The sequence below is a fragment of the Anolis sagrei genome, chromosome 10 (genome assembly GCF_037176765.1).
Source record: "Anolis sagrei isolate rAnoSag1 chromosome 10, rAnoSag1.mat, whole genome shotgun sequence".
In the NCBI taxonomy this organism is placed as follows: Eukaryota; Metazoa; Chordata; class Lepidosauria; order Squamata; family Dactyloidae; genus Anolis; species Anolis sagrei.
This window is the reverse complement of record NC_090030.1, coordinates 22,802,539-23,090,896: the sequence shown is the minus strand read 5'-3', so window position 1 is coordinate 23,090,896 and position 288,358 is coordinate 22,802,539. Positions and strand designations below refer to the sequence as shown.

The 288,358-nt window shown below is 43.8% G+C and overlaps 3 protein-coding genes across 10 annotated transcripts in view; 1 reads left to right on the top strand and 2 right to left on the bottom strand.

Annotated features, from left to right (window-relative positions):
• The window catches only part of DOCK11 (dedicator of cytokinesis 11), a 155,433-nt gene extending 132,796 nt beyond the window's left edge, over nt 1-22,637 (bottom strand). Inside the window, exon 1 of one of the 3 annotated variants that reach the window (XM_067471638.1) lies at nt 22,299-22,637. In XM_067471638.1, the coding sequence (XP_067327739.1) occupies nt 22,299-22,403 (105 nt within the window). In that variant the 5' untranslated portion in view covers nt 22,404-22,637. Of the gene's footprint in view, nt 1-21,898; nt 21,944-22,298 lie in introns of those variants that run through there. The other 2 variants (XM_060756079.2, XM_067471637.1) reach the window with 2 other exon arrangements.
• A 6,192-nt stretch (nt 22,638-28,829) lies between these two features.
• WDR44 (WD repeat domain 44) lies at nt 28,830-92,211 on the bottom strand. Its single transcript, XM_060756069.2, has 20 exons — nt 92,019-92,211; nt 77,144-77,180; nt 72,581-72,655; nt 69,063-69,681; nt 67,623-67,750; nt 65,280-65,375; nt 63,901-64,037; nt 61,788-61,871; nt 58,756-58,862; nt 55,440-55,591; nt 53,654-53,792; nt 53,498-53,562; nt 49,288-49,401; nt 46,441-46,563; nt 43,895-44,086; nt 41,870-41,971; nt 39,216-39,331; nt 34,527-34,654; nt 31,748-31,879; nt 28,830-29,870 (listed from the first exon to the last, which is right to left on the bottom strand). The coding sequence occupies exons 1-20, from the start codon at nt 92,084-92,086 to the stop codon at nt 29,776-29,778; spliced, it is 2,709 nt and encodes a 902-aa protein (XP_060612052.2). The 5' UTR covers nt 92,087-92,211; the 3' UTR covers nt 28,830-29,775.
• A 20,125-nt stretch (nt 92,212-112,336) lies between these two features.
• Nucleotides 112,337-228,129, top strand: KLHL13 (kelch like family member 13). 6 transcript variants are annotated; one of them, XM_060756073.2, is made up of 9 exons: nt 112,337-112,492; nt 133,545-133,603; nt 143,913-143,984; nt 200,795-200,936; nt 206,117-206,249; nt 206,340-206,536; nt 218,557-219,352; nt 224,401-224,514; nt 226,613-228,129. In XM_060756073.2, exons 2-9 carry the CDS (start codon nt 133,584-133,586, stop codon nt 227,098-227,100), a joined length of 1,962 nt encoding a protein of 653 aa, XP_060612056.1. In that variant the 5' UTR covers nt 112,337-112,492; nt 133,545-133,583; the 3' UTR covers nt 227,101-228,129. The 6 variants fall into 6 exon arrangements, with proteins under 6 accessions (XP_060612056.1, XP_060612059.1, XP_060612058.1 ...); XM_060756076.2 differs by lacking the exon at nt 143,913-143,984 and having other exon boundaries at nt 112,463-112,492; XM_060756075.2 differs by lacking the exon at nt 133,545-133,603 and having other exon boundaries at nt 112,470-112,492.
• Nucleotides 228,130-288,358: the final 60,229 nt, after the last annotated feature.

Sequence of the window (288,358 nt, the reverse complement as noted above, 5' to 3'; positions counted from 1 at the left end):
CAAAATTGTTCTTCATTTTAATTATTGTATTGTTTTTAAGTGGTTTTTGAACTAAAATGAGATATGTGCAGTGTGCATAGGAATTCATTCATGTTTTATTCAAATTATAATCCGGTCCTCCAACAGTTTGAGGGATTGTGACCTGGCCCTCTGTTTAAAAAGTTTGAGGACCCCTGATTTAGACCCCACTTTATCTCCCCAAAGGGGACTCAAAATGGGTATTTGCATTTATTGTGTGTATTTTCTGCATCTTTTCTTCCTCTACAGAAAACTGACTTTCTGCATAGGAAATAATATTGCTTCACAGCAAGACAGTTTTTGCATTTTTCTATTTTTGGCATGGACACACAGTTTTCTGTGCCAACAATGCAAATCATCATCATCATCATCATCATCATCATCATCATCATCATCGCCGATACATCTCACAGTCCTAGACACTTGAGTAGTGTCCGACATGTCATACAAAAGCCAGCATAGTGATCTTGTTTGCTATGTACTAATCTTGCTGTATATCTAATAATAATAATAATAATAATAATAATAATAATAATAATGAGCTCTGGCATAGGTTGGTTCATGGGGTCACGATGAGTCGGAAGCGACTGAATGAATAAAAAACAGCAGAAACAAAAATTCAAATTTTGCATGGAATAAGCCTCAAACTGTGAATAGCCTTTCAGTACAGTTTTTGGAACACTTTCTCTAAGCAATTGCTAAAATGTGCAGCCGCTTTTGATATTTAAAAAAAGGATCCATGTAAATTCAGGGCTGACTGCTTTTCCATCTGTGATGGAATGGAATATTATGGGTTAGAGCTGAGGCAGAAAAGGTCAGAGGCAGCACCAGAGAGGCTGTTTACAGAAAATAAAAGCCAAAGCATGCTCCCGATGGTATTTTTTGTTACTCTCTGAAAAAGGAAATGACGCTGAACGGATATCATTCAATGGAGAAGAGAAAAACCTGTATTTTGCCGTTTTTCTGGGTTGAATCTGCAGGAAATAGTCCTCTGTTCCCAACATCCAAATTAAGAAAGAAAGAAAGAAACACAGAAGGAAAGAAGGAAAGAAAGAAAAAAAGGGAGTGTGAGTGAGTGTGTGAGTGAGAGAAAGGGAGGGAGAGAGGGAGAGAAAGAGGGGAAGGAAAGAAGGAAGGAAAGGAGAGAGAGATACAAAAAGAAAGAAGGAAACAAAGGATGGATGAGAAAGAAAGGGAAAGGGAGGGAGGGAAAAAGGAAAGGAAAGAAGGGAGGGAGATAAAGAGGCAAGCAAAGGAAAGGAGGGAAAAGAAGGAAGGAAAGGAGGGAGAGAAAAACGAAAGAAGGAAACAAGGGAAGGAAGGGAGAGAAACGTATCAAAGGGAGAAAGGGAGAGAAGGAGGGAGATAGAGAGGAAGGAAGGAAGGGAGGGAGGAAAAACAAAAGAGGAAAACAAGGGAAGGGAGAGACAGAGGGAAAGAGAGGAAGGGAAAGAAAGAAGGAAACAAAGGGAGGGAGGGAGGGAGGGAAAGAGGGAAAGGAAGAGAAAAAAACCCAGATAGAGAGAGTGAGAGAGAGAAAGAGGGAAGGAAGGGAAGGAAGGCAGAGAAAGAGGGAAAGAAAGGAAGGTAAAGAGGATGGAAGAAAAAGAAAGAAACATAGGAAGGAGGGAAGGGAGGGAGGGAGGGAGAGATACAAAAAGAAAGAAGGAAACAAAGGATGGATGGGAAAGAAAGGGAAAGGGAGGGAGGGAAAAAAGAAAGGAAAGAAGGGAGGGTGATAAAGAGGCAAGCAAAGGAAGGAAGGGAAAAGAAGGAAGGAAAGGAGGGAGAGAAAAACGAAAGAGGGAAACAAGGGAAGGAAGGGAGAGGAAGGGAGGAAGGAAGGGAAAGAAAGGTGTCAAAGGAAGAAAGGGAGAGAAGGAGGGAGATAGAGGAGAAGGAAGGAAAGGAGGGAGGAAAAAACAAAAGAGGAAAACAAGGGAAGGGAGAGACAGGGAAAAAGAGGAAGGGAGAGAAAGAAAGAAATGAAGGAAGGGAGGGAGAGAAAGAAGGAAAGAGAGGAAGGGAGAGAAAGAAAGAAACGAAGGAAGGGAGGGAGAGAAAGAGGGAAAGAAAGAAAAAAACCCAGATAGAGAGAGGGAGAGAGAGAAAGAGGGAAGGAAGGGAAGGAAGGCAGAGAAAGAGGAACAGGAAGGGAGGGAGAGAGGGTGGAAGAGAAAGAAATAAAGAAACATAGGAAGGAAGGAAGGAAGGAAGGAAGGAAGGAAGGAAGGAAGGAAGGAATTGTGTTCATGAGAAAGCAGCTAAAGACCAGAAGGTTCAGAAGAGCGAGAGAAATGTCCTTTATTGAGGAAGTAGAAAATGACAAGAGAAATGGGGCAATTTATAGAATCATAGAATCACAGAGTTGGAAGAGACCTCATGGGCCATCCAGTCCAACCCCCAGCAAAGCAGGAATATTGCATTCAAAGCACCCCTGACAGATGGCCATCCAGCCTCTGTTTAAAAGCCTCCAAAGAAGGAGCCTCCACCACACTTCGAGGCAGAGAGTTCCACTGCTGAATGACTCTCACAGTCAGTAAGTTCTTCCTAATGTTCAGATGGAATCTCCTCTCTTGTAGTTTGAAGCCATTGTTCCATTGCGTCCTAGTCTCTAGGTGGAATTAATGGCACTTGCCTCCCTTTAGAGCTGAATGCAGTTGAACCCAGCGTGCATCTACACCAGGGGTCCTCAAACTAAGGGCCAGGGGCCAGATACAGCCCTCTACTCACTCAGGGTCAACCTGTCTGAAACAACTTGAAAGTACACAACAACAACAACAACAACAACAACAATAACAACCCTATCTCATCAGCCAACAGCAGGCCCACACTTCCCATTGAAATACTAATAAATTTATATTTGTTAAAATTGTTTTTTTTTATTTTAATTATTGTATTGTTTTAAAATGCACTACAAATAAGATATGTGCAGTGTGCATAGGAATTCATTCATGTTTTTTTCAAATTATAATCCGGCCCTCCAACAGTTTGAGGGACTGTGACCTGGCCCTCTGTTTAAAAAGTTTGAGGACCCCTGATCTACACTGTCGATTTGGTACAGTGTGGCATCACTTCCTGGCTCAACACTATGCGTAAAATTTGTTTCTAAACTCGATTCGTTTTTAGGGCGTTTTTGTGTTTCGTTATTTAAAAGAATTCCGAAATTTTTCTTTAAAAAAATTCGATATTTACGAAATTTCAGAAATTATGAAACAATTTCGAAACAATAACGAATCGATTCGTTAATGGCGGATGCGATTGAGCAATACGCAAAAAAAACCTCCAAATGGGACAGGGGGAACTTCTGAAGCTTCCTTCTCCCTCTGTTGTTGACTGTTGGTGTGATAATTTATTTTTTTATCACTGATAAAACAAACAGCAACCATAAAACTTGCACCAGACATACGGAAATAATAACGAAATAATAACGAAACAATTACGAAACAATTTCGAAACAATTACGAAACAAATTTTAAAAATTCGTTTCGATTTTTAGTTGCTCCTGAATGGTTCAATATCGCTTCGTTATCAAAAAAAACAAACGAATTAATAACGAATTATGAAATTAACAAACGAAACCGCCCAGCCCTAGTAATTTGGTGATCTTCTAAAACTACACCTCCCATGACACCACCGCATTGAGCTTTGGCAGTTCAAATGGGGCCAAGATGCATTGATTGCAAAATGGACCCATTCCAAAGAAGAAAGCAGTAAGAGCCAAAATGGGAAAGCAATGGCACAGGAACAAGGTATTGCATATTAGATACGTGCTTCTCTTTTAAAGGAGGAGTGCATCAATTCCTCCCCACACCCCCTGATTTAATGTCAATCTATCACTCTTGCTTCTGACCGAAAGGTATTTCAGAAACAGCCGTTAGGCCTCTGTGGTTTGCTCTCTGTTTCAAGGCAGAAGAGGAAGCCAGCATTTGGGTTTTGCTCACTGTAGAGCCACAAGAGGCTTCCCCAAGATGAAAACAGACATGTTTTCACAGAACCATGGATTCAAATGATGAGAAAAGAGATTCCAGCTGAACTGTTTGTTTGCCTCCTTCCTGGGAGGCTTTTCAACAGAATCCAGATGGTCATCTGTTGGGAGGGATTGGATGGTGTCTTCCTTTACAGCAGAATGGGGTTGGACTAGATGGCCCTTGGGGAACCCTTCCATTTCTAGGAGTGTGGTGGAGGCTCCTTCTTTGGAAGCTTTTAAACAGAGGCTGGATGGCCATCTGTCGGGGGTGCTTTGAATGCAACATTCCTGCTTCTTGGCAGGGGGTTGGACTGGATGGCCCATGAGGTCTCTTCCAACTCTTTGATTCTATGATTCTATGAGATATTGACAAGCTGGAATGTGTCCTGAGGAGTGCGACTAAAATGATCAAGGGTCTGGAGAACAAGCCCTATGAGGAACGGCTGAAAGAGCTGGGCATGTTTAGCCTGAAGAAGAGAAGGCTGAGAGTAGACATGATAGCCATGTATAAATACGTGAGATGAAGTCATAGGGAGGAGAGAGCAAGCTTGTTTTCTGCTTCCCTGGAAACTAGAACGCAGAACAATGACTTCAAACTACAAGAAAGGAGATTCCATCTGAACATTAGGAAAAAACTATCCGACTGTGAGAGCCGTTCAGCAGTGGAACTCTCTGCCCCGGAATGTGGTGGAGGCTCCTTCTTTGGAAGCTTTTAAACAGAGGCCGAAGAGCCGGCATTGTCTGTAGACACTTCCAAGGTCATGTGGCCAGCACGTCTGCATGGAGCACCGTTACCTTCTCACCGGAGTAGTACCAGTTGATCAACTCACCTTTGCATGGTTTTGAACTGCTACTTTGGCAGAAGCTGGGGCTAACAGTGGGAGCTCATGCCGCTCCCCAGATTCAAACCTGCGACCTTTCGATCAGCAAGTTCAGCAGCTCAGCAGTTTAACACACTGTGCCACCAGGGCCTCCATATGGCACTATAGGTCTTCCAAAATCTGGAATGCAGAACCTCACCAGTCCCTAGTACAGGGGTCCCCAAACTACAGCCCGCGGGCCACTTCGGGCCCACCAAGGGCACTTATCCAGACCGCGGAACGAGGAGTACTCCCCCCACACACACACAGTGCCCCTCCCTTGGCAGGCTCACGCTATCCGTCAGGCCCGATGGGCAGCATGAGCCAGCCAAGGGCAGCTGCTCCACGTGGCCTACTCACGCATAAAGCACCTCGCAAGGTGCTTTATGCGCGAGTAGGCCGAGTGGGGCTGCTCCTCCCTTGGCAGGCTCACGCTGCCCATCAGGCCCGATGGGCAGCGTGAGCCAGCCAAGGGAGGCTGCCCCGGCGCTCCATGCAGTCATGCTGGCCACATGACCTTGGAGGTGTCTACGGACAACGCCGGCTCTTTGACTTAGAAATGCAGATGAGCACCACACCCCAGAGTCAGACACCACTGGACTTCATGTCAGAGGAAAACCTTTAACTAGGAAAATTGTGGAAGGTCCAGGGTGGGAGAAAGAACTCTTGTCTGTTGGAGGTAGGTAGGAATGTTTCAATTGGCCACCTTATTAATTAATTAATTAATTAATTATTTACCTTACTTATATACCGCTGTTCTCAGCCCGAAGGCGACTCACAGCGGTTCACAACAAATACGAACAGCAAAAATTCAGTGCTACAGTATAAAAACAGTTAACAACCTAACACATTACACAATTAATAAACAGTTACTACAATACCCATTCACTGTCGTCTCATCATCAAAAACATGTTCCAGATTCGTCATCCATTGTTCCATTCCAGTGTTCATTAACCAATCATTGCACTAATTATTCGAACGCCTGCTCAAACAGCCAGGTCTTCACTTTTTTGCGGAATACCATTAGAGATGGTGCTAGTCTAATGTCCGTAGGAAGGGTGTTCCACAACCGAGGAGCCACCACCGAGAAGGCCCTATCTCTCGTCCCCGCCAGCCGTGCTTGAGAAGCAGGCGGGATCAAGAGCAGGGTCTCCCCGGAAGATCTCAAAGTCCTGGTGGGTTCATAGGCAAAGATGCGGTCGGATAGGTAGCTTGGGCCGGAACCGTTTAGGGCTTTAAAGGCCAACGCCAGCACTTTGAATTCAGCCCGGTAGCAGATCGGTAGCCAGTGGAGTTGGCGCAACAGGGGGGTTGTATGCTCCATGCGCTCCGCTCCTGTTAAAATCATGGCTGCCGAGCGTTGGACTAGTTGGATCTTCCAAGCTGTCTTCAAAGGCAACCCCACGTAGAGAACGTTGCAGTAGTCTAAACGGGATGTAACCAGAGCGTGGACTACCGTGGCCAAGTCAGACTTCCCAAGGTACGGGCGCAGCTGGCGCACAAGCTTTAGCTGTGCAAATGCTCCCCTGGTCACCGCCGAAACCTGGGTTTCCAGGCTCAGCGATGAGTCCAGGATCACACTTTGATTACCATTTCATAGCCTGACAGTTTTTAGGGAGAATCCTTTGTTGAGAGGTGATTAGCTGGCCCTAATTGTTTCTTGTCTGGAGTTCCCCTGTGTTTGAGTGTTGTTCTTTATTTCCAGTTATAATTTTAGAGTTTTTTTAATACTGGTAGCCAGATTTTGTTCAGACTAGAAATAGGAAGATTTCCCATTCCTGGAATTACTGCCTAAAGAGAGCTAGAAAGAACCCTTCCACACAGCAAAATAAGATATGTGCAATGTGCATAGGAATTTTTTAATTGATTTTTTTAAAACTATAGTCCGGCCCTCCAACGGTCTGAGGGACAGTGAACTGGCCCCCGGTTTAAAAGGTTTGAGGACCCCTGCCCTAGTATTTTGGACACAATCTGTGTATATTTTATGCTATGGTAGTCTTGGATTTCTCTGCGCTTGCAGCCCACAGCAGTCTCATTTCTATAGGACTCTGTAATTATAACACAAAGCTGGTCTTGGAAAATCTCCATGTTCTCCGTCCCTTTTCCATTTGCAAGCCAGCGGCCCCCTTTCCTCTATTTCCAATGCCCTTCCTTCGTTTATTAGAGGTCACTTCCTTTGCAAAGGGAGGGACTTGTTTACGGATCGTGGGCAGAAAAACCAGGACGAAACAAATCAAGGCAGCTGCTCTGACCCATCGAGGCCACGAAAGACTGGAAACCAGTGCAGGCCCCATTTGCCTGACATATAATCCAGCTTCACATCAACTTAATTGCACTGGATCACACTATGGATGTAACATGATGTTTGTTACTAGGTTATCAATGCCACTTCCTAATGCAGTGTTTCTCAACCTGGGGGTCGGGACCCCTGAGGGGGTCGCAAAGGGGTGTCAGAGGGGTCGCCAAAGACCACCAGAAAACACAGTATTCTCTGATGGTCATGGGGATTCCATGTGGGAAGTTTGAGCCAATTCTATCGTTGGTGGAGTTCAGAATGTTCTTTGATTGTAGTGAACTATAAATCCCAGCAACTACAATTCCCGAAAGTCAAGGTCTATTTGCCCCAGACTCCACCAGTGTTTGCGCATATTGAGTATTTGTGCCAAGTTTGGTCCAAATCCACCATTGCGTGAGTCCACAGTGCTCGCTGAATATAGGTGAACTACAACTCCCAAACTCAAGGTCAATCCCCACCAAACCCTTCCAGTGTTTTCCGTTGGTCATGGCAGTTCTGTGCGGCAAATTAGGTTCAAAATCATTGCTGGTGGAGTTCAGAATGCTCTTTGATTATAGGTGAACTATAAATCCCAGCAACTACAACTCCCAAATTACAAAATCAATCCTCCCCCAACCCCACTAGCATTTACATGTGGGTGCATTGGGTATTTGTGCCCAGTTTGATCCAGTGAATGAAAATACATCTTGCATATCTGATATTTATATTATGATTTATAACAGTAGGAAAATGACTGTTATGAAGTAGCAACAAAAACAATGTTATGGCTGGGGGTCACCACAACATGAGGGACTGCATTAAGGGGTCACGGCATTAGGAAGGTTGAGAAACACTGTCCTAATGGGTTCCATCATAAAAACACAGAACAAGTGTATCAAACTCCCAAAACTTGGGAAGGACATCCTGCAGCACATTTTGCTGTAGTTTTTCAATGAATATCTCATCATAGAGTCTCAGCACAGTTTGTGGCAGACATAAAAAAACAAAGTTTATGGAGTCTAACAACTACTTTCAAAGTAAGGACTGCACAATTAAACAGGAAATAACACTTTCAAACCAGGAACAGAACTGAGTTGTCGTAGGTTTTCCAGGCTATATGGTCATGTTCTAGAGGCATTCTCTCCTGACGTTTCGCCTGCATTTATGGCAAGCATCCTCAGAGGTAGTGAGGTCTGTTGGAAATAGGAAAATGGGTTTATATATCTATGGAATGACCAGGGTGGGACAAAAGACTCTAGTCTGTTAGAGCTAGATTTGAATGTTTGAACTGACCACCTTGATTAGTATTTGATGGCCTGGCAGTGCCTGGGGCAATCTTTTGTTGAGAAGTGATTAGATGGCCCAGATTGTTTCCTCTCTGTTGTTTTGCTGTTTTAATTTTAGAGTTTTTTTAATACTGGTAGCAAGATTTTGTTCATTTCCATGGTTTCCTCCTTTCTGTTGAAATTGCTGCATGGTATAGCTGTGGACAAGTCTACATAGGGACCACCAAATGCAGCATTGCCCAGACACGAATCAAGGAACATGAAAGGCACTGCAGACTACTTCAACCAGAGAAATCAGCCATAGCAGAGCACCTGATGAACCAACCTGGACACAGCATGTTATTTGAGAACACAGAAATGCTGGACCACTCTCACAACCACCATGTCAGACTACACAGAGAAGCCACTGAAATCCACAAGCATGTGAACCACTTTGCTAATCGGATCGCAAAGGGGACCTATTCTATCCACCTTCCATTTTTACTGCGTCGAATCCAGGGATTTCTAGTTTGGGGAGGCTTCTGGTGTTCTAGAGAGTACCAATCCTTGAACTACAAATCCCAGGATTCCCAGATCAAAAGCCATGGAAGGCAACATGACAGAGCGGATATTTTTGGTATTCTAGAGCGTGCCAATCAATTTAGCTGAGCTACAAATCCCAGGATGCCAAGGCAAAAAGTTAATGCTGGCAGTAACATTATAGAAGGAGTATTTGGTGTTCTAGAGGGCACCAATCCATTTCACTGAACTACGAATCCCAGGATTCCAAGACAAAAAGTAATGGCAAATGGCAACCTTATAGTGTGGTTAAGTTGGTATTCAAGACAGCAGCAATCTGTTTAGCTGAACTATAAATCCCAGGATTCCAAGGCAAAAAGTAATGGCAAGTGACAACCTCACAGAGCAGATAATTTGGTATTCAAGACAGGAGCAATCTGTTTATCTGAACTACAAATCCCAGGATTCCAAGACAAAAAGTAATGGCAAACGGCAACCTTATAGAGTGGTTAAGTTGGTACTCAAAACAGCAGCAATCTGTTTAGCTGAACTACAAATCCCAGGACTCCAAGGCAAAAAGTAATGGCAAGTGACAACCTCACAGAGCAGATAATTTGGTATTCAAGACAGCAGCAATCTGTTTAGCTGAACTACAAATCCCAGGATTCCAAAGGCAAAACAACCCATGGTGGGCAACATCACTAGAGAGGATATTATGATATTTGAGAAAGATCCATTCCCTTTTTTTTTAGTGAACTACAAATCCCAAAATTCTATTGCTATGGGGATTATCTATCTATCTATCTATCTATCTATCTATCTATCTATCTATAATCTATACATATGGCTATACTGGAATCCATGAACATTTGTGCCAACTAAAAGCCATGCACACTTTGTTTTCCTTGCAACGAACCCTCTGAAATCCTATTTATTTTTCGTTCGAAGTATCTTCCTTTATTATGACTCTGCTACAACTTCCCAAACCGTTGCTTTCGCTGCACACTTGACCTCTCAAGCTGGCTTTTGCATTATTTGGGTTTTATCTAAACCACCTTGTATATAAATATAAATACACCAGGGCAAAGGATACGTAAACAGAGCGAACAATAACAGGAAGCTTTCCAGGGTTTGATACTTTTGTAGTTTGTGATCTCTGGATTTCCAGCATTTGGAGTTCAGCCACAAAACAACAACAGCTTGAAGCCCAAGAGAGGATGAGGCTATAAATCTCAAAATACTCCAGCCAAAAGTTTTGAAAAACTTCCGAAATAATATTCCTCCTCAACAGGATTCTTAAGGACGCAATTTGATGCGATAGTAAAGGGAGTTGAAGGCTTTCATGGCTGGAATCATTGGGTTGTTGTGAGTTTTCCAGGCTGCATGGCCATATTCCTGAAGCATTCTCTCCTGATGTTTCACCCACATCTATAGCAGGCATCCTCAGATGTTGTGAGGTCTGTTAGAAACTAGGCAAGTGTGGAATAATGTTCCAGGTGGGAGAAAGAACTCTTGTCTATTGGAGACGGGTATAAATTTACCTGTGGAATAATGTCCCAGGTGGGAGAAAGAACTCTTGTCCATTGGAGACAGGTGTAAATATACCTGTGGAATAATGTCCCGTGTGGGAGAAAGAACTCTTGTCTGTTGGAGACAGGTGTAAATGTTGCAATTGGCCATCTTGACTAGCATTGAATGGCCTTGCAGCATCAAAGCCTGGCTGTTTCCTGCCTGGATGAATCCTTTGGTTGGGAGGTGTTAGCTGTCCCTGATTCATTCTTTCTGGAATTTCCCTGATTTTTAAGTGTTCTTTATTTACTGTCCTGATTTTGGAGTTTTTTTAGTATTGGTAGCCAGATTTTGTTCATTTTCATGGATTCCTCCTTTCTGTTGACATTGTCCACATGCTTGTGGATTCCAGTGGCTTCTCTGTGTAGTCTGACATGGTGGTTATGAGAGTGGTCCAGCATTTCTGTGTTCTCAAATAATATGCCGTGTCCAGGTTGGTTCATCAAGTGCTCTGCTATGGCTGACTTCTCTGGTTGGATTAGTCTGCTGTGCCTTTCATGTTCCCTGGTTCATGTCTGTGCAATGCTGTGTTTGGTGGTCCTCAGATGTTGTGAGATGTGTTTGGTGGTCCCTATGGGGACTCTGCAGGAGTCTACTGTATACCATGCAACTGTGGACAAATCTACATAGGGACCACCAAATGCAGTGAGGTTGGGGGGGGATTGATTTTGTCATTTGGGAATTGTAGTTGATGCTATTTATAGTTCACCAACAATCAAAGAGCATTCTGAACTCCACCAACAATGGAATTGAACCAAACTTGGCACAAAGAACTCCCATGACTAACAAAAAAAAAAAAAAAACTGGAAGGGTCGGGGGACATTGACCTTGAGTTTTGGAGTTGTAGTTCACCTACATCCAGAAAGCATTATGGACTCAAACAATGATGTATCTGGACCAAACTGGGCACGAATACTAAATATGACCAAATGTGAACACTGGTGGAGCTTAGAGGAAAATAGACATTGACATTTGGAGAGTCTTGGTGGAGTTTGGGGAAAATAGACCTTGACATTTGGGAGTTGCAGTTGCTGGGATTTATTTATTTATTTATTATTTATTTATTTTATGCATTTATTGACCGCCCCTCTCAGCCCGAGGGCGACTCGGGGCGGTGAACAGCAACAAAAAGGACAGTGTACAATAAATCACGACAATACAGACCAGACAATACAAACATAACATATACTTATACTAAAAATCCGCTTCGTCAAGTCCTGGGGTCATAGCCAAAATTCATAGTCCTAGTTCATTCCAGTGTCGTTTCAAGATACACTCAGTTAAAGGCCTGCTCGAAGAGCCATGTTTTCAGGCCCCTACGAAAGGCCATCAAGGAGGGCGCCTGTCTAACTTCAGCAGGGAGGGTGTTCCACAGCCGGGGGGCCACCACCGAGAAGGCCCGCTCTCTCGTCCCCGCCAGACGTGCCTGTGAGGCAGGCGGGACCGAGAGAAGGGCCTCCCCGGATGATCTCAAGGCCCTCGTGGGCTCATAGGCCAAGATGCGGTCTGCAAGGTATTTTGGGCCGGAACCGTTTAGGGCTTTGTAGGATAACACCAGCACCTTAAATTGGGCCCGGTAGCGAATCGGCAGCCAGTGGAGCTGGGACAGCAGGGGCGTTGTATGCTCTCTGCGTCCTGCTCCCGTTAACAACATGGCTGCCGCGCGTTGGACTAACTGAAGCTTCCGGGCCGTTTTCAAGGGCAGCCCCACGTAGAGAGCGTTGCAGTAGTCGAGGCGGGATGTGACCAAAGCGTGTACCACCGTGGCCAAGTCAGACTTCCCAAGATACGGGCGCAGCTGGCGCACGAGCCTAAGCTGTGCAAATGCTCCCCTGGTCACCGCTGAAACCTGAGGCTCCAGGCTCAGCGATGAGTCCAGGGTCACACCCAAGCTGCGAACCTGTGCCTTCAAGGGGAGTGCGACCCCGTCCAGCACAGGCTGTAACCCTATACCCTGTTCGGCCTTGCGACTGACCAGGAGTACCTCTGTCTTGTCTGGATTTAGTTTCAGTTTGTTCACCCTCATCCAGACCATTACAGCGGCCAGGCACCGGTTCAGGACTTCGACGGCCTCCTTAGTAGCAGGTGGGAAGGAGTGACAGAGTTGGACATCATCTGCGTACAGGTGACACCGCACCCCGAAACTCCGGATGATCTCACCCAGCGGCTTCATGTAGATGTTAAACAGCAAGGGGGACAAGATGGAACCCTGAGGAACGCCACAGATCAACGGCTGTGGCGCTGAACAGGAGTCCCCCAGCAACACCTTCTGGGTACGACCCTCCAGAAATGACCGGAGCCACTGCAGAGCAGTGCCCCCAAGACCCATCTCTGCAAGGCGCCCCAGAAGAATACCGTGGTCGACGGTATCGAAGGCCGCTGAGAGGTCCAGGAGCACCAACAGGGACACACTCCCCCTGTCTAGCTCCCGGCGCAGATCATCCACTAAGGCGACCAAGACCGTCTCGGTACCATGTCCCGGTCTGAAACCAGACTGTGCCGGATCCAGAATATCCGTGTCTCTCAAGAATACCTGGAGTTGTGAGGCCACCACGCTTTCCATGACTTTGCCCAAGAAGGGAAGATTGGAAACAGGCCGAAAGTTGTCCAATTTAGTGGGGTCAAGTGATGGTTTCTTCAACAGCGGCTTTACAACAGCCTGTTTTAGGCTCGCTGGAATCTTGCCTTCCCGAAGGGAGGCATTAACCACCACCGTTACCCACTCGGCCAATCCCCCTCTGGCCTCCTTCAGAAGCCAGGATGGGCAGGGGTCTAGGATGGACGTGGTGGGTCTCATTCCTCCAAGTATCTTGTCCACATCCTCGGGTTTCACAAACTGAAAAGAATCCAACAAAATCGGACAAGCAGGTGCTTGTGTCACATCCACAGAGACTGCATCTAATGTGGCGTCCAGCCCAGAGCGGATCAAAGCGACTTTGTCTGCAAAGAACCGAGCAAATGCTTCACAGCGCGCTGCCAAGTTGTCAGGGCTCCCACCTGAAGTAGGGGGAGTTAAAAGACCTCTGACAACCCGAAACAACTCCGCCGGACGGTTTTTTGCAGACGCAATAGTGGCCGCAAAGAAAGTTTTCTTTGCGGCTTTTATTGCCGCGGCATATGCCCTTAAAAAGGACACAAACCGTGTTCGGTTTGACTCGCTTGGATCTGAGCGCCACACGCTCTCTAGAACCCTCTTCTTTCGCTTCATCGCTGCCAGCTCCTCAGTGAACCAAGGGGCTGGTTTAGCTCGGTTACTCGAGAGGGGACGTTCCGGAGCGATCTTGTTAATAGCCCTGGTCATCTCCCCATTCCAGAGAGTGACCAAGGCCTCAACATGATCACCTACCGTGGCGGCGGGAAACTCCCCAAGAGCCGTCAGGAATCCACTCGGATCCATTAGCCTCCTGGGGCGGACCATCCTAATGGGTCCTCCACCCTTGCGGAGGTTAGGGGGCGCAGTGAGCCTAAATCTAATCAGGAAGTGGTCGGACCATGGCAACGGAGAGATAGACAACTCCTCCACACCGCCACCCTGCTCCCATCCCTGGCAGAAAACCAAGTCCAATGTGTGTCCAGCACAGTGGGTGGGGCCAGTTATTCGTTGGGACAGCCCCATGGTTGCCATGGCGGACATGAAGTCCTGAGCCGCACCTGTGAGGGTTGCCTCGGCGTGGATGTTGAAGTCCCCCAGCACAAGAAGCCGTTGGGACTCCACCGCCAGGCTCGAGACCACCCCCGCTAGCTCAGGTAGGGAGACTGTAGTGCAGCGAGGTGGACGGTACACTAGCAGAATCCCTATTCTGTCCCGGTCACCCACCCTCAGGTATAGCCCACTTACAATCAAAGTGCATTCTGAACACTACCAGCGACAGAATTTGGCCAAACTTTACACCAGGGGTCCTCAAACTTTTTAAACAAAGGGCCAGGTCACAGTTCCTCAAACTATTGGAGGGCTGGATTATAATTTGAAAAAAACACGAATGAATTCCTATGAGCACTGCACATATCTTATTTGTAGTGCAAAAACCACTTAAAAACAATACAATAATTAAAATGAAGAACAATTTCAACAAATATAAAATTATTAGTATTTCAATGGGAAGTGTGGGCCTACTTTTGGCTGATGAGATAGGGTTGTTGTTGTTGTGTGCTTTCAAGTCGTTTCAGATTTGGGTTGACCCTGAGCGAAGGCCGGGTAGATGACCTTTGAGGGCCGCATCTGGCCCCCGGGTCATAGTTGGAAGACCCCTGCTTTACACAGAGGACACCACTGCCTTAAAGGGACTTGCTTGCGTGAGCCTTCCTCCAGCCTCGTACGCTCTCCCTCACCCACCCATGCGCACCATGCTGCCATGCGCTGAGCATGCCTGCTCTCCCTTCCCCACTTGGGAGTCTCAGAAACAGCCCTCCCCTTGGCTGAGAGGCCAGCCTATCACATCAGAGGAGGGCTTTTTGGTGGGAGGATTCGCCATCTGTTTCCAAAAAGGAAGAGAAGGACAGGTGGAGAGATCTTCCACCTTCTCTGCCAAATGGGTTCCTAAAACCATCAGAAATCTATGTTTTCTGATGGTCTTTGGTGATCCCTCTGACACTCTCTCGCCACCCCCCCCCCAAGAGGTCCCGATCCCCAGGTTGAGAAATGCTGATCTACAGTGTAGGTGTGTCCTTAGGCCTTGACCTACCTCATGGGGTTGTTGTAAAAAACCCATGAAAAACAAGCTTTCAGAGACAAGGTTGTTTATGAAAGTAAAAACCAAAGATGTAAGTAAAGCCTTAGTTTAAAGAATTCCCAATCCATGCACAGCATCAATTTGAATGAGATGGGAAAGGGTTCTACAAAATCTGAGCCTCCAAAGCAATTTGGGCTCCTGTTCAGCAGACAGATTAAGCCAGCCCTGAGCCTCAAATCGAAAACTGCGGTCATGCCCCGCCTTTTGGCATCTCCAGGGGGAATTACATCCCATCTTTCACTCCTCCTTTTCCCAGTCTGATCCAGGAAAACTGGAGGATGGAAAAGAACGCGAGCGAGAAGGAAGCAGAGAAATGCAACCCAATGGGATGCAGCACAGACTTTGGAAAGAAGCTCATAGAATCATAGAATCATAGAGTTGGAAGAGACCTCATGGGCCATCCAGTCCAACCCTATTCTGCCAAGAAGCAGGAAAATTGCATTCAAAGCACCCCTGACAGATGGCCGTCCAGCCTCTGTTTCAAAGCTTCCAAAGAAGGAGCCTCCACCACACTCCGGGGCAGAGAGTTCCACTGCTGAACGGCTCTCACAGTCATAGAATCATAGAATCAAAGAGTTGGAAGAGACCTCAACGGCCATCCAGTCCAACCCCATTCTGCCAAGAAGCAGGAAAATTGCATTCAAAGCATCCCTGACAGATGGCTGTCCAGCCTCTGTTTCAAAGCTTCCAAAGAAGGAGCCTCCACCACACTCCGGGGCAGAGAGTTCCACTGCTGAACGGCTCTCACAGTCATAGAATCATAGAATCAAAGAGTTGGAAGAGACCTCAAGGGCCATCCAGTCCAACCCCATTCTGCCAAGAAGCAGGAAAATTGCATTCAAAGCATCCCTGACAGATGGCCATCCAGCCTCTGTTTAAAAGCCTCCAAAGAAGGAGCCTCTACCACACTCCGAGGCACAGAGTTCCACTGCTGAATGGCTCTCACAGTCAGGAAGTTCTTCCTCATGTTCAGATGGAATCTCCTTTCTTGGAGTTTGAAGCCATTGTTCCGTGTCCTAGTCTCCAGGGCAGCAGAAAACAAGCTTGCTCCCTCCTCCTTATGACTTACTCTCACATATTTATACGTCTCCTCTCAGCCTTCTCATCTTCAGGCTAAACAGGCCCAGCTCTTTAAGCCACTCTTCATAGGGCTTGTTCTCCAGACCCTTGATCATTTTAGTCACCCTCCTCTGGACACATTCCAGTTTGTCAATATCTCCCTTGGCTCCTTCCAAACCCAGGTTCAAAGATCCTCAAGTTTAAGGAGATAATATTGAATACCAAAGTCAGTATGCCATCGTATTACACTATGTAAAATGATTTTGTCCCTTTGTTAAGTGTCACTTCCTGATTGGTTCTATCATATAAACATGGAATAGATGTATTCAACTTCAGGAGGGACACCCTGCTGCACATCTTGATATAGTTTTTCTATTAATATCTTGCTTGCTGGAATGTATCCAGAGGAAGGTGAATAAAATGATCAAGGGTCTGGAGAACAAGCCCTATGAGGAGCAGCTTAAGGAGCTGGGCATGTTTAGCCTGAAGAAGAGAAGGCTGAGAGGAGATATGATAGCCATGTATAAATATGTGAGAGGAAGTCACAGGGAGGAGGGAGCAAGCTTGTTTTCTGCATCCCTGGAGACTAGGACACAGAACAATGGCTTCAAACTACAAGAAAGGAGATTCTGTTGAACACGAGGAAGAATTTCCTGACTGTGAGAGCTGTTCAGCAGTGGAACTCTCTGCCCTGGAGTGTGGTGGAGGCGCCTTCTTTGGAGGTTTTTAAACTGATGGCTATCAGTCAGGGGTGCTTTGAATGCCATATTCCTGCTTCTTGGCAGAATGGGGTTGGACTAGATGGCCCATGAGGTCTCCCCCAACTCTAGGATTCTATGATTGAGTTTCAACCAATACAACCTAGTTTATGGTAGTCACAAAAACAAAGTTTCCGGAGTAGAGCAACTACTTTCAAAGTAAGGACTGCACAATTAAACAGGAAATCACACTTTCAAAACAGGAACTGAACATTTTCAAATTTAGTTACGTAGTGTTATGATTTCTATGTACGGCTGCCAATAGTCGGAGAGTAACATGGACGTGGAGAGGAAGAAAATCAATTCATTCAAAACGTACGTTAGAGGAGAGTTCTGCGGATACCACGGAGTACCAAAAAGACAAACAGATGAGTCCAAGCTTGCAGTCTCTCTAGAAGCCAAAATGACTAAACTGAGGCTGCCATACTTTGGACACATCAAGAGAAGACGAGACTCACGACAATGTAGGATGATGTTTAGAAAGATAGAAGGTAGCAGAGAAAAAGAAGAGTGCATTACAGATGAAAAGACTCAGGTAAAGGTAAAGTTTCCCCTTGATGTTAAGTCTAGTCATGTCCGACTCTGGCGAGTGGTGCTCATCTCCATTTTAAGCCGAAGAGCCGGCATTGTCCGTAGACACCTCCAAAGTCATGTGGCTGGCATGACTACATGAAGCACCATTACCTTCCCGCTGGAGTAGTACCTATTGTTTTTGAACTGCTAAGTTTTTGAACTGCTAAGTTGGCAGAAGCTGGGGCTAACAGCGGGAGCTCAGCCCACTCCCCAAAATCGAACCATTGACCTTTTGGTCAGCAAGTCCAGCAGCTCAGCGGTTTAACCCACTGTGCCACCGAGGGCTCCAGAAAGAGTCAATCATAACAAAATGCATTACTTCCCTGAGTTTGCAAGACCTGAGGAAAGAGACTGCTCAGGCTGGAGCCACACTGCAATATAATCCAGTTTCTGAATTCAGATAAGGACCCCCCGGTGGCGCAGTGGGTTAAACCCTTGTGCTGGCAGGACTGAAGACCGACAGGTTGCAGGTTCGAATCCGGGGAGAGCGCGGATGAGCTCCCTCTGTCAGCTCCAGCTCCTCATGTGTAGAAGCAGGAATTTTGCATTCAAAGCACCTCTGACAGATGACCATCCAGCCCCTGTTTAAAAGCTTCCAAAGAAGGAGCCTCCACCACACACCGGGGCAGAGAGTTCCACTGCTGAACAGCTCTCACAGGAAGTTCTTCCTCATGTTCAGATGGAATCTCCTCTCTTGTAGTTTGAAGCCATTGTTCCGCGTCCTAGTCTCCAAAGAAGCAGAAAACAAGCTTGCTCCCTTCTCCTTGTGACTTCCTCTCACATATTTATACATGGCTATCATATCTCCTCTCAGCCTTCTCTTCTTCAGGCCAAACTTGCCCAGCTAGGTAGCTGATTGCAGCATTCACGCAGACAAGAGTTCTTTCTCCCACCCTGGACATTATTCCACAGATATATAAACCCCCCTTGCTTAGTTTCCAACAGGCCTCACAACTTCTGAGGATGCCTGCCATAGATGTGGGTGAAACGTCAGGAGAGAATGCTTCCGGAACATGGCCAGGCAGCCCGGGAAACTCACAGCAACCTAGTCATTCTGGCCATGAAAGACTTCAAACAAGATGTTCCTAACTTGCCAGTTTTGGCATGGAGACATATTAGGACCTAGCTTTTAATGGCTCTGTGCTTTTAAAAAGCTCTATTTGGCCAAAGCAGTGGGTGGAAATTTATGAAGCTCTGACATCGCTCTGTTGCCTTGGCCAAAAAAAAACGGGGGGAGAGATATAGTATATATGAGCGGAAATAAGGCAGGCTGAGAATTCAGCCAAGAGGGCCGGGCCCTTTCCGGAAGGAGGCGTGAGTGAGTGAGCAGTTCAGCATCCTTCATCCTTTTCAGCCTGATCTGTTTCCAAACCAATTAGAGGAGAAAACAGGCACGATCAAAGGGAACTAGTGAAACTGGGAAGGTTTAGACCAGGTATGGGCCAACTTGGTCCCTCCAGGAGTTTTGGACTCCGACTCCCACCATTCCTAACAGCCTCAGGCCCCTTCCCTTTACTCCTCAGCCACTTAAGCTGAGGGGGTAATAATTACAGTTATAATAGAGTAAAATAATAAATGTAATAAATGTAATAATAATAATAATAATAATAATAATAATAATAATAAATAGGGTAAAATAATAAATGTAATAATACTAAAGTAAAATAACAATAAAATAAATAATAAATGTAATGGGAAATAATAATAGACTAAAATAATGGAAATGTAATAACTGTAATAAGAGAGTAAAATAATAAATGTAATAATAATAATAGTAAACTAAAATAATAAATGTAATAGAAATAATAATAGAGTAAAATAATGGAAATGTAATAATAACAGTAATAATAGAGTAAAATAACAAATGTAATAATAAAAATAAATAAATGCATTGTCGAAGGTTTCCATGGCTAAAACCACTGGGTTGTAGGTTTTTCGGGCTATATGGCCATGTTCTAGAAGCATTCTCTCCTGATGTTTTGCCTCCATCTATGGCAGGCATCCTCAGGCAACCTCTGAGGATGCCTGCCATAGATGCAGGGGTAACATCAGGAGAGAATGCATTCTGAGCCCCACCAACGATGGAATTGAACCAAACTTGGCACATGACCAACAGAAAATACTGGAAGGCTTTGGTGGGCAGTGTCCTTTGGTTTTGGAGTTGTAGTCCAAAGATGACTGTGGACTCAAACAATGATACATCTGGACCAAACTCTACACGAACTCAATATGCCCAAATGTGAACACTGGTGGAGTTTGGGGAAAATAGAATCTTGACATTTGGGAGTTGTAGTTGCTGGGATTTATAGTTCGCCTACAATCACAGAGCATTCTGAACCCCACCAATGAGAGAATTGGGCCAAACCTCCCACACAGAACCCACCATGTGGGTCACAGCAATGCATGGCAGGGGACAGCTGGTAATAAATAACTTTGACTCAAGTATAACCCAAGTGGTGCTTTTTCAGCTTAAAACAAGGATTGAAAAACTCAGTTTATGCTTGAGTATATAAGTCCTTCCCAAAGTAAGGTGGTTTGGATGGAAAAGAAGGAGAGCTCAAGGGAGCCATTGGGCACCTGTCTTGGATCTTTTGACAGGGCATGCTTCTCATAAAGGCCCAGCTGGGAGAATAGAGCAGTGTTTCTCAACCTTCCTAATGCCGCGACCCCTTAATACACTTCCTCATGTTGTGGTGACCCCCAACCATAAAATTATATATGTTGCTACTTCATAACTGTCATTTTGCTACTATTATGAATTGTAATGTAAATATCAGATATGCAGGATGTATTTTCATTCACTGGACCAAATTTGGCACAAATACCCAATATGCCCAAATTTAAATACTGGTGGGGTTGGGGGTTGATTTTGTCATTTGTAAGTTGCAGTTGATGGGATTTATAGTTCACCTCCAATCAATGAGCATTCTGAACTCCATCATAGAATCATAGAATCAAAGAGTTGGAAGAGACCTCATGGGCCATCCAGTCCAACCCCCTGCCAAGAAGCAGGAATATTGCATTCAAATCACCCCTGACAGATGGCCATCCAGCCTCTGCTTAAAAGCTTCCAAAGAAGGAGCCTCCACCACACTCCGGGGCAGAGAGTTCCACTGCTGAACGGCTCTCACAGTCAGGAAGTTCTTCTTAATGTTCAGATGGAATCTCCTCTCTTGTAGTTTGAAGCCATTGTTCCATTGCGTCCTAGTCTCCAGAGCAGCACAAAACAAGCTTTCTCCCTCCTCCCTGTGGCTTCCTCTCACATATTTATACATGGCTATCATATCTCCTCTCAGCCTTCTCTTCTTCAGGCTAAACATGCCCAGTTCCCTAAGCCGCTCCTCATAGGGCTTGTTCTCCAGACCCTTGATCCTTTTAGTCGCCCTCCTCTGGACACATTCCAGCTTATCAATATCTCTCTTGAATTGTGGTGCCCAGAATTGGACACAATATTCCAGATATAATATATCAGCAATGGAATTGAACCAAACTTGGCACACAGGACTCCCACGACCAACAAAAAATACTGGAAGGGTTTGGCGGGCATTGACCTTGAATTTTGGAGTTGTAGTTCACCTACATCTGGAGAGCACAGTAGACTCAAACAATGATGGATCTGAACCAAACTTGGCATGAATATTCAATATGTCCAAATGTGAACATTGGTGGAGTTTGAGGAAAAGAGACCTTGACACAGGGGCGGCTCAACCCATTACGCAAAGTAAGCATTTGCAGTATAGTTGATTTTGCCCAGGGGCGCTCTTGAGGCGCTCTTATTGGGGGAAAATAGACCTTGACATATGCGAGTTGTAGTTACTGGGATGTATAGTTCACCTACAATCAAAGAGCATTCTGAACTCCACCAATGATGGAATTGAACCAAATATGGCACACAGAACTCCCATGACGAACAGAAAATATATATCAATGATTGGTTGAGGGGGGGCAAAATACTTTTTGCTTACCGTTGAAAATTACCTAGGGCCGCCTCTGCCTTGACATTTGGGAGTTGTAGTTGCTGGGATTTATAGTTCACCTACAATCAAAGAATATTCTGAACCCCACCAACGATAGAATTGGGCCAAACTTCCCACACAGATCCTCCATAATCAACAGAAAGTACTGTGTTTCCTGGTGGTCTTTGGCGACCCCTCTGACACTCCCCAGGGGTCCCGGCCCCCAGGTTGAGAAACACTGGAATAGAGGATGGGATGGACCTCATTTGGAAGGGCTTTCCTTGAAGAAGAGAGTCTAGGAAGGAGATGGGAAGGATTCCTACTGATTCTGCCCAGCTGGGTTACCTGAGAGGGTCTTGGCTCCTTGACTGGCATCACTCACAAATGTCAACCAAAAGGCAGAGGAGAAAAGAAGATGGGGGAACCTTTTGGGGAGGGGTCTTCTCCAACAGAGGAAGGAGATTGGAAGGAGGTCTCACCGAGGCTGTTCCCAGTCCCCTTTCTGATGCTTCTGGTCATTTCTCTTGTCACGCCCCCTCTTCAGACCCCCCCCCCCCCCCAATCTCTTTTCCATCCAAACACCTTACTTTGGGAAGGATCCCTACTTTTCCCCCGCTTTGACACTCAATCCCTGGCTCCCTTCAAGCAGAGGCACAACAAAGGCGAAGATTCCTCTGGGCATGTGCAGAGCGCCGTCCTCGAAGAAGGGGCCATTCTCTTGTTCTCCCCCCAAAGAACCCCTTACCCTCCCGGGGGATCCGCCTCGCACCGCCTCGGAGACGCTTTGTCGGAGCTCAGCCGCCGTGCCCGGTTTGCTCAGCCGCTTGGTGAATTTGCGCACTTCGGCCATGGCTCCTTCTCCTCTCCTCCTGCCTTTCCCTCCCTCCTTCCCTTCCTCCTCCTTCGGAGGGGCGCCTGGGTCTTGGCCTTCCCTCCTCCCTCTCTTCCTCGCAGGGGCGGCAGGCAAAAGGGAGGAGCCGGGGGGCGGCGGCAGAGACAAAGGAAGGGGCGGCCGGCAGAGCAAACGCCAAGGCGCACCGTTTGGGGACCCCTCTTTTCCTCTCGTTTGGAGAACCCTCTTTTCTTCTACCACCCCATCTTCCCAGGGTGTGAAAGGGGACCCCTTCCCCTTGCTTGGACCTCAATTAGGGGGAGGAGAAACCCCCCTTTCCGCCCCTTTGGCCCCCTTTTCTTCCTCCTCCTCCGGCGCCTTTCTTTCTCTCCAAAGCGCACAGTTTGGAGAGGCTCCAATGAACCCCAATTTCTTTGAACCCCTTTCGACTTTCACCCCTTGTATTTCTGGGTCTGAAAGGGGACCCCTTCTCCTTGCTTTGACCTCAATTAGAGGGAGGAGAACCCCCCTTTCTGCCCCTTTAGCCCCCTTCTTTTCTTCCTCCTCCTCCGGCGCCTTTTTCTCCCCAAAGCGCACCGTTTGGAGAGGCTCCAATGAACCCCGGTTTCTTTGAACCCCTTTCGACTGCCACCCCTTGTATTTCTGCGTCTGAAAGGGGACCCCTTCTCCTTGCTTTGACTTCAATTAGGGGGAGGAGAAGCCCCCCTTTCCGCCCCTTTTGCCCCCTTCTTTTTTCCTCCTCTTCCGGCGCTTTTCTCTTTCTCTCCAAAGCGCACTCTTTGGAGAGACTCCAATGAACCCCGATTTCTTTGAACCCCTTTTGACTTCCACCTCTTGTATTTCTGGGCCTAAAAGGGGACCCCTTCTCCTTGCTTTGACCTCAATTGGGGGGTGGAGACGTCTCTCTTTCCGCCCCTTTTGCCCCCCTCCTCTTTTCCTCCTCCTCCGGCGCCTTTCTCTCCAAAGCGCACGGTTTAGAGAAGCGCCAATGAACCCCGATTTCTTTAAAACCCCTTAAGCTGCCACCCCGTTTATTTCTGTGTCTGAAACGGGACCTTTCTACCTTCGCTGGACCCCGGTTTATGGGGAGAAACACTCCCTCTCCCGCCCCTTTTGCCCCCCCCCCCTTTCTTTCCTCCTCTGGCGCCTTTCTCTCTCCAAAGCGCACCATTTGGAGAGGCTCCAATGTAGGGGAGTGTTTTTTTGCGTCCCTTTCACCTGCCACCCCACTCTTTTCTGGGTCTGAAAGGGGACCCCCTCTCCTTGTTTGATCCTCAGTTAGGGAGAGGAGAAGCCCCCCTTTCCGCCTCTTTTGCCCCCTTCTTTTCCTCCTTCTCCTCCAGCGCCTTTCTTTTCTCTCCAAGTTTAGAGAGACTCCAATGAACCCCGGCTTATTTGAACCCCCTTCAGCTGCCACTCCTTTTCTTTCTGGGTCTGAAAGGGGACCCCCTTCTCCTTGCTCGGACGTCAATTAGGGGGAGGAGAAGACCCCCTTTCCGCTCCGTTTGCCCCCCTCTTTTCCTCCCCCTCCGGCGCCTTTCTCTCCAAAGTGCACAGTTTGGAGAGGCTCCAATGAACCCCGGTTTCTTTGAACCCCTTTCGATCGCCACCCCTTTTATTTCTGGGCCTGAAAGGGGAGCCCTTCTCCTTGCTCGGACCTCAATTAGAGGGAGGAGAAGACCCCCTTTTTGCTCCTTTTGCCCCCCTCTTTTCCTCCCCCTCCGGCGCCTTTCTCTCCAAAGCGCAGTTTGGAGAGGCTGCAATGAACCCCATTTTTGGGAGGTGTGTTTTTTTTTGCGTCCCTTTCAGCTGTCACCCCCTTTCTTTCTGGGCCTGAAGGGGGACCCCTTCTCTTTGCATTGACCTCAGTTGGGGGGTGGAGACACCCCCCTTTCCGCTCCTTTTACCCCCTCTTTTCCTTCTCTTCCAGCGCCTGTTTTCTCTCCAAGGCAGTCAAGAGAGCGCATGGTTTGGAGAAGCTCCACATGCACCCCGTTTGCTTTGAACCCCTTTCTTTCCTGGGCTTGAAAGGGCACCCCTTGCCTTTGTTGGGACCCTAATTAGGGGGAATGAGATGCCCCCCTCTCTTTCCCTTTGGTGTTTTCATCTCTCTGCAAAACTGATCCAGCCCTCCTTGGCTTCAAAACCAAGCTTGAGAGGCTCCAGATGTTAGGAAGGAATTCAATGAGCAATCATTTTCTCTCTGGAGTAACTTTTCTATACACTTTCTATGGAAAAGTTCCTTTTTTGGGGAGGGGGAAGTGATCGCTTCTAGCATCCCCCTGCCATTTTTTTCCCTGCAAGGCTTGTGGCTTGACTTCCCCATTTGACTTCTCTTTCCAGCGGAAGTATGAGAAAGCAGATCTCAGAGCCACACCCTTTTAGCTCTGTTTTAATTTGGAACATTGCTTTTCAACATTTTTTCCTCTCTTTTGGAAGAATCACTAACTTTGTTGATTTCAGCAGAATATTCTTTGTATCAGCCCACTGGAGGATACTTTGGACTTCAACTCCCATCAATCCTGGCAAGCATTTTGGGTGGGGATGATGGGAATTGCAGCCCACACATGAAAAGGAGCAGATCTATTAGGGGAGTAGTCTAGACAGTGTTTGGGACCACCACTCCCCCAATTGATCCTTATATTTCTAAATCTTCCTTTTTAGGAGGAAACCATAGTTTGCAGAAATAAGTGTTTTCACAAAAATCTGAAAATTCCACAATGTTGGGAAACAGCGCCACCTAGTGGCAGCACCACTGCATTGCCTTTTCCTGCTTTTAAATTCTTTTGCTTCTTTAATTATCTTGGATTGTTTTGTTTTGTTTTACTGACCTCACCTTCTATATCCTTTCATAGCTGAGAGATGTTTAACATTTACATAAATGGCCAGCCACTGCCAGAAGGGACAGAGAGTTTCATCTATGCTGATGATCGTGCCATCACCACCCAAGCAGGGAGCTTTGAAATGGTTGAACAGAAGCTCTCCAAAGCTCTACATTCTCTTACTGCGTATTACAGGGGAAACCAGCTAATCCCTCTAAAACACAGACATACACTTTTTCACTTTAAGAACGGACACGCCTCTTGAGCTATGAGGATTATTTATTTATTTACATTTATATGCCGCCTGTCTCATCCCAAAGGGGATTCAGAGCGGCTTACAAGATATATATACATACAATATATTATATTATTAGCATAGTACAGGAGCCCCTGGTGGCACAGTGGGTTAAACCCCTGTGCTGGCAGGACTGAAGACCGACAGGACACAGGTTCGAATCCGGGGAGAGGTGGATGAGCTCCCTCTATCAGCTCCAGCTCCTCATGCGGGGACATGAGAGAAACCTCCCACAAGGATGATAAAAACATCAGATTGTCTGGGAGTCCCCTGGGCAACGTCCTTGTAGACGGCCAATTCTCTCACACCAGAAGCAACTTGCAGTTTCTCAAGTCGCTCCTGACATGACAAAAAAAAACAACCTAGTACAATATCAGTATTAAATATTACTATATTGTACTATACCACGATATTGTAATATTATTAGTAATATTACATGTAATATAAATATATATATATATTATTAGCATTATATTGCATTACCTTATAATAACGGCGCTCCATGCAGTCATGCCGGCCAAATGACCTTGGAGGTGTCTGTGGACAACACCGGCTCTTCGGCTTAGAAATGGAGATGAGCACCACACTCCAGAGCCAGACATGTTTTCTATCCCACCTTGAGTCTTGAGGAGAGGTAATAATAATAATAATAATAATAATAATAATAATAATAATAGCCCCCCCCCCCCGTGGCACAACAGGTTAAACTGCTGAGCTGCTGAACTTGCTGACCGAAAGGTCGGTGGTTCGAATCCAAGGAGAGGGGTGATTCAATAGTCAGCATAGTGACCTTTTTTGCTGTGTAGTAATCTTGTGTTTCTAATAATAATAATAATAATAATTTATTATCTAATCTGTTTTCTATTCCACCTTGAGTCTAATCTAATCAGGTTAAACTGCTGAGCTGCTGACCTTACTGACCAAAAGGTCGGTGGTTCAAATCCAGGGAGTGGGGTGATTATATACAACAGCCAGCATAGTGACCTTTTTTGCTGTGTACTAATCTTGTGTTAATAATAATAATAATAATAATAATAATAATAATATATGGCAGTATGGATCTAATCTGTTTTCTATCCCACCTTGAGTCTTGAGGAGAGGTAATAATAATAATAATAATAATAATAATAATAATAATAGATGCCCCCCCCCCCAGTGGCACAACAGGTTAAACTGCTGAGCTGCTGAACTTGCTGACCAAAAGGTTGGTGGTTGGAATCCAGGGAGTGGGGTGATTCAATACAACAGCCATCATAGTGACCTTTTTTGCTGTGTACTAATCTTGTGTTGATATTAATAATAATAATAATACTAATAATAATAATAATATATGGAAGTATGGATCTAATCTGTTTTCTATCCCACCTTGAGACTTGACGAGAGGTAATAATAATAATAATAATAATAATAATAATAATAATAAATGGCCCCCCGGTGGCACAACAGGTTAAACTGCTGAGCTGCTGAACTTGCTGACCGAAAGGTCGGTGGTTCGAATCCAGGGAGTGGGGTGATTCAATAGTCAGCATAGTGACCTTTTTTGCTGTGTACTAGTCTTGTGTTTCTAATAATAATAATAATAATAATAACAACAATTTATTATTATCTAATCTGTGTTCTATCCCATCTTGAGTCTAATCTAATCAGGTTAAACTGCTGAGCTGCTGAACTTGCTGACCAAAAGGTCGGTGGTTCGAATCCAGGGAGTGGGGTGATTCAATACAACAGCCAGCATAGTGACCTTTTTGCTGTGTACTAATCTTGTGTTTATAATAATAATAATAATAATAATAATAATAATAATAATAATAATATATGGCAGTATGGATCTAATCTGTTTTCTATCCCACCTTGAGTCTTGAGGAGAGGTAATAATAATAATAATAATAATAATAATAATAATAGTAATAATAATAATAAATGGCCCCCTGGTGGCACAACAGGTTAAACTGCTGAGCTGCTGAACTTGCTGACCAAAAGGTTGGTGGTTCGAATCCAGGGAGTGGGGTGATTCAATACAACAGCCATCATAGTGACCTTTTTTGCTGTGTACTAATCTTGTGTTGATATTAATAATAATAATAATACTAATAATAATAATATATGGAAGTATGGATCTAATCTGTTTTCTATCCCACCTTGAGACTTGACGAGAGGTAATAATAATAATAATAATAATAAAAAATGGCCCCCCGGTGGCACAACAGGTTAAACTGCTGAGCTGCTGAACTTGCTGACCGAAAGGTCGGTGGTTCGAATCCAGGGAGTGGGGTGATTCAATAGTCAGCATAGTGACCTTTTTTGCTGTGTACTAATCTTGTGTTTCTTATAATAATAATAATAATAATAATAATAATAATAATAATGATGATGATGATGATAATATATGGCAGTATAGAGCTAATCTGTTTTCTATCCCACCTTGAGTCTTGAGGAAAGGTAATAATAATAATAATAATAATAATAATAATAATATGCCCCCCCGGTGGCACAACAGGTTAAACTGCTGAGCTGCTGAACTTGCTGACCGAAAGGTTGGCAGCTGAAATCTGGGGAGCGGGGTGAGTTCCTGCTGTTAGGCCCAGCTTCTGCCAACCTAGCAGTTCAAAAACATGCAAATTTTAGTAGATCAATAGGTACCACTTTTGTGGGAAGGTAATAGTGCTCCATGCAGTAATGCTGGCCAGATGACCTTGAAAGCGTCTACGGACAACGCCGGCTCTTTGGCTTAGAAATGGAGATGAGCACCACACCCCAGAGTCAGACATGACTGGACTTAATGTCAGGGGACTACCTTTACCTTATGGCAGTATGGATCTAATCTGTTTTCTATCCCACCTTGAGTCTTGAGGAGAGGTAATAATAATAATAATAATAATATCCCCCCCCCCCCCCCCGGTGGCACAATAGGTTAAACTGCTGAGCTGCTGAACTTGCTGACCGAAAGGTTGGCAGCTGAAATCTGGGGAGCGGGGTGAGTTCCTGCTGTTAGCCCCAGCTTCTGCCAACCTAGCAGAAAACATGCAATGTGAGTAGATCAATAGGTACCGCTCCGGTGGGAAGGTAATGGTGCTCCATGCAGTAATGCTGGCCAGATGACCTTGAGGGCGTCTATGGACAACGCCGGCTCTTTGGCTTAGAAATGGAGATGAGCACCACACTTCAGAGTCGGGACACATCTAAACTTAATGTCAAGGGGAAAACCTTTACCTTTACCTATGTAATTTTGAGTTCAGAAATTAGCCAACTTGAGTCCCTAGTGTCAGGATAAAAATGGAACAAACCAGGAAGACACATATTGCAATATTTCTTCCAACGACCCATTTTTAATCATACATCTTTTTATAGTCAACCATCAACAACATTTTGGAGGGCTTTGGGTTCCCTTCCAAATGTCGTATCATCGGTAAAACTTTGTGAATATTTACAAAGACCTTTGAAATTCAAATTAGCTCTAAACAAAAACAGAGAGAGAGAGAGAACAGAACAAAACCTACATTTCAAACTACAATGCTTTTTTAAAAAATATGTAAACAGTTTTTATTTTACATCGTAAGAATTCGTTCCTAATATCTCCTTTAAGGTGAGCATAAACTCGGTGCTCTGGAATGAGAAGGATCTCTTTCGTAGAAACATTGTGCTCCAGTGTGCAAAGGAAAGAAAAGGGGCGGGAGAAACAAACCCAGGTCGTTATATATATTAAGAAAGGGATTTATAGCGTCCACAATAATTAGAAGACGACGAGAAAGAAGAATCATCATCCCATGTCAGGAAACGTTTGGCGACGTGATTGCAGCGAAACCCATTCGAGGGGAGGAATCGCACCAAAACGGGAAAGGGATCCGGTTGCAAAACGAGCACAAACTCGACCCATATTGATAAGTTTGGGCAACTGGCTCGCTTCAAATGGCGCAGAAATTATAAAAAATAATACATGATGTCTCCTCGCCAAACTCTTCTTCCCTTCGGCACCATGATTAATGAATTTGGCTCCTAATTTTGGTGCAAGTTGGTGCCTTTCCCCAAGGCACAGAGTATTTCGTTGCCGCTTCAATACAGAATCTGGCGCGTGGCATCCTTTAGATTCAGCAAAAGGATGGCGTTCGTGGAAACCACGAAAGCGAATGGCGCCGGTGCTGCTTCCAGGAAATCCTCTTAACACGGAAGGGTTCGGAATAAGCTTCTCAAATGCCGTATCTATCGGTCGGAGGCATGATGCGCAGCCGGGTGCCGCTGGCATCAAGACATGGCTTTACGAGACTGCCTTCTTCTTGTTGATGAAGACTTTGATGGCGCCGGTGAAGTCTGCCGAGAGCAGCACTTCGGTGTGGTCTGTCTTCAGCGCCCCTGAAAAGAGCAGACCTTAGACATTAAGGGAAAGAGGGTCCTTGTGTTTTCCTCTGCGGTCTCTCCCAAAATGGCAACGGGGAAGCATTGCCATTGAAATTCCCGCAGCCATTTTGAGAAGGACCGTTGAGAGAGACTCCTGACTTTGCCACGGTAGTCCACGCTCTAGTTACATCCTGTATAGACTACTGCAATGCTCTCTACATGGGGCTGCCTTTGAAGACGGTCCGAAAGCTTCAACTAGTCCAACAAACGGCAGCCAGGTTGTTAAAAGGAGTGGCGCTCAGGGAGAATACAACCCCCTTGTTACGCCAGCTCCACTGGCTGCCGGTTTGCTACCAGGCCCAATTCAAAGTGCTGGCTTTGGCCTATAAAGCCCTAAATCGTTCTGGCCCAACTTACCTGTTCGAACGTATCTCCCCTTACGAACCTCTGAGGACTTTAAGATCATCTGGGGAGGCCCTGCTCTCGGTCCCGCCTTCGTCACAAGCACGTTTGGCGGGGATGAGAGACAGGGCCTTCTCAGTGGTGGCCCCTCGGCTATGGAACGCCCTCCCTAGATCTGCTCCCTCCCTCTTGACGTTTCGGAGGCAAGTTAAAACGTGGCTATTCGAGCAAGCGTTTACAAATACAGAATAGCTAATATAGGAAATCGAATTACTTGACAATGGAATTGGACAATGCTTGAGAATAAGGAGACGCTGATGATGTTGCTTTTGCGATGTCTTATACTGTTTAATGTTTTTTATTTATATTGTTTTATGTATACTGATTTGTTGGAAACCACCTTGAGTCGCCAATTGGCTGAGAAAGGCGGTATACAAATACAGCAAATAAATAAATAAATAAAGGGAGGCAGGCTGCCTTTGGATGGTATGGAAATCACTATAGTGGCGCAGTGGGCTAAACTGCTGAACTTGCTGACCAAAAGATTGGCGGTTCGGATCCGGGGAGCAGGATGAGCTCCCACTGTTAGCCCCAGCTTCTACCATCCAAGCAGTTTTTGTTTTTGTTTTTTGTTAAAACTGTTTATTTTGATTATGGTACATAACAGAAAAGCAAAGCAAATCATGGCAGATATAATCAGGTACCAATATTTTTGACATGTACATGCCTATCTACCTATTCAGTCAATCAGTTAATTTTGTCATTAAGTACAAAAATTATTTCCCAAAAATAATAACTCTTCCGGTAATGGATTTCCTTCCTTCCAAGATTCCTGTTACTTCCAGTTGACCCAGTCCTGTTCTTAACTAGGAGTCAATTGTTAGTCGGATGTTTGTAACTTGGGGACTGCCTGTGTGTTTGTGTGTGTACCTATCTCTATCTATCTATCTATCTATCTATCTATCGGTGGGCAGGAAAAGAGATTTAAAGATGGGCTCAAAGCCAATCTTAAAAACTCTGGCATAGACACTGAGAACTGGGAAGCCCTGGCCCTTGAGCACTCCAGCTGGAGGTCAGCTGTGACCAGCAGTGCTGTAGAATTTGAAGAGGTATGAATAGAGGGTGAGAAACGTGTCAAGAGGAAGGCACATCAAGTCAACCGAGACCACCTTCCATCTGGAAACCAATGCCCTCACTGCAGGAGAAGACGCAGATCAAGAATAGGGCTCCACAGTCACCTATGGACCCACCAGTATACTGATCTTGGAAGACTATCCTACTCAAACAACTAGGGATCACCTAAGTAAGTAAAGTCATGTGCTACTGAGATTATAGTGCGTCCTACTGTCAGTGGTGTCTTACAATGGAATAAATATGGCTAGCTCACATCGCTTGTGCCAATCTCTAGGGCTGCTGGGAATTGTAGGGCAAAGTCAGATCCCTATCCGGTGCCTCGAAAGGAAGGAAGCCTTGATTGTGGAAGCACTTACCAGAAGGGATGGGGTCTCCAGACTCTGAATCTTCGCTTTTGGCCTCAGGCTCCGGCTTCTCCAACGTTTCCGAGGACACCATCAAACTGGGATTCGGGGCAAAAATGGCTGACGTGACCACGGCATTGTGGGCTGGGAAAAAGGGTAAAACCCATCAGGGGAAAAGGCTCATTTGGACACAAAGAACAAGACAGAAGAGCCAGGTGAAGGCAACTGGGGAATACCACTCTGATGGGAGGCATTCAACAGAGGACTCTGGCCACCAGGAATCCCGTCAGCCTCTTCATAGCATGGGAATTGTAGTCCAGTGCTACCATCTCAAAAGCCAATGTTTTTAGGTTTCCCTTTTTGTTTTGTAGGACATTGTTTTTGTGTTTGGTTAGTTTTCCCAAAATGTCCTTTTATAGATCAATGATTCTGGTGTTAATAGTAAGTGTGTGAGTGGATAAATCACAATATATCAATATGATAGATATAATATTACAATATTATATCGAATACTGTAATGTATAGTGTCCCAAAAGTCACCATGCATGGGGAAACTGTAATAATAATAATAATAATAATAATAATAGGTACACCTTGTTCCACTTTGTCTCCTGTGCTATTCTAATAATGTAATATAATATATTGTAATGTATAGTGTGCCAAAAGTCACCATGCATGGGGAAACTGCAATATTAATAATAATAATAATAGGTACACCTTGTTCCACCTTGTCTCCTGCGCTATTCTAATAATGTAATATAATATATTGTAATGTATAGTGTTCCAAAAGTCACCATGCATGGGGAAACTATAATAATAATAATAGGTACACCTTGATCCACCTTGTCTCCTGGGCTATTCTAATAATGTAATATAATATATTGTAATGTATAGTGTCCCAAAAGTCACCATGCATGGGGAAACTATAATAATAATAATAATAATAGGTACACTTTGTTCCACCTTGTCTCCTGTGCTATTCCAATAATGTAATATAATATATTGTATATACATATAATATTTATAATATTATAATATAATGCAATATAATAATAATATGATATTATAATTATATATTTATATTACATGTAATATTACTAGTAATATTACGATATAGTGGTATGGTGCAATATAGCAATGTTTAATGCTGATATTGTACTATGCTAATAATAAAATATATTGTATGTAATATATATCTTGTTAGCCGCTGTGTCCCCTTCGGGGTGAGAAGGGCGGCATATAAATGTCGTAAATAAATAAATACACTGGGTGCAGTGCCCAAAGACCATGGCCTGCACTTAAAGACAATCGGCGCTGACAAGATTACCATCTGCCAGCTGCAAAAGGCCACCTTACTGGGATCTGTGCACATTATTCCCCGATACATCACACAGTCCTATACACTTTTGAAGTATCCGATGTGTGATCCAATACAAAAGCCAGCTGTGGACTCATCTTGTTGTATTTCAAATAGTAGTAGTAGTAGTAATAATAATAATAATATATTACAGTATTATATGTAACACTATATCATCTTGTTGTGTTTCAAATAGTAATAATAATAATAATAATAATAATAATATATTACAGTATTATATGTAATACTATATCATCTTGTTGTATTTCAAATAGTAATAATAATAATATATTACAGTATTATATGTAATACTATATCATCTTGTTGTGTTTCAAATAGTAATAATAATATATTACAGTATTATATGTAATACTATATCATCTTGTTGTGTTTCAAATAGTAATAATAATATATTACAGTATTATATGTAATACTATATCATCTTGTGTTTCAAATAGTAATAATAATATATTACAGTATTATATGTAATACTATATCATCTTGTGTTTCAAACAGTAATAATAATAATAATATATTACAGTATTATATGTAATACTATATCATCTTGTGTTTCAAATAATAATAATAATATATTACAGTATTATATGTTATACTATATCATCTTGTTGTGTTTCAAATAATAATAATAATAATACAGTATTATATGTAATACTATATAATCTTGTGTTTCAAATAATAATAATAATAATAATAATAATAATAATAATATATTACAGTATTATATGTAATACTATATTGTAATATTATATCTATCATATTTTACATACTGCGATTGTGAGCACAGAGACATTTATATATGTATAACATACAGGGACTCCCAAAAGTTGATATACACAGAAAATTATAGCTAAATATATCGTTATTTACATAATAGCAATTTCAAATATATACAAAATATTCTCTATGTTATTGTGAGTTTTTTCGGGCTATATGGCCATGTTCTAGAGGCATTTTCTCCTGACGTTTCGCCTGCATCTATGGCAAGCATCCTCAGAGGTAGTGAGGATGCTTGCCATAGATGCAGGCGAAACATCAGGAGAAAATGCCTCTAGAACATGGCCATATAGCCCGAAAAAACTCACAAGAACCTATTGATTCCAGCCATGAAAGCCTTCGACAATATTCTCTATGTGTTGGTCAACTCTTTTAAAAAATAATAAAAAATAATATGTAATATGAGTTTGTTAATTTATCCTGTTATGGAGGCTTTTTGGGATACCCTGTGTAATATATTATTATTTATCTTCATTATTATTACTATCCTATTATTGCTTGAAGAGAGAGAAAAGGCTCCCTATCCCATAAACGAAAAAAATCAACTGGGTTTTGCACATTTGGAGATGTTTGCAAATATTTTTGCAACAATGGAAGTCTAGTTCAGTATTTTTGTACAGAAAACTATATATTTTGCACCTTTGACTCCTTCCCAGAAGTCATTGCGGTCCCTCCGGACGGAGGTGAACTTGCTCAGGTCGTGGTAAGTGCTCCAGATGTAAACGTATTTGTCCTCAGAGCCGCTGACGATGTAAGTGAAGTCATGGCTGGAGAAAGAGAGAAGATAAGAACCCGTCATCTACACGTCTTTGGTTGTTGTCCTCGTCTCTTCTTATGACTTGGAACAGAGCTTTCCAAACTTTTCATGTCAGTGACATGCTTTTGAGACATTTATTTATTTATTTTTATTTATTTAGTACACTTGTATACCGCTAATATCTCAGCCTGTGCGGCGACTCATTGCGGTTTACAACATATTTAAAAATACAATATTCACTTTAAAAATATAAAATAAAATATAAAAATACATACATATACATACATAGTATTGGGCCACCAATACAGACCGGAACATCTCATAGTTAAAGTCGTAATCCAATTCGTTATCCTTGATTGCTAGTCCATGATCAAAACATCATCACATCGGAATTAGTTGAAAACTTGCTCGAACATCCAAGTTTTCAGTTTTTTCCGAAATGCCATTAGCGAGGTGGCTGATCTTATTTCAGTAGGGAGGGCATTCCAAAGCCGGGGGGCCACCACAGAAAAGGCCCTATCTCTCGTTCCCGCAAGCCGCACTTGTGAAGCAGGCGGGATGGAGAGAAGGGCTTCTCCTGAAGATCTTAGGGTTCTGGTGGGCTGATAGGCCGAGATACGTTCGGATAGGTATGTAGGGCCAGAACCGTTTAGGGCTTTAAAGGTCAAAGCCAGCACTTTGAATTGGGCTCGGTAGCTAATCGGTAGCCAGTGGAGCTGGTACAGCAGAGGAGTTGTATGCTCCCTGCGCCCTGCTCCTGTTAATACCATGGCTGCCGCCCGTTGGACTAATTGGAGCTTCCGGGCCGTCTTCAAAGGCAACCCCACGTAGAGAGCGTTGCAGTAGTCAAGGCGGGATGTAACCAGAGCGTGGACTACCGTGGCCAAGTCAGACTTCCCAAGGTACGGTCGCAGTTGGCGCACGAGTCTTAACTGTGCGAATGCTCCCCTGGTCACCGCCGAAACCTGGGGATCCAGGCTCAGCGATGAGTCCAGGATCACACCCAAACTGCGAACCTGTGTCTTCAGGGGGAGTGCGACCCCGTCTAACACAGGCTGTAACCCTATACCCTGTTCGGCCCTGCGACTGACCAGGAGTACCTCTGTCTTGTCTGGATTCAATTTCAATTTGTTCGCCCCCATCCAGACCGTCACAGCGGCCAAGCACCGGTTCAGGACCTCGACAGCCTCCTTAGTAGCGGGTGGGAAGGAGTGACAGAGCTGGACATCATCTGCGTACAGATGACACCGCACCCCGAAACTCCGGATGACCTCGCCCAGCGGCTTCATGTAGATGTTAAACAACATGGGGGACAGTATTGAACCCTGAGGAACCCCACAAAACAAAGGTTGTGGGGTAGAACAGGAGTCCCCCAGTGACACCTTCTGAGACCGACCCTCGAGGAATGACCGGAGCCACTGCAGAGCAGTACCTCCGAGACCCATTCCCGCGAGGCGTCCCAGAAGGATACCGTGGTCGACGGTATCGAAGGCCGCTGAGAGGTCGAGTAGCACCAACAGGGACACACTCCCCCTGTCGAGCTCCTGACGGAGATCATCCACTAAGGCGACCAAGGCTGTCTCGGTACCGTGTCCCGGCCTAAAGCCAGACTGTGCCGGGTCTAGATAATCCGTGTCTACCAAGAATGCCTGGAGTTGTGAGGCCACCACACGTTCCATGACTTTGCCCAAAAAGGGAAGATTGGAAACAGGCCGATAGTTTACCAATTGAGTGGGGTCCAGTGATGGTTTCTTCAACAGCGGTTTTATCACAGCTTGCTTTAAGCTGGCTGGAAAAATGCCTTCCCGAAGGGAGGCATTAACCACCACCTTAACCCACTCGGCCAATCCCCCTCTGGCCTCCTTTAGAAGCCAGGATGGGCAGGGGTCTAGGATGCATGTGGTAGCTCTCATTCCTCCAAGTACCTTGTCCACATCCTCGGTTTGAACCAATTGAAATGAATCCATCAAAATCGGACAAGCAGATGCTCGTGTTACATCCTCAGAGACTGCCGTTAATATGGTGTCCAGTCCAGAGCGGATCAAAGCGACTTTGTCTGTAAAGAACCGAGCAAAAGCTTCACAGCGAGCTGCCGCGTCATCAGGGCACCCATCCTGAATGGTGGGTTTTAAAAGGCCTCTGACAACTCGGAACAGTTCAGCCGGACGGTTCTTTGCAGACGCAATAGTGGCCGCAAAGAAAGTTTTCTTTGCGGCTCTTATTGCCGCGGCATATGACCTTAAAAAGGACACAAACCGTGTTCGGTTTGGCTCGCTCGGATCCGAACGCCACACGCTCTCTAGTTCCCTCTTCTTTCGCTTCAACACCGCCAGCTCCTCAGTAAACCAAGGAGCTGGTTTAGTTCGGCTACTTGAGAGGGGACGTTCTGGAGCGATCGTGTCTATTGCCCTGGTCATCTCCCCATTCCAGAGAGCGACCAGGGCATCAACAGGATCACCAACCGAGGTGGCGGGGAAATCCCCAAGAGCCATCAGGAATCCTTCCGGATCCATAAGCCTCCTGGGGCGGACCAATTTAATAGGTCCTCCACCTCTGCGGAGGTTAGGGGGTGCGGTAAGTCTAAAGCTGACCAGGTGGTGGTCGGTCCATGGCAACGGAGAGATGGATAACTCCTCAACACCGCCACCTTCCTCCCATCCCTGGCAGAAAACCAAGTCCAATGTATGTCCAGCACTGTGGGTGGGGCCAGATACTTGTTGGGATAGACCCATGGTCGCCATGGTAGACATGAAGTCCTGAGCCGCTCCCGTTAGGGCAGCCTCGGCGTGGACGTTGAAGTCCCCCAGCACAAGCAGCTGTTGGGACTCCAATGCCAGGTCCGAGACTACCCCCGCTAGCTCAGGTAGGGAGACTGTAGTGCAGCGAGGTGGACGGTACACTAGCAGAATCCCTAATCTGTCCCGGTCACCCACCCTCAGGTGGACGCATTCAAAATTTGTTGACTGCGGGATGGGGCTCCTGGTCAGAGAAATGGAATCTCTATAGACTACTGCAACCCCGCCTCCCCGCCCTCCGGATCTCGGTTGATGCTGCACAGAGAACCCGGGTGGACAAAGCTGGGTCAAGTTTACACCTCCAGCTTCGTCCAGCCAGGTCTCTGTGATGCACGCCAGATCTGCCCGTTCATCCAGGATTAAATCCTGGATGAAAGTTGTTTTACCATTGACAGATCTGGCGTTCAACAGCACCACTTTCAATCCTGAGGGACCGCCATCCTGGTTACACCTACTTACCGTATCAGGAGACCGATTTGGGATTACTAATGTTGTTCCACGTTCCCTAGGCCGAATTAAAGGTCTCCTTTTCCCGTATCTCCCCTTTCGGTTTTACTGGCAAACCCCTTAAAAGGGTGTCATACAATACATATATAATACAATTATATACCGTATATACTCGAGTATAAGCCTACCCGAATATAAGCCAAGGCACCTAATTTTATCACAAAAAACTGAGAAAACGTATTGACTTGGGTATAAGCCGAGGATGGGAAATGCAGCATCTACTGGTAAATTTCAAAATAAAAATAGATACCAATAAAATTACCTTAATTTTGCCATCAGTAGATTAAATATTTACATAAAACTGTAATTTAAGATAAGACTGCCCAACTCTGATTAAACCATTATTCTAACCGTCTTCAATGTAATGTGCTTACATAGCCTTCCAATAATAATAGAGTAAAATAATAAATGTAATATAATAATAATCGAGTAAAATAATGGAGCAATCACCGAGAAGGCCCTGTCTCTCGTCCCCACCAATCACGCCTGTGACAAGGCGGGACAGAAAGCAGGGCCTCCCCGGAGGATCTTAATCTCCGAGATGGTTCATAGGGGGAGATGCGTTCAGACAGGTAATTTGGGCCGGGGCTGTTTAGGGTTTTATAGGCCAAAGCCAGCATTTTGAATTGTCCTGAGTAGCAAACTGGCAGCCATTGGAGCTGGCGTAACATGGGAGTTGTATGCTCCCTGTATGCCGCCCCAGTTATCAACTTGGCTGCCTCTCGTTGGACTATTTGAAGCTTCCGAGCAGTCTTCAAAGGCAACCCCACGTAGAGTGTGTTGCAGTAGTCTATCCTAGATATAACGAGAGCGTGGATCACTGTGGCCAAGTCTGACTTCCCAAGGTACGGGTGAAGCTGGTGCACAAGTTTTCATTGTGCAAACACTCCCCTGGCCACCACTGGGATTCCAGGATCAGTGATGAATCCAGAACTCCCAAGCTGCGAATGTGTGCCTTCAAGGGGAGTGTGACCCCATCCAGCACAGGTTGTGACCCTACACCCTGTTCGGCCTTGCGACTGACCAGGAGGACCTCTGTCTTGTCTGGATTCAACTTCAATTTGCTTGCCCTCATCCAGACCGTCGCAGCAGCCAGGACTTGGACAGCCTCCTTCGCATCTGGTGGAAATGAGTGATAGAGTTGGACGTCATCTGCATACAGATGGAATCGAACTCCGAAACTCTGGATGATCTCACCCAGCGGCTTCATGTAGACGTTAAACAACATGGGGGTCATTTTCCGGCGGAGGTCCCACTTTCGTCCCTTACCTGAAGCTGGCTTTGATCTGGCTGCTGCTGTTGACGTAGCCCTTGTACTTCATGGACAGAGACAGGTCCCGCAAGTCGTAGAGCCGGATCCGGGAGTCGTTTGAGGTCACCAGGATCTGGCAAAGAGGAGTCAAACCCATTCCCGTCAGCCAAGAATGCAAGATGAAAGACACAACACACCTGCCTTTCCATCTCTGAGAGCAGACAGTTTCCAGAGCTGCAGGTGAGTCATCCTGTCTGCTGCCTGCGTTTGAAGTGGGGAGGAATATGGAAAATATCTCTTTTTTGGGAGGAGGGGGTTTAGAATTCTACCTTTGTGTTTGCATTATGTCCCACTTATTATAAACTTCCTGCGGATATCTTCCACCAAAGAATAAACATAAAAGTCCCACTTCCTGGATCAAAGTATTTTTCCAATGCATTTTCAGGTGTGAATGCTGCAATTAGCACTAAATATCCTTGCAGCTTCAAAGCCTGGCTGCTTCCTGCCTGGAGGCATCTTTTGTTGGGAGATGTTAGCTGGCCCTGATTGTTTCCTGACTGGAATTCCCTTGTTTCCAGAGTGTTACTCTTTATTTACTGTCCTGATTTGCAATTGCCCACTTTGATTAGCATTTAATGGCCTTGCAGCTTCAAACCCTGGCTGCTTCCTGCCTGGAGGCATCCTTTCTTGGGAGGTGTTAGCTGGCCCTGATTGTTTCCTGACTGGAATTCCCTTGTTTCCAGAGTGTTACTCTTTATTTACTGCCCTGATTTGCAATTGCCCACCTTGATTAGCATTTAATGGCCTTGCAGCTTCAAACCCTGGCTGCTTCCTGCCTGGAGGCATCCTTTGTTGGGAGATGTTAGCTGGCCCTGATTGTTTCCTGACTGGAATTCCCTTGTTTTCAGAGTGTTATTCTTTATTTACTGTCCTGATTTGCAATTGCCCACCTTGATTAGCATTTAATGGCCTTGGAGCTTCAAACCCTGGCTGCTTCCTGCCTGGAGGCATCCTTTCTTGGGAGGTGTTAGATGGCCCTGATTGTTTCCTGTCTGAAATTCCCTTGTTTCCAGAGTGTTACTCTTTATTTACTGTCCTGATTTGCAATTGCCCACCTTGATTAGCATGTAATGGCCTTGCAGCTTCAAACCCTGTCTGCTTCCTGCCTGGAGGCATCCTTTCTTGGGAGGTGTTAGTCGGCCCTGATTGTTTCCTGTCTGAAATTCCCTTGTTTCCAGAGTGTTACTCTTTATTTACTGTCCTGATTTGCAATTGCCCACCTTGATTAGCATTTAATGGCCTTGCAGCTTCAAACCCTGTCTGCTTCCTCCCTGTCTGCATCCTTTCTTGGGAAGTGTTAGCTGGCCCTGATTGTTTCCTGACTGGAATTCCCTTGTTTTCAGAGTGTTATTCTTTATTTACTGTCCTGATTTGCAATTGCCCACCTTGATTAGTATTTAATGGCCTTGCAGCTTCAAACCCTGTCTGCTTCCTGCCTGGAGGCATCCTTTCTTGGGAGGTGTTAGCTGGCCCTGATTGTTTCCTGACTGAAATTCCCTTGTTTCCAGAGTGTTACTCTTTATTTACTGTCCTGATTTGCAATTGCCCACCTTGATTAGCATTTAATGGCTTTGCAGCTTCAAACCCTGGCTGCTTCCTGCCTGGAGGCATCCTTTGTTGGGAGGTGTTAGCCGGCCCTGATTGTTTCCTGACTGGAATTCCCTTGTTTCCAGAGTGTTACTCTTTATTTACTGTCCTGATTTGCAATTGCCCACCTTGATTAGCATTTAATGGCCTTGCAGCTTCAAACCCTGATTGCTTCCTGCCTGGAGAACCCTTTGTTGGGAGTTGTTAGCTGGCCCTGATTGTTTCCTGACTGGAATTCCCTTGTTTCCAGACTGTTACTCTTTATTTACTGTCTTGATTTGCAATTGTACACCTTGATTAGCATTTAATGGCCTTGCAGCTTCAAAGCCTGGCTGTTGCTTCCTGGGGAATTATTATTTATTTATTATTAACTATATATTGGAGCTCCCGGTGGCGCAGTGGGTTAAACCCCTGTGCCGGCAGGACTGAAGACCCGACAGGTCACATCTTTGAATCTGGGGAGAGGCAGATGAGCTCCCTCTATCAGCTCCAGCTCCTCATGCGGGGACATGAGAGAAGCCTCCCACAAGGATGACAAAAACATCAAATGATCCGGGCGTCCTCTGGGCAACATCCTTGCAGACGGCCAATTGTCTCACACCAGAAGCGACTTGCAGTTTCTCAAGTCTCTCCTGACACGACAAAAAAAAAAAAAAACCCAAAAAATTAAACTATATTTATACCCCGCCCTTCTCACCCCGAAGGGGACTCAGGGCGGCTTACAAACTACAGCAAAAATCCAATGCTGCATCGTGCTCATAACAATGAAGATACCATATAAAATTATCAAACAATTAAAACAGCAATACAGATTAAAAGCCTCCCAACAAAGGGGAATCCTTTGTTGGGAGGTGTTCGCTGGCCCTGATTAATCCTTTCTGGAATTCCCCTGCTTTTTGAGTGTTGCTCTTTATTTACTGTCCTGATTTTAGAGTTTTTTTAAAAAAACTAATACTCCAATCTATACTCACATGAACACTTCTACCAAAGCTACACATTTGATCGGACCAACAAGGAGGGATACCTTGTTCTCCCCCGGCAAGGGCTCGATGCCTGTGATCTTCCTCCCAACTCGGTTCCGTCCTCTGGTCGATCGGACATGGATCTGCGTGTGGTACTTCAGGTGCTAAAAAGGGCAGGGAAATGGAAGACAACATTGTATTTAGAATCATAGAATCACAGAGTTGGAAAAGACCTCATGGGCCATCCAGTCCTACCCCATTCAGCCAAGGAACAGCAATATTGCATTCAAAGCACCCTTGACAGATGGCCATCCAGCCTCTGTTTAAAAACTTCCAAAGTAGGAGACTCCACCACACTCCAGGGCAGAGAGTTCCACAGCTGAAGATAGAATCATAGAGGTATAATAATAATAATAATAATAATAATAATAATAATAATAATAACAGACTAAAATAATAAATAGCATTTTCAGCCTTTAAAAATGGCTGAAAAACTCAGTTTAAACTTGAGTATATACGGTATCTGGAATTGGTTGAGACACAATTAGACATTCATTAAAAAAAAACTAGAGCAAAATGTGCTGCAGGATGTCCCTCCCACAAAAACAAAGTTCTTGCAGTTTAATCAATTTTTCCCATGTTTTTATGATACAACCAATTAGGAAATGACATTTATAACCCAGGAACTCGCATCGTATTACATCAGTGTTTCTCAACCTGGGGGTCGGGACACCTGGAGGGGTCACAAGAGGGTGTCAGAAGGGTCGCCAAAGACCACCAGAAAACACAGTACTTTCTGTTGATTATGGAGGATCTGTGTGGGAAGTTTGGCCCAATTCTATTGTTGGTAGGGTTCAGAATATTCTTTGATCGTAGGTGAACTATAAATCCCAGAAACTACAACTCCCAAATGTCAAGGTCTATTTTCCCCAAACTCCATCAATGTTCACATTTGGGCTTATTGAATATTCATGCCAAGTTTGGTTCAGATCCATCATTGTTTGAGTCTACAGTGCTCTCTGGATGTAGACTACAACTCCAAAATTCAAGGTCAATGCCTACCAAACCCTTCCAGTATTATCTGTTGTTCGTGGGAGTTCTGTGTGCCAAGTTTGGTTCAATTCCATTGCTGGTGGAGTTCAGAATGCTCTTTGATTGGAGGTGAACTATAAATCCCATCAACTGCAACTCCCAAATGACAAAACCAACACCTTTCAACCCCACCAGTATTCAAATTTGGGCGTATCGTGTATTTGTGCCAAATTTGGTCCAGTAAATGAAAATACATCCTGCATATTGGATATTTACATTACAATTCATAATAGAAGTAAAATGACAGTTATGAAGTAGCAACAAAAATAATTTCATGGTTGGGGGTCACCACATGTGGGCCTGTATTAAGGGGTCGCGGCATTAGGAAGGTTGAGAACCACTGTATTACATAGTGTTACTCCATCCGAAAATCACTCCAACCAATTGGAGAAAGGGACTTGAAAACAGCAGAGACTAGGCTTGGGCGGTTTCGTTCGTTAATTTCGTAATTCGTTATTAATTCGTATTTAAATTAGCTTACGATCCAATATTGAGCCATGCAGGAATAGTGTGAAGAGTAAATTAGATTCGAAACAATTTTTTCAATTTATTTCGTAATTATTTCGTAATTATTTTCGCATGTCTGGTGCAAGTTTTATAGTTGTTGTTTGTTTTATCACACCAACAGTCAACAACAGAGGGAGAGGGAAGCTTCAGAAGTTCCCTCTGTCCCATTTGGAGTTTTTTTTAGCATATTGCGCAATCGCGTCCGCCATTAATGAATCGATTCGTAATTTTACAAAATTTTGAAAATTTCGAAATTTTCGAAATGTTTAAAAGCAAAATTTCGGAATTCTTAAAAAAAACGAAACGCGATGGACCCCTAAAAACGAAGTGAGTTTAGAAACAAATTTTTCCGTTGTTACCCAGGCCTAGCAGAGACGTCAGGAGACAAGAAAATGTGGATTGGGGAAGGGTTGTGGCATGAGGTGTATTCTTATAGTTTCTGCCTTGAAACAAATGACCGAAGTCAATCCACCAAAGGGGAGACTCACCTCTGTGTCATAGAAGATGCACCGACCATCGTAGGTCCCGATCACAGCATATTTTCCATTCTGGCAAAAGTTGGCTGCTGTGATGAGCTTGGTCTGGCCGTCCACCTCATTCCAGAGCGCCACCTTTTTGTCAGGAATGTTCCAGAGCCGGAGCTTCCCGTCCAGCGAGCCGCTTAGAAAATACCTGTCATCCTAAAAAAAATAAATCAAAAAATCACCAGAAAATAAACACACACACACACAAATCAAAGGGAATGCCACAAGGAAGGGAGCATTGACAGTAACCCTTTGAAGTCTTCTACAGTTTTGTGTGATTTCAAATTACACTATGTAACATGATTTTTTTGCTCCTGGGATGTAAATGTCATTTCCTAATTGGTTCTAGGAAATGACATTGATAGCCCAGGAACAAAAATTGTGTTACACAGTGTAATCCGTACAATGGACAAATTAGAATTAAACATAAAGGTAAACATTTCTCCTTGATGTTAAGTCTAGTCATGCCCGACTCTGGGGATTGGTGCTCATCTCCATTTCTAAGCTGAAGAGTCAACGTTGTCCGTAGACTCCTCCAAGATCATGTGGCCGGTATGACTGCATGAGGAGCCGTTACCTTCCTGAAAAGAGATATTGACAAGCTGGAATGTGTCCAGAGGAGGGTGACTAAAATGATCAAGGGTCTGGAGAACAAGCCCTATGAGGAGCGGCTTAAAGAGCTGGGCATGTTTAGCCTGAAGAAGAGAAGGCTGAGAGGAGATATGATAGCCATGTATAAGTATGTGAGAGAAAGTCATAGGGAGGAGGGAGCAAGCTGTGAGAGCTGTTCAGCAGTGGAACCCTCTGCCCCGGAGTGTGGTGGAGGCTCCCTCTTTGGAAGCTTTTAAACAGTGGCTGGACGGCCATCTGTTAGGGGTGCTTTGAATGCAATTTTCCAGCTTCTACGCAGGGGGTTGGACTGGATGGCCCATGAGGTCTCTTCCAACTATAGGATCCTCGGCTAAAGCAGTACCTATTGATCTACTCACATTTGCAAGTTTTCAAACTGCTAGGTTGGCAGAAGCTGGGGCTGTGGTGAAGTGTAAATTTTAATCTACTGTTATGTATAGTTATAGATAGGCGTTTGAAAGGGTAAGTATTTAAAGTTGCATAACTGAGGGGGGATGGTAGCCGGCTCGGCTCACTTTGAGCTGGGTTGCTATGGAAAAGGGGCGGAGCCAACTGCCACTTGGCAGGGCAGCCATTTTAAAAGGGTCAGTCTGTAGTCTGTGAACTGCAGGAGTGGCTGGTTCTGTAGTAGTGAGAACCAGAAAGGTAATCTGTAGTTTAAAACTACAGGGAAAGGCTGATTCTACTGTAGAGAGGATCAGGAAGGTTTTGGCTTTTAGCCTAGGTAGTTTAGATAAGTCGAGTTGACTTATTTATATCAGTAGTTATTATATGAGTAGAAGGGGTGAGAGAAACCCAGTGAGAATCTTTACTGCAACAGAAATATCACAAAGAAAAAATAAGCTTGTATCTGAAGTAATCTATTTAGGAAAGAAACACAGTTTGAGGAAAAATAAGTTTGAAACCTATTTAGTAGAAGGAAGAGTCCTTTCCAGAGTTGTTTTAAGGAATGTTATAAATGTATTGTCGAAGGCTTTCATGGCTGGAATCACTAGGTTCTTGTGGGTTTTTTCGGGCTATATGGCCATGTTCTAGAGGCATTTTTCCTGACATTTCGGCTGCATCTATGGCAAGCATCCTCAGAGGTAGTGAAAATGCTTGCCATAGATGCAGGCGAAACGTCAGGAAAAATGCCTCTAGGACATGGCCATATAGCCCGAAAAAACCCCACAAGAACCTAATGTTATAAATGTAACCTCTGACAATATGTGCTTCTAAGAGTCAAGAAACATTGAAACCACCAAGCTTCTGCTACATTTCAATAAACTTGTTACAGTTTCTTATAAAGCCCGGTCTCTGTTACAAATCCTTTCCAAGTGAAGTCACACTACACCCTGAAGAAAGACCAAATCAATATTACTAGCTATTAGCTAAGCTATCAATTTAATAAGCCCTTACAAAGTGGTGGCATGTTTACAAAACTGTTACAAACTGGTGGCTTCTTTACAAATTGGTGGCCATCGTTACAGGGCGAACAGCAGGAGCTCACCCCACTCCCCAGATTAAAACCGCCAACCTTTCGGTCAGCAAGTGCAGCAGCTTGGTGGTTTAACCACTGATCCACTGGGGGCTCCATTAAATACAGGAGTATGAAATTAAAAATACATACTGTAATTAAAGCCAATAAAATATCGTGAAAACCAGTATTCCTGTACTTTGATTAGCTTTCAGGTCTGCAAAAAGCCCAGATCCATGGGTTTGTCTGTTCATTCACCCAAAGTGCATATTCAGTCATTAGTACCATTTGCACCATCCTCACAATTCCCCTTTCCTTCAACATGTCTCCCATTCTATCCATATTTAATACTGAAAAGTAGGTTAAAAACCAGGTCAGTCCCACATAGAGAGAGAAGGAGGGAGCGCCTTCCTTGCTTCCTTACCCTGGGATGGAAGGCGATGGCGGTGACAAAGTCAATGTGCTGGAAACAGCAGAGGCACTCCCTCCGGGAGATGTGCCAGAGCCTGACCGTCTTGTCCATGGAGGAGGAGAGCAGGAAGTAGTTCTGGAGGGGAGAGAAACAGCATGGATTACACTCTGTAACACGATTTTTGTTCCTGGGTTATAAATGTCATTTCCTAATTGGTTCTATCATAACAATATGGTAAAAGTTTATAAGACTACAGAAACTTCGCTATCGTTTTTCAATGAGTCTCAACCAATTCAACAGGGGTTGCGGCAGTCACAAAACTAAGTTTCTGCAGCAGAACAATTACTTTCAAAGTTAGGACCACACAATTAAACAAGAAATAATACCTTCAAACTAGGAACAGAACATTTTTCAAGTTTTGTTATATAGTGTATTTTCTCAGAAGTCTCAAAACACATAGAAAGAAAGCAGCAACTATAGAGGTCAACAATTGCTGAACTTCGATAGCTCGTTTTCTCCATGTTTGCAGCTCAAGGAAAGGAACGAGGAAGGCGGATAAAATCACACAACCCCCCCCCCCCCCCAACCTCACCAGTAATCAAATCTGAGCGTATCGTGTATTTGTGCCAAATTTGGTCCAGTGAATGAAAATACATCCTGTATATCAAGTATTAACATTATGTCTCATAACAGTAGCAAAATTAGAGTTATGAAGTAGCAACGAGAATAATTTTATGGTTGGGGGGTCACTACAACATGAGGAACTGTATTAAAGGGTCGCGCCATTAGGAAGGTTGAGAAACACCGGGACTGTGGCGCAGCTGGCTGGGAGTTAGCTGCATTAAGATCACTACTGACCAAAAGGTCATGAGTTCAAAGCCAGCCCGGGTCGGAGTGAGCTTCTGACCAATTTGTGTAGCTTGCTGTCAACTTTTGCAGCCTGAAAGACAACTGCATCTGTCAATTAGGAAATTTAGGTACTGTTGGGGTTCAGCCTGTGTGTGTGAACCTGAACCTGATTCTCTGATTGTATTCTCTGATGCCAATGTAGATGTCAATGTGAATTCTGAGGCCAATTTAGATGATGAGGGTTTGAGTAGTGAAATTCCTACAGCCTTGGAAAGTGAAAGTCAAAATTCCCACGAGAACATGCATTCTGAGCCGAGCGGAGAAGTTTCACTCCCTTTTCCTTCCAGCCTTAGTTCTCCAGAGAATCTGACACCTGATCTGCCTAATGAGGATAGGCGGGGGCAGATTTGGCAGAGCCGGGGAGAAGCACAAAGTTTACGTAGGTCAGCCAGATTGAGAAAAATGCAAACAAAAACTTCAGGCGTGTCTCGCAATAGATTTCTCGGCCTTAAGTATGCCTGGCCTGAATGCAGCTTCAGACCAGGCATCGTTCCAGATTCATGTGCAAGCTTTTGCAGGTCTCCTGATTCAAGTGGCCTTGTTCCTCGAAGGTTTTCTAATTGTTCCAAATACGGTTAGTGGATTGCTAACAGGTTCCAGTATTCAGCAGTTTTGCTGTGGGATTTATGATCTTGTTTATGGACATTTCTTGTTGCTGATTTTTACTGTGACTTTTTACCTTTGCATTTTCCCTCTATTTTGTATTCATCTTTCATCAATAAAAAAGGATTGTTTTCCTGAAGTCAAGTGTGGTGGATGGTTGTCTGAGGGTCCAGTTTCCTGCTCTGGGTTGCAACAGATACCACTTATGCAGGGAGGCTATTTTAACTAATTTATAATGCCATAAAAATCTCCAGCAAGCATGCAAAGAATGAGGAAGTACTTCATCAGTGTCACAAATGGAAGGTGAAGTAACAGCTCCCCTGGTGGCCAGAATGCCCACATCAAAAAGCCTCTGTGAGTCTGTCAGTATATGATGTGTGTCTATGGCATTGAATGTTTGCCATGTACATTCTAATCTGCCCTGAGTCCCCTGCGGGGTGAGAAGGGCAGAATATAAATACTGTAAATCTATATAAATAAAAATGTAATGTTCATTTGTGGGATTAACAGAACTCCAAAACCACTGAATGAATTCACACCAAATTTGGACACAAGACACCTAACAACCCAACGTATGTCCTTCACTAAAAAAAAATTGATTTTGTCATTTGGGAGTTGTAGTTGCTGGGATATATAGTTCACCTACAATCAAAGGCCATTCTGAACTCCACCAATGATGGAATTGAACCAAACTTGGCACACAGCTCTCCCATGACCAACAGAAAATACTGGAAGGGTTTGGTGGGCAGTGTCCTTTGGTTTGGAAGTTGTAGGCCACCTACATCCAGAGATCACTGTGGACTCAAACAATGATGGATCTGGACCAAACATGGCACAAATACTCAATATGCCCAAATGTGAATACTGGTGGAGATTGGAGAAAATAGAATCTTGACATTTGGGAGTTGTAGTTTCTGGGATTTATAGTTCACCTACAATCACAGAGCATTCTGAACCCCACCAACGATAGAATTGGGCCAAACCTCCCACACAGAACCCACATGTGGGCCACAGCAACATGTGGCAGGGAACAGTTAGTAAATAATAAATGAAATAAACACTGAGATAGATAGATCTTTGGCTGCCTCTTAAATTCCAACATTGGGCTTAGATGAGGATGCATTTGTGATATTCAGCACTGGAACCTCAATGAGGTTTCCTTTTTGTTCTAGCGCCTCCGGGAGACGTCTTTTTAAAAATATAGAAATAGAAGTAGCTTCCTGTTCATTTCCTGTTGTTAAAAAAAGGAGGAGCCTGAAACAGCTGAGGCCACAAAGATTACATGATAGGTCCAACCTCTGGGTTGCTGTAAACCAGACATGATATGAAAGCACAACAACAACTCACTTTCGACCAGGACAAATCCAGGAGGTCTGCCGTGTGCCCTTTGTATTTGCAAAAGGGCCGCTGGCGAAACGGTGTGTTTTTGTCGTCGGGGTCCTCATCCGTCCCGCTGCAAACCTGCCAAGAAATATATACGGAAACAATGAGATGAAGTACACAAAGAGCAAAACTGGGTGCTGATAAACTAACTCATATGGCTTGTAATCTCATGATCTCCTATGGCAGTAGATCTCAACCTTTACAATGTGACGACCCCTTGATATAATTCCTCATGTTCTGGTGACCCCCAACCATAACATTATTTTCGTTGCTACTTCAGAACTGTCATTCTGCTGCTGTTATGAAGCATAATGTAAATATCGGATATGAAGCATGTATTTTCGTTCACTGGATGAAATTTGGCATAAATACCCAATACGTCCATATTTGAATACTGGGGGGTTTGGGGGGAAGAATTGATTTTGTCATTTGGGAGATATAGTTGCTGGGACTAATAGTTCACCTACAATTAAAGAGCATTCTGAACTCCACCAACGATGTAATTGAACCACATTTGGCGCACAGAACTCTCATGACCAACAGAAAATACTGGAAGAGTTTGGTCGACGTTGGTCTTGAGTTTTGGGGTTGTATCTGGCCTACATCTAGAGGGCACTGTGGAGTCAAACAATGATGGATCTGGACCAAACTTGGCACAAATACTGTATATACTCGAGTATAAGCCTAGTTTTTCAGTCCTTTTTTAAGGCTTATACTCGAGTCAATATTATTTATTATTTTACTTTGTTGTTGTTGTTGTTATTATTATTACATTTATTATTTTATTATTGTTATTATTACATTCATTATTTTACTCTATTATTGTTCTTATTGTCAGGATTAATTTAGTTATGTATGTGTTTTTCAATGTGCTTCTATGTATTGCCAAGATGGATGCCACTGTGAATTGAAAATGCCATGCAGAAATGTATATACTTTGAGGCTGTGATTAAGTGAACTTGAAAAAGTAAGATAAGGTTTGTTCTTGCTGAAAACAGAAGGGAGTTGCCAGTCTCAGCAAGAAAAGATGTGAAGAGGCTTTTGGTTTTGACTAGTTCTTTGTTCTTGCTGAATTGTAGCTCGCTGTAGTAAGACGTGTCTGTTGAATGTACTTAGTAAACTTAGTTTCTTTTGTAACTCAAAGCCTGCAGAGTCCTTTTTTTGCAACTCAGTGTCTGCTTGATCTAGCATCCCTTCCGTTGGGGATCGCCAATCTCGGACACTTAAGACATTTATTATTTTACTCTATTATTATTATTTTCCCTATTATTATTGTAATAGCATATTTACATTGAAGGTTAGAATAATGGTTTAATCAGCATATTTAAGCATATTTATATTGAAGGTTAGAATAATGGTTTAATCAGAGTTCGACAGTCTTATCTTGAATTGCAGTTTTATGTAAATATTCAAAAACATTTAACCTACTGATGCCTAAATTAATATAATTTATTTGTATCTATTTTTATTTTGAAATTTACCAGTAGCTGCTGCATTTCCCACCCTCGGCTTATACTCGAGTCAATCCATTTTCCCATTTTTTATGGTAAAATTAGGTGCCTCGGCTTATATTCGGATCGGCTTATATTCGAGTATATACGGTACTCAATATGCCCAAATGTGAACACTGGTGGGGTTTGGAGGAAATAGACCTTGACATTTGGGAATTGTACTTCTGGGATTTATAGTTCACCTACAATCAAAGCGCATTCTGAATCCCACCAACGATAGAATTGGGCCAGATTTCCCATACAGAACCCCAATGGCCAACAAAAAATATTGTATTTTCTAATGGTCTTTGGTGGTCCCTCTGACACCTCCTCGCGACCGCCCAAGGAGACCTGACCCCCAGGTTGAGAAAGGCTGTCCTATGGCAAAGAATATTTTGCTCCCAAATCCAGCCAGGAGAAGCAAAATGTCGTCCAAATAAGTTAACCCTTTTGATCTTTTGACTGCGTTCCCTCATTTCTCTTTGAAAACCCTATACCAGTTATATCCTACCTTGTTCATACCCAGCACTTATTTTTTAATTTTAAACCTTTACATTTGGCCCAGACATAGGTTTTTAAATGTTTGTGTATTACTGTTTATTGGTTATTGTTTATATGTGATTTATTTTAATTGTATTGTATTTATTGTTTTTGTTTATTGCTTTTGTTTATTGATGGGCTTGGCCTCATGTAAGCCGCTCCGAGTCCCTTGGGGAGATGGTGGCGGGATATAAATAAAGATTATTATTATTATTATTATTATTATTATTATTATTATTATTATCTAATTCACAGAAATATTGTACTAGTATCCCTGGACAGTTCTGAGCATAACTGAGAGCCAATTGGAAGGTTTCCCATCTGAATCTAGGTTTATAGTCCTGAATCTTGACCAAGAAACAAACAGCTTTAACGGAAAGAATCCAGAGTCGCACCAATAACAAGAATTACTTAATTAAAAAAAGATGACTTTCAGTATAAAATCATGTCCTCTCCACATCCTTGCTGGCCCAGTTATTAAATATTTAAATAAGATAGTGAAAAAGTAATTGTTCCCCTTCTTGGGTAAGTACATACAGCATTTAATTACTTCTTGCATTTAAATGCTAAGGGAGCTGCGTTCGTGACCCATGGGCCAAGAGGAAGATTAATTTATTTCTGTCTCCAGATTGTGGCTTCCAAGCCCATTTCTCAATCACTAATTTAATTTAAATCCCAGCTTTATTCCAAGATGCGACCCAAGAGGGCTGAGTATATGAATACATGCAGTCTCTGAGTTATGAAAAAGACAGGTTCTGTAGATTTCTGCAGGTTGAGAACCCCCAGGTTGAGAACCCTTGTTCTAGACGCTTGGGAAGTGTTCGACTTGTGATTTTGTGATACGAAATCCAGCATATAGATCTTGTTTGTTGTGACATATTGTGCTTTTGTGTCACTAAAATAATAATAATAATCTTTATTTATATTCCACCACCATCTCCTAAAAGGGATTCGGGGTGGCTTACAAGGCACTACAAGTGTAGTATATAACATAAACAGCATATATAGCATATAACATAAACAAGTGTAGTATATAACATAAACTGCCGGTGGCACAGTGGGTTAAACCCCTGTGCCGGCAGGTCTGAAGACCGACAGGTCGCTGGTTCAAATCCGGGGAGAGGCGGATGAGCTCCCTCTATCAGCTCCAGCTCCTCATGCAGGGACATGAGAGAAGCCTCCCACAAGGATGATAAAAACATCAAATCATCTGGGCGTCCCCTGGGCAACGTCCTTGCAGACGGTTAATTCTCTCACACCAGAAGCGACTTGCAATTTCTCAAGTCACTCCTGACACGACAAAAAAAAAAAGCATAGTACAATATCAGTATTCAATATTACTATATTGTACTATACCATTATATTGTAATATTATTAGTAATATTACATGTAATATAAATATATAATTATATCATATTATTATTAGTATTATATTGCATTACCTTTTAATAACGGCGCTCCATGCAGTCATGCTGGCCACATGACCTTGGAGGTGTCTATGGACAACGCCGGCTCTATGGCTTAGAAATGGAGATGATCACCACACCCCAGAGTATAAAAACAATATCACATAAAAGTTATAAATCAACCACTAATTATTATTATTATTATTATTAATAATAATAATAATAATAATAATTTATTTGTATTCCGCCCTATCTCCCCAAGGGGACTCAGGGCAGATTCCAGCATATATAGAGACACAAGGAAAACATTCATTGCCTCGAAACAATAAAACCCAGACACACAGATGAAGGTAAAGGCTTCTTCTTCATCTCTGGCTCTGAGGGTGATGATCATCTGTTGTCTGTAGACACCTCCTGGTCATGTGGCCGGCATGACTGATGGAGTGCTGTTTACCTTCCCGTCAAGGTGGTATCTATTGATCTACTCACATTTGCATGTTTTCGAACTGTTAGGCTGGCAGAAGCTGGAGCTAACAGTGGGAGCTCACCCTGTCCCACGGATTCGAACCACCAACCTTCCAGTCAGCAAGTTCAGCAGCTCAACAGTTTAAGTCGTTGCGCCACTACAGCCCCCATTGCTTTGTAACTTGAGGACTGCCTTTAAAAACTAAATACTGGAAGCTGACTATAGAATTGTGCTGGTTGCAGATGTCTGATGGCAAAAGGGGCCCGACTCACCCCCATATCGTTGTCCGACTTGGAGGAATTCAGGCTCTCTTGGGATGGGGATGGGGACACCCGGCCTGAAAGATAGCAAATGGGAAAAGCAATATAAAAAGTAGTTCCTTAGGGAGAAAGGATGCTTTGGGGGAAAAGGAGGGCCACCGGAGATACCTTCCGTGTTGTACTTCATCCGCATGTTGTTGAAGTAGTCGAAGGCGTTCTTCAGCACCCAGATCCGCACCACGTTGTCCTGCCCCGCTGAGGCCAGCAGCCGGCCGCAATGGGAGAACTTCATGGTCCACACAGCGCCCTGCAGGACACAAGAGAGCCCCACAATGCAATGGTTGAGCACAATCCATAAATAGTCACAATCATCAGGACAGACTCAGTTAGGATGGATGGCACCGGTGTCCACCTTACACCTGAGAAAGGTCCCCCAGTATTCTGATTAAATGAAAAATTTGGGAGGCACATTGAGACAAAATAGGCAAGGTTGAAATTATTATCTACTAGCTGTCCCCTGTCACGTGTTGCTGTGGCTCAGTCTGTGTATATGTGTTTTGTGTGTGTGTATATATTTGTGTATATATGTGTGTGTGTATATATATGCGTATATATTTGTGTTTTTATATGTGTATATGCATATTGTGTATGTGTGTGCTTGTCTATACACATATTTGTGTGTATATGTATGTATATGTGTGCATATGTATATGAATATAAGTATGTGTGCATTTGTATATGTATATATGTGGATATGTATGTATATGTGTATATTTGTGTGTGTGTGCATATATATAAGTGTGTGTATGAATGTGTGCGCGTGTATATGTATAAGTGTATGTGTATATGGTGTATTTTTTGGGTTTTTAAGTCTATTCTGCTGGGGTTTTGTGTGTATGTGTGTTTATGGGTGATGGACACTTGTTGGACTGTTAGGTATATTGTGTCCAAATTTTGTGTCAATTCGTCCAGTATGTTGGACGAATTTACACAATCTGCATGTACACATATAAATAAACAAATATACACATGAACACACACATATACACACAAACACATATACACAAATATATACACACACAAAATACATATACACAATATATACACACATATATACACACACAAAACACAGGGGACGGCTAGTGAAATCATAAATGTATTATAATGATTGTAAATAAAATTATAAAATATATTACTGTAAATAACATAATTAAATATATGACATCATTAGTATATAATAATAATAATAATAATAATAAATATTTTATATCATAAATAATAATAATAATAAATTATATTATGTTATTATAAACAAACCTGGAACTTCCCAGGAAGAAAGAAAGAATATTAAAAAATGCCACTTCCTGTATCAAGAGTAGAGTTTGACACCCAAAATAATCACACCACAATTATTTATTATTTTTTAATTATTTACTGTATTTGTATACCGCCTTTCTCAGCCAATTGGCAACTCAAAGCGATTTCCATCAAATCAGTATACATAAAACATAATAGATAAAAAACATTAAACAGTATAAGACATCACAAAAGCAATAAAAGCAACATCATCAGCGTCTCATTATTCTCAAGCATTGTCCAATTCCATTGTCAGGTCATTCAATTTCCTATATTAGCTACTCTGTATTTGTGAATGCTTGCTCGAATAGCCACGTTTTAAGGTCAAGAGGGAGGGAGCAGACCTGATCTCCCTAGTGAGGGCGTTCCATAGCCGAGGGGCCACCACTGAGAAGGCCCTGTCTCTCGTCCCCGCCAAACGTGCTTGTGAAGAAGGTGGGACCGAGAGCAAGGCCTCCCCAGATGATCTTAAAGTCCTCAGTGGTTCGTAAGGGGAGATACATTCGGACAGGTAAGTTGGGCCAGAACCATTTAGGGCAATGGTTCCAGAAAACATTCCCAGTAAGACGTTAACGCTATATCCGAAAGCGGCACTAACCATGTGCTCCCCGCTGAGGTCCTGGACGACTTTGATTTGCTCAAAATCGTAGGGCCCCTTGAAGCCGTGCGCTGCCTTGAATTTCACCGGCCGCGTGTAGGGCATGCCTTCGTCGTCACTCGAGGAGGGGTCGTCCTGGTCGGTGTGGAAAACTGAACAAATGAAAAAGTGGCAACAGATCCAACGTCAGAGTCGACCCCTCCACATACCTGCAGCAAAACTCTCTGGAGCCTTGGAAGACACCCCCAACATGGACTCTAGAGACCATGATACCCATATTGAAGAAAGAAATGGCGTGTTTCTGTAGAGTGCCATGGGTAGGTTCTGGGCACGACTGCTCTGACAATAGTCTAAACCAGAGCTTTCCAAACTTTTCATGTTGGTGACACACTTTTCAGAAATGCCTCCTTTCTTTGGAGGTGTTAGCTGGCCCTGATTGTTTCCTGTCTAGAATTCCCCCGCTTTTTGAGTGTTGCTCTTTATTTACTGTCCTGATTTTAGAGTTTTTTTTAAAATACTGGTAGCAAGATTTTGTTCATTTTCATAGTTTCTTCCTTTCCGTTGAAATTGTCCACATGCTTGTGGATCTCAGTGGCTTCTCCGTGAAGTCTGACATGGTGATTGTCAGAGCGGTTCAGCATTTCTGTGTTCTCAAAAAATATGCAGCGTCCAGATTGGTTCATCAAGCATGCGGACCATTTCAACAGAAAAGAGGAAACCATGAAAATAAACATAATCTGTTTACCAGGATTAAAAAACTCTAAACTCAACGCAGTAAATAAAGAGCAAAACAAAAAAAGCAGGAAAAAAGTGTTGGAGATGTCATGAGGTTGAGGGTAGTTTTTTTCATATGTGGTGGACATGTAAGAAAGCCCAAGTTTATTGGAAAAAAATATATGAAGAGACACAAAAAATACTGGAAATTTCATTCCAAAAAACCCCAGAATATTATTTATTAAATATTACGGACTCAGAACTCACTTCAGATCCAAATAAGGACATTTTATTTACCTATATCTTGACGGCAGCAAGGATATCATATGCAAAAATTTGGAAAATTGATAAAATTCCAGAAACAGAGGACTGGATAAATAAGTTGCAAGAGATCAAAGATATGGACAAACTAACTTTTTTTTTTGAAGAAAAGCTCGGGAAAACCAATAAAAGGGACAAATTGGTCATCATTTGAAAATTATTTAAATGAGAAGAGTCAATAGGACAAACAAGTAATAAGACTTTCCTCTGGGATGTTTATTGGGAATATTTTTATTGCCTTTTTTTTAGACATATGAGTGGAAAGGAGTCCTCAGAGGGAAATAAGAAGAGATAAATTTAAACTAAATAATCTGACAAATATTATAGGCGAAGACACAGAATGGAAGTCAAACAGTATATTTTTTTATTTTTTACTTTTTTTGTTTTTGTCTCCTTTTATTACTTTTTTCTCTTTTTCCTACTATCCTTTAATCTAATGTTCTCCTACTTTCCTTGTAAACTTAAACCAAAATTGATATATATGTCCTTTGTTGTTCTTTTCTTTTATGTATATGTATAATTTAATAAAATTTATTGGAAAAAAGCAGGAAAATTCCAAACAAGAATCAATCAGGGCCAGCTAACACCTCCCAACAAAGGATTACCCTAGGAAGGAGACAGCCAGGCTCTGGAGCTGCAAGGCCATTAAATGCTAATCAAGGTGGCCAATTTCAACATTTACACTGAATATGTCCATTTGCATTGTTAAGCCGTATAAGTATTAAAATTAATATGGCATCCCTACTTCGCAGATTTTCACTTATCGGGAGTGATCCTGGAACGGAACCCCTGCAATAAGTGAGTGAACGCTGTATTCAAAATACAAGTATATTAACACAAAATCTTCCTTACATGGGAAAGGCAAATGATTCCTGAAGCAGCATCCAAAGGAATATGATCAATGTATTACAAACAAACATACTCATAGAAGGCATTTCTCTTATATTATTTCTACATTATAATATTATAATGTAAAGCAATATAATATTAATAACATGATATTATAATTATATATTTATATTACATGTAACATTACTAATATTACAATATAATGGTATAGTACAATATAGTAATATTTAATACTGATATTGCACTATGCTAATAATATAATATATATTGTGTGTGTGTGTGTGTGGGTTAAAGGTAAAGATTGTCCCCTGACATTAAGTCCAGTCATGTCTGACTCTGAGGTGTGGTGCTCATCTCCATTTCTAAGCCGAAGAGCCGGCGTTGTCCGTAGACACCTCCAAGGTCATGTGGCTGGCATGACTGCATAGAGTGCCATTACCTTCCCGCCGGAGCAGTACCTATTGATCTACTCACATTTGCATGTTTTCGAACTGCTAGGTTGGCAGAAGCTAGGGGCTGACAGCGGAAGTTCACGCCGCTCCCCGGAATCGAACCTGCGACCTTTCGATCAACAAGCTCAGCAGCTCAGCGCTTTAACCCACTGCGCCACTGGGTGTGTGTGTGTATATATGTGTATATATATGTATATATGGGTAAATTGTTTCAATTCGTAATTCCTCCTCACACTATTCCAGCATGGCTTGAAATTGTTTCTAAAATCATTTAAATACGAATTCATTCCAATTTTAGAAACTTCCGAACCAGATCAACCATGTCTAGTATTTAGCCTTCTGGCTGACAAATAGGAGATGTCAGTTCAACGTGGCTCTTTCCATGCAAAGTTCTATGGATTAACCTTGGCTTTAAGCAGCTTGCTTTTGGCTTCCTGAATCTGGATTTCTGGGTCTTGTGTTTCAGTTTTACCATGGACTCTTGTTTGATCATTGCCTAAAGGATTATGCTTCACGTTTTGCTTTTGGATCTTGGGAACTGTGTTTTGTATTTAAGCCTCTGTCCTGCTTGGGGAACTTTTGCATTTCTTATTCTATGTTTTGACTTTGCTTTTTTCTCAATAAACTACAAAATCTACAGCTCTGGTGTGGTGGTGTTTGGGAGCAAGGTGAAACTACCCTGAGTTGCAATATTTAGCAACACTGTAGAAGCAAAGCACCAGTGCCCCCTAGTTTTCACCACCAGATAGTCAGCCCTCCTCATTTGCTGCAGTAAGAGGCAAAGGACCGCCATGAAAGTGAGATAAAAAATGAGCAAAAATGTAGGAATTTCCAGGTCTAAGCTGGTCACAGCATTGCACCAAAGGACCCAGAGATTCCTAGACAGAATGATCCAATCAGGCAAAGGCAAGCGCTGCAAATGTGGAGGGCTATGGCCGCACAGGACGTTCCTCCCCAAATAAAGGTCCATGTTTCCGAACCTTCGTCCCGGACGCTCTTCACTTTGTTGACGGCTCGTTCACCGTACTCTTCGGCCAGGTGCCTCGCCCTCTTGACCGATTTGCCGAGGAACTTTTTCAGCTGGGTCCTTTGGAAAGGAGAAAAAAAGCGGAAAAATGATTCCTTTGAAAGAGAACAGAGAGCAAGAGACAACCTGACAGCTCCCATTCTGCCTGCCAGAGAGAGACAGCGCACATGGCTTGTGAGGAAACAGCTGCAAGTCAGAGCTAGCCTTTATCCGCCACCCACCTTCCTGCTTTTATGTTTTGCTGAAATATTTATATCCTGCTGTCCTGGAAAAACAGAAAGCAAGAGGAGAGAGGAAAAGAGGGAACGAAAACAGATAGAGAAGGGAGAAATAGTGCTATGACATTTTGTACCCCTCAACATTTTTCTGCTACTGGAGTTCGCGCCCCCCAAATGGAAAGTTTAGCCTCACAACTCCACCAACACCACCAGTATTGAAATTTGTGTCAAATTTGGACCAGTGAATGTAAATACATCCTGCATATCAGATATTTACATTACGATTCATAACAGCAGCAAAATTACAGTTATGAAGTAGCAACAAAAATAATTTTATGGTTGGGGGTCACCGCATCATGAGGGGTTTATTAAGGGGTCATGCCATTTGGAAGGTTGAGAAACACTGCTGTAATATGTTGTCCAGGCTTGGCCCCATGTAAGCCGCTCTGAGTCCCCACTGGGAAGATGGTGGTGGGGTATAAATAAATAAATATGATAATAATAATAATAATAATAATAATAATAATAATTATTATTATTATATTGGCCCTTCTGGAGATTCCTGCTAATTATTATTTGATACACAATAATATTAGTACACAGAAAGCAAGATCAATATGCTGGATGTTGTGTTGGATCACACGTCGGAGACTTCCCAAATGTCTAGGGCTGAGTGATATATTGGCGAATAATGTGTGCAGATGTTGTATGTCAGCCTGTTCAGCCTGTGAGTGTGCCTGATGTTCATGATGGAAATGGGAATGATGTTCCAGATGGTGGGCCTGGATCTGTTGGCAATGGGGATGAGGGTTTTCCTGGGCCTGAGCTAAGCTCAGACGAGAGGCCCAAGCTGTCTCAGGAAGATTCACAAGGCCACATTCCTGGGAGAGGTTTTCGCAGTCTTTCCCAGAGGAACTGTCTAAGGATGATTTGTCAGGTGCAGACATTAATAAGAATGGGTTGTTGTAGGTTTTTTTCTGGCTACATGGTCATGTTCTAGAGGTATTCTCTCCTGACGTTTCACCTTGATTAGCATTCTCTCCTGACATTTCGCCTTGATTAGCATTTGATTGCCTGGCAGTGCCTGGGGCAATCAAGGTGGTCAGTTGAAACATTCACACCTAGCTCCAACAGACAAGAGTTCTTTGTCCCACCCTGGTCATTCCACAGACATATAAACCCATTTTCCTAGTTTCAATAGACCTCACTACCTCTGAGGATGCTTGCCATAGATGCAGGTGAAACGTCAGGAGAGAATGCCTCTAGAACATGGCCATATAGCCCGAAAAAAACCTACAACGATCCAGTGATTCCGGCCATGAAAGCCTTCGACAATTCGTTAATAAGAATGTAGATAGGAAGCAAGGCTTCTGTAAACAGAGACAGAGTGCTCAAGCACAAAGGAGATCAGTTCATTTACAAGAAAAGAGAGATAACCTTAGTCTAAGGTGAAAAGAAATGCCTTCGTTTCAGTTTTGGGATCTGGATTGATTCATGGGAAAGAGTATTAAGACAGACTTGCTTCCAAGTGGAATTTTTAGACAGTCTTACTTCCAAGTGTTCTTAGTTTCATGTACCAAGTTTTTTGCCAAGCTCCTGTTTTGTGTATCGGATGCTGCCTTGATTTTGTTTTGCCTTTAAGTTCATGGATTATTCTCTGTTCTGGAACTTTACTATTTTTGCTAATTTTCCTGCTTTGCCAACATATATCTTCAATAAGCTGCTTGCTGATTTTTATCAAGCTAGTGTGGTGTTTAAGGTAAGAGCGGGGTCCCTGCTCTGGTGTATGACAGCAGATCTGAATAGCGTGGTCTTTTGCAGCTGACAGATGGTAATTTTGTCATCACTGATTGTTTTTAAGTGTTGGCCAAGGTCTTGAGGCACTGCACCCAGTGTGCCAATCACCACTAGGATCACGTTTTCAAATCTTTAAATCCTTGCATCATGTCAGCTTTTCCAGTATTATTATTATTATTATTATTATTATTATTATTTCTATCATCATCATCATCACCATTGCCCATTGTCATTGTGATTGTGCTTATTGTAATCTTATATTGCTATGTTTTCATTTGTTCTATGTAATTATGTTATTATTGTTCATTATTTGCGTTTTCGGTTTTATTTTATGTAATTGTTTGGGCTTGGCCTCATGTAAGTCGCACCAAGTCCCCATTGGGGAGATGGTGGCGGGGTACAAATAAAAATTATTATTATTATTATTATTATTATTATTATTATTATTATTATTATTATTATTGAGGTGTGTGGCCACCAGTCTCTCTGAAGTTACCCATCATTTCACTCTAAACAAACTCCAAAGCCATAAATAAAACAACCCAAAGCTCAGTACAGTAAAAGAGGAAAATGCAATGAGAGAAAGAGAAAAGCAAACAAAACAAAACAAACAAAGCAGTAATGAGATGATTGAATATATAAAACAGACCGGCTGGGCAAGGCTAAGAACGTCACCAAATGGAATTAAAAGCTTTACTACACAGAAAACAACAATAATATAGGAATTCTACTGAGCCATCTAGTCCAACCCCGTTCTGTCATGCAGGAAAAGTACAATCAAAGCCTCCCTGACAGATGGCCACCCAGTGAGACCCTTTCAGGTCAACGCTCTGAATGTTATCAAGGAGCAACCTTTTCTTTCAATCCTGCTTGGAAGTCATAGGGATTGAAATAAGGATGCTCTGTCACTCAACCTATGGATGCTTCCCCCTTCTAGAAACACACAAAACAAAGCAGCCGACTTCCTTACGTCTTCTGTTTCAAGCGCCCTCCGTCTGTGTCACTCTGCTGTGACTGCAACTTGTCTTCGTCGTCGGACTGAGCCCCTTCATTGCTGCGGGAAAGCAAAACAGCATTAAGTTATTCTTAAGGCATCAAATCCTACAACCAATGCGATCCCTTCACAAACTTGCGGGAAAAAAGTACCAGAGGCAGTTGCTCCCTACTTGTGGGACTCCTTTAATAATAATAATAATCTTTATTTATACCCCACCACCATCTCCCCAGTGGGGACTCGGAGTGGCTTACATGGGGCCGAGCAATAAAATCAAAACATAAATAACAAACAACAACATCATCAAAATTACATAAGAAAAAAAAGCAGTCATAAAATAACATTCCAATAAACACAATCACAGTAACGATAACAATGGGTGGGCCACATGTAAAGGATAGGACAATTAAAAGACTGTAATGAGATAAAATAGGAGCAGGATATTTACGGGGATCTCATGAAACACACAGAGTTGTGAGGCTCAACTTCCCATTTGGAGGGTGCAAGCTCCAGTAACAAAAAACAAAACAAAACAAAACAAAAACATAAATATAAAGCCATATATATATATATATATATATATATATATATACACACACACACACACACACACACACACACATATATATAATGTTCTAATCCATGGATCCCAATGGGCTTCCCATGGAAAGGGAACTCTGGAGAGATTAGGAAAGCCCCTTCAATAGAAACGTTCAGAAAAAACCTCAAAACCTGGCTCTTCCGCTGCGCCTTTGAATAGGTGCACACCACGACATTTTGCACCCCTCAACGTGTTTTGTTACTGGAGCTCGCGCCCTCCATATGGGAAGTTTAGCCTCACAACTCTGTGTGTTTATGAGTTCCCCGTAAATATCCTGCTCCTTTTTTTTATCTCATTACACTTTTTAATTGTTTTATCCTTTACATGCGGCTCGCCCATTGTTATCATTATTGTGACTGTGCTTATTAGAATGTTATTTTATGACTATTTTTTTTTTTTTGTAATTCTGATGATGTTGTTGTTGTTTGCTGTTTAAGTTTTGATTTTATTACTGTAATATGTTGTCCGGGCTTGGCCCCATGTAAGCCGCTCCGAGCCCCCATTGGGGAGATGGCGGCGGGGTATAAATAAAGATTATTATTATTACTATTATTATTAATTGTGCAAAAGCTCCCCTGACCACCACTGAAGCTTGGGCTTCCAGGCTCAGCAATGAGTGCTTCAGTAGTTATATTTATATTTTTAATGTACCAAATATACCAAATTTGTATGAAAATGTGAGTTCTATTTCCTGTGCTGGTCAATGACCGAAATAAATGATTTGACTGATTGACTGATTGAGTCCAAGATCACTCCCAAGCTGTGAACCTGTGTCTTTAGAGGGAATGTAACCTTATACCCTGTTTGGCCTTGTGACTGACCAGGAGAACCTCTGTCTTGTCTGGATTCAATTTTCATTTGTTTGCCCTCATCCAGACCATCACAGCTGCCAAGCACTGGTCCAGGACCTGAACAGCCTCCTTAGTAACAGGTGGAAAGGAGTGATAAGAGCTGTACGGAATCTGCATACAAATGACAAAGAACTCCAAAACGTCGGATGATCTCTCCCAACGACTTCATGTAGATCAGAGGTCCTCAAACTAAGACCTGGGGGCTGGATGCGGCCCTCCAAGGTCATTTACCCGGCCCTCGCTCCGGGTCGTCTGTAAAGACTCGAAAGCACACAACAACAATCCTATCTCATCAGCCAAAAGCAGGCCCACACTTCCCATTGAAATACTAATAAGTTTATATTTGTTAAAATTGTTCTTCATTTTAATTATTGTATTGTTTTTAAGGTTTTTTTTGCACTACAAATAAGATATGTGCAGTGTGCATAGGAATTCATTCATGTTTTTTTTTCAAATTATAATCCGGCCCTCCAACAGTTTGAGGGACTGTGACCTGGCCTTCTGTTTAAAACGTCTGAGGATTCCTGATGTAGATGGTACATCAGGAATCCAACATGGGAGACAATACTGAGCCCTGCGGGACCCCACAAGACAACATATCCTCTCAACTTTCCCTTCTGCGGGTTCTCTTCCCTACCTGACGTATTCCTTCGTCCGCCTCATGATGTGCAGCGTCAGGGGGTTGATGCCGGTGGGCAGCTTCTCCTCGGCCAAACTCAGCGGGATCTCCTCTCCTGTGTCAAGGTTCTTGATCATGACGCTGGCCAGGATTTCCTTTGGACCCAAGGAAGACAACCAACACTGATAAGACACTCAAGGAAATACAAGGGGTCCGTGGCCAAACTTTGTAGTTTGGAATCTGAAGGAAGAAGGATCCTCCAGAAGAGATGTCAAATGGGACACAAGAAAAAAGTAACTGCAAAATTGCTCTTATGATGGTATTTCATTTCAATCTATCACATTATAACATTATAAAACACAATTTTTGTTCCTGGGTTATCAATGTCATTTCCTAATTGGTTCTATCATAAAAACATGGAAAAGGTTTATAAAATTGCAAAAAAATCATTTCTGCAGGAGGGACATTCTGCAGTACATTTTACTCTAGTTTTCCAATGAATACCTCATTGATCCTCAACCAATTCAACCTAATCTGCCACAAAAATGATGTTTCCAGTAGAACTCCTTTCAAAGTACCATATATACTTGCATATAAGTTGAGTTTTTCAACCCTTTTTTAAGGCTGAAAAAGCCCCCCTTAGCTTATACTTGAGTCAAAGTTATTCATTATTTTACTGTTGTTGTTATTATTATTATTATTATTGCTACTATATTTATTATTTTTCTCTATTTATTATTACTTTTATTATTTTATTATTATTACATTTATTATTTTACTCTGTTATTCTTATTACATTTATTATTATACTATATTATTGTTATTATTACATTTATTATTTTACTCTATTATTATTGCATTTACTTTATTTTTATTGCATTTATTATTTAACTCGATTATTACATTATTTTACTCTTGAGTTTTGGAGTTGTAGTTCAGCTACATCCAAAGAGCACTGTGGACTCAAACAATAATGGATCTGGACCAAATTTGGCATGACAATCAATATGCCCAAATGTGAACTCTGCTGGAGTTTGGGGAAAATAGACCTTGATATTGGGAGTTGTAGTTACTGGGATTTATAGTTCACCTAGAATCAAAGGGCATTCTGAACCCCACCAAGGTTAGAATTGGGACAAACTTCCCACACAGAACCCCCATGACCAACAGAAAATACTGCGTCTTTGGCGACCCCTCTGACACCCCCTTGCGACCCCTCCGGGGGTCCTGATCCCCAGGTTGAGAAATGCTGCTTTAGAGGAACGTCAATGTTCTGACTTGTTTTCACTGCTTTTGATGCATAGCATGCACTCCCCCCAAACCTGGCCCATCAAGATGGACATTATACAAACAAGGATGAAACGAGAGCCACAACTCCCCATTCCTCGCAAGGCTACCTCATCAGTCAGCTCTCGGCCAGAGTTCGACCTGGGCCTCTGGGGCCCAACCACTTCGCTGGTGACCGTCTGTCCATCCGCTGGTTTCCCGTTCTCCTGCAATAACAGCAGAGAAAAAGGAAAGGGGATGCATTACTATTTCATTAACAACCCGGTGCTGGAAACTGGGTCACGGCCCACGGCACGTGCGATGAGGAGCCTTGCAAAAAACGACTGCCAGGCGAGAACAAAGACGAAGGCAACTCTAGAGCCATTTGCAAGATATGAGTGGCTGTGGGGTTGGACTGCTTATACAGGGGAACACTGGGACCCTCAGACAATAATAATAATAATAATAATAATAATAATAATAATAATAATAACTTTATTTGTACCCTGCTACCATCTCCCCAAGGGACTCAGTGCGGTTTACATGAGGCCGGGCCCACAGCACATCAATAAACAAAGGCGATAACAAATAGTCAATACAAAACAGTTAAAATAAACTTAAAAACAGAAAATACACAATAATCAATAAACAATAACAATAACATACAGCATTTAAAAACCTATGGCTGTGCCAAATGTAATAATTTAAAATGTAAAAATGCTGGGCATGAACAAGGTAGGGTAAACTAGGATAGGGTTTTCAGAGAAAGATGAGGGCGCGCAGACAATCCTAAATCAATATTAAAGTGCATTTGAGGACATATTGCTAAGAGTTTTCCTTATTCTGGGAAGGCACACTGGAACAACCACGTTTTCAGGCTCTTCCTAAAGACTGCCAGCGTTGGGGCATGTCTGATGCCCTTAGCGAGTGCATTCCAGAGTCGAGGGGCCACCACCGAGAAGGCCCTCTCCATCGTCCTTACCAATCGCGCCTGCAATGAAGGTGGGAGCGCGAGCAGGGCCTCTCCATATAATCGAAGAGATTGTGTGGGTTCATACACAGAAATATGGTCGTGCAGGTAGGCAGGTCCCAAACCGTTCAGGGCTTTGTAGGTAAGAACCTGCACCTTGAATTGGGACCAGAAAATGAACGGCAGCCAATGGAGCTCCTTAAACAGGAGGGTTGACCGCTCCGTGTAAGAAGCACCAGTTAGTAACCTGACTGCCGCCCGTTGTACCAATTGATTATGGTTCAAGGGCCACATCTGGCCCATTAAGGTCATTTACCAGTCCTCCACTCTAAACTTTAGATTCTTGCTCCTTAACTTTCCTTTCCTTTCCTCTCTCTATCTTCCTCTGAAACAGAAGGATCCTCTTCACCAATGGTTCCTAACCTTCCTAATGCTGCGACCTCTTAATACAGTTCCTCATGTTGTGGTGACCCCCAAACATAACATTATTTTCGTTGCTATGCAGGATGCATTTTCATTCACTGGACCAAATTTGGAACAAATACCCAATACGCCCAAATTTGAATATTGGTGCGGTTGTGGGAGTGGGGGGATGGTTGATTTTGCCATTTGGGAGTTGTAGTTGCTGGGACTTATAGCTCACCTACAATCAAAGAACATTCTAAACTCCATCAACAATGGAACTGAACCAAACTTGGCACACAGAACTCCCATGACCAACAGAAAATACCGGAAGGGTTTGGTGGAGTTGTAGTTCACCTACATCCAGAGAGCACTGTGGACTCAATCTATGATGGATCTGGACCAGTGGTTCTCAACCTTCCTAATGACACGACCCCTTAATACAGTTCCTCATGTTGTGGTGGCCCCCAACCATAAAATTCATAACTCTAATTTTGCTGCTGTTATGAATTGTAATGTAAATATGTGATATGTAGAATGTACGAGCCCGTATTTTCATTCCCTGGACCAAATTTGGCACAAATAACCAATATACCCAAATTTGAATTCTGGTGGGGTTGGGGGGAGGGATTGATTTTGTCACCTGGGAGTTGTAGTTGCTGGGATTTATAGTCACCTACAACCAGAGACCATTCTGAACAATGGAATTGAACCAAACTTGGGACACAGAACTCCCGTGACCAACAGAAAACACTAGAAGGGTTTGGTGGGCATTGACCTTGAGTTTTGGAGTTGTAGTTCACCTACATCCACGGAGCACTGTGGACTCAAACAATGATGGAACTGGACAAAACTTGGCATGAATACTCAATATGTCAAAATGTGAACACTTGTGGAGTTTGTGGAAAATAGAGCTTGGTATTTGGGAGTTGTAGTTGCTGGGATTTATAGTTCATCTACAATCAAAGAGTATTCTGAACCCCATTAACAATAGAATTGGGCCAGACTTCCCACACAGAACCCCTATGACCTGGGTTTATGTTGGGACTTACAAGACAGAAGGCATTGGGGGCCTCCATGGGGAGCCCTGGCATTTCCTCACCTGGGCAGTGACGATTTTGTCCCCACTCGTGGCGCTGGCCAGGTCCAAGGAAGGCTGTGAGTCTTTGGCCATGGAGTCCACAGACACATGAGGGCTCAGGAGGCCACCGGGAAAGGCCTCCCTTGAAACTGGGGAGGAAACAGAAGGATGTCATACAGTATTTCTTCGATTGAACTATGTAACATGATTTTTGTTCCCTGGTTATGAATGTCATTTTCTAATTATAAATAATAATAATAATAATAATAATAATAATAATAATAATAATAATAGGTACTATTATAAAATCTTAGGAAAAGTTTGTTGTTGAAGGCTTTCATGGCCAGAATCACTGGGCTGCTGTGAGTTTTCCAGGCTGTATGGCCATGTTCCAGAAGCACAAGCAGTAATAGTATTAGGGTGGAAAGAGTTTTAATTAGTTTTAATTCTGTTTGTCTTTTAATCATTACATGTAGCCCGCCCATTGTTATTGTGCGTGTGCTTATTGTAATGTTTATATTGTTATGTATGCATATGTTTTATGCTAATATGATGTTATTGTTACTGTTCGCGTTTTCGGTTTGTGTTTTGGTTTTTTCTTTATTGTAATTGTTATTTGGGCTTGGCCTCATGTAAGCTGCTCCGAGTCCTCATCGGGTAGATGGTGGTATTATTATTATTATTATTATTATTATTATTATTATTATGAAAATGAACAAAATCTGGCTACCAGTATTAAAAAACTCTAAAATTACAACAGAAAAACAACAGAGGGGAAACAATCAGGCACATCTAATCACCTCTCAACAAAAGATTGCCCCAGGCACTGCCAGGCCATTACATGCTAATCAAGGTGGTCAATTGAAACATTCACACCTAGCTCCAACAGACAAGAGTCCTTTGTCCCACCCTGGTCATTCCACAGATATATAAACCCATTTTCTTAGTTCCAACAGACCTCACTACCTCAGAGGATGCTTGCCATAGATGCAGGAGTAACGTCAGGAGGGAATGCCTCTAGAACATGGCCATATAGCGTGACAAAACCTACAACAACCCATTATTATTATTATTATTATTATTATTATTACAGTGTGAAACTCCTGTGTAAGTTTGGTGTGAGAGGAGGCTCTGCGAGAGCAAAGTTGTTTATCTGCATGAGAAAGAAGCCCAGTGTGGAAGCAAAGAAGGAAGTTTAAAGAACTTTATTTGTGCTATGGAACTCTAGTTCTTGTAAATAGTGCAACCATATTATTTCCCTACAAAGAAAAGCCTCTTAAGGAAGAAATAACATCAAACTGTGTGTTTTTCTTCTATTTATCACTTTGGGCTACTGGTCCTGGGTCACACTACTGTTAATAAGTTACTCTGCTATACATTCATGGGGAGGGTCTTTTGTTAACAAGCCCACTCACCCAACAATGACAATGTAATAGGACACGATGAGGAAAAGCTACTTGCCTTCCAGCCCGGGGCTCCTCTGGGTCTCAATCTCCAGCTCACTCTTTTTTTTCCTGGGGGGTGGGGCCGGTCGGGAGGGGGGTGGGGGCCTGGGGGGTGGTCCACCAGCTGGAGGCGGGGGCCTGGCCGGGAGGGCCTTCTTCGTGCTGGCCACAATGTCGGGCTCCATGCTCAGCTGTCGCGGGGGTTTGCTGGGTGGCACCTCTTCCTCCTCATCGCCAGCAGAGAGGTCCTTGACAGGACAGAGTTCTGCTGTAGCCAAAATGTCCACTGGATGTCCCTCCGCCTCATCATCTCCATCTACCTTTGGTCTGTGGGCCTCGCCTGGGATTTCTGTTGGAACCTCTGAGCCATTTTCAAACTCTACAAGAGGCGGTAAGGCTGTCCCCAGCTCCGTCTCATCGTCCTCGACAGCGATTTCGCTCAAAGGCGCTTCCTGGTCCCCTGACAACGTGGCTTCGGCGACCAACAGTTCGGGAATATTCTGGAGAAGGTCAGCTCCGGAAATCCACAGATTCGCCTGCGAAGAGGGCTCCGTCAGCTCCTGTCCAGGTACGGCCAAAGGGTCGTCCTCAAGCAGGTTCACTTTCTGGCTTTCTTCTATGATGTTGTCAATTATCTGAGTAGGAAAAAACTTATGTTAACAAAGTTCAAGTCAACTCAGAAGGCAACGGTGGAGGAGATCAAAACCACTTCTCAACTTCCCCAATTTTGGGGGAAAGGTAAAATTTTAATTAAGGCCCATTTGACATGACACAATAATAATAGTAGTAATAATAATAATAACAACAACAAATGGAACTCTGAAACTCTGAGGGCCTGATTCTGGCAGCCCAAAAACAAGCCATTAGAACCAATGCCATCAAAGTCAGAAATGAAAAGTCAGTGACAGATCCCAAGTGTAGACTCTGCAAGGAAGCAGATGAAACAATAGATCACATCCTCAGCTGCTGCAAGAAGACTGCACAGACAGACTACAAGCAGAGGCACAACACCATTGCTCAGATGATTCATTGGAACTTGTGCTACAAATACCATCTGCCTGCGACAAAGAACTGGTGGGATCACAAGCTGGAAAGAGTTACAGAGAATGAACATGCCAAACTTCTCTGGGACTTCCGGATTCAGACAGACCTCACAATCATGTTAAAAAACACGATCGTGTTAAGAAACAAAGTATGGATCGTCGTTGTCGCAATCCCAGGTGACAGCAGGATTGAAGAGAAACAACTGGAAAAGCTGACACAATATGAGGATTTAAAGATTGAACTGCAAAGACTCTGGCACAAACAAGTAAAGGTGGTCCCAGTGGTGATCGGCACACGGGGTGCAGTGCCTAAGGACCTTGGCCTGCACTTAAACACAATTGGTGCTGACAAAATTATCATCTGCCAGCTGCAGAAGGCCACCTTACTGGGATCTGCATGCATTATTCACCGATACATCACACAGTCCTAGACACTTGGGAAGTGTCCGACGTGTGATCCAATTCAACAGCAAGCAGAGTGATCTTGTCTGCTGCGGACTCATCTTGTGTTTCAAATAATAACAATGATTTTAGTAAGGAGACACTGAAGATTTGGTCTTCACAAGCTGTATTGTTTTTATATCACATTTTAAATGTCTGAATTGTTTTTATAATTGTTTTAACTGTATCTTTATAATTGTTATGGCATCAAATTGCTGCCGATTGTGAACCGCCTTGAGTCACCTCTGGCTGAGAAAGGCGGTATGAAAACGCGGTAAATAAATAAACTACATTTATATCCTGCCACCATCTCCCATAGTGCCTCAGGGTGGCTTACAAAATAGCAAACAAAGATGCCATATGTAAAACACACAATACATAAAATAAAATACATCAACATGAATACAATAATATATTACATAAACTAGGCATATAAATTGGATCAAACAATCTCTATTAAAATAGAATCAGTTAAAAGATCCATGTAATCTATATAGCAGCCCAGCTGAATGCACAGAATATAAACATAAAAGTGCTAAGTGATTGGCAATCAGTTACTGGTAACTGATACTCTGTTTGTGTATCAACCTGCATGTCAACAACTTAAATCAAAAAATAGTTTTCTAAGATCTACAGAGGCACTTGCTGGAACACCCCAGCAAGCGAGAATCCAAAAGTGGCAGGCTCAAACCCAGAACCTCAATCAATGGCTGATACCAAATGAGAGACTCCCCTGGGCACACAGAAGACTGGGCCACTTGGAAGGCGCTGAACAGACTGCGCTCTGGCACCACGAGATGCAGAGCCAACCTTCAGAAATGGGGCTACAAAGTGGAATCCTCGACATGCGAGTGTGGAGAAGAGCAAACCACTGACCACCTGCTGCAATGCAACCTGAGCCCTGCCACATGCACAATGGAGGACCTTCTTGCGGCAACACCAGAGGCACTCCAAGTGGCCAGATACTGGTCAATGGACATTTAACCAACTACCAGACTCACAAATGTTGTATTTTGTCTGTTTGTTTGCTTTGTTCTGTTAGAAATGTAATATAATTGACTGGTTGCCCTGACATGACAAATAAATAACCCTGAGCGAGGGCCAGGTAGATGACCTTGGAGGGCCGCATCTGGCCCCCGGGCCATAGTTTGAGTACCCCTGCTTTACACAGAGAACACCATTGCCTTAAAGGGACTTGCTTGCGTGAGCCTTCCTCCAGCCTCGTATGTTCTCCCTCACCCACCCATGCGCACCATGCTGCCATGCGCTGAGCATGCCTGCTCTCCCTTCCCCACTTGGGAGTCTCAGAAACAGCCCTCCCCTTGGCTGAGAGGCCAGCCTATCACATCAGAGGAGGGCAACACCAGAGGCACTCCAAGTGGCCAGATACTGGTCAAAGGACATCTAATCAACTACCAAGCTTGCAAACTTTGTGTTTTGTTTGTTTGTTTGTTAAAAAATGCAATACAACTGTTTGCTTTGCTCCTGACACGATAAATAAATACTGGTTACTGTCTAAAAATATTATCAAATGCCTGCTGGAAGGTGTCTAATGACAGGCAAACAAAAGGACTGGAAACTATGAATCCCTCTCATGAGTCTGGAAAAGAGAAGGTTTAGAGATGACAGGAAAGCCATGTTTAAATATTTCAAAGGAAGATGAAGCTGACTTGTTTTCCACTGCTCCAGAGCCCAAGGGTTCAACTACATTGTAGAGTTAATACAGTTTGAGACCACTTTTAACTCCCACGGCTCAGTGCCATGGACCCCTGGGAGTCATGGTTTCACAAGGTCTTTAGCCTTCTCTGTATAAGAAAGTTGGGGTCTTGCCAAACTACAGTGACCAGAACTGGAAGTTAATTTATGCTTTCAGATATACTGCCATAGTTTTGGGGGAAAGATATCCCTCAGATTTCTTTGTGTATCCGTAGTGGGAAGCTGCACCATAAAATAGCTTATGCATGATGATGAAGAATCCCCCCAAAATGTAGGAGGGCTTTTTGCGTGTAAAACCCATGCTCATGGACCCTCAGCAACCTGCACAACACACCTCTTTAGGGTCATCTTGTTTCACCTCTGGTGTTGACGCCTCACTCTCTGCTGTTTGCGGACCACTGGGCAGCTCCTAGAAATAAGCAGAAATAATAAGCAAATAATAAGGTGCTTTTTTTGTAAATATATGTAAATAAATACTATAATTAGCAAGCTTCTGACAATCAGTGTCTTAAAATTGATAAAACACAGTATTTGATTCTGATGTGAGCCATTTTAGGATTTTTTTCATGTCAGGAGCAACTTAGAATCATAGAATCAAAGAGTTGGAAGAGACCTCATGGGCCATCCAGTCCAACCCCATTCTGCCAAGAAGCAGGAATGTTGCATTCAAATCACCCCTGACAGATGGCCATCCAGCCTCTGTTTAAAAGCTTCCAAAGAAGGAGCCTCCACCACACTTCAGAGCAGAGAGTTCCACTGCTGAACGGCTCTCACAGCCAGGAAGTTCTTCCTAATGTTCAGATGGAATCTCCTTTCTTGTAGTTTGAAGCCATTGCTCCATTGTGTCCTAGTCTCCAGGGAAGCAGAAAACAAGCTTGCTCCCTCCTCCATGTGACTTCCTCTCATGTATTTATATATGGCTATCATATCTCCTCTCAGCCTTCTCTTCTTCAGGCTAAACATGCCCAGCTCTTTAAGCCACTCCTCCTAGGGCTTGTTCTCCAGACCCTTGATTATTTTAGTTGCCCTCCTCTGGACACTTTCCAGCTCGTCAATATCTCTCTTATCTCTCAATATCTCTCTAAATCCCATCAGGTTTAACCAGGTTTAATGGGAGCTGCAATCAGGTATTATTTGCCCACTTCCAACCCCATTATTTTGTCGCCCTCCCTCTGGACACATTCCAGCTTGAGAAACTGCAAGTTGCTTCTGGCATGAGAGAATTGGCTCTTTACAAGGACGTTGCCCAGGGGACACCCAGAGGTTTTGATGTTTTACCATCCTTATGGGAGGCTTCTCTCATGTCCTCGCATGGGGAGCTGGAGCTGACAGAGGGAGCTCATCCATGCTCTCCCCAGATTTGAACCTCTGACCTGTCTGCCCTCAGTCCTGCTGGCACAAGGGTTTAACCCATTGCACCACCGGGGACTCCTCTCCTCCGGATTAATGGCACTCAATGTATTGTCGAAGGCTTTCATGGCTGGAATCACTGGGTTTTAGGATATCCAATAAGGTTTTGTATTTGCTTTCTAAGGTGCCTCTGACATGCCCTTTAAGAGTGAAGTCCCTTGAATACATGAGTGGCTAGAGTGTCCATTCCATGCTCCAAGGTACATCTTCTGTTGCTGGAGCAGCATTGAGGCAAAAGCAAAGCCACCTTTCTGGCCTGAGAGGAGTACAGAGTATCTTGGCCGGCCTTTGTATGGAAGCAGACCTGGGCCTTTCTCCTCCCCGCCCTTCCCTTCCAACGCCGACCACCTCCTGCCCTACTTAATGGGAGAGATTCAGCTGCGCTCATTCAATCTCGGAGACAGCATGATAATTATGCCTCGCGTGGGAAGCACCGATGGTGCTGCCTCCGCAGGCTAACTTTAGCCCTCCGCTTCCATATCATCTCAGGCTTTTGGAAGCAAATGCTCTACCTTTGGGGAGTAGGAAGACGAGGAAGAAAAAAAAGATGCAATTGAAGACAGTTGAAGAGAAGCCGGAATCTGCTCAAGTTATGACAGGCATTGAATCCAGAGTCACGCTGGAGGCAATGCGGCTCCCAAAAGGGGGGTAAAAGGGATTTTGTAAACTATAGGCACTGAATAGGACCCAGAGGAGGAAAAACAAGTCTCCAGAAATACAATCTTATATCCTAAAAAGTCTGGTCTACTTTGAACTGCTTAACAAGGAAGTAGCAGCCAATAATGAAAGGACTAAGGCAGTGACATCTCCGGCCCATCCTCTGTTTGGATATCAGCAAGCAAGACAATGCCTTAAGTCAAGAAATAGCTTCCTAAGATCTACAGAGATACTCACAGGAACACCTCAGCAAGCAAGAGTCCAAAAGTGGCAGGCAAAAATCCAGAACCTCAATCAATGGCTGAGACCGGATGAGAGACTCTGCCCTGGACACACTGAAGACTCGGCTTGGAAAGCGCTGAACAGGCTGTGCTCTGGCACCACGAGATGCAGAGCCAACCTTAAGAAATAGGGCTACAAAGTGGAATCCTCGACATGTGAGTGTGGAGAAGAGCAAACTACAGACCACCTGCTGCAATGCAACCTGAGCCCTGCCACATGCACAATGGAGGACCTTCTTGCAGCAACACCAGAGGCACTCCAAGTGGCCAGATACTGGTCAAAGGACATTTAATCAACTACCAAGCTTGCAAACTTTGTGTTTTGTCTGTTTGTTTGTTTTGTTAAAAATGTAATACAAATGTCTGGTTGCTCCTGACACGATAAATAAATAAATAGCAAGTAAGACGATGCCTTAAATCAAAAAATAGCTTCCTAAGATCTACAGAGATACTCACAAGAACACATCAGCAAGCAAGAGTCCAAAAGTGGCAGGCAAAAACCCAGAACCTCAATCAGTGGCTAAGACTGGATGAGAGACTCTGCCCTGGACACACTGAAGACTGGGCTTGGAAAGCGCTGAACAGGCTGTGCTCTGGCACCACGAGATGCAGAGCCAACCTTAAGAAATGGGGCTACAAAGTGAGGTCTACAACCTGTGAGTGTGGAGAAGAGCAAACCACAGACCACCTACTTCAATGCGGTCTGAGCCCTGCCACATGCACAATGGAGGACCTCTTTACAGTGACGCCAGAGGCACTCCAAGTCAGGTCAGCTGTGACCAGCAGTGCTGTAGAATTTGAAGAGGCACGAGTGGAGGGCGAAAGAGAGAAACGTGCCAAGAGGAAGGCACGTCGAGCCAACCCCAATCGGGACCACTTTCCACCTGGAAACCAATGCCCTCACTGTGGGAGAAGATGCAGACCAAGCATAAGGCTCCAGAGTCACCTACTGATTCACCCCGCATACTGTACACTGACCCTGGAAGGCCATCATCTTCTGACAACGAGGGATCGCCTAAGTACTCCAAGTGGCCAGTTTCTGGTGAAAGGACATTTAGTATACACTAGCTGTCCCCTGCCATGCGTTGCTGTGGCCCAGTCTGTGAATATGTGTTTTGTGTGTCTATATATTTGTGTATATGTGTATATATGTGGTTTTGTGCATGCGTTGTAATGTTTTTTTTTGGCTTTTTAAATATATTCTGCTGTGTTTTTCAGTGTTTTTATGGGTGATGGTCACTCGTTAGCCTAATAGGTGTATTGTGTCCAAATTTGGTGTCAATTCACACATATATACACATATACACAAATATGCACACACACAGATATAAACACACACACAAAACACATATTCACAGTGGTTTTGAGCTATCTTAATCCCACAAACAAACATCACATTTTTATTTATATAGACTAGTTGTCCCCTGCCACATGTTGCTGTGGCCCAGTCCGTGTATATGTGTTTTGTGTGTGTGTTTATATATGTGTGTGTATATATATTTGTGTATATGTGTATATATGTGTGTTTGTGCATATATACTGTATATACTCAAGTTTTTCAGTCATTTTTTTAGGCTGAAAAAGTCTCCCCCGGCTTATACTCGAGTCAAGATTATATATTATTTTACTTTGTTGTTGTTATTATTACATTTATTATTTTATTATTGCTGTTATTATTACATTTATTATTTTACTCTATTATTGTTATTGTTACATGTATTATTTTACTGGATTGTTATTACTTTATTCATTATTATTATTATTATTATTATTTTACGCTATTATTATTGGAAGGATATGTAAGCATATTTACATTGAAGAAGGTTAGAATAATGATTTAATCAGAGTTGAACAGTCTTATCTTGAATTATAGTTTTATGTAAATATTCAAAAACATTTAACCTACTGATGCCTAAATTAATATAATTTTATTGGTATCTATTTTTATTTTGACATTTACTAGTAGCTGCTGCATTTCCCACCCTCAGCTTATTCTCGAGTCAATACTTTTTCCCAGTTTTTTGTGGTAAAATTGAGTGCCTTGGCTTATATTCGAGTCGGCTTATATTCGAGTATATACGGTGTGTATGCGTGTGTGTGTACACACACACACACACACGCACACACATATATATATGGTTTTTTGCATGCGTTGTAATGTATTTTTTTTGGCTTTTTAAGTATCTTCTGCTGTGTTTTTCAGTGTTTTTATGAGTGATAGTCACTCGTTGGCCTGATACGTGTATTGTGTCCAAATTTGGTGTTAATTCCTCCAGTTGTTTTTGAGTTATGCTAATCCCACAAACGAACATTACATTTTTATTTATATAGATTTAGTACTTTGTGTTTGAAATGCATTATAACTGTGCCTTCAACTCGCTTCTGACACAATAAATAAATAAAATTACTGCTTAACAACTGATGTTTATCTAGTTTGCATTAAGCATCAATTGAGTATCCTTTATCTTAGCTTTTCAATGACAGGAAAAACCCCATTGGGATCAGGCCAGCTGCTTGCCTGGGACAAACATTGACACGAAGAGACGTACCTTTGGTACAGAGGGCACTCTGACTTTGGTTGGCGACCTGTTGGAAAGGAAAAAAGAAAACACAAGGCGTTGCAAGGTCAGATAAAAACACAAAGCCACTCAAAACAATGTAAAACCTCTTAACAGTCCAGAAAGCAACCAGCAGCCATCCTTCCCTGTTGTCCTCCAGGGCAGGAGAGTTCAAAAAACACAACAACCAGCAGCCTTGGCAGAAAGTATGACAGCAGGAAAGAGCAGAAAGCAGACAAAATGGGTAGATCAATATGGAGCAGTGGTTCCCAACCTGTGGTCTGTGGACCACCAGTGGTCTGCAAGAACTAAAATATGGTCCGCAGCCTCACCGTTACTACACTGTTGTAAGAAGAGCGACTGGTCTTGCAAAACCCTCTTATAGTGCCAAGGCTTTTAAAATATGGTTTTCTGTGGGTGTGCAGATGGCAATTACTGGGTGGCATATGTTCTGTATCAAAAACTAGAGCTGATGTGGTCTATCCAATGCAATTTTCTGAATCAGCACCCCAAATAACCAAACTGAATTTAAAGTTGACCAAAAACCGATTTGTAACCCTTTGGTACTATTGTTGGAGAGTGTGGTTCATGGTCAAAAAAAGGTTGGGAACCACTGATATAGAGATCCACTTTGGATATTCTGGACATCTTTCCCACTCAGAACTTGGCTTCCAAGGAAATTGGCTATTAAAGACATGGCAGCACTGTATTATATTTGCACAGGTGAATTCCTTAAGATAGTGGCAGATTAGCACACAACTCCTCTGCTGCACCAGCTCCACTGGCTGCCGATTTGCTACCGGGCTCAATTCAAAGTGCTGGCGTTGGCCTTTAAAGCCCTAAACGGTTCTGGCCTAACCTACCTATCCGAACGTATCTCGGCCTATCAGCCCACCAGGACCCTAAGATCTTCTGGGGAGGCCTTGCTCTCTATCCCGCCTGCTTCACAGGTGCGGCTGGCGGGGACAAGAGACAGGGCCTTTTCTGTGGTGGCCCCTCGGCTCTGGAACGCCCTTCCCATGGAGGTAAGATCAGCCTCCTCGCTGATGGTATTCCGAAGAAGACTAAAAACTTGGATGTTCAAGCAGGCATTTGGTTAATTCGGTGCAATGAATGTGTTGATTACGGATTGGTAATATGGATGATGAAATTGGACCAGGATTTTAGTTAGGAGATGTATTGGGTTGTGATTTACATGTAATATTGTGTATTATGTTTTTATGGTTTTAATTGTATACTGTGCACTGTATATTTTGTTGTAAACCGCGTTGAGTCGCCAGTTAGGCTGAGAAACGGCGGTATACAAGGACAGTAAATAAATAAATAAATAAATAAATAAGTCTCTAATGTGCAATACAGTAGTCTTGTTTATCCAACATAAATGGCCCAGCAGAATGTTGGATAAGCGAAAATGTTGGATAATAAGGAGTGATTAAGGAAAAGCCTATTAAATGTCAAATTACATTATGATTTTACAAATTAAACACCAAAACATCATGTTTTACAATAATTTGACAGAAAAAGCAGTTCAATACACGGTAACGTTATGTAGTAATTACTGTATTTGCAAATTTAGAACCAAAACATCGCAATGTATTGATCTGGGCAGGAGGGAGACTGTGTTAGATAATACAGAACATTGGATGAATGAAGGACGGATAAGCGAGACTCTACTGTACTTTCTAACAGACGGTAACATTCCCTGAACCTTTTGAGAGGTAACTTCCAGCAACTACTGTACAGGGCTCTGCATTTATTCACACACACTCAAGAAATGTACTTTGCAAGCACAGATGCCGAGCTGTCAACATTTGATCAGAAGACGACAGTTTTAACATCTAACTGCAATGTGGAACTGATAAATTAAACCTGTGTTTGATGTTTTTGGCTTGGAAATTAATATTAATGGAGTGGTGCTTGTGCCTTTGATTGCTGCAAAAGTGGAGGGACACCTGTCCATCTATCTGTCTATCCATTCTATCTTTCTATCAGTCAGTCTGTCTGTCTGTCCGTCCATCAATCAATCCTATCAATTTATCCATTCCATCCTATCTATATCTATTCCATTTATCGTTCTATTCATCCATGCTATCTACCTATCCATCCATCCATCCTATTTATCTATCCATCCTGTCTGTCTGTCTATCTATCTTCCATCCATCTAGCCTATCAATCTATACAATCTATCCATTTATCCATTCCATTCATCCTCTCTATCCACTCCATCTACCCATCCATCCATTCTATCTATTACTCTATCAATCCTATCTATCTATCAATCCATCCATATCTACAGCAGTCTTGCTTATCCAACGTTCGCTCATCCAACGTTCTGTATTATCCAACACAATCTGCCTCCTGCCCGGATCCAGAGCAATTTCAATACATTGTGATGTTTTGGTGCTAAATTCGTACATACAGTAATTACTACATAACGTTACCGCGTATTGAACTTTTTCTGTTGATTTGTTGTGAAACATGATGTTTTGGTGCTTAATTTGTAAAATCATAACGTAATTTGACGTTTAACAGGCTTTTCCTTAATCCCTCCTTATTATCCAACATTTTTGCTTATTCAGCGTTTCGCAAGCCTGTTATGTTGGATAAGCGAGACTCTATTTATTATCTATCTACTACAGTGGTTCTCAACCTTCCTAATACCTTCCTAATACAGTTCCTCATGTTGTGGTGACCCCCAAACATAAAATTATTTTTGTTGCTACTTTTACTACTGTTATGAATGTTAATATCTGATATGCAGGATTTACTTTTATTGTTACAAATTGAACATACTTAAAGCATAGAGATTCATCACAAAAACAATATGCTTGGGGGAGTATGGACAATGGATGATGGGATTTGCAATACCTTCAACTGATTCAGCTCTGACTTCCACATACCACTGAGAGCCCCACGTATTATAGATCTGGGCCAAACTTGGAACAGAGAACCCCCATGACCAACAGAAAACGCAGGAGGGGTTTGGGAGGAATTGACAGTGATTTAGGGGAGACATCTTGAGCTCATCACTTGTTTGGGTATCAGCCAGCACGTCAACGACTTAAATCAAGAAATAGTTTTCTTAGATCTATAGAGACACTCGCCGGAACACCTCAGCAAGCGAGAGTCCAAAAGTGGCAGGCTCAATCCCAGAACCTCAATCCGTGGCTGATGCCAAATGAGAGACTCCTCCCTGGGCACACAGAAGACTGGGCGACTTGGAAGGCGCTGAAGAGACTGCGCTCTGGCACCACGAGATGCAGAGCCAATCTTAAGAAATGGGGCTACAAAGTTGAATCCACGACATGCGAGTGTGGAGAAGAGCAAACCACTGACCACCTGCTGCAATGCAACCTGAGCCCAGCCACATGCACAATGGAGGACCTTCTTGCAGCAACACCAGAGGCACTCCAAGTGGCCAGATACTGGTCAAAGGACATTTAATCAGCTACCAAGTTTGCAAAATTTGTGGGGTTTTTTTTATCTGTTTGTTTGTTTTGTTCTGTTAGAAATGTAATACAATGTTCTGGTTGCGGATGACATGATAAATAAATAAAATAGGGGAGATGTAGTTCACTTACATCCGGAGAGCATTGTGAACCGAAACAACTATGGATCAGGACCAAACTTGGCAGGAATACCAAGGAAGGAGGAGAGCAAGACTCGCTGCTGTCGCCGCTGTCCCGCGCTCCTCTCGCTGCTCTTCCCGGCTTCCACCAGAAGTGGAGGCCTTGAAGGGTAGCGAGAGGAGCGTGGGGCAGGGCAGCCACACCAAGGCATGCCTTCCTTCTTCCCCTCCAGGGTCTTCTTCCTCCTCCTCTCTGTTTGGAGTGCCCAAATGGCCAATCGACCCCTCTGGGGGTTGTGACCCCCAGGTTGAGAACCGCTGATCTACTATCTTATCCAATCTTATCCCTTTATCCTATCCTATCCTAGTCTATCTATCTATCTATCTATCTATCTATCTATCTATCTATCTATCTATCTATCTATCAGTCATCTATCCATCCATCTATCCACACATCCATCCATCGCTGGGTGATACTACCAGGGATAATGGGCTTCTCAGTGACCCCTTCATTGTCCATAGGAAGGCAGATGCCAAAGAGGAGGCTCTCTCTCTCTCTCAAAGGCTTCATTTCCTTCAAAACCTTGCTTTTTATAGCTTTTGACGCAGCCACAGAGTCTTGTTGCTCGTATTTGGACGGGATGCAAGCCTTATTGATCCCTTCCGAAAGTCAGGTCAAAATACCTCCCGGATTGATTGCCCTTGCAGCCAATCTTTTTATAGACTCACCGCTGCTTTATTTATAAACCTATTTTGCATATTGGATTGAATTTAAAAAAACAACACACACACAATAAACTAAGAATGTTTGAAACTGGGGAGGACTCAGGCAAGTCATGTGTTCCTGGACTGAAGCTCCCAGCATTCCCTGCAGAAGGATGCTAGGAACTGAAGTGCAATATCTGAAGGGCAGCATTTGTTGAGTCTCACCTGTTTGAAACACAAGATCAAAAAAAGCAAGCTGAAACAGATTCAAGCTAAGAAGCTCACAAGTTATGGGATGGGCAAGTCTTCCAGCACCCAGCTCTGTAACATCTATTCCCATTAATCTAAGAGGACAAGGATTGTGGGGTCTTGCGTTTCCACCCTTTCATCTTTCCCTCGTTCTCCTTCCTTCCTTCCCTTTTGTCTGTCCTTCCAACTCTTTTTCCATCCTCTTTCCCTCCTTCTTTCACCTTCCACCCTTTTGTCCTTCCTTCCCTCTTTCCTCCCTCCTTTTTTCTCCTTCCTTCTTTTTTGTCTTTCCAACCTTCTCTCTTTCCTCCCCCTTTCTCCTTCCACCCTTTCGTCCTTCCTTCCATCTTCCTCCCTCCCTCTTTCTCCTTCCATCCTTTCTTCCGTCTCTCTTTCCTTCCTCCTTCCCTTACACACTTTTGTCTGTCCTTTCCCTTTGCCTTTTCTTTCTTCTCTCTTTCCTTCCTCCTTACCTCCCTCCTTTCCCCCTCTTTCGCCTTCCATCCTTTCTTCTGTCTCTCTTTCCTCCCTCCTTCCCTCTTTCTCCTTCCTTCTTTTTCGTCTTTCCTACCTTCTCTCTTTCCTCCCTTTTTCTTCTTCTATCCTTTCGTCCTTCCATTTTTTCTCCCTCCCTCTTTCTCCTTCCATCCTTTCTTCCGTCTCTCTTTCCTTCCTCCTTCCCTTACACACTTTTGTCCGTCCTTTTCTTCCTTCTCTCTTTACCTCCCTCTTTTCCCCCCCTTTCACCTTCCATCCTTTCTTCCGTCTCTTTCCTCCCTCCTTCCCTCTTTCTCCTTCCTTCTTTTTGTCATTCCTCCCTTCCTCTTTCTTCTTACACCCTTTCTTATTTCCATCTTTCCTCCCTCCCTCTTTCTCCTTCCATCCTTTATCCGTCTCTTTCCTTCCTCCTTCCCTTACACACTTTTGTCTGTTCTTTCCCTTTCCCTTTTCTTTCTTCTCTCTTTCCTTCCTCCTTACCTCCCTCCTTTCCCCCTCTTTCGCCTTCCATCCTTTCTTCTGTCTCTCTTTCCTCCCTCCTTCCCTCTTTCTCCTTCCTTCTTTTTCGTCTTTCCTACCTTCTCTCTTTCCTCCCTCCCTTTTTCTTCTTCTATCCTTTCGTCCTTCCATTTTTTCTCCCTCCCTTTTTCTCCTTCCATCCTTTCCTCCGTCTCTCTTTCCTTCCTCCTTCCCTTACACACTTTTGTCCATCCTTTCCCTTTCCCTTTTCTTCCTTCTCTCTTTCCTTCCTCTTTACCTCCCTCCTTTCCCCCTCTTTCACCTTCCATCCTTTCTTCCGTCTCTTTCCTCCCTCCTTCCCTCTTTCTCCTTCCTTCTTTTTGTCTTTCCTCCCTCCCTCTTTCTTCTTACACCCTTTCTTATTTCCATCTTTCCTCCCTCCCTCTTTCTCCTTCCATCCTTTCTTCCGTCTCTCTTTCCTTCCTCCTTCCCTTACACACTTTTGTCTGTTCTTTGCCTTTCCCTTTTCTTTCTTCTCTCTTTCCTTCCTCCTTACCTCCCTCCTTTCCCCCTCTTTCACCTTCCATCCTTTCTTCCGTCTCTTTCCTCCCTCCTTCCCTCTTTCTCCTTCCTTCTTTTTGTCTTTCCTCCCTCCCTCTTTCTTCTTACACCCTTTCTTATTTCCATCTTTCCTCCCTCCCTCTTTCTCCTTCCATCCTTTCTTCCGTCTCTCTTTCCTTCCTCCTTCCCTTACACACTTTTGTCTGTTCTTTGCCTTTCCCTTTTCTTTCTTCTCTCTTTCCTTCCTCCTTACCTCCCTCCTTTCCCCCTCTTTCGCCTTCCATCCTTTTTTCTGTCTCTCTTTCCTCCCTCCTTCCCTCTTTCTCCTTCCTTCTTTTTCGTCTTTCCTACCGTCTCTCTTTCCTCCCTCCCTTTTTCTTCTTCTATCCTTTCGTCCTTCCATTTTTCTCCCTCCCTCTTTCTCCTTCCATCCTTTCTTCCGTCTCTTTCCTTCCTCCTTCCCTTACACACTTTTGTCCATCATTTCCCTTTGCCTTTTCTTCCTTCTCTCTTTCCTTCCTCTTTACCTCCCTCCTTTCCCCCTCTTTCACCTTCCATCCTTTCTTCCATCTCTTTCCTCCCTCCTTCCCTCTTTCTCCTTCCTTCTTTTTGTCTTTCCTCTCTCCCTTTTTCTTCTTACACCCTTTCTTATTTCCATCTTTCCTCCCTCTTTTTCCCTCCATCCTTTCTTCCGTCTCTTTCCTTCCCTTACACACCTTTGTCCGTCCTTTCCCTTTGCCTTTTCTTCCTTCTCTCTTTCCTTCCTCCTTACCCCCTCCTTCTCCTTCGATTCCTCCCTTTCCTTCCTTCCTTCTCTCCTTTCTTCCACTGCCGGGCAGCCAGTCCTCTTAGCAGGATGTGCTAGCATGCGGCCTCCAAGTTAGAAAGTTTACCCATGCTTGTTCCAGATCAATTGCATTTAAACCCAATAGCCAATCACCTCTATCTATCTAACTTTCACCATGCATCACGTTCCAAAGGCAAACAAAAGCAGACCAAAGAGAGTGCCTTTTATCTCCTTTCCAAACAATCCTATTACACCAAAATGCAAATATAAGGGCCATGACAAATTTCCAGTCTTGTGGCCACTCTTTTGTCATCTCCCTTTCCATGCCAGGCCATCAAGAAGAGTCAACAGAGGACTTCCTTTATCCTCCAAGGACTAAAAGCAGAAGGAGACTCAGAACAAAATCGTATTGATTCGAGCCTCATGCACCATCAAATCAAATCTTCTCTATGAGGAATAAGCAGGGCGAGATTCTCCATGACTCTATGGTAGCGTTTCTCAACCTGGGGGTCAGGACCCCTGGTGGGGGGGGGGTCACAAGGTGGTGTCAGAGAGGTCCACCAGAAAACACAGTATTTTCTGATGGTCATGGGGGTTCTGTGTGGGAAGTTTGGCCCAATTCTATCGTTGGTGGGGTTCAGAACGCTCTTTGATTATAGGCGAACTATAAATCCCAGTAACTACAACTCCCAAATGTCAAGATAGAATCATAGAATCAAAGAGTTGGAAGAGACCTCATGGGCCATCCAGTCCAACCCCCTGCCAAGGAGGAAAATAAACTGTACCATTTGGGAGTTGTAGTTGCTGGATCTATCTCCAAACTCCACCAATGTTCACACTTGGGCATATGGAGTATTCGTGCCATGTTTGGTCCAGATCGATCATTGTTTGAGTTCACAGTGCCCTCTTGATGTAGGTGAACTACAACTCCAAAACTCAAGGCCAACGCCCACCAAACCCTTCCAGTGTTTTCTGTTGGTCATAAGAGCTGTGTGTGCCAAGTTTGGTCATTTCCATCGTTGGTGGAGTTCAGAATGCTCTTTGATTGTAGGTGAACTACAAATCCCAGCAACTACAACTCCCAAATGGTAAGGTCTATTTTCCCCAAACTCCACCAGTTTTCACATTTGGGCATATGGAGTATTGGTGCCAAGCTTGGTCCTGATCCATCAGTTTGTCTCCACAGTGCTCTCTGGATGTAGGTGAAATACAACTCCAAATCTTAAGACCAACGCATAGCAAACCCTTCCAGTATTTTCTGTTGATTATGAGAGTTCTGTGTAGCAGGTTGGGTTCATTTCCATTGTTGGTGGAGTTCAGAATGCTCTTTGATTGTAGGTGAACTACAAATCCCAGCAACTACAACTTCCAAATGACAAAATCAATCCCCACCCCGACGGTATTCAAATTTGGGTGCATCGGATATTTGTGCCAAATGTGTTCCAGTGAATGAAAATACATCCTGCATATCGGATATTTACATTACGATTCATAACAGTAGCAAAATGACAGTTATGAAGTAGCAACAAAAAAAAGTTATAGTTGGGGGTCAGCACAACATGAGGAACTGTACTAAGGGGCTGTGGCATTAGGAAAGCTGAGAAACACTGGCCTAGAGAGAAGGCATATTTTGATGCAGGTAACTGAAACTGAAGATACTGATCCCACAAATGTGATGTGGTCGATGTAGGTAAGGTAAAGCTTTTCCTGACATTAAGTCCAGTCGTGTCCGACTCTGGAGGGTGGTGCTCATCTCCATTTCTAAGCCGAAGAGCCGGCGTTGTCCATAGACACCTCCAAGGTCATGTGGCTGGCATGACTGCATGGAGCGCCGTTACCTTCCTGTAGACCTATTGATCTACTCACATTTGCATGTTTTCGAACTGCTAGGCTGGCAGAAGCTGGGGCTGACAGCGGGCTCCAACTGATGTATGTATGCATATATATTATATCTATATAAATAAAAATGTAATGCTCGTTTGTGGTATTCACAGAACTCAAAAACCACTGGACAAATTGACACCAAATTTGGACACAAGACACCTAACAACCCAATGTATGTCCTTCACTCCAAAAAGTTGATTTTGTCATTTGGGAGTTGTAGTTGCTGGGATTTATAGCTAACCTATAATCAAAGAGCATTCTGAACCCCACCAATGATGGAATTGAACCAAACGTGGCACACAGAACTCCCATGACCAACAGAAAATACTGGAAGGGTTTGGTGGGCATTGAGCTTGAGTTTTGGAGTTGTAGTTCACCTACATCTAGAGAGCACTTTGGACTCAAACAATGATGGATCTGGACCAAACTCTACATGAATACTCATATGCCCAAATGTGAACACTGGTGGAGTTTGGGGAAAATATAATCTTGACATTTGGGAATTGTAGTTGCTGAGATTTATAGTTCACCTACAATCACAGAGCATTCTGAACCCCACCAACGATAGAATTGGGCCAAACCTCCCACACAGAACCCCCATGTGGGCCACAGCAATGCCTGGCAGGGGATGGCTAGTAAACATTAAAACACTTTATTAAAATCACGCAGTCCAAGGACATAGTCAAAAGCTATTCCGGTTGTTATTGCACATGATTCCACTTCCTGTCTTGCTGAAGGAAGATGGACTAGATGCCCTTTGAGGGTCTCTCTTCCAGTGGAATCTCCTTTTTTTGGAGGTTTTTGAACTAAGGCCGGATGATCGTCCATTGGGAGGAGTTTGACTGTGCCATCATGCATGGCTGAATGGGGATGGACTGGATCTCTTTGGGGGTCTCTTCTAATTCTGTGCTTCCCACCATGGGCCTCTCGCCACCCACCTTCTCTAGGATTCCACAGCATCGAGCAATTGCAATTAAAAGTGGTGTCAAACTGCATTAATTTTGCAATGCAGTTTGGCCCAAAACAGTTGTTTTTGCAAGTCCAGAGCAGCTGTTTCCTCCATCTGGAGTGGATTCAAAGTAGTTTCTCTTTCTGTGTGGATATCAAAGTGTTGAGTGTCTCTAGCCAAGCAGAAACTCCCCTTTTGGCTTTTTCTCCTTCCATGAAGTACATCAGCAGAGATCCGCACTCTCTTTTAATTTTTTTCCGTGTTCTGTGCTTAAAACAAAAAGCAACCAGATTGTAACTCAAGAAACTCCATTGCAACTTTACAGGCGTAACCACCTCTCTTCCTGCAAAGCTGTTCGGCCTTGTTTGCTTTCTTTATCACATTTTTCTCCTTCCCAGTTGCCACAAAACAGCTAATGAAAACATTTATTGAAGTAAACTAGCCATTCGCTGCCATGCGTTGCTGTGGCCCAGTCTGTGTATATGGGTTTTGTGTGTGTATATATGTATATGTGTGTCTGTATATATATTTGTGTATATATGTGTGTTGGTTTATATATGATTTTGTGCATGATTTTGTGCATGCGTTGTAATGTATTGTTTGTTTTTTGGCTTTTTAAGTCTCTTCCGCTGTGTTTTTCAGTGTTTTTATGAGTGGTCACTCGTTGGCCCTTTCAAATCTATGATACTATATATCTCTGTGTGTGAATCATCTATATATCATCTATATATATAAAAAATTGCAACAGCAAAAACAGCAGAGAGAAAAACAGGCAGGGACATGTAATCACCTTGCAAGAAGAGTTTGCTCCAGGCACAGTCAGCCCATTGTATGCTAATCAAGATGGTCAGTTGAAAGATTCACACCTAGCCCAACTTACAAAAGCCCTTTGTCTCACCCTGGTCATTCCACAGATATATAAACCCCTTTTTTTCCCAGTTCCAGCAGACCTCACCTCTGAGGATGCTTGCCATAGATGCAGGCGAAACGTCAGGAGAAATGCCTCTAGAACATGGCCATATAGCCCGAAAAAACCCACAAGAACTATATAAAAATGCTCTGGTCATAATGAGTACCTTAAAAACCAAAGAACTAATGAACGAAATCACACCAAATTTGGCAACAAAACGTCTCACAACACAAGGAGTGACCATCACTCAAAAAATTATGATTTTGTTATTTGGGAGTTGTAGTTGCTGGGATTTATAGTTCACCTACAATTAAAAAGCATTCTGAACTCCATCAACGATGGAATTTAACCAAACGTGGCACACACAACTCCCATGACCAACAGAAAATACTGGAAGGGTTTGGTGGGCACTGACCTTGAGTTTTGGAGTTGTAGTTCACCTACATCTAGAGAGCACTGTGGACTCAAACAATGATGGATCTGGACCAAATTTGGCACAAACACTCAATACGCCCAAATATGAACACAGATGGAGTTTGGGGGAAACAGACCTTGACATTTGGGAGTTGTAGTCACTGGGATTCACAGTTCACCTACAATCAAAGAGCATTCGGAACCCCATGAACGACAGAATCAGAGCAAACTTCTCACACTGAACCCCCATGACCAACAGAAAATACTTAAGTCCATCGAGTCCAACTTCCTTCACTGGGGCAAGAAAACGTAAACAAACCCCTCCTGACAAAGAGCCATCTAGCCATAGATATAGATCAGTGTTTCTCAACCTTCCGATTGCCGCAACCCCTTAATAGATTTTCTCATGTTGTGCTGACCCCCAACCATAACATTATTTTCGTTGCTGCGTCATAACTGTAATTTTGCTACTGTTATGAATTGTAATGTAAATATCCAATGTGTAGGATTATTTTCATTCACTGGAACACATTTGGCACACATACCCAAAACACCCAAATTTGAATACTACTGGGATTGGGTGAGAGCTTGATTGTGACATTTGGGAGTTGTAGTTGCTTTCATTTATAGTTCACCTACAATCAAAGAGCATTCTGAACTTCACCAATGGTACAATTGAACCAAACTTGGCACAAAGAACTCCCATGATCAACAGAAAATACTTGAAGGGTTTGATGGCCATTGACCTTGAGTTTTGGAGTTGCAGTTCACCTACATCCAGAGAGCACTGGGAACTCAAACAGTGATGGAACTGGACCAAACTTGGCAAGAATACTCAATATGCCCAAATGTAAACAATGGTGGCATTTGGGGAAAATAGACTTTGATATTTGGGAGTTGTAGTTGCTGGGATTTATAGTTCACCTACAATCAAAGAGCATTCTGAACTCCACCAACGATGGAATTGAACCAATCTTTGCATGCAGGACTCCCATGACCAACAGAAAACACTAGAAGGGTTTGGTGGACATTGACCTTGAGTTTGAGAGTTGTAGTTCACTTACATTCAGAGAGAACTGTGGACTCAAACAATCATGGATCTGGACCAAACTTGTCACAAATATTCCATCTGCCCAAATATGCACACAAATGGAATTTGGGAGAACTAGACCTTGACATTTTGGAGTTGTAGTTACTGGGATTTATAATTCACCTAAAATCAAAGAGCATTCTTGTGTGTTGTTGTTTATATGTGATTTATATTAATTTGTATTGTATTATATTGTTTATTAATTTGTATTGTATTGTATTGCACTGTTTATTGTACTGTTTATTGCTTTCCTGTTTTATTGATATGTTGTTGGGCTTGGCCTCATATAAGCCGCTCCGAGTCCCTTGCAGAGATGGTGGCGGGGTATAAATAAAGTATTATTATTATTATTATTATTATTAGAATTATTCTGAACCCCACGAATGACAGAATTGGGGCAAACTTCCCACACAGAACCCCTATGACCAACAGAAAATACTTAAGGCCATCCAGCCCAACTCTCTTCATCAGGGCAAGAAAACGTAATCAAAGCCCTCCTGACAAAGAGCCATCCAGCCATAGATATAGAAAGATATGATCCACACACACAGATATAGTATCATAGATTTGAAAGGGACCCCTAAAGAAGGACAAGTATATCTTGCATGTTCCAGAGTAGGCAAACCAGTCAATCTCCACACCAACAGTGACAAAGAAACAACAAAAAATGCTGTTTATCCACAAACATAAAGAAATTACATATATTAGAAACCAACACTTTCTCATTACTTTATTTTCCAGATCAGTAAACTGGGCCACAGCAAAACATGGCAGGGGTCAGCTAGATGCACTATAAACACATACACACAAGCGTTGTACAGCATAGGGAAAAGTGAACACCGCTATGGGGTTTGTTTTGCTGTCTGTGACCCTGTACAAAAGATTCCACCTCACTATTTGTCTCTGTGAGAATTTGAGAAATGTGGTTTGTTGTGAAAACAAGGACTGGGGATAAAAGGCTTCAGTGGAGACTCCTTTCCCCCAGGATAATAATTCTTTCAGGAGTGAATTTCCCTTCCGAGGAGTAGATTCCTTTCACTTCCTGTCGTCACAGCCCCATTCTTAACTAGGAGTTGGATGCAAGTCGGATGTCTGTAATGTGGGAAATGTGTGTATCATCTGTCTGGGAGTCCAGTGGAGTCTCCTTTTCTGGAGGTCTCTGAACTGAGGTTGGATGGCCATCTGTGGGGAGGGCTTTGACAGTGCCTTCCAGGCAGCCTTTGTTTGCTTTCTGAATGAGACAAATGAGCTTGAGCTACAAAAACACACACTACTGCTGGTCACACTCTCCCAGCCTCAGAGGACATAATTATTACACTATGTAGCAAAACACAATACAATTTAATAACAAATTGTTATTAAATTGAATTAAATGTTGAAAGTATTACAAAAATCACAAATAAAATCAATTTAAAAAAAAGAAAGCTGCAATCTGTATTGACGTCTTTAATCCGGATTAGCCTTAATCCGAATTGCACCTCCCCCCCCCCCATTCACTTTCAGAGGATCCATGAGAAGAGAGGCAATAGTTCGTTTGCTTGTTAAAAAGGGGGGAGGAAAGTTCCAATCCGGATTGAGGTCTTTAATCCGGATTAGCCTTAATCCGGATTGCACCCCCCCCCATTCATATTCAGAGGCTACATGGCAAGAGAGGCAATAGTTTGTTTGCTTGTTTAAAAAGAGGGGAGGAAAGTTTTAATCCGGATTGAGGTCTTTAATCCGGATTACCCTTAATCCGGATTGCACTTTTTCCCTCCCCTTTTCCTATCCAGAGGCTCCATGACATGAGAGACAATTGTTTTGTTTGTTTAAAAGAGAGAAAAAAATTCCACATTGAGATCTTTAATCCGAATTAGCCTTAATCTGGATTTGGAGCTTCCCCCCAATCCAGATTTAGTGGCTCAATGTTGTTTTTTGTATTTACTTTAGAAAACAAAAAGCTCCAATCTGGATTGAGGTGTTTGAACGGGATTAGCTTTAGTTTTGTTTGTCCAGATGGAGGTGTTTAATCCGGATTAGCCTTATTCTGGATTTTGAGCTCCTCCCCCATTTGGATTTATTGGCTCAATGTTGTTTTATGTATTTACTTTAGAAAACGAAAAGCTGCAATCTGGATTGAGGTGTTTGAACGGGATTAGCCTTAGTTTTGCTTGTCCAGATGGAGGTGTTTAATCCGGATTAGCCTTCGTCTAGATTTGGAGCCCCCCCCCCCAATTCGGATTTAGTGGCTCAATGTTGTTTTCTGTATTTACTTTAGAAAACGAAAAGCTGCAATCTGGATTGAGGTGTTTGATCCGGATTAGTCTTAGTTTTGTCCAGATGGAGGTGTTTAATCCGGATTAGTCTTATTCTGGATTTGGAGTTCCCCCCAATCCGGATTTACAGGCTCAACGTTGTTTTTTGGGTTTCCTTTAGAAAAAGAAAAGCTCCAATCTGGTTTGAACGGGATTAGTCTTAGTTCAGTTTGTCCAGATGGAGGTGGTGTTTAATCCGGATTACCCTTAATCTGGATTGGAGCTCCCCCCACCCCCCAATCTGAATCCAGCGGCTCAATGAAGAGGGAGTCAATAGTTGTTATATATATATTTTTTAAAAGCTCTAATCCGGATTAAAGATAATCCGGATTAAGGTCTTTTCCACGCAGCTCTGGGCCGGAGAATGAGATTTGGGGGGAGTGGGGGGTTGGGTTCGCTCCCCGTCGTGGATAGCCAGCTTTAATCCGGATTAAGGCACCCCCAATCCGGATTAAGCGGGAATATAAATAAACAAACAACTCCAAGAGCCCAACTCACGGGGAAGGGTGGGCGACGTCCTCGGCGGCGTCGTAGAAGAGCTCCTCGGGGTCTGAGTCGGAGGCCATCCCCGGGAAGGAAGGAGGAAGGAAGGGAGGAAGGAAGGAGCCAGGAAGGAGGAGAAGGAGCAGCAGCGGCAGCCGCGCAGAGCGGGTCGGGCCTGGCCCCCAAATCTCGCGAGAGGAAGGAAGGAAGGAAGGCGGGGCGGGGCCACCGGAGCCCCGAGAAAAGGAGGAGGGGGGAAAAAGCAACAGCACCAAGAGGGTTGGGAAGAGTCACTCGCACGCATCACTTCCGGCTCCCAATCGCTGGGTAAGAGGTGGAAGCCAAGGAATCCTATATGCATGCAAAAACATACATAGATGCATGTGCATGTAGATCATATATTAGTTGTTGTTGTTCTTTCCTTCAATTTTTTTAGTAACCTCATGGACCATACAGGGAAAACCAACTGATCCCTAATCCATCTAAAACACAGATTTGTGCTTTTCACCATAAGAACAGACAAGTATCTCAAGCTCTGAGGATGACCTGGGAAGGAATCCCACTGGAGCATTGCAGCACACCCAAATACCTGGGAGTCACTCTGGACCAGGGGTCCTCAAACTAAGACCCGAGGGCCAGATGTGGCCCTCCAAGGTCATTTACCCGGCCCTTGCTCAGGGTCAACCTAAGTCTGAAATGGCTTGAAAGCACACAATAACAACAACAACAATCCTATCTCATCAGCCAAAAGCAGGCCCACACTTCCCATTGAAATACTAATAAGTTTGTATTTGTGAAATTGTTCTTCATTTTAATTGTTGTTCATTCGTTCAGTCGTCTCCAACTCTTCGTGACCTCATGGACCAGCCCACGCCAGAGCTCCCTGTCGGCCGTTACCACCCCCAGCTCCCTCAAGGTCAGTCCAGTCACTTCAAGGATGCCATCCATCCATCTTGCCCTTGGTCGGCCCCTCTTCCTTTTGCCTTCCACTTTCCCCAGCATAATTGTCTTCTCTAGGCTTTCCTGTCTCCTCATGATGTGGCCAAAGTACTTCAACTTTGTCTCTAGTCTCCTTCCCTCCAGTGAGCAGCCGGGCTTTATTTCCTGGAGGATGGACTGGTTGGATCTTCTCGCAGTCCAAGGCACTCTCAGCACTTTCCTCCAACACCACAGCTCAAAAGCATCGATCTTCCTTCGCTCAGCCTTCCCTAAGGTCCAGCTCTCACATCCGTAGGTGACTACAGGGAAGACCATGGCTTTGACTAGGCGGATCTTTGTTGCCAGTCTGATGTCTCTACTCTTCACTATTTTATCGAGACTGGACATTGCTCTCCTCCCAAGAAGGAAGCGTCTTCTGATTTCCTGGCCACAGTCTGCATCTGCCGTAATATTTGCGCCTAGAAATACAAAGTCTGTCATGGCCTCCACATTTTCTCCCTCTATTTTCCAGTTGTCAATCATTCTTGTTGCCATAATCTTGGTTTTTTTGACGTTTAGCTGCAACCCGGCTTTTGCGCTTTCTTCTTTCACCTTGATTAGAAGGCTCCTCAGCTCCTCCTCGCTTTCGGCCATCAGAGTGGTGTCATCTGCATATCTGAGGTTGTTAATGTTTCTTCCAGCAATTTTCACCCCAGCTTTGCATTCATCCAGCCCCGCACATCGCATGATGTGTTCTGCATACACGTTAAAAAGGTTGGGTGAGAGTATGCAGCCTTGCGGTACGCCTTTCCCAATCTTGAACCAGTCTGTTGTTCCGTGGTCAGTTCTGACTGTGGCTACTTGGTCCTTGTACAGATTCCTCAGGAGAGAGACAAGGTGGCTTGGGATGCCCATCCCACTAAGAACTTGCCACAATTTATTATGATCCACACAGTCAAAGGCTTTAGAATAGTCAATGAAGCAGAAGTAGATGTTTTTCTGAAACTCCCTGCCTTTCTCCATTCTCCAGCGGATATTGGCAATCTGGTCTCTCGTTCCTCTGCCTTTTCTAAACCCAGCTTGAACCCATTTTAATTATTGTATTTTTTTTCAGTGTTTTTTTGCACTACCAATAAGATATGTGCAGTGTGCATAGGAATTCATTCATGCTTTTTTCAAATTATAATCCGGCCCTCCTACAGTTTGAAAGACTGTGACCTGGCCCTCTGTTTAAAAAGTTTGAGGACCCCTGCTCTGGACCATGCTCTGACCTACAAGAAGCACTGCCTGAATATCAAGCAAAAAGTGGGGCGCTAGAAACAACATCATACGAAAGCTGACTGGCACAACCTGGGCATCACAACCAGACACAGTGAAGACATCTGCCCTTGCGCTGTGCTACTCTGCTGCTGAGTACGCATGCCCAGTGTGGAACACATCTCACCACACTAAAACAGTGGATGTGGCTCTTAATGAGACATGCCGCATTATCACAGGGTGTCTGCGCCCTACACCACTGGAGAAATTACACTGCTTAGCCAGTATTGCACCACCTGACATCCGCCGGGAAGTAGCAGCCAATAGTGAAAGGACCAAGGCAGTGACATCTCCAGCTCATCCCCTGTTTGGGTATCAGCCAGCACGCCAACGACTTAAATCAAGACATAGTTTTCTTAGATCTACAGAGACATTCTGTAGAGCAAGAGTCCAAAAGTGGCAGCAAGAGTCCAAGCAAGCAAGAGTCCAAAAGTGGCAGGCCCAAACCCAGCGCCTCAATCAATGGCCGATACCAAATGAGAGACTCCCCCCTGGGCACACAGAGGACTGGGCGACTTGGAAGGCGCTGAACAGACTGCGCTCTGGCACCACGAGATGCAGAGCCAACCTTAAGAAATGGGGCTACAAAGTGGAATCCTCAACATGCGAGTGTGGAGAGGAGCAAACCACTGACCACCTGCTGCAATGCAACCTGAGCCCTGCCACATGCACCATGGAGGACCTTCTTGCGGCAACACCAGAGGCACTCCAAGTGGCCAGATACTGGTCAAAGGACATTTAACCAACTACCAAGTTTGCAAAATCTCTGTGTTTTTTTCTTCTTTTTCTTTTTAATCTGTGTGTTTGTTTTATTCTGTTAGAATTGTAATACAACGGTATGGTTGCTGATGACACGATAAATAAATAAATAAATAAATAAAGGACCATACATACATTATATATATATATATGCACACACACACATATATGCATACACACATATATCTTCTATCTATATACATAAACATGTAATGTTCGTTTGTGGGATTAACATAACTCAAAAACCACTTGACGAATTGACACCAGATTTGGACACAAAACACCCAGCAAGCCAATGAGTGACCATCCCTCATAAAACACTGAAAAACACAGCAGAAGATACTTAAAAAGCAATTAAAATACATTACAACACATGTGCAAAACCACATATATACCGTATATGCAAACACACATATATATACACATATACACAAATATATACACACACAAAACACATGTACACAGACTGGCCCACAGCAATGCATGGCAGGGGATGGCTAGTCACTTATAAAATACTGAAAAACACAGCAGACCATAATTAATAAGCAAGAAAACAAAATTATAACACACAAAACCACACACGCACACACATATATGCAAACACACATATACACAGACTGGACCACAACAACGTGTAGCAGGGGAAGGTTAGTCTATATAAATAAAAATGTAATGTTCGTTTGTGGGATTAGCATAACTCAAAAACCACTGGACGAATTGACACCAAATTTGGACGCAAGATACCTATCAGGCCAACAAGCGACCATGACTCATAAAAACACTGAAAAACACAGCAGAGGAGACTTTCAAAGCCAAAAATGCAAAAAGATGCTACAGCGCATGCGCAAAACAACTCCCCTTTCAAACAAAACACACAATAGCACATCCACACTCTCTTCTGGACTACAGCTCCCAGCATCCCCTAGACCAGGAGAGGAGAGGAGAGGAGGATGATCCAAATGGACTGCTTCCAAGATGCAAGCTTTCTTCTCCTTGGATTTCTTTGAGAGCATCCCAATTCCTACATATTTCCAATTTTCCTATTCCTGGACTGCAACTCCCAGCAATCCTCCAGACAGATAAGACAGACAGACAGATAGATAGATTAGAGATAGAGATAGATACATAGATAGATAGATAGATAGATAGATAGATAGATAGATACATAGATAGATAGATAGATAGATAGATAGATAGATAGATAGATAGATAGATAGATAGATAGATATTCTTTGACTACTGGGAGTTGCAGTCCAATAATAGGTAGAGAAGGAAGAAAAGGGAGAAAGAAGAAGGGAAAGAAAAGCTGAGGGGGAAGGAAGGGAAGAGGAAGAGAAGGAGACAAAGAAAGAAAGAAAAAAGAGGAAAGAAGGAAGGAAAGAGGGAGGAAGAGAAAGAGAGAGAGAAAGAGGGAGAGAAGGTTGGTCACAGCAACGTGTGGCGGGTACAGTTAGGACTATATATATATATAGATATATGCGCATACACACACACATACACTCACTCACTCACACATAATCATAGAATAATAGAGTTGGAAGAGATCCCAAAGGCCATCTAGTCCAACCCCATGCCATGCAGGAAAAGCACAATCAAAGTATCCCTGACAGATGGCCGTCCAGCCTTTGTTTAAAATTTTCCTAGGAAGGAGCTTCCACCACACTCTGAGGCAGAGAGTTCCACTGTTGAACAGCTCATATGGTCAGGGAGTTCTTCCTAACATTCAGGTGAACATTACATATAAATATAATACTAGTCGTACCTGCCACGCGGTGCTGTGGCCAACCTTCCCTCCCTCTTTCTCTCTTTTCTTTCTCTCCTTCCTTCCTTCCTTCCCTTTTTTCTTTCCTTCTCTCCTTCCTTCTCTGCCTCTTTCCTTCCTTTCCCTCCCTTTTTCTTCTTTCTTCCTTCTCTACCTATTCTTAGACTGCAACTCCCAGAGGTCCTCCTGATTGATCTGTCTACCTACTATCTATCTCTGTCTAATCTATATATCTTATTTATCTGGAGGATTGCTGGGAGTTGCAGTCCAGGAATAGGAAATATGCACGGATTGGGATGCTCTCAAATCCAAGGAGAAGCAAGCTTGTAGCTGGGAAGCAGTGCATTTGGAGCATCCTCCTCCCTTAAAGGGCCTGGTCTAGGGGATGCTGGGAGCTGTCGTTTCCGCACATGCGCTGTATCATCATTTAGCTTTTTTGGGTTTTGAAGTCCTTTCTGCTATTTTTTGTAGGGGTTTATGAGTGATGGTCACTTGTTGGTCTGTTCGGGGTGTAGTGTCCAAATTTTATGTCAGTTCATCCAGTGGTTTTGGAGTTAATCTCACAAACAAACATTACATTTTTATTTATAGAGATATGCACATTTATACAAACACGTGTGCATATATAGAGGTGGAAGCGAAAGGATCATATATTTATGCATACATACATAGATGCCTGTGCATGTAGAATATACATACATTATATTTGTGTGTGTGTATATATATACATACATACATATACACACATTACCAGTAGGCTTGGGCAATCCATGGTTCTAAATGGTTCTAAAGTACTTACAAAACTAAAGTTCTGGTGGTGAAAATTTCAGAACTCTAACAAAACTCTCAAAATTTCATAATAAATGGCAGTTACTAATTGGTTCTGTCATTAAAATCACCAATAATGAAATAATAATTAAATTTTGAAAGTTTTGTTAGAGTTCTGAAATTTTCACCACCAGAACTTTAGTTTTGTAAGTACTTTAGAACCATTTAGAACCATGGATTGCCCAAGCTTAATTACCAGTATATATGCACATTTATAGAAACACATGTGCATAAACAGAGGTGGATCCCAGGGAATCATATGTACAAACAAACATACATACATAGATGCCTATGCATGTATATAAATCATACCTTATTTACAGACATTATATATACACATGTGTGTATAAGAGGTGGAACCCAAGGAATCATATATGCAAACAAACATATCTAGATGACTTTGCAATACTACACACACAGAGATATACATTATATATACATATATATGCACATTTCTGTGTATAAGGAATAAGATATGCATACAAATATACATGCATCTAATACATACACAATATACGTTATATATATGCACATTTCTGTGTATAAAGAATCAGATATGCATACAAAATACATGCATCTATATACATTATATGCATTATATATTCACATACATTACATACATACATCATATATTTACTATATATGCTCATGTCTGTGTATAACAGATAGAACCCAGGGAATCATATATGCATAAAAAGTACATAGATGTCTTGCATGGATGTGTGTTTGTATGCGTGTGTGTGTGTGTGTGTGTATATATATATATATATATATGTATGTATATACTCGTGTGTGCATGTAAATATATACAATACATTATATAATATGCACATGCATATATATAAGAAGGGAAATGCAAGCAATAAAACCGATGTAAATAGATATATGTGCATGTATATATGTATGTATACAAAGTGAAATCGAAGAAATCATACCTATGTGTATGTATAAATATGTATATGGGTGTATGCATATATGTATCAATATATAAACTCTGAGGCCCCTTCTACAATGCCATATAAAATCCAGATTATCTGCTTTGAACTGGATTATATAACAGTGTAGACTTGTATAATCCAGTTCAAAGCAGATAATGTGGAATATCAGATTTGATAATCTGGATTATATGGACATGTAGAAGGGGTCTGAAGGAGAAATGTGATCTAATATTTAAAAGGTTGGGGTAGTCTGCTGTTGGTCCCAATAAAAAGGGTATAAAGTTGATATAAAGGTTTTAACGCTGCACTATGTGCTCATGAAGCCACTATGGGGCAGTATGCGTTCATTTTCCAGTCTTTATGTATGTAAACGCATAGATGTACAAGCAGTCCCCAATTTAGAGACTGCCTGTATATGTGTATCTATGTGCGTGCCTTCGGGTTTCCATCTAGCATTGGAATGGTCAAACCTGGGCCCTCCAGGTGTTTTGGACTTCAACTCCCACAATTCCTGTGAGGAATTCTCAGAGTTGAAGTCCAAAACACCTATAGGGTCCAAGTTTGACCATGCCTGGTCTAGGGTCTACAGAGTGTTCCTTAATAGGCTCAGTGCTCTACCCATGATGCAGATGTTTCTGGAAGAAGTACAGATGTATGGATGCTTAACGGGCATGTTTATCTTGGAGACAACAATGTTGGAGCAAGTAAAAATCAGTTGGTGAGTGTGTTAACTGAAAAATGCAAAACACAAAGCTGATTGGTTGGGCTATTCCGAGAAGCTAGCTGAGCCTGGGAGTTTTGGCAACAGTTACATGGTTAGGTTTTCTGTTTCTGAGCTGCTGGAAGAAGATCTTTCACATGGACACCTAAGGACCATTTGAATCTCTTTCAAAGGACATTGTGTGAGTCAATGCAACTGTTCACATGACTGTATATATGTTGCTCTGCATAACAAAGAGTAAACACCTTATTCTTTACTGATCATCCATGTGGCATATCTTTTCTCTAGCAAAACAAGTAAAGATGTGAACTATGCGTGATTTTCATTCCGCCACAAAGAAGGCTCCGGAATGGACACAACGGAGCCATCAATTCTAAATGGCAGGAAAAGAGATGACTATTTGGAAGAGCTTTGTAATAATAATAATAATAATAATAATAATAATAATAATTTATTTATACTCCGCTCTATCTCCCCAAAGGGATTCAGGGCGGATTCCAAACACAAATGGCAAACATTCAATGCCCGAATACAACAACAATACATCCATACTAAGAAAATTTATACAACCCAATATATAAATACGAATTATAACTTAACAAACTAAAATTAAATAAAAAGCACAGCTTGTTATAACAGACATAAGACAAAATATAAAATGGAAACAATAATTTCCCATTTCTTGGGGGCAAATCGATTAATCATTGCTCAAGATATTCTGCTGCGCCCGTACCTTGGGAAGTCAGATTTGGCCACGGTGGTCCACGCTCTTGTTACATCCCGATTAGATTACTGCAACGCACTCTACATGGGGTTGCCTTTGAAGACTGCTCGGAAACTCCAACTAGTCCAGCGAGAGGCAGCCAGATTGCTCACCGGGGCATCATACAGGGAGCATACCACCCCCCTGTTGTGTCAGCTCCACTGGCTGCCGATCCAGTTCCGAGCACAATTCAAGGTGCTGGTTTTGACCTATAAAACCCTATACGGTTCCGGCCCAGTGTATCTGTCTGAACGGATCTCCCTCTACGTCCCACCCCGGAGCCTAAGATCTTCTGGGGAGGTCCTGCTCTCGACCCCGCCTCTATCACAGGTGAGATTGGCGGGGACGAGGAGCAGGGCCTTCTCGGTGGTGGCCCCCCGCCTGTGGAATTCACTCCCCGGGGAAATCAGATCTGCAACTTCGCTCCTTTCTTTCAGGAAAAAACTAAAAACATGGATCTGGGACCAGGCATTTGGACAAGTGGGCAAATAAAGAAAGAACTTCACTGATGGTTAGGAAATGACTAACGGATTGGACATGTGGAACTCTGGAAACGAAATGCTGATTATAAGGATGACTTTTATATGATGTTTTTATATGATGTTTTATATAATGTCTTATGTACCGGTTGTTGATGTTTTAATTGTGATAATCGTTTTAATTACATTTTTGTATATTTGTTCTTTTGTATATTTTTGTATATTATGTGTAATTTTGTATAGGCATCGAATTCTGCCTTTTTTGTAAGCCGCCCTGAGTCCCCCTCCGGGGGTTGAGAAGGGCGGGGTAAAAGTACCAGAAATAAATAAATAAATAAATATTGATTAGAGCAGGGCACGGATACGGATGACAACTGTTAATCAGAGGTATAATGGTAGTATTACCAACTACTATTCCTCCTTCTCGTAAGCCAGTGAGCAAAGGTATGTCTTCAGCTGTTTTTTGAAAGTGGGGAGGGGAGCCATCTTTAACTCCTTAAGAAGGGAGTTTTAGAGGTGGGGGGCAACCACGGAGAAGGCCCTTTCTCTCGTTCCCACCAGCCGTGCTTTGGACAAGGGTGGAACTGAGAGGAGGACCTCCTCCGATGACTTTAGTGTCCGAGTTGGTCTGTAGAGGGAGATGCGGTTTGTCAAATAGTCTGGACCTATGCCTTTTAGAGCTTTAAAGGTAAGAACCAACACTTTGTATTTAGCTCGGAAACAGACTGGGAGCCAGTGGAGCTGCCACAACATGGGAGAAACAATAAGAACTTTTTGCCACTGGAATATGGACTGACTGCGAGTGTAGAATTTTCTTCTCTGGAGGTTTTAAAGCAGACACTGGCCATCTGTTGGGAGTGCTTTGATTGTGTCTTCCTTCAAGAGCAGAATGGTGTTGGATTGGATGGCCCTCGGTGGTCTCTTCCAACTCTAGGCATCTATATGGATGAAGCAGGATCTTTGCCAAAGCCCGTATTCCACTCCAAAGGGAGGCAGAAAATGTTCTCGGCACATGCCCTCATCTGCTCACTTTAGAAGGTCAAACAGATTTTTTGGGCCAAAGGCTTCTGCTCCTGTGCTCTTCTGCAAAAGGTCGCAAAATGCCAGGCTTTTGCAGAACGGCTGATTGCCCGCTGTGCAGAGAGAGGGGTTTGCAGGCAGGTTGCCCATTAGAGTGTGACAGAGCCACCTGGCCATGCGGTTATGGCTCCAATTTGATGCCACAGATGCTCCCACTGTGCCTCTGGGGACACTGGGCTAGAAAGCACACCTTGAAGGACATGGGAGGCAGCCTGTGCTTCCCAGCTATTTCAGGTACCCCTCTTTACTCAAATCTAATACTCACTTTTTTGGGCTAAATGACCTGGCCAAAACTAGGGTGCACATGAGATTTGCATCATATGATCATCGTAGTGCTGAGCCAAAGCCAAGAGGGAACTGCTTCAGAAGCTCCTTTTTGAGGGACCTCATCTCTAATTGCTATGACATGTTTGTGCTGGTACGACTGTACCAGGAGCTCCTATTTTATTTGCTTTGTTTCAAATGTTTGCTTGCAGTCAGGGATTTTGCAGGAAGGTGGCTTCCTTTGGTTGCAGTCGTAGGGCAAGTCACCTGTCCATCATCGTTAAGTTTTGGTTCCACCCCTTGCTCAGGGCAATTGGGAAGGGAAGGGAGCCATTTTTAGTTAGTCTCAGTAAGGAAAGCTAATGTACAGGACGTGTGCAAGCTTCCCCTGTACAAAAGCTTAAACCCTTATGACTTTCTGGGGGAGAACAGTCTTAAGAGCCTCCAAAGATTCTAAAGATTTCCAGGGAAACAGCCCTAAAGCTTTGAAGAATTTCGGAGGGTAACAGATTGGAAGACCAAAGAACTCCAGCTGGAGAATATCTAAGCCTTTACTGGTAGGTCCACTCGGTGCTTCGAGACACTGTTCGACCTGGTAGCGGAGCCCACATCAGCAAGGGTTAGATGACAGTCAGCCTGGGAGAAGTTAAAAAGGGGATTTTCCTTTAAAGTAAAGAAGAAGTTATTGAAGACAGTTGCCTGTCCTTCGTGGGCAAGTTTAGGAAGCCACCAGTTGCATAAAAGCCTGGAAGCATTTGGTTAACTTTATTGAAGACAAGAAAGGTTTCTGTTTGATTGTTCATTAATAAAGGACTTTATTATACTTCACAAGCCATCTAAAGATCATTTGTGGTGGAAAACCTCTGAGAACTTCTCTTCGGGGGGCCCTGGCTTCTCGCTGGGCTAAAATCGCACATCCTACTTAAAGACAATTATTTACAGGCCCAGCGCGCGACAGAACAATGTTGGGATTTGTAATTTGGTGAGGCATCAGCTTTCCTTGACAGAGAAGGCTCAAGACCTTATAAAACTACAGTTCCAATTATTCCATGACACATATGATGAAGTATCAGAATGCAAATGCATTAGATTATATGAGTCTAAACCAGGGGTCCTCAAACTTTTTAAACAGAGAGCCAGGTCACAGTCCCTCAAACTGTTGGAGGGCCGGATTATAATTTGCAAAAAAAACAAACATGAATGAATTCCTATGCACAGTGCACGTATCTAATTTGTAGTGCAAAAACCACTTAAAAACAATACAATAATTAAAATGAAGAGCAATTTTAATAAATATAAACTTATTTGTATTTCAATGGGCAGTGTGGGCCTGCTTTTGGCTGATGACATAGGGTTGTTGTTGTTGTTGTTGTTGTGTGCTTTCAAGCCATTTCAGACTTAGGTTGACCCTGAGCGAGGGCCGGGTAAATGACCTTGGAGGGCTGTATCCGCCCCCCAGGCCTTAGTTTGAGGACCCCTGGTCTAAACTGTCATATCATCCAGTTCAATATGATTAATCTATATCCTGAAACTACATTATATGGCAGTGAAGATCCAGCCTCAGTTAACCAGACCTCAAGTAACCAGAACTCTCAAGCAACCAGCAAACATTTCAATATAAAATTGCATACCGCCTTCACAAAGCTGTGTTATATTAAGTTAAGCTCATAGAATCATAGGGTTGGAAGAGACCTCGTGGGCCATCCAGTCCAACCCCATCAAGAAGCAGGAAAATTGCATTCAAAGCACCCCTGACAGATGGTCATCCAGCCTCTGTTTAAAAGCTTCCAAGGAAGGAACCTCCACCACACTCCGGGGCAGAGAGTTCTACTGCTGAATGGCTCTCACAGTCATAGAATCATAGAACCATAGAGTTGGAAGAGGCCTCATGGGCCATCCAGTCCAACCCCCTGCCAAGAAGTAGGAAAATTGCATTCAAAGCACCTCTGACAGATGGCCATCCAGCCTCTGTTTAAAAGCTTCCAAAGAAGGAGCCTCCACCACACTCCAAGGCAGAGAGTTCCACTGCTGAACAGCTCTCACAGTCAGGAAGTTCTTCCTAATGTTCAGATGGAATCTCCTTTCTTGTAGTTTGAAGCCATTGTTCCATTGCGTCCTAGTCTCCAGAGCAGGAGAAAACAAGTTCACTCCCTCCTCCCTATGACTTCCTCTCATGTATTTATACATGGTCACCATGTCTCCTCTCAGCCTTCTCTTCTTCAGGCCAAACATGCCCAGCTCTTTAAGCCGCTCCTCATAGGGCTTGTTCTCCAGACCCTTGATCATTTTAGTCGCCCTCCTCTGGACGCATTCCAGCTTGTCAATGCCTTACTTTGCCTTTACCCATGGTATTTCAGTATGAATATCAAGTCAATAGCCAATGATAGAATGGTATAGGATTAGTAAGGCCTATTTGTGGCCATAACTCTCAAGCAACCAGAAACTACATTCATCCAGCATCTACCTATACACATGCGTGCCGTATAACTGAGGCTGCTTCTACACTGCCATATAATCCAGATGATCAAAGTAGATAATCCACATTATCTGATTTCAACTGGATTATGAATCTTCACTGTCACAGAATACAGTTCAAAGTATATAATTTGGATTTCATATGGTAGTGTAGAGGGGTCCTCAGAGAACTACTGTACTTATATTCTCTGCCAGAGATCACTAGCATTCTTGGGAGTCAAATACGAAGAAAGCATGGCAATCCAAGTGGGATCAAAGTGCATAACTATGAAGTGTGGACAAGCTGGATGTTGAGAAAGTTATAGGTTTCTAGGATAAAGTTTAACATTGCTGGTTCTTACCCTCTGATAACTTGCATCTCATTAAATGTGTGTAACCTTGCAAAAACTACAGCTCCTGGGATTCCATAGTATTGAGCCATGGACGTTAAAGTGGTGTCAAACTACATTCCTTTTACACTGCCATATAATCCAGTTTAAGAATGCAGATTAACTGCTTTGAACTTGATTATATGAATCTACACTGCCAGATGATCCAGTTCAATACCAATCATTCAGAAGCTGGATTATAGGACAGTGTAGATGTTTTGAACTGGATTATATGAGTCTATACTGCCATATAATCCATAAAAATTGTTACTGTTACTGTTTTATATTACTGTTTCTGCATTTTTTGTATTTTATGTGTTGCGCCTTTGTCCCTCTGGGAGATAGTGGTGGGGTATAAATACAGTATTATTTTTATTATTATTATTATTATTATTATTATTATTATTATTATTATTATTATTATTACTAGCTGTACCCGCCATGCGTTGCTGTGGCCAACCTTCCCTCTTTCTCTCCTTTCCCTCCTTCCTTCACTCCCTCTTTCCTTCCTGCTTTCCTTCTCTTCTTTCTTCCTTCTCTCTTTCCTTCCTTCCCCTTTTCTTTCTCTTCTTCTCTTTTCTTCCTTCTTTCTCCTTTGCTCCCTCTTTCTCTACATCTTCCCCCCTTCCTTCGCTCCCTTTCCTTCTTTTCCTTTTTTCCTTCCTTCTTTCCTTCCTTCTCTAACTTTCCTTCCTTCCCCTTTTTCTTTCCCTCCCTCTTTCTCTCCTTTCTTCCTTCTCTACCTCTTTCCTTCCTTCCTTCTCTCTTTGCTTCCATGCTTCCTTCTCCCTTTCCTTCTTTCTTTCTTTCTTTCCCTCCCTCTTCCTTTTCTTTCTTTTCTCCCCTTCCCTTCCTCTTTCTTCCTTTTTTTCTGTATTGTCATTTAGCTTTCCGTCATTTAGCTTTTTGGGGCTTTTTAAGTCCCTTCTGCTGTGTTTTTATGAGTGAAGAAGATACATTGGGTTGTTAGGTGTCTTGTGTCCAAATTTGGTGTCAATTCCCCTAGTGGTGTTTGAGTTCTGTTAATCCCACAAACAAACATTACATTTTTATTTATATAGATTATTATAAATGCCATATAATCTAGTTCAATGCTGATTATCTGCATCCAGAAACTGGATTGTATGGCAGTATAGATGGGGCCTGAGTGACCTGATATTGCATGTAAAAAAAAAAAACCTGCGGAAAGTGACAACCAGAATTAATGGGCACGGCCCTTCAAAATTGGGACAGTTAGAGGGCATACAACACTAATTTTATCATTCTCCTTCACCTATCATTCACCTTCATCAAGAGTCATGGCGGTGCTTGGATATTAAACCCTTTCGGAGAAGAGCTGATTAATGGGCCTCTCAGCGCTGTGACACTTCCTTCGCCCGCTGCATTCGGACCCATCGATTCATCCTCCTTTGGATCCCAGTTTCGGCAATGCTTTTGCTGGCACCAATCAATAATTACACTACATAACATGATTTTTGTTCCTGGGTTATAAATGTAATTTCCTAATTGGTTCTATCATAAAATGATGGAAAAAGTTTATCAAACCGCAAAAGCTTTGTTTTTGTGGGAGGTGCATTCTGCTATAGCAACTTTTGCTCTAGTTTTTCAAGGGCTATCTCACCACCGAGTCTCAACCAACTCAACTTAGTTTGTGGCAGCCACAAAAATGAATTTTCTGGAGTAAAACAACTTTGATTAGTAAAGACAGCACAATCAAACAGGAAATAACACTTTCAAAGAAGGAATAGAACATTTTTAAAATTGTGTTACATAGTGCAATTATGTAACACAAATCTCCAATATATATATATATATATATATATATATATATATATATATATATAAAGGGTTATTTAAATTATTATATCATTTCTTTTTACCCTTTCCTCTATTATCCCTACAGAAAATGTATTCTAATTTCAGTTCTATTTTTATTGTCTACCTCTAACCATTCTAATCTCTTTTGTTTTGTTAAACTTTCTATTATATATCTTATTTGATTTTTTAGTTATCTTATTGAAGGAGGCCTCAAGGGTCTCTGAGTAAGGGGCTTTGAATGAAATTAACAGCAAAAGAGAGACATACCCTTTCTCTGACTTAAAAAGGGCAATACGGAAGAAAATGTTTTTAAGTACAAGAGGGAACTTTCTTACACAGGATGCTTGTGGTTAACTTCAAAGGTTATTTTTGAAGCACAGAAGCCGCATGTACAAGAAGGTACTTTCCATCAAAAGGTCAAGAGAGGGGGCTGGAAAGAGAGTACTTTTCCATGACAAAAAATTTCTTGTTTACTTGAGGTTATATATTTGGTGGTCAAAAGCCAAGGGGACACGGCAGTCACTTGAAGGGTAGCATCTGTGCATGCTACCTGGCTGTCCGTTTTCTTCATGAAGAAACTAAAATAAACCTTGTTTTTTAAAATCTTTTTTGGGACTGTCTCCTTCCTTCCGTGCTCCTGCAACGTGGTCCTAAAAAGACCCAATTTAGGATCTCTAACATTATCAGAAGCAAACCAAGGGTACAGTTGTAATGATTTAGAAAGCACAAAGTTTTAAAACTTGGGATTATACTAAATTTCCTTGACCAGTAGCTGGTCACTTGGAGTGCCTCTGGTGCTGCTGTGAGAAGGACCTCCTTTGTGCATGTGGCAGGGTTCAGGTTGCACTGTAATAGGTGGTCTGTGGTTTGCTCTTCTCTGCACTTGCATGTCGTGGATTCCACTTTGTAGCCCAATTTCATAAGGTTGGCTCTACATCTCGTGGTGCCAGAGCGCAGTCTGTTCAGCGCCTTCCAAGTCGCCCAGTCTTCTGTGTGCCCGGGGTGGGGTGGGGAATCTCTCATTCGGTATCAGCCATGGCTTGAGGTTCTGGGTTTTAGCCTGCTACTTTGGGATTCTCACTTGCTGAGGTGTTCCTGGGAGTATCCCAGTAGATCCTTGAAAACTATGTCTTGATTTAAGCAGTCAGGCTTTATTTCTTGAAGTATGGACTGGTTGGATCTTCTCGCTGTCCAAGGCACTCTCAGAACTTTCCTCCAGAACCACAGTTCAAAAGCATCTCTCTTCCTTCGCTCAGCCTTCCCTAAGGTCCAGCTCTCACATCCGTAGGTTACTACAGGGAATACCATTGCTTTAACTATGCGGATCTTGGTTGCCAGTGTGATGTCTCTACTCTTTACTATTTTATCGAGATTGGACATTGCTCTCCTCCCAAGAAGTAAGCGTCTTCTGATTTCCTGGCCACAGTCTGCATCTGCAGTCATCTTTGCACCTAGAAATACAAAGTCTGTCACGGCCTCCATGTTTTCTCCCTCTATTTCCCAGTTGTCAATCATTCTTGTTGCCATAATCTTGGTTTTTTTTATGTTTAACTGCAACCCAGCTTTTGCGCTTTCTTCTTTCACCTTGATTAGAAGGCTCCACAGCTCCTCCCCACTTTCGGCCATCACAGTGGTGTCATCTGCATATCTAAGGTTGTTAATGTTTCTTCCAGCAATTTTCACCCCAGCTTTGCATTCCTCAAGCCCCGCACATCGCATGATGTGTTCTGCATACAAGTGGAATAGGTTGGGTGAGAGTAGACAACCCTGCCGTACGCCTTTCCCAATCTTGAACCAGTCTGTTGTTCCGTGGTCAGTTCTGACTGTTGCTACTTGGTCCTTGTACAGATTCCTCAGGAGAGAGACAAGGTGGCTTGGGATGCCCATCCCACCAAGAACTTGCCACAATTTATTATGATCCACACAGTCAAAGGCTTTAGAATAGTCAATGAAGCAGTAGATGTTTTTCTGAAACTCCCTGCCTTTCTCCATTATCCAGCGGATATTGGCAATCTGGTCTCTCGTTCCTCTGCCTTTTCTAAACCCAACTTGAACATCTGGCAACTCTCTCTCCATGTACTGCTGGAGTCTTCCTTGCAGGATCTTGAGCATTACTTTACTGGCATGAGAAATAAGGGCCACTGTACAGAAGTTTGAGCAGTCTTTCACATTTCCCTTTTTTGGTATGGGGATATAAGTTGATTTTTTCCAGCCTGATGGCCATTCTTGTGTTTTCCATATTTGCTGGCAAATGGCATGCATCACCTTGACAACATCATCTTTCAAGATTTTAAACAGTTCAGCTGGGATCCCGTCGTCTCCTGCTGCCTTGTTGTTGTTGTTGTTGTTGTTGTTGTTCATTCGTTCAGTCGTCTCCGACTCTTCGTGACCTCATGGACCAGCCCACGCCAGAGCTCCCTGTAGGCCGTCACCACCCTCAGCTCCTTCAAGGTCAGTCCAGTCACTTCAAGGATGCCATCTATCCATCTTGCCCTTAGTCGGCCCCTCTTCCTTTTACCTTCCACTTTCCCCAGCATAATTGTCTTCTCTAGGCTTTGCTGTCTCCTCACGATGTGGCCAAAGTACTTCAACTTTGTCTCTAGTATCCTTCCCTCCAATGAGCAGTCGGGCTTTATTTCCTGGAGGATGGACTGGTTGGATCTTCTCGCAGTCCAAGGCACTCTCAGAACTTTCCTCCAACACCGCAGTTCAAAAGCATCTATCTTCCTTCGCTCAGCCTTCCCTAAGGTCCAGCTCTCATATCCGTAGATTACTACAGGGAATACCATGGCTTTGACAAGGCAATGGATCTTTGTTGTTGTTTTTAGCAATGCTAATATATAGCAGAAAGTCCAATAATTCTTTTTTGTGGTTTATACTATATGTTTTTATGTGTTCTTTTATGTGTTCTAGTTTAAATGTTTCCATTACAAGTTTAATATACTCAACATTAAAAATAAATCTAAATGCCCTTTTCAATGGGCCTGTTAGCATTCGAACTCGTAGCCTTCTAGGGTCCTTCACTGCTATCAAGTGAATATCGAGGCAGAAAATCCCACACCATCTGCTTTGAGCTGGGTTATCTGAGTCCACACTGCCATATAACCCAGTTCAAAGCAGGTATTGTGGGATTTTTCTGCCTTGATATCACTGTTCTACAGATTTTCAGTTTTTCTCAGTTTTGGAAACGAAATGTGCCGTTTCTTAATAAATTTAACATGCTGAATTCAAATGTAATAATTAAATGTGTTAATTGGCTCTGGTTTTTATGCAACAGCTATTTCAATTTTCTCCACAATAGGTAATTCGTTAATATTATGATAATGCGCCTAACCTTACTGCATGTATATAAACAGTGAATATTTACTAAATTTTAGTCAAATTATATTGCCAATAGTTTATACATGAGAAATATTTATTTAATTAGTCTATTGTTTATGTTTGTGCAGCAAGAAACTATATTAGTAGGCCTAATGCAGTTGAAAAGTCTGAAAGTTTAAATGTGGCTTTAATCATGACTTTAGTTTTTATCCTGTTTGCTTCTCTTGACTTTTCTTTTGTATTCAAGGAAAGGATTGTCTCTCACAATGCTCCAGCAGGAGTCTGACAGCATTGACAGAGTCCATTGGCCTTGATATCTTTTTTCCATAGTGCTTTATTTACACACGTGCGAGGCATAACCACAGTCAAAAGAACAATGTAAAACGATGTTTAACGAGACTGTCTCAGTCTTCAACTGACTGACCCTCACCGTTCAAAAGTCTGGCCTTATAGAGGGCTTTCTGGATTTTGCACACGGCACTAATACTGCATCATCAAACTTTCTGGAATATTCTAGAATCTTCCATAGTGTAAGTCGCAACATGCATTTTTTCAACCATACGTGATCACGTGATTGCTTATATCATAAAAACTAGAGCCAATATACATTCTTAAATGTCATTTTCCTTTTCAAACACCCCAAAATCATAAAAGAACAACTATTTTAGATCCTACTTTGAGGCATGCGCACTGGTCTGGATTAGGGAATGGGCTCTACTGAAAAACGAAAGAACATTAACACTAGAGGGCTTCAACCTGAGAGTAGGTTGGCACTATTATATGTGGTATGGGAAGCCCGATGTGGAAAAAAACTTTAGAAACCACTTTGTAAGATCAGCGTTGATAAAGGTCTGGGACAAATACAAAAAATATTTCCACACGAAAACACCATTATGGCTCTCGCCAATCGAAGCCAAACAAAGAAGACTTTTGGGGTGGAACAAATGGCCGAGATATAAAGACCTTCTCGAGAAAAATAACATCAACAACACCTGGTCTCTGAAACCACAGGAAAGCCTATCAAGAGAATTCAGTAACATCACATGGCTTCAATACTATCAGATAGGTGAGAGTTTCAAACAAGATCAAAGAAACGGTTTCGAAGAAAAGGAAACAACATGGGACAAGATCCTAAAATTAGACAAGAAAATCATAGCCAAAACCTATAACCAACTGTTGGAATGGGGCACTGAGACGGAGGAAGTTAAACATTGTATGATCCTATGGGCTCGAAACCTAGGCAGACAGATAAAAATACAAGAGTGGCAACGTATTTGGAAGAAGAAACTAAAGTACACCTACTCGATCACACTTAAGGAAAATTGGCTCAAAACTTTCCATAGGTGGTACCTTACGCCATCCAAGCTGAGCCTAATGTACAAAAATTACCAGAATACTTGCTGGAAATGTAAAAAGTCAACGGGCACCTATTTCCATCAATGGTGGTCCTGCCCAGTCACACAGAAGTTTTGGAAAAACATACAAGAAGAGTCCCAGAAAATTATAAAAAAGAACATCCCGTGCAAGCCCGACTACTTCCTACTAGGACTCACTGACGAAGACCTAAAGTTGGATGACAACGAAGACATAATTTTTACGTATATAATTACAGCGGCTCGCATGGTCTTCGCGAAAAAATGGAAAGAGGAAGATACCCCAACAGTGGAACAATGGCTAGACAAACTAATGGATATCAGAGATATGGACAGACTAACCTACCACTTAAAATGTAACTCTGGCAAATCAATGAAACAAATGGAATGGTCAGGAGTAGACGAATACATAGAGACGAGAGCTGAAGGGAGCTCTGCTCAGGGAACAGAAAGAAAAAACTAAATGATCAAAGAGACATTCAGTACACAAATAACTAGGCCAATGAATCTATACCTCGTCACGAGGAATAATAGGACAGGCAACACTATAGGTAACTATTCTGTAAGGAAACAAATTGGAAGTCGTTTTAACTGTGTACGCTTTCTACGTTTGTACGTTTCTACTTTATGTGTATTGTCTGTCAATTGTCTGTATGAAGGGGGGCATAGATGTTAGGAGGGGGGTACGTTAGCTGGGGGGGGGGAGGGGGATGTATGTTATGGGGGGGAAGGAGGGGGGAAGGGATACCCGGCCAACATCATCTGATGTCTGTATCAATCACCCAGATCACTGAAGATTAAGGAATTTGTAATTTACACCTACTGACATCGGGGGTTTATATGTTTATACGTATATGTATATGTATATGTCTATAAATTTGTAAAACCAAATAAAGATTTAAAAAAAAAAAAAAGATCAACTATTTTCAGGCCCGCAACTTTTTCTCCGTTGAACAGTGTAATCTGGGTTCTATGGCTGTGTGGCATTGTCTCTCTGTGAAGAATGACCCCTAAACTCCTCCACTTGGTGTCTCTGCTCCTTGCCTCTGGCGTCCCCTCACTGCGCATGCGCAGCTGGAGCCCTCTTCCTCCCCCTCCCCTCCCCTCCCCTCGGGCCGCCATTTTGGTGACGCAAGTGGGCGGGGCGTGAGAGGCGGAGGGGGCGGGGCTCCCGATTCCGGACTCGGGAGGACTTTTGAAAAGCTCCCGTCACCGCCGCGGTGGGTGAGCGGGGCACAGAGCAGCGGTGGCGCGCCTGGCGAGAGCCCGGCGCCTCAGAGGACTTGGCGGCAGCAGCAACGACGGGTGAGGATAGCGAGGTGCCCGTTGTGAGGCGAAAAGGCGAAGGGAGAGGGGGGGACGTTATGTTTGTGTCGCTTTTTGCAATTGGCTGAGCGAGGTCGGGGGTCTTTTGAGACGGCGTCCGCGATTGGGTCGAGAAGAAAGCAGGCGAGGGGATTGGTTGCCTCTCTGTTTCGCTTGAGGAGGGCGGGACAAAGGGCAGCTCTTCGCGTGCGGTTAGGGAAACTGCCCAGCGATTGGCTAACAGCCGGACTGGGGCGGGGCTTCTTTCTCCTTCGCGGAAGGTCAGTTCTCCGAAATGATTGGTGTTCGGGACGTCACTCTTCTCCATGAGGCGGGCCGAAGGGAGTGTCTGGAAGTTCATTGGATGGCAGCGTTGCCCGTCTATTTAGAGACCAATCCCTCTTTAGACTGAATTATTGGAAGGGGGAGGGGGTGTAACTTTTAATTTTTTAATTTTTGGGGGAAAGAAGTTACTTTCTTTGAGTGAAGTTCTTCTCTTCTGGGGAGAAGCAAGAGTGTGGGGGGAGTGTTTCCACAGCTTGTTTGGACTGCCATTCCCAGAAGCCCTTAGTTATATTGCATTATGTATATAATAATAATAATAATAATAATAATAATAATAATAATAATAACAATAATAACATAATAATTATTATAGAATAATATATTAATAACATAATTATTATTGTTATAGAATAATATATTAATAACATAATTGTTATTATAGAATAATATATTAGTAACAATTATTATTATAGAATAATATATTATATCTATCTATCTATCATCTATCTATCTATCTTCTATATAAATCAAAATGTAATGTTCGTTTGTGGGATTAACATAACTCAAAAACCACTGGGGGAATTGACACCAAATTTGGACACAAGACCCCTAACAACCCAATGTATGTCCTTCACTCAAAAAAACAATGAAAAACACAGCACAAGACACTTAAAAAGCCAAAAAAACCCCTCAAACATTAGAATGCATGTGCAAAACCTCATATATATATATAGACACACGCGCAAGCATGCATATATACACAAAGAACAAGGGACAGCTAGTTCAGAATAAAATGGGTCTGCAACGGGGAAACAGGAGCATTTTTACACTGGGAGTTGTAGTTTTACAAGGTCTTTAGCCTTGTATTGTCGAAGTCTTTCATGGCTGGAATCACTAGGTTCTTGTGGGTTTTTTCGGGCTATAGGGCCATGTTCTAGAGGCATTTCTCCTGACGTTTTGCCTGCATCTATGGCAAGCATCCTCAGAGGTAGTGAGGTCTGTTGGAATTAGGAAAATGGGTTTATATATCTGTGGAATGACGGGTGGGGCAACGAGCTCTTCTCTGCTGGAGCTAGGTGTGAATGTTTCAACTGACCACCTTCATTAGCATTAAAAGGCCTGGCTGAGCCTGGGGGAATCTTTTGTCGAGAGGTGTTAAAGGTTTGTTCTTATATTGTAGGTTTGTTCTTATATTAAATATGTAAGTCAGAGCAGGCACATTTTTAAAGTGTAATTTCACATAATATATAAATATATTTTAGCTTTGTATAGCATAGGGAACGCTTAACATGCTTGTGACATTTCTTTTGCTGTCTGTGCAAAAAAGATTGTATCTTACTTTCTGTGATCATTGGATTTTGGGGGAAAAAATGGTTTGTTATGGAAATAAAGATTAGAGATAAAGCTGAAGTGGAGACCCCTTTGGCCCATGATGATAACTCTTCCAAGAGGGGAGATTTCTCTCACTTCCTCTTGTCTGTGTGTGTAAGTCAGGTGTTTGTAACTTGGGGACTGGCTGTATATAGAGAGATATATTGGACTGCCACTACCAAAATCCTCCAGCCAATATACATTACTTAGGTGATCCCTCATAGCCCGAGGATGATAGTCCTCCAAGTGTAGTATCTTGGTGGTGGGTCCGTAGGTGGCTGTGGAGACCTATTCGGGAGCCGCGTTTTCTCCTGCAGTGAGGACATCAGTTTCCAGGTGGACGCGCCTTCCTCTTGGCACATTTCTCCTTTTTATTTATTTATTTACAGCTTTTATATTCCGCCCTTCTCACCCTAAAGGGGACTCAGGGCGGATTACAGTGTACACATATATGGCAAACATTCAATGCCAATTTGACATACAACATATACAGACATAGACAGAGGCTATTTAACTTTTTCTGGCCGCCAGGGGAGCTGTCGCTTTCATCGTCCATCTGCGACACTGATGAAGTACTTCCGCATTCCCCGCATGCTTTTGCTGGAGTCTTTTTTATGGCCTCATAAATTAGTTAATTTAGCCTCCCCACACTTTAAGGTGGTACCTTATTTTCCTACTTGACAGATGCAACTGTCTTTCAGGTTGCAAAGGTCGACAACAGGCTACACAATGGTTGGAAACCCACTCCAACCCTGGCTGGCTTCGAACTCATGACCTTTTGGTCAGAGTGATCTTAATGCAGCTGACACTCAGCCAGCTGCACCACAATCCCCTCCATTTGTGCCTCTTTGAACTTTGCAGCACTGCTAGTCATGGCTGACTTCCAGTTAGAACACTCAAGGGCCAGGGCTTCCCAGTTCTCAGTGTCTATGCCACAGTTTTTAAAGTTGGCTTTAAGCACCTTTTTCCTCCTCCATCTTCTTTTTCTGCCTTGAAACTTCACATAGAAGCTACGGTTTTCTAGGACAGTCTTGATAGTTTTTGTAAAATCATAGTCTCGGGTAATATGGTAGACTTTCTGCAGCATTTTCCATGTTGCACCGTGTCATAGGCTGCTGTAAGGTCCACAAAAACTGTTCCAGTAATGCAACCTTTCTCATATCCTTCCTCAATGTGTTCAGTCAGATTAAGAATTTGGGCTGTACAGTTTTTCCCTGGTCTGAAACCTGCTTGTTGTGCAATAAGCTGGGGTTCAATAACAGGTCCTAATCGATTTAGTAGTATCCTCTCATATATCAGACTAGCTGTCCCCTGCCACGCATTGCTGTGGCCCAGTCTGGTGATCTTGAAAATAAAGTAATGAGAAAGTGTTGGTTTCTAATATATGTAATTCCTTTCTGCTTGTGAGTAAACAGTATTTCTTGTTGTTTCTTTGTCAGTGTTGATGTGGAGAGTGTCTGGTTTGCCTACTCTGGAATATGCAACATATCATGGTCCTTCTTTAAGGGTCTCTTTCAAATCTGTGATATTATATCTGTGTGTGTGAGAGAGAATCGTATCTATCTATCTATATTTATGACTGGATCACTGTTTGTCAGGAGGGTTCTGATTACATTTTCTTGCCCTGGTGAAGGGAGTTGGACTGGATGGCCTTAAGTATTTTCTGTTGGTCATGGGGGTTCTGTGTGGGAAGTTTGCCCCATTCCTGTCGTTTTTGGGTTTCAGAATGCTTTTTAATTGTAGTGAACTATAAATCCCAGTAACCACAAATCCCAAATGTCAAGGTCTATTTCCTCCAAACTCCATCTGTGTTCATATTTAGGCATATGGAATTTTTGTGTCAAGTTTGGTCCAGATCCAACATTGTTTGAGTCCACAATGCTCTCTGGATGTAGGTGAAGTACAACTCCCAAATTCAAGGTCAATGCCCACCAAACCCTTCCAGTGTGTTCTGTTGGTCATAGAAGTGCTGTATACCATGTTTGGTTGAATTCCATCATTGGTGGAGTTCAGAATGCTCTTTGATTGTAGGTGAACTATAAATCCCAGCAACTACAACTCCCAAATGTCAAGGTCTATTTCCCTTAAACTCCATCTGTGTTCATATTTGGGCATATGGAATATTCGTGCCAAGTTTGGTCCAGATCCATCATTGTTTGAATCCACAGTGCTCTCTGGATGTGGGTGAACTACAACTCCCAAACTCAAGGGCAATGCCCACCAAACCCTTTTAGTGTGTTCTGTTGGTCATGGAAGTCCTGTATGCCATGTTTGGTTGAATTCCATCATTGGTGGAGTTCAGAATGCTCTTTGATTGTAGGTGAATTATACATCCCAGCAACTACAACTCCCAAATATCAAGGTCTATTTCCCTTAAACTCCATCTGTGTTCATATTTGGGCATATGGAATATTCGTGCCAAGTTTGTTCCAGATCCATCATTGTTTGAATCCACAGTGCTCTCTGGATGTGGGTGAACTACAATTCCCAAACTCAAGGTCAATGTCCACCAAACCCTTCCAGTTTTTTCTGTTGGTCATGGGAGCCCTGTGTGCTAAGTTTGGCCCAATTCCATCATTGGTGGGGTTCTGAATGCTCTGAATGGATTGTAGGTAAACTATAAATCCCAGCAACGACAATTCCCAAATGACAAAATCAATTTTTTTTTAGTGGACGACATAAATTGGGTTGTTAAGTGTCTTGTGTCCAAATTTGGTGTCAATTCCCCCAGTGGTTTTTGAGTTCTGATGGTATCACAAACGAACATTACATTTTTATTTATATAGATAGATAAGGCACCCCTCTTTTCTATTATGGTGAATAAGATGTGTTCAAAAGGATTTGTCATCATTGCTTTCCTCTAAGGCTGAGAAAATGTGACTTGCCCAAAAGTCAGCCAGAGGGTTTCCACAGCTGAGCAGGAATTCAAACCCGGCTTCCAGTGTCTTAGTCCAATGTTCAAGCCACATGCTGGCCTCGAATTTAGGATTAGGAGAGCTCTTTGTGAAGCAAGAGATGATCCTGCTTCCTGTTGTTGAAAAGGACCTTTTTGATACAAAAATGCCTTTTTAGAGGGTGTTTGCAATTCAAATATTTTATTTATTCTTTTGAGGTTTATAGGTTTTCTATAGTGGGTGCACAGGAAGGTTTTTCTTGGGGTTGGCCACAAAAAGGACCTTATGCCAGTTTTGCAACAGTGATGCATCAGCATTCAATAAATCCTCCTATGAGCAGCCAGTCTGTGGACCCGGATCATGGCTACAATCCTTGTCCTGGTTGCAGACAATAATAACACGTGACCACATTGCATGGGCTGACGTTCTCCCTGAGGCTGCGATGGTGAACTCTTCCTCCCCTTTCTCATTTCATTTAATAAGATGTTTTTCCCCCATGGATTATCTCCATGCTGCTTGCGCCCAATTGTTGGCATAATGTATTAGTGGCTGCGGGATCTGCTGGCCCTGAGAGGGGAAAGTACCGAGCAAGGAACGGAAGTCTCATGACTGGGATGGAGTCTTGGTCTCACGCTCATCTGCAGGGAAATATTTAACCCTTCCAGGTTCGTAATTGAGTCCGCCCGCAGATTGACCGCCACACTTTATTTAAAGAAAGCCCCAAGTGCCCAATCATGCAAGCAATTATCCCACCTTTATACAGGCAACCCCCAAGTTATGAACAAGGTAGGTTCTGTAGATTTGTTCCTAAGTGTTGCATCCCAGTATAAGAAACGAGACCATAAGATTAAATCCACCACACTGGACTGTAGGAGAAGCAATCCTTGTTTATTGATGAAAAATTGGTTACAAAAGAAAGGTAAATGCAAAGTCAAAAAGCCAAAGAAAAACACAGCAGTCAATAGAATCTCTGAACTTGAGCAGAATTTCAAAAGCCACAATACAAGAACTAGGAACCTGTTAGCCTTTTACTAACCAAGAACTTGATAACTAGAAGCCTCTGGGATTACCGGCCATGAAACACAGGAATTCTGCCAAGGCACAGCCACAATCCCAAACGTTGCTTGATCTAAAGAGGCACCCGGCAGGAGGCCTCTTAAACCAAAGAAGCTATTCTTTGAAACGCCCCTTGACTTTGAAGCCTGGGCCTGTCTCTCCTGTAAACGATGTGACCTTCGTAGAAACCGGGAAACATTTCTGTCTCTATCTATCTGTTCTCTTCGGTCCTCATTAAAAACCCCAGGTGGAGAGATATCACGGCTAGTGATATCACGTCTAGCTTCCAAAGCATTTTCCTCCAGCTGTTGAGTTTCATTTTCATCGCCACTGACCTCTGCATCAACAACAGATTCCACACTGTCAGGGTCAGGGAGAGCTTGCTCAGTTGGAAAAACTATCAGAGAATCTGGTTCACACAGATCAGGATTAGGCTGAACCCCAACACTAAGATGAATTTGTTTATAAGTTGGAACAGGACCAGGCTGTGGCACAGCTAGTTAGTACCCAGTTACATTAAATCACTACTGACAGAGTTCGAAACCAGCCCGGTATGGAGTGAGCTACCGACTATTAATAGTCTAGCTTGCTGTTGACCTATGCAGCCCGAAAGACAGTTATATCTGTAAAGTAGGAAATTTAGGTATCGCTGTATGCGGGGAGGCTAATGTAAATAATTTATGACACCATAAAGCCTTCCAGCAACATGCGTAAGAATGAGAAAGTACTCCATCAAGGACTCAGTGTCACATAGTTGACAGTGAAGCAGCAGCTCCCCCTGTGGCCGGAAGTGTGATGGAGGCTCCTTCTTTGGAAGCTTTTAAGCAGAGGCTGGGTGGCCATCTGTCAGGGGTGATTTGAATGCAATATTCCTGCTTCTAGGCAGGGGGTTGGACTGGATGGCCCATGAGGTCTCTTCCAACTCTTTGATTCTATGATTCTATGAATCAAACATATCCTAATGAAGCCGATTTGCTGGAATGTTAAATTGCCTCTGTGTGTGTCTATATATGTTGTATGTCTAATGGCATTGAATGTTTGCCATGTATATGTGCATTGTAACCCAGCCTAAGTCCTCTGCGGGGTGAGAAGGGCAGAATTTTCATCCTGGAAAGAAGGGACGAGTGGAGTGCCACAAGCAGGGTTCCGTCCTGGGCCCAGTCCTGTTCAACATCTTTATTAATGACTTAGATGAAGGGTTAGAAGGCAGGATCATCAAGTTTGCAGACAACACCAAATTGGGAGGGATAGCCAATACTCCAGAGGACAGGAGCAGATTCAAAACGATCTTGACAGATTAGAGAGATGAATGGCCAAAACTAACAAAATGAAGTTCAACAGGGACAAATGCAAGATGCTCCACTTAGGCAAAAAAATGAAATGCAAAGACACAGAATGGGGGACAATGTCTGGCTCAAGAGCAGTACGTGTGAAAAAGATCTGGGAGTCCTAGTGGAGAACAAGTTAAACATGAGCAAACAATGTGATGTGGCGACAAAAAAAGCCAGTGGGATTTTGACCTGCATCAATCAGAGCATAGTGTCTAGATCCAGGGAAGTCATGCTCCCCATGCTCTATTCCACCTGGAATATTGTGTCCAATTCTGGGCACCACAGTTGAAGAGAGATATTGACAAGCTGGAATGTGTCCAGAGGAGGGCAACTAAATTGATCAAGGGTCTGGAGAACAAGCCCTATGAGGAGCGGCTTAAGGAGCTGGGCATGTTTAGCCTGAAGAAGAGAAGGCTGAGAGCAGATATGATGAAATATGTGAGAGGAAGCCACAGGGAGGAGGGAGCAAGCTTGTTTTCTGCTTCCCTGGAGACTAGGACGCGGAACAATGGCTTCAAACTACAAGAGAGGAGATTCCATTTGAACATGAGAAAGAACTTCCTGACTGTGAGAGCCATTCAGCAGTGGAACTCTCTGCCCCGGAGTGTGGTGGAGATTCCTTCTTTGGAAGCTTTTAAACAGAGGCTGGATGGCCATCTGTCAGGGGTGATTTGAATGCAATATTCCTGCTTCTTGGCAGGGGGTTGGACTGGATGGCCCATGAGGTCTCTTCCAATTCTTTGATTCTATGATTCAATAGATACAACTTCTGCGTGAAGGTAAATGGTGCTCCATGCAATCATGCTGGCCACATGTTCGTAGAGGCGTCTGTGGGGAACGCCGGCTTTTTGGCTTAGAAAAGGGGATGAGCACCATTTCCGCCTCCCCCCCCCCCCCCGAGTTGGACACGACTAGACTTAATGTCAAGGGGAAACCTATAACTTTTTAAAATAAATTTTGGATGGAATAGGAAAGGGTGAACACCCCTGTGGTGTTTTCTTTGCTGTCTGAGCCCCCATTCAGAAGATTTCACCTCACTTTCTCCTCTTGTGATCATTGGATTTTGAAAAATTTGGCTTGTTGTAGAAGCAAGGGCTGGAGAGAAAACTTCATTAGAGACCCCTTTCCCCCATGATAATAACTCTTTAAAGAATTAATTTCCCTTCCGGGGGGAAAGTTTCTCTCACTTCCTGTTGTCTCAACCCCGTTCTTAACTAGTAGTTTCTAAGTCGGAGGTTTGTAACTTGGGGACTTCCTGTATAATCACTTCCTGCATAATTTCTTTAAAATGCAGTGGCTTCAGTTAAGCAACAGAAAGCAGGAAGAGCAGCACTCCAAACTCGCCTGCAATGAGCATGACAAACAGCTGCCAAACTATGCATTTCACATTTGTTCGTTGGATCTTGATATTCTCGTTGGTCGCCTTTATCAGCGGTTTGCTATATCCCAAGGAGGTTGTGACTTATTCTAGACATGAGTATATATTTTCTCTAGTAGGCCTTATAACCATTTTCACAATTTCATTGCCTGTCTATTTTACTGCATCTGGAGAGAGAAAGGGATTTATATATTTATCGTGTCATCAACCATACCATTGTATTACATTTCTAACAGAACAAAACAAACACACAGATTAAAAAACAACAACAACACAAAATTTGCAAACTTGGTAGTTGATTAAATGTCCTTTGACCAGTATCTGGCCACTTGGAGTGCCTCTGGTGTTGTCGCAAGAAGGTCCTCCATTGTGCATGTGGCAGGGCTCAGGGTGCATTGCAGCAGGTGGTCAGTGGTTTGCTCTTCTCCACACTCGCATGTCGTGGATTCCACCCTGTAGCCCCAATTCTTAAGATTGGCTCTGCATCTCGTGGTGCCAGAGTGCAGTCTGTTCAGTGCCTTCCAAGTCGCCCAGTCTTCTGTGTGCCCAGGGGGGAGTCTCTCATCTGGTATTACCCACGGATTGAGGTGCTGGGTTTGGGCCTGCCACTTTTGGACTCTCGCTTGCTGAGGTGTTCCAGCGAGTGTCTCTGTAGATCTATGAAAACTATGTCTTGATTTAAGTCGTTGACGTGCTGGCTGATACCCAAACAGGGGATGAGCTGGAGATGTCTCTGCTTTGGTCCTTTCACTATTGGCTGCTACTTCCCGGCGGATGTCAGGTGGTGCAATACCGGCTAAGCAGTGTAATTTCTCCAGTGGTGTAGGGCGCAGTCACCATGTGATAATGCGGAATGTCTCATTAAGAGCCACATCTACTGTTTTAGTGTGGTGAGATGTGTTCCACACTGGGCATGCGTACTCAGCAGCAGAGTAGCATAGCGCAGGGGCAGATGTCTTCACTGTGTCTGGTTGCGATCCCCAGGTTGTGCCAGTCAGCTTTCGTATGATGTTGTTTCTAGCGCCTACTTTTGGCTTGATGTTCAGGCAGTGCTTCTTGTAGGTCAGAGCACTGTCCAAAGTGTCTCCCAGGAATTTGGATGTGTTGCAATGCTCCAGTGGGATTCCTTCCCAGGTAAATCCTCAGAGCTCGGGATGCTTGTCTGTTCTTAAGGTGAAAGGCGCATGTCTGTGTTTTAGATGGATTAGGGATCAGTTGGTTTTCCCTGTAATAGGCAGTAAGAGCACCTAGAGCTTCGGAGAGCTTCTTTTCAACCATCTCAAAGCTCCCTGCTTGAGTGGTAATGGCACGATCATCAGCATAGATGAAACTCTCTGTCCCTTCTGGCAGTGGCTGGTCATTTGTGTAGATGTTGAACATGGATGGAGCAAGCACGCTCCCCTGAGGCAGGCAGTTCTTCTGTTTCCGCCATCTGCTTCTCTGGCCGTGGAACTCAACAAAAAAGCTCCTGTTTTGTAGCAGGTTTCCTATGAGGCGGGTGAGGTGGTAGTCCTTTGTGATATTATACATTTTTCTCAGGAGGAGGCAGTGGTTCACAGTATCATAGGCTGCTGACAAGTCTATGAAGACAGTTCTTGTGATCTGCTGCCTTTCAAAGCCATCTTCTATGTGTTGAGTCAGGTTCAGCACTTGCAATGTGCAGCTTTTGCCTTTCCTGAAGCCAGCTTGCTGTGGGATCAGACAGGGGAGAAAGGGAAAGAGTAGTCCATTGGTAAATTAGGTCGTTTTTGACAATGACAATCTCAAGATGCTGAGAAGTGTATTGCATAGAATTTATTGACGAACCTTTGGCCTTACAGGTGTTTTGGACATGCTCTCCCAGAGTTTTCAGCTGTCATAGCTGGTAGTCAAGGATTCTGGGAGTTGAAAACTAATATTTTACCGGGAAAATATTGAAAGCTATTGCTTGGCTGTTACTTTCAGGGAGAGGCACTTGTTTTCTTTTAGAACAGTGGTTCTCAAGCTGTGGGTCCCCAGATGTTTTGGCCTACAACTCCCAGAAATCCCAGCTAGTTTACCAGCTGTTAGGATTTCTGGGAGTTGAAGGCCAAAACCACTGTCTTAGATCTTTTAGGGCAACTCCCCCATGGAATCCATGTAAGAAAGTTTAGATCAGCATTTCTCAACTTGGGGGTAGGGAGGGGGTGTCAGAGGGGTCACCAAAGACCATTGGGAAATACAGTATTCTCTGCTGGTCATAGGAGTTCTATGTTAGTGGGGTTCAGAATGCTCTTTGATTGTTGTAATTTGTATGAATTGTATGAAGTATATTTTAATGTATTTTATATTGATGACCTATAATGTTTTTCTTATTGTGTTGAATTTTATGTTGTTAGCCGACCTGAATCCCTCCCCGGAGGTGAGAAGACCGGGGTATAAAAACTCTAAATAAATAATAAAAAATAAAATAAATTTGATTGTAGGTGAACTATCAATCCAGCAATTAAAACTCTCAAATGTCAAGGTCTATTTCCCCCCAAACTCCACCAGTGTTCACATTTGGGCATATTGAGAATTCGTGTCAAGTTTGGTCCAGATCCATCGTTGTTTGAGTCCACGGTGCTCTCTGGATGTAGGCGAACTACAACTCCAAAATGCAAGGTCAATGCCCACCAAACCCTTCTAGTATTTTCTCTGTTGTTCATGGAAATTGTGTGTGCCAAGTTTGGTTCAATTCCATCGTCGGTGGAATTCTGAATGCTCTTTGATTGTAGGTAAACTATAAATCCCAGCACCTGCAACACTCAAATAACAAAGTCAATCCCCCCAACCCCACTAGTCTTGAAAATTTGAGCATATTGGGTATTTGTGCATAATTTGGTCCAGTGAATGAAAATACATCCTGCATATCTGATATTTACATTACGATTCATAACAGCAGCAAAATTACATTTGTGAAGTAGCAACAAAAATAATTTTATGATTGGGGGTCACCACAACATGAGGAACTGTATGAATTCCTTCACTCTCTGTTTCCTACTTCGCTTTCTGTCTTCCTTTTCTCCTTCCCTCTCTGTTTCCTACCTCCTTTTCTTTCTTTCTCTTTTTCTTTCTTTCTCCCCTCCTCCCTCAATCTATTTTGAAGGGAGCAAGAATGAGGTGGAAAGGATTCCCCCAATTTTGGGAGGCAATACAGGAGAGGAGCGTTCAGGGTGGAACTGGAGCCCAAATGGTGGTGGAGGTAGTGGCAAGTTTTAGGCAGCATTGGCTCCCAGAGTGACCCATTGAAGTTCGAATCAGGTGTCAAACAGGTATTGCCCCAACGCTATTTTCCATCTTCATTGCTATGATACTTCATTTTGTTGATGACAGATGGCAAGCTATTTAACCTCAGCTGACTGAAAACCAAAACCAAGGTCACGACAACATTTGTTATAGAGCTCCAATATGCTGATGATAACATAGTCTGTATATATTCAGAAGAAGACCTACAAGCCACTCTAAATACCTTTGCAGAAGCATACGAGAAGCTCGGCTTCTCACTGAACATTGAGAAAACCAAAGTGCTCTTCCAGCAGTCACCAGCCAATCCCTCTGCAATGCCAGAAATACAGCTTAATGGTGTAACATTAGAAAATGTTGACCATTTCTGCTACTTTAACAGCCAACTCCACAAATGTCAATATTGACACTGAAATACAACATTGCCTGAGCTCTGTGAGTGCAGCATTTTTCCAAATAAAGCAGAGAGTGATTGAGGTCCAGAACATCCGTAGGTAGGCCAAAATGCTTGTTTATAAAGCTATGGTCCTCCCAGCTCTGCTATATGCCTGCGAAACGTGGACTGTCTACAGACGTCACACTCAACTCCTGGAACGATTCCGTCAGCGTTGCCTCCGAAAAATCCTGCAAATCTCTTGGGAAGACAGGCGGACAAATGTCAGCGTGCTGTAAGAAGGAAAGACTACCAGCATTGAAGTGATGCTCCTACGCCATCAACTATGCTGGACTGGCCATGTTGTCCAAATGCCCGATCACCATCTCCCAAAGCTATTACAATACTCCCAACTCAAGAACGGGAAACATAATGTTGATGGACAGGAAAAGAGATTTAAAGATGGGCTGAAAGCAAACCTTACAAACTGTGGCATAGACATCGAGAATTGGGAATCCTTGGCTTTTGAGTTCTCTAACTGGAGGTCAGCCATGACCAACAGTGCTGCGGAATTAGAAAAGGCACAAACGAAAGCGAGAAATGTGGCAAGAGGAAGGTGCATCAAGCCAACCTTGACTGGGACTGCCTTCCACCTGGAAACTGATGTCCTAACTTTAGAAGAACATGCGGATCAAGAATAGTTCTCCACAGCCACCTTCATATTCACTGCTAAGACACTACACTTGGAGGGCCATCATCCTCGGGCTTCCAGGGATCACCTAAGTAAGTAAGCGGCAAGTCTAAAATCTAAGGCAGGAGCTGGGTAAATGACCTCGGCAGACCGCATACGGCCCGTGGGGCATAGTTTGAGGACCCTTGTTTTAGATGTTTTGCTATGTGCGACTCCTTTGCAGTTCAGGAGGAAATCTGTATTCCTCTCTTTAGGATGAATGATGGCGAATCAATTGTAACGTGGGCTTTATGGGCTCCGAGCATGCTTGGCTGAATGAATTACAGTCTAAATAAAAAGGCCCGTTATTTCCCTTGAATCCCCATTGAGGTTAATATCTCTTATGCTTCTGGGCAAGTCGTCATTGTTTGGTGTGTTTATTGCTTTCAATATGTGTGGAAGAGGGAGGGCTGGAATTGATCTGGTTGAGTTCCCAAGCTTCTGTGATGGAAGTCGAAGGCTACAGTCGTCAGGAAATGAGGTTTGAAGCTTTACCGTTTGTTGGATGCTAAAGTGTTCTTGCTTTTTTCCTGTTTTTTGAAAAAAAAAATCACAGGTTCCTGGTTAAGAACTTGATGCCCTTGAAGGCAGAAATCAGGTAGAATTATGTACATACCGTATTTTCTGGCATACTAGACTGGGCGTATAAGACGCCCCCCCCCCCAAATTTTTACCGCTTATACTCGAGTATAAGCCGGCTCGAATATAAGCCGCGGCACCTGATTTTTCCACAAAAAACTGGGAAAACTTGTCGACTCGAGTATAAGCCGAGGATGGGGAATGCAGCAGCTATGGGTCAGTTTCAAAATAAAAATAGATACCAATAAAATTACATTAATTGAAGCATCAGTAGGTTGAATGTTTATTAGGGTGTTAAGATCATCTGGGGAGGCCCTGCTCTTGGTCCCGCCTGCGTTACAAGTACGTTTGGCAGGGATGAGAGACAGGGCCTTCTCAGTGGTGGCCCCTCGGCTGTGGAGTGGCCTTCCTAGGGATATTAAATCGGCCCTTCCCTGTTGATATTTCGGAGGAAAGTGAAGACCTGCTTGTTCGAGCAGGCATCTGAAGAGCCAGTGTAATGAACATAGGAATATGGAACAATTGGATGATGCGACTGGATCTTGATTTTAACTATGAGACGCTAATGAGATGTTTTATTGATTTATATTGACTATTATGCAGGCAACAATAATATTAGGTACGGGTCTGTGGCAGTTCATTCCGGGGCCAATTAGAGGAAAGAATCTGGGTAACTTGTAGGAAGAATAAGGCCGTATTAGACAATGTGTGGGGATGAGTTAGAACTGGTCATTTTCAAAGACTTGTTGAAACCACCAGGTCTTCAAGCTCTTATGAAAAGAGGGGAGGGATGGGGCCTGTCTTATTTCCCTTGGAAGGGCGTTCCAGAGACGGGGGGCCACCACTGAGAAGACCCTCTCTCTCATCCCTACCAACCACACTTGAGACAGTGCAGTGGTTCTCAACCTGGGGTCCCCAGATGTTTTTGGCTTACAACTCCCAGAAATCCTTGCAGTTTACCAGCTGTTAGGATTTCTGGGAATTGAAGGCCAAAAACATCTGGGGACCCCAGGTTGAGAACCACTGCAGTAGTGGGACCAAGAGGAGGGCCTCCCTCTGAAAAAATGGGAGGGGGGTTTGAACCCCTACCCCCCCCCTCCCATGGCTACAGCCCTGCTTGCACAACCTCCGGCTCTCCAGCAGTTTTGGCCTCCAACTCCCAGAATTCCTGTCTATTGGACAACCTGGCTAGTACTTCTGGGAGTTGGAGGCCAAAACTGCTGGAGGGGCACAGGTTGTGCAGGCCTGCAGTACAAAATGCCAATTTGTGCCATGTATGGACTAATGTTTGCTTCCATCTCCTCTCGAGGGGAGATCCAGCTTAATGTGACGGCATGAGCCAATGATCGACTCTTGGAAATGAGGTACCCTGGAGTTCTTGAAAGAGCAGCTTGCCGGGTGTATCTATTCTTCCTGTCTCGGAGTCTTGTTCAGTATATTGTCACTAAGCTGGGCTTCTGGGAATGGTAGAGTGTGTCTGATACTGCAATCCTATAATAACCCTCCCTACCAGCTGTGGATATAAACACCTCTGTAGTGCTAGTGCACAAGTGTGAATTACTCAGTCCTCTCGGTCCTCTCCTTGTGAATTATTAATGTTCTTTTGATAGAATCCGACTGGCAAGGGTCAGTCTGAAACCCAGATTGAGAGTGGTAAAAAAAGAGAAAGGAATAAAGAGTAGCCTGCTTTGATGGGGGATGATAAAGGGGGCTTCTTAGGGGTCTCTAATCCAAAGAGAGTGGCCCAAGCCTTCCCTCGATTGGGGAAGCAATATATTTTCCATTTGGCTAGACTTGGAAAAAAGTGAGTTGGAGAGGTGGAACTACACCTCTCATCATCCCTGGCTTGGGCTCATAGCAATTGCAGTCCCAATCTACAGAGTATCAAATGTTGCTGATGGTTGCGGCAGTGACATTCAGAGGAATTGAAATTCATTGTGAACCTACTTGAATCCCCCAAATAAGTAGCTAGACAGTGGTGCTGTTGTGGCTCAGCTGGAGCCTCCGGAAGAGCAGGAAGAGGATGATGGGTTTCAGATTCCTGAACAGGTTCCTATTGTTGATACAGACGATGTGGATGCTGAAGACGAGGAATTCCAGTTTCCCATGGGAAGGGATGTTGTCTAAGAACAGCGTTTCTCAACCTGGGGGTCGGGACCCCTGGGGGGTTGCGAGGGGGCATCAGAGGGGTCACCGAAGACCATCAGAAAACACAGTATTTTCTGTTGGTCAAGGGGGTTCCATGTGTCAAGTTTGGCCCAATTCTATTGTTGGTGGAGTTCAGAAAACTCTGTACGCAAACTATAAATCCCAGTAATTACAAATCCCAAAGGTCAATGTCTATTTTCCCCAAACTCCACCAGTGTTTACATTTGGGCATATGGAGTATTTGTGCCAAATTTGGTCCAGATCCACCATTGTTTGAGTCCACAGTGCTCTCTGGATGTAGGTGAACTACAGCTCCCAAACTCAAGGTCAATACCCAGCAAACCCTGCTAGTATATTCTCTTGTTCATGGGAGTTATGTTACAAATTTGGTTCAGTTCCATCACTGGTGGAGTTCAGGATGCTCTTTAATTGTAGCTGAACTATAAATCCCAGAAACTACAACTCCCAAATGACAAATTACTCCCCCCAACCCCACCAGTATTCAGATTTTGGTGTATCGGGTATTTGTGCCCAGATTGATCCAGTGGATGAAAATACATCCTGCATATCAGATATTTACATTACGATTCATAACAATAGCAAAATGACAGTTATGAAGTAGCAACAAAAGTAAAGTAATGTTATGGTTGGGGGTCACCACCACATGAGGAACTGTATTAAGGGGTCGCAGCATTAGAAAGGTTGAGAACCACTGTCTTAGAAGATCTTTCTGATCTTAGTTACATTTCACAGGTGCAGGTGGAAGAGGCGAGCCAGCCTGTGAGCTCTCTGCCTGTTGATTCTCAGGCTGCTGGTTCCCAGCTCCAGGATAATGAGTTATTCGACCTTGAAGGCTCTGCAGATTTAGATAGGGCAGATCGCTTGCAATTCAGGGTTTGCGTTAGTACAAGACTTGCAAACAAGAGAGAGGTTAGAGGTCAAAGGAATGCTTTCATGCTGGGAAAGTATATTTAGTGAGCTGATTGAAGGCAACCTTTTGTCAGTGCAACTTCGGCAAACACCCTGATAACTTCTTTGGTTTTCCTCGGCTTTTGGGCAATGCTTTTGACTTCTTAGGACTGATTTGGATCTTGACTTCTGGGGACTCTTGTCATGCTGCCATGGAATCTTGTTTGATCAATGCTTATGGATTATGCTTCATGTTATTTGCCTTTGGACTTTGGAAACTCTGCCTTTGCATTCAAGACTCTGTTGGCTATTGAACTTTTGCAACTTTACTTTTGTGTTTGAGACTTTGCCTTTTCTTTAATAAACTACAAAACCTACAGCCTTGGTGTGTGTGGTGTTCTGAGCAAGGTGTATCTAGCCTGAGGTGCGACAGGTGCCTTCCCTGAATTGTATTTTGGACACATCTCCCAATCGTCTATAATAGTGGATGGCTCCAAGAGAATTTGAGACATGTTCGAGAGCAGTGTTTTTCAACCTGGGAGTCAGGACTCCTGGGGGGGGGGGGTCACAAGTGGGTTTCAAAGGGGTTGCCAAAGGCCATCAGAAAACATATATTTCTGATGGCCTTAGGAACCCTTTTGGCAGACAAGATTGAAGATCTCTCCGCCTGTCCTTCTTTTCCTTTTTGGAAACAGAAGATGAATCCTCCCACCAAAAGCTCTGCTCCACTGTGATTGAAACAGCTCTCCCTCTCAGCCAAGGGGAAGGCTGTTTCTAAGACTCCAAGCGGAGAGGGGAGGGCAGGCGTGCTTGGAACATGGGTAGGGCTCATGTGCGGGCGAAGAAGAGAGTGCGAGGCTGGAGGGAGGCTCGTACCAGGGAGTCTCTTCAAGGCATGGGGGTTCTATGTGGGAAGTTTGTCCCAATTCTATCATTGGTGGGATTCAGCATGCTCTTTGGTTGTAGCTGAACTATAAATCCCTGCAAATACAACTCCCAAATGTCAAGGTCTATTTCCCCCAAACTCTACTAGTGTTCACATTTGGGCATCTTGAGTATTCGTGCCAAGTTAGATCATTATTTGAGTCCACAGTGCTCTCTGGATGTAGGTGAACTACAACTCCAAAACTCAAGGTTAAACCCTTCCAGTATTTTCTGTTGGTCATGGGGGTTCTGTGTGCCAAATTTGGTTCAATTACATTGTTAGGGGAGCTCAGAATGGTTTTGATTCTAGGTGAACTATAAATCCCTGCAACTACAACTCCCAAATGTCAAGGTCTATTTCCCCCAAACTCTACTAGTGTTCACATTTGGGCATCTTGAGTATTCGTGCCAAGTTCGATCATTATTTGAGTCCACAGTGCTCTCTGGATGTAGGTGAACTACAACTCCAAAACTCAAAGTTAAACTCTTCCAGTATTTTCTGTTGGTCATCGAAGTTCCGTGTGCCAAATTGGGTTCAATTCCGTTGATAGGGGAGTTCAGAATGTTTTTTGATTGGAGGTGAACTATAAATTCCAGCAACTACAACTCCCAAATGAAAAAAATCAACCCTCCCCCAGAACCCCACCAGTATTCAAATTTGGGCATATTGGGTATTTGTGCCAAATTTGGTCCGGTAAATGAAAATGCATCCTGCATACCAGATATTTACATTACAATTTATAACAGTAACAAAATTATAACTATGAAGTAGCAATGAAAATAATGTTATGGTTGGGGGTCACCACAACGTGAGGAACCGTATTAAGGGGTCGCAGCATTAGGAAGGTTGAGAAACACAGTTCTAGAGGGCCAGTGGACCTTCTCCATGCTCGATAGCTGCTGGTTATGCATTTGAACATGCCCAAGAAAAACTTTGAGCATCCACGAGTGATGAGTTTGATACAGAGCCTTGAAACAGAGAGGTTCATATTTGTAGATGGTGTTTTATATATTGCTATGTGATCCAGAACGTGTCCACCTCTGACATCGAACTGCAGTCTAGCTTGATGTAACTTGTATTTTTAAAAAAATGTCATTTCCCCTTCTAGAAAGGGCAGGTAAGTCATTTCAGGTAAATGGAAGTCACACAGAGGTCCCCGCTGACAGCCAGTGATGCGTGCTGGCAAATCCAGCGCAAGGGTTCCCTCCATTTATCAAAATGCCTGCAGGGAAGTTGTTGGCTGGAGACGGAGTTTGCAAAATGGAACTGTTTGGACCCGTTTCCTCTTGCCGTTGCTCTTTGGAGTAGCAACTTGTAATGAAAGTCTGAGAAAGGTGCGGCTGTGTGGGATGTGTGGTTGGTGTGAGGATAAGAGAGCACGTGCCGCTTAACCCACTCAACCTGCAAAGGTTGCTAGTGGGGTGCTGTGTCCACCCACAACTGACAAGAGCTTAACCAAAGGTACCGCACCGTGGGTAGAATCTTGTGTTGTCCCTTGACTTCTAAACCAACAAGGCAATAGTAGGGATTGTTTTGGACTGCATCTACCCGCAGACTTGGCCTTTGGTGGTGCAGACAAACAGGCTGCTGGGCATTATTATTATGATGATGATGATTATTATTACTAGCTTGGGTACCCGGTGGTGCCCAGATTATTTGATAAAGGCTTTGCTTGTTTTGAGGTGTTAGATAATATCATTTAGTGAATTTTTCCATACCTCTTGTTCAGTTGCTGATCAATTCTTGTTTCCTGTGCGCCCTAGGAAAGGGTAGTAAAGGGTTAAGTGAAAGTCAGTGGGTGGAGTCATGCAAATTCCACACTAATGGAGAGTGAGAAAGGAACCCTGGGATGTCCATTCTGGAGGCAAAAGAGAACATCTAGGATGAGATTGTCCCTGAATGAAAGCATTCCTTCGGTGGTAGGGCTGTATGGTGTTTGGGGAGGACCTTGGCAAGGGTTGGGAGATAGGTTCGTGGTGCCCACTGTAACCTGAAATGTCCTTGGAGGGAGGGCCGTGGGTGTCTCCTGTGTAGTGGAAACTATCACCTGTTTGTGTAGACCAGGGGTCCTCAAACTAAGACCCGGGGGCCAGATGTGGCCCTCCAAGGCCTTTTACCCTGCCCTCGCTCAGGGTCAACCTAAGTCTGAAATGACCTGAAAGCACACAACAACAACAACAACAACAACAATCCTATCTCATCAGCCAAAAGAAGGCCCACACTTCCCATTGAAATGCTAATAAGTTTATATTTGCTAAAATTGTTCTTCATTTTAATTATTGTATTGTTTTTAAGTGGTTTTGCACCACAAATAAGATATGTGCAGTGTGCATAGGAATTCATTCATTTTTTTTCAAATTATAATCCGGCCCTCGAACAGGTTGAGGGACTGCGACCTGGCCCTCTGGCCTCCTGTTTAAGTGGAAAAACAGTTAAAAACAATACAGTAAGTAAAAATGAAGAACAATTTTAACAAATATAAACTTATTATTATTTGAATGGGAAGTGCTTTTGGCTAATGAGATAGGATTGTTGTTGTTGTTGTTGTGTACTTTCAAGTCATTTCAGATGTAGGTTGACCCTGAGCGGGGGCCGGGTAAATGACCTTGGTGGGTTGTATTCGGCCCTCGGGCCTTAGTTTGAGGACCCCTGGTGTAGTGCTTTCAGTACCGGGTTACGGAGACCAAGGTGAGACCACCCTCAGAGAAAGGCAAATACCAATCCTGCCTAGACCAAGAAAACCCTTTGGTCTATCCGCTTTACACTCTCAGTAAGTCGGAAATGTCTTTTTTTATATAGTTATTTTTATTTTATTTAAGTAAACATACATTTGCAAGTGTTTGTTGCATACAGTGCAATACTTTCTATCTATTAATTTTCTATAATCATTTATCTGATAATATATTTCCATTAAGGGGTCACAGTCTACTATCTAAATAATACATTAAAAGATATAATAGATTCTTACTTTACATCCACTTCTTCCTTGCCTACAGTCTTATAGGATCCTCTATATACATTTTTAATTCAACTTTACATTAAGGTGTTGAATCATTAGTTGCCATTCATTAACGAAGTTGTCTAATATTTCTCCTCATAATAATACAGTTATTTTGTCCATTGTCAACATATCTATAATATATTTTTCCCATTCTTCTAAAGGAGGTATAGCTGGGGTTTTCCAATATCTAGCATATATTATTCTAGTTGCCACTGTTGTGTAAAACAAAAAAAAAAATCCCATTTTTTTTTCTAATTCTTCCTCGGGCATATTCAAAAGGTACATTTGAGGTGTCATTTTGAAATTTGTGTTTAACATTTTTGCAAGATATACATGGATCTGTTTCCAGTAATTTTTTTACTTTGCTGCAAGTCCACCATGTGTGGTAGAATGTACCTTTTTCTTTCCCACATTTCCAAGTAAGTCGGAAATGTCTTTTAAGGTGCACAACATCACAGATTATTTCAGCAGTCATGGGTCCCCGCATGGTTTATCCTTCATTTGGAACCTGTAGTCCGCAAATACTTGAGTGGGTCCAAGGATCTGCAATCTGGGTACAAATTCACCCTACCTTTAGTGTCTTCTTGGTTACTGTATTTATGTGGCTATGGTGTCCTGGGAAGTGGAGCAATACTTTTTAATCTGGTTTTCAACGTGATATGTGAGTCCAGAATGGAGAAGGACCATTGATCTAGGCAGAACGAAACCTGGGGTCTGTTTATCAGGTGCGCCGTGTGCAGCTTGCCGTGTGTTGTGAAACCCTGTGCGCGACTGCCTTCCTCTTCCTCCTTCTCCTGAGAGTTTCTGTCTCTCTCTGTTTATCCCGCAGGTGTGCAAACAGCCAAGGAGGCATTTCAGTGTGTCAGAGATGATGTGGAGAGACACTCTGTGAGTAACCAAAGGTTTTTGTGTTACATAAAGCTGCGCTAATCGGAACAGAAGCCCTCAGCCTGCTATCCGTGCCCTTGGAAACAAATTTCCCAGCAAGCCGTGGTCTGGTTATAGTTAAATCATGATTTTTAGGGGTAGCTAATGCTATGCATCACGTCCCAATCTAAAACTGTGACGGTGCAGATGGATTTTATGTGCTGTGGAGCAGCTCCCCATCTCTGGATTCCAAAAAGATCGTTTTAATAAACATTGTCACATTAATGAAACATTTCCGTTACAGGCGAGTGCATCACGCCCCTCTGCGGAGTTTATTCCGTGGGTTGAGCCTTGGCATGATCTTGGCAGCGGGCTGTCAGCACAAGCCTCAACACTTAAGGCACCCACGTTGAACAATATCTCGTAGGGCGGTTGGCTTGGCAGAGATGGGAGAAGCTTCCAAAATGAATAGGAAACCCGTGGCTAAATTGCGTCCAACTTGACTGTCTGCAGCTCTCAAGAGAGCGTCATAATTCTGCCTTTGGTTTCAGTATTTGTCCCTTATCTTTCTGTATGATATTTAAGGCACTTTATCAATCAAAATAAAAACAATGAGCCATAGTAGATGGGTTTATGTCAGGTCTTCCATGAAAAGGCATTTTATGAAAATGTTGATGTGTACACAACCCATGTGTTATATGTTCGATTTTCTCAGATGGTGCCAGAAGGGTCTGCGTGCAGCATCATTGCATACTATGGTTTGTAATGTTTGGATGAGTCTTCCGAAAATTGAAGTAGGCTTCAGTTTTGCTTTATAGTGTCTTACTTACTTACTTACTTACTTAGGCGATCCCTCGTATTCCGAGGATGATGGTCCTCCAAGTTTGGGTCTGTAGGTGACTGTGGAGCCCTGTTCTTGACCTGCATCTTCTCCCGCAGTGAGGGCATTGGTTTCCAGGTGGAAGGCGGTCTCGGTTGAGGTTGGCTTGACGTGCCTTCCTCTTGGCACGCTTCCCTCTTTCACCCTCCATTCGTGCCTCTTCAAATTCTGCAGCACTGCTGGTCACAACTGACCTCCAGCTGGAGTGCTCAAGGGCCAGGGCTTCCCAGTTCTCAGTTTCTATGCCACAGTTTTTAAGGTTGACTTTGAGCCCATCTTTAAATCTCTTTTCCTGCCCACCAACATTCCCTTTTCGGTTCTTGAGTTCGGAGTAGAGCAACTGCTTTGGGAGATGGTGGTTGGGCATCTGGACAACGTGGCCGGTCCAGCGGAGTTGATGTTGGAGGACCATCGCTTCAATGCTGGTTGTCTTTGCTTCTTTCAGCACGCTGACGTTTGTCTGCCTGTCTTCCCAAGAGATTTGCAGGATTTTCCGGAGGCAGCGCTGATGGAATCGTTCCAGGAGTTGCATGTGACGTCTGTAGACAGTCCACGTCTCACAGGCATATAGCAGGGTTGGGAGGACAATAGCTTTATAGACAAGCACCTTGGTATCCCTACGGATGTCCCCGTCCTCAAACACTCTCTGCTTCATTTGGAAAAATGCTGAACTCACAGAGCTCAGGCAGTGTTGTATTTCGGTGTCGATGTTGACTTTGGTGGAGAGGTGGCTGCCAAGGTAGCGGTAATGATCAACATTTTCTAATGTTAGATCATTAAGTTGTATCTCTGGTATTGGAGAGGGGTTGGCTTGTGACCGCTGTCTTATCTGTCTTATCTGTTGTGCAAAAAGTAGATAAATGAGGCAGTACTTTTCATAGGGATGAGGCATTGGCTGCTGATTCTTGGCAGGTTTTTAGAAATAGTCGCAGCCAATGGGCACAAAGATAAAGCTGGCTCCTGGCATACTTGGAAATAATAATAATAATTTCCAGTCCTTGCATCAGGTAGCCTAAAACAGTCTGGTGTTGGTGCTGAAATTATAAGCTAGGTTTGCTTTTAGCAGATATATTTCATTGAAAAAATTCTGCTGCTTGTTAGAGCTGTATTAGGTACCCGTATTTCCTCGAGTCTAATGCGCCATCGAATCAAAGGTGCACTTCAATTTCCAAAACCCAGAATAATTTTCATATAATGATAAAACTTGATTTATAGATGTCCCTATCTCCCCAAGGGGACTCAGGATGGTTTCCAACGCATATGGCAAGCATTCAATGCCAACAAAGAAACATATCAACAAACGATATCAAAACGAGATACATCAAACAATATAAAACAATCTAACTGTAAACTTACCACCAAATAAGAATATACCAAAAAATTGAACTAGTAATCCTAGCAGACACCTTTCCGATCTTCGGTTGCCTTTTTGTAAATCAATGCAGATATTTTACTGTATTGTCAAAGGCTTTCATGGCTGGAATTACTGGATTGTTGTGTGTTTTTTCGGGCTGTTTGGCCATGTTCCGGAAGCATTCTCTCCTGACATTTCACCTTCATCTATGGCAGGCATCCTCAGAGGTTGTGAGGTCTGTTGGAAACTAGGAAAATGGAGTTTTTATATCTGTGAAATGTCCAGAGTGGGACAAAGAACTCTTGTCTGTTGGAGTTAGGTGTGAATGTAGCAATTGGCCACTTTGAGTAGCATTTAATGGCCTAGCAGTTTCAAGGTCTGGCTTCGTACTGTCTGGGAGAATCCTTTGTTGGAAGGTGACTACCTGGCCCTGGTGGTTTCTTGTCTGGAATTCCCCTGTTTTTGAGTGTTGTTCTTTATTTACTGTTATGATTTTAAGATCTGGGAGCCAGATTTTGTTCATTTATATGGCTTCCTCCTTTCGGTTGAAATTGTCCACACACTTGTGGATTGTAATGGCTTCTCTGTGTAGTATGACATGTCAATTGTGAGAGTGGTCCAGCATTTCTATGTTCTCAAATAATGTTCTGTGCCCAGGTTGGTTCATCAAGTGCTCTGCCATGTTTTACTGTTTAGGGTGTATGTCATTACATATAAATTGTTTGATTTTATTTTGTTTAATTTATTGATGTTAGGTTCTGGTGTTGTTTTCATGTGTAGGGTTATTTTGGATTATACGTTTGTTTTTTTGAGGCATTGAATGTTTGCCTTTTTGTATGTTGGAATCCACCCTCATCATCATCATCATCATCATCATCATCATCATCATCATCATCACAGGATCCCATAGCATTGAGCTATGGCCATTAAATTAGGGATGAAGTCCCTCAAAGAAGAGATCCAGGGGCTCCGGAAACACCTTCCCCTTTTTGTTTTGGCTCAGCACTTGCGTTATGATATGACTCAAATCTAATTCTAATTATGGCAAGGTAATTTGGTCCCAAAAGGCAAGCATTAGATTCAAGTAAATATGGTATTTTGTGAATGAGGTCAGAGTGGATCATTGTGTTTTGTTCAGCGCCCTCCATCAGCATGGCACATTGAACATTCCCAACAAACACCTCTCTTTGCTGTATTTCATTGAGCATATGTGATGATTTTAACTGTGGCACAATGGGTTAAATGTGTTGCGGTGGCACAATGGATTAAACCCTTATGCTGGCTGAACTGCTGACCTGAAGGTCAGTGGTTCAAATCTGTGAGACGGAGTGAGCTCCCATCTCTCTTGTGGGGACATGAGAGAAGCCTCCCACTGGGCATACCCTGGGCAGCGTCCTTGCAGACAGCCAATTCTCTCACACCAGAAGGGATTTGCAGTTTCTCAAGTTGTCCCTGACATGAAGAAAATGGTTCTTGTTTTGGTTGTGCCTGATGCCCTAAAACCTGTTCCTGCTGGGCGGCCCATAAATCAATCAATGTAGATTGTGGTGTTTTGGGGTGAATAGCATGGGGAAGGGTGCTTCCTTTTCAACCTGCATGTCAATATCTTCCCAGTCGTCCTTGCAAAGGTAAGGGTTTGTGCGACTGTGAAGCAGAAAGGAGTACCTCTGCCAGACAAGACAGAGGTACTCCTGGTTAGTCGCAGGGCCGAACAGGGTATAGGGTTACAGCCTGTGTTAGACGGGGTCGCACTCCCCCTGAAGACACAGGTTCGCAGTTTGGGTGTGATCCTGGATTCATCGCTGAGCCTGGATCCCCAGGTTTCGGCGGTGACCAGGGGAGCATTCGCACAGTTAAGACTCGTGCGCCAACTGCGACCGTACCTTGGGAAGTCTGACTTGGCCATGGTAGTCCACGCTCTGGTTACATCCCGCCTTGACTACTGCAACGCTCTCTACGTGGGGTTGCCTTTGAAGACGGCCCGGAAGCTCCAACTAGTCCAACGGGCGGCAGCCATGGTACTAACAGGAGCGGGGCGCAGGGAGCATACAACTCCTCTGCTGTACCAGCTCCACTGGCTGCCGATTAGCTACCGGACCCAATTCAAAGTGCTGGCTTTGGCCTTTAAAGCCCTAAACGGTTCTGGCCCAACATATCTATCCGAACGTATCTCAACCTATCAGCCCACCAGGACCCTAAGATCTTCAGGAGAGGCCCTTCTCTCCATCCCGCCTGCTTCACAGGTGCGGTTGGCGGGAACGAGAGATAGGGCCTTTTCTGTGGTGGCCCCTCGGCTTTGGAATGCCCTCCCCATAGAGATAAGATCAGCCTCTTCACTGATGGTATTTCGTAAAAAACTGAAAACATGGATGTTTGAGCAAGCATTCGGTTAACCCGATGCAAGGAATTTTCGACCTAGGACCGGCAATTACTGACAACGAAATAGGATCATGATTAAATTAAGAGATGCATTGGTCTGTATTGGTGGCCCAATACTGTGAAATGTATATGTTTGTGTTTTATATTTTAATTGGAATATTGTTGTTTTAATGTTGTTGTAAACCGCAATGAGTCGCCGTTTTAGGCTGAGATATTGGCGGTATACAAGCGTACTAAATAAATACTAAATAAATAAAGGCCCACTGAGGGCAGTGCAGTGGACTGAATGTGGAATGTCCTCTCTATCGAGCTCATTAGCAGCTCATGAACTAACCTCTCTGAGCCTTACCTCCTCCTCAGGGTTTCTGTAAAATGGAGAGGTCTGATTTTCTGAGACCTTTGGAAGAGGAACAGAAGGGAAAAGCAACGAATAAAATGAAATTGCTGGCAGGTGTGCAACCCCAATAGATGGCAATGAGATGCAACATCTTATGTCACAACTGAATGTGATTTTTTTAAAAAAAATTAAGGAGTCTTTGCTAGACTTTCTGCCCTTTTTCTCTCTCGCCTCTTTTCTCTAGCTTGCTAGGAAATGTATTGGCGAAGGCTTTCATATCTGGAATCACTGGGTTGTTGTGAGTTTTTGGGCTGTATGACCATGTTCCAGAAGCATTCTTTCCTGACATTTTGCCCACATCTATGACAGACATCATCAGAGGTTGTGAAGTCTGTTGGAAACTAGGCTATTGGAGTTAATACATCTGTGGAATGTCCAGGGAGGAACAAAGAACTCTTGTCTGTTGGAGGCAGGTGTAAATGTTGCAACTGGCCACCTTGACTAGTTGAAACTGGCCACCCCAATTTTCTGTATTGAATACCCCCCACCTCTTTGGTAGGAGCCCCTGGTGGTGCAATGGGTTAAACCCTTATGCCGGCAGGACTGAAGACTGACAGGTCGCAGGTTCGAATCCGGGGAGAGTGTGGATGAGCTCCCTCTATCAGCTCCAGCTCCTCATGCGGGGACATGAGAGAAGCCTCCCAGAAGGATGATAAAACATCAAATTATCCGGGCATTGTCCCCTGGCAACGTCCTTGCAGATGGCCAATTCTCTCACACTAGAAGCGACTTGCAGATTCTCAAGTCGCTCCTGACACAACAAAAAAACAAACAAACTAGCATTGAATGGCCTTGTAGCTTCAAGACCTGGCTGTTTCCTGCCTGTGGGAATCCTTTGTTGGGACGTGTTAGCTGACCCTCATTGTATCTTGCCTGAAATTTCCGTGTTTTTTGAGTGTTCTTTATTTACTGTCCTGATTTTAGAGGTTTTTTTAATACTGGTAGTCAGATGTTGTTCATTTTTATGGTTTCCGCCTTCCTGTTGAAAGTGTTCACATGCTTGTAGATTTCAGTGGATTCTCTGTGTAGTCTGATATGGCGGTTATGAGAGTGGTCCAACATTTCTGTGTTCTCAGATAATATGCTGTGTCCAGGTTGGTTCATCAGGTTCTCTGATTGAAGTAGTCTGCAGTGCCTTTCATGTTCCTTGATTCGTGTTTAGGCAATGCTGCATTCGGTGGTTCTTATGGAGACTTGTCCACAACTGCATGGTATATGGTAAACTCCCACAGAGTTGAGAGGATCCCTCTTGTCCTTTGCTGAACGTAGCAATTGTTGGATATTTTTAGTGTATCTGTAGATAGTTTGTATGTCGTGTTCCTTCATCAGCTTCCCTATGTGGTCAATGGTTCCCTTCGTAGTTTGTATCAAAAGCATTGCATAAATCAGCATAAAACTGGTAAAAATAGAAGGTGCACAGGTGGCTAAATATCTTTTGACCAAAAATGGGCAACAGCAACGGCATTGTCTCTAGCCCTCCAGCAATTCCTCCTCTGTACATGAGGCAGGGCACAATGGACAAGCATACAGATGCAGAGTTGTCTGTTCTGCTCCACAGTCACACAAAGTATGGGATTCTTTTAGGTAGTGCCATTTTGCCAGGTTGTCTTTTGATCTGCCCATTTCACTTCTGAGTCTGTTCAGGGACTTCCAAGTTTCCCATTCTTGGAGAAAGACCCTCGTGGGGGTGGGGGGGCATCCAGTTGGTATTTCCTGATATAGCTGCCCAGAGGGATACCCTTGCTGTTGCTGGAGGGATGCCAAGAGGAGGGGTAGTTCTCATAGTTCTCATAAGTTTAAATAATAAATAAATAAATAAAACTTTCCCTTGATTTGAGTCTACTGGGAGGAGACTGGTAGCCATGTAGTGGATGGCTTTCACAGTGTTTAACCTTATTTCTCTCACATTTAGCAGCAACTTCCCATTGCACATCAGTGGGGGCAATGCCAGCTAGCTTGTAGAATTTATCAACAGGTGTAGGTTTAAGACATCCTGTGATTATTCTGCATGTTTCATTCAATGCTATGTTCACCTGCTTTGCATGGGCAGACCTATGCCAAACAGGGCAGCCGTACTCAGCAGTTGCATAAGACAAGGCTAGGGCTAATGTTCTTATTAATTTTGGGTCTGCACCCCATGTGCCGCCAGTAAGTTTTTGCATGTATCAGTAGTTTCCTTGATATATGGTATATGATATATTTTCCCTGATAATGTTTTCTGCATAACATAAAACAGTAATGTTGTGCCTTTACATGCACGTTGCCTACCTTGCCCTGCAGCAAAGGTTCAAGTGTTCTCTCTGATGTATAGCATTCAATGTATTGATCTTGTTTTGAATGTGTTTCTTCCTGGAGCGCTTTCGTCATGCATTTCTGCATGATGGGGTGGGATGACGGGACTGGTTATCCCACTCCTGCTCCGCAATTCTGAGATTTTAAGTGACAGTAAAGAGAGTTTTGTCTTAAATGGGTTGAAATTTAATTCCAAATTAAGGAAAGAAAAGTGCTCTACTCTCTAAGACTTGTGTGTCTTGCAAAGGCTGGGCCTACACAGCCATATGATCCAGTTTCTCAATCCAGATTATCTGAACAGGAATGTATGAGTCTGCACTGCCAGATGATCCAGTTGAAAGCAGATAATCTGGATGCAGTGTAAATGGGGCCTAAGTTTCTTCTTGGAATCTGACCACTGCTAACTAGAAAAAGAGGAAATATTTATGCTAGTATTTCCTATTCCTCCTTATATGTTTCTAAGACTGGCTTCTCCTTCCTGATACCTGGGAAGAAGAAAAACCCACCTTGTTGGGCGAGTGGGCTTATTAACAAAAGATCTTCCTCATAAATGCACAGCAGAGTAACTTACCAGCAGCAATGTGACCCAGCACCAGTAGCCAAAAGTGACAAACAACAACAAACAAACAAACAAAACAAAAACACACAGACCACTGTTTTCTTCCATAGGAGGCTTTTCTTTGTAGTAAAATAATATAGTTGCACTATTTACAATAACAAGGTTTCCACGATGCAAATAAAGTCCTTTATACTTCCTTCTTTGCTTCCACGCTGGGCTTCTATTTCATGCAGATAAACAGCTTCGCTTTCACAGAGCTGCCTCTCATAACAAACTTATACTGCAGCTTCACACAGTACTTTTTTTTTTTTGCACACAGCAGCCTTTATACACTGGAGCTTCACAGACAAGGCTTTAGAACTTGGGGCTTCTCTCACCGAAGCTTCTCACACCAGGCATTCTCACATTTTGAGGACTTCTCACAGACTAAGGCCTATCTCACATTATGAGACCTATCTCACACAGAGGCTTCTCTCACAGATTAAGGCCTACCTCACAGTGTGAAGTGTACATCATACTGAGGCTCCTCTCACAGTCTAAGACAGGGGTCCTCAAACTTCTGAAACAGAGGGCCAGATCACAGTCCTTCAAACTGTTGAAGGGCTGGATTATAATTTTTTTTAAAAAAAACAACAAACACGTAATTTGAATTTTATGCACACTGCACATATCTTATTTGTAGTGCTAAAAACACTTAAAATCAATACAATAATTAAAATGAAGAACAAATTTAACAAATATAAACTTATCAGTATTTCAGTGGGAAGTGTGGGCCTGCTTTTGGCTGATGAGATAGGATTGTTGTTGTTGAGTGCTTTCAAGTTGTTTCAGACTTAGGTTGACCCTGATTGAGGGCCGGGTAAATGACATTGGAGGGCTGCATCCGGCCCCTGGGCCTTAGTTTGAGGACCCCTGGTCTAAGACCTATCTCACACTGAGACCTATCTCACACAGAGGCTTCTCTCACAGTCTAAGACCTATCCCACACTGTGAGACCTGTCTCACACAGAGGCTTCTCTCATAGATTAAGGCCTACCTCACACTGTGAGGCCTTCCTCACACAGAGGCTTCTCTCACAGACTAAGGCCTACCTTACAGTGTGAGGCCTACCTCACACAGAGGCTTCTCTCATAGACTAAGGCCTAACTCACATTGTGAGGCCTACTTCACACAGAGGCTTCTCTCACAAAGGCCTTCCTCTCACACAGGCTTCTCTCACAGACTAAGGCAGTGCTTCTCAACCTGAGGTCCCCAGATATTTTTGGCCTACAACTCCCAGAAATCCCGGCCAGTTTACCAGCTGTTAGGATTTCTGGGAGTTGAAGGCCAAAAACATCTAGGGACCCCAGGTTGAGAAGCACTGGACTAAGGCCTACCTCACACAGAGGTTTCTCTCACAGACTAAGGTCTACCTCACACTGTGAGGCTTTCTCACAGACTGAGACCTTTCTCTTACTGGAGTTATGCCTCAGACTGACAGGTACTAAGCTACAGGCACATCTGCTTATATAAAACTGCAGCTTTTGCTGGGTCATTGCATCCGTTTTACCCTTTTCATTGCTTGACTCACATTTTTATAATTCAAAATACCTAGTTAATTTTTCATATTTCTGACAATATATACACTAAGGTATCACCTTTCTGAACTTCCATCCAGAATCACAAGCATTAAGTTGCAGAAAACATTAGCAGGAAGACTGGGGACAGCTTCCAAAGAAGCGCAGGCACATTCAGACCTGCTGTGGAGTCCAATATTTTTGCTCGGCCTTTCTAGCACACAGGTAAAAGGCATTAGCAGCAAGCTGATGGGACGGAAAGACGGAAGGAACTGCAAGTTACAGAGCGAGCGAGTGAGGCTGGGAAAGACCTGTACACAAAGCTCTTTGAGCAACAAAGACAGCGGTGTATCTTAAGGGTCGCCACAGGTCTGCTTTTGCAGTAGAAAGGGAGCCTGATCAAAGCCCTTTTGAGCTGCTTCATGATGTGGGTTTTCAGAGCAGCCTGGGGAGCTGTCTCTCTTGAAGGATGACATTCTCTGATCCGGAGTGTTGACTCTTTCCCTGACATCATTACTCTGTTAAGCGCCTGCTTTTTTCATTTTGTTTTCCAAGGGGATTTTTTTTTGCATAGAATCATCCTAATGTGGGAGGCCCTTTCAAGACAGGCGGGTTTGCTATTTCACCCATCTCAATCTCTTTCTTTAAAAAAGGAGTGGACCCAGGCGTTTTGTAGGACTCGGCCACGTCCTCCACCGAATAATAGCCGGTCTTTTGTCCCGTATCCTCTTGTTCAGAAACAAGCGCCTCATTATCCCCAGGGGACAATGGACGGCCTTGGTGGTGTGGTTGACTTCACTGGTGAGTAACCCACCCTCTGCCATGGAGCCGGGCTCACGTGACCCCGGCGAAGATGACCACGCTTCCCTTTCAGAAACTGCCGCATTAAAGTCTTATCTCCTTTGGTTAACAGGGGAGTGACTAATCTTGACGGCATGGACCACTCTGTGCTCAGGAGGGAAATGCCACCAGTGCTTCATGACAGGTAGGTGTTTGCCACAAAAAGTAATTGAGTTTGAAAAGTGAATGTCGCTGTCTCCATGCTTACTGACCTTTCTTCCAAGACAAATCACTGCTTTTCTTCTGCTTGGAGGGACACAGGGCCAGGGCCTGGAATCCTCTCCTCGCATTCCTCTTCCTCCTGTTCTTCTTGTTCTTCTTCTTGTTCTTCTTCTTGTTCTTCTTCTTGTTCTTCTTCTTGTTTTTGTTCTTCTTGTTCTTCTTCTTGTTCTTCTTGTTCTACTTCTTCTTGTTCTTGTTCTTCTTTTTGTTCTTGTTCTTGTTCTTCTTCTTCTTCCTCTTCTTTTTCTTCTTCTTTTTCTTCTTCTTCTTCTTCTTCTTCTTCTTCTTCTACTACTACTACTAAAGCCAATGCAATTCTAGACTATATCAATAGGAGCGTAGTATCTAACTCACATGTGTCAAACTCCTTCAGGCCAAATCTGACCCATTGTATCCTTTTATGAGGCCCTCCGATGCTGGACTACAACTCCTGTATTCCTCAGCATTAGACCTATTGATTAGAGCGGATGGGAATTGTGATACCGCAATATTAATGCAAAAAATAATAAAATAAATAAATAAATAAATAAATAAATAATATCGTTTGTCCTGTTTAGTCAGGAGAGTGGGGTTTGGATTCAGATACAAGACTTCTAGATATGATGCCTGACTCTAAAATGCCCTTTCACCTTTCCTTAACCTCAGAACCACAAGGGCTGTGGGGTTGCCATTCCCATCATCCCCAGTCTTCAAGGAGGATAACCAAAAATGATGGGAGCTGTTGTTCCATAACTTCTGGGGACCCAAACTGGATAAAAACTAAAGAGCACTGACACACACACATATATGTACACACATGCGTGCGCACACGCACACACAGCATTTATATTCTGGCCTTCTCGCCCCGAAGGGGACTCAGGACGAATCACCAAACACATATATGGCAAACATTCAATGCCATTAAACAGACAGGAGAGACAATAGATAGAGATATTATGTTAGCATTTTCCCCAACTTTGGCGTCCTGGAGGTTGTGCTTTATTCCGGCCTCAGGGGTTGTGCTGTCACTCCATCCTCTATGACAAATAGTTGGCCCTCTGTTTCCATTGATTCTCCATCCATGGATTCAATGGTCTTTTGAAGGCAACCAGAAGGCTGATGTGGCTTTGATCAGACGTCACCTGGAATAATAACCCTGTGTCCAGTTCTGGGCAAAGCAATTCAAGAGGGATATTGACTCTTAAGTTGCAAGGTGTCCAGAGGAAGAGGGCAAATAAAAGGTCTGGAAGCCATGAATTCCTCTGAGGAGCGGCTTAACGAGCCTCCAGAAGAGAAAGCTGGCAGGAGACAAGAGGGTTATGTTTAAATATTTGAGGAGATGTCATTATATAGAGGGGGGGGGGGGGAGTTGGCCCTCTGTTTCCATGGATTCTCCATCCATGGATTCAATGGTCCTTTGAAGGAACCATAAGGCTGATGCAACCCTCAATGATAATGAAACCCCCAGTCTAGATGGAAAGAAGTAATGGTGCCCCTCTTTTCTGCTTTGCTCAGACTTCACATAGAATACTAACCTTGTGTCCAGTTCTGGGCAAAGCAATTCAAGAGGGATATTGAGGTGGAAGGTGTCCAGAGGAAGAGAGCAATTAAAAGGTCTGGAAGCCATGAATCCCTCCGAGGAACAGCTTAAAGAGCTGGGTTTCTTTAACCTCCAGAAGAGAAGGCTGAGAGGAGACATGATAGCAATGTATACATATGGAAGGGTGTCCTAAGGAAGAGGGAGCAGGCCTTGCTTTCTCCTGCCCTGGAGGCTAGGACTCAATGGAACCATGTGCTCAAATGACGAGAAAAGGCGATTCCACCTGAACATTATTAGGATGAACTTCCTGACCATAAGAGAAGCACAAGATGTTACATGACCAGAGAAGGGGGACCAACGTGGTCAAAGATCTGGAAGCCAAGAATCCCTATGAATAGGGAGCTGGGTATATTTACCTACTGGAAGAGAAGGGAACATGATGGTTGGGTGGAGAAACTCCATGGAGAAGCTGGTTGTTGGTTTGTTCCTATGGTATGTGTACCAGCCTAGTTTGGACTGATGTGTCGGCATTTGGAAGGTGTGGACTTTCTTCTCATTCCTACCAAATCAATTCCACTGTATGCAACGACCACTAAAGTGTTGTTTGGCTTTGAAATGGGATGTGGAGCTCCATGAGGCAATAGGAGAATCAAAGGTTGTGTTGTGGCTCAGCTGGAGCCTCAGGCAGAAGATGATGGGATTCAGATTCATGAAGATGTTCCTGTTGGTTTTGAAGAAGAATATAAGGAGGTTCAGTTTCCCATGGCAAGGAATGTTTCAGATGATGTTCCTGATGTTAGTGAAACTAGCCAGGTGCAGTTGGAGGAGGATGGCTCCCAGCCTGACGATTCTCTAACAAGCGATCTGACCTTGAGAGCTCTAAAGATCTAGATAGGGAGGATCGCTTACAATTCAAAGTTCGCCGCATTGCGAGGCTTGCTAACAAGAGGGAGGTTAGGAGTCAACGGAATGCGTTCATGCTGGGAAAGCATATTAAATGGGGTATTTGAAGGCCAATCTTTGTCAGTGCAACTTCTGCGAACAACCTGGTAACTTCTTTGGATTGCCTTGGCTTTTGGGCAATGTTCTTGGCTTCCTGGGACTCTGTCTTGCTGTCATGGAATCTTGTTTGATCGATGTTCTTTGGATTATGCTTCATGCTGTTTGCTATTGAACTTTTGGAACTTACTTTTGCATTTAAGACTTTTCCTTTCTCCAGTAAACTACAAAACCTTCATCCTTTGTGTGATTTGGTGTTTGGAGCAAGGTGACTCTACTCTGAGCTGCGACAGGTTTGGCGCAAGAGATCCAGACCTGTAATTTATAGTTCAGAAGGGACTGGCGGTGCTGCTTCCATCCCTTCTAGCATCTTGCCATGTTCAAGTGTAACCCTAGTATTTATTATGAGACATGTTGGCAGTGTCGTTGGGGAAAAAATGCCACCTTTCCCACTTCCATTACATTGTAGATGCAGCTATTATGTGCCATTTGCTTCAAGTCGGGATGCTGCCCAAATTGCAGCTGTTCCTGTGTGTGAAATGTTTCCTATCCTCAAAATAGCCTTGTTGGTGTTAATCATACCTTTAAAGGAACTGGTTCCTTCCCCTTTCCTCTTGCTCTTTCCTCATCCGTCCCTGATGAGGCTTTGAATGCTCGACCTTTGAGTCACGCTGCCATGAAGTTGCTTTTCTTTGCATCCATCTTCGTATCCCTGTGTTCTGAATTGTCACTTCAGGCTCCGGATCTCCACCATTGCTATCCCTTAACATTTGGGTTGAACGTTTTGAAATAGAGAAGGAAGAGGAAGGTATAGTGGTCCAGGAAGAAGGTCTAACATGTGATAGAAGTAGCTGTGGGACACCTCATTCTCTCCTCCCCCCCTTCTTTCTTTATGAAAATGCATGTGTGGTGGAGTAATAATAATAATAATAATAATAATAATAACACTTTATTTGTACCCTGCTACCATCTCCCCAAGGGACTCGGTGCGGCTTACATGAGGCCGAGCCCAAACACAACAATACGAGGAATAATAACAAAAATACAAGCAATTAAAATAAAAACATAGACAATAAAATATACAACATTATCAATAAGACAACACACAATTAAAAACAGTGGGAAGGCCAAATGTAAAGTTAAAATGGAAATAATGCTGGGACATGGGTGAGAAGGTGATAGTGGTGTTTGTGGAAGGGCATACGAGCAGACCTAAAGAAATGTAAAGTGCTTTGGAGGACAAAGTGCTACGGGATCATTATTCCGGGAAGGCACACTGGAACAACCACGTCTTCAAGCTCCTCCTGCAGACTGCCAGAGTTGGGGCCTGTCTGATGTCTTTAGGGAGTGAGTTCCAGAGACGAGGGGCCACCACTGAAAAGGCCCTCTCTCTCGTCCACACCAATCGCGCCTGCTCATTGATGGACTATAAATCCCAGTACATACAACTCCAAAATGTCAAGGCCAATTTCCTTCAAAACCCATCAGTACTCAAATTTGGGCATATTGAGTATGCATACCAAGTTTGGTCCCGATACATCATTGTTTGGGTTCATACTGCACTCTGGATGTAGGTGAACTACAACTCCTATAAATCCCTCCAAAGACCTCCAGTATTTTTTGTTGATCATAGGAGTTCTGTGTGCCAAGTTAGTTCCAGGTCTATTGTTGGTGGAGTTCAGAGTGCAGTTTGTAGGTTGTAGGTGAACTATATATCCCAGTACCTACAACTCCTATAAATCATGGTGAATTTTCCCCAAACCTCTCCAGTATATTCAGTTGCTGATCAATTCCTGTTTGATGTGTGCCATAGAGAACAATAGGAAAAAGTTAAGTGAGAGGCAGTGGGCAGGATTATGCCAATTCCACACCAATGGAGAGAGTAAGAAACACTGGGATGTCTGTGGTGGAGGAACACATAGAATCAAGGATGAAATGGTCCCCATATGAAAGTCTTCACTTGGGTAATGGGCAGTATGGCGATTGTGGAGGACATTAGCAGGGCTCTTGTATATGTTTACATTGCTCGCTATAACCTGCAATGTAATTGGAGGGAGGGCCATTGGTGTCTCCTGAGCGGTGGGATTTAGAGATGTTTGTGGAAATGGGAGCTTGTCTGTGGAAGTGGACATCCCAGCCATACATACACATACTGTTGTGACACAGCTGGAATCAGAGAGTGTTTCTGACGAGGATGATGGGACTCAGGTTCACAGTTTGGTTCAAAATGTCCCTGCTATAGACAGTGAAGAAGAAGTGCAGTTTCCCACAACAAGGCATGAGAGTGTTGATACTGAAAATAGCCATGAGGAAGAACTTCCTGATTGTGAGAGCCGTTCAGCAGTGGAACTCCCTGCCCCAGAGTGTGGTGGAGGCTCCTTCTTTGGAACCTTTTAAACAGAGGCTGGATGGCCATCTGTCTGGGGTGATTTGAATGCAATATTCCTGCTTCTTGGCGGAATGGGGTTGGACTGGATGGCCCATGAGGTCTCTTCCAACTCTATGATTCTATGATTCTATGTGCAGATTGAGGAGGATGGTTCTTTGCCTTGTTCTCAGCCTGATAATAAGCAAGCAGGAAAACAGTTAACAAGGAGATTGACCTTGACGATATGGGAACTTTAGATCGGGCTGATCGGTTGGAATTCCATGTTCGAAGGAGTGACAGGATAGCAAACAAGAGGGAGGCCAGAGAAATGCCTTCATGTTTTGCAAAGGGTATTAAACAGCGTGTTTGAGACCAGATCTTTTGTCAAAGCAACTTCGCGTTTACCTAAAGAACCAGCCTAGGCTAGGCTGGATTATCTTGCAGTTTTAGTGTTCAAGGTTTCCAGGACTTTGTCATGTTCTCTTGGGTCTTGCTCTGCTGATGCCTATTTGGATTATGCTTCAAATGCTATGTTATCCTGATCTTTTGGAACATTAACCTTTGCTTTTATTAACTTTTTACCTTTTATCTATATAAATAAAAATGTAATGTTCGTTTGTGGGATTAACAGAACTCAAAAAACCATTGGACGAATTGACACCAAATTTGGACACAAGACACCTAACAACGCAATGTATGTCCTTCACTCAAAAAAATTGATTTTGTCATTTGGGAGTTGTAGTTGCTGGGATTTATAGTTCACCTGTAATCAAAGAGCATTCTGAACCCCACCAACAATGAAATTGAACCAAACTTGGCACACAGTTCTCCCATGACCAACGGAAAATACTGGAAGGGTTTGGTGGACAGTGTCCTTTGGTCTTGGAGTTGTAGTTCACCTACATCCAGAGAGCACTGTGGACTCAAAACAATGATGGATCTGGACCAAACTCTACATGAATACTCAATATGCCCAAATGTGAACACTGGTGGAGTTTGGGAAAAATAGAATCTTGACATTTGGGAGTTGTAGTTGCAGGGATTTATAGTTCACCTACAATCACAGAGCATTCTGAATCCCATCAACGATAGAATTGGGCCAAACCTCCCACACAGAACCCCCATGTGGGCCACAGCAACGCGTGGCAGAGGATGGCTAGTTTTTAATAAACCATAGAGACTTCTGGCTGTGTGCAGTTTGGTGTTTTTCAGCAAGATAAATCTTTCAGCAAGGTGTAACACACACATATTTTCACTTGTATTATGTATATAGATTATGTGTAGCTTGTGATGTGAAAAAAAAACAAAACACTGAGAGGGGTGGGGTGTTTGGCGTGAAAATGGCCTCACTTTTTTGTGCTCCTGCGTTCTATGCTTAAACTCTATGCTCTCCTCACTCCTTATTAGTGGATTTTCCTCATCTCTGTTGTCACCTGTTGACTGACCCCGACATTCTGTTTTTCATTTCTAAAATCTATCTATATATCTATAAATTTGTATACACACAATGTATATGAGGTTCCTAGAACCACCAGAAATGCAAAATATAAATAAATAAATAAATAAATAAATAAATAAATAAATAAAATAAATTCACTGTTAATAACTTATTCTCAAATGACCACCCTTAAAACCAATCTGCCTCTTGTTGGGAATCAGGCAGCCTTTCTCAACCTGGGGGGTTCACGAGGGGGTGTCAGAGGGGTCGCCAAAGATTATCGGAAAATACGAAGCCCCTGTGGTGCAGTGGGTTAAACCCCTGTGCTGGCAGGACTGAAGACCGACAGGTCGCAGGTTCGAATCTGGGGAGAGGAGGATGAGCTCCCTCTATCAGCTCCAGCTCCTCATGCGGGGACATGAGAGAAGCCTCCCACAAGGATGATAAAACATCAACTCATCCGGGCATCCCCTGGGCAACAGCCTTGCAGATGGCCAATTCTCTCACACCAGAAGCAACTTGCAGTTTCTCAGGTCGCTCCTGACACAACAAAATAAATAAATAAATAAATAAATAATCAGAAAACACAGTATTTTTTGTTGGTCATGGTGGTTCTGTGTGGGAAGTTTGGCCCAATTCTGTCATTGGTGGGGATCAAGGGGCTCTTTGATTGTAGATGAACTATAAATCCCAGCAACTTCAACTCTCAAATATCAATGTCTATTTTCCCCAAATTCCACCAATGTTCACCATTGGGCATATTGAGTATTTGGTGCCAAGTTTGGTCTAGATCCACCATTGTTTGAGTCCATATTGCTCTCTGGATGTAGGTGAACTACAACTCCAAAACTCAAGGTCAGTGCCCAGCAAACCCTTCCAGTATTTTCCATTGGTCATGGGAGGCCTGTGTGCCAAGATTGCTTCAGTTCCATCGTTGATGGAGTTCAGAATGCTCTTTGATTGTAAGTGAACTACAAATCCCAGCAACTACAATTCCCAAATGACAAAATCAATCTCCCCCAACCCCACCAGTATTCAAATTTGACTGTATCAGGTACTTGTGGCAAATTTGGTCCAGTGAATGAAAATACATCCTGCACATCAGATATTTCCAGTATGATTCATAACAGTTATGGAATAGTAATAAAATAATTGTATGTTTGGGGGTCACCACAAAGTGAGGAACTGTATTAAGGGGTTGCTGCATTAGAAAGGTTGAGAAACACTGGAAGCAGGGGTTTAAGTGCACAGTGTTAATCTGTTCACATCATCGCCAGAAGGTGGCATTACCGATTTTCCGGGTTTTAGAACACTTTATTGTGTCATAAAATTTGCTCCAGACGGTAATTGAAAATTTCCAATGAAGTCCTTGCTATTATAGGGATCTCTTTTACGTTCTCATTTAATTCCTCGAAAAAGACAAAACATCACTATTCCTCCCCCTCTGAACTGGTTTAACATGGATAAACAAATAGCGTCCTGACTTTTTGTGCAGACTAACCACCTCTAATGTGTTTCATTGAGTCGAGTACACTTGTGTTTTCTGAAAATGCAGCGTGTTATTTTTTCCACATATAAAGAGACATTTTGGAATTCACATCAGCCAAAAAAGATTAGAGTGCACTTTATAAGTGAATCCACTTATAAAGTCAAAGTGACCCTTTTGTTGTTGTTTATTCGTTCAGTCACTTCTGACTCTCCATGACCTCCTAGACCAGCCCACGCCAGAGCTCCCTGTTGGCCGGGGTCAGCTTCTTTAAGATCAAGCCAATCACTTCAGGGATAACATCCACCCACCTTGCCCTTGGTCGGCCCCTCTTCCTTTTTCCTTCCATTTTCCCCAGCATCATTCCCCAAACATTCTCCCAGTTTCCCTATTTATTTATTTATTTATTTATCGTGTCATCAGCAACCATACCATTGTGTTACAATTCTAACAGAACAAAACAAACACACAGATTAAAAAGAAAAAGCAAAAAAACAACAACACAGATTTTGCAAACTTGGTAGTTGGTTAAATGTCCTTTGACCAGTATCTGGCCACTTGGAGTGCCTCTGGTGTTGCCGCAAGAAGGTCCTCCATTGTGCATGTGGCAGGACTCAGGTTGCATTGCAGCAGGTGGTCAGTGGTTTGCTCTTCTCTGCACTTGCATGTCGAGGATTCCACTTTGTAGTCCCATTACCTAAGGTTGTCTCTGCAACTCGTGCCAGAGCGCAGTCTGTTCAGTGCCTTCCAAGTCAGCCAGTCTTCTGTGTGCCCAGGGGGGAGTCTCTCATTTGGTATCACCCATGGATTGAGGTGCTGGGTTTGGGCCTGCCACTTTTGGACTCTCGCTTGCTGGGGTGTTCCAGCGAGTGTCTCTGTAGCTTCCCTGTCTTCTCATGATGTGGCTTCTAATATCCTTCCCTCCAATGAGCAGTCGGGCTTTATTTCTTGAAGTACGAACTGGTTGGATCTTCTTGTGGTCCAAGGCACACTCAGCATTTTCCTCCAGCATCACAGTTCAAAAGTGTCTGTCTTCCTTCGCTCAGTCTTCTTTATGGCCCAGCTCTCACATCCGTAGGTTACTACGGGGAATACAATTGCTTTAACTATGTGGATCTTCATTGCCAGTGTGATCTCTCTACTCTTCACTATTTTATCAAGATCATTCATTGCTCTCCTCCCAAGAAGTACTGTATATAGACGACTTTTTAGGCATGTAAAACCTTATAAAATTTTGGGGGTCGTCTACTACGCCGGGTATAAAATTAAAATAATAATAGAATTACAAAAATTATTCTGTCTCCTCCTCCTCCTCTGCTGCCTTGGCTCATGGCAGCCTTCCGGGCAGGCTCCCCGTCCTTCCTCTCTTCCTGGTTGTCTTCCTTGCTCAGGCCCAGTCCTCTCCCTTGTTGGCACCCGGGCCCGTGGGCTGCTTCCCGCGCTGCTCAGGCCGCTTTCCTTCTTCCTGGCTAGGCCTCACGAGAAGCACCTCTTCTCCTGCAAGACAACATTGCCTTGCTAGAGAAGAGGTTCTTCTCGTGATGCCTGGCCAGGAAGAAGGAAAGCGGTCTGAGCAGAAGGGCTTCCCGCGCTGGTCAGGCCACTCTCCTTCCTGGCCAGGCCTCACGAGAAGCGCCTCTTCACCGGCGAGACAACTTTGTCTCATGGGAGAAGAGGCGCTTCTCGCGAGGCTTGGCAGGGCTGGGAGGCAGAGACGCCATGGGGGCAGAGTGGGGGCAGGAAGAAGAAGAGTGGCCTGAGCAGCGGAGTCGTCTTAAACGGCGAGTATATCCCCAACTCTCTATTTTGTGTCTTAAAGTTGGGGGTCGTCTTATAGTCCTAGTCGTGTAGTACGGTAAATGTCTTCTGATTTCCTGGCTACAGTCTGTGTCTTTAGTAATCTGCTGGCCATAAGACCTAGGAGGTGTCTACGAACAACACTGGTTCTTCAGCTTAGAAATGGAGATGAGCACCCCCCCTCCAAGAGTCGGACACAACTAGACTTAATGTCAGGGGAAATCTTTACCTTTACCTTTCACTTCTGTAGGGATTAACCCTCTCTAGAGATTTTGAAACAGAGACTGAGGTGCTGTGATTGTACCTTCCTTTATGGCGGAAGGAGGTTGGACTAGATGCCCTCTGGGGGTCTCTTTCAGTGGAGTCGCCTTCTCTGGGCATTTCTGAACTGAGACTGGATGGCTGTGTGTTGGGAGGGCTTTGACTGTTTTCCTGCCTGATAGAAAGGGGCTGGACCGGATGCCCTTTGGGGGTCCCTTCCTCCTCCTCACTGTTCTCAGCACTGCCTTTGTTTGTGGAGGCAGGTGTTTGTGTGCAGTATTTCTCAGGCGGTACACTGTTGTGCTCTGACACACATTTTGGAAAGCTTGGTTCTAGGTCTTCTGCTGATTCTGAACTTTGCTTTGTTTTGATTTGATTATGAGTACCATACCTTTGGATGGAAGATGCGTCTTAATCCAATGACACTCTGTCTATATTTAATCATTGACCTCTAGTGTATTTTGAGCTAAGTTTTAGATGAGTGACTGTGTAGAAGGCATTTTCACCACAAAATGCCTTCTACAAATAAATCAAACTTTCGCTTTGGATTTCAAGTTCCGATTGGTGTCTCAAGCACAAAGCTTGGATTTTGAGCTCCCATGGGTGAGCTCTATCCATTTTGATGCCTTCTATTAGCCTGGGAAAGCATGCTCTGTTTAACCTTCAATAAGAATAAGCTTTCAAAACGCCTAGGACATACGTATGTCTCTGCAACTTGGATGGAGGCATAGGAAATGTCTCAAATTTCACACGAGGGCACTCTTTTATCTCTCGCGGTGGGCACAAGCAGAACCCCACAGTGACCCTGTAATGTATGCCCCATTTCCCTTCTCATTTCGCAGCGGAGCTGAGTAGAACTGAATTGTACATTATTTTGATATTTAGCGAAGAAGACAAGTGTGTCTTGAGGAACGGCTGAATAGATGATTACTGATTTTTTTTCCTCATAGGAGGTCTGGAAAGCATCAGTTGAAGCTAATATTAACATGTGCTCCTCCTTCTTATATTCCAGAAAAGCAGTTCATATAATCTTGTCCTGGTACATCTGGCCCCCTGCTTTAGGCAATTTTGTTATTTAATGACTATCTTATTAACAGATGCTGTGTTTGTTTAATGGTTGTGGTAAGATGTAAATAGCAATGGGGTGATTTCTCAGGTGGGGTCCGTGCTTCCCACTCTCCGTGAAGGAGAAAGAAAAGAGGTTGTAATGGAGCATTAAGATACATAGATGTTTATATCTCAAGGGCTGTCACAGAGAGGAAAAGACAGATCTGCTCTCCACTGCCCCAGAAGGTCGAACCAGGTCTAATGGTTCCATGTTACAGGAGGAGATATTTCAATTAGACATTGGAAGGGACATCTTGACAGTGAGGGTGGTTCAACCGTGGACCCAATTGCATAGAGAAGTGATGGGGTCTCATTTTCTGGATGTCTTCAGAAAGAGATTGGGAAGCTGCTTCCTGGAGGTGCTTTAGCTGGGGATTCTTCGTGTAATAAGGTTCCGGACTCAACAGTCAATGAGGTCTCTTCTAACTCTACCAGCCAGGAGGCCCCTTCCATCTCTATGGACCAGGAGGCCCCTTCTAACCCTATGAATCAGGAGCCTCCTTCCAACCCTATGGACCAAGAGTCTTTTTTCTACCCTATGGACCAAGACTCCCCTTCCAACCCTACAAACCAGGAGTACCAACCCTACAAACCAGGAGGCTCCTTCCAAATCTATGGTTCAGGGGATCCCTTCCAACCCTATGGACCAGAAAACTCCTTTCAATCCTATGAACAACCAGGAGGCCCCTTATACCCTGCAAATCAGGAGGCTCCTTCCAACCCTATGGACCAAAAGTCTTTTTTCTACCCTATGGACCAAGAGTCCCCTTCCAACCCTACAAACCAGGAGGCTCCTTCCAACTCTATGGTTCAGGCGATCCCTTCCAACCCTATGGATTAGGAGACCCCTTTCAATCCTATGGACCAGGAGGCTCCTTCCAACTCTATGGTTCAGGCGATCCCTTCCAACCCTATGGATCAGGAGACCCCTTTCAATCCTATGAACCAGGAGGCTCCTTCCAACTGTACAAACCAGAAGGCCCCTTCTATCTAATCCTACGAAGCAGGAGGTCCCTCCCAACCCTGTGGACCAGTAGGACCCTTCTGATCCTACAAACCAAGAGATCCTTTCCAACTCTACAAACACAGAGTCTCCTTTCAACTCAGTAATTCAGGAGGCTCCTTCCAACTCAATGATTCAGGAGACCCTTTCCAACCCTATGGACCAGGAGGTCCCTATCAACCCTACGGACCAGGAAGTTCCCTTTTCCCTGCGAACCAGGAGTATCCATCCAACTCTGTGAACCAGGAGGCTCCTTCCCACTCTGTGGACCAGGAGGCCCCTTCCAACCATATGGACCACGTGGGCCCTTCTAACCCTACAAACAAGGATGTTCCTTCCAACTATGTAAACCAGGAGGCTCTTTCCAACCTTATAGACTAAGAGGCCCCTTCCAACCCTACAGAACAGGAGGTTCCCTTCCAACCCTACGAATCAGGAGGTTCCCTCCAGCTATATGGACTAGGAGGCCCCTTCCAACTGTACAGACCAGGAGACCCTTTTGAACCCTACGAATCAGGAGACTCATTCCAACTCTATGAACCAGGAGGCTCATTCCATCCCTATGAACTATGACGCCTTTCTAACTCTCCGCACCAGGAGGCCCCTTGGAGCCATATGGACCGGAAGACTGTTGCCAACTCTACAAACCAGGAGGCTCCTTTCAATTCAACGAATCAGGAGGCCCTTTTCAAATACTTGATTTCTTGACAGTGGACCCACCTCTATGTTTCTCAGCAGTGTGGGGAAATGGTGAAAATTCCGTATGTGTATTGTCGAAGGCTTTCATGGCTGGAATCACTAGGTTCTTGTGGGTTTTTTCGGGCTAAATGGCCATGTTCTAGAGGCATTTTCTTCTGACGTTTCACCTGCATCTATGGCAAGCATTCTCAGAGGTAGTGAGGTCTGTTGGAATTAGGAAAATGGGTTTATATATCTGTGGAATGACTGGGGTGGAGCAAAGAGCTCTTCTCTGCTGAAGCTAGGTGCGAATGTTTCAACTGACCACCTTCATTAGCATTAGAAGGCCTGGCTGAGCCTGGGGGAATCTTTTGTTGAGAGGTGTTAAGATGTGCCTGGTTGTTTCCTCTCTGCTGTTTTGCTGTTGTAATTTTTGAGTTTTTTAATAATGGTAGCCAGATTTTGTTCATTTTCATGGTCTCCTCCTTTTTGTTGAAATTGTCCACATGCTTGTAGATTTCAATGGCTTCTCTGTGTAGTCTGACATGGTGGTTGTTGGTGTGGTCCAGCATTTCTGTGTTCTCAAATAATATGCTGTGTCCAGGTTGGTTCATCAGGTGCTCTGCTATGGCTGACTTCTCTGGTTGAAGTAGTCTGCAGTGCCTTTCATGTTCCTTGATGCGTGTCTGGGCAATGCTGCTGCGTTTGGTGGTCCCTATGTAGACTTGTCCACAGTTGCATGGTATATGGTAGACTCCTGCAGATGTGAGAGGATCCCTCTTGTCCTTTGTTGAACGTAGCATTTGTTGGATTTTCTTGGTGGGTCTGTAGATTGTTTGAGAGAGACTGAAAAAAACCCACAAGACCCTAATTCCATATGTTTTCACGAGATGCCCTTTCCTTCCATGAGAAATTTAGAGCATAATACACAAGACAGGAGAATGTTAATTTTTTTGAAGTGTGATCAGTGACATCCACACTTTTTGTAAGTTCATGGGTAGCCATCATGTGAGATCAGCAGGTGAGAGAAGGATACGGGCAAATGAGCTTAATTCCTCAAATGACTTCTAAACTCCGTAGTTATTCTTCACGCTGCCTCATCGCACACTTTCTATTTAACATTCTTCAGTCCCTTCGCGAGCTTGCAAGTGCAGGTTTGTTACATCCAAGACGTTGGGCAGAATTAAATAGGAGCTGAAACGTCGCTGTACGTGGACTGCACACAAATACAATTGCTTTCTGTTCTTGTGGTCTGCACAGATCCTGGTGCCTGTCTTACCAAAAAATATTGCTTTCCACTCGCGGTGAGGACATGAATTTGAATGCACAAACATTGTGATTTAAAAGGTTCAGTCGTTCTCCTGCTAGGGCAAAGACCGACCGTCGAGGGCAAACAGGTTTAGCTAGAAATGATAAAAATATACTGACAATATGCACTGTTGGTTCTCTGCCTGGGCATGCAAAAACTCACAGGTTAGCAAAGATGGCTCTGAAAGGAAGGCATAAGCGGACGGGAGGGTTCAAACTCCTCAATTGCTACTTCTTCATATTTGGTGCATGATCTCTCAATTTCCTATGCCAGTGTTTCTCAGCTTTCCTAATGCCGTGACGCCTTAATATGTTGTGGTGACCGAAAGGTTGGCGGTTCGAATCCGGAGAGCGGGGTGAGCTCCCACTGTTAGCCCCAGCTTCTGCCAAACTAGAAGTTCAAAAACATTCAAATGTGAGTAGATCAATAAGCACCACTCCAACAGGAAGGTAACGGCACTCCATGCAGTCATGCCAGACAAATGGAGGTGTCTACGGGCAACACCAGCTCTTCAGCTTAGAAATAGAGATGAGCACCAACCCCAGAGTCGGACACAACTGGACTTAATGTCAAGGGGAAACCTTTACTTTACTACATTCCTAGAACCCTAAATAGCCTCTCTTCATCAGTTCCAAAAGAAGGAATGTGGGGGTGACTTATCCCCATCAATGCAAGCCTTCCTATTGTGCTCCCACCAGAGCTGAGAAACAGTTGGACTGTAACTCCCAGAATCTACAAGAAAGAAGATTCCTTCTGAACATTAGGAGTAACTTCCTGGCAGTGAGAGCTGTTCAGCAGTGGAACTCTCTGCCCCAGAGTGTGGTGGAGGCTCCTTCTTTGGAGGCTTTTAAACAGAGACTGGATGGCCATCTATTGGGGGTGCTTTGAATGCAATTTTCCTGCTTCTTGACAGGGGGTTGGACTGGATGGCCCATGTGGTCTCTTCCAACTCTATGATTCTATTGCTACTTCATAACTGTAATTTTGCTACTGTTATGAATCGTAATGTAAATATCTGATATGCAGGATGTATTTTCATTCAGTGGACCAAATTGAGTACAAATATCCGATACGCCCGAATTTGAATACTGGTGGGGTTGAAAGGGGTTGATTTTGTCATTTGGGAGTTGTAGTTACTGGGATTTATAATTAACCCACAATCAAAGAGCATTCTGAACTCCACCAACGATTGAATTGAACCAAATTTGACACACAGAATTCAGATGACCAAAAGAAAATACTGGAAAGTATTGGTGGGCATTGACCTTGAGTTTGGGAGTTGTAGTTCATCTCCATCCAGAGAGCACTGTGTACTCAAACAATGATTGATCTGGACCAACCTTGGCACAAATACTCAATATGCCCAAATGTGAACACTGGTGGAGTTTGAGGAAAATAGGGGGGATTGATTTTGTCATTTGGGGGTTGTAGTTGCTGGGATTTATAGTTCCATCTACAATCAAAGATCATTGATCTCCACCAATGATGGAATTGAACCAAACTTGGTGCATAGAACCAACAGAAAATACTGGAAGGGTTTCGTGGGCATTGACTTTGAGTTTTACCGTGAGTTGTAGTTTACCTACATCCAGAGAGCACTGTGGACTCGAACAGTAATGGATCTGGACCAAACTTGGCATGAATACTCAATATGCTCAAATGTGAACACTGGAGTTTGGGGAAAATAGATCTTGACATATGGGAGTTGTAGTTGCTGGGATATATAGTTCACCTACAATCAAAGAGCATTCTGAACTCCACCAATGATGGAATTGAATCAAACTTGGCGGACAGAACGCCCATGACCAACAGAAAATACTGGAAGGGTTTGGTGGGAATTGATCTTGAGTTTTAGAATTGTAGTTGGCCTACATCCAGAGAGCACTGTGGACTCAAATAATGATGGATCTGGACCAAATTTGGCATGAATAATCAATATGCTCAAATGTGAACACTGGTGGAGTTTGGGGAAAATAGAATCTTGAGATTAGGGGTTGTAGTTGATGGGATTTATAGTTCACCTACAATCAAAGAGCATTCTGAACTCCACCAATGATTGAATTGAGCCAAGTTTCCCACACAGAACCCCCATGCCTTGAAGGGACTCACTGGCGCGAGCCTCCCTCCAGCCTCGCATACTCTCCCTCCCCCCGCACATGCGCTCCATGCTACCATGTGCTGAGCATGCCTGCTCTCTCCTCCCTGCTTGCAATCTCAGAAACAGCCCTCCCCTTGGCTGAGAGGCTGGCCAATCACAGTAGAGGAGGGCTTTTGGTGGGAGGATTAGCCGCCTGTTTCAAAAAGGAAGAGAAGGACAGGTGGAGAGATCTTCAGCCTTCTCTTCCAAAGGGGTTCCTAAGACCATCAGAAATATATGTTTTCTGATGGTCTTTGGTGATTGCTCTGAAACCCCCTAATGACCCCTCAGGTTGAGAAACACTTTCTTCTGTCAATAAAGAACTTCTCTTGGGTCATATTCTAGCTGAGACGTGATGCTCATGACTTGGATTCCCTCCATTTCCATCCTCAATTCCCTCCTTCCTGGGTGGCATGGACCTCCCTTGTCTCACATATTTGACACTGAAAGATGGGGAGACATTTGGAGCATGTTCTGCTCATAGGTCTGCTGCGAACTGTACTGTTTCTTCTGCAAATGTCTAAGCTATAACACAGCACTGTTCTTTGCAATCCACCCCCCCCCCCAAGTTAATTTTGTGCGAATGCGTACATGGTAGAAGGATGTGGCACCATGTAGGAAACGCAAGGCACCATCTGTTCAGATGGCTTCCAGGGAGAAAGAGGAGCCAGCAGCTGTCGGAGTGGATGGATCAGAGGCTTTTCATCTCTACATAGAAGCATTGACAGGGAAGGAATGGAAGAACATGTAGTCCAGTGGTTCCCAAATTGGGGATCAGGACCCCTGAGGGAGTTGATGTCAGAGGGGTCGCCAAAGACTATCACAAAACACAGTATTTTCTGTTGGTCATGGGGTTTTGTGTGGGACGTTTGGCCCAATTATACCATTGGTGGGGTTCAGAATGATTGTAGGTGAACTATAAATCCCAGCAACTACAACTCTATAATGTCAAGGTCTATTTTCCCCAAACTCCACCACTGTTCACATTTGGGCATATTGAGTATTCATGCCAAGTTTGGTTCAGATCCATCATTGTTAAGAGGTCATAGTGCTCTCTGGATGTAAGTGAACTACAACTGCAATACACACCAAATCCTTCCAGTATTTTCTATTGGTCATGGGAGTTCTGTGTGCCAGGATTGGTTCAATTCCATCATTGGTGGAGTTCAGAATGATCTTTGATTATAGGCTAACTATAAATCCCAGCAACTACAAATCTCAAATGAGATTTGGGAAGTCTGATCTGGCCACAGTGGTCCACGCTCTTGTTGCATCCCAAATAGACTACTGCAACGCACTCTACGTGGGGTTGCCCTTGAAGACTGATCGGAAACTTCAACCGGTCCAGCGAGCGGCAGCCAGATTACTCACTGGAGCGTCATACAGGGAGCATACCACCCCCCTGCTGTGTCAGCTCCACTGGCTGCCGGTTCAGTTCCGAGCACAATTCAAGGTGCTGGTTTTGACCTACAAAACCCTTATACGGTTCCGGTGCAGTGTATCTGTCCGAACGCATCTCCCTCTACGTCCCACCCCGGAGTTTGAGATCATCTGGGGAGGTCCTGCTCTCGACCCCACCACTATCACAAGTGAGGTTGGTGAGGACGAGGAGCAGGGCCTTCTCAGTGGTGGCCCCTCACCTGTGGAACTCACTCCCAGGGGAAATTAGGGCATCAACATCCCTCCTCTCCTTCAGGAGGAAAGTAAAGACGTGGTTGTGGGACCAGGCCTTTGGGCAATATGAAAACTAGATAAGGACAATCAGATGATTAGGACTGACAGGACTGACAATGTGGAATTGGAATTTCGACTATGAAATAGCAAACGCTGACCGTCAATGAGGAGTAATTGGGTTTGTATTGGTTTTTATTGGTTTTATTGTTGTAATGCAGGAACTGCTGTTTAATTGTTAATTGCTGCTATTTTTTTACTACTGTTATGTGATGCTGGCATCAAATTGTGCCTCAGCCGCCCTGAGTCCCCTTCGGGGTGAGAAGGGCGGGGTAGAAGAAACCGAAATAAATAAATAAATAAATAATATCATCTCTCCCCCCCCCCCCCCAATCCCACCAGTATCAGCAACTACAATTCTCTTCTTCAGGCTAAACATTTCCAGTTCTTTAAGCTGCTCCTCATAGGGCTTGTTCTCCAGACCCTTGATCATTTGAGTTGCCCTTCTCTGAACACATTACAGCTTAGAGTCAACATCTCTCTTCAATTGCAGAATTGGACACAGTGTGATTCCAGGTGTGGTCTGACCACGGCAGAATAGAGCATGGGTAGCATGACTTCCCTGGATCTAGGCACTAGACTCCTATTAATGCAGGCCAAAATCCCATTGACTTTTTTGCCATCGCATCATGTTGTTGGTTCATGTTTAACTTGTCCATGAGGACTCCAAGATCTTTTTCGCATATCCTGCTGTCGAGCGATACGTCATCCCCTATTCTGTATCTTTGCATTTCATTTTTTCTGTCTAAGTGGAGTATTATGCATTGTCAGAACCATGACATTGACATGGCCTTTCCCACATGCTATAATGACAAACCCAGAGGGTGATTCTCCCCAATGCTTCCTCTTCATCCTGGAAAGAAGTGACGAGTGGAGTGTCACAGGCAGGGTTCCGTCCTGGGCCCGGTCCTGTTCAACATCTTTATTAATGACTTAGACGAAGGGTTAAAAGGCATGACCACCAAGTTTGCAAACGGCACCAAATTGGGAGGGATAGCCAAAACTCCAGAGGACAGGAGCAGGATTCAAAACGATCTTGACAGATTAGAGAGATGGGCCAAAACTAACACAATGAAGTTCAACAGGGACAAATGTAAGAGACTCCACTTAGGCAGAAAAAACGAAATGCAAAGATACAGAATTTTATTTTATTATTTTATTTACAGCATTTATATTCCGTCCTTCTCACCTCACAGGGGACTCAGGGCGGATTACAATGTACACATATATGGCAAACATTCAATGCCAATACAACGTATATAGACATACAACGTATATAGACATACACAGAGGCTATTTAACGTTTTCTGGCCGCCAGGGGAGCTGTCGCTTTTATTATCCATCTGCGACACTGATGAAGTACTTCCGCATTCCCCGCATGCTTTGCTGGAGTGCTTTTTGCTGGAGTCTTTTTATGGCCTAATAAATTAGTTAATTAGCCTGGGGGACGCCTGGCTCAAGAGCAGTACGTGTGAAAAAGACCTTAGGGTCCTCGTGGACAACAAGTTAAACATGAGCCAACAATGTGATGTGGCGGCAAAAAAAAGCCAATGGGATTTTGGCCTGCATCAATAGGAGCATAGTGTCTAGATCCAGGGAAGTCATGCTCCCCATGCTCTATTCTGCCTTGGTTAGGCCACACTTGGAATATTGTGTCCAATTCTGGGCACCACAATTGAAGAGAGATATTGACAAGCTGGAATGTGTCCAGAGGAGGGTAACTAAAATGATCAAAGGTCTGGAGAACAAGCCCTATGAGGAGCGGCTTAAGGAGCTGGGCATGTTTAGCCTGAAGAAGAAAAGGCTGAGAGGAGCCATGTATAAATATGTGAGAGGAAGTCATAGCTTGTTTTCTGCTTCCCTGGAGACTAGGATGCAGAACAATGGCTTCAAACTACAAGAAAGGAGATTCCATCTGAACATTAGGAATAACTTCCTGACTGTGAAAGCTGTTCAGCAGTGGAACTCTCTGCCCCGGAGTGCGGTGGAGGCTCCTTCTCTGGAGGCTTTTAAACCGAGGCTGGATGGCCGTCTGTCGGGGGTGCTTTGAATGCAATATTCCTGCTTCTTGGCCGGGGATTGGACTGGATGGCCCATGAGGTCTCTCCCAACTCTATGATTCTATGACCAATGAGCAAATGTTTAGCAGATATAGCAAATCCTGTTATTCCGTGGGTAAGGAATCTCTCCTTTGCTTGGACAGGCATTGGGTGACTTGGCTGCCCTTCCGCCATCTCTCTGTGTTGACAATGGAAGGCATCCTCTCACTATTACCTTCAGGTTGGCTGATAATTTTGATGTGCGTTTATTTAGATCTAGCCTCCCTGCTATATTTATATTCTTTACATAAGTATTATGTAATGCGCAGATCCCTGGTTTAGCCGGTGTCTGCGGAGTCCAAGGCGCAAGGGATTCGTAAGAGGCATCGGGGTCTAGTCTCTGGGGCTGTCTGTGCCAATGAGGATCGTCCATGTGCCACGGGGAGGGCATCCTTTTAATAAAGGAGGCATTGCTCAGCATGGAAATGCGTGACCACAATCCAATTTTGTGAAAACAGCCCTCGGTGTTGTCTGCGTTCTTCAGTCAATCTTCTCCGTAAATCCGAACTGGTCTTATCAGCAAAACCATATCGTTTGCATTTTGAACGACATTTCCAAAAACATTGCTGTGGAATATCCTGCTGGGTTGCAGCACCAACTGCTGTGGGAACAAATGCTTGACAGAGAGGAACCTGTCCTCCCTAAATTAGGATTATTGGGTGAACAGCTGAGCATCTTTCATTTAGCGTTGGTATGTCATCCGGACGTTGGCCCACGGCTCCAGCTTCTGCCAGGGCTGGGGACCTGAAAACAAAACAATTTGCAAAACACTGCCATAAATTGCACAGAAATAGCCATAATTAATCGTTTTTTCAAACCGCTTGGGCCATTGTTGTCTTCCCCATTATATTTAGATTGTTCTCGGGATAGCCATGCTGATGGAGAGAAATCTGCTCCTGTGGCTGCCTGCCACAATGAGGAGTGCGTTATCCATTAAAATCAATACTAGAGTCTGCTAGGCTTTCAAAGCACAGCGTTTCTCAACCTGGGGGTTGGGACCACTGGGGGGGGGGGGGTGTCAGAAAGGTTGCCAAAGACCATCAGAAAAAAGTATTTTCTGTTGGTCATGGGGATTCTGTGTGGGAAGTTTGGCTCAATTCTATCATTGGTGGGGTTCAGAATGTTCTTTGATTGTAGGTGAACTATAAATCCCAGCAACTACAACTCCCAAATGCCAAGGTCTATTTTCCCCAAACTCCACCAGTGTTCACATTTGGGCATGTTGAGTATCCGTGCCAAGTTTGGTCCAGATTCATCATTGTTTGAGTCCACAGTGCTCTCTGTATGTAAGTGAACTACAACTCCCAAACTCAAGGTCAGTGCTCACCAAACCCTTCCAGTGTTTTATGTTGGTCATGGGGGTTCTGTGTGGGAAGTTTGGCTCAATTCTATCGTTGGTGGGGTTCAGAATGCTATTTGATTGTAGGTGAACTATAAATCCCACCAACTACAGTTCCCAAATGACAAAATTAATTCCCTCGAGCCCACCAGTATTCAAATGTGTGCCAAGTTTAGTCCAGATCCATCATTGTTTGAGTCCACAGTGCTCTCTAGGTGTAGGTAAACCATAACTCCAGAACTCAAAGTCAGTGCCCACCAAACCCTTCTACTGTTTTCTGTTGGTCTTGGAAATCCTGTGTGCCATCATTAGTGAAGTTCAAAATGCTCTTTGATTGTAGGTGAACTATAAATCCCAGCAACTACAACTCCCAAATGCCAAGGTCTATTTCCCCCAAACTCCACCAGTGTTCACATTTGGGCATGTTGAGTATCTGTGCAGAGGCGGCCCTAGGTAATTTTCAACGGTAAGCAAACAGTATTTTGCCCCCCCCCCCCGCCCCCAAACAATCACTGATATATATTTACTGTTCTTCGTGGGAGTTCTGTGTGCCATATTTAGTCCAATTTCATCACTGGTGGAGTTCAAAATGCTCTTTGATTGTAGGTGAACTATACATCCCAGTAACTACAACTCGCGTATGTCAAGATCTATTTTCCCCCAAGAGCGCCTCAAGAGCGCCCTTGGGCAAAATCAACTATACTGCAAGTGCTTACTTTGCGTAATGGGTTGAGCCGCCCCTGTATCCGTGCCAAGTTTGGTCCAGATTCATTATTGTTTGAGTCCACAATTCTCTCTGGATGTAAGTGAACTACAACTCCAAAACTCAAGGTCAATGATCACCAAACCCTTCCAGTGTTTTATGTTGGTCATGGGAGTTCTGTGTGCCAAGAGTGCTCCAATTGCATCACTGGTGGAGTTCAGAATGCTCTTTGATTGTAGGTGAACTATAAATCCCAGCAACTACAACTCCGAAATGACAAAATCAGTCCCCGCCCCCAACCCCATCAGTATTCAAATTTGGGCGTATCGGGTATTTGTGCCTAATTGGGTCCAGTGAATGAAAATACATCCTGCTGCATATCAGATATTTACATTACAATTCATAACAGTAGCAAAATTGCAGTTATGAAGTAGCGACGAAAATAATATTATGGTTGGGGTTCACCACAACATGAGGAACTGTTTTAAGTGGTCATGGCATTAGGAAGGTTGAGAACCAATGCCAAAGCATTTAAATCGGTGACCACTGACTATTTGTTGTCTATTTTTTATTGTTTTATATTGTTTATACAGTTTTATACTGTTTATACTGTTTTATATTGTTATTATTACACTAGCTGCCCCCCTGCCATGCGTTGCTGTGGCCCAGTCTGGTAATCTGGAATATAAAGTAATGAGAAAGTGTTGGTTTCTAATATAGGTAATGTCTTTATGCTTGTGGGTAAAACAGTATTTCTTGCTGTTTCTTTGTCAGTGTTGATGTGGAGAGTGTCTGGTTTGCCTACTCTGGAACACACAACACATAACTGTCCTTCTTTAGGGGTCCCTTTCAAATCTACGATACTATATCTCTCTCTGTGTGTGAATCATATCTATCTATCTATCTATCTATCTATCTATCTATCTATATATATCTATGACTGGATGGCTCTTTGTTAGGAGGGCTTTGATTACGTTTTCTTGCCCTGGTAAAGGGAGTGGCCTTAAGTATTTTCTGATTGTTATGGGAGTTCTGTGTGGGAAGTTTGCCCCAATTCTGTCGTTTGTGGGGTTCAGAATGCTCTTTGATTGTAGGTGAACTATAAATCCCAGAATCTGCAACTCGCAAATGTCAAGGTCTATTTCTCCCAAACTCCATCTGTGTGCATATATTTGGCCATATTGAGTATTCATGCCAAGTTTGGTCCAGATCCATCATTGTTTGAGTCCACAGTGCTCTCTGGATGTAGGTGAACTACAACTCCCAAATGCAAGGTCAATGCCGACCAAAACCTTCTAGTGTTTTCTGTTGGTCATGGGAGTTCTGTGTGCCAAGTTTGGTTCAATTCTATCGTTGGTGGAGTTCAGAATGTTCTTTGATTATAGGTGAACTATAAATCCCAGCAACTACAATTCCCAAATGACAAAATCATAATTTTTTGAGTGATGGTCACTCCTTGTGTTGTGAGATGTTTTGTTATTTGGTATGATTTCGTTCATTGGTTCTTTTGTTTTTAAGGTACTCATTATGCACAGAGCATTTTTATATATATAGATTGTTGTTAATTGTATATTTATGTTTTGATGTGGGCACCATGGGGTGCCATTTTGTTAGCCGTCCTGAGTCCCTCTGCGGAGGTTGAGAAAGGACGGGATATAAAACCCCTAAATAAATAAACAAACAAACAAACAAACAAATAAATAAAGCATTTTAGGATTCAGGCGCACCTTTACGGCAGGTGAAGTGGAGCAAACTCCCCATCTCTCCGTATCCCCGTACTTTCTTCCCTTTGTGCAGAGCAGGCTCTTTGGCGTGTTTCTTTAAGCATGCTTTTCAAACAGTGCACACAAACACAGCGTCATCCTTGCTTGCCGTCCGCCCCAGAGGTCACCACCGAACAGACCACAAAACTGGGGAACAGCGGGGGGCAACGTGATGGACACCTGCATGCCCTGCGAGGCGAGCACTTTATCAGGACTTGAGGCCATTTGCGAGGTCAGGTTTGCTCCGCTTGGTTGTCTATTGCATCTCCACAAGGACGACGGTTATCAACCGCACGTTGCACTCCGTTCACCCGCTGCGGAGAGAAGACGGAGGCCAACCTTCATGTCTCTGGAGTGTATTGTAAAATGCATGAGATTGTCGTCGTCGTCGTTGTCACGGGCAGGGAAAATGAGAGCTCCTTGACTCCGAAGATGCCACCCGAAAGGACCGAAATGTCTCCTTGCAATCTCCTCTGACTCTGGATTCGGAAAGACTTTGCCTTGTGCCGAAAAATTAAAAAATAATATTATTTGCACTTGGCTGTGGCTTTTTTGTGCCCCCCTCCGCCCCACGATGGCATCCTTGCATTGTTTGCCTTGCACAGGAGGGGAACGAGCCCGAGCCGCTCTGTTTGGCCACTGATCTCTCTCGTTCCCTCTCAGCCGAGTGGCCCAGGGCTATGCTGAGGTTTCTCTCCCACTTGTATTGTTGCCGCTCAAAGGAAGAATGCTCAGAGGATGACAAGTGTATTCTGAGTCGGTATGTTCCTTCCTTTTCATTACAGATCCTGTCTCCCTCTGTTTCTCTCTCTCTCTCTCTTCCTTCCCTCCACCTCTTTTTCTTTGCCTCCTTCTTTTTTTTTCCTGCTACTATTGGTCAGAAACCAGGTTAATAGGTACAGAATGTAGTACAGTGCTGCAGTGTGAAGGCAGAACAATAGCGGCACAAGCCAGTTCTTGGGGTGGGGTGGAGGAAAGGGGGTGGCGGAGGAAGAAGAGGCAATCTTTTTATAGACCAAGGCTGCATTGTGGCGGGTTGTACAGTGCAGCCTCTCTCTCTCTGTCTCCTTCTCCTCCTCTTTTCTAGCCTTTCTCTCTCTCTCTCTCTCTTCCCCCCTCCTCACTCTTTTTTCAATATATGCTGCAGTCAACACTTCCCTAATGAGGCGGCAGCCTTTGTCGAGAGAGCGCAAGGCTGGGAATATCGCTTCGAAGCGGGGATGGCAGGGTCTGACTAAAAGGGGAGATGCCTTCCCGCAGCCCCTTTTCCCGGATGGGGAGCCTCGGCTTAAGGTCACCGGCGACGCTGGCTTGGCTCCTTCCCAATAGTGGCCGCCGTCGTGCCACCACCGTGCCGCTCGCGTGTGCCTGGAATGGAAGCCCGAGTTGGTAGTCTTGTTATGGAAACGCTGTTTGCTGTTATTGTAGTATCGCGGTGACCAACATGCCATTGAAATGGAAAACGAGTTCTCCTGCGATCTGGAAATTCCCCGTTCCTGTGCTTAAAACCTCCAGGTCGTCGCCGCTTTCGCCAGCGTACATGTAAGTGACAGGGCGGAGGGTACTTTGAATGTGAGATTGCAATCACCTTTATCTCTCCCTTCCGTGGGGTTTTTGTGTGTGTGAGATCGAGGTCCGACCTCCTCTTTTCCTTCTTTATTTTGTGGCGATGTGATGACATTGGTCTCTGAATGTGTTTCCTTCCTGACCTTTGCATCCCTCTCCTCCGAATCCGTAACCTTCCTTCTTTTGTCGGTTCCCCATTTCTTCTGCCACCGCCCTGAAAATGATCGATGGGCGCTGTGTTAGAGAAGGAAAGAAGAATCTGAGAAAGAGGACAGATTCGGTCATACTGTCTCCACGATTTTCTTTTTCAGTGTCAAAGTTTGTGTGTGGTCATTGGTCTTTAATGTGGACTTGAGGCGAGCGAGTCAAGAAGCGAGCCAATATACAGTGCCTGCTGTGGCGTCCTTTTCTGTGTTGTTTGTATGTGACTGTGTGTCCAACGTGGTGAAACGGTACGGTTGAGTCTCGCTTTGGTTGCGATTTTTCGTTCAAGCAAGCACTCGAAAAATCTCAAAGCAGAAGTCGGTCGTGAAAATGTTGCCATCCCCAGCACCGCAGAGATTTTGTCTTCGCCGCTTCCTCTTTGTCAAAAAGGGCACTGTGGTCTTTTCGTAGACTGGGTCTGCTGTGCGTTTCTGGCTGACACCGAGCACAGCACATGGCCTGCCAAAAAGGCAAATGCAGGCAAGGGAAGCAAACGTGGTTCTGGTGATACTCATTAGTTAATGAGCCATGATGTGGCCAGCTTCCCTGGCGCTTCTCGGTAAAACATGAGATATTATCTCAGGCGACTGCCTTTCGGTGTTACAGTTCTAATTTAATGTTCGTTGCCTTCACTGATTGGCAAATAACCCATCAAAATGGCAATTCTGCCCTTTTGCTTGGAAGTTGGCATCAATATATGTTTATAACACACCTGCAGACATCTGATTCTTCTTCTTTTCAAAAGGACAAGATTGCCATAAGGCAATGTTTCTCAATCTTCCCAATGCCGTGAACCCTTAATCGAAATAATAATAATAATAATAATAATAATAATAATAATAATCTTTATTTATACCCCGCCACCATCTCCCCAATGGGGACTCGGACCCCAAAGGGCATCTGGTCCAGCCCCCTTCTAATAATAATAATAATAATAATAATAATAATAATAATAATCTTTATTTATACCCCGCCACCATCTCCCCAATGGGGACTCGGAGCGGCTTACATGGGGCCAAGCCCAGGACAACATGTAACAGAAAAATAAAATAAAATGTTCCTCATGTTGTGGTGACCCCCAACCAAAACATTATTTTCGTTGCTATTTCATAACTGTAATTTGCTACTGTTATGAATCGTAATGTAAATATCTGATATGCAGGATGTATTTTCATTCACTGGACAAATTTGGCACAAGTACCCGATACAGTCCAATTTGAATACTGGTGGGGAATAGGGGGGAATTGATTTTGTCATTTGGGAGTTGTAGTTGCTGGGATTTATGGTTCATCTACAATCAAAGAACATTCTGAACTCCACCAATGATGGAATTGAACCAAACTTGGCACACAGAACTCCCATGACCAACAGAAAATACTGGAAGGGTTTGGTGGGCACTGGCCTTGAATTTTGGAGTTGTAGTTCACCTACATCCAGAGAGCACTGTGGACTCAAACAATGATGGATCTGGACCAGACTTGGCACAAATACTCAATATGCCTAAATGTGTTGGAGTTTGAGAAAAATAGACTTTGACATTTGGGAGTTGTAGTTGCTGTGATTTATAGTTCACCTACACTCAAAGAGCATTCTGAACCCCACCAACGATAGAATTGGGCCAAACTTCCCACACAGAACCCCCATGACCAACAGAAAATACTGTGTATTGTCGAAGGCTTTCATGGCCGGAATCACTGGGTTGTTGTAGGTTTTTTCGGGCTATATGGCCATGGTCTAGAGGCATTCTCTCCTGACGTTTCACCTGCATCTATGGCAAACATCCTCAGAGGTAGTGAGGTCTGTTGGAACTAGGCAAAAGGGTTTATATATCTGTGGAATGACCAGGGTGGGACAAAGGACTCTTCTCTGCTGGAGCTAGGTGTGAATGTTTCAACTGGCCACCTTGAAAATACTGTGTTTTCTGATGGTCTTTGGCAACCCCTCTGACATCCCCTCGCAACTCCCTCATGGGTCCTGATCCCCAATTTGGGAACCACTGGTCATACTCAATATGCCCAAATGTGAACACTTGTAGAGTTTGGGGAAAATAGACCTTGACATTTGGGAGTTGTAGTTGCTGGAATTTATAATTCACTTGCAATCAAAGAGCATTCTGAAGCCCACCAATGATACAATTCGGCCAAACTTCCCACACAGAACCCCCATGACCAACAGAAAATACTGTGGGTTGTTTTAGGTTTTTCCAGGCTATATGGCCATGTTCTAGAGCCATTTTCTCCTGACGTTTTGCCTGCATCTATGGCAAGCATCCTCAGAGGTAGTGAGGTCTGTTGGAACTAGGAAAAAGGGTTTATATATCTGTGGAATGACCAGGGTGAGACAAAGGACTTATGTCTGCTGGAGCTAGGTGTGAATGTTTCAACTGACCACCTTGATTAGCATTTAATGGCTTGGAAGTGCCTGGGGGGAATCTTTTGTTGAGAGTGATTTGATGTGCCTGATTGTTTATTCTCTGCTGTTTTGCTGTTGTAATTTTTGAGTTTTTTAATACTATGTTTTCTGATGGTCTTTGATGACCCCTCTAACACTCCCTCGTGACCCCCCGCCCTAGATTCCGACCTCCAGGTTGAGAAACATGGTTTTAATATTTGAAAGCGGCAAAATCAAAAGCTTGAAAGGAAAGGGGTATGATGAAACTTTGGAGGAGAAAGAATAGTTTTTGGCCAAGAGAAGACAAACCATAAGACAATAGGGTTGTCTCCTAATGGGTGATGCAATGGATTTTGGGGCATTTCCACTCCAGGTGACTCCATCTGCCCAGACTTCAAGCAAAAGGGAGAGAGGGCTGCTGCTGTCCAGTTTTGAAAAGGCCTTGTGTTGGAAATACCTCGTGTTGGAACAACCGAGCGCTGTGTGGCTGGTGCATTTCCCCCTCTTCCTTACAGCGGCCCATAAATCTTCAGCATTCCATGAAGTGAAGCTTTCATGCGAAGGGAGGTGGGGAAACTTCACATTTTTCATGCCGGAACTGGCTTGTGTTCATCTGTGCATCAGCACTTACCATTCAAAAGCAGGTCACAAGCAAAGTTTTGAAAACTGTCTAAGAATTATGTAAAGCAGTGTTTCTCAACCTGGGGGTCGGGACACCTGGCGGGGGGGGGGGGTCATGAGTGGGTGTCAGAGGGGTCGCCAAAGACCATCAGAAAGCACAGTATTTTCTGTTGGTCATGGGGGTTCTGTGTGGTAAGTTTGGCTCAATTCTATCATTGGTGGGGTTCGGAAAACTACAAGTCCCAGCAGCTACAACTCCCAAATGACAAGGTCTATTTTCCCCAAACTCCACCAGTGTTCACATTTGGGCATATTGAGTATTTGTGCCAAGTTTGGTCCAGATTCATCATTGTTTGAGTCCACAGTGCTTTTTGGATGTAGGTGAACTACAACTCCAAAACTCAAGGTCAATGCCCAGCAAGCCCTTTCAGTATTTTCTGTTAGAATCATAGAATCAAAGAGTTGGAAGAAACCTCATGGGCCATCCAGTCCAACCCCATTCTGCCAAGAAGCAGGAATATTGCATTCAAATCACCCCTGACAGATGGCCATCCAGCCTCTGTTTAAAAGCTTCCAAAGAAGGAGCCTCCACCACACTCCGGGGCAGAGAGTTCCACTGCTGAACAGCTCTCAGCATTAGGAAGCTCTTCCACATGTTCAGATGGAATCTCCTTTCTTGTAGTTTGAAGCCATTGTTCCATTGCGTCCTAGTCTCCAGGGAAGCAGAAAACAAGCTTGCTCTCTCCTCCCTGTGGCTTCCTCTCAGATATTTATACAAGGCTATCATATCTCTTCTCAGCCTCCTCCTCCTCCTTTTCCTTCTCCTCCTCCTCCTCCCTCTTCCTTCTCCACCTTCTCTTCCTCCTCCTCCTCCTCCTCCTCCTCCTCCTCTTCCTTCTCCTCTTCCTTCTCCACCTTCTCCTCCTTCTCCTTCTCCTCCCTCTTCGTTCTCCACCTTCTCTTCCTCCTTCTCCTCCTCCTTTTCCTCCTCTTCCTTCTCCTCCTCTTCCTTCTCCACCTTCTCTTCCTCCTCCTCCTTTTCCTCCTCCTCCTCCTTTTCCTCCTCTTCCTTCTCCTCCTTTTCCTTCTCCACTTTCTCCTCCTCCCCCCTCTTCCTTCTCCACCTTCTCTTCCTCCTCCTCCTCCTCCTCCTCTTCCTTTCTCCTCCTCCTTCTCCTCCTCTTCCTTCTCCTCCTTTTCCTTCTCCACCTCCTCCTCCTCCTCTTCCTTCTCCACCTTATCTTCCTCCTCCTCCTCCTCCTCCTCCTCCTCCTCCTCCTTTTCCTTCTCTTCCTTCTCCTCCTCTTCCTTTTCCACTTTCTCTTCCTCCTGCTCCTCCTCTTCCTTCTCCTCCCCCTCTTCCTTCTCCACCTTCTCTTCCTCCTTCTCCTCCTCCTTCTCCTCCTCTTCCTTCTCCTCCTCTTCCTTCTCCACCTCCTCCTCCTCCTCCTCTTCCTTCTCCACCTTATCTTCCTCCTCCTCCTTCTCCTTCTCTTCCTCCTCCTTTTCCTTCTCTCTTTCTCTTCCTTCTTTACCTTGCTCTCTTCCTTCCCTTTTTTGGAGTGAATATGGACATGGCAGTGCTAGCAGTTAAACCTTTCATGTGGTCAAGTGCACCTTTTTCTAAATGGGCATATCATATTCTAAGGAGCAGCTGTTCCTTGCCTCAAGCCCTTGGGAAATACTTTGGAATACATCAAACCATACATTGAATGGAATGTATTAAATAAGCTGGGAGCATTATTCCCATGCAGTCAAAATACATTTCACTTGGAGTGGAGCAATTTGCAAGATCAAAATGTATTTGGGAAGAGGATGGGTGGGTTTTTTTGTTTGGTTTAGTACAGAACATTTTGTGGTAGAATTACTGAACCCCTAAGATCATGGGAGCTTTGATATTTTGTAGTGGTGGCTACAGATCTGGTGCAGTGTGCCATGCGGAGTTCACGGGAGTTCATTTTGGGTGTGAAATAGTCACGCTTTCTGAGTTAGTGCCAAAGCGTTGGTTGTCTTAAAGCACCTGTGCTTTGATGCATCCCATTCCTTGTCAGATATGTCTTTAACCTTGTGATTTTAGAAGTAAGTGGAATAAAAAAAGAAATGTGAAGCCCTTTGTAAAATCAGCCTTCCAGACAACAGGAAAAGGAGTAAGGACTGTCTAGAAGTCTATTTATCTATCTATCATCTATCTATCTATCTATCTATCTATCTATCTATCTATCTATCTATCGATCTATTTACTATACTTCTATACCGCCATTCTCAGTCCAAGAGCGACTCATGGCGGTTTACAAAATAGCAGGATTTGATGCCCACAGCAATACAAAGATAATTAAACATTGAAAACATTTAACACAGATAAAAATTCATTACAAATAATATCAATAAAACATAATAAAAAACCATAAGTCCTCCGCATTTCATTACCAATCATTATCCAGTCTCGTTATCCAACCGTTCCGTGATCAGAGTTTAACAGCTACACTCATATAGCCAGGTTTTGACATTTTTGCAAAACATTAAGAGTGTAGGGGCCGATATAATGTCCCTGGGGAGGCCATTCCACAACCGAGGGGCCACCACTGAGAAGGCCCTGTCTCTCGTCCCCACCAGTCTAGCCTGTGAAGATGGCAGGACCGAGAGCAGGGCCTCCCCAGAAGATCTTAAATTCCTAGAGGGTTCATCAGGAGAGATACGTTCGGACAGGTAAGCAGGGCCGGAACCGTTTAGGGCTTTATAGGCGAAAGCCAGCACTTTGAATTGTGCTCAGTAGCAGATTGGCAGCCAGTGGAGCTGGTGCAACAGAGGAGTTGTATGCTCCCTGGGCGCTGCTCCTGTTAACAACCTGGCTGCCGCACGTTGGACCGTTTGAAGCTTCTGAACAGTCTTCAAAGGCAACCCCACGTAGAGAGCATTGCAGTAGTCTATACGGGATGTAACCAGAACATGGACCACCGTGGCCAAGACCGATTTCCCAAGGTACGGGCGCAGCTGTTTAGCTCCAGGGAAGTCTTGCAACCCCTCTATTCAGCCACACCTGGAATCACATTGTTCCCCATTCTGGACACCGCAGTCTAAAGGAGATGTTAAGAAACTGGAATGTGTGCAGAGGAGGGTGACTCAAATGATCAAGGGTCTGGAGAACAAGCCCTATGAGGAGCGACTTAAAGAGCTGGCATGTTTAGCCTGCAGAAGATAAGGCTGAGACATGATGCAGGCCATGTATCAATATGTGAGGGGAAGTCATAGGGAGGAGGGAGCAAGCTTGTTTTCTGCTGCCTTGGAGACTAGGACACAATGGAACAATGACTTCAAACTCCAGGAAAGGAAATTCCATCTGAACATGAGGAAAAGCTTCCTAATGCTGAGAGCTGTTCAGCAGTGGAACTCTCTGTCCCAGAGTGTGGTGGAGGTTCCTTCTTTGGAGGCTTTTAAGCAGATGCTGGATGGTGCTTTGAATGTGATTTTCCTGCTTCTTGGCAGGGGGTTGGACTGGATGGCCCACGAGGTCTCTTCCAACTCTAGGTTTCTATGATTCTATGACTGCATGTCCAATGCAAGAAAAGTCACCCTTTGGTTCCTTAGTCTTCACTGGAGTTTGGTTCCAGAACTAGGTAAGAATACCCAGATTTATGGAAGTTCGGTGCATACAATGGTGGAATAATAATAATAATAATAATAATAATAATAATAATAATAATCTATATAAATAAAAACGTAATGTTCGTTTGTGGAATTAACATAACTCAAAAACCACTGGATGAATTGTCATGAAATTTGGACACAATATTCCTATCAGGCCAACGAGTGACCATCACTCATAAAAACACTGAAAAATACAGCATAAGGGACTTTAAAAGCCGAAAAAGTAAAAAGACACTTCAGCGCATGTACAAAATCACATATGTACACACACACACACACATATATATACACATACAAAACACATATACATAGACACTGGGCCACAACAACGCATGGCAGGGGACAGCTAGTAATCTATATAAATAAAAATATAATGTTAGTTTGTGGGATTAACATAACTCAAAACCACTGGACGAATTGTCATGAAATTTGGACACAATACTCCTATCAGGCCAACGAGTGACCATCACTCATAAAACACTGAAAAACACAGCAGAAGGGTCTTTAAAAGTCCAAAAATAAGAAATACATACAACGTATGTGCAAAACCACACACACACACATATATATACATACACACGCAAACACACATATATACATAAATATACACACGCGAAGCACATATACACAGACTGGGCCACAGCAACGTGTGGCAGGGGACAGCTAGTAGTCAATAATAATAATAGTCAATAATAATAATAATAATAATAATAATAATAATAATAACAACAACAAACTGCAAAGGCTCTGGCATAAACCAGTACAGGTGGTCCCAGTGGTCATGGGCACACTGGGTGCCGTGCCAAAAGATCTCAACCGGCATTTGGAAACAATAAACATCGACAAAATCACGATCTGTCAACTGCAAAATGCCACCTGACTTGGATCTGCGCGCATCATTCGAAAATGCATCACACAGTCCTAGACACTTGGGAAGTGTTCGACTTGTGATTTTGTGATACGAAATCCAGCATATAGGTCTCGTTTGCTGTGACATAATGTGTTTTTGTGTCAGTAAAATAATAATAATAATAATAATAATTAACAACAACAGTGAATTTATTACCCACCTCTCCTTGCGGCTCAAGGTGGGATAAAACACTATTAAAATATATATAACAAAACACACAAAATTAAAATCTTGTAAAATCTTGTAGTCCCTGATAAAAAATGGCAAAATCAAGGATTGGATTTTTTAAACAAATATTATCAATGTGTGGATGGTTGACTTTGTGGATGCAGAATCCATAAACACAGAGACCAATTAATATATTACTTATGTGGCTATGCGTGTCTAGATAAACCACGAGATGAAGGAGCCCATCAAGGAGTAAGAAATCAGTCTTCACTATTGAAGCAAGCAGTAATTGCCTCTTTTGATCTCCTAGTCAAATTTATTTGCTCTAAATCGAGTTGCTAGCTCCGGCTAGAGTTAACTTTCTGAATCGGTGGAGCTTACGGCGTGTATTGACTTGTTTGCTGCTCCTGCTTTATAGTTTTCAAGTCATTTCTGACTTAGGGTGACCCTAAGGTGAACCTATCGCAGGGCTTTCTTGGCAAGATGTCTTCAAAGGGGAGCTACACTTTGGTTTACCCTTACCTTCTTTTGTGGCTGGAGGAATGTGACTTGCCCAAGGCCATCAATGGCTTTCCCTGGCTGAACAGGGATTCAAATCCTGGCTTCCCAGTTCAATGCTCAAACTGTACTGGATGGTCTCAAACAAACCTCTCTATGGAAGGAATGGGCCTCCTTCCATGGGGAGGAGTGAAGGAGACCTTGCAGATGACAGCCTTTGGCCTCTCTTAAAGGACAGAAAGCTGGCAGAGTGATGTCTTGAAGGCCAAGTTGTCCAACATCTCCTGGAAGTCTCTGGCAGATTTTCAGCCTTTGCTGTGTATACAAAAGTCTCAGAGAGGCAACCAAGGGATCCTCAAAGTGACCAGAGACGTAAGACCAATTCTTGTCAGGCCTCTATCTCACCTGGGCCCTCAGTATAGAACAGTGTTTCTCAACCTACTTACTTACTTAGGCGATCCCTCGTTGTCTGAGTAGGATAATCTTCCAGGGTGGGTCCGTAGGTGACTGTGGAGCCCTATTCTTGATCTGCATCTTCTCCCACAGTGAGGGCACTGGTTTCCAGGTGGAAGGTGGTCCCATTCGGGGTTGGCTTGACGCACCTTCCTCTTGGCACTTCTCTCTTTCGCCCTCCATTGTGCCTCTTCAAATTCTGCAGCACTGCTGGTCACAGCTGACCTCCAGCTGGAGCGCTCACAGGCCAGGGCATCCCAGTTCTCAGTGTCTATGCCAGAGTTTTTAAGGTTGGCTTTGAGCCCATCTTTAAATCTCTTTTCCTGCCCACCAATGTTCCGTTTTCCATTCTTGAATTTGGAGTAGAGCAACTGCTTTGGGAGACTGTGGTCAGGCATCCAGACAACGTGGCCAGTCCAGCAGAGTTGATGGCGGAGGACCATCACTTCAGTGCTGGTGGTCTTTGCTTCTTCCAGCATGCTAACATTTGTCTGCCTGTCTTCCCAAGAGATTTGTAGGATTTTCTGGAGGCAGCACTGATCGAATCGTTCCTGGAGTTGCATGTGACGTCTGTAGACTGGACTGTAGACAGTGGCCTGTAGACACTCCACGTTTCGCAGGCGTAGAGCAGGGTTGGGAGGACAATAGCTTTATAAGCAAGCCCCTTGGTATCCTTACAGATGTCCCGGTCCTCAAACACTCTGCTTCATTTGGAAAAATGCTGCATTCACAGAACTCAGGCAGTGTTGTATTTTCGGTGTCGATGTTGATTTTGGTGGAGAGGTGGTTACCAAGGTAGCGGAAATGGTCAATGTTTTCTAATGTTACACCATTAAGCTATATTTCTGGCATTGGAGAGGGATTGGCTGGTGACTGCTGGAAGAGGACTTTGATTTTCTCGATGTTTAATGACAGGCCGAGCTTCTCATATGCTTCTGTGAAGGTGTTTAGAGTGACTTGTAGATCTTCTTCTGAATGCGCACAGACAATGTTGTCATCAGCATACTGGAGTTCTATAACAGATGTTGTTGTAACCTTGTTTTTGGCTTTCAGTCTGCTGAGGTTTGCCATCTATCCGATAGATGATTTCCACTCCGGTGGGAAGCTTCCCATCAACAAGATGAAGTATCATAGCGATGAAGATGGAAAATAAAGTTGAAGCAACAACACATCCCTGTTTGACACCTGATTCCACCTTGAATGGGTCACTTTGGGAGGCATTGCTGTCCAAGACTGTTGCCATCATAGAGGAGCCGTAGGATGTTCTCAGATTTGTTAGGGCACCTGATTCTTTGAGGATGGTCCAGAGAGCACTGCGATTCACTGTGTCGAATGCCTTTGCAAGGCCAATGAATGCCATGTAAAGTGGTTGATTTTGTTCCCTGCATTAGGGGTCGGGGCGATGGAGTATCAGAGGGGTTGCCAAAGATCATCAGAAAATACAGTATTGTCTGTTGGTCATGAAGGTTCTGTGTAGGAATTTTGGCCCAATTCTATCATTGGTGGGGTTCAGAATGCTCTCTGATTGTAGGTGAACTATAAATCCAAGCAACTACAACTCCCAAATGTCAAATCTATTTTCCCCAAACTCCGCCAGTGTTCACAATTGGGCATATTGAGTATTTGTGCCAAGTTTGGTCCAGATCCATCATTGTTTGAGTCCACAGTGCTCTCTGGATGTAGAACTACAACTCCAAAACTCAAGGTCAATGCCCACTAAACCCTTCAAGTGTTTTCTGTTGGTCATGGGAATTCTGTGTGCCAAATTTGGTTCAATTCCATCATTGGTGGAGTTCAGAATGCTCTTTGATTGTAGGTGAACTATAAATCCCAACAACTACAACTCCCAAATGACAAAATCACATCAGGACTTCTCTGAATTTCTGCAAAGAGCAGTGTTTTCTGTTCGTCATGGGAATTCTGTGTGCCAAATTTAGTTCAGTTCCATCATTGGTGGAGTTCAGAATGCTCTTTGATTGTATGTGAACTATAAATCCCAACAACTACAACTCCCAAATGACAAAATCACATCAGGACTTCTCTGAATTTCTGCAAAGAGCAGTGTTTTCTGTTCGTCATGGGAATTCTGTGTGCCAAATTTAGTTCAGTTCCATCATTGGTGGAGTTCAGAATGCTCTTTGATTGTATGTGAACTATAAATCCCAACAACTACAACTCCCAAATGACAAAATCACATCAGGACTTGTCTGGACTTCTGCAAAGAGCAGTTTCTTGTGAAAAGGTCAACCAGGTCTAGGTGTTTTCTCTTCCCCAAGATGGACTATGAACACAGGCTGGAGGTTGGTTATATTCCTGGAGGCTGAGATGAGTAGATTGACCTCAAGCCTTGTAAGATGGAGTTTCCATCTGATACTGGCGTTACATCAAGTCAGGGATTTGGGTGCTCTTTCATGGTCACACACCAGATTCTTGTCCTGTACTTCAAGGACCATGGATCTTGAAGCTGGGTGTGTGGGTGCTTCCTATATTTTAGGCTCCATTAAAACATCTGGCAAAGTCCGGACACTCTTCTCTTCTGCATGACTTCTAGAGGGTCCAGTCCCATTACCAGTGCAGCGTTTTCATCTCTTCGAGCAAAGATAGTAAATACAGATCTTGGCATAGAGTCCTGCATAATGTACTCTTAACTTTTATTTCTATTTTTGGATCTTTGTTCAAATACGTGTCTTCAAAGACGAAGCCTTCTCGTCAGCATGTTTAAGACCAGAGCATAATTAAGGTGCATCCTCCTCAGTTCCGTCCCATTACAGGAGATATTTTTATGGTAGTTCAGTGTGGGCACCTTCCATCAGTTGTTGAATACCTGCTGAAGTAATATGTTGCGTTGTAATAGAGTTTTGGGAGTCAAAAGGGATGAAATGGTGCCTTTTTGTCATGCTCTCCTTTGAAAAAGGGCGATATAGTCTCATGATCACTTGACATACTTAGTTTTGTGTTTTCCCATGAGAAGTCAAGCGGTTTATGTGTCCTGGAGCAAAATGCAGTGTCTTGGAGGTGTCTGTTGAGTGGGATCAAAGGCCATCCAATAAAATCCACAGAAGAAACAGGAGATGTGTTTCAAGATACAGGAGAGCCTCATCCAACCTTTGCTCATCCAACGTTCTGTATTATCCAACGCAGTCTGCCTCCCGCCCGGATCCACAACTGTTCCAATACATTGTGATGTTTTGGTGCTAAATTCGTAAATACAGTAATTACTACCTTCGTGACCGTATCTCGTTCCACATACCAACCCAGGCCCTTCGTTCCTCAGGGGAGGTCCTCCTTTCACTCGTCTTGTGGGCACAAGGGAGAGAGCCTTCTCTTCTGTGGCCCCCCGACTTTGGAACTCTTTACCTGGGGAGATCAGGAAAGCCCCTTCACTGGAAACATTTAAAAAGAACCTCAAAACCTGGCTTTTCCGCTGCGCTTTTGGCGAGTAGGTGCACAGCATGATATTTTACACCCCTCAACGTTTTCGGCTAATGGAGTTCGTGCCCTCCAAATAGGATGTTCTGCCCCACAAATCTGTGTGTTTTGAGTTCCATTTAAACGTCTTGCTCCTATTTTATCTCATCATAGTTTGTTAATTGTTTTTATTCGGAATATGTGGCCCGCCCATTGCCATCTCTATTGTGATTGTGTCTATTGGAATGTTTATTATTATTATTATTATTATTATTATTATTATTAATGTCATTTTGATAATGTTGTTGTTGTCTGTTGTATATGATTTGATTTTATTGCTGTGTTATGTTGTCCGGGCTTGGCCCCATGTAAGCCGCTCTGAGTCCCCATCGGGGAGATGGTGGCGGGGTAGAAATAAAGTTTATTATTATTATATTACTAGCTGTCCCCTGCCACGCGTTGCTGTGGCCCAGTCTGGTGATCTGGAAAATAAAGTAATGAGAAAGTGTTGGTTTCTAATATATGTAATTCCTTTATGCTTGTGGATAAACCAGTATTTCTTGTTGTTTCTTTGTCAGTGTTGATGTGGAGAGTGTCTGGTTTGCCTACTCTGGAATATGCAACATATCATAGTCCTTCTTTAAAGGTCTCTTTCAAATCTGTGATACTATATCTCTGTGTGTGTGTGATCATCATATCTATCTATCTATATTTATGACTGGATGGCTCTTTGTCAGGAGGGCTCTGATTACATTTTCTTGCCCTGGTGAAGAGAGTTGGACTCGATGGCCTTAAGTATTTTCTGTTGGTCATGGGGGTTCTGTGTGGGAAGTTTGCACCATTTCTGTTGTTTGTGGGGTTCAGAATGCTCTTTGATTGTAGGTGAACTGTGAATCCCAGTGACTACAACTCCCAAATGTGAAGGTCTGTTCCCTCCAAACTCCATCTGTGTTCATATTTGGGCATATTGAGTGCTTGTGCCAAGTTTGGTCCAGATCCATCATTGTTTGAGTCCACAGTGCTCTCTGGATGTAGGTGAACTACAACTCCCAAACTCAAGGTCAATGCCCACCAAACCATTCCAGTGTGTTCTGTTGGTCATGGTAGTCCTGTATCCATGTTTGGTTCAGTTCCATCATTGGTGGAGTTCAGAATGCTCTTTGATTGTAGGTGAACTATAAATCCCAGCAAGTACAACTCCCAAATGTCAAGGTCTATTTCCCTTAAACTCCATCTGTGTTCATATTTGGGCATATGGAATATTCGTGCCAAGTTTGGTCCAGATCCATCATTGTTTGAGTCCACAGTGCTCTCTGGATGTGGGTGAACTACAATTCCCAAACTCAAGGTCAATGTCCACTAAACCCAGTTTTTTCTGTTGGTCATGGGAGCCCTGTGTGCTAAGTTTGGCCCAATTCCATCATTGGTGGAGTTCAGAGTGCTCTTTGATTGCAGGTAAACTATAAATCCCAGCAACGACAATTCCCAAATGACAAAATCAATTTTTGAGTGGAGGATATACATTGGACTGTTAGGTGCCTTGTGTCCAAATTTGGTGTCAATTCCTCCAGTGGTTTTTGAGTTCTGATGGTATCACAAACAAACATTACATTTTTATTTATATAGATTCTCTCAGATAAGACAAATAGCTTTCTAAGAAATTCTTATGTTTTCCACTTTTGTGAGGGCCCTGCTTCCCCCCTCCCCTCCCCCCTCCCCGAAAGTCAAGGTACTACTCTGTGTAAAACCAACAAAATCTACTTACACTGCCTGTAACCTATACATATGGATCCAGGGAACACTCTCACCCTTTTCTGGACAAGTAGAAACACATGGACAAAAGCTGAAAGGTTTCTTTTTTAAGTCTCTTGTTAGCAAGTGGTAGAAAAACCTAGATGGCATCTAAGGAGACATTGGATGTGTCTGGGTTCAAAAGGAGAGTGATCAATCGCAAAACTGAAAGATTTTGCAAGAGTGGGATGCGGTCAAGAGCATTTCTTAAAAATCAAAGCACTTATCTTTGGAGCATTTTGAAACATGTCTGTAGTTTCCTCTCTGTCAAGTTACAGGAGCTAAGCCTTTCAGGCTGTTATTGGGAGGCTTGAACGAGGTTGGCTCCTGTGTTTGGGTTCAGGGCCATCTCCTCTGGTGCGCGCTCGTCTGGTTTTTAAGACCTGCAAGGAAAAGAAAGTGGAGAATTTTTGGTTGTCATCTATTGCTTTCTTCCTTGTCTGTATTTTTAAGGTCTTTGTGATGGTGCAGTTGTATTGCTTTGAAGCTTGTACGTGTGCATATATACTTCACGTTGCCTGTCGACTTGTGATGATCCCATAAATTTTTCATAGGTGAGGAGTACAGGTTTCTTTATGTGCTGGCAGAAGTGAAGGGGTGTTAGAAAGAATAAATCAAGCCAAGAAGGCGCAGCTCTTTGAGCCCTATCTGTGGCTGAGGTTGGCGGCGTGTCATGGGGGAAACCTCCTTGCGATCTCACCTGTGCATTGCTCTTTTGTTTCACGTCTAGTGGATGATGCACATGATTTGAGCTCTCCTTGGCATTGAAAGTGGGCATAGGAGTATCATATTGGTGGCTCTTTAGCACAGATAACCTTGGATATCCTTGCATATGTTGTAGAAGTCATAATGTGATTTTATTTATCGTGTCAGGAGTGAACCAAAACAGTTGTATTGCATTAAAAACAAACCAACAAACAAAATACAAAGTTTGCAGACTTTTATTAAATGTCCTTTGACCAGTATCTGGCCACTTGGAGTGCTTCTGGTGTTGCTGCAAGAAGGTCCTCCATTGTGCATGTGGCAGGGCTTAGGTTGCATTGCAGCAGGTGGTCTGTGGTTTGCTCTTCTCCACACTCGCATGTCGTGGATTCAACTTTGTGGCCCCATTTCTTAAGGTTGGCTCTGCATCTCGTGGTGCCAGAGCACAGTCTGTTCAGTGCCTTCCAAGTCACCCAGTTTTCTGTGTGCCCAGGGGGGAGTCTCTCATTTGGTATCAGCCATTGGTTGAGGTTCTGGGATGGAGCCTGCCACTTTTGTACTCTCGCTTGCTGACGTGATCCAGCGAGTGTCTCTGTAGATCTTAGAAAACTATTTCTTGATTTAAGTCGTTGATCTGCTGACTGATACCCAAACAGGGGGTGGGCTGGAGATGTCACTGCCTTGGTCCTTTCACTATCGGCTGCTACTTCCCAGCGGATGTCAGGTGGTGCAATACCAGTTAAACAGTGTAATTTCTCGAGTGGTGTAGGGCGCAGACACCCCGTGATAATGCAGCATGTCTCATTAAGAGCCACATCCACTGTTTTAGCGTGGTGAGATGTGTTCCACACTGGGCATGCATACTCAGCAGCAGAGTAGCATAGCACAAGGGCAGATGTCTTCACTGTATCTGGTTGTGATCCCCAGGTTGTGCCAGTCAGCTTTCATATGATATTGTTTCTAGTGCCCACATGAGAGAAGACTTGAGAGAAGCCTCCCCACAGGATTACAAGACATTCAGACATTGTCCCCTGGGCAACATCTTCGTAGATGCAGATTCCCTATTTCCAGAAGCGACCAGAAGCGACTTGCAGAATGCAACGAAACAAGCAAACCAACCAACGGACCTTTTCAGGACCAACCATGACAATAATGTGATGAATGGATTGAATGAATTGTATGATTGCGGTCCGGCTGGGAGTCTATTATTATTTATTTATTTAGAACTTTTATATACTGGTCTTCTCGACCTCCGGAGAGGGACTTAGGCCCGTTTACAACAAAGATTCATAAACAATAGTTTAAAACATCACACCCCATAATACACTAATACATAAAATACATTAAAAAGCAATCATATATTAAGGTCTGGCAAGGCTGAAGACACCATCCTAAAAATGGAACCTGGAAAGCTACATTATGGAAAACAAAGGGGATGAAGAATTCATTAACTTTGGCATGAAAAGTGCTAATGAGAAAACTTCTGAACTGACTTGAGAACTTCTACTGTAAACAACACATGTTTACATAGTCAAACACAGTGTTATCTTAAGAAAGAAGTTAAACAACTTATTGGTTCTGAGATTGATGTCACTGTGATTGATGAGGCTCTATCAACTTTGAGCTGAATGACAAAGGTTATCTAAATAACCAAGTAATGGATAACCAAATCTCTACATAAGAGGCTCTTTTCCTTTTCAATTGTGTGCCAGATCTGCAGGAATGCTGCTCTGTCCAACTGCCTCTTGTCTCCAGCAGCAGGCTTGACTGCTGAGTATGAATGTTGATTATATGTGAGTGAGTGCTGAGTATACGTAATGTTTCCCCTTTGTGTAACCAATATAGCGATTATAAAACCTGTACTAGCTCTAGATTTAAAGATGGGCTCCAAGCCAACCTTAAAAACTCTGGCAACTTCATATGAAACATTAGAAAATGTTGACCATTTCTGCTACCTTGGCAGCCACCTCTCCACCAAAGTCAACATTGACACTGAAATACAACACCGCCTGAGCTCTGCGAATGCAGATTTTTTCTGAATGAAGCAGAGAGTGTTTGAGGATCAGGACATCCAAAACTATTGTCCTCCCAACCCTACTATATGCCTGCGAGATATGGACTATCTACAGATGTCACATGCAACTCCTGGAACGATTCCATCAGCGCTGCCTCCGGAAAATCCTGTAAATCTCTCGTGAAGACAAGCAGACAAATGTCAGTATGCTGGAAGAAGCAAAGACCAAGTGATGGTCCTCCGCCATCAACTCAGCTGGACCGGCCACGTTGTCCGGATGCCCAACCACCGTCTCCCAAAGCAGTTACTCTACTCCAAACTCAAGAACGGAAAACTGAATATTTGTTGTTGCTGTTCATTTGTTCAGTTGTTTCCGACTCTTCGTGACTTCATGGACCAGTCCACGCCAGAGCTCCCTGTCAGCTGTCACCACCCCCAGCTCCTTCAAGGTCAATCCAGTCACTTCAAGGATACCATCCATCCATCTTGCCCTTGGTTGGCCCCTCTTCCTTTTTCCTTCCATTTTCCCCAGCATCGTTGTCTTCCCTAAGTCTTCCTTTATTTTGATGATGTGGCCAAAGTACTTCCTCTTGGCCTCTACTATTCTTCCCTCCAATGAGCAGTCAGGCTTTATTTCTTGAAGTATGGACTGCTGGATCTTCTCACTGTCCAAGGCACTCTCAGAATGGAATGTTAGTGGGCAGGAAAAGAGATTGAAAGACGGGCTCAAACCAACCTTAAAAACTCTGGCATAGACACTGAGAACTGGGAAGACCTGGCCCTTGAGTGCTCCAGCTGGAGGTCAGCTGTGACCAGCAGTGCTGTAGAATTTGAAGAGGCACGAATGGAGGGCAAAAGAGAGAAATGTGCCAAGAGGAAGGTGCATCAAGCCAACCCCAACTGAGACCGCCTTCCACCTGAAACCAATGCCCTCACTGTGGGAGAAGATGAAGGTCAAGAATAGGGCTTCACAGTCACCTATGGACCCACCACCGGTACACTGATCTTGGAAGACTATCCTACTCAGACAACGAGGGATCGCCTAAGAAAGTAAGTAAGGCAGAAAGGAGTTGAACTAGATGGCCCTTGCAATCTAGGATTTTAGGAGATCCTCTGAAGATGCCAGCCACAGATAGAACAGGAGAAATGTGAGGAGAAAATGCTACTGGAAGGTGGCCATACAGCCCGGAAGCTGCATGACACCCCAGTGTTTCTGGCCGTGAAAGACTTTGACAATACGAATTGAGGAGGGCTGGACAAGTCAAACCACAGTTGGCCGGTGCTTTGCCTGTGGCAAGGTTAAAAGAACAGGGCTGTGATGGCTTTGCTCTGCAGGCAATCACAGCGGTGCCATAATTGCTCTTGGGTTTCGCACCAGCCGCCTTTGCTTGGCGGGAATCGTGAGTCATCCTCCTTTTCCAGGGAAAGCAGCGCAGCAAATGCCCAATTAAGAAAGTGGCTTCGGAAATGCTGATGGGAGCTTTTCCCCCCTGCAATCTTCTTGGCCTCCCTCCCTGTCTTGTCAGGGCACTCCAGAGAAGTGTTTTCGTCAGTTTGTGAGAAGGAAGGATTTTTTCCCCAAAACCCTCCACATTTGAAATACTATATAATAGTTGGTTGAATGGAATTGTATCAGAACATCTTTCCTGTTCAGATTCCTCCATTGGACTGAGCTTTCGTTTTGGAATAGAGATCCTCTGTGTGTGGGTGTACACCTGTTTTCTGGAACATATTTTTTTTCCTTATCTCTTGAAAAAAGTCAAAATCTGCCTTTTTGTCTTAATTAAGCAACTTGCTAAGCCTGACCTTCCAACTTGCCGCATCAGCAAACAAATGTTTACGGTGCACCAACTGCTGGGCCACAAATTGCAATGCTGGGCTTGAGTTGCTGGCGGTTGCTCCACATTGTCTCACCAGACCTGGTTTTTCTGATATCACCCAACGACGAAGCAGCATCTAATTCAGTATTTCTCAACCTGGGGGTCAGGACCCCTGGGGGGGGGGATCATGAGGGGCTTTCAGAGTTGCCAAAAACCATCAGAATATCTATCTATCTATCTATCTATCTATCTATCTATCTATCTATCTATCTATCAATGCTCTGTGCATAATGAGTACCTTAAAAACAAAAGAACCAATGAACGAAATCACACCAAATTTGGTAACAAAACGTCTCACAACACAAGGAGTGACCATCACTCAAAAATTATGATTTTGTCATTTGGGAGTTGTAGTTGCTGGGAGTTATAGTTCACTACAATCAAAGAGCATTTTGAACTCCATCAACGATGGAATTGAACCAAACTTGGCACACAGAACCAACAGAAAATACTGGAAGGGTTTGGTGGGCATTGACCTTGAGTTTGGGAGTTGTTGTTCACCTTTATCCAGAGAGCACTGTGGACTCAAACAATGATGGATCTGGACCAAACTTGGCACAAGCACTCAGTACGCCCAAATATGAAAACAGATGGAGTTTGGGGAAAATAGACCTTGACATTTGGGAGTTGTAGTCAATGGGATTCACAGTTCATCTACAATCAAAGAGCATTCTGAACTCCATGAATGACAGAATCGGGGCAAATTTCCCACACAGAACCCCCATGACCAACAGGAAATACTTAAGGCCATCCAATCCAACTCCCTTCATCAGGGCAAGAAAACATCATCAAAGTCCTCCTGACAAAGAGCCATCCAGCCATAGATATAGATATAGATATAGATAGATAGATAGGGAGTTGAGACTCCCAAATGTCAAGGTCTATTTCCCCCAAACTCGATCTGTGTTCATATTTGGGTGTATTGAGTGCATGTGCCAAGTTTGGTCCAGATCCATCATTGTTTGAGTCCACAGTACTCTCTGGAAGTAGGGGAACTACAACTCTCAAACTCAAGCTCAATGCCCACCAAACCCTTCTAGTATTTTCTGTTGGTCATGGGAGTCCTGTGTGCCAAGTTTGGTTCAATTCCATCATTGATGGAGTTCAGAGTGCTCTTTGATTGTAGGTGAACTATAAATCCCAGCAACTACAACTCCTAAATGAAAAATGTTTTGAGTGATGGTCACTCCTTGTGTTGTGAGACGTTTTGTTGCCAAATTTGGAGTGATTTCGTTCATAGGTTCTTCTGTTTTTAAGTACTCATTCTGCACAGAGCATTTTTATATACATAGATAGTTAGGTGTATATTTATATTTAGGTGAATATTTTTGTCTTCTCCCTTAAGTCCCTTTTTGCTTCCCTGGGTAAACCCCACTAAAAGCAATTTTATTATAATGTGTTTAATAATTGGTCTGCTGTGAGTTTTCCACACTGTTTAGTAGTTATATTTCTGCTCTGAATTGTACGGATGGTGTTGTTGTGATATTGTTATGCTGAACATTTTAAGACAATTGTCCTTCATTCACAAGAATGAAATGTACAAAGACATTGGGTTACACCCAAATTCCATTTGTCATGTCTTTAGACCTACCAATATTACATTTATATGTGACTAACTTGTCCCATTGACGAACACATGACTCAGATGAGATTCAGCCTAATGAATTAGCAGTTCTCAAACGGAATGTGGGACAACAATGTTCCCATGACCATAACATCAGGACCAACACTTTTTGGCAACTGGACCTAGTGATTTACAAACTTATTTTTTTGCTGTGACAGTTTTATTAGAAAGAGTATTGTGTTCTTTTTGCTGAAAGCAAATGTCTTTGTAACCTTGAGAATTGAAAAATATCCCTGTGTCAGTCTGGAATACCTATCTAGATGCAATAGGACAGTGGTTCTCAACCTTGCTAATGCCGCGACCCCTTAGTACAGTTACTCATGTTGTGGTGACCCCCCAACCATAAAATTATTTTTGTTGCTACTTCACAAATGTAATTTTGCGACTGTTATGAATTGTAGTGTAAATATCTGATATGCAGGATGTATTTTCATTCACTGGTCCAAATTTGGCACAAATACCCAATACGCCCACATTTGAATACTGGTGGAGTTGTGGGGGGATTGATTTTGTCATTTAGGAGTTGTAGTTGCTGGGATTTATAGTTAACATACAATCAAAGAGCATCCTGAACTCCACCAACGATTGAATTGAACCAAATTTTGCACATAGAATTCCCATGACCAAAAGAAAACACTGGAAGGGTTTGGTGGGCATTGATCTTGAGTTTTGGGGTTGTAATTCACCTACATCCAGAGACCACTGTGGACTCAAACAATAATGGATCTGGACCAAACCTGGCACAAATACTCAATATGCCCAAATGCGAACACCTGGTGGAGTTTGGGGGAAACAGACCTGGACAATTGGGAGTTGTAGTTACTGGGATTTATAGTTCACCTACAATCATTCTGAACCCCACAAGCGATAGAATTGGGTGAAACTTCCCACACAGTATATTCATGACCAACAGAATATACTGTGTTTTCTGATGGTCTTTGATGAAAATAGACCTGGACATTTGGGAGTTGTATTGCTGGGATACAAAATGTGGAGGCCGTGACAGACTTTGTATTTCTAGGTGCAAAGATTACTGCAGATGCAGACTGTGGCCAGGAAATCAGAAGACGCTTCCTTCTTGGGAGGAGAGCAATGTCCAATCTCGATAAAATAGTAAAGAGTAGAGACATCACACTGTTGTTCATTTGTTCAGTCATTTCCGACTTTTCGTGACCTCATGGAGCAGCCCATGCCAGAGCTCCCTGTCGGCCATCACCACCCCCAGCTCCTTCAAGATCAATCCAGTCACTTCAAGGATGCCATCCGTCCATCTTGCCATTGGTCGGCCCCTCTTCCTTTTTCCTTCCATTTTCCTCAGCATCATTGTCTTCTCCAAGCTTTCCTTTCTTCTCATGATTTGGCCAAAGTACTTGATCTTGGACTCTACTATTTTTCCCTCCAATGAGCAGTCGGGCTTGTATTTCCTGTAATATGAACTGGCTGGATCTTCTCGCTGTCCAAGCCACTCTCAGAACTGAAGAATACTAAATGATGGCTATTGGCTAGGTCTGTGTCTCATTATGAATTACAGTTATCTGTTTTTATTTGCCTTTAAGAGACTTTTATGCTGATTAAAAAGTCCCAACTGGATGGCTTTAAAAATACTCCCTCCCCAAAAAGTAATGCCACTTATTGATCGGAGCCATAGAATTAATTTGAAAGTGAATTAACTTTCCTCCTTTCCAGAATTCCTGGTGGAGGCATAATTTGCTTACTAGGAAACGCCAATCAATACATTTGCATTTGTTATTACCTAATTAATTGTAGCACTTGGTAGGTTATTATTAACGAGTATGAATAAAACGCCAAATGGTTGATGCATTCATTTTTTCCCCCTCCTTGGATTCAGAGATGACCTATCCAGGGGAAATAAAAGAAAATTAGTTTTTGGAAATCCTGATGTATTGGACTTTCAATTGTAAGTCGCTGGTAATTTAGGTATTTATTCATCTTTCTGTGTGTCCTGGCAGTTGGCTGTGCATGTCTAAGGAGACCAAGTGGCAAGGTTTCCCTTTGGAATATGGAATTTGGAAACACTACGTGCCTCTATTACATCCGGAAGAACTTTCTGGTCATGTCCTTGAATTTTGTGTGTCTTGGCGTTGAGACAAATGCTCACGTCTCAAGCAATGACATTGGCATGGGCTCTGCATCCTGAAAGCCAAGGTTATTTACTAGGCTGAGGTTGGGCTAGGTGTGTGTCCTTCTTGTTAATTGAATGACGAAAGGGTTGAAGGGAAAGGCCGTCTATCCCAATCGCAGGGCTAAGGATGGATGAGGGTTTCATTGGCCGGCTTTAGTGAGTGCAAAATGTGCCAGTGTTTCTCATAAACAAAATGCATAAATAACAGGATGGGTGACGCCGGCCTCAACAACAGTCTATTTGTGAAAAAGACCTTGGAGTCTTAGTGGAGAACAAGTTAGACATGAGCCACTAATGTGATGCAACAGCTAAAAAAGCCAATGGGGTTTTGGCCTGCATACAAAGGAGTCTAGTGCTCAGATCAAAGGAAGTCATGGTGTTTCTGTTTTCTTCTTTGGTTAGAATTTTTCACCTGGAATAGTAACCGTGTGTCCAGTTCTGGGCAAAGCAACTCAAGAGGGATGTTGACTCCAAGGCAGTGTTTCTCAAGCTTCCTAATACTACAACAAGTTCCTCATGTTGTGGTGGCCCCCAACCATAACATTATTTTTGTTGCTTCTTCGTAACTGTACTTTTGTTACTGTTATGAATTGTAATGTAAATATCTAATATGCAGGATGTATTTTCATTCACTGGACCAAATTTGGCACAGATACCTGATATGCCCAAATCTGAATACTGGTGGGGTTGGAGGGGGATTGATTTTGTCATTTGGGAGTTGTAGTTGCTGGGATTTATAGTTCACCTACAATCAGAGCATTCTGAACTCCACCAGCGATGGAATTGAACCAAGCTTGGCACACAGAAGTGTTTATTTATTTACAGTATTTCTATACTGCTTTTCTCACCCCGAGGCGGACTCAAAGCGGTTTACAGATGAGTAATGACAAAATTCAATGCCAGTACAAACAATTACAATTATACACTAGAATTAGACATAAATCAAGCAATAAAACAATCATTAAAAAAATAAAACAGTCTCGTCCATCGAATCACCGTTCCAGTCATTGTCTTTCTGAAATGCTGCATACATTTACTTCTACTGCCCAAAGGCCTGGTCCCAAAACCATGATTTTAATTTTTTCTAAAAGCAGGGAGCAGATCTTACCTCATTTGGGAGTGTGTTCCATAGTCAGGGGGCCTCAGCCGAGAAGGCCCTGTCTCTCGTCCCTGCCAGACTCATCTGTGCTATTGACAGGAGCGAGAGCAGGTCCTCCCCGGATGATCTTAGATTACGAGGTGGGACGTAGGGGAGAATGCGTTTGGGGGGCATTAACCTTGAGTTTTGTAGTTGTAGTTCACCTACATCCAGAGAGCAATGGGGATTCAAACAGTGATAGATCTAGACCATACCTGACACAAATCTTCAATATGCCCAAATGTGAACACAGGTGGCATTTGGGAAAAATAGACTTCAACATTTAGGAGTTGTAGTTGCTGGGATTAATAGTTCCCCTACAATCCAAGAGCATTCTAAACCCCACCAATGATAGCATTGGGCCAAACTTTCCACACAGAACCCCCATGCCTTGAAGAGACTCGCTGGCATGAGCCTCCCTCCAGCCTTGCATGTTCTCCCTTGCCTGCACATATGCACCATGTTACTATGTGCTTACCACGCCTGCTCTCCCCTTCTCCACTTGAAGTCTCAGAAATAGTCCTCCCCTTGGATCACAGCGGAAGAGGGGTTTTGGTGGATTTGCTGTCTCTTTCCAAAAAGGAAGAGAAGGACAGGCGGAGAGATCTTGGAATCCTAGAATCATAGAGTTGGAAGAGACCTCATGGGCCATCCAGTCCAACCCCCTGCCAAGAAGCAGGAATATTGCATTCAAGCACCCCTGACAGATGGCCATCCAGCCTCTGTTTAAAAGCTTCCAAAGAAGGAGCCTCCACCACACTCCGGGGCAGAGAGTTCCACTGCTGAACAGCTCTCACAGTCAGGAAGTTTTTCCTCATGTTCAGATGGAATCTCCTTTCTTGTAGTTTGAAGCCATTGTTCTGCGTCCTAGTCTCCAGGGCAGCAGAGAACAAGCTTGCTCCCTCCTCCCTGTGACTTCCTCTCACATATTTATACATGGCTATCATATCTCCTCTCAGCCTTCTCTTCTTCAAGCTAAACATGCCCAGCTCCTTAAGCCACTCCTCATAGGGCTTGTTCTCCAGACCCTTGATAATTTGAGTCGCCCTCCTCTGGACACATTCCAGATTGTCAATATCTCTCTTCAACTGTGGTGCCCAGAATTGGACACAATATTCCAGGTGTGGTCCAACCAAGGCAGAACAAAGGGGTAGCATGATTTCCCTGGATCTAGACACTATGCTCCTATTGATGCAGGCCAAGATCCCATTGGCTTTTTTTGCCGCCATATCACATTGTTGGCTCATGTTTAACTTGTTGTCCACGAGGACCCCAAGATCTTTTTCACACATACTGCTCTCGAGCCAGGCATCGTCCCCCATTCTGTATCTTTGCATTTCATTTTTTCTGCCAAAGTGGAGTCTCTTACATTTATCCCTGTTGAACTTCATTTTGTTAGTTGTGGCCCATCTCTTTAATCTTCTGCTTTTTCTGCCAAAGGGGTTCCTAAGACCATCAGAAATATGTGTTTTCCGATGGTCTTAGGCAACTCCTCTGAAACCTGGTCAAGTGGTCCCTGATTAAAAAAAAAGTTGGGAACCACTGATTTAGCCTGATGACCAAACACAAGGAATCTCGATTGAGCAGGTAGAGGTAAACTGAGGAGATCAGCGAGGATTTTTGAGAAGAGAGGCGGCAACAGGGATCAGCTGTGAAAGCAGATTTAAGGGAGTGGAGTGTGTTTCCTGATTGCTGGCTGCATCTTCAGTCTCCATGCCAAGACTTTGGAAGCTTGACTCTCTTGCTCCTTTGGAATCTGGACTGCTCTTGGACATCGGCTCTGGACTTGTGGACTCCACCTTGTTCATTGGATTTCTGGTCATAGACTCTTGAATCTGGACTGCATATTTGGCTTTCGCTTTAGCTTGTTCCTTCGAATTTTGTTGCTTGGCTAGACCTTGGACTGTTGTATACCCCTCTCTGTGTTTTGAAGTCGAGACACTTGACAAACACTAGCATTGTGTGATGGGACTAAACATTTGAATAGTTCCTCTTCCCCGTCATTATCATAATGTCTACATCCCGGCAAGAGGTTGTCCTGCAAGGCTGGGTTATTGCTATCATTATTTTAAAATCTTTTATCAAGCAACTAGCTAAATCCGAACACACTTTTCTGTGTCTCAGTCTGATATGAAATAAATGAGATAGTAAATAAAAGTATTTTTTCAAACACATATTAACTGAGAAAACACATCATTCAATTCAATACCCTGCGTTGCGTTGCTGTGTCTATGTGGAATGGAAGGAAAGAAATGAAAAAGAGGTTTTTGCCAGAAATTATTTTCCTTGCAGACAGCCAATTCTCTCACACCAGAAGCGACTTGCAGTTTCTCAAGTCGCTCCTGACACGACAAAAAAATTGTACTATGCTAATAATATAATATATTGTATGTAATATATACCTTGTATATATATACCTTGTAAAGGAGCCCCCGGTGGCGCAGTGGGTTAAAGCACTGAGCTGCTGAGCTTGTTGATCGAAAAGTCGCAGGTTCGATTCCGGGGAGCGGCGTGAGCTTCCGCTGTCAGCCCTAGCTTCTGCCAACCTAGCAGTTCGAAAACATGCAAATGTGAGTAGATCAATAGGTACTGCTCCGGCAGGAAGGTAACGGCGCTCCATGCAGTCATGCCGGCCACATGACCTTGGAGGTGTCTACGGACAACACTGGCTCTTCGGCTTAGAAATGGAGATGAGCACCAGACCCCAGAGTCAGACATGACTGGACTTAATGTCAGGGGACTACCTTTACCTTTACCTATATATCTTGTAAGCCTCTCTGAGTCCCCTTCAGGGTGAGAAGGGCGCATATAAGTGTTGCAAATAAATAAATAAATAAATAAATAAATTTCTTATACTGCTGAAGTAAAATGAAAACTAGCCTGTGAGAGGTTGCTTTGGGCATCACAGATTCCACTTTGTCTATACGCAGACTGCTAGTTTTACTCCAAATACAGGCATATTTTCAAGTGCAACATTGAGTCAAAATTTCATTTTGCTATAAAAACATGCGCGTATTGGAATGCAACGTCGTGTCGAATTGTCAAGTCACTCGACCGACTACTTTTTGAGTTTTGCGAACACAAACCTACGCAGAGCTCAGGAATAGTAGTTACCTTTGAATTCATCTTGCTTAAATCCAATATAGAAACTGCCGCCTCTCAAGCCAAATTATTGTTTCTAACGTGGACTCCTTTCTGTTGGATAAGCTTTGCTTGTTACCGATGTGGTGGGACAGGTCTGGAGTGGTTTCCAAGCCTGCTCTGTAATAAAATACAACATCTAATCGCTGTCATTCAGCCATTGCTTTCGTATTTGTTTCTCCTCCCTTTTAAAAAAAATCAGCTTTCCCCTAACAATTATTTTCTGGCACAAAAACAACGTGGGAAGCAAATCCTCGGATTAGGGTTGTGTAGATGGTTTATGCAATTAATCAAGATGTGACATGAGGTTTTTGGGGGCGGATTTGCTTTTGTTAATGGCCACGCACTGCGCTGCATGCTAAAAGAAGCAACACTCTCCATAGGTAACTGGGCGGTCACATTTTTCAAAGCAGACTTTTCATTTCTGCACTCTGTATGTTCTGTGTGTTTCACATCTATGTTTCCAACCTATTTTTACTTGTTTAGAGTCTTTTGATTGTATGGCGGATCCTCCTCCAAACTATCTGTGGCTTTGGTGAATCCCTGAAAAATTATCACGTTTCAGAAATTCCTTTAATTAGATGTGGTCTCCCTTGATATCTGGGTTGCTGTGAGTTTTCCGGGCTGTTTGGCCATGTTCCAGAAGCATTCTCTCCTGACGTTTCACCCACATCTATAGCAATCATCCTCAGAGGTTGTGAGATGTGTTGGAAACTACACAAGTGGGGTTTATATATCTGTGGAATAATGTCCAGGGTGGGAGAAAGAACTCTTTGTTTGTTGGACGCAAGTGTGGATGTTGCAGTTGGCCACCTGGAATAGCATTTAATGGACTAATCCAGAGGATGGCGACTAAAATGATCAAGGGTCTGGAGAACAAGCCCTATGAGGAGCGGCTTAAGGAGCTGGGCATGTTTAGCCTGAAGAAGAGAAGGCTGAGAGGAGATATGATAAATATGTGAGAGGAAGCCATAGGGAGGAGGGAGCACGCTTGTTTTCTGCTTCCTTGGAGACTAGGACGCGGAACAATGGCTTCAAACTACGAGAGAGGAGATTCCATCTGAATATTGTGTCCAATTCTGGGCATCACAATTGAAGAGAGATATTGGCAAGCTGGAATGTGTCCAGAGAAGGGCGATTAAAATCATCAAGGGTCTGGAGAACAAGCCCTATGAGGAGCGGCTTAAAGAGCTCAGCATGTTTAGCCTGAAGAAGAGAAGGCTGAGAGGAGACATGATAAGGGCCATGTATAAATATGTGAAATGAAGTCATAGGGAGGAGGGAGCAAGCCTGTTTTCTGCTGCCCTGGAGACTAGGACGTGGAACAGTAGCTTCAAACTACAAGAAAGGAGATTCCATCTGAACATGAGGAAGAACTTCCTGACTGTGAAAGCTGTTCAGCGGTAGAACTCTGTGGTGGAGGCTCCTTCTTTGGAAGCTTTTAAACAGAGGCTGGATGGCCATCTGTCAGGGGTGATTTGAATACAATATTCCTGCTTCTTGGCAGGGGGTTGGACTGGATGGCCCATGAGGTCTGTTCCAACTCTTTGATTCTATGATTCTATGATTCTATCCAACACATCTCTCAGCCTCTGAGGATGCCTGTCATAGATGTGGGTGAAATGTCAGGAGAGAATGCTCCTGGAACATGGCCGGACAGGCCGGAAAACAAACAGCAACCCAGTGATTCCGACCATGACAGCCTTCGATAGCAGAAGGAAATATCATTGCAAACACGTGTCTACAGGAATTATTTTTAAAATAACTTGGTTTTCAAATGGAGATAAAATTAAATTTAAGTATAATGTTCACTTGCATTTGGAGACCGTTTGCAGTTGAAGGAATTTCAGGAGCTGATTTTGAGGCCAATGTATTTACCTGCATGTTAACATCAGGGTCTTTCTTGGTGTGTTTCTGAGTGTTAAATTAAATGAGAGTTTGATACATCACAAGATGCATGGACAAACACTGAGACTGCTGTGTACAGGTTGAGCCTCCCTTGTCTGGAAGACTAAAATCCAAAAAAAAATAAAAAATTCCATGATCTGAAATAATTTTTCCACTCTTTGGCTAGTTTGCCTTGCCTTTGGTTGGAGAGCGATTGAAGAACTGAGAAATAAACAAGCAGAACTAGTGAATGAGTAAGAAACAAGGTTTTCCCCAAATGTTAGTGTGCAGTTTCTAGGTCTTCCAGCTGGAATCTGACCATAGGATTGCATTGGAGAACCTTGAGATTCCTAAAGAGGTGATAGGTCTAGAAATCCCTAGGTCTTCCAGCATGAAGTTGACCTAGGTCAGTGGTTCTCAACCTGGGGTCCCCAGATGTTTTTGGCCTTCAACTCCTAGAAATCCTAACAGCTGGTAAACTGGCTGGGATTTCTGGGAGTTGTAGGCCCAAAACATCTGGGGACCCCAGATTGAGAACCACTGACCTAGGGGTTCCTTAGAGCAGTGGTTCCCAACCTGTGATCCATGGACCACCAGTGGTCCCCAAGAATGAAAATATGGTTCACAGCCTCACCATTACTACACCGTTGTCTTGAAATTACACAGCAATGAGAGCGACTGGTCTCGCAAAATCCTCTAATAGTGCTGAGGCAATGGTGATGTCGGGAGGGAAGAGGCTGACTAATCATAATAATAATAATAATAATAATAATAATAATAATAATACTTTATTTATACCCCGCCACCATCTCCCCAAGGGACTCGGAGCGGCTCACATGAGGCCAAGCCCAACAACACATCAATAAAACAAGAAAGCAATAAACAAAAACAATACAATTAATATAAATCACATATAAACAATAACACACAAGGATTTAAAAACCTATGGCCAGACCAAATGTAATAGTTTAAAATTAAATAAATAAAACGCTGGGCATAAACAAGGTATGATATATCTGGTAGGAGGGTTTGAAAAGAAGTGAGCGGAGCGCAATCCAATGAATAGTTAATAATAATAATAATAATAATAATAATAATAATAATCTTTATTTGTACCCCGCTACCAATAACAAATAATCAATACAAACAGTTAAAATAAAACTCAAAAACAAAAATACACAATAAGCAATAAACAATAACAATAATATACAGCATTTAAAAACCTATGGCCAGGCCAAATGTAATAATTAAAATTTAAAATGCTGGGCATGAACAAGATAGGGTAAACTAGGATAGGGTGAAATTCTGAGGACATTTTGCTGGGTATTATTTCCTTATTCCGGGAAGGCACACTGGAACAGCCACATTTTCAGGCTCCTAAAGACTGCCAATGTTGAGGCATGCCTGATATCCCTGGGAAGTGAGTTCCAGAGTTCCACCGAGAAGGCTCTCTCCCTCGTCCCTACCAATCGCGCCTGCGCGGGAGGTGGGAGCAAGAGCAGGACCTCTCCAGATGAACGAAGAAATTGTGTGGGTTTGTACACGGAAATGCAGTCACGCAGGTAGGCGGGTCTCAAACCGTTCGGGGCTTTGTAGGTCAGAACCTGCACCTTGAATTGGGACCGGGAAATGAACAGCAGCCAATGTAGCTCCTTAAACAAGGGGGTTGACCGCTCCCTTTAAGTCGCACCAGTTAGTAACCTGGCTGCCGCCCATTGTACCAATTGAAATTTCCGGGCCGTCTTCAAGGGCAGCCCCACGTAGAGTGCATTACAGTAATCCAATCGAGGTGACTAAGGCATGGACCACCCTGGCCAGATCCGACTTCACCAGGTACGGTCGCAGTTGGCGTACGAGTCTTAATTGTGCGAAGGCCCTCCCGGCCACTGCCGACGCCTGAGCTTCAAGCGTAAGTGTTGAGTTCAGGAGGACACCCAAGCTGCGGACCTGTGACTTCAGGAGGAATGCAGCCCCATCCAGCACAGGTTGCCACCCTATACCCTGATCCGGCTTACGATCGACCAGGAGGACCTCATGAAAGGTTACTACTTCCACATCAGCTCTAGATAAATATGGTTTTCTGTAGGCGAGCAGATGGCGACTTCTGGATGGCATCTGTTCTGTATCAGAAACTAGAGCTGATGTGGTTTATCCAATGCAATTTTGTGAATCAGCACCCCAAATAACCAAACCGAATCTGAAGTTGAGCAAAAACCCTTTTGGTACTAAAATTGGAGAGTGGTCCCTGGTCAAAATGGTCCTTTTTAAGTGGTCCCTAGTGAACGTGGTCCTGGTCAAAAAAAGGTTGGGAACCACTGCTTTAGAAGGAACATTTTTAGTCAAATCTGTGAATATTCAAATTCCTCAAAAGTCAAAATTTCAAACATGGAGGGACGACTGTATTCTGCAGTCCAAAATGCAGAACACTTCTGAGCCCAAGCATTTCGGATAAGGGACGCTCAACCTGTATTAAGGCAGCATTGATGCGCATGCTGGAAGTAACCAACACTTCATTCACAGCTTAAATAACGGATAATTCTTCTTGCAAATACAACTTATTTGACACCTTGGTCAGAGGTTATAGGTGCAAGTGGTACTGGTTATGTCACAACCGAAATGTAGATGGAGTTGTAAAGCTTCTTGGAACAAAGCTGGAAAGTCAGACTAGCCAGGAGAGTGTCACATTTCAACCCTTAATAGTGGTGCCTCGGAAGTGTGATCCGGTCTGACTCCCTCGGAGGGTGTCCGTTCTGGAGGGTGGGCTGGGAACAGGCCGGGGCTGAAGACCGCTCTCGTCTGCTTTGCCTTCCAGATCCCTGGTCGAGGAGGAGGACCCTCACATGAAAGTCTCTCTGGGGAGCAGCGATATGGGGGTGTCTGCCCACCTGCAATCCTCCAAGACAGGCACCACCAGGTTTTTCACCAGCAATACGCACAGTTCCGTCGTACTCCAGGTAAGACCTCACCTTGGGCCGAAATCTTTCAGCCATATCCTCGTCCTTGTTTATTTATTACTTGTTTATTAAGCTAAACTAAGCTAAGCTATTACTTGTTTATTTATTAAGCTAAGCTAAGCTAACTATTACTTGTTTATTTATTAAGCTAAGATAAACTAAGCTAAGCTAAGCTATTACTTGATTATTTATTAAGCTAAGCTAAGCTATTACTTGTTTATTAAGCTAAGCTAACCTAAGCTAATACGTGTTTATTTACTAAGCTAAGCTCAGCTAACTATTACTTGTTTATATATTAAGCTAAGCTAAGCTATTACTTTTTTATTTATTAAGCTAAGCTAAACTAAGCTAAGCTATTACGTGTTTATTTATTAAGCTAAGCTAAGTTAAACTATTGCTTGTTTATTGATTAAGCTAAGCTAACCTAAACTAAGCTAAGCTAAGCTATTGCTTGTTTATTTATTAAGCTAAGCTAACCTAAGCTAAGCTATTACGTGTTTATTTATTTATTAAGCTAAGCTAAGCTAAGCTAAACTATTACTTGTTTATTTATTAAGCTAAGCTAACCTGAACTAAGATAAGCTAAGCTATTACTTGTTTATTTATTAAGCTAAGCTAACTATTACTTGTTTATTTATTAAGCTAAGCTAACCTAAACTAAGATAAGCTAAGCTATTACTTGTTTATTTATTAAGCTAAGCTAACTATTACTTGTTTATTTATTAAGCTAAGCTATTACTTGATTATTTATTAAGTTAAGCTATTACTTGTTTATTAGCTAAGCTAAGCTATTACTTGTTTATTTATTAAGCTAAGCTAAGCTAAACTATTACTTTTTATTTATTAAGCTAACCTAAACTAAACTAAACTCAGTTAAGCTAAGCTATTATGCGTTTATTTATTAAGCTAAGCTAAGCTATTATGCGTTTATTTATTAAGCTAAGCTAAGTTTACATTACAGTTCACGGCCTTGTTCATAAAACACAGGGAGCCCCCAGTAGTGCAGTGGGTTAAATTGCTGAGCTGCTGAACTTGCTGACCAAAAGGTCGGCGGTTCAAATCCAGGGAGCAGGATGCCTCAGCTTCTGCCAACCTAGCAGTTTAAAAACATGAAAATGTGAGTAGATCATTAGCTACCACTTCAGTGGGAAGGGAAGGGGGCTGCATGCAGTCATGCTGGCCACATGACCTTGGAGGTGTCTACGGACAACGGCGGCTCTTTGGCTTAGAAATGGAGATGAGCACCACTCCCCAGAGTCAGGCATGACCAGACTTAATGTCAAGGGGAAACCTTTAAGTCATAAAACACGGTTGTGTTGCTGCTGTTTTAACTACTAAATCTTTATTCATTATTGAAACGTAACACTGATTTATGCTTGGAATGCACTGTAATATTGAGGAGTTCTTAAGATACAGGCCTTGCCTGTTATTTTATATGCAAATTGTCATGGGAAAAAATCATAACAAAAGCTGTCCCATTTATTTTACAAACCTAAAGGCTGAGCGTGGGACGGAGACAATAACAACAACAAAAAGATGAAGCTTTGGGAGCTCAGCAAAACATGATGCTATAATGCCACACAAAACAAAGTAATGTTCCATCCAGAGAATATATGAAAATCCAACCAAAACATTGGTGAACATGTGTTTTTCAAAATGTGGGTTGTAGATCCACAACACTGGGTCCATTTTGCCACCCTTCTATGCAGTCTTAGGATTTTCAATTCAGGGAGGGGCATTGAGCATTACTAGCCAGGGGACTCTCATGCATTGCTAAAGGATTGTATGGGAATCATACATAGACATTAAAGTCGAATCAAAGGGAAATTGTTATTGTTGTTATTGTATTTATTTATACCCTGTTTTCCTCTCTTAAAAGAGACTCAAAGCATATAGTACAAGTATGGGAAAACTCAGGCCCGAGGCCAGATGCCGCCGCTTGGCCATTTTCTCAGGCCCTCCTCTCTCTCAACATCCTATCCTTCCTTCCTTCTCTCTTTCCTTCCTCCTTCCCTCCCTCCTTCCTTCCCTTCCTCCCTTTCGTCCTTCCTTCCCTCTTTCCTTTGTTCTTCCCCCCTTTCTCCTTCCTTCCTTCCTTCCCTCCCTCCCTCGCTTTTGTTTTTTCTTCCTTTTCTTTCCTTCTTCCTTCCCCCCCTCCGTTCCTTCCTTACCTCCCTCTTTTTCCCTCCCTTCTTCCTTTCTTTCATACTTCTTTCCTTCTCTCTTTCCTCCCTCCTTCCCTCCCTCCCTTCCCTTTGGTCTTTCCTTCGTTCTTTCTTTCCTCTATCCCTTCCTTCCCTCCCTCCCTTTTGGTTTTCCTTCCTTTTCTTTCCTTCTTCCTCCCCCCTCCCCCTTCCTTACTTCCCTCTTTTTCCCTCCCTTCTTCCTTTCTTTCATACTTCTTCCCTTCTCTCTTCCCTCCCTCCTTCCCTCCCTCCCTTCCCTTTTGTCTTTCCTTCGTTCTTTCTTTCCTCTATCCCTTCCTTCCCTCCCTCCCTCCCTTTTGTTTTTCCTTCCTTTTTTTTCCTTCTTCCTTCCCCCCCTCCCGTCCCTTCCTTCCCTCCCTCTTTTTCCCTCCCTTCTTCCTTTCTTTCATACTTCTTTCCTTCTCTCTTCCCTCCCTCCTTCCCTCCTTCCCTTCCCTTTTGTCTTTCCTTCTCTCTTCCCTCCCTCCCTCCCTCCCTTTTGTTTTTCCTTCCTTTTCTTTCTTTGTTCTGGTTGTCAGAGTAGTCCAGCATTTCTGTGTTCCCAAATAATATTCCTGGCATGAAACAATCAGGGCCAGTGAACACCTCCCAACAAAGGATTCTGCCAAGGCAGGAAGCAGCCAGGCTTTGAAGCTGCAAGGCTATTCAGTGTTAATCAAGGTGGCAAAATTACAACATTCACACTTGCCTCCAAGGCAAGAGTTCTTTCTCCCATCCTGGACATTATTCCACAGATATATAAACCCCACTTGCCTAGTTTCCAACAGACCTCACAACCACTGAGCATGCCTGCCATAGATGTGGGTGAAACGTCAGGAGAGAATGCTTCTGGAACATGGCCGGATAGCCCGGAAAACTCACAGCACCTTGCTGAGGTCTGCCCGGCTGCTGCTCAGTATTCATTGCCTTCACTCACTTCCTTGCCCTCCATTTTCCTATTGTGCATCTCTTCCCTTTGATATATTTTGAGCTTCCCTGTCTGGATCTTCTTTTTTTTTCCCCCATGGCTTTTTAGGTCAGTTTTGAATTAGAAAGAAAAAGCAGGAAAAGATCTCTCAAAATGGGTTTGCACCTGCATCAGCAGAAATGTGCCAAGGAAGGCAATAATAAGCCCACACTGCTTTCCATTTTTATCATGAATATTTCAGAACACGATAATGAACCCTAAGCAAATCTCAGGGTCCCGGTCATTGGTTGTGAGCCAGGTGCCGCTTGCAAGGAAAGATGATAAATAGTTGGACTGATTTGATCGAGAACTCAGATTGCAGGAACTGGGTAGGAAGAAGCAGTGAGAAATTTAGGATTAAAATCAGTGTAGAATTAGGATGTTGGCATCTATGAAAGGCAAGAAGACTGCGTGATAGCTAGCTGGATGGATGGATGGATGGATAGATAGATAGATAGATAGATAGAGGCATATCTTCATATCTACCCACTGTTGCCTGGATTTTCATTTTCTTTGTGGCTCTTTCTTTCCTCCTTTCCCTCATATATCTTTTCCTTCCTTCCTCCCTTCCTTCCCTCCCTCCTTTCTTTATCTTCCCATATTTTTTCTTCCCTTCCTTCCTTTGCCCTTTCCCTTTTTATTTCCTTCTGTCTGTCTTTCTTTCTTTCTTTCTTTCTTTCTTTCTTTCTTTCCTTCCTTCCTCTCTTTCCCTCATATGCCTTTTCCTTCCTTCCTTCCTACCTACCTACCTACCTTCCTTCCTTCCCTACCTATCTACCTACCTACCTACCTATGTTGTCATCCCTTATTTTTCTTTCTTTCTTCCCTTCCTTTCTTCATCTTCTTTCCTTTTCCTTCCTTCCTTCCTTCCTTCCTTCCTTCCTTCCTATCTACCTACCCTCCCTCCCTCCCTCCCTCCCTCCCTCCCTCCTTAATTTGTCTTCCTTTATTTTATTTTCTTCTTTCCCTTTGCCCTTTCTTTCCTCATCTCTTTTCTATTTCCTTCTGTCTTTCTTTCTTTTCTTCCTCCCTTTCCCTCATATACCTTCTCCCTCCTTCCTTCCCTCCCTCCCTCCCTCCTTCCCTCCCTTGTCATCCCTTATTTTTCTTTCTTCCCTCCCTTCCTTTGCCCTTTCTTTCTTGATCTCTTTTCTATTTCCTTCTATCGTTCTTTTTCCTCCATCCTTCCCTCCCTTTCTTCCTCCCTCCCTCCTTCTCTCCCTTCCTTTCCTCCCTCCGTCCTTACTTTGTCTTCCCTTATTTTTGTTTCTTCCCTTCCTTTGCCCTTTCTTTCTTCCTCTTTTCTCTTCCCTTCTGTTTTTCTTTCTTTCCTTCCTCCCTTTCCCTCATATACCTTCTCCTTCCTTCCTTCTCTCCTTCCCTCCCTCCCTCCCTACCTCTCTCCTTACTTTGTCTTCCCTTATTTTTCTTTCTTCCCTCCCTTCCTTTGTCCATTTGTTCTTCATCTCCTTTTCTTCAGTTTTTCTTTCTTTCTTTCCTTCCTCTCTTTCCCTCATATACCTTCTCCTTCCTTCCTTCCTTCCTTCCTTCCTTCCTTCCTTCCTTCCTTCCTTCCTTCTTTCCTCCCTACCTCCTTCTTCCTTCCTTACTTTGTCTTACCTTATTTTTCTTTCTTCCCTCCCTTCCTTTGCCCCTTTGTTCTTCATCTCCTTTCTCTTTCCTTCAGTCTTTCTTTCTTTCTTTCCTCCCTTTCCCTCATATACCTTCTCCCTCTTTTCTTCCTTCCTTTCCTTCTCTTGCATTCCCTCATACATCTTCCTCCCTCCCTCCCTTCTTTCTTTCCTTTGTCTTCCTTTCTTTTTCTTCCTTCCTTCCCATTTTTGTTCCCCCTTCCTTTCTCTTCCCTTCTTTCTCTTTCTCCCCTTCCCTTTGCTCATCCCTTTCCTCTTTTCCGGTTCCATTTCCTTTCCATACTGTGGGCCTTTGGGAAGCGGCCTTTGGTTTGTGGTCGAGAGAGATCTCCATGTGACCAAGCGGAACTGTTCATGCGCTCTTTTCTCTTGTAGGGTTTTGACCAGCTGCGCATAGAAGGCTTGCTGTGTGACGTGACGCTAGTGCCAGGCGACGGGGATGAAGTGTTTCCGGTTCACAGGGCAATGATGGCCTCTGCTAGCGATTACTTCAAGGCCATGTTCACAGGTACAGTGAATGTGGACGAAGCGCATTTCTGCCGGTGAGAAGTTCCACCTTTTGAGCTCTAACTGTATTTTATCTGAACTTCCTTCCCAGGTGGGATGAAAGAACAAGACTTAATGTGCATCAAACTCCACGGTGTGAACAAAATAGGTTTGAAGAAGATCATAGATTTTATTTATACCGCCAAGCTTTCTCTCAACATGGACAACCTTCAGGATACTCTTGAAGCTGCCAGCTTTTTGCAGATCTTGCCCGTGCTGGACTTCTGCAAAGTGTTTCTTATATCTGGGGTAAGGATGCCTTAGTTGTGTTCATCCGTCTCTCATGTGTTTGTGGGTGATTTAGTGTCAGCTTGAAATAGTTCTTTCGCCATTCAGTTGGTTGTTCCGTGCCTTCAAAGTTGGGTCTGAACCATGACAACCTTGACCTTAAGTTTTGTTTGCATTGGCTTTATTTATTTATTTACTAGCTGTCCCCTGCCATGCGTTGCTGTGGCCCACTCTGGTGATCTGGAAAATAATGAGAAGGTGTTGATTTCTAATATATGCAATTTCTTTCTGCTTGTGGGAAAACAGTATTTCTTGCTCTTTCTTTGCCAGTGTTGATGTGGAGATTGTTTGGTTTGTGTACTCTGGAACATGCAACATATAATTGTCCTTCCTTAGAGGTCCCTTTGAAATCTAGGATATTGCATCTGTCATATCCATATATATGTGTGTCTGTGAATTATATATATCAATCTCTATCTATGGCTGGATGGCTCTTTGTCAAGAAGGCTTTGATTATGTTTTCTTGCCCTGATGAAGGGAGTTGGCCTTAAGTATTTTCTGTTGGTCATGGGGGTTCTGTGTGGGAAGTTTGCCCCAATTCCGTCGTTGGTGGGGTTCACAATGCTCTTTGATTGTAGGTGAACTATAAATCCCAACAACTACAACTCCCAAATGTCAAGGTCTATTCCCCTCCCCCCCTCCCCCCCCCCCAAACTCCATCTGTGTTCATATTTGGGCATATGGAATATTCGTGCGAAGTTTGGTCCAGATCCATCATTATTTGAGTCCAAAGTGCTTCATGGATGTTGGTGAACTACAATTTCCAAACTCAAGGTCAATGCCCACCAAACCCTTGTGTTTTCTGTTGGTCATGGGAGTCCTGTGTGCCAATTCCATCATTGGTGGAGTTCAGAGTGCTCTTTGATTGTAGGTTAACTATAAAGCCCAGCAACTACAACTCCCAAATGGCAAAATCAATTTTTTGAGTGAAGAACATACATTGGGATGTTAGGTGTGTGCTATCCAAATGTGGTGTCAGTTTGTCCAGTGGTTTTTGAGTTCTGTTAATCCCACAAACAAACATTGCATTTTTATTTATATAGATTTACTAGCTGTCCCCTGCCACGCGTTGCTGTGGCCCAGTCTGTTGATCTGGAAAATAAAGTAATGAGAAAGTGTTGGTTTCTAATATATGTAATTTCTTTATGCTTATGGTAAACAGTATTTCCTGCTATTTCTTTGTCAGTGTTGATATGGAGAGTGTTTAGTTTGCCTACTCTGGAACATGCAACATATCATTGTCCTTCTTTAAGAGTCCCTTTCAAATCTATGATACTATATCTGTGTGTGTGTGAATCATATCTATCTATCTATCTATCTATCTCTATGGCTGGATGGCTCTTTGTCAGGAGGACTTTGTTTACGTTTTCTTGCCTTGATGAAGGGAGTTGGATTGGATGGCCTTAAGTATTTTCTGTTGGTCATGGGGGTTCTGTGTGGGAAGTTTGCCCCATTTCTGTCGTTTGTGGGTTTCAGAATGCTATTGTAGTGAACTATAAATCCAAGTAACTACAAATCCCGAATGTCAAGGTCTATTTACTCCAAACTCCATCTGTGTTCTTATTTGGGCATATGGAATTTTTGTGTCAAGTTTGGTCCAGATCCATCATTGTTTGAGTCCACAGTGCTCTCTGGATGTAGGTGAAATACAACTCCCAAACTCAAGATCAATGTCCATCAAACCCTTCCAGTGTGTTCTGTTGGTCATGGAAGTCCTGTATGCCATGTGGAGTTCAGAATGCTCTTTGATTGTAGGTGAACTATAAATCTCAGCAACTACAACTCCCAAATGTCAAGGTCTATTTCCCTTAAACTCCATCTGTGTTCATATTTGGGCATATGGAATATTCGTGCCAAGTTTGGTCCAGATCCGTCATTGTTTGAGTCCACAGATGTAGATGAACTACAACTGCCAAACTCAAGATCCATGCCCACCAAAACCTGCTAGTGTTTTCTGTTGGCCATGGGAGCCCTGTGTGCTAAGTTTGGCCCAATTCCATCATTGGTGGAGATCAGAATGTTCTTTGATTGTAGGTAAACTATAAATCCCAGCAATGACAATTCCCAAATGACAAAATCAATTTTTTTGAGTGAAGGACATATATTGGGATGTTAGGTGTGTGCACATATCTTATTTGTAGTGCAAAAAACACTTTAAAGTAATACAATAATTAAAATGAAGAACAATTTTAACAAATATAAACTTATGGGTATTTCAATGGGAAGTGTGGGCCTGCTTGTTGTTCTGTATTTTCAAGTTATTTCAGACTTAGGTTGACCCTGAGTGAGGGCCACGTAAATGGCCTTGGAGGGCCGTATCTGGCCCCCAGGCTTAGTTTGAGGACCCTTGATTTAGGCAAAGCAATTCTGTGGCCTCATAAACAAAAGCAGAGTTTCTCAACCTTCCTAATGCCGCGACCCCTTAATACAGTTCCTCATGTTGTGGTGTGACCCCCAATTATTTTTGTTGCTATTTCAAAACTGTCATTTTGCTACTGTTGCGAATTGTAATATAAATATCTGATATTTTATTTATTTATTTATCGTGTCATCAGCAACCATACCATTGTATTACATTTCTAACAGAACAAAACAAACAAACAGATAGGCAGGATGTACTTTCATTCACTGGATGACATTTAGCACAAATACCCAATATGCCCAAATTTGAATACTGGTGGGGATGGGGTGAGGGGGGGTTGATGTTTCATTTGGGGGTTTATAGTTCACCTATAATCAAAGAGCATTCATAGAATCAAAGAGTTGGAAGAGACCTCATGGGCCATCCAGTCCAACCCCCTGCCAAGAAGCAGGAATATTGCATTCAAAGCACCCCTGACAGATCGCCATACAGCCTCTGTTTAAAAGCTTCCAAAGAAGGAGCCTCCACCACACGCCAGGGCAGAGAGTTCCACTGCTGAACGGCTCTCAAGTCAGGAAGTTCTTCCTCGTGTTCAGATGGAATCTCCTCTCTTGTAGTTTGAAGCCATTGTTCCGCGTCCTAGTCAACAAGCTTGCTCCTTCCTCCCTGTGACTTCCTTTCACATATTTATAATGGCCCTCATCATATCTCCTCTCAGCCTTCTCTTCTTCAGGCTAAATATGCCCAGCTCCTTAAGCCGCTCCTCATAGAGCTTATTCTCCAGACAGTTGATCATTTTAGTCGCCCGCCTCTGGACACATTCCAGCTTGTCAACATCTCTCTTCAATTGTGGTGCCCAGAATTGGACACAGTATTCCAGGTGTGGTCTAACCAAGGAGGAATAGAGGGGTAGCATGACTTCCCTAGATCTAGACACTATGCTCTTATTGATGCAGGCCAAAATCCCATTGGCTTTTTTTGGTGCCGCATCACATTGTTGGCTCATGTTTAACTTGTTGTCCATCTGAACATGAGGAAGAACTTGAGAGCTGTTCAGCAGTGGAACTCTCTGCCCCGGAGTGTGGTGGAGGCTCCTTCTTTGGAAGCTTTTAAACAGGGGCTGGATGGCCATCTGTCAGGGGTGCTTTGAATGCAATATTCCTTCTTCTTGGCAGGGGGTTGGACTGGATGGCCCATGAGGTCTCTTCCAACTCTTTGATTCTATGACTCTATGACTCCAAGATCTTTTTCACATGTACTGCTCTCCCCCATTCTGTATCTTTGCATTTCGTTTTTTCTGAACCCCACCAACAATAGAATTGGTCCAAACTTCCCATACGGAACCCCCATTGACCAACAGAAAATACTGTGTTTTCTGGTGGTTTTTGATGACCCCTCTGACACCCCCTTGTGACATCCCCCCCCCCCCCCCCGGGTCCCAACCTGAACTAAACTAAAAACTGCCATCGTAATAGCTGTTACTTCTTTCTCTTGTGGAAGAGATGGATGAGAGCAGATGGGACTGCAGATGTGCTAGATGGGCTTATCTTTTTAATGAAATATGGATGGTTTTGGCATCGTGGTCAGGCGTCTGTCTCGTATTTGAGCGTTTTTAATTGAATGCCACCATGTGGAGGCCAACGTCTCTTCTGTCGCACTGCAAGGGCTTTGTTTGCCTTGGTCCATTCAGGAGTTGGGGCGGCTTTTTCTTCGCCTCCCCCCCAAATCCACGCTGTCTCTTCTATCAAGGCAAGCCTTTTGAGTGCCTTTATGGTTGCAGCTGGGCTCAGCTCTTGGCAGTGCTCTCCAGATTTGTGTTTGCTGTGCAGTTTGGGCGAGAGCATCGCCGCGTGTGCCGGTTACATAAGGCACATTATCTGTGATTCATGCGCATGTTTGGGTCCAGGCACATGGGGTTGAAAGCCTTTGCTCTAAAAGACAGGAGACTCCTGTTTTGTTTTGTGGATTGCTGACAACGTTATGCACTGTCACCAAAAATTGTCACTCTATATAAATAAAAATGTAATGTTCGTTTGTGGGATTAACAGAACTCAAAAACCACTGGACAAATTGACGCCAAATTTGGACACTAGACACCTAACAACCCAATGTATGTCCTTCACTCAAAAAATGATTTTATCATTTGGGTATTGTAGTTGCTGGTGGACATTGACCTTGAGTTTGGGAGTTGTAGTTCACCTCCATCCAGAGAGCACTGTGGACTCAAACAATGATGGATCTGGACCAAACTTGGAACAAGCACTCAGTACGTCCAAATGTGAACACAGATGGAGTTTGGGGGAAATAGACCTTGACATTTGGGAGTTGTAGTTGCTGGGATTTATAGTTCACCTACAACCACAGAGCATTCTGAACTCCACCAACAATGGAATTGAACCAAACTTATCACACAGTTCTCCCATGACCAACAGAAAATACTGCAAGGGTTTGGTGGGCAGTGTCCTTTGGTTTTGGAGTTGTAGTTCACCTACATTCAGAGAACACCGTGGACTCAAACAATGATGGATCTGGACCAAACTCTACACAAATACTCAATATGCCCAAATGTGAACACTGGTGGAGTTTGGGGAAAATAGAATCTTGACATTTGGGAGTTGTAGTTGCTGGGATTTATAGTTCACCTACAATCACAGCGCATTCTGAATCTCACCAACAATAGAATTGGGCCAAACCTCCCACACAGAACCCCCATGTGGTCCACAGCAACCACATATATACACAAACAAACATATATACATATATACGCAAAGATATACAGAAATAAATACACACATATGCACACACAAAACACATACACAGAAAGGGGGGAGGAAGGAAGGAAGGGAAGGGAAGGAAAAAAGAAAGGAAGGAAGGAGAAAAGGAGGGAGAGAAAGAGGGAAAGAAGGAGGGAAGGAGAGAAGGAAAGAAAGAAAGAATGGTAGAGAAGGAAGGAAGGAAGGCAAGAAGTAAAGAAGAGGAGAGGAAGCCCAAGGCAAGAAGGAAGGAGGGAGGGAAGGAAGGTAGAAAAGAAGAGGAGAGGAAGCCCAAGGAAGGAAGGAAGGAAGGAAGAGGAGAGGAAGCCCAAGGCAGGCAGGAAGGAGGGAGGGAGGGAAGGTAGGTAGGTAGGTAGGTAGGAAAGAAAAGGAGACGAAGCCCAAGGCAAGAAAGAAGGAAGGAAGGTAGGAAGGTAGGAAAGAAGAGGAGAGGAAGTCCAAGGCAGGAAGGAAGGAAAGAAGGTAGGTAGGAAAGAAGAGGAGAGGAAGCCCAAGGCAAGAATGAAGGAGGGATGGAAGGAAGGAAGGTAGGAAAGAAGAGGAGAGGAAGCCCAAGGAAGGAGGGAAGGAAGGAAGGTAAGTAGGAAAGAAGAGGAGAGGAAGCCCAAGGCAAGTAGGAAGGAAGGAAGATAGGAAAGAAGAGGAGAGGAAGCCCAAGGCAAGTAGGAAGGAAGGAAGATAGGAAAGAAGAGGAGAGGAAGCCCAAGGCAAGAAGGAAGGAAGGAGAAAAGGAGGGAGAGAAAGAGGGAAAGAAGTAGGAAAGGAGAGAAGGAAAGAAAGAAAGAAGAGTAGAGAATGAAGGAAGGAGAGAAGGAAATAAAAAAGTGAAAGGGGGAAGGAAGGAGAGGAAGAAAGAGAGAATAAGAGGGAGGAAGGAAAGAGACAAGGAAGGATGAAACCAAAGAGCAAAGGAAGCGAAAAAAGAAACAGGAAGAAGGGAAAGAAAAAGAGGGAGGGAAGGAAGGAGAGAAAGAAAGAAAGAAAGAAAGAAAGAAAGAAAGAAAGAAAGAAAGAAAGAGAGAAAGAGGGAGGGAAGGTTGGCCACAGCAACACGTGGCAGGGGATGGCTAGTATATTACTATATTGCACTATACCATTATATTGTAATATTATTCGTAATATTACATGTAATGTAAATATATAATTATAATATTGTATTTTTATTACTAGTATTATATTGTAGTGCATTATAATATTATAAACATGGCCATACAGCCTGGAAAACTCACAGCAATCCAGTGATTCCAGCCATGAAATCCTTCAACAACACAATAATAATAGTCATAGAAAGAGGACTTATGGCACTTCCAGATTGTAAGATCTCTGTTTTAAGACCCTGGAAAACAAAACTAGAGGTCAAAATATCCCAAAACCAAAGGTTGGGTTCAAAAACAACCAGGTGTTGAAGCACTTTTTATGGTGAAGGTTCTGCACAAAAGTGTCAGTTTCCTTTTCCTAAAACCTGCATTTCCTTAACTCCCTGAATTCTCTAAGCAGAATTCCAGCTCCGGAGCAAACTCAAAGGAAATGATGTCTAAATCCTGGACACTGCGGTCCAGGGGACCGTCAAGAGGCCAAAGAAGTGCCTTGTCGTTTATCCCCGGGTTTAGCGACGAGGATATAGGATTATCTGTGTGTCGGTTACGCTTGCAAACCCATTAACTGCTGGCATCTCTTAAATCCTCTTCCCTTTTTTCCTTTCTGGTCCTCAATTTATTTCTCACTATTTTGCGGCTCCAGCTTCTGCGTTATTTGGAGCTGCTGCTGTCATCGGCGACTCCGATCTATGGCTTTTCGTTGCAGTCGCTGAACCCTGACATGTCCTGGCTATCTTTCTCTGAATGTTCAGAGCTAGGCAGCTGAGAAGTCTTGGGCCTATTACAAGAAAAAATGTATTTAAGTTTAGAATCATAGCGTTGGAAGGGACCTCCAAGGGCCATCCAGTCCAACCACAATCTGTTGGACAGGAAGACACAATCCAGGCCTTCTTGACAGATGACCATCTATTCCTAGAACTATAGAATCATAGCATCATACAGTTGGAAAGGAAAGGATCCAACCCCATTCTGTCAGGGAGACACAACCCAAGCTTTCCCGACAGATGGCCACCCAGTCCTAGAACCATAGAATCATACAGTTGGAAAGGGCCCTAAAGGTGATCCAGTCCAACCCCATTCTGTCAGGCAGGAAGGCACAACCCAAGCCTTCCCAACAGATGGCCACCCATTCCTAGAACCATAGAATCATAACACCATATAGTTGAAAAGGGCCCCAAGGGCCATCCAATCCAGCCCCATTCTGTCAAGTGGAAAGACACAACCCAAGCCTTCCCGACAGATGATCACCCAGTCCTAGAACCATAGAATCATAGCATCATACAGTTGGAAAGGACCCTAAGGGCTATCCAGTCCAACCCCCTTCCTTCAGGCAGGAAGGCACAACCTGACAGATGGCCACCCAGTCCTAGAACTATAGAATCATAGTATCATATATTTGGAAAGGGCCCTAAGGGCGATCCAGTCTAACCTCATTTTGTCAGGTGGAAAGACACAACCCATGCCTTCCTGAGATGGCCACCCAGTCCTAGAACTATAGAATCATAACGCCATATAGTTGGAAAGGGTCCTAAGGGCCATCCAATCCAGCCCCATTCTGTCAGGTGGAAAGACACAACCCAAGCCTTCCCAACAGATGGCCATCCAGTCCTAGAACCATAAATTATAACACCATACAGTTGGAAAGGGCCCTAAGGGCCATGCAATCCAGCCCCATTCTGTCAGGCAGGAAAGCACAACCCAAGCTTTCCTGACAGATGGTAGTCCTAAAATCATAGCATCATATAGCATTTAAATTTTTTTTTAATTATTACATTTGGCCCGGCCATAGGTTTTTAAATGCTTGTGTGTTATTGTTATTGTTTATTTTTTTATTTTTTGTTTATGAGATTTATATTAACTGTTTTGTATTGATTATTTTGTTGTTGCCTTTGTTTATTGATGTACTGTGGGCATGGCCTCATATAAGCTGCACTGAGTCCCTTGGGGAGATGGTAGCGGGGTATAAATAAATTATTATTATTATTATTATTATTATTATTATTACTATCATTATTATTATACAGTTGTACTGTGGGCTTGGCCTCATGTAAGCCGCACCGAGTCCCTTGGGGAGATGGTAGCAGGGTATAAATAAATTATTATTATTATTATTATCATTATCATTATCATTATCATTATCATTATACAGTTGTACTTTGGGCTTGGCCTCATGTAAGCCGCACTGAGTCCCCAGGGGAGATGGTAGTGGGATATAAATAAAACATTATTATTATTATTATTACTACTACTATTATTATTATTATTATTATTATTATTATTATTATTATTATACAGTTGGAAAGGACCCTAAGGGCTATCCAGTCCAACCCCATTCTGTCAGGCAGGAAGACATAGTTAAAGTCCTTCCAACAGATAGTCATCCTGCATGATTTGAATGATTCTAGAACTTGTTTGCATCCCTGATCAACCATAGAAACCTATCTTGGTCAAGTCACACTCTCTCAGCCTCAGAGGAAGGAAAAGGCGAACCCCTTCTGCATAGATCTTGCCAAGAAAACCTCATGGTTAGTTCACCTTTAGTGTTAGAATAAGAAACTATTTGAAGGCACATAGCAAACAAGCAACAAACATCACCTGATGCAAAGTTCACAGACCAGTTTGACGTATTATTTGTTGAGAAATGTGTGATTTTTGTGCGCCAGCAGCATCACACATAGTTATATAAAAACCATAAGGCTAAGCAGTTACTTGGCTGCATATCCAGCGAAGGCTGGACGCTTCTAAACATCTCTGTTCAAAACTGAGGTTTAAGCCTTAAGACTGTAAAACGATTTAGCATTTGGCTAGAATACCAAGTTTGTGGCTCTGGCTAAACTACGGAGATAATCTGGGGAGCAAATGCTTAGAGGGCAAGGAAGAATCCGCTTTGTTGGTATCTCAAGAGCAGCCGCCAATAATAATACGATAATTATATTGTCGAAGGCTTTCATGGCCAGAATCACTGGGTTGCTGTAGGTTTTTCGGGCGATAAGGCCATGTTTTAGAAGCATTTTCTCCTGACATTTCGCCTGCATCTATGGCAGGTATCCTCAGAGGTTGTGACCTCACAATCTCTGAGGATGCCTTCCATAGATGCAGGCAAAACGTCAGGAGAGAATGATTCTAAAACATGGCCATACAGCCCGAAAAACCTACAACAACTCTGTTATTAGTATTATTTTATTACATGTATTATTTTATTCTATTATTATTATTATATTTGCATTATTTTGCTCTATTATTATTCTCTTTATTATTTTGCTCTATTATTATTATTATTATTATTATTATTATTATATTTAGAGTATTTTACCCTATTATTATTATTACTGGGTTGTTGTAGGTTTTTCTGGGCTATAATTTTCTCCTGATGTTTCACCTGCATCTATGGCAAGCATCCTCAGAGGTAGTGAGGTCTGTTGGAAGTAGGAAAATGGGTTAATTATATGTGTGGAATGACCAGGGTGGGACAAAGAACTCTTGTCTGTTGGAGCTAGGTGTGAATGTTTCAACTGACCACCTTAATTAGCATTTGATGGCTTGGCAGTGCCTGGGGGAATCTTTTGTTGAGAGGTGATTAGATGTGCCTGATTGTTTACTCTCTGTTGTTTTGCTGTTGTAATTTTTGAGTTTTTTAATTACATTTATTATTTTAATCTACTTATTATTATTATTATTATTATTATTACTACATTTACAGTATTTTATCCTATTATTACTACATTTACTATTTACATTTACTATTTTACTCTATTATTACTGTTTTTATTGCATTTTCATTATTTTACTCTATTATTTTATTATATTTATTATTTTAATAATAAGTACATTTAAATTGAAGGAGGTTAGAATAATGGTTTAATAAGAGTTGGACAGTCTTATCTTAAATTACAGTTTTATTTAAATATTCAGAAACATTTAGCCTATTGATGCCTCAATTAATGTAATTTTATTGGTATCTACTACCCGTCCCCCGCCACGCGTTGATGTGGCACAGTCTATGCATATGTGTTTTGTGTGTGTATGTGTGTGTGTATATTTGTGTATGTGTGTGTGTGTGGTTTTGAATATGCGTTGTAATGTATTTTTTACTTCTTTGGCTTTTTAAGTCCATTCTACTGTGTTTTCCATTGTTTTTATGAGTGATGGTCACTTGTTGACCTGATAGGTGTATTGTGTCCAAATTTGGTGTCAATTCGTCCAGTGGTTTTTGAGTTATGCTAATCCCACATACGAACATTGCATTTTTATTTATATAGATTTTTATTTTGAAACTAGCCATCCCCTGCCACGCGTTGCTGTGGCTCAGTCTGGTGATCTGGAAAATAAAGTAATGAGAAAGTGTTGGTTTCTAATATATGTAATTCCTTTATGCTTGTGAGTAAACAGTATTTCTTGTTGTTTCTTTGTCAGTGTTGATGTGGAGAGTGTCTGGTTTGCCTACTCTGGAATATGCAACATACCATGGTCCTTCTTTAAGGGTCTCTTTCAAATCTGTGATACTATATCTCTCTCTGTGTGTGAGAATCATATCTATCTATCTATATTTATGACTGAATGGCTCTTTGTCAGGAGGGCTCTGATTACATTTTCTTGCCCTGGTGAAGAGAGTTGGACTGGATGGCCTTAAGTATTTTCTGTTGGTCATGGGGGTTCTGTGTGGGAAATTTGCCCCATTTCTGTCGTTTGTGGGTTTCGGAATGCTCTTTAATTGTAGTGAACTATAAATCCCAGTAACTACAAATCCCAAATGTTAAGGTCTATTTCCTCTATTTCCATCTGTGTTCATACTTAGGCATATGGCATTTTTGTGTCAAGTTTGGTCCAGATCCATCATTGTTTGAGTCCACAGTGCTCTCTGGATGTAGGTGAACTACAACTCCCAAACTCAAGGTCAATGCCCACCAAACCATTCCAGTGTGTTCTGTTGGTCATGGGGGTTCTGTGTGGGATATTTGGCTCAATTCCATCGTTGGTGGGGTTCAGAACGCTCCTTGATTGTAGGTGAACTATAAATCCCTGTAACTACAACTCCCAAATGTCAAGGTCTATTTCCCGCAAACTCCATCTGTGTTCACATTTGGGCATATTGATTATTTGTGCCAAGTTTGGTCCAGATCCATCATTGTTTGAGTCCACAGTGCTCTCTGGATGTAGGTGAACTACAACTTCCAAACTCAAGGTCAATGCCCACCAAACCCGTCTAGTGTTTTCTGTTGGTCAGGGGAGTCCTGTGTGCCAAGTTTGGTTCAATTCCATCGTTGGTGGAGTTCAGAATGCTCTTTCATTGTAGGTGAACTATAAATCCCAGCAACTACAACTCCCAAGTGACAAAATCATAATTTTTTGAGTGATGGTCACTCCTTGTATTGTGAGACGTTTTGTTGCCAAATTTGGTGTGATTTCGTTCATTGGTTCTTTTGTTTTTAAGGTCCTCATTACGCACAGAGCATTTTTATATATATAAATTGACCCATAGTGGATGCATTTCCCACCCTTGGCTTATACTCGGGTCAATACGTTTTCCCAGTTTTTTGTGATAAAATTAGGTGCCTCGGCTTATATTCGGGTCGGCTTATACCCGGGTATATACTGTATGTTAGAAGAACAGAAAAAATAGCATATTTTATAATGTACATTACTAAAAGTAAGGAGCTATCTAACTTTTATTATCGTCCATCTAATTCCTAAATCCTACATCGAGGCAACAGGCATTGACCCATTTACCTTTCCTCCCTGCTGTCCTAGGTCTCGCTGGAGAACTGTGTGGAAGTGGGCCGGATCGCCAACACGTACAACTTGACCGAGGTGGACAAATATGTGAACAATTTTATCCTCAAGAACTTTCCGGCGCTGCTGAGCACCGGCGAGTTTGTGAAGCTCCCCTTTGAGCGCCTGGCCTTCGTCCTCTCGAGCAATAGCCTTAAGCACTGTACGGAGCTGGAGCTCTTCAAGGCCGCCTGCCGCTGGCTGCGCTACGAGGAGGCGCGCATGGAGTGCGCCGCCAAGCTCATGAAGAACATCCGCTTCCCACTCATGACACCGCAGGACCTCATCAACTACGTCCAGACGGTGGACTTCATGCGGACCGACAACACCTGCGTCAATCTTCTCCTGGAGGCCAGCAATTACCAGATGATGCCCTACATGCAGCCGGTTATGCAGTCAGAACGGACGGCCATCCGCTCGGACAGCACCCACTTAGTGACCCTCGGGGGGGTGCTCCGCCAGCAGCTGGTGGTCAGCAAAGAGCTGCGCATGTACGATGAGAAGGCGCACGAGTGGCGCTCCTTAGCCCCTATGGATGCCCCCCGCTACCAGCACGGCATTGCCGTCATTGGGAACTTCCTCTACGTAGTGGGTGGGCAGAGCAACTACGACACGAAAGGCAAGACGGCCGTCGACACCGTCTTCCGCTTCGACCCACGGTATAACAAGTGGATGCAAGTGGCCTCCTTGAACGAAAAGCGGACCTTCTTCCACCTAAGTGCCCTCAAAGGACATCTATATGCAGTCGGCGGACGGAACGCGGCGGGGGAATTAGGTGAGGCTTCACCCCATTTCCCTTGGTTTCCGCTGACTTTCGGGCACATTCTGTACCATCGTGGGTATCCTTCAAGTTAACAGAAATATATTGGGATAGCAACTGTGCATGCTTAGTTACTGTAGTTGTAAACATATTTATCACTTCGTTTCTTTTTTACACTTCCCTTCTTCTTGAGTCATTTAAGCATTTTTTGCTCTATTGTTATTGTAGTTGTTGTTATTTTACTAGCATATATACCTATAATTGCCCAGGTGTTGTTGGGATTGCTGCCTGCCTACTTTCTCTCTTCTCCAGGTCTACCTCATGATGTCTCCGTGGCTTTCTGTGTGGCTCCTTGTTTCCTTCCCTCCCTCTCTCATTTTTCTTTCGTCTTCTTTCCTTCCCTACCTTCTTTTTTCTCTTTCTTTCTTTCTTTCTTTCTTTCTTTCTTTTTTTCCTTTCCTACCACCGCCCTCCCTTCCTCCCTCCTTTTTCTTTCTCCCTCCTTCCCTTCCTCCATCTTTCTTTCTTTCTTTCTTTCTTTCTTTCTTTCTTTCTTTCTTTCTTTCCTTCCTTCCTTCCTTCCTTCCTGATGGTCATTTGCCACCTGCCCTTTGAGAAACACAGGCTCTAAGCAGCCATGTCTTCTTCCCATTTCTGCAGGCGAGCACTGCACACTTCTCCTGCAAATCAGTCCTTGCTGAACGTCTTCTGCTCAATGTGTCCCTGTCCTTTTCCATCCCCTAAACAATTTGTGGATTGTTGTAGGTTTTTTCGAGCTATATGCCCATGTTCTAGAGGCATTTTCTCCTGACGTTTAGCCTGCATCTATAGCAAGCATCCTCAGAGGTTGTGAGGTCTATTGGAACTAGGAAAATGGGTTTATATATCTGTGAAATGACCAAGGTGGGGCAAAGAACTCTTGCCTGTTGGAGCTAGGTGTGAATGTTTCAACTGACCACCTTGATTAGCATTTGATGGCCTGGCAGTGCCTGGGGCAATCTTTTGTCGAGAGGTGATTAGATGTGCCTGATTGTTTCCCCTCTGTTGTTTTGCAGTGGTAGTTTTAGAGTTTTTTTAATAATGGTAGCCAGATTTTTGTTCATTTTCATGGTTTCCTCCTTTCTGTTGAAAGCCTTTTGACAATACAATTTGTGGAGTCTTAAAAGAGTTGCATTGTAACGGGTATCATGTAATATGAAAAAATGGTGTATGGGAGGATATATATTTTATCTGGAATTTCAGGTGTCCTGCTTCTCCTCCCCCATATTAATTGCAATGCAAGCAATTATTATTATTATTATTATTATTATTATTATTAATTTATTTATACCCCGCCACCATCTCCCCAAGGGGACTTGGGGTGGCTTACATGAGGCCAAGCCCAACAACACAACAGTAAAACAAAACAGCAAGCAAATAAAACAGTACAATTAATATAACTCACATATAAACAATAACACAGATAATTTAAAACCGATTGCAGTCCACATTGATATTTGCAGCCAGAAGGTGAGGAATTGACATAATCTTCCCTTTCTGCTGCAAAAGGAGATAGCTGGTAGGAAGGCAAGGCAATGCATTCTCATTCTGTCACAGTTGCGCGTCAGATTTCCCTTTCTCAGTGCAAAAAAAAAAAGCACAGCTCTGGGAAGATTCTGCCTCAAAACGTATGGCATTGTTTTCCATCAGACAAGCCTTTCTTCTGCTAAGATCAGGGGCCATTGTTCGTTTTGACACTCGGAAGATTTATCTTTTGCAAGAGAAGCTGGGAAGTTCACCTTGATTTAGAAGCAAGTGTTTGTCGTGTTTTAGGATTTCCATTTGAGGCCTAGAAATCTGGAATTTTAAGCAGTATCCTTCTTGGTGGTATAGACCCCCTGCCATAGGTTTGCCTGGATTGGTTTAGGTTGGAAGTGACTGTAGGCAGCAGGTAGTAAGAGTCAATTTATACTTGTCTGGGGAGACTCTGAATAGTCGTTGGAATCACAAACAGAAGGTGTTACATGTGAAAAAGACCTTGGAGTCTTGGTGGACCACCAGTTGAACACGAGCCAGTAATGTGAGATAGCAGCCAATAGGATTTTGGGCTGCAACCAAATGAGCATAGTGTCTAGATCAATGGTTCCCAACCTATGGTCTGTGGACCACCAGTAGTCCACAAGGACAAAAATATGGTCCATGGCCTCACCACCGTCGCCTTGAAACCACACGTCAACAAGAGCGACTGGTCTCGTAAAACCATCTTATAGTGCCGAGGCAACAGGGACGTCGGGGAGGGGAGAAGCTGACTACTCATGAAAGATTACTACGACCACATCAGGTCTAGATTACGAAATATGGTTTTCTGTGGGTGAGCAGATGCCGACTACTGGATGGCATATATTCTTTACAGGAACTGGAGCTGATGTGGTGTATCCAATGCAATTTTCTGAATCAGCATCCCAAATAAGCAAACTGGATCTAAAGTTGACCAAAAACTAATTTGTAACCCTTTTGGTACTAATGTTGGAGAGAGGTCCCTGGTCAAAGTGGTCCCTGGTTAAGAAAAAAACCCACTAATCTAGATAAAGGGAAGTCATGATGCCCTTCTCTTCTGCTTTGGTCAGACCTCTTTACATGGAATATAACTGTGTCCAGTTGTGGGCAAAGCAATTCAAGATGGAATGTGTCCTGGGAAAGGCAGCTGAAAGGATCAAAGGTCTTGAAACCATGCATCCCTCTGAGGAATGACATGAAGAGCTGGATCTGTTTAGCCCAGTGGTTCCCAACGTGTGGTCTGCAAGAACGAAAATATGGTTCGTGGCCTCACCATTACTACACCGTTGCCTCGAAACTACACAGCAACGAGAGCGACTGGTCTCACAAAACCCTCTTATACATAGTGCCGAGGCAATGGGGATGTTGGGAGGGGAGAAGCTGACTACCCATGAAAGATTACTACTACCACATCAGGTCTAGGTTATGAAATATGGCTTTCTGTGGGTGAGCAGATGCCCACTACTGGATGGCATATATTCTGTATCAAAACTAGAGTTGATGTGGTCTACCCAATGCAATTTTCTGAATCAGCACCCCAAATGACCAAACCGAATCTAAAGTTGTCCAAAAAATGATTCGTAACCTTTTTGGTACTAATGTTGGAGAGTAGTCCCTGGTCAAAATAGTCCCTGGTCAAGTGGTCCCTGGTAGGCTGAGAGGAGACATGAGAGGAGCCATGTTGAAAGGATGCTGTAGCGAAATTGCTACTCTATGTTAAATTTTTGGTGTATAGCTCTATGTTTACATATGGCAGATAGGGAAGAATAGGCACAGACAGGGTAGCAACAGCAGAGATAGGATTCATTTGCATATGGAAGCCGATTGGTCATATGCAGATTAGCATATGCCCAGGATTTGAAAAGGTTGCTAGGCCAAAATGACAGTTGGGAAGAGCAGAGCTAAACATTCCAAAGGGGCGGAGCCAAAGTTTAAAAATAGGCAGTTAGTCAAAAGAGTTAGTTAGGAAGTGCTGTTTGTGAGGTACAGTTAGGGAGTTAGGAATTGCTGTTTGTGAGGTACAGTTAGAGAGTTAGGGATTCCTGTTTGTGAGAGACAGTTAGGAACTTCTGTGAGAGAAAAGAGTTAGGAACTCCTGTTAGAAATAAGCAGTTATGAAGATGTGTTAAAGACTTCTGATATATAGAAGCAGTTAGTTAAATAGAGCTCAAGTTTTAGGAATATAAAGAAAGCCAGTGGTGCTTTACTTACAATATAATTTCAGTCAAGAGTGTAAAGCAAGTAACATGTTTGTGAATGTGAAACATTCACAAAGTCTATTACAGAAAAGTACACCAAGTATATTATACTGACTGTAAGCCTCAAGATTGCAACAAAACATAAATATAACCACAAAAGTTTGGAGCCAGAAGTTATAAATAAACTGTGTTACTTTGTTATACAGAAGTGTGTCTCAGCGCCGGTACAAAGGTTAAACAACACACAGAAAGTCCCAGCCAAGATAAAAGAAGAAAGTGAATCATTATAAGAGTAAAGAGGTTTTTCTTAAATAAAGAAATAGTATCTCCCTCCCTCGCTACAATGCCATAAGGAAGAGAGAGTAGGCCTTGTTATCTGCTGCTCTGGAGACTAGGACTTAGTGGAGCCATAGCAGGAAAGGAGATTCCACCTGAACCTTAGGAAGAACTTCCTGACCATAAGAAGAGTGGAACTCTGGCCTGGTGTGTGGTGGAGGCTCCTTCTTTGGAGGCTTTTAAACAAAGGCTGGATGGGTACTTTGAATGTTCTTTTCCTGCCTGGCAGAAGGAGGTTGGACTAGATCAGGGGTCCTCAAACTAAGGTCCGAGGGCCGAATACAGCCCTCCAAGGTCATCTACCCGGCCCTTGCTCAGGGTCAACCTAAGTCTTGAAAGCACACAACAACAACAATCCTATCTCATCAGCCAAAAGCAGGCCCACACTTCCCATTGAAATACTAAGTTTATATTTGTTAGAATTCATTTTAATTATTTATTGTTTTTAATGTTTTTTGCACTATAAATAAGATATGTGCAGAGTTTATAGAAATTCATTCATTTTTTTTTCAAATTATAATCCGGCCCTCCAACAGTTTGAGGGACTGTGACCTGGCCCTCTGTTTGAAAAGTTTGAGGACCCCTGGACTAGATGGCCCTTGGAGGTCTCTTCCAACTCCCTGATTCTATGAATTGGGTGGCCAAGCAGTTTTCCTCTGTCAGGAATTATCTCTACACTGTTATAATGTGGTAGCTCGAAAAGTCTCCAGATTGATGATGATAGACTGGAAGCCTGGTGTTGCAGAAGCCCTCTGCTCCCCAGGGGTGCCTTCTGAAGTCATTTGGATTGGAATTGGCTTTCGGGAAATAGAGTAGGAAGGCGATCGACATCGAGAAGTTGCACTCTAAGACAAGTTTGGGACAAGTGTTCAGTGCTGGCCCAAATAGTTTATGGGATAGCTCCCAGGTTGCCTATCATGGAGAGGTGGGAACTGAAAACAGTGAATGCCAGTGGATGTCTTGACTTTGCTTTTCATGTCTTTTCCCCACCAGCCACAGTGGAATGCTACAACCCTCGAATGAATGAGTGGAGCTACGTGGCAAAAATGAATGAGCCCCATTATGGCCATGCTGGTACTGTCTACGGAGGCCTCATGTACATTTCAGGTAGGATCCCCTATAACTGGGAACTCTTCCCTTTCTGTAACGTTCCTTTGCAGAACTGACTTCTGTTGGCCTTTCCTAAGCCACGATTCCTGTAGGTTCCCTGCCACAAACTGTATTATGAGCATGTTGTGGTGATGTTGCCAGGCATTTACCTACCTTCAATTATGTATCAAAATTTGAAAAGTTCTCTGTTCTTGGTTTGAAAGTGTTATTTCCTGTTTAAATGTGTGGTCTTTACTGTGAAAGTAGATGTTATATTCCAGAAACTTAGTTTTTGTGGCTGGCATTTTTAACTTTTCAATGTGCCATTTTGAACCTTTTGTGCAGACCACAAACCCAAAGTTTTTGCAGTCACCCTCTAGAGCAGGGGTCTTCAAAAATTTTAAATAGAGGGCCAAGTCACAGTCCATCAAACTGTTGGAGGGCCAGATTATAATTTGAAAAAAAACATAAATGAATTCCTATGCACACTGCACATATCTTATTTGTAGTGCAAAAAACACTTAAAAACAATGCAATAATTAAAATGAAGAACAATTTTAATAAATATAAACTTACTGTTATTTCAATGGGAAGTGTGGGCCTGCTTTTGGCTGATGAGATAGGGTTGTTGTAGTTGTTGTGTGCTTTCAAGTCGTTTCAGACTTAGGTTGACCCTGAGCGAGGGACAGGTAAATGACCTTAGAGGGCCATATCCAGCCTCCGGGCCTTAGTTCAGCTCTTTGATAGAAAGAGAGAGGCATCCATGCTGGACCAGAGGAAGAGGAATGTGCCGAATAACATTTTTTTTGCTCCTTTGGAGCCTAGAACCCATTATGAAGGAGCTGCAGGAATGTTGGGGACCTATAATCTATCATGAAGAAGCTGTAGGAATGTTGGGGACCTAGAACCCATTATGAAGGAGCTCTGGGAATGTTGGTGGACTAGAACCCATTATGAAGGAGCTCCGGGAATTTTGGGGACCTAGAACCCATTATGAAGGAGCTCCAGGAATTATGGGGACCTAGAACCTATTATGAAGGTGTCTTTGCGGTTTGATAAACTTTTTCCATTTTTTAATGAATTGACCAATTAGGAAAAGGCATTTATAAGGAACCCCTGGCGATGCAGTGGGTTAAACCACTGAGCTGCTCAACTTGCTAACCGAAAGGTCGCAGGTTTGAGCTCCCGCTGTTAGGCCCAGCTTCTGCTAACCTAGCAGTTTGAAAACATGCAAATGTGAGTAGATCAGTAGGTACCGCTTTGGCAAGAAAGTAACGGCGCTCTATGCAATCATGCTGGCCACATGACCTTGGAGGTGTCTACAGACAACGCCGGCTCTTCGGCTTAGAAATGGCGATGAGCACCACACCCCAGAGTCAGACACATCTGGATTTAATGTCAGGGGAAAACTTTTAAGGTTAAAGGTAAAGGTTGTCCCCTGACATTAAGTCCAATCATGTCTGACTCTGGGGTGTGGTGCTCATCTCCATTTCTAAGCCGAAGAGCCAGCGTTGTCCGTAGACACCTCCAAGGTCATGTGGCCAGCATGACTGCATAGAGCGCTGTTACCTTCCCGTCGGAGCGGTACCTATTGATCTACTCACATTTGCATGTTTTCAAACTGCTAGGTTGGCAGAAGCTAGGCCTGAAAGCAGAAGCTCACGCCACTCCCTGGAATCGAACCTGCGACCTTTTGGTCAACAAGCTCAGCAGCTCAGTGCTTTAACCCACTGCGCCACCGGGTTTTACCTTTTTTACTTTTACCTTTACATTATTTATAAACCAGGACCAAAAATTGTGTTACATAATATTATCAGTCTGGTTAACATTTCTTTTCCTTCCTTCCTTCCTTCCTTCCTTCCTTCCTCCCTCCCTCCCTCCCTTCCCCTTCCCCTTCCCCTTCCCCTTCCCCTTCCCCTTCCCCTTCCCCTTCCCCTTCCCCTTCCCCTTCCCCTTCCCCTTCCCCTTCCCCTTCCCCTTCCCCTTCCCCTTCCCCTTCCCCTTCCCCTTCCCCTTCCCCTTCCCCTTCCCCTTCCCCTTCCCCTTCCCCTTCCCCTTCCCCTTCCCCTTCCCCTTCCCCTTCCCCTTCCCCTTCCCCTTCCAAACTCTCTTTTAGGAGGCATCACTCATGACACTTTCCAGAAGGAACTCATGTGCTTTGACCCCGATACGGACAAATGGACCCAGAAGGCCCCCATGACCACGGTCCGGGGCCTGCATTGCATGTGTACTGTGGGTGACAAGCTGTATGTCATTGGCGGGAACCACTTCCGGGGCACCAGCGATTACGACGATGTCCTGAGCTGCGAGTATTACTCGCCCACCCTGGACCAGTGGACGCCCATTGCGGCCATGCTGCGGGGCCAGAGTGACGTCGGGGTGGCCGTCTTCGAAAACAAGATCTACGTGGTGGGGGGCTATTCGTGGAACAACCGGTGCATGGTGGAGATAGTCCAGAAATACGACCCCGAGAAGGACGAGTGGCACAAGGTCTTTGACCTCCCGGAGTCCTTGGGGGGCATCCGTGCCTGTACGCTGACAGTGTTCCCCCCTGAGGACAATACGGGGTCGCCTTCTAGAGAATCACCCCTTTCGGCTCCTTGATAGAACGAGAAAGACATCCATGCTGGACTCGCTGCTCCGCCGTTCCAATACTGTTGCGCTGCCTCTTCTTTGTCTTCAGTAGTTCTCTACCAGGTGTCCCTTGAAGCGGTGGCGCACTGGTGGGGAGCGCAAGACAGACGGATGCTATTTGTCCTCAGAGGAATGTGCCGAACAACGAACAAAAGATATGTTCCTTTGGAGCCAAAAAATGAGGAAAACAAGGTGTCTTAAGAGGTCCGCTCCGTCCGTCTTCACATTAGGTGATATTGGTGTTGTGTGCAAAGCGGGAATCCCAGCGAGTCCGAGAAGAGGGTCTGTTGCGCTTGTGCGGACACAAACGATGGGGGATTTGTGTGTGTGTGTGGGTGGGGTGGGTTGGGGGCTTGTTTGCAATGCCTTGGAGCCAAAGGGCTGTCTTTTCCCGGCCTCAAGCCGGTGCAAATGTTGTCGGCGACTCTCTGGCCTCAGCTACCTCCCCTTCTCACCGTTTCCCGACTTTGGGGGGATCGGCAAAGAGGAGAAACCCATCCGTATGGAAGCTGTTCGTCTGTATACAGCCCTGAATCTATACACCAGGGGTGTTGGGTTGGTTTTTTAAAAAAGTAATCTGTCAAGATCTCTTTTTTGCCCCTTTCAGTTGCGGTTCTCCCCCTTTCCTTCTGCTCCAATCCCGATGGGAGCCGCATGGGGTTCCCATCCCGTTCGATCGCACTGGGAGACCTGCACTGGATTTTAGATAGATAGACAAGGGCTAGAAACTCTTTCACTTCGGAAGCCAATAAAAAAAAGTTTGACCGAACGGTCCCCTTTCCAGACGAAATTAAATCTGCCCTTTCCCCAAATTATCCTCTTTTTTTGTTTTGTTTTGTTTTGGCTGATAAGAGCTCTTACCTCTCTCACACACCTCTGTATAAAATCTCAGTTAATACGGTTACTTAGCACAAAACGCAGCTTGGAACAGAGAGCTGCTTTTGCTCAGAGAATTCCGATTACCGTGTTTCTTTTGTTCAATAAAATCTTTAACTGCAATTAGTGGGCTGGTTTTTTAAAAAGAGGTCTTATTAATGCAGCCTCCTTCCCTCTCGAATCCCTCTCCCCGGTGGTTGCCAGGTAACTTCTGCATCGCTCTTTTCTGTGTGGGTAGCAGCCGAAACCTGCTGGGAAGAGCTTTCCGGAATGGGGAGCTTGACCTACTTTCTCCCGAAGCTCCCCTGGGAAGCCTGCGCGTCCTCCTTTGCGGATTTGGCACCTGACTGTTGGGTTTGTGTGTAACGTGCCATTGTGGATGGAGCTGTTCTTTGCAGAAGGCAGGAGTCCAAGATGTCTCTAGTAGAAGGATCTTCCTGGAGCCTGTTCTGAAGGAGTTTAAGGAATTTTGGGAGCCCTTTTGGGGGAATATGGAGTCTGTTATAAAGGAACTCCAGGAATTTTGGGGACCTTTTTGGGAGACCTGAAGCCCATTATGAAGGAGCTCCAGAAATTTGTGGGACTTAGAACCCATTATGAATGAGTTCCAGGAATGTTGGGGACCTGGAACCTATTATGAAAGAGCTCCAGGAATTTGGGGGACCTGGAGCCCATTATTAAGGAGTTCTGAGAATTTTGTGGATCTTCTTGGGGGGACCTGGAGCCCATTATGAAAGAGCTCCAGAAGTTCGTGGGACATAGAAATCATTATGAAAGAGTTCCAGGAATTTTGGGGACCTGGAACCCATTATGAACAAGCTCTGAAAATTTTGGGAATCTTTTTGGGGGGACCTGGAACCCATTATGAAGGAGCTCCAGAAATTTGTGGGACTTAGAACCCATTATGAACAAGTTCCAGGAATGTTGGGGACCTGGAACCTATTATGAAAGAGCTCCAGGAATTTGGGGGACCTGGAGCCCATTATTAAGGAGTTCTGAGAATTTTGTGGATCTTCTTGAGGGGACCTGGAGCCCATTATGAAAGAGCTCCAGAAGTTCGTGGGACATAGAAATCATTATGAAAGAGTTCCAGGAATTTTGGCGACCTGGAACCCATTATGAACGAGCTCTGAGAATTTTGGGAATCTTTTTGGGGGGACCTGGAGCCCATTATGAAGGAGCTCCAGGAACTTGGGGGACCTAGAACCCATTATGAAAGAGCACCATGAATTTGGGGATCTGGAGCCCATTGTGAAGGAGTTCTGGGGATTTTGGGGAGACCTAGAACCCTTTCTGAAGGAACTCCAGGAATTTAGGGGACCATTTTTTTACAAAATGATTGTTAGGGGGCATTGAGGGATCTCACATGGACCGCAGGCTGTACTTCGCCCATCTTTGGTTCCATTGTGAAAAGCATAAATTCAAATCTCTTACTTGGTTCACTGGATGTGCTTGGAGCAGGTCCTCACTTGGTCTTGTCCTCATGGATTACTTCATTCAAATTGTCATAATATCAGCTTTCTTTGGAGATAATCGACATACACGATCCTGCCACACGTCAAAGGAAAGGCATATGATGAGCTGGCAAATGTTGACTTCCAAAAGACGAGCAAAACAAAATGAATTGAAAATTCCATAGGAATAGAGGACAAATGGTGTAATGACTCAGTTTCCCCAGGAACCTTTTCTTGAAAAATTGTTCTTGTTCTCATGATTGTAAAGAGGAGCTTGAATGTGTCTGGATTGCATCTTTGTATCGCTCATAACGCTCATATTACTACTACTACTACTACTACTACTACTACTACTAATTTCATTTCTTTCCCAACTTTCTCCACTTTAGGGGCTGGAGGCAGCTAACACCTATGCAACCTAATAAAAATTAAAAATAAAGAAATATAAAAATTACAACAAAGTGGGCTGCTGTGAGTTTTCCAGGCTTTCTGGCCATATTCCAGAAGCATTCTGTCCTGACGTTTTGCCCACATCTACGGCAGGCATCCTCAGAGGTAGTGAGGTCTGTTGGAAAGTAGGCAAGTGGGGTTTATGTATCCATGGAATGTCCATGGTGAGAGAAAGAACTCTTCTCTGCTGAGGTAAGTGTATTCAGAGATACAGCTTAATGGTGTAACATTAGAAAATGTTGACCATTTCCACTACCTTGGCAACCACCTCTCCACCAAAACCAATATCGACACCAAAATACAACATCGCCTGAGCTCTGCGAGTGTAGCATTTTTCCAAATAAAGCAGAGAGTGTTTGAGGACTGGAACATCCATAGGGATACCAAGGTGCTTGTTTATAATGCTATTGTCCTCCCAACCCTACTATATGCCTGCGAGACGTGGACTGTCTACAGACGTCACACGCAACTCCTGGAACAATCCCATCAGCGCTGCCTCTGGAAAATCCTGCAAATCTCTTGGGAAGACAAGCGGACAAATGTCAGCGTGCTGGAAGAAGCAAAGACCACCAGCATTGAAGTCCTCCGCCATCAACTCCACTGGACCAGCCACATTGTCTGGATGCCCGACCACCTTCTCCCAAAGCAGTTGCTCGATTCCGAACTCAAGAACGGAAAACGGAATGTTGGTGGACAGGAAAAGAAATTGAAAGATGGGCTCAAAGTCAACCTTAACAACTCTGGCATAGACACTGAGAAGTGGGAAGCCCTTGCCCTTAAGTGCTCCAGCTGGAAGTCAGCTGTGACCAGCAGTGCTGCAGAATTTGAAGAGACGAATGGAGGGCGAAAGAGAGAAACATGCCAAGAGGAAGGCGCGTCAAGCCAACCCTGACCGAGACCGCCTTCCACCTGGAAACCAATGCCCTCACTGCAGGAGAACATGCAGATCAAGAATAGGGCTCCACAGTCACCTACGGACCCACCAGAATACTGATCCTGGAAGACTATCCTACTTGGCCAACAAGGGATCGCCTAAGTAAAAAAAAAAAGTAAGTAATTCAGGCTCTCAGTTCTTGTGGGTTTTTTCGGGCTATATGGCCATGTTCTAGAGGCATTTCTCCTGACGTTTCGCCTGCATCTATGGCAAGCATCCTCAGAGGTGAGGTCTGTTGAGAGAGGCTTGCTGAAAATCCCCAAAAATCGGGCGTCTTCATCTCCTTGTCCCAAATTGGTCATCTTCATTGGCTTTGCTGAAATCAGCAACTTGTTAGATGGAGAAAAGGATTGAAAGGAGCCCTCATTTTCCAGTTGATGGATGTGGGCAACGGGATGATTCCAGAGGATTCAATACATCTCCCGCGAGCTCTAAAAACCCAACTCTGGGGACTGTCGCTTCTCTCTCTGCATGAGTTACCTCTTCGAGGTTTTCAGATCTAAACTGGATCTAGAGCAGTAAGCCATGTAGAAAATATGTATGGCCTGTCAGCCGGGAGAGTACGGGTAGCACCCTCAAAATAAAATCTCGGTGTGCATTTCTAAAGAGGTGCCAAATAAACTTCTCCAGCCCATAAATCGGGCATCACCAGGGACTGGAGCCAAGGGCTTCTTTAGCCGCACTTGACGGCGGATACAGCATTTCAGGAACTCAGTGGCTCATATATCTGTGTCCAGGACATTTGTGCTGCATTAGAAATGCCAATCATTTATGATTTTTTTTTTCATTTCTAGCATCTCCCAATAGCTGGCAAAATGCTGGGAAGAGAATTTGGCATGGTTTTCCATAGGCCTTCAAAACGCATTTTGAGTGACATCAAACTGCATAATCTAATTGGAATAGGTGCAATGACTACGGAACAGACCCAGACGATTTTTGGATGGCGTGATTTTAATATTGAATGTCATTTTTAATATGTATTGATTTTAATTCAATGGATTTTAATCTTAATGTTGCATGTGCTTAAGGCATTGAATAACTGCAGGGAGCTTTGAGACGGTTGAACAGAAGCTCTCCGAAGCTCTAGGTGCTCTTACTGCCTACTACAGGGAAAACTAGCTTATCCCTAACCCATCTAAAACACAGACATGTGCCTTTCATCTCAAGAACAGAGAAGCATCCCGAGCTCTGAAGATCACCTGGGAAGGAATCCCACTGGAGCATTGCAATACACCCAAATACCTGGGAGTCACTTTGGACCGTGCTCTTACCTACAAGAAGCACTGCCTGAACATCAAGCAAAAAGTGGGTGCTAGAAACAATATCATACGAAAGCTGACTGGCACAACCTGGGGATCACAACCAGATACAGTGAAGACATCTGCCCTTGCGCTGTGCTACTCTGCTGCTGAGTATGCATGCTCAGTGTGGAACACATCTCACCACACTAAAACAGTGGATGTGGCTCTTAATGAGACATGCCGTATTATCACGGGGTGTCTGCACCCTACACCACTGGAGAAATTACACTGCTTAGCCGGTATTGCACCACCTGACATCCACTGGGAAGTAGCAGCCAATAGTGAAAGGACCAAGGTAGAGACATCTCCAGCTCATCCCCTGTTTGGGTATCAGCCAGCACGCCAACGACTTAAATCTAGACATAGGTTTCTAAGATCTACAGAGACACTCGCTGGATCACCTCAGCAAGCGAGAGTCCAAAAGTGGCAGGTTCAAACCCAGCACCTCAACCAATGGCATATACCAAATGAGAGACTCCCTCCTGGGCACACAGAAGACTGGGCGACTTGGAAGGCATTGAACAGACTGAGCTCTGGCACCACGAGATGCAGAGCCAACCTTAAGAAATGGGGCTACAAAGTAGAATCCTTGACATGCGAGTGTGGAGAAGAGCAAACAACTGACCACCTGCTGCAATGCAACCTGAGCCCTGCCACATGCATGATGGAGGACCTTCTTGCAGCAACACCAGAAGCACTCCAAGTGGCCAGATACTGGTCAAAGGACATTTAACCAGCTACCAAACTCACAAGTTGTGTATTTTTCTGTTTGTTTGCTTTGTTCTGTTAGAAATATAATATAATGGACTGGTTGCTCTGACACGACAAATAAATACTGCCATATGTAAACCGCCTTGAGTCTCCTGGGTAGAGAGAGGCGGGGTATAAATAGGGTAAATTAATCAATAAGATAGCTGTAGACTTTTGGCAACTGCATGGATTTGAAAGGGTGGGGGATGCTGGGAGTGACAGTCCAAAACGGCACCTGTATCTGTGCTCTGGAAGTTGTAGCCTGCATTATTTGGTGGAAAGGAACCAAAGTAAGATCTTGTATACTCCCGTGTTGCCTCTCGTATTATGTTAACCCCATGGATTTCACAGGGGTTTCTTGGGAAAGGCTCGGAGATGGTTTTGCCCGTTCCTTCCGCCAAAATAGAGCTTCCAAGATTCACTGGCAGGCTTCTATCCAAGGAGCAGCCAGGACTAGCCCTGCTTCGCTTTCAAGACACTATGCCTGCTTCAAATTAGCATAGGTGTCATACTCCAGAGCAGGAACACCTCTGACCTTAGACACCATCCTAGCCTGGTAAAATAAGCAAGCAGTTTATTGAAGGTTATATGTAAGCAAAGCAGTAAAAAATATTAGCAAAACAGTACATATCCAACGTTAGAAATAGTCCAGCTTCACAACAAGATCCAAGAGTACATAAAAATCCATGAAACTAGGCACTTGAATCCATGAAACAAGACAGCCAGAAAATTTCATAGACAAATCTTGAGCTTGGCAAAAACTTGGTACATGAAACTTAGAGGACTTGTAAGCAAGTCTGTGATACAATAACAACCTTGACTCAACTAAGGCAACTCTCTCCCGTGAATCAATATAAAGCTTTTTCAGATCCCAAAACTGAAACCAAGTCGACCAGTCTTTTGTGTGCCCAGGGGGGAGTCTCTCATCTGCTATCACCCACGGATTGAGGTGCTGGGTTTGAGTCTGCCACTTTTGAACTCTCGCTTGCTGAGGTGTTCCAGCGAGTGTCTCTGTAGATCTAAGAAAACTATTTCTTGATTTAAGTTGTTGACGTGCTGGCTGATACCCAAACAAGGGATGAGCTGGAGATGTCTGTGCCTTGGTCCTTTCACTATTGGCTGCCACTTCCCGGCGGATGTCAGGTGGTGCAATACCGGCTAAGCAGTGTAATTTCTCCAGTGGTGTAGGGTGCAGACACCCTGTGATAATGCAGCATGTCTCATTAAGAGCCACATCCACTGTTTTAGTGTGGTGAGATGTGTTCCACACTGGGCATGCGTACTCAGCAGCAGAGTAGCATAGCGCAAGGGCAGATGTCTTCACTGTGTCTGGTTGTGATCCCCAGATTGTGCCAGTCAGCTTTTGTATGATATTGTTTCTAGCACCCACTTTTTGTTTGATGTTCAGGCAGTGCTTCTTGTAGGTCAGAGAACGGTCCAGGGTCACTCCCAGGTATTTGGGTGCGTTGCAATTCTCCAATGGAATTCCTTCCCAGGTAATCCTCAGAGCTCAGGATGCTTGTTTGTTCTTAAGGTGAAAGGCACATGTCTGTGTTTTAGATGGATTAGGGATCAGTTGGTTTTCCCTGTAATAGGCAGTAAGAGCACCTAGAGCTTCGGAGAGCTTCTGTTCAACCATCTCAAAGCTGAGAGGCAACCAGAGACTGAACAGGCTGACATACAAGAAGAAGCTACTTTGTCTTTCGCCACCATGAGTTTCTTGGGAAGCCGGACTTTGTTGAGGTGTAGTGCTCTGGTCTCTCAACTCCCAACCATCATCTAAGGCTTTCCTTTCTCCCTCAGTCTCTTTGCTTCCACATTTCTGCCATTCCCAGCTGTTTTGTGGCAGCATTTGTTGCAGATGAAGGGGCTTCTCCAGTAACCTTTACAGAGGCACAGCTGCTTCATGGGTGGCTTTGAGTCACAGCTGCAAAAAAGGCACCCGGACAGCTGCCGACACCTGATCCTTTCTGTATCAGGAAAGAAAGAAATGGCCTTCCTTCCCTCTATGGCCCTACGCCTGCTTTTACCTCCTGGTTATTTCCCAGTTTGCTCTATTGGTGGCCATTTCTCCTGCTGCCCTATGAATGCCTCCCGACTGTCAGTTGATCACGACACCCTTTGATATTTAAATATCTGACATAGGACCTAAACCCAACAGAAACCCGGTGGTTGTAGATATTGCAGGTGGCACTTTTTGTTTCGCTTGCCACTCTCTGCAGGAAAAGGGTAGATCAACTGTGCTCCTTGAGGCTGTTTTGATGGCCCTTAAGCCTCTCTGGATTGCAATTTTTCAGGCCAAAGAAATGAAAAGGAAGGAACGAAAAGGGTAGGTGTCTCTGTCCTTTTGCTCCCTGTTCTTCTTTTCTTGCCAAGGGAGTCTTGGCAAGTGGGATCTGATTTTGTGCCGTCCGTCAAAAATCGTTTGGCAAGTGATGCCAAATGGGCGGGTTGTCCATCTCCATAACAACTGCAGCTGCTGATTTTTCTCCATCAATATGAAGCCTTTGTAGGCCGGGAGGCGGCCAATCTTTCCTATTTCCTGGGCGGTTGTCCAGCAAAAAGGCCCTCATAGAATTGAAGAATCAAAGAGTTGGAAGAGACCTCATGGGCCATCCAGTCCAACCCCCTGCCAAGAAGCAGGAATATTGCATTCAAATCACCCCTGACAGATGGCCATCCAGCCTCTGTTTAAAAGCTTCCAAAGAAGGAGCCTCCACCACACTCCGAGGCAGAGAGTTCCACTGCTGAATGGCTCTCACAGTCAGGAAGTTCTTCCTCATGTTCAGATGGAATCTCCTCTCTTGTAGTTTGAAGCCATTGTTCCACGTCCTAGTCTCCAGGGAAGCAGAAAACAAACTTGCTCCCTCCTCCCTGTGGCTTCCTCTCACATATTTATACATGGCTATCATATCCCCTCTCAGCCTTTTCTTCTTCAGGCTAAACATGCCCAGCTCCTTAAGCCGCTCCTCATAGGGCTTGTTCTCCAGACCTTTTATCATTTTAGTCGCTCTCCTCTGGACACATTCCAGCTTGTCAATATCTCTCTTAAATTGTGATGCCCAGAACTGGACACAATATTCCAGATGTGGTCTAACCAAAACAGAATAGAGGGATAGCATGACTTCCCTAGATCTAGACACTATGCTCCTATTGATGCAGGCCAAAATCCCATTGGCTTTTTTTGTCGCCACATCACATTGTTGGCTCATGTTTAACTTGTTGTCCACGAGGACTCCACCAAGCAGCTATAGCTCTATTTTGCCTTCTGTTTGGTAGCAAAAGAAAACAACAAAGGACTTCCTCTTGCACAGAAGGGAAAAATACAGCCCTGCTTTTGAACGTATCTCCAAAAACTAACACATGCAATTAGACATCACTTGAACTGTCCTGGCTCAATGCCATGGGATCATAGGAGTTGTAGTTTGACAAGGCCTTGAGCTTTTTCTGCCAAGAGTGCATTGATTTCACAGTGTAGATCAGTGTTTCTCAACCGTCCTAATGTTGCGACCCCTTAATACAGTTCCTCATGTTGTCGTGACCCTCAACCATAACATTATTTTGCCACTTCATAACTGTCATTTTGCTCCTGATATGAATGGTACTGCAATTATCTGATAAGCAGGATGTATTTTCACTGGATCAAATTTAGCACAAATATCCAACATGCCCAAATTTGAATACTAGTGGGATTGGGAGGAGCGGGGTTTGATTGATTTTGTTACTTGGGAGTTGGAGTTGTTGGGATTTATAGTTCACCTACAATCTGAACTCCACCAATGATGGAACTGAACCAAACTTGGCACACAAAACTCCCATGGCCAACGGAAAACACTGGAAGGGTTTGGTGGGCATTGACCTTGAGTTTGGAGTTGTAGTTCACCTCCAGACAGTGGTGGATCTGGACCAAACATGGCACAAATACTCAATATGCCCAAATGTGAACACTGGTGGATTTTGGGGAAAATAGACCTTGACATTTGGGAGTTGTAGTTGCTGGGATTTATAATTAACCTACAATGAAATAGTATTCTGAACCCCACCAACAATCGAATTGGGCCAAACTTCCTATACAGAACCCCCATGAACAACAGAAAATACTATGTTTCCTGATGGTCTTTGGTGACCCCTCTCACAGCCCCTGGTGACCCCCTCAGGGGTCCCGACCCCCAGGTTGAGAATCACTGGTGTAGATGCACCCAAAGGGCTCGTCTGCACAGAGTTTAGAAATCGTACTTGTAAGTAAGTCTCAGATGTGATGATCCATTGCCAAGTGGCCGGTGTTCTGGTACAGCCGCACCAGGAGCTTCAGCTTATCTTGCTATTTGTTGATTGCTGCATGCATTTTGAAGTTCTATGCCTTTGCAGTTAGATGGCTTTCCTTACTTTGTAGTTATTGGGTCAATTGCTTGTCAATTATTATTAGGTTCCCTAGTCCCGCCCCCTTTTTGAGCTTTGGAGGGAAGTGAGCCATTTTGTTAGTTAGTCTAAGCTAGGTTAGCCAATGTGTAGGATGTGTGTAACTTCCCCTGTACAAAGGCTTCAACCTTTAAGAATCTCCAGGGAAAGAAGCATTCCCATAGCTTTAAGCAATCCAGGGGAGAACAGCTTTAAGAACTCCAGGAAAACAGCCTTAAAGACTAAAGAACTCCAGCTGGAGAACATCCACTGCCTTGTTGGTAGGTCCACTCGGCATGCAAGAAGCAGTTCAGCCCGGTAGCGGAGCACGCATCAGCGAGGGTTGGATTTTAGTCAGCCTCGGAGAAGTTAAAAAGGGGAAATTTTCCTTTAAAGAAAAGTTATTGAAGATAGTGCCTGTCCCCTGTGGACAAGATTGAGAGAACCAATACTTTAGGAGGAGGGAGCAAGCTTGTTTTCTGCTTCCCTGGAGACTAGGACGCAGAACAATGGCTTCAAACTACAAGAGAGGAGATTCCATCTGAACATTAGGACTGTGGGAGCCATTCAGCAGTGGAACTCTCTGCCCCAGAGTGTGGTGGAGGCACTTTCTTTGGAAGCTTTTAAACAGAGGCTGGATGGCCATCTGTCAGGGGTGCTTTGAATGCAATATTCCTGCTTCTTGGCAGGGGGTTGGACTGGATGGCCCATGAGGTCTCTTCCAACTCTTTGATTCTATGATTCTATGATCAAGAAAGCCTTGCAGTTCCTGTTTGATTTCATTAATAAAGGACTTTGTTGTATTTCTCAAGCCATCTGAAGATTCTTTTGTAAAGGAAGCCCCTGAGAACTTCTCCTTGGGCCCCCTGGCTTCCCGCTGGGCAAAGGTTACACATCCTATTTTAAAGCCAACCAAATACAGGCCCAGCGGCGACAGAACAGCCGGCCTTCACTCTGTAGAATCATAGAATCAAAGAGTTGGAAGAGACCTCATGGGCTATCCAGTCCAACCCTCTGCCAAGAAGCAGGAATATTGCATTCAAAGCACCCCTGACAGATGGCCATCCAGCCTCTGTTTAAAAGCTTCCAGATGCAGAGTTCTCTTTCCTGGGTTTGCATTCAATTTTTAAAAGAGGTTAAGATAGTTGCCTGGCCCACCTGGTGGTGCAGCAAGTTAAACTGCTGAGCTGCTGAACTGCCTGACTGAAAGGTTGGTGGTTCGAATCTGGGGAGTGAGGTGAGCTCTTGCTGTTAGGTCCAGTTTCTGCCAACCTAGTAGTTTGAAAAGATGCAAATGTGAGTAGATCAATAGGTACTGCTTCTGTGGGAAGGTTACAGCACTCCATGTAGTCATGCTGGGCACATGACCTTGGAGGTGCCTAGGGACAACGTTGGCTCTTCCACTTAGAAATGGAGATGAGCACAACCCCCCCCCCCCCCAAAGTCAGACACAATTAGACTTAATGTCAGGGGAAACCTTTACCTAAGTAACTCTCAGATGTTATGATTCATTGTCAAGTGGTTGGCCTTCACTGGACAGATGTAGAGTTCTCTTCTATTAAGATAGTTGCAGTTAAGATAGTTGCATATCAGTGTGTTAGTATTACAGCTTATGAATCAAACACGAATCAAGGAACATGAAAGGCACTGCAGACTAATTCAACAAGAGAAGTCAGCCATAACAGAGCACCTGATGAACCAACCTGGGCACAGTATATTATCTGAGAACACAGAAATGCTGGACCACTCTCACAACCACCATGTCAGACTACACAGAGAAGCCATTGATTATGGACAATTTCATCAGAAAGGAAGAAACCAAAAAAAATGAACAAAATCTGGCTGCAGTATTTTAAAAACTCTAAAATCAGGACAGTAAATAAACAACAACACAGAGAAAATAGGAATTCCAGACAGGAATCAATCAGGGCCAGCTAACATCTCCCAACAAAGGATCCCCCAGACAGCAACCAGCCAGGCTTTGAAGCTGCAAGCCCATTCAATGCTAATCAATATGGCCAATTACAACATTCGCACTTGCCTCAGACAGATAAGTTTTTTTTCCCACCCTGGACATTATTCTACAGATATATAAACCCCACTTGCCTAGTTTCCAATGGCTTGATTGGCATTGAATAGCCTTGCAGCTTCAAAGCCTGGCTGCTTCCTACTTCGGGGACATTCCACAGATATATAAAGTTTAAACCACACTTGTCTAGTTTTCAACAGACCTCACAACCTCTGAGGATGCCTGCCATAGATGTGGGTGAAATGTCAGGAGAGTACTTTACTTAGGCAATCCCTTGTTGTGCGAGTAAGATTGTCCTCCAAGTGTGATGTCCTGGTGGTGTGTATGTAGGTGACTGTGGAACCCTATTCTTGACTTGTCAGGAGAGAATGCTTCTGGAACATGCTAATCCAGGTAGCCAACTGCAAATCAGGACAGTAAATAAAGAGCACAACTCTGAAAAAAGGGGAATTCCAGGCACGAAACAATCAGGGCTAGCTAACACCTCCCAACAAAGGATTTCCCCCAGGCAGCAATCAGCTTGGTTTTGAAGCTGCAAGGCAATTCAATGTTAATCAAGGTGGCCAATTGCAAACAGACAAGAGTTCTTTCTCCCACCCTGGACATGATTCCACAGATATATAAACCTCAATTGCTTAGTTTCCAACAGACCTCACAACCTCTGCCATACATGTGGGTGAAATGTCAGGAGAGAATGCTTCTGGAATATGGCCAGACAGACCGGTAAACTCACAGCAACCCAGTGATTCCAGCTATGAAAACTTTAGACAACACAAAAATATGTTTGTTTGCAATACATGCATGATTGGGAAGGAGGGCTGGAGTTGAACACCTACAGTCAAAACTAATGCAAAGGATTTCAAAATGCAGATAAACACTCTGCCTTAAGAACTCTGGGAAAAGAGATGGGAAAAGTTAATTCCTCAAGTTCTGTCCAGCAACTGATTTAGAGGCACAGAGACACATTTGGGCGAGGCGCCAGTCCCGAAACAGAAGCGAGAGAAACAGATTTTTCCAAATGCCAAAAGAGCACGTTGGAGGCGCACATCTGTTTGCAAGGAGTGTGCAGCTGCTGGGCGGCTGAAACATGAAACTCATCGCTTCTGCCGCCCTAATTAATGCTTGCAGCTAAATTGGGCCTCCATCCCATTCCCGCCTTGGATCTTGAAAAACAGGAGTTTGAGTCTCTCGCAAAGCCCCCTCCTAGTCCAAAACTACCACATTTATCAAAAACAAGTCATGCCAGACTCATCTGATCTCTTTTTTCAATAGAGTTACAAGCTGGGTAGATGCAGGGAATGCCGTGGATGGAGCGTACCTGGATTTCAGGAAGGCCTTTGACAAGGACCCCCATGACCTACTGGTAAGGAAACTGGTCCAATGTGGGCTAGGCAAAACTATGGTGAGGTGGATCTGTAATTGGTTAAATGGACGAACCCAGAGAATGATTCTCCCCAATGCTTCCTCTTCATCCTGGAAAGAAGTGACGAGTGGAGTGCCATCAGCAGGGTTCCGTTCTGGGCCCGGTCCTGTTCAACATCTTTATTAATGACTTAGATCAGTGTTTCTCAACCTTCCTGATGCCGCGACCCCTTAATACAGTTCCTCATGTTGTGGTGACCCCCAACCATAACATTATTTTTGTTGCTACTTCGTAACTATAATGTTGCTACTGTTATGAATTATAATGTAAATATCTGATATGTAGGATGTATTTTCATTCTCTGGACCAAATTTGGCACAAATACCTGATACGCCCACATTAGAATACTGGTGGGTTTAGGGGGGATTGGTTGATTTTGTCATTTGAGAGTTGTAGTCGCTGGGATTTATAGTTCACCTACAATCAAAGAGCATTCTGAACTCCACCATCAATGGAATTAAACTTGGCACACAGAACTCCCATGACCAACAGAAAATAGTGGAAAGATTTGGTGGGCATAGACCTTGAGTTTGGGAGTTGTAGTTCACCTACATCCAGAGAGCACAAACAATGATGGAACTGGACCAAATTTGGCACAGATGCTCAATATGCCCAAATGTGAACACTGGTGGAGTTTGGGAAAAGTAGACCTTGACATTTGGGAGTTGTAGTTGCAGGGATTTATAATTCACTTAAATCGAAGAGCATTCTGAACATCACCAACGATAGAATTATAGAATCAAAGAGTTGGAAGAGACCTCATGGGCCATCCAGTCCAACCCCCTGCTATGAAGCAGGAATATTGCATTCAAATCACCCCTGACAGATGGCAAACCTCCCACACAGAACCTCCATGACTAACAGAAAATACTGTTTTCTCATGGTCTTTGGTGACCCCTCTGATACCCCCTCACGACCCCTCTGGGGGTCCCGACCCCCAGGTTGAGAACCACTGACTTAGATGAAGGGTTAGAAGGCATGATCATCAAGTTTGTAGATGGGACCAAATTGGGAGGGAGAGCCAATACTTCAGAGGACAGGAGCAGGATTCAAAACGATCTTAGAGGGATAATTTGCCAAAACTAACAAAATGAAGTTCAACAGGGACAAATGCAAGATACTCCACTTAGGCAGAAAAAATGAAATTCAAAGATACAGAATGGAGGACGTGTGGCTCGAGAGCAGTACATGTGAAAAAGATCTTGGGGTCCTCATGGACAAGTTAAACATGAGCCAACAATGTGATGTGGCGGCAAAAAAAGCCAATGGGATTTTGGCCTGCATCAATAGGAGCATAGTGTCTAGATCCAGGGAAGTCATGCTGCCCCTCTATTCTGCCTTGGTTAGACCACATCTGGAATATTGTATCCAATTCTGGGCATCACAATTGAAGGGAGATATTTTATTTACATTTATTTATTTATTAATCAATTTTATACACCACCACTCCCCAAAGGCTCAGAGCGGTTCACAATATACACATATAATACATAACATTAAAATCAAGGAAAAATTCGATCAGCAAGGTTCAATTGCCAGCCTAAATGAATAAGTTTTACAAGCTCTACGAAAGGATAGTAAATCTCAGAGAGCTCATGTCCCTGCAGGCAAGGCATTCCACAAGTAAGGAGCCACCACCGTAAAAGCGCTACGCCTAGTAGACATCAGGTGAACAGTCGTAAAATTGGGAACTTCAAGTAAATTCTGGATATTGACAAGCTGGAATGTGTCCAGAGGAGGGCGGCTAAAAGGATCAAGGGTCTGGAGAACAAGCCCTATGAGGAGCAGCTTAAAGAGCTGGGCATGTTTAGCCTGAAGAAGAGAAGGCTGAGGGGAGACATGATAGTATAAATATGTGAGAGGAAGCCACAGGGAGGAGGGAGCAAGCTTGTTTTCTGCTTCCCGGGAGACTAGGACGCGGAGCAATGGCTTCAAACAACAAGAAAGGAGATTCCATCTGAACATGAGGAAGAACTTCCTGACTGTGAGAGCCGTTCAGCAGTGGAACTCTCTGCCCCAGAGTGTGGTGGAGGCTCCTACTTTTTTGCCACTGTTATGAGTCATCATGTAAATATCCGATATGCAGGATGTATTTTCATTCATTGGACCGCATTTGGCACAAATACCCAATATGCCCAAATTTGAATACTAGTGGGGTTGGGGGGGAGGTTGATTTTGTCCTTTGGGAGTTGTAGTTACTGGGATTTATAGTTCACCTACAATCAAATAGCATTCTGAACTCCACCAACGATGGAATTGAACCAAACTTGGTACACAGAACTCCCATTACCAACAGAAAACATTGGACGGGTTTGGTGGGCATTGACCTTGAATTTTGGACTTGTAGTTCACCTACATACAGAGAGCACTGTGGATTCAAACAATGATGAATCTGGACCAAACTTGGCATGGATACTCAATATACCCAAATGTGAACACTGGTTGATTTTGGAGGAAAACGGACGTTGACATTTGGGAGTTGTAGTTGCTGGGATTTATAGTTCACCTACAATCAAAGAGCATTCTGAACCCCACCAATGATAGAATTGGGCCAGACTTCCCACGCAGAACCACCATGACCAACAGAAAATACAAAGAGGGCTGGTGCAAACTACAACTCCTGAGATTCTATAGCCAGAGGCGGCCCTAGGTAATTTTCAACAGTAAGCAAACAGTATTTTGGTGCACCCCCCCCCCCCCCAACCAATCACTGAAATATATTTTTTTGTTCGTTTGGGAGTTCTGTGTGCCATGTTTGGTTCAATTCCAACATTGGTGGAGTTCAGGTGAACTATACATCCCAGTAACTGCAACTCGCATATGTCAAGGTCTATTTTCCCCCAAGAGCGCCTCAAGAGCGCCCCTGGGCAAAATCAACTATACTGCAAATGCTTATTTCGCGTAATGAGTTGAGCAGTCCCTGTCTATAGCATTGAGCCATGATGGTTGAAGTGGTGCCAAACTGCATTCAGTCTGCAGTGCAGACGCACCCGATATCTTCTGAAGTACTTACCTCCACCATTTCTGTTGTTGAAGAAAACAGCATGATGCATGTCCTGGCTGAACCTCATGAAATGTCAATACTTTTCAGAGGTTAGGTTTGGAGCTTACAAACTTGTCGCAATCTTCTCTCATTGATCTGGAGCCTTTTTTCCCCCTTTTCAAGTGAGAACAGGAGTTTGCGCAGGTTGCCTCCCACCTAGAAACAGGAGTCAGCAGCATCACTTGTGCCCACGTCAAGGCAGGAAAGAAAATAATAATCTCTTCTTTCTTTCAAATGTCACTCTAATTTTCTGTTTCGTGGGAGCAGGTAATCGCTTGGCACGAAGGAAGAGATGTCATTCTTCCTTCCCGTAGATGTAACTGATGGGCTCCTCTTTGAGAAGGGCTATCTCACCAAGGGTTTGTCTACACTGTGGAACAAATGCAGTTTGGCACTGCTTTGACTGCAATGGCTTTTTTATGTTTACACTAGCTGTCCCCTGCCATGCTTTGCTGTGGCCCAGTCTGGTGATCTGGAAAATAAAGTAATGAGAAAGTGTTGGTTTCTAATACGTATAATGTCTTGATGCTTGTGGGTAAACAGTATTTCTTGTTGTTTCTTTGTCAGTGTTGATGTGGAGATTGTCTGGCTTGCGTACTCTGGAATATGCAACATATCATAGTCCTTCTTTAGGGGTCCCTTTCAAATATATGATAATATCTGTGTGTGTGTGTGTGTGAATCTTATCTATCTATATTATCTATCTATCTATCTATCTATCTATCTATCTATCTATATCTATGACTGGATGGCTCTTTGTCAGGAGGGCTCTGATTACATTTTCTTGCCCTGGTGAAGGGAGTTGGACTGGATGGCCTTAAATATTTTCTGTTGGTCATGGGGGTTCTGTGTGGGAAATTGGCCCCAATTCTGTTGTTTGTGGGATTCAGAATGCTCTTTGATTGTAGGTGAACTATAAATCCCCAACTACAAATCCCAAATGTCAAGGTCCATTTCCCCCAAACTCCATCTGTGTTCATATTTGGGCATATGGAATATACGTGCCAAGTTTGGTCCAGATCCATCATTGTTTGAGTCTTCAATGCTTTCTGGATGTAGGTGAACTACAACTCCCAAACTCAAGGTCAATGCTCACCAAACCCTTCTGGTGTTTTCTGTTGGTCATGGGAATCCTGTGTTCCACGTTTGGTTTAATGCCATAATTGGTGGAGTTTAGAAGTCTCTTTGATTGTAGGTGAACTATAAATCCCAGTAACTACAAAACACAAATGTCAAGGTGATATCGAGCTCTTTTTGGGAGGGTCTCCCAGCGGGAGAGATCCCTGAAGACCGCTAAAGGGGTCTTTAAACCTCGGTGAGCAGCCAGCGAAAGCCAATCCAAAGAACAAAAAAATATTAAGAATTAATCCCACCGGAGGCTGAAGAGGTTCAGTGACCAAGGCATTTATTGTGATTCAGCTGAGATCAGATGCATTGCAGGAATCATTCCTTTGCAAGCATCCAGATACAAAGATTCCAGGCATTTTTATACAGTACAGGACAAAAGAAAGCAGTTTGAATCTCCCGCCGCCCCTTGCTGGCCGGCTTGACGCTGATTGGCTGAGGCTGGAACAGCTGGGAGGAGGCTTGGCGGCCCGCCTCGACTCTCAGCCAATCAGAACGTTCCTGTGCCTCGGGAGGGCCAATGGGCGCCCTCCGCTCGCTTCTGAGTTTGGGCCAATCAGGAGTGAGGAGGGCGGGACGGCCGCAGACAAAGGGGGAAAGATGATGGGATTTGGATTTCCTGCCTGCTGGAATGCAGGCTTTGTCTTGGGCGGGAAAAGGGTGATATTTGGTAAACAAAGAGCTTTCCTGTCCTTGATGGGTCTGGCGAGTGATTTGAATGGGCTAGATCGATATCGGACCACCCGGAGGGTCAACAATATCTGGGTGAATTAATCAGTCTCTTTTTCCGAGGCTCTGCTGACCCGCCTTCCCTTGCTGGCCTTGCTCCGAGGGCTAGGGTTGGGGATCAGCAGCATTGTCCATGCTGATGAGTCAATCAACGGGTGATTGAGGAAGAGGCTGGGGCTCTTTCCTCAGGCAGTTCCTGGTCACGCCGGTTTTTGTGGGGTGAGGGTCAAGGGGGAGAAGTAGGGAAGGGGAACCAAAGCACACTTCATTCCATTACATACATTTCATATATCTCATACATTTCATAAGGCAATCCCATCCCCATCCCAAGCTAAGTTTATTACAATATTGGATTTGTATTATAACGCAAACTGGAGATCTCATAGTCCTTTGGCAAAGGTGCGTGGAGACGGAGGCTGCTTGCTTTTTAAGGCAGGCACCAGAAGGAAGTTCGTGGCCAGGGATGGGGCAAACAGTTCATGAAGCAGAGAGTCAATAAGAAAAGGCAGAAGTCCAGTGATGGGCGCTGGGTTGGGTAGTAGCAGAGTCCATAGTCCAGGGCACAAGTCAGAGAGTCCACAAAGAGGAAACAGGAACCCAGTTAGGTGCGCTGGGTCAGGAAGCAACAGAATCCATAGTCTGGCCCTTGGTGAACTAGATCTTCCGTGCTGGGGCCAGGGGCCGGCTTGGCTGCTTCTCCGGGTCCTCCTGTGGGTGCCCACAGCAAGCCCCTGATGGCAGGGCACGAGCAGGAACGAGTGGTAGCAAGGAAATAACAGGCTGCTTTCGCCGAGCCAGCAGAGTTTTGGCAATCAGCTGTTTGCTGTCTAATAATAATACCTTAAACAAAACGATTACTCCCCGAGCGCAGGAGCCCAAAATGGGGAAAGCGAGATAGCAGCTAGTTTTAGAATTAATAGCAGAAAAATACAAAATTAGAACGGCGCCAATCCGCCATATTACTGTTTTAGTGGTTACTGGGGTCCAAAATGGCGGTTTCAGTATCCGCGAATTGGGCGAGCACAGATCCTTGGTCCGGGGGGTGCCTGGAGGCACCTCCCCGCAGGCCCACGGCCCTCCGGAGCCTGAAAAAAGGGGTTGTTTTGATGTTGAATTAGTCTGAGGCAGGAAAGATACAAAAGTATCAAGCAGAAAGATTAAATGTTGCAAGTTTCAAGTGCTTTATTAGGGGAATGTCACAATGTAGGGAGAAGGGAAAGCAAAGAAAGGCTGAGTGCAGTCTTATTATTGAGCTGCCTGCTGGAGCACATTTCACCAGTTTCTTCCAATTGTGACAACCAGGAACTGCGGAACTCTCCGCTGCAGTGCAGGCCAATCGTTGGCGGGGGCCCTCCGCCATCAAAGGTTTATTTTCCCCAAACTCCATCTGTGTTCATATTTGGCCATATGGAATATTTGTGCCAAGTTTGGTCCAGATCCAGCATTATTTGAGTCCACAGTGCTCTCTGGATGTAGTGAACTACAACTCCCAAAATCAAGGTCAATGTCCACCAAAACTTTCGAGTGTTTTCTGTTGGTCATGGGAGTCCTGTGGGCCAACCCACTGGGTACCTGTGCCTTTGCCTGTGTCGGGTAGCAGACTCTCAGCCCGCTCTTTTGGTGGGTAGCTGAATCTCAACCTCAGCAAGAAAAGGCTTTCCCCCTTGGTCCCCAAGTACCAAAAGAGCAATTTCCCTTGCTTTGGCCATCACAAGGAGGGCTTCTTTTCATAGTAGCAATGATTGCAAATTCCAGGAACTATTTTGTGGGCCATAAATTGGAGGTGATTATGAAGCCACTTAGCAGCACTAAAAGAGACGAGCCGCTCAGCTTGAAAGAAAAGAGCCCCGGTTACCACATCTGAATTGAGGTGCTTCACATTAATAGTTCCAGGAGCACTGCGAAAGGCGGGCGATATATTTTCTAAGCTTTGCAATTTAATCTTCTGGTCGGGGAGATGGAGGGATGGAGAGCTAATAAACGAGAACTTCTCATTTATTAGGCATTGAAGGGCAAAATAGAAGCCTGCAATCATGACCAATACACTGAGATTGAATCTGTAAAGGAAATTAAAAAGGACATTCCCTCTCTTTTTGGCAGGGAAAGCTAAATGGCCTTGCAAAACTACAGCTCCCTGGATTACATAGTATTAAGACATGGTGTTGAAATCATGGAGGAATTTAAAAGGGTCTGGCCCTGAAGGAGAGACCCTGCGGCCCCACCAAAGAGGGATCGCTACAATAGTGAGCAAAGAGAAACCCAATTTTAAAATAATTGTTTTTCCCTAGTTCCCAAAAAGAATCTCACCAAGGTTGAAGGAAGCGCCACCAAGATGATTTATTAGCGATTCAGCTGAAAAGGATGCAGAGCAGCAATATTTCGCCAAGCTAAGCATACATGAGTACAAATAAAAGCCGTTTTTATAGAGCAACAGAGTTGTCCAGTTTGAATCTCCCGCTCCCCGCCCTCCGCCCAGCTTGAAGGTGATTGGCCGGTGCTTCAACAGCTGGGAGGAGGCTCAGTCGCCTCTTTGAGCACCTGGGCTAATCACAAGGTTTCTGCTGTGTGTCTGGGCCAATCAGAGGGCTTCTGCCGCCTCAGCGCTTTGACAAATCAGGAGGGAGGGAGGCGGTACAATGGAATACAATGCATTTTGAGTGGATTATGGAAATTCAGGAAATGTCCAAGGCGCTGACGAGTCCTAAAGGTGCTATTGTTCGTTGAGTGATTCCATAATCCAGATTTTCTTCCATGCCAAGGCAGAGGAACAATGGGGGAAACTTAGGTGGATGTTTTAGTGAGAGCGATTGAATAGGTGACAGGTCAGGAAGAGGTGCAGCTTTCCAAAGGCTGTCCCATTGTGATATAATCAAAGTTTGCCAATCGGCCGTTTCCTCTGGTGGTCAAGACCTCCGAGGCCAGAGGCCACGGTCCTTTGTTATTCTCCATGCAAAGAGTGTCTTTTGATAAAGGTTCTTTCAACTGGTAATTCCTTTCCTTTCCAGGGCCAGGGTGGCTTCCTTACATTTTTATACATTTTTTCCCAAATGGTGAATGGGGCAAAAGGGTCAGGAATAAGTCAGACACACAGGGAGAAAATATGAAAATGTAGAAACTATGTTATAGTAAATTTACCCACTTATCTTCAAAATCAACACTGTCTGCCTCAACAACAGGGACATGTTCAGAAATCTGAACTTCACCATGCATTCAGGGAGAACTTCCTGAGAGAGCACTGGAACCCCATTGACAATGGAGCTGGACCAAACTTGGCAAACATACCCATCATGACCATTATCTTGTGGGGTCCTGCACGGCTTAATATTATCCTCCATGTTGTTTAACATCTACATCAGTGGTTCTCAACCTTGGGTCCCCAGATGTTTTTGGCCTACAACTCCCAGAAATCCCAGCCAGTTTACCAGCTGTTAGGATTTCTGGGAACCACTGATCTACATGAAGCCGCTGGGTGAGATCATCTGGAGTTTTGGAGTTCGATGCCATCTGTATGCAAATGACGTCCAACTCTATCACTCATTTCCACCAGATGCGAAGGAGGCTGTCCAAGTCCTGAACCGGTGCCTGGCTGCTGTGATGGTCTAAATGAGGGTGAGCAAATTGAAGTTGAATCCAGACAAGACAGAGGTCCTCCTGGTCAGTCGCAAGGTCAAACAGGGTATACGGTCACAACTTGTGCTGGATAGGGTTACACTCCCCTTGAAAGCCCAGGTTCACAGCTTGGGGGTCCTCCTGGACTCATCACTGAGTTTGGAATCCCAGGTTGCAGCGGTGACCAGGGGAGCTTTCGCACAATTAAAACTTGTGCGCCAGCTGCGCCCGTACCTTGGGAAGTCAGACTTGGCCACGGTGGTCCACGCTCTCGTTACATCTAGGATAGACTACTGCAACTGTTGAGATTAACTTCAAAATTCAGCAGCAGATCGGTTGCACAACTTCAGCGCTTTCCAGTAGCTTCTACCTGCACAGTATTTTCAGTCAACTGCTCCCACAAACTGCAGTCACTCTGGAATCTTTTACAGACACTTGAGCACATGCCCGGCCATTGTCCGTTTTACCATTGTTTTTTCCCCAGTCTAGATGATATTACAAACTTACCACAGCATACAGTTATATCTTGTCTTAGCAGACAGGTTCTTTTAATTACATATAGCCTTCGACGAACAACATCACAGCACAAGGAGAGATATACACTGTACATGACTTCCTTATATACAATTCATTTACACATAACAATCACTGATTGGTTCCCAACTCATTGAGTTAACTCAGACCCAGGATTACATCATTCACAATCACCTGGACTAGGCCAGAACACATTCCCCAAATGATTCCCTATATACAGTTAATGCATGACTCAGCATTTCCAATAAATGCCCATTAGCAGTGCATGACTCAGCTATATTACATTACAATACATTGCAAGACCTGACAGCAATGCACTCTATGTGGGGTTTCCTTTGAAGACTGCTCGGAAGCTTCAAATAGTCCAACGAGAGGCAGCCAGGTTAATAACTGGGGCGACATACAGGGAGCATACAACTCCTATGTTACGCCAGCTCTACTGGCTTCCAGTTTGCTACTGGGCACAGTTCAAAGTGCTGGCTTTGGCCTATAAAGCCCTAAACGGCCCTGGCCCAAATTACCTGTCCGAATGCATCTCCCCCTATGAATAATCACGGAGATTAAGATCCTCCGGGGAGGCCCTGCTTTCTGTCCCAACATTGTCACAGGCACGATTGGTGGGGACGAGAGTCAGGGCCTTCTCGGTGATTGCTCCCCGGCTATGGAACTCCCTTCCTGGTGAGATCAGGTCGGCCCCCTCCCTCCTGTCCTTTAGAAGGATGGTAAAAACTTGGCTGTGGGACCAAGCTTTCGGGACAGGGCAATGAAGCGGCAAAAGGAAAGATGACCAGACCAATTAGACTTGACATGGATGACTAGGACGGTTTTATGTGGTGTATTTTAACATTTTGATAAATGTTTTTAATGTTTATGTATGTAGAATTTGTGTCTCGACATTGAATGTTTGCCATATATATATGCTGTGCTCTGCCATTCGGGGTGAGAAGGGCGGAATATAAATCTATATAAATAAAAAATGTAATGTTCGTTTGTGGGATTAACAACACTCAAAAACCACTGGGCGAATTGACACCAAATTTGGACACAAGACACCTAACAACCCAATATATGTCCTTCACTCAAAAAAAAATGATTTCATCATTTGGGAGTTGTAGTTGCTGGGATTTATAGTTCACCTACAATCAAAGAGCATTCTGAATCCCACCAACGATGGAATTGAACCAAACTTGGCACACAGAACTTCCATGACCAACAGAAAATACCGTAAAGGTTTGGTGGTCAGTGTCCTTTGGTTTTGAGTTGTAGTTCACCTACATCCAGAGATCACTGTGGACTCAAACAATGATGGATCTGGACCAAACTCTTCACGAATACTCAATATGCCCAAATGTGAACACTGGTGGAGTTTGGGAAAAATAGAATCTTGACATTTGGGAGTTGTAGTTGCTGAGATTTATAGTTCCCCTACAATCAAAGAGTATTCTGAACCCCACCAACGATAGAATTGGGCCAAACTTGCACACAGAACTCCCATGTGGGCCAAAGCAACGCATGGCAGGGGACGGCTAGTGTTTTAAATAAATAAATAAATGACCAACTTTAAGTATTGGTAGGTTTTACATCCAGAGAGCTATGTGCGTTTCTAATCCCATTCAATAGTGACTACTTCTAATATTTATCATTCCAACATCTCTAACTCGGGCAATGCTGAGTACCTAAGTTAGTATACATATACACACGTATACATGTGGGTGTGTATATATATCGACGTATATAATAAAAGTCAGTGTTTGTATGTGGAGGGAGGGAGGGCAGTGTATGTGGCAGCTTTCTGATTGGCTGCCACTTTCACAGGCCACTGTGACCTGCACGGGTGATGGACCTGGATCAAACTTGGCACTTATAATCCCCATGACCCCCTTTATGTCCTGGTGCGGTTTGGGGGGAAGTGGACCACAGATTATGGGATTGGTAGTACTTTCAAACGCTTTGGTTCCCACTGACCACTGTGGCCCCCAACAAAGACTGATAAGAAACAAACTTAGCACAAAGAGCCCCCATGATCCACTCTACATCCTACTGCAGTTTGGAGGAGGGTGGAACATGGATGATGGGACTTGAAGTATCTCCACTCACTTCCCGAGACCACTGCGACCCTCATCTAATGACCAATCAAGACCAAAATTGGCACACATAACCCCCATGACCCACTGTGCATCCTGGTGCAGTTTGGAGGAGGATGGACCACAGATGAAGGGACTTGAAGTACCTTCACTCACTTCCTGAGATCGCTGCGATCCTCATCCAATGACTGATCAAGACCAAACTTGGCACACAGAGCCCCCATGACCCACTCTACATCCTGGTGCTGTTTGGAGGAGGATGAACCATGGACGATGGGACTCGCAATACCTTCACTAACTTCCAGAGACCCCTGCGAGCCACATAAATAACTGATAAAGACCAACCTTGGCACACAATGCCTTTCTCAAATAACCCGGGCACTGCCAGGTCCCCAAGCTAGTATATATATATAGAGAGAGAGAGAGTGAGTGCAGTTATTGTGGTTTTCCTTGATGTCTGTCTGTGTTCATTTCCCTCTTCCTTGGAATCGCAACCCTCTTTTGTTTCTGCTCTGGAACAATGGCCAAGAACGCTGGGTGGCAGTTGTTTCAGGTTTCCGACGAAGGCTATAATTTGCATAACTCATTATGCATAAAGCAAAGCCTGGCTGTTAAACACACATATGAGAGAGATCCTTTGAAGTTTCCGCAACGGTGTCTCCGATCCCGGAATAATAAGGGGACGCATTACTTCTTTGATGTTCTGAAAGCCTCCGTCTAATTACGGCACACGGAGGATTATGAAGTGCTGTCGTGCGGGCCTCGATGGAATAAAAAGAGTTGTCAAAAATGTCGGATAAGAGCCCAGGATGTGAAAGATGCACCTCTTAAAAGGTACCATTTCGCATTGGCTCGTTGCTTGGGTAGAAAAGCGGAGGTGGAAGAGCATATTGACCACTGGAGAGAAAGTCCCAAGATAATTGGTTTCATGTGTTGTCAAAGGCTTTCATGGCTGGAATTGCTGATTTTCTGTGAGTTTTCCAGGTTGTCTGGCCATGTTCCAGAAGCATTCCCTCCTGACGTTTCGCCTATATCCATGTCAGGCATCCTCAGAGGTTGTGAGCCCCTGGTGGCACAGTGGGTTAAACCCTTCTGCTGACAGGACTGAAGACTGACAGGGCACAGGTTTGAATCCAGGGAGAGTGTGGATGAGCTCCCTCTATCAGCTCCAGCTCCCCATAAGGCAGTGTTTCTCAACCTGGGGGTCTCGACCCCGGGGGGGGGGGTTGCGAGGGAGTGTCAAAGGAGTCGCCAAAGACCATCAGAAAACACAGTATTTTCTGTGTATTGTCGAAGGCTTTCATGGCTGGAATCACTGGGTTGTTGTAGGTTTTTCGGACTATATGGCCATGTTCTAGAGGCATTCTCTTCTGACGTTTGTCTGCATCTATGGCAAGCATCCTCAGAGGTAGTGAGTCCTCACCTGCATCTATGGCAAGCATTCTCAGAGGTAGTGAGTCCCCACCTGCATCTATGGCAAGCATCCTCAGAGGTAGTGAGTCCTCACCTGCATCTATGGCAAGCATCCTCAGAGGTAGTGAGTCCTCACCTGCGTCTATGGCAAGCATCCTCAGAGGTAGTGAATCCTCACCTGCGTCTATGGCAAGCATCCTCAGAGGTAGTGAGTCCTCACCTGCATCTATGGCAAGCATCCTCAGAGGTAGTGAGTCCTCACCTGCATCTATGGCAAGCATCCTCAGAGGTAGTGAGTCCTCACCTGCATCTATGGCAAGCATCCTCAGAGCTAGTGAGTCCTCACTACCTCTGAGGATGCTTCCCATAGATGCAGGCGAAATGTCAGGAGAGAATGCCTCTAGAACATGGCCATATAGCCCGAAAAAACCTACAACAACACAGTATTTTCTGTATTGTCGAAGGCTTTCATGGCCAGAATCACTGAGTTGTTGTAGGTTTTTTCGGGCTATATGACCATTTTCTAGAGGCATTCTCTCCTGACGTTTCGCCTGCATCTATGGCAAGCATCCTCAGAGGTAGTGAGGTCTGTTGGAACTAGGAAAATGGGTTTATATATCAGTATTTTCTGTTGGTCAAGGGGGTTCTGTGTGGGAAGTCTTGCCCAATTCTATCGTTGGTGGTGTTGAGGCTGCTCTTTGATTGTAGGTGAACTATAAATCCGAGAAACTACAACTCACAAATGTCAAGATCTATTTTCCCCAAACTCCACCAGTGTTTACATTTGGGCATGTTGAGTATTGGTGCCAAGTTTGGTCCAAATCCATTATTGTTTGAGTCCACAGTGTTCTCTGGATGTTGATGAACTACAACTCTCAAAACTAAAAGTCAATGCTCACCAAACTCTTCCAGTATTTTCTGATGGCCATTGGGGTTCTGTTTACCAAGTTTGGTTCAATTCCATTGTTGGTGGCATTCAGAATGTTCTTTGTTCATAGGTGAACTATAAATCCCAGCAACTACAACCCCCAAATGACCAAATCAATCCCCCCCCAACCCCACCAGTATTCAAATGTGGGCGTATTGGGTATTGGTGCCAAATTTTGTTCAGTGAATGAAAATATATCTTGCATACCAGAGATTTACATTACAATTCATAACAGTAGCAAAATTACACTTATGGAGTAGCAACGAAAATAATTTTATGGTTGAGGGTCACCACAACTTGAGGAACTGTATTAAAGGGTCGCGGCATTAGGAAGGTTGAGAACCACTGCCATAAGGGGACATGAGAGAAGCCTCCCACAAGGATGGCAAAACACCAAAACATCCGGGCGTCACCTGGGCAATTTCCTTGCAGACGGCCAATTCTCTCACACCAGAAACGACTTGCAATTTCTCAAGTCGCTCCTGACGTGACAAAAAAAAAAAAAGAGGTTGTGAGGTCTGTGGGAAATGAGGCAAGTGAGGTTTATATATCTGTGGAATTGAGGCAAGTATGAATGTTGCAATTGATCACCTTGATTAGCATTGAGTTGCCTTGTAGCTTTAAGGCCTGGCTGCTTCCTGCCTGCGGGAATCTTTTGTTGGGAGGTGATTAGCTGGCCCTGATTGTTTCTTATCTGGAATTCCCCAGCTTTTTGAGTGCTGTTCTTTCTTTACTGTCCTGATTTTAGAGTTTTTTAAATACTGGTAGCCAGATTATGTTCATTTTCATGATTTCCTCCTTTCTTTTGACATTGTCCACATGCTTGTGGATTTCAATGGCTTCTCTGTGTAGACTGACATAGAATCATAGAATCAAAGAGTTGGAAGAGACCTCATGGGCCATCCAGTCCAAACCCCTGCCAAGAAGCAGGAATATCACTTCTCTAGATCTAGACACTAGGCTCCTATTGATGCAGGCCAAAATCCCATTGGCTTTTTTTGCCGCCACATCACATTGTTGGCTCATGTTTAACTTGTTGTCCACGAGGACTCCAAGATCTTTTTCACATAGAATCATAGATTCAGAGTTGGAAGGGACCTCATGGGCCATCCAGTCCAACCCCCTGCCAAGAAGCAGGAATATTGCATTCAAATCACCCCTGACAGATGTCCATCCAGCCTCTGTTTAAAAGCTAAAGGGGTTGGCTTTTTGTTTGAATTCTTCTTTGGTGATTTCTCCCTTTTTCCACTTCTTGTGCATGTTGGTTGTTAGAGTGGTCCAGCATTTTTGTGATCTCAAATAACATGCTGTGTCCAGATTGGTTCATCAAGTGCTCTGCTATGGCTGACTTCCTTGTTTCCAACAGACCTCACAACCTCTGCCATAGATGTGGGCGAAATGTCAGGAGAGAATGCTTCTGGAACATGGGCATACAGCCCAGAAAACTTACAGCAACCCAATAACTGGTTTAGTTAGCACAGGGAACCCAGAAGATGGGATGATATACTCATAAGGTTGGAAAGCACCATAAAAGCAATCTTTTGCTATATGCAAGTAAAGGTCTTCCCAGGGGTGGGAATCCAATCTCTTTCGAAAGATTCCCAATGAAGGAGTCTTCTTGTTCCACCGTTAGCAATCTAGTCACACTATGGAACACAATTTCTGTTCCTGGGTTATAAATGTCATTTCCTAATGGGTTCTATCATAAAAACATGGAAAAAAAGTTTATTAAACCGCAAAAACTTTGTTATTGCAGGACATCCTGCAGAACATTTTGCTCTAGTTTTTCAATGAATATCTCAAGAGAAATCACTCGGTTTATTTCCCATCATGCGGAAGAATACCATCTCCTCCCACTTCTTTCCCCTTCTGTTTTTTAATTGTACTCTTCCGTGTGATGGGAAATGAAATGAGTGATTTCTCTGGAAATGGGAGTGAGCAAATATGTGTGCTTGGGCTGGCGGGGAAGGATCCAAATCCTCTGGATCATTTCAAGTAGGAACAGCATGATAAGCCACACAAAGAAGATGATTTCATAGAATCCTAGAATCCTAGATTTGGAAGAGACCTCATGGGCCATCCAGTCCAACCCCATGCCAAGAAACAAAAAAATCGCATTCAAAGCATCCCCGACAGATGGCCATCCAGCAACTGTTTGAAAGCCTCCGAAGAAGGAGCCTCCACCACACTCCGGGGCACAGCTCTTACCATTAGGAAACATTTTATATGTGACTTCCTCTCACATATTTATATATGGTTATCATGTCTCCTCTCAGCCTTCTCTTCTTCAGGCTAAACATGCCCAGCGCCTTATGCCACTCCTCATAGGGCTTGCTCTCCACACCCTTGATCGTTTTAGCCACCCTCCTCTGGACACATTCCAGCATAGGGTCAACATCTCCCTTCAGTTGTGGTGCCCAGAACAGGACACAGTGTGATTCCAGGTAAAGTGGTCTGACCAAGGCAGAAGAGCATGACTTCTCTGAATCTAGACACTAGACTCCTTGTTGTGGCTCAGCTGGAACCACAGACTGATAGTGTTGTGACTCAGATGGTATCTCAGAGTGACTCTGACGAGGCTGATGGGATTCAGGTTCACAATCAGATTCAAAATGTTCCTGTTGTCGACAATGAGTAAGCAGGAAGGCAACAAGGCTGACACTAATGAGCAGCCTGACCTTGAGGAAACGGGAACCTTAGATTGGGCTGACCGTTTGGAATTCAGAGTTCGAAGGAGTGTGAGAATAGCCAACAAGAAGGAGTTGAGAGGCCAAAGAAATGCTTTCATGTGTTGCAAAGGGTATTAATCAGGGTGTTTGAAAACAAACCTTTATCAGAGCAACGTTTTGCTCAATCAAGCAGCTTGTGCTCGTTTGCCTGGATTATCTTGTAGTTCTTGTGTCCGTGGTCTTGGGACTTTGTCATCTTCTCATGGGATTTTGTTTTGTTGGTGCCTCTTGGAATCATGCTTCAGAGGGCCATGTTATATCGATCTTTTGGAACATTACTTGCTTTTAAGAACTTTTTATCTTTTACTTTTCAATAAACTACAAAGACTTCAGTCCGTGTGCAGTTTGGTGATTTCAGCAAGGTGAATCTATTCTGAGGTGCGACACTCCTTTTGATGCAGGCCAAAATCCCATTGGCTTTTTAAGCTGCTGCATGACATTGTTGGCTCATGTTCCCCTTCCTCCTTATGAGGACTCCAAGATCTTTTTCACACGTACTGCTATCAAGCCAGGCATCATCCCTCATTCTGTCTCTTTGCATTTCATTTGTTTCTGCTAAGTAGAGTATCTTGTATTTGTCCCTGTTGAACTTCATGTTGTTAGTTTTGGCCAATCATCTCTCTAATTCGTTAGGATCATTTTGAATTCTGCTCCTGTCTTCTGGAGTATTGGCTCTCCCTCCTCATTTGGTGTTGCCTGTAAATGTGATGATTGTGCCTTCTAACCAGGGGCGGCTTGTCCATTACTCGAAGTAAGCGGTCGCAGAACACTTTTTTTGCCAGGGGCGCAGAGGCGCCTCTGTAAATGTCCCTCGATTGCCACTTGAGGAGCGCCCCCTCAGCTCACAACAGCCCTAGCAGTCCGGGGGGAGACTCGGCTTTCTTGCCTCGCTGCCGGGCAATCCTCTTCCCAAAGGGGCCGGGCCCTTGAGCCTCGCCTAGCCCCTCTCGTTCCTGCTCCACCCGGCTACCGGGTGCGCGAGCAGAGCCGGCGCTCAATCATTCTCTGCGTTCGATCCCTTCCCCATGACCGGCTCCCTTTCCCGATCCCCCGGCGTTCCACCCGCCTCCTCTCCTCTCCCCAATCCATGGATGGGCCAAGGGGCAGAGCCGCCGCGCCTGGCCTGCTTCGGGTCCGGAGGCGTGTCTGAAGACCCCAGCGAGCGCACCAAAAGTCGCCTCTTCTCCTGACTTTCTCTTCAGCCATTGGGACCAAGAGAGAGAGAGAGAGAGAGAGAGAGAGAGAGAGAGAGAACCCCTCTGGCTGGAGGTATCTCCCACCTCCGCTCCCTCCTTTGTTTTTGCGCCTACCTTCAGGAAAGGTGGGCATCTCCACCTCTGTCTCTCTCTCTCGGTCCCAATGGCTGAGGAGAAAGTCAGGAGAAGAGGTGACTTTTGGTGCACACACTGGGGTCTTCAGGCACACCTCCGGACCCAAAGCGGGCCAGGCAAGGGAGCAAGTGCGGCCAGTGTAGTTACTGGGATGTATAGCTCACCTACAATCAAAGAGCATTCTGAACTCCACCAATGATGGAATTGAACCAAATATGGCACACAGAACTCCCACGACGAACAGAAAATATATATCAATAAATGGTGGTGGTGGTGGTGGGGGGCGCCAAAATACTGTTTACTTACCGTTGAAAATTACCTTGGGCCGCCTCTGCTTCTAACCCTTCATCTAAGCCAGGGGTCTTCACACTTTTTGAACAGAGGGCCAGGTCACAGTCCCTCAAACTGTTGGAGGGCCAGATTATAATTTGAAAAAATGAATAACTTTCTATGCACACTGCACATATCTTATTTGTAGTGCAAAAAACACTTAAAAACAATACAATAATTAAAATGAAGAACAATTTTAACAAATATAAACTTATTAGTATTTCAGTGGGAAATGTGAGCCTGCTTTTGGCTGTTGAGATAGGATTGTTGTTGTTGTTGTTGTTGTTGTTGTTGTGTGCTTTCAAGTTCTTTCAGGCTTAGCTTGACCCTGAGCGAGGGCCAGGTAAATGACCTTGGAGGGCCGCATTCGGCCCCCAGGCCTTAGTTTGAGGACCCCTGATCTAAGCCATTAATAAAGATGTTGAACGGAACTGGGCCCAGAACCCTGCTTGTGGCACTCCCGTTGTCACTTCTTTCCTGGATGAAGAGGAAGCATTGAGAAGAATCATGTAACAAGTTACAGATCCACCTAACTGTTGTTTTGCCTATCCCACATTGGACTAGTTTCCTTGTCAGAAGGTCATGGGGGACCTTGTTGAAGGCCTTCCTGAAATCCAGGTACGCTCCATCCAGGGCATTCCCTGCATCTACTCAGCTTCTAACTCTATAGAAAAAAGAAATCAGATTAGTCTGGCATGACATGTTTTTGATTAATCCATGTTGACTGTTATCAATTTTGCCTGCTTTCCGCCCCTTGTGGCATGAAGCCCTAATTCTACACTCTAGATGCCCTCAATGCTGAAGTTGGACTCACAACGAGGGCGTGATTTGGGTATTTTCATGATCCACAAAAGTGTTCCCACTGGTCTTTCCTTCTTTGGGAAAATATCCAAGGCTGATCTCAGACCCCCAAGGAAAAATTGATGCAGAGCGGCCATTTCAGCCATCGTCTTTATTTCCCCACCGCTTTATTTATGCCTCTTGAAAGGACTAGAAGGCGACACTCTCCATTAAAGTGCTTTCTCCTTCACAGTGCCAAGCCCAGCTAGGCCTCTATTTGCATAATGATTTAATACTCAAGCTTTTTAATAAATGTGTATATATTAAAAGGCAGGAACACTCAGTGATTAAAGTTTAGCCAGGGACAATGGGATGATTTAATGCTCTTAATGGAGCCTCATTTCCTCCCATGCGGATTGGACAAATGTGACAGTAAGGACAACCAGGTAGAGGAAGATATGAACAAATCCATCTAGGATGGGTTTGTTTTTAGGAGAAGTAGAACTAAGGGACTGAAATCATGGAGGAATTTAAAAGGGTCTGGCCCTGAAAGAGAGACCTTGCGGACCCACCAAGAAGGGCTCGCTACAATGGTGAGCAAAGAGAAGCCCAATTTAAAAGGTTTTTCCTAAATTCCCAAAAGAAATCTCACCAAAGTTGAAGGAAGAGCCACCGAGATGATTTTATTGCGATTCAGCTGAAAAGGATGCAAAGTAGCAATATTTCGCCAAGCTAAGCATAACATGTGTACAAATAAAAGCCTTTTTTATACAGAAACAGAGTTGCCAGGTTTGAATCTCCCATTCCCCGCCCCTCTGCAGGCTCGACGATGATTGGCTGGCGCTCTATAGCTGGGAGGAGGATTGGCCACCTCCTGAGCGCCTGTGCCAATCACTGGGCTTCTGCCACCTCGGCGTCCTGATGAATCAGGAGAGAGGGAAACAATGAGAACTGGAGTGGATTATGGAAACATGTGGTGTCCATGTGGTCGGCGAGTCCTCAGGGGGCCGTCTAGCCAGCCAGCCTATTGTCTTTGATGGGTGGCAAAAAACGTTGATTGTCTGGCAAGCCTGCCATGATCCAGATTTTTCCAGTGCTGAGAGACAGGAACAATGAGGGAATTTTGGCTGTGGTTTCAGTGGATAAAAGTTGAATCAGTAACAGATGATCAAGGTGATCAGCTGAAACATTACCCTGGTCATTCCACAGATATATAAACCCATTTTTCCTACTTCCAACAGACCTCACTACCTCTGAGGATGCTTGCCATAGATGCAGGCGAAACGTCAGGAGAAAAATTGCCTCCAGAACATGGCCATATAGCCCGGAAAAACCTACAACAACCCAAGGACAATGATATGTTGCATGTTCCAGAGTAGGCAAACCAGACAATATCTACATCAGGTTCTTGTGGGTTTTTTCAGGCTATAGAGCCATGTTCTAGAGGCATTTCTCCTGACGTTTCGCCTGCATCTATGGCAAGCATCCTCAGAGGTAGTGAGGTCTGTTGGAATTAGGACAATGGGTTTATATATCTGTGGAATGGCTGGGGTGGGGCAAGGAGCTCTTCCCTGCTGCAGTTAGGTGTGAATGTTTAGCTGATCACCTTCATTAGCATTTGAAGGCCTGCCTGAGCCTGGGAAAATCTGTTGCTGGGAGGTGTTAATCTGTGCCTGGTTTTTTCCTCTCTGTTGTTTAGCTGTTATAATTTTAGAGTTTTTTAATACTGGTAGCCAGATTTTGTTCATTTTCATGGTCTCTTCCTTTCTGTTGAAATTGTCCACATGCTTGTGGATTTCAATGGCTTCTCTGTGTAGTCTGACATGGTGGTTGTTGGTGTGGTCCAGCATTTCTGTGTTCTCAAATAATATGCTGTGTCCAGGCTGGTTCATCAGGTGCTGTGCTATGGCTGACTTCTCTGGTTGAAGTATATCTACATCAACACTGGCAAAGAAACAGTAATAAATACTGTTTACCCACAAGCATAAAGACATTAGATTTATTAGAAACCAACACTTTCTCATTACTTTATTTTCCAGATCAACAGACTGGGCCACAGTAACGCGTGGCAGGGGACAGCTAGTAATATATAAAATACCCATGTTAAAACTTATTTCTACATAATACACATATTCAGATACCTGAATTGTGCGGTATTATCTTCTTATATACAACTATATTTATTTCTGTTGTTTGTTCCAGTTCTGTTGTTTGCATTTTGGATGGCTCTAAAAGAGCTCTCCAAGGTGCTGGGTGCAGTTGGAGGCTTTGATTCAGCACCCTGGAGAGCTCCTTCCAAGGCTGGTTTTAGGTAACAACGCAAAAATTTGTTTCTAAAATCGATTTGTAATTGGGTTTTTTTTGTTTCGATATTTAAAATAATTACAAAACTTTCCCAAAAAAAGTTTCGGTATTTACGAAATTTCGTAAATATTTACAAAACATTTTGTAAAGATGGCGCCCTTTTTTTTTCCAATATTTTTTCAATATTTTTTAAATTTAATTATTAATTTAGTAGAATAGGGATTAATTATTATTAATTATTATGAAGGAGGGAAGGCAGGCACTCACTCTGGCGGGCCCTCTCGCTCGCCGCTTGCTCGCCCCTCTCGCTCGCCACTCGCTCGCCCCTCTCAGCAAGCATCGGCAGGCGGCCATCTTACGTATTTCCGAAATGGACGGAAATACAAAATTTTTTGGCGCCTGCCATTTCGATATTTAAAAACACTTCCAGGTTAAAAAAAATGTTTTGTAATCGTTTCGTAATTCAAAAATTAATGAATTTTTTAACGAATTACGAATTAACGAAACGAATTGCCCAGCCCTAGCTGGTTTAAAAACTGGCATAGATTTCAAGCTCCATTAAACCTTGCATCTATGCATGTCCTTGGTGACGAAGCTGAATTTGCCCCCCCCCCCTCCTTTTAAAATGGATGTCATACAAAGCTGGACTAAGCAAGTTTCTCTTAAGTCATTAAAGCAAAAAGCTGAGACTTCCTTTTCAATCCGGGACTCAGCTGTAAGTCTCTGTCCACCCTTTCCATTGCCAGAGCCATAAAGCTGACATCTCAAATGGAAGATGGCAGCTTTTATTGTTGGCTTGATGGGGGGAAAACACTGAGATTTGTGATCCTATTAACCCATGACCCGGAGACCATTGGACGTGATTTATTCGCCTTTCTAATCTGCAGGATGCGGACATCTCTCTCTTGCTCTTTCTGATCTCAGTGACATCTCAGTAATAGCAGCAGCCAAGGAGCCTCGGAAATATCCCTTTCCTTGCATGCCTTCCAAGGGCCCCAGTTTGACAGAGAGAGTCCTAATTCACCAGTGGTCATTGCATTTCTTCTGGTTACTCTCTCTTTTTCCCATTTCCACCTTTGGCCCCCAGCTTACTGAATTTGACATCCAAAGTAGATTTGCTGGGAATGCTAAGCTTGCTCCTTTTATGTTGCTGTCTTTGGGGGCTGCGGTGGCACAATGGGTTAAACCCTTGTGCTGTTGAACTGCTGACTTGAAGGTTGGCACTTTGAATCCGTGATATGGGGTGAGCTCCCATCTGTCAGCTCCAGCTCCTGCCAACCTAGCAGTTTGAAAACATGCAAATGTGATTAGATCAAGAGAATCATAGAATCATAGAGGTGGAAGAGACCTCATGGGCCATCCAGTCCAACCCTCTATCAAGAAGCAGGAATATTGCATTCAAAGCACCCCTGACAGATGGCCATCCAACTGCTTCAGGAACCGCTTCAGCGGGAAAAAGCAGAGGCTCTCCAAGCAATCTTGCCAGCCACACAATCAGGAGATGACAACGCAGGCTCCTCGGCTTGAAAATAGAGAAAGTACCTCCCCAAAGCCAGAGACAAGCACCACCTCCAGAAGCCAGAAATGAAAGGAGAAGCCTTTGCCTTTGTTTGTGTTTGTGTGTCTTCATTGTATATGACTGTAAAGGCATCGAATGTTTGCCTATAAATGTAAATGATGTAAACCTTTTGTCAGTGCAACTTCAGCGAACACCCTGATAACTTCTTGGAATTGCCTGGGTTTTTGGGCAATGCTTTTGGCTTCTTGGGACTTTGATGTGGATCTTGGCTACTTGGGACTCTGTCATGCTGCCATGGAATCTTGTTTGATCAATGCTTATGGATTATGCTTCATGTTGTTTCCCTTTGGACTTTGGAAACTCTGCCTTTCCATTTAAGACCCTGTTTGACTATTGAACTCTTGCAACCTTACTTTTGTGTTTAATACTTTGCCTTTTCTTTAATAAACTACAAAATCCTACAGCAGTGTTTCTCAACCTTCCTAATGCCGTGACCCCTTAATACAGTTCCTCATGTTGTGGTGACCCCCAACCATAAAATTATTTTCATTGCTACTTCATAACTGTAATTTTGCTACTCTTATGAATCTGATATCCGGGATGTATTTTCATTCACTGGACCAAATTTTGCACAAATACCCGATATGCCCAAATTTGAATACTGATGGGTTGGGGTTGGTGGTGTTGATTTTGTCATTTGGGAGTTGTAGTTGCTGGGATTCATAGTTCACCCACAATCAAAGAGCATTCTGAACTCCACCAACAATGAGATTGGACTAAAATTGGCACACAGAACTCCTGTGACCAACAGAAAATACTGGAAGGGTTTGGTGGGCATTGACCTTGAGTTTGGGAGTTGTAGTTCACCTACATCCAGAGAGCACTGTGGACTCAAACAATGATGGATCTGGACCAAACTTGGCACGGATACTCAATATGTCCAAATGTGAACACTGGTGAAGTTTGGGGGGGGGGGGGAGACCTTGTCATTTGGGAGTTGTAATTGCTGGGATGTATAGTTCACCTACAATCAAAGAGCATTCTGAACCATACCAATGAATTGGGCCAAACTTCCCACACAGAACCCTCATGACCAACTGTGTTTTCCGATGGACTTTGGCGACCCCTCTGACATCCCCTCCCGACCCCTCCAGGGGTCCCGACCCCCAGGTTGAGAAACACTGGCCTACAGTCTTGGTTAGTGTGGTGTTTTGAGCAAGGTGAATCTACCCTGAGGTGCGACAGGCATTAATAAAAGAAGGAATAACAAAGAAGAGGATAGGCCTGGCCTCTTTGCACTCATAAACTCCACCCAACATTTCCCACTTGCATCTTGGACCATGGCAAATGGCTCTCGAGTTCTTGTCCCTTTCCCAAAGGTCCAACCTCTTTTGCTCTGTGCAAACATCCACCTCCCCATCCAGCCCTTTGGTGGCTTTCTTTCCTTGGTGTGCTGTTTTCTTGCTCGCCATCTCGTCTCGTCTCGTCTCATCTCATCTCATCTCATCTCATCTCATCTCATCTCATCTCATCTCTGGCTTTGCGATTCCACACTCATTAGAGACTAATTGCCATCGAGCCGGAGAGTTCGCCGACACGAAATCAATTTCCACTTTCTCCCCGGCGCAGCGCCTGGCAGTTTGCTCTTGTGGGGCCTGTCGACAGGAGCTCCCTATGGACTCCCTTCCTTCCAAGGCTGAGGCTCCCCTCTGAAGACACGCTTTCGGAGCCATAATCACCACCATATTCAACTGGCAGGGAGTTTTGCACGCAGAACAATGGACGCCTACTGCTGTTATCTGCAGCAACAAAAGGTGCCGGAGTGATTGGGCCCTGTGGATTGGTTGCTATTGATTGCTGCTGTTGTTGTGTGCCATCAATATGGCTTTGACTTATGGTGACCCTATGAATGAGAATATTTGCAATGTATGAACTACTGTAGGGAAATAAATGCCTTTTGTTGTTTATTCGTTCGGTTGCTTCTGACACTTCATGACCTCCTGGACCATCCCACGTCAGAGCTCCTGGTTGGCCGTGGCCACCCTCAGCTCCTTCAAGGTCAAGCTAGTCCCTTCAAGGATACCATCCATCCACCTTGCCCTTAGTCGGCCCATCTTCCTTTTTCCTTCCATTTTCCCCATCATCATTCTGTTCTTCAAACTTTCTTGTCTTCTCATGATGTGGCCAACGTACTTCATCTTTGTCTCTAATATCCTTCCTTCCAGTGAGCAGCCGGGCTTTATTTCCTGGAGGATGGACTGGTTGGATATTCTCACGGACCAAGGCACTCTCAGCGTTTTCCTCCAGCACCACGGTTCAAAAGCACTTCTCTTCCTTATGGTCCTTATGGTCCCGCTCTCACATCCATAGGTTGCTACGGGGAATACCATTTCTTTAACTATGCAGACCTTCATTGTCAGTGTGATGTCTCCATTCTTCACTATTTTATCAAGATTGGTCATTGCTCTCCTCCCAAGAAGTAAACGTCTTCCAGTTTCCTGGCTGCAGACTGCGTCTCCTCCCTATGGCTTCCCCTCACCTCTTGATACACAGCTCTCATCATGTCTCCTCTCAGCTTCTCTTTAAGCCACTCTTTAGAGGGATTCACATCTTCCAGACCATTGATCATTTTAATCACCCTTCTTGGCAGGACTGGATGGCCCATGAGGTATCTTCCAACTCTATGATTCTATGATTCTGGAGCCCTTTCAGCTTAGAGTCAAGATCTCTCTTGACTTGCTTTGCCCAGAACTGGACACAGGGCTATTATTCCAGGTGAAAAGGTCTGACCAAAACAGAAAGAGAGGAGTATCATGACTTCCCGTCATCTGGACACTAGACTCCTTTGAATGCAGCCCAAAATCCCATTGGCTTTTTAAGCTACTGCATCACAGTCTTGGCTCTTGTTCAACTTGCTGTCCACTAAGACTCCAAGATCTCTTTCACATGTAACTCTTTTGTGGAGTCAGGCCTCATTCTTCCTGTATCATGGACAACAAGTTAAACATGAGCCAAAAATGTGATGCGGCAGCAAAAAAAAGCCAATGGGATTTTGGCCTGCATCAATAGGAGCATAGTGTCTAGATCCAGGGAAGTCCTGCTCCCCCAATCTTCTGCCTTGGTCAGACCACTTTACCTGGAATCACACTGTGTCCAATTCTGGGCACTGCAATTGAAGGAAGATGTTGGCAAGATGGAATGTGTCCAGAGGAGGGCGACTCAAAGGATCAAGGGTGTGGAGAGCAAGCCCTATGAGGAGCGGCTTAAAGAGATGGACATGTTTAGCCTGCAGAAGAGAAGGCTGAGAGGAGACATGAAAAAATGCCATAAGGAAGACTGAGTAGGTCATGTATTTTGCTGTTCTGGAGACTAGGACTTAATTGAACCAATGGTTCAAATGGCAGGAAAGGAGATTCCATCTGAACCTCCTGACTGAAAGAAGTTCTGTTCAACAGAGGAACTCTGCCTCAGAGTCCATTAAGAACTCTTTCTTTGGAGGCTTTTAAACAGAGACTGGATGGCCATCTGTCAGGGGTGCTTTGATTGTGCTTTCTCTTCATGAAGGCAGAAGGGGGTGGACTGGATGGCTCTTGGAGTTCTCTTCCAACTCTAGGATTCTATAAAAATGTGACAATGTGGACAGTGTGGCATGTTGCTCTTCTTGCTCTTCAAACCCACTTGGCTGACTGTTCCAATAGTAGGAACAACGCATCCTTGACATCCCTCTACCCATGTTTCCAAAACAGAAGCCAAGAACTGTCATGTCAGGAGCGGCTCTGAATCAAACTCCTTTTGAGCTTGCAGATGTGTAGAAATATTCGCTTTGTCAGAAACACGGCAACGGTTTTGGAACGAGTCCCCTTTACAAGCTTTCTCCGCTTCAAGAGACACAGAGAGAACATGGTTTTCCAAGAGGAGAGCTGTGGCTTCACGGTCAAATAAATCCCAGGTTGAAATCCGTGGCTTTTTAAATCCAATGTATTGCACATGGCATGACGAGGGAGGATCTTCCGGAGGAGCTCCGGGGAGCAACGGCGAGTCACATTAAATAGGACAGGTTTTCTTGAAGTCCTGCTGAGAACTGGCATCAGGCCATCCCCTCACAAGGATGTTATTTCAATGTCTCCAAAGCTCCGTCGGTGAACAGCATCATGGTTGGATCCACCGGTCTTTGTTTAGCCATTTCTCATGTTATTTGTCGACCGTGTTTTTGAGAATCTTCAGAAATGGCTAGTATTTAAGCCTTTGAACTAGAACATACGAAACAACAGGACTTAATAGAAAAGTCTGTTATTACTGTGCACATCAAATTAACTCTGACTTATGCCAATCTGAGAGATTTCTTACCAAGTTTTATATTTCTCAAGATCTGGGAAATATTATTTTTGGACTATATCTTGAAGACTCTTCAGTCAATCTGGAACCAAAAATGTCATTATTTGAGTCCTTCATAGAATCATAGAATCCTAGAGTTGGAAGAGACCTCATGGGCCATCCAGTCCAACCCCTGCCAAGAAGCAGGAAAATTGCATTCAAAGTACCCCTGACAGATGGCCATCCAGCCTCTGCTTAAAAGCTTCCAAAGAAGGAGCCTCCACCATACTCCAGGGAAGAGAGTTCCACTGCTGAACGGTTCTCACAGTCAGGAAGTTCTTCTTCATGTTCAGATGGAATCTCCTTTCTTGTAGTTTGCACCACTTAACATCCACAGAGAAGTAGCAGCCAGTAATGAAAGGACCAAGACATTGACATCTCCGGCCCATCCTCTGTTTGAATAGTAGCCAGCTTGCCAATGCCTTAAATCAAGAAGCATCTTCCTAAGATCCATAGAGATACTCGCAAAAACACCTCAGCAAGCGAGAGTCCAAAAGTGGCAGGCTAAAACCCAGAACCTCAATCAGATGAGAAACTCCCTCCTAGGCACACAGAAGAGTTGACGAGTTGGAAGGCACTGAACAGACTGCACTCTGGCACCACAAGTTGCAAAGACAACCTTAAGAAATGGGGTTACAAAGTGGAGTCTGTGACATGCAGGTAGGGAGAAGAGCAAACTACAGACCTCCTACAGACCTCTGAGGATGTAACACGAGCATCTGCTTGTCCAGTTTTGATGGATTCATTTCAATTGGTTCAATCCGAGGATGTGGACAAGGTGCTTGGAGGAATGAGAGCTACCACATGCATCCTAGACCCCTGCCCATCCTGGCTTCTGAAGGAGGCCAGAGGGGGATTGGCCGAGTGGGTGAAGGTGGTGGTTAATGCCTCCCTTCGGGAAGGCAAAATTCCAGCCAGCTTAAAGCAAGCTGTGATAAAACCGCTGTTGAAAAAACCATCACTGGACCCCACTCAATTCGTCAACTATCGGCCTGTTTCCAATCTCCCCTTTTTGGGCAAAGTCATGGAACATGTGGTGGCCTCACAACTCCAGGCATTCTTGGTAGACACGGATTATCTGGATCCGGCACAGTCTGGCTTTAGACCGGGGCATGGTACCGAGACAGCCTTGGTCGCCTTAGTGGATGATCTGCGTCGGGAGCTCGACAGGGGGAGTGTGTCCCTGTTGGTGCTGCTGGACCTCTCAGCGGCATTCGATACCGTCGACCACGGTATCCTTCTGGGACGCCTCGCGGGGATGGGTCTTGGAGGTACTGTTCTGCAGTGGCTCCGCTCATTCCTCGAGGGTCGGTCTCAGAAGGTGTTACTGGGAGACTCCTGTTCAACCCCACAACCTTTGTCTTGTGGGGTTCCTCAGGGTTCAATACTGTCTCCCATGTTGTTTAACATCTACATGAAGCCGCTGGGCGAGATCATCCGGAGTTTCGGAATGCGATGTCATCTGTACGCAGATGATGTCCAACTCTGTCACTCCTTTCCACCTGCTACTAAGGAGGCTGTCGAGGTCCTGAACCGGTGCTTGGCCGCTGTGACGGTCTGGATGGGGGCGAACAAATTGAAATTGAATCCAGACAAGACAGAGGTACTCCTGGTTAGTCGCAAGGCCGAACAGGGTATAGGGTTACAGCCTGTGTTGGATGGGGTCGCACTCCCCCTGAAGACGCAGGTTCACAGTTTGGGTGTGATCCTGGACTCATCGCTGAGCCTGGAACCCCAGGTTTCGGCGGTGACCAGGGGAGCATTCGCACAGTTAAAACTTGTGCGCCAACTGCGACCGTACCTTGGGAAGTCTGACTTGGCTACGGTAGTCCACGCTCTGGTTACATCCCGTCTTGACTACTGCAACGCTCTCTACGTGGGGTTGCCTTTGAAGATGGCTCGGAAGCTCCAATTAGTCCAACGGGTGGCAGCCATGATACTAACCGGAGCGGGGCGCAGGGAGCATACAACTCCTCTGCTCTACCAGCTCCACTGGCTGCCGATTTGCTACCGGGCCCAATTCAAAGTGCTGGCGCTGGCCTTTAAAGCCCTAAACGGTTCTGGCCCAACTTATCTATCCGAACGTATCTCGGCCTATCAGCCCACCAGGACCCTAAGATCTTCTGGGGAGGCCCTGCTCTCTATCCCGCCTGCTTCACAGGTGCGGCTGGCGGGAACGAGAGACAGGGCCTTTTCTGTGGTGGCCCCTCGGCTTTGGAATGCCCTCCCCATAGAGGTGAGATCAGCCCCTTCGCTGATGGTATTTCGAAAAAGGTTGAAGACATGGATGTTTAAACAAGCATTCGATTAATCTGGTGCAACGAAACTGATGAACAAGGATTGGTTAATCACAGACGACGAAATTGGATTGCGACTACAATTAAGAGATGCATTGGATTATTATTGGTGGCCCAATAATATCGTGTATTGTGTATGTGTTTTTATGCTTTTTAATGGAATATTGCTGCTTGTCATTGTGTTGTAAACCGCGTTGAGTTGCCGATTTAGGCTGAGAAACGGCGGTATATAAGCACAGTAATAAATAAATAAATAATAAATAAATAATACAATGCAACCCGAGCCCTGCCACATGCACAGTTGAGGACCTTCTCACAGCGACACCAGAGGCACTCCAAGTGGCCAGGTTCTGGCCAAAGGAAATCTAATCTAATGCAAAGTTTTTTAACTTTGTGTTTTTAAATACATTATGACTGCACCCCCCCCCCCCAAATTCACTTCTGACACGATACATATATCTCCCAAAATATGGGTTCCTCTTAGTATGCGGCTCCCATTTGGGGGCAGGATCAGGTGCGTGACTCGAATCCAGAACTAGTGGCGACATTCTTGACAGATTGCTTTCAAACCTCCCGTGACAGCGGAAGAGAGAGAGAAAGGAGCGCTGAAAGCACTGTGGGAGGAATATGGAAATCACCTTCAGTGTAAAGTACACCTGCAAAGCGATTTAATGGGGGGTGGAGGAGGGGATGGGACTTACAGGTAGGCTGGCTGATAGGCCCGTGGATATCTATTTAGTTTGATCTAATGTGAAGGTTATAATTCAACTTTGTGCATTTCTCTTTTGAGGAATGAATCCTTTGATTGTGACCCTGCACAAAGGAAAGTTGTGCAGTGGTTCTCATCCTTCCTAATGCTGTTCCTTAATACCGTTCCTAATGTTGTGGTGACCCCCAACCATAGAATTATTTTCGTTGCTACTGTAATTTTGCTACTGTTAGGAATCGTCATGTAAATCTCTGATATGCAGGATTCACTGGACCACATTTGGCACAAATACGCAATATGCCCACATTTGAATACTGGTGGGGTTGGGGGGTTGATTTTGTTATTTGGGAGTTGTAGTTGCTGGGATTTATAGTTCACCTACAATCAAAGAGCATTCCGAACTCCACCAATGATGGAATTGAACCAAACTTGGAACACAGAACTCCCATGACCAACAGAACATACTGGAAGGGTTTAGTGGGCATTGGCCTTGAGTTTTGGAGTTGTAGTTCATCTCCAGAGGATAATTTCAGTGCTATACAGCTCTTCTTACAGTCAGGAAGTTCTTCCTAGTAATCAGGAAGTTCTTCCTAATGTTCAGGTGACATCTCCTTTCCTGTCATTGAGTCCTAGTCTCCAAGATGTTCTCCCTCTTCCCTAGGACATCTTTTTCAATATTTAAACATGGCTGTCATGTCTCCTCTTGACCTTCTCTTCTGGAAGCTATCAAATGGTTTTGGGTTTGAGCCTGCCACTTTTGGACTCTCTCTTGCTGAGGTATTCCAGCGAGTGTCTCTGTGGATCTTAGAAAATTATTTCTTGATTTAAGTTGTTGACGTGCTGGCTGATACCCAAACAGGGGATGAGCTGGAGATGTCTCTGCCTTGGTCCTTTCACTATTGGCTGCCACTTCCCGGCGGATGTCAGGTGGTGCAATACCGGCTTAAACAGTGTAGTTTCTCCAGTGGTGTAGGGCACAGACACCCCGTGATAATGCGGCATGTCTCATTAAGAGCCACATCCACTGTTTTAGTGTGGTGAGATGTGTTCCATACTGGGCATGCATACTCAGCAGCAGAGTAGCACAGCGCAAGGGCAGATGTCTTCACTGTGTCTGGTTGTGATCCCCAGGTTGTGCCAGTCAGCTTTCGTATGATATTGTTTCTAGTGCCCACCTTTTGCTTGATATTCAGGCAGTGCTTCTTGGAGGTCTGATCTACAAGAAGCTCTGACCTACAAGAAGTTCTGACCTCTGACCTACATTTAAGGGCTGCAAAACATGAACACATTCCTTTGACCTTGAGAGACCCGTTTCTGCCTCTCTTTCCCATGACTTTTCTTGTACCTGACTTTCTGCTGCCTCAGAAGCAACCTGGTATCTCAGTCTAAGCCAGCTGCTTCCTTGGATGAGCTAAGGTTATCCTCTCCTCCCTGCCTGTTGGCTTCCAAATTAGTTTCACTCTCACACTTTGACTGTTGAGACTCAGCCTGTGTGTGAACCTGATTGTATTGCTTAATGTTGATGCAAATGTTGATGGGCCTAGTTTGGATAGTGAGGCTGAAGTGATCAATGAGGACGAGGCTCAAGATGGAGACACTTTGGGCAGTAAAATCTTACAGGCATTAATTTTGAGGCTTCAGGGGAAAAGCCAAGTTCTCATGAGAAAGTTCCTGTCAGACCGAGAGAAGAAAATTCACTCCCTTTTCCTGCTGGTCCGAGATTGCAAGATAACTTGACACCTGGTCAGGTCAATGACAACAGTTGCAGCTTGGAGATAAGCCAGAACCACAGGGAGGCTCAATGTTTACGAAGATCCGAGAGAATATGACAACTGAAACCAAAGATTACAGTTAGCCGGAATCAGTTTTGGGGATTTAAGAATGTCCATGAAGGGGATTTCCTCAGACCAAGCATCATTTAGTATCAAGTACAACCTCCTGGGTTTTCCAGTTTCCAGTGGTCTGGTCTCTAAGGGAATTTCTGGCTTCAAGTGAGAATTAGCTGGGGCTAATCTGTTCATGGATTTCTATTGAGAGTTGTTTGGACATTACTGCTTTGGATTTTCTGCAAGCTTTCTGGACATGCTGTTTTCTGTTTCATTTTGGCTTTTTTTACCTTTGGACTTCAATTTCTTTTATATTCATCATTCAATAAAAAGGATTGTATTTTTCCTAAAACAAGGTGGGTGTATTTGTTGAGATTAACTTCACAATTCAGCAGCAGATCAGTTGCACAACTTCAGTGCTTTCCAGTAGCTTCTTCCTGCACAGTATTTTCAGTCAACTGCTTCCACAGCCTGCAGTCACTCTAGGACCTTTTACAGACACTTGAGGACATGCCCGGCCATTGTCAGTTTTACCATTGTCTTTCCCCCAGTCTAGATGATATTACAAACTTATCACAGCATACAGTTATATTGTTGCATCCCAGTTCAAGAAACAAGACCATAAGATTAAATCCACCACACTGGACTGTAGGAAAAGCAATCCTTGTTTATTGATGAAAAATTGGTTACAAAAGAAAGGTAAATGCAAAGTCAAAAAGCCACAGAAAAACACAGCAGTCAGTAGAATCTCTGAAATTGAGCAAAATTTCAAAAGCCACAATACAAGAACCAGGAATCTGTTAGCCTTTTACTAACCATGAACTTGATAACTAAGCCTCTGGGATTACCGGCCATGAAACACAGGAATTCTGCCAAGGCACAGCCACAGTCCCAAACGTTACTTGATCTAAAGAGGCACCCGGCAGGAGGCCTCTTAAACCAAAGAAGCTATTCTTTGAAACGCCCCTTGACTTTGACGTCTGGGCCTGTTTCTCCTGTAATTGATGTGACCTTCGTAGAAATTGGGAAACATTTCTGTCTCTAACTATCTGTTCTCTTCGGTCCTCATTAAAAACCCCAGGTGGAGAGATATCACGGCTAGTGATATCACGGCTAACTTCCAAAACATTTTCCTCCAGCTGTTGAGTTTCGTTTTCATCGCTGCTGACCTCTGCATCAACAACAGATTCCACACTGTCAGGGTCAGGGAGAGCTTGCTCAGTTGGAAAAACTGTCAGAGAATCCGGTTCACACAGATCAGGATCAGGCTGAACCCCAACATATATCTTGTCTTAGCAGACAGGTTCTTTAATTACATATAGCCTTCGACGAACAACATCACAGCACAAGGAGAAATATACACTGTACATGACTTCCTTATATACAATTCTCTATAATTACACATAGCAATCTCTGATTGGTTCCAAACTCATTAACTTAACTCAGACCCAGGATTACATCATTCACAATCACCTGGACTAGGCCAGAACACATTCCCCAAATGAAGTTCTATATACAGTTAATGCATGACTCAGCATTTCCAATAGAAGCCCATTAGCAGTGCATGACTCAGCTATATTACATTACAATACATTGTAAAACCTGACAGTATTAATTACAAGAGGGCTCTGTTTCCAGCTCTGGAGTGCAACATTGACTCAGCTACAGCATCTTGCTCCAAAATCCCCTGTGTTCTTTCAGTTGGAGAACCATCTTGCTCTAAGACCCCCTCTGTCTGGGCACCCACAGAACCATCATGCCCTGGCTGAACCACAACAAGCAGAAGAAGAGAGGGACCTCATGACTTCCCTTGATCTGGACACTAGGCTCCTTTCAATACAGTCCAGCATCCCATTGGCTTTTTTAGCTGCTACATCACACTGTTTGTTCATTTTCAACTTGTTGTCTCTGAAGACTTCAAGATCATTTCCACAAATTGACTGTTGTTGAACCAGGGAGAGAAGGTGTGTCAGACAGCTGCATACATCCTAATGTTAGTTGTGTGCAGATAAAGTTGCAAGGCGTTGCTCCAAAACCCCGGCTCATGCAACCTCAAAGGCCCGTCCCTGTTGCTGGTCCCTGTTCTCGGAGCAAAGAGGAGGCGCAGCATCTGATCTGTCAAGGCTGAAGTGCCCAAGGAGAATTGCCTGGCGGATGCATCGCGAGGGCTCCTGTCAGCTTGTGCTGCTCAGGAGTTTACCTGAAGTTACGGCTGAATTAATTTGCGTCATGTTCAATTGGGTTCAGATTCCCACACGGAGATTGGTCCTGGCACCTTGGTGCTCGTGTTTGCTTAGGAAAATAGAGGCAGGTTGGTGCGATGGGTTGAATGGCACCAAACCAAATCAAGGCAAGGGCAGAACTTAGGAAAATTTCCTTTTCCTAAATGATAACACTATGTAACAAGATTTTTCTTTCTGGGCTATAAATGTCATTTCCTAATTGGTTCTATCATAAAAACACGGGAAAAGTCACCTCTGAGGATGCTTGCCATAGATGTAGGCGAAACGTCAGGAGAAATGCCTCTAGAACATGGCCATATAGCCCCCAAAAACCCACAAGAACCTAGTGATTCCAGCCATGAAAGCCTTCGACAATACGTGGGAAAAGTGGATTAAACTGCAAAAACTTTATATTTGCAGGACATCACGCAATAGCACATTTTGCTCTAGTTTTGTCATTCAACTTGAACTTAGGCGATGCCTCGTTGGCCGAGTAGGATAGTCCCCCAGGATCAGTATTCTTGTGGGTCCATAGGTGACTGTGGAGCCCTATTCTTGATCTGCATTTTCTCCCGCAATGAGGGCATTGGTTTCCAGGTGGAAGGCGGTCTCGGTCAGGGTTGGCTTGATGCGCCTTCCTCTTGGCACATTTCTCTCTTTCACCCTCCATTCGTGCCTCTTCAAATTCTGCAGTACTGCTGGTCGCAGCTGACCTCCAGCTGGAGCGCTCAAGGGCCAGGGTTCCCCAGTTCTCAGTGTCTATGCCAGAGTTTTTAAGGTTGGCTTTGAGCCCATCTTTAAATCTCTTTTCCTGTCAACCAACATTCTGTTTTCCATTCTTGAGTTTGGAGTAGAGCAACTGCTTTGGGAGACGGTGGTCAGGTATTCGGACAACGTGGCCGGTCTAGCGGAGTTGATGGCGGAGGACCATCGCTTCAATGCTGGTGGTCTTTGCTTCTTCCAGCACACTGACGTTTGTCCGCCTGTCTTCCCAAGAGATTTGCAGGATTTTCCGGAGGCAGCGCTGATGGAATTGTTCCAGGAGTTGCATGTGACATCTGTAGACAGTCCATGTTTCACAGGCATACAGCAGGGTTGGGAGGACAATAAGTTTATAAACATGTACCTTGGTCTCCCTACAGATGTCCCAGTCACTTTCTGCTTCATTCGGAAAAATGCTGCACCTGCAGAGCTCAGGCATTGTTGTATTTCATTGTCAATGTTGACTTTTGTGGAGAGGTGGCTGCCAAGGTAGCAGAAGTGGTCAAAATATTCTAATGTTACACCATTAAGCTGTGTTTCTGGCATTGGGGAAGGATTGGCTGGTGACTGCTGGAAGAGCACTTTGGTTTTCTCAGTGTTCAATGAGAGTCTGAGCTTCTCGTATGCTTCTGCAAAAGTGTTTAGAGTGGTTTGTAGATCTTCTGAATGCGCACAGACTATGTTATCATCGGCATATTGGAGCTCTATAACAGATGTTGTTGTGACCTTGGTTTTGGCTTTCAGTCTACTGAGGCTAAGTAGCTTGCCATCTGTCCAATAGATGATTTCCACTCTGGTGGGAAGCTTCCCATCAATAAGATGAAGTATCATAGTGATGAAGATGGAAAATAAGTTTGGGGCAATAACACATCCCTGTTTGGCACCTGAATCTACCTTAAATGGGTCACTTTGGGAGCCATTGCTGTCCAAGACTGTTGCCATCATGTCATCATGGAGGAACTCCAGGATGTTCACAAAACACATCCCTATTTGACACCCGAATCCACCTTAAATGGGTCACTGTCCATTGCTGTCCAAGACTGTTGCTGCGGCTTGTAGGTCTTCTTCTAAAGATATACCATTGTAAAGAAGAAGTTGCTGCTGTATTATTGTATATATTTCCTGCCTGTCCCCTCATAAGTGATGCAAACCTTGCTTGTGAGCTACCTGAGAAGTAACTTGCTGGGAAGTAACTTTGGTCTGATCTGCTGGGGTTTGTTTGACAGCATTTTGCATGAGCCAAGAATACAAGTCCGGATGTGTTGCATCCCTTTCTGAGCTCTCCTCCATCCTCCACAAGTTCTTTGGCGAAATGCGCTTTATTACAGACAGATGAAACCAACCGCTGGGAAAAAGGTCCTTTGTGCCAACTTAATGGCTCTAACGCAAATGCTATTGCACCTATGGCATTAAGAGCTAGGAGGAAAATTGCTACTTGCAGACTAATACCCATCATTATTACATCCATCCCAATTAAGGCTCCACATACAAATCTCCTGTGAAAACGTATTGCTCGGTGACGCGCAGCACAGTGTTTGTCAGGTCTTTAAAAACCCGGCAAACTGTCTTTTCTTCCTCTGCTTTTGGAACATATTGGAATGGGTTTATCTGAGGGTTGAAACATTCTGATCTTGGAAGAGAAGCAGGATCAGCCCTGGTTGGTATTTGGATGAGCGATTGCCAACCAATACTATAATATTGTAGGCTCTATTTCAGAGGAAGGAACTGGCAAAACCACTTGGTCAAGGAAAACCCAACACAGTTCATGATGCGACCAACAATAGGCGCAACGCTTCCTGGTGATCCTATGTGACTGTAATTTTGCTCCTGTAATGAATTGTAATGTAAATATCTGATATGCAGGATCTATTTTCACCCACTGGACCAAATTTGTCACAGATACGCGATACGCCCACATTTGAATATTGGTGGAATTGTGGAGAGGATTGATTTTGTCATTTAGGAGTTGTAGTTGCTGGGATTTATGGTTCACCTACAATCAAAGAGCATTCTGAACTCCACCAATGATGGAATTGAACCAAACTTGGAACACAGAACTCCCATGACCAACAGAACAAATGTAACCACTAAAGGAATGTACCTCTAGGAATTAAGAAACATTGAAACCATTAAGCTTCAATACTTCAATAAACTTATTACAGTTTCTCTTAAATCCAAGCCTCTGTTTCATATACTTTCGAGTCAAGCTGTGCTACACATCAAAGGAAGATAAACATCATACTACAGGCTAGTGGCTGTGTTATCGATTTTGTAGATTCATTACAAGTTGTAGGAGACCCTGACATATCGGTAACGTCCTTTCAACTGGACGTTAATGTGTAGCGTGGCTTGACTCGAAAGTATATGAAACAGAGGCTTGGATTTAAGAGAAACTGTAATAAGTTTATTGAAGTATAGAAGCTTAATGGTTTCAATGTTTCTTAACTCTTTTAGTGGTTACATTTATAACCTTCCATGAAACAACTCTTAAGAGGACTGTTCTTTCCACTAGACAAGTTTTAAACTTATTTCCTTCAAAACGTGTTTCTTTCCTTAACAGATCACTCCAGGTACTAGCCTATTCTTTCCCTCTGTTATCTCTTTTACAGTAAAGATTCTTACTGAAGTTCTCTTCCCCTTTTTACTCAAACCCTAACTACTCATCTAAATAAGTCAACTTGACCTATCTAAACCACACAGGCTAAAAGCCTAAACCTTCCTGATTCTCAACACAGTAGAGCCAGCTTTTCCTGTGGTTCTCTGACCACAGACTGCCTATGTTAAAATGCCTGCTCTTGCCAAGTGGCCCTTTTTCCATGGCAACCCATCTCAGAGTGAGCTAGTTATGCTATTTTAAATACTCACCCCCTTTAAAAACCTATCTATAATTATACATGACTGTAGGTTAAAATTCACACTTCACCACAGGTGGGCATTAACCTTGAGTTTTGGAGTTGTAGTTCATTTCCATCCAGAGAGCACTGTGGATTCAAACAACGATGGGTCTGGACCAAACTTGGCATGAATACTCAATATGCCCAAATATAAACACAGATGGAATTTGGGGAAAATAGACATTGACAAAGGGATTCCTAAGACTATCAGAAATATGTTTTCTGGTGGTCTTTGGTGGCCCTTCTGAAACCCTCTTGCAACCCCCCCCCCCCCAGGGGTTTTGATGCCCAGGTTGAGAAAAGCTATTTTAGTCTGTCTCTGTGATTTGGGAGTACACAATCATGGATGCTGTTCGCTTTGGAATGGGACATGGCAAAACAGTTTGGAACTGTCTTCAAATTAATGGGTCAGCAAGATAGCCACACAACACTGGATCTTGCTGAACCCATTTTCCAGATTCCGGGATCCGGCAATCCCTCCTTCCATTCAAATGGGCACAGGGTCATGGAAGGCCCCTTATACTTCAAAACCATTTGACAGAATGCCAGATGTTCACCAAAGGAAGACTCTCCCAGCAGCAAAGAGAAGGCATGAAGAATTCATGAGGCAAGGGAACCCAGCAAAAGAGAGATGGGCATCTTTTGTAGTCAACTGCATTGCTTTCTGTGCTCAGTGTGAATGTATTTCCCCACCAACAAGTCATCTCCTGCTCACGTTAAAGGGATGCTAATCCTACCTGGTCCCTTGCCAAAACAGGAAGAAAAAGATGTGCAAATTCCTAATTAGCCATGCATAATTGATGCACAATTTGCATGCCGTAAACAAGTCCCCTTTCCTGCTGTGAAAGATAGAGCTGCATAGAATCACAGTTTATTAGATTCAGAAGAGACCCAAAGGGCCCATGTGGTCCAACCATATCTCCTGCTCTTTGACCAGAAGCTGGTCACTTGGAGTGCCTCTGGTGTGGTTGTAAGAAGGTTCTCCATTGTGCATGTGGCTGGACTCAGGCTGCATTGCAGTCAGTGTAGACAACAAGTTAAACATGAGCCAACAATGACGCCTGGCTCGAGAGCAGTACGTGTGAAAAAGATCTTGGAGTCCTCGTGGACAACAAGTTAAACATGAGCCAACAATCAATTTGAAACCTGCCGCCTTACCAAAATTTTCTATCTTTCTTAGCCAATCGTTGATATTATTTTTCGGGTCTTCCACTATGCACACCACGTCATCCGCATACACCCTTAATTTGTAACTATAATTGTTTATCCTTAGTCCTTTCAGTGTTTTGTCCTCGTTTACCGACCTGATTAGTGTTTCCATCACCAAAATAAACAGTAACGGGGACAGAGGGCAACCCTGACGTGTACCCTGCGCTAACTTTATTGGTTCTTTTACCTCTTCTCCGTTTATCACTAAATTGGCCTCTTGGTTCGTATATATCGCCTCGAATAAACAAAAAACAAAACTACTAGTTAAAAATTTAGATCCAAAGTCCAAAGACGAGTTACAAGAAATCTCTGGCATAAAAATTGAAAGTAAGGTAAGATATCTGGGGGTTACCATCACCAAAAATAATATTAATCTGATCAAAAACAATTACGAAGTACTATGGTCCAAAATTCAAAAGGATATAAACAAATGGAAATATATGAATTTTTCCCTACTGGGCCGAATATCAATTGTTAAAATGACCATCTTGCCCCAACTCTTGTTTCTCTTTCAAACTTTACCGATATTAAGAAATGACACCTTATTCAAGAAATGGAAATCGGAATTAATCAAATTTATATGGAAGGATAGTAGACCCAGAATTAGCTATAGAATCTTGACGGACGAAAAAAAAAGGGGTGGACTTGGTCTACCCGACCTTAAAGCCTATTACGAGGCATGCAATTTGGTGGCCGTTAAAGAGTGGGCATCTTTGGAGAACAGAGCATTACTGGCGTTAGAAGGCCACGATCTTAGGTCAGGTTGGCATGGGTACCTCTGGTACAACAAAAGAAAGACAGAAAAAGCCTTCAATGACCATTATATAAGAACGGCCCTGATAAGAACATGGGAAAAATATAAGCCCAGATTATACTCTAAAACCCCGTTATGGATATCCACGTCAGAAGCCAAACACAAAAGAGAATTAGAGGAAAAAAATTGGTTACTATATAAAGATCTATTAAAAAAAAGTGAAAGAGAGGGAAAAGGAAAGTTAATACTAAAATCATTAGATGAAATAAAACAAATGAATAGCAAGATAACATGGCTAAAATATTACCAATTACACCAAGATTTTAAAGACGATGAAAAGCAGGGTTTTAGCCAGGATCAGGGAATATGGGATATAGTGATGAAGAAGGAAAAAAAATTAATCAAATTACTTTACCAGCAAATACTGACATGGTCCACAGAAGAGGAAGAAATCAAAGATTGTCAGGTAAAATGGGCCAGGGATATAGGTCATAGTATTTCAACAAAACAGTGGGAAGAAATCTGGATTAGGAAAATAAAATACGCAGAAGCCAGTGATATGCGAGAAAACTGGTATAAGACGTTTTTTAGGTGGCATTATACCCCAGAGAAAATATCAAAATTTAATAAAAAAGGTTCGAACTTATGTTGGAAATGTCAAGAAGAGAAGGGGACCCTACTTCATCAATGGTGGTCTTGCAAAATGGTTAAAAAATTCTGGAAAGACATACATATGGCAATGCAAAAAATAATAAAAGCAAATTTCCCTCTAAAACCAGAAATACATCTATTAGGAATCATCTCCACCAAATTAGACCCGAATCAGGAGAAGATAATATTCCTCCTCAGCACAGCTGCAAGAATGCTGCTTGCAAGGTTTTGGAAGACGAAGGAAGTACCAACTTTAGAGGACTGGGTCTTGAAAATATTGGATATTATACAAATGGATAGTCTCTCATCAAGACTCAAGGGATCTTCCAACCGTACAGACTGGGCTGGCTTCAGAGACTATATCTTGACTAAGGAGCTCCCGATACATATTGACCTGTCTGGTATATGAATGTAAGAAATGAAGAAGACTAGTTCGACGGTAGACAGAAGACACAGCAGGAAAAGAAGACTCCCGGAAGACTGACGGGAAGCAACTCCCCCATCCCTCGGACTTCCCTCCCCCTTCCTTCCCCCTTCCAGATCACGCCTTTCTATCCTTTTTCTCTCTAGGTTTCCCCTAATCTGATTTTTAGAACTATTCTCACAATTAACGCCTTATATTTCTTTTCTCATACTCCCCCCCCCCCCCAGATACCCCCCTCCCCGTATCCCTTTTCTTCCCTCCCCCTCCCCATACCCGCAACTGTGTTAATATGAAATCACAATAAAAATTATATTAAAAAAAAAAAAACATGAGCCAACAATGTGATGTGGCGGCAAAAAAAGCCAATGGGATTTTGGCCTGCATGAATAGGAGCATAGTGTCTAGATCTAGGGAAGTAATGCTACCCCTCTATTCTGCTTTGGTTAGACCACACCTGGAATATTGTGTCCAACTCTGGGCACCACAATTCAAGAGAGATATTGACAAGCTGGAATGTGTCCAGAGGAGGATGACTAAAATGATCAAGGGTCTCTTCCAACTCTTTGATTCTATGATTCTATGATTCTATGTGTGGGTTCGTACACAGAAATGCGGTCACACAGGTAGCAGGTCCCAAACCATTCAGTGAAATCATCAATTGTTTTTCCTCTCGAGGCAAATGTTTCCTGCAAGGTTTTGGATGGAAACAGGCTACAATTGGTAGGGTGGGCATGCCTCTTTTCTTCCAAGAATATTACATGCCTTAGTTTGAAAACCCAATGACTTCTGAAGGACATGCAATCTGCCAAGCAGTATTGATTTATCTCTTTGTGTTATGTCCCATTACGTTAGCTTCAGCCAATTGGAGGAAAGGTCATATTCTTGTGGAATGAATGCAGTTCAGTGCCACTTGAACTGCCCTGGTTCAATGCTATGGAAATCTTGGGATCTGTAGTTTGGTGAGGCACCAGCACTCTTTGGAAGAGAAAGCTAAAGACCATGCATGAGGGAAGTTGTTGGTGATAGACAGAGGGGACATAGAATCATAGAATCAAAGATTTGGAAGAGACCTCATGGGCCATCCAGTCCAACCCCCTGCCAAGAAGCAGGAATATTGCATTCAAATCACCCCTGACAGATGGCCATCCAGCCTCTGTTTAAAAGCTTCCAAAGAAGGAGCCTCCACCACACTCCGGGGCAGAGAGTTCCACTGCTGAATGGCTCTCACAGTCAGGAAGTTCTTCTTCATGTTCAGATGGAATCTTCTTTCTTGTAGTTTGAAGCCATTGTTCCTTATCCTAATCTCCATGGAAGCAGTAAACAAGCTTGCTCCCTCCTCCCTGTGGCTTCCTCTCACATATTTATACATGGCTATCATATCTCCTCTCATCCTTCTTTTCTTCAGGCTGAACATGCCCAGCTCCTTAAGCCGCTCCTCATAGGGCTTGTTCTCCAGACCCTTGATCATTTGAGTCGCCCTCCTCTGGACACATTCCAGCTTGTCAATATCTCTCTTGAATTGTGGTGCCCAGAATTGGACACAATATTTCAGGTGTGATCTAACCAAAGCAGAATAGAGGGGTAGCATCATTATCATCATTTGATACACCACAGTAAACAAGATCCATATGCTGGCTCTTGTTTTGAATCACATGTCATACATTTCTCAAGTGTCTAGGACTATATGATGTATTGGCCAATAATACATGTAGATCCAATAATGCATGTAGGCTGGCCTTTTGCAGCTGACAGATGGTACGGTAATTTTGTCAGTGTCAATTGTTTTCAAATGAAGGCCAAGGTCTTTCAGCACTGCACCCAGTGTGCTGATCACCTCTGGGACCACCTTTACTGGCTTTCGTCAGAGTCTTTGCAGTTTAAATCCTCGTATCATGTAAGCTTTTCCAGTTGCTTCTCGTCAATTCTGCTATCACCTGGGATTGCAACATTAATGATTCATACCTTGTTTTTTTCCATGATCATTACGCTCCAAAGCTCTGTCAGTCTGGATTTGGAAGTCCCAGAGTAGTTTGATGTGTGAATTTTCCTTAACCCTTTCAGCCTTGTGATCCCACCAGTTCTTTGTCACAGGCAGATGGTATTTGTGGTACAAGTTCCCGTGGATCATCTGAGCAACAGTATTATGTCTCTGCTTATAGTCCATCTGCACGATTTTCTTGCATTAGCTGCGTATGTGATCCATTGTATCATCTGCTTCCTTGCAGAATCTACAATTGGAATCTGTTGTTGACTTTTCACTTCCGGCTTTGATGGCATTGGTTCTAATGGTTTGTTGTTGGGCTGCCAGAAGCAGGACGAGAGGGAAACAATGAAATCTTGAGAGGATTATGGAAATATGTGGTGTCCAAATGGCCGGCGAGTCCTCAGGGGCCTTTTAGCTGGCCAGCTTATTGTCTTGAGGGATGGCATCTGATGTCTGGCGAGAGGGCCAAGATCCAGATTTTTCCTGAACAGAGATATGGAGACAATGAAGGAATCTTGGCTGTAGTTTTGATGGATGGAAGACAACTGAGAACGCAGATCAGGACAAATTGTGGCTTTCTGAAGGTCCTTTGTCCTGTTGAGATATGATCAATCATGCCAAGTGGGCAATTTCCCCCAAGTGGCCAGACTCCGAGACTTAGGATCGGTGCCCTTTGTATTGTTCATGCAAATAAGTCCTTGTCAGGGTTTCCTTTCAATCAGGGGATTGCCTCCTTTCCGAGGTCACTGAGGGTGGCTTTCCATATATTTTTATACATTTTATATAAAAGGGAATAGGGCAAGAGGATCAGGCATGGGGTCACATACATAAGGAAGAATATAGAAATCATAATATAGGAAACATTCCCACTTATCCCTCCCACCAGAAATCCATAGAGAAATTGATCATGGCTCAGCATATGTCCTTGTCCTTAACAAAACTATAAGTTACTATCTTTTTTTTTGGGGAGGGGGGGGTCATGTTCGACCTTAGTCTGACACCCTTTGAACTGCCATGGCTCAATGCTAAGGAACCATGGGAGCTGTAGTTTTCCAAGTGTGTTGGTGCCTCACCAAACGTCAGTGGTGCTTAAAGTGGTGTCAATCTGCATCATTTCTGCAAGTGTAATTCCTTGGAAAACAACTTAGCAATAATATGCATTACATGACATGTCCAGCTATATCAAAGCAACCACAACACGTCACTGTTGTTTCTAAGCATGATGACTCGCTTTGGGGAGAAAAAAAAGGTTAAATAGTTTGGAGTGATTAAATCCACCCGACTCCCGTTCGTTCGTCATGGGTGTCGTTCCCGATTTTGATAAAACAGTCACAGCCGGTTATGTAGGCCATTGGTTTGACTCCAGGCGTGGCGTCTCGAAATACAAACACCCACCACTCTCCAATAATAGAAAAATAAAATATTTAATAACACTGGCTTTTCCCCCCCTCTTTGCAAACATCCGTTTTGCCACAGATTGGATATTAGCGGTGGCCTTCCATTTCCCCGTAATCTGATGAATCCAGAGTGACAAATTCAGTTTGCAAATGCCAGCCTCTTGTGGGAAATGGATAGAGCAATCAGTGCGGCAATGAAACCGAGCTTTCTTGGGCTTTGCCAGGATGAGATAGGAGAAAGCAAGCCTTTCAGGGAGGAAAGGGCAGGATTCTATTGGGGAGAGGCACACATAGGACACCATTCGACTATGCAATTGAATACAATGGGGCACATTTACATTACCCCATTGAATATCATGAGACACCATTTGACTATACCTATACCTCCTCCATGATGACATGATGGCAACAGTCTTGGACAGCAATGGCTCACAAAGTCACCCATTTAAAGTGGAATCCACCAAAGAGGGCTCGCTACAACGGTGAGCAAAGAAAAGCCCAATTTAAAAGGTTTTTCCTAAGTTCCCCAAAGAAATTTCACCAAAGTTGAAAGAAGTGCCACCGAGATGATTTTATTGCGATTCAGCTGAAAAAGATGCAAAGCAGCAATATTTCACCAAGCTAAGCATGCATGAGTACAAATAAAAGCCATTTTTATAGAAAAACAGAGTTGTCTGGTTTGAATCTCCCCCTCCTCACCCTCTGCCTGGTTAAAAGGTGATTGGCTGGCGCTTGAACAGCTGGGAGGAGGCTCGGCTGCCTCTCGAGCGCCTGGGCCAATCACAAGGTTTCTGCTGCACGCCTGGGCCAATCACAGGGCTTCAGCCACCTCGGCGCTTCAGTGAATCAGGAGAAAGGGAGGTGGGACAAGGGAATACAATGCATTCTTGAGTGGATTATGGAAATTCAGGAAATGTCCTAAAGGCCTACGAGCTAGCCTTCTATTGTTCTTTGAGTGGTTCTAATAAACATTGATGTTGGTGATACTGCCATATTCTGGATTTTCTTCCATGACAAGTCAGAGGAACAATGGGGGGAAACTTTGAGTGGATGTTTTGGTAGAGATATTGAATGGTTGACAGATCAGGTTGAGGTGCAGCTTTCCGAAGGCTCCCCTCTGTCCCACTGTGATATAATCAAAATTGCCAAGCGGCCGTTTCCTCTGGTGGCCAAAACCTCCGATGCCAGAGGTCACGATCCTTTGTTATATGTCTTTTTATAAGGGTTCTTTCAACTGTTAATTTCTTCCTTTCCAGGGTCAGGGTGGCTTCCTTATATTTTTATACATTTTTTACAAAGGGGAATGGGGCAAAAAGGGTCAGGAAAAGGTCAGATACACAGGGAGGAATATAGAAATATAGAAATCATGTTATAGAAAATATACCCACTTATCCCTCCCACCAGAGTCCCATAGAAGTTCAAGAGAGCACATAAGTGTAAAGGGAGGGGTTTTCTCAGTAATAAATGTGTTACCTTGTGCTATATATGAAACCTAAAGCATAAAACCTTGATTAAATGTACACACTATCTAACACGGGAAGGGTCCTTGTTGTTGGTAGTGTCTTGGCAAATTGACCAAGGCTTAACCCTTATTATCCAGTCTGGTGTCCTTGTCCTTAGCAAAATTATAAGTTACTAGCTGTCCCCTGCCACACGTTGCTGTGGCCCAGTCTGTTGATCTGGAAAATAAAGTAATGAGAAAGTGCTGGTTTCTAATATATGTAATTTCTTTATGTTTGTGGGTAAACCGTACTTCTTGTTTCTTTGTCAGTGTTGATGTAGAGAGTGTCTGGTTTGCCCACCCCTGGAACGTGTAACATATCATTGTCCTTCTTTAAGAGTCCCTTTCAAATCTATGATACTATCTCTCTCTCTGTGTGAATCATATCTATCTATCTATCTATCTATCTATCTATCTATCTATCTATCTATATCTATGGCTGGATGGCTCTTTGTCAGGAGGGCTTTGATTATATTTTCTTGCCCTGATGAAGGGAGTTGGATTGGATGGCCTTAAGTATTTTCTGTTGGTCATGGGGGTTCTGTGTGGGAAGTTTGCCCCAATTGTATTGCTTGTGGGGTTCATCATGCTCTTTGATTGTAAGTGAACTGTGAATCCCAGTGATTACAACTCTCAAATGTCAAGGTCTATTTCCCCCAAACTCCATCTGTGTTCATATTTGGGTGTATTGAGTGCTTGTGCCAAGTTTGGTCCAGATTTATCATTGTTTGAGTCCACAGTGCTCTCTGGATGTAGGTGAACTACAACTCCCAAACTCAAGGTCAATGCCTGCCAAACCCTTCCAGTATTTTGTGTTGGTCATGGGAGTTCTGTGTGCCAAGTTTGGTTCAATTCTATCGTTGATGGAGTTCAGAATGCTCTTTGATTATAGGTGAACTATAAATCCCAGCAACTACAACTCCCAAATGACAAAATCATAATTTTTTGAGGGATGGTCACTCCTTGTGTTGTGAGACCCAAATGACAAAATCATAATTTTTTGAGTGATGGTCACTCCTTGTGTTGTGAGATGTTTTGTTGCCAAATTTGGTGTGATTTCGTTCACTGGTTCTTTTGTTTTTAAGGTACCCATTATGACCAGAGCATTTATATATATATAGATTATCTTTTATGGGCAGGGAGGGCGGGGTCATATTCGACTTCAGTGGGACACAAATCGACTACTCCATTGGCTGTAAAGCGACATGGTCATCTAAAGATGTTGGTATCCAATGGTGGAATATGCCTCCTGTGATTTTGGTGGAGACTTTGAAACAGAAACTGAATGGACCTCTGTTGGGAGGGCTTTGATTGTGTCTCTCTTTATTGTAGAAGGAAGTTGGACTGGATGGTCCATGGGGCCCCTTTCAAGTTTATTATTCAAACCCATGGATGAAGCATCAGGGGATAAGGAGGGCAGACTACAGGAGAGGAGCTACAGGAGAGGAGATTCCATCTGAACATGAGCAAGAACTTCCTGACCATGAGAGCCGTTCAGCAGTGGAACTCTCTGCCCCGGAGTGTGGTGGAGGCTCCTTCTTGGAGGCTTTTAAACAGAGACTGGATAGCCATCTGTCAGGGGTGATTTGAATGCAATATTCCTGCTTCTTGGCAGAATGGGGTTGGACTGGATGGCCCATGAGGTCTCTTCCAACTCTTTGATTCTATGATTCTATGACTATGTGCCGGATGGCATCCAAGCCCAAAGGCCGATTTCTGATTGTGATTCCTGTTTGACACCAGCTCCTGTTGATCCAAGGGCTAATGGATGGCTCCTGGGCGACTCTTGTGTAGCACAGTCTGTTCGTTTTGCTCGGAGCCAAACATTCACGGCGATGATGAGCATTTTCTGACAACGCAGCATTTGCACACAGAAGCCTCCGCACCGTTTTCGGCTGCGTTGTTGACCCACTTTCTAAACAAAACACGAAAAAAAACATTGAGTTGGGATGAGGGACTATTGTTCCCAGCGATGATGACGGGGATGGAATCAGATCTGTTTGAAAGGGCAATGATTTATTTTAGGAGTTCGACTCAGGGCTGGAAAACAAGGGAAGAAAACGATACCCACCACTGTTGACCTCGGTGAAATCTTCCTTTTGTTGTTTAGCAGTAAACAAGGAAGCAGGACTGGATATGTCAAACTCATTT

Excerpts from the sequence above, each read along its gene's own strand:
- WDR44 (XM_060756069.2), bottom strand. The coding sequence starts at position 92,086 with ATGGCCTCCGACTCAGACCCCGAGGAGCTCTTCTACGACGCCGCCGAG. Across the intron at positions 49,402-53,497 it reads AGTCGGACAACGATATGGGG|GTTTGCAGCGGGACGGATGA; the intron begins GTGAGTCGGGCC and ends ATTTCTTGGCAG. Across the intron at positions 29,871-31,747 it reads TGGAGACCCCATCCCTTCTG|GGGCGCTGAAGACAGACCAC; the intron begins GTAAGTGCTTCC and ends TGCTCTTTTCAG.
- KLHL13 (XM_060756070.2), top strand. The coding sequence starts at position 168,479 with ATGCTGAGGTTTCTCTCCCACTTGTATTGTTGCCGCTCAAAGGAAGAA. Across the intron at positions 206,250-206,339 it reads CTTCAAGGCCATGTTCACAG|GTGGGATGAAAGAACAAGAC; the intron begins GTACAGTGAATG and ends CTTCCTTCCCAG. Across the intron at positions 206,537-218,556 it reads AAGTGTTTCTTATATCTGGG|GTCTCGCTGGAGAACTGTGT; the intron begins GTAAGGATGCCT and ends CTGCTGTCCTAG.